The sequence below is a fragment of the Rattus rattus genome, chromosome 2, assembly GCF_011064425.1.
Source record: "Rattus rattus isolate New Zealand chromosome 2, Rrattus_CSIRO_v1, whole genome shotgun sequence".
Classification (NCBI taxonomy): Eukaryota; Metazoa; Chordata; class Mammalia; order Rodentia; family Muridae; genus Rattus; species Rattus rattus.
Genome location: NC_046155.1, coordinates 165,279,628 through 165,529,627, shown reverse-complemented (window position 1 = coordinate 165,529,627; position 250,000 = coordinate 165,279,628). Strand labels below are relative to the sequence as shown.

General features: G+C 50.5%; 21 protein-coding genes and 2 long non-coding RNA genes across 35 annotated transcripts in view; 10 read left to right on the top strand and 13 right to left on the bottom strand.

Annotated features, from left to right (window-relative positions):
• Nphs1 (NPHS1 adhesion molecule, nephrin) overlaps positions 1-14,147 on the top strand; it is a 26,847-nt gene extending 12,700 nt beyond the window's left edge. Inside the window, exons 21-30 of one of the 2 annotated variants that reach the window (XM_032896170.1) lie at positions 2,283-2,394; positions 2,477-2,658; positions 6,217-6,273; positions 9,385-9,504; positions 9,642-9,666; positions 9,741-9,813; positions 10,025-10,118; positions 10,506-10,612; positions 13,697-13,860; positions 13,950-14,147. In XM_032896170.1, the coding sequence (XP_032752061.1) occupies positions 2,283-2,394; positions 2,477-2,658; positions 6,217-6,273; positions 9,385-9,504; positions 9,642-9,666; positions 9,741-9,813; positions 10,025-10,118; positions 10,506-10,612; positions 13,697-13,828 (902 nt within the window). In that variant the 3' untranslated portion in view covers positions 13,829-13,860; positions 13,950-14,147. Of the gene's footprint in view, positions 1-2,282; positions 2,395-2,476; positions 2,659-6,216; positions 6,274-9,384; positions 9,505-9,641; positions 9,667-9,740; positions 9,814-10,024; positions 10,119-10,478; positions 10,613-13,696; positions 13,861-13,949 lie in introns of those variants that run through there. The other variant, XM_032896169.1, reaches the window with a different exon arrangement.
• A 5,772-nt stretch (positions 14,148-19,919) lies between these two features.
• On the top strand, positions 19,920-33,686 carry Prodh2 (proline dehydrogenase 2). The gene is made up of 10 exons (XM_032895171.1): positions 19,920-20,093; positions 20,168-20,364; positions 20,456-20,594; positions 20,682-20,768; positions 26,173-26,253; positions 26,330-26,485; positions 26,570-26,736; positions 30,014-30,124; positions 31,677-31,762; positions 33,456-33,686. The coding sequence occupies exons 1-10, from the start codon at positions 19,920-19,922 to the stop codon at positions 33,626-33,628; spliced, it is 1,371 nt and encodes a 456-aa protein (XP_032751062.1). The 3' UTR covers positions 33,629-33,686.
• A 5,091-nt stretch (positions 33,687-38,777) lies between these two features.
• Positions 38,778-40,591, top strand: LOC116893370 (inactive serine/threonine-protein kinase TEX14-like). The gene is made up of 8 exons (XM_032895170.1): positions 38,778-38,884; positions 39,142-39,307; positions 39,383-39,537; positions 39,619-39,679; positions 39,757-39,881; positions 39,978-40,078; positions 40,211-40,251; positions 40,454-40,591. Exons 1-8 carry the CDS (start codon positions 38,778-38,780, stop codon positions 40,514-40,516), a joined length of 819 nt encoding a protein of 272 aa, XP_032751061.1. The 3' UTR covers positions 40,517-40,591.
• Positions 40,592-42,503: 1,912 nt separating this feature from the next.
• Arhgap33 (Rho GTPase activating protein 33) lies at positions 42,504-55,899 on the bottom strand. The gene is made up of 22 exons (XM_032893938.1): positions 55,785-55,899; positions 54,958-55,040; positions 53,789-53,886; positions 53,622-53,706; positions 53,191-53,271; positions 52,947-53,084; positions 52,383-52,475; positions 51,494-51,616; positions 51,332-51,409; positions 51,182-51,248; positions 51,046-51,105; positions 50,803-50,955; positions 50,625-50,727; positions 48,780-48,924; positions 48,591-48,673; positions 48,402-48,509; positions 47,310-47,455; positions 46,511-46,664; positions 46,280-46,425; positions 46,120-46,194; positions 44,227-44,886; positions 42,504-44,126 (listed from the first exon to the last, which is right to left on the bottom strand). The coding sequence occupies exons 2-22, from the start codon at positions 55,033-55,035 to the stop codon at positions 42,871-42,873; spliced, it is 3,930 nt and encodes a 1,309-aa protein (XP_032749829.1). The 5' UTR covers positions 55,036-55,040; positions 55,785-55,899; the 3' UTR covers positions 42,504-42,870.
• LOC116892316 lies at positions 55,120-66,958 on the top strand. Its single transcript, XR_004386941.1, has 3 exons — positions 55,120-55,202; positions 56,473-56,547; positions 66,722-66,958. It is a non-coding gene; the product is annotated as an uncharacterized LOC116892316 (long non-coding RNA).
• Positions 60,068-72,416, bottom strand: Proser3 (proline and serine rich 3). Its single transcript, XM_032893939.1, has 10 exons — positions 72,158-72,416; positions 69,877-69,969; positions 69,395-69,559; positions 66,936-67,063; positions 66,755-66,858; positions 64,809-64,891; positions 64,575-64,726; positions 61,451-62,632; positions 61,281-61,362; positions 60,068-61,117 (listed from the first exon to the last, which is right to left on the bottom strand). Exons 2-10 carry the CDS (start codon positions 69,933-69,935, stop codon positions 60,976-60,978), a joined length of 2,097 nt encoding a protein of 698 aa, XP_032749830.1. The 5' UTR covers positions 69,936-69,969; positions 72,158-72,416; the 3' UTR covers positions 60,068-60,975.
• Positions 72,417-72,545: 129 nt separating this feature from the next.
• Hspb6 (heat shock protein family B (small) member 6) lies at positions 72,546-75,333 on the top strand. Of its 2 annotated transcripts, XM_032893936.1 has the most exons (4): positions 72,546-72,699; positions 73,106-73,496; positions 74,139-74,261; positions 74,347-75,333. In XM_032893936.1, exons 2-4 carry the CDS (start codon positions 73,299-73,301, stop codon positions 74,512-74,514), a joined length of 489 nt encoding a protein of 162 aa, XP_032749827.1. In that variant the 5' UTR covers positions 72,546-72,699; positions 73,106-73,298; the 3' UTR covers positions 74,515-75,333. The 2 variants fall into 2 exon arrangements, with proteins under 2 accessions (XP_032749827.1, XP_032749828.1); XM_032893937.1 differs by lacking the exon at positions 72,546-72,699 and having other exon boundaries at positions 72,743-73,496.
• On the bottom strand, positions 75,326-79,503 carry Lin37 (lin-37 DREAM MuvB core complex component). 2 transcript variants are annotated; one of them, XM_032893934.1, is made up of 9 exons: positions 79,097-79,503; positions 77,589-77,790; positions 77,332-77,382; positions 76,987-77,016; positions 76,822-76,907; positions 76,571-76,737; positions 75,734-75,874; positions 75,572-75,645; positions 75,326-75,494 (listed from the first exon to the last, which is right to left on the bottom strand). In XM_032893934.1, exons 2-9 carry the CDS (start codon positions 77,660-77,662, stop codon positions 75,413-75,415), a joined length of 705 nt encoding a protein of 234 aa, XP_032749825.1. In that variant the 5' UTR covers positions 77,663-77,790; positions 79,097-79,503; the 3' UTR covers positions 75,326-75,412. The 2 variants fall into 2 exon arrangements, with proteins under 2 accessions (XP_032749825.1, XP_032749824.1); XM_032893933.1 differs by having other exon boundaries at positions 77,589-77,664.
• Positions 79,504-81,075: 1,572 nt separating this feature from the next.
• On the bottom strand, positions 81,076-82,368 carry Psenen (presenilin enhancer, gamma-secretase subunit). Its single transcript, XM_032893932.1, has 4 exons — positions 82,242-82,368; positions 81,986-82,128; positions 81,520-81,624; positions 81,076-81,335 (listed from the first exon to the last, which is right to left on the bottom strand). Exons 2-4 carry the CDS (start codon positions 82,044-82,046, stop codon positions 81,196-81,198), a joined length of 306 nt encoding a protein of 101 aa, XP_032749823.1. The 5' UTR covers positions 82,047-82,128; positions 82,242-82,368; the 3' UTR covers positions 81,076-81,195.
• A 99-nt stretch (positions 82,369-82,467) lies between these two features.
• On the top strand, positions 82,468-84,545 carry U2af1l4 (U2 small nuclear RNA auxiliary factor 1 like 4). Of its 2 annotated transcripts, none has more exons than XM_032893930.1 (8): positions 82,468-82,557; positions 82,690-82,777; positions 83,080-83,146; positions 83,234-83,283; positions 83,360-83,458; positions 83,631-83,764; positions 83,860-83,955; positions 84,268-84,545. In XM_032893930.1, exons 1-8 carry the CDS (start codon positions 82,514-82,516, stop codon positions 84,350-84,352), a joined length of 663 nt encoding a protein of 220 aa, XP_032749821.1. In that variant the 5' UTR covers positions 82,468-82,513; the 3' UTR covers positions 84,353-84,545. The 2 variants fall into 2 exon arrangements, with proteins under 2 accessions (XP_032749821.1, XP_032749822.1); XM_032893931.1 differs by having other exon boundaries at positions 82,549-82,566; positions 82,715-82,777.
• Positions 84,546-85,045: 500 nt separating this feature from the next.
• On the top strand, positions 85,046-87,142 carry Igflr1 (IGF like family receptor 1). Of its 2 annotated transcripts, none has more exons than XM_032893929.1 (4): positions 85,046-85,550; positions 85,910-86,094; positions 86,330-86,684; positions 86,765-87,142. In XM_032893929.1, exons 1-4 carry the CDS (start codon positions 85,322-85,324, stop codon positions 87,088-87,090), a joined length of 1,095 nt encoding a protein of 364 aa, XP_032749820.1. In that variant the 5' UTR covers positions 85,046-85,321; the 3' UTR covers positions 87,091-87,142. The 2 variants fall into 2 exon arrangements, with proteins under 2 accessions (XP_032749820.1, XP_032749819.1); XM_032893928.1 differs by having other exon boundaries at positions 85,907-86,094.
• Positions 87,143-87,793: 651 nt separating this feature from the next.
• Positions 87,794-107,382, bottom strand: Kmt2b (lysine methyltransferase 2B). The gene is given in 39 exon segments (XM_032893926.1): positions 87,794-88,376; positions 88,453-88,582; positions 88,700-88,783; positions 88,885-88,992; positions 89,231-89,408; positions 89,494-89,568; positions 89,652-89,789; positions 92,415-92,524; positions 92,607-92,696; positions 92,786-94,079; positions 94,329-94,553; positions 95,065-95,225; positions 95,321-95,399; positions 95,478-95,598; positions 95,742-95,900; positions 97,174-97,311; positions 97,394-97,485; positions 97,574-97,689; positions 98,236-98,309; positions 98,444-98,548; positions 98,644-98,733; positions 98,808-98,992; positions 99,155-99,268; positions 99,751-99,868; positions 100,336-100,431; positions 100,523-100,669; positions 100,824-100,937; positions 101,075-101,173; positions 101,454-101,548; positions 101,841-102,119; positions 102,366-102,421; positions 102,600-102,879; positions 103,133-103,283; positions 103,377-103,490; positions 103,691-105,705; positions 105,930-106,002; positions 107,020-107,220; positions 107,222-107,325; positions 107,328-107,382. Coding segments are annotated over 39 exon segments (8,139 nt in total). The 3' UTR covers positions 87,794-88,100.
• A 942-nt stretch (positions 107,383-108,324) lies between these two features.
• On the bottom strand, positions 108,325-110,706 carry Zbtb32 (zinc finger and BTB domain containing 32). Of its 2 annotated transcripts, XM_032896168.1 has the most exons (6): positions 110,040-110,706; positions 109,738-109,985; positions 109,459-109,532; positions 109,298-109,366; positions 109,030-109,194; positions 108,555-108,879 (listed from the first exon to the last, which is right to left on the bottom strand). In XM_032896168.1, exons 1-6 carry the CDS (start codon positions 110,601-110,603, stop codon positions 108,602-108,604), a joined length of 1,398 nt encoding a protein of 465 aa, XP_032752059.1. In that variant the 5' UTR covers positions 110,604-110,706; the 3' UTR covers positions 108,555-108,601. The 2 variants fall into 2 exon arrangements, with proteins under 2 accessions (XP_032752058.1, XP_032752059.1); XM_032896167.1 differs by having other exon boundaries at positions 108,325-108,879; positions 109,738-110,706.
• A 15,179-nt stretch (positions 110,707-125,885) lies between these two features.
• On the bottom strand, positions 125,886-136,664 carry Upk1a (uroplakin 1A). Its single transcript, XM_032896166.1, has 7 exons — positions 136,367-136,664; positions 133,752-133,952; positions 131,366-131,440; positions 131,032-131,139; positions 127,809-127,988; positions 126,561-126,644; positions 125,886-126,427 (listed from the first exon to the last, which is right to left on the bottom strand). Exons 1-7 carry the CDS (start codon positions 136,445-136,447, stop codon positions 126,383-126,385), a joined length of 774 nt encoding a protein of 257 aa, XP_032752057.1. The 5' UTR covers positions 136,448-136,664; the 3' UTR covers positions 125,886-126,382.
• A 4,826-nt stretch (positions 136,665-141,490) lies between these two features.
• Positions 141,491-150,143, bottom strand: LOC116892307 (cytochrome c oxidase subunit 6B1). The gene is made up of 4 exons (XM_032893925.1): positions 150,012-150,143; positions 148,504-148,617; positions 147,515-147,615; positions 141,491-141,681 (listed from the first exon to the last, which is right to left on the bottom strand). The coding sequence occupies exons 2-4, from the start codon at positions 148,607-148,609 to the stop codon at positions 141,628-141,630; spliced, it is 261 nt and encodes an 86-aa protein (XP_032749816.1). The 5' UTR covers positions 148,610-148,617; positions 150,012-150,143; the 3' UTR covers positions 141,491-141,627.
• A 6,716-nt stretch (positions 150,144-156,859) lies between these two features.
• Etv2 (ETS variant transcription factor 2) lies at positions 156,860-159,053 on the bottom strand. Of its 2 annotated transcripts, none has more exons than XM_032896164.1 (6): positions 158,969-159,053; positions 158,783-158,872; positions 158,533-158,592; positions 157,854-158,330; positions 157,220-157,332; positions 156,860-157,060 (listed from the first exon to the last, which is right to left on the bottom strand). In XM_032896164.1, exons 1-6 carry the CDS (start codon positions 159,036-159,038, stop codon positions 156,860-156,862), a joined length of 1,011 nt encoding a protein of 336 aa, XP_032752055.1. In that variant the 5' UTR covers positions 159,039-159,053. The 2 variants fall into 2 exon arrangements, with proteins under 2 accessions (XP_032752055.1, XP_032752056.1); XM_032896165.1 differs by having other exon boundaries at positions 158,783-158,869; positions 158,969-159,038.
• A 5,682-nt stretch (positions 159,054-164,735) lies between these two features.
• Positions 164,736-174,413, bottom strand: Rbm42 (RNA binding motif protein 42). Of its 2 annotated transcripts, XM_032893923.1 has the most exons (10): positions 174,156-174,413; positions 173,802-173,937; positions 172,103-172,187; positions 171,932-172,006; positions 170,359-170,424; positions 170,107-170,282; positions 169,276-169,608; positions 168,930-169,047; positions 165,062-165,256; positions 164,736-164,980 (listed from the first exon to the last, which is right to left on the bottom strand). In XM_032893923.1, exons 1-10 carry the CDS (start codon positions 174,293-174,295, stop codon positions 164,868-164,870), a joined length of 1,437 nt encoding a protein of 478 aa, XP_032749814.1. In that variant the 5' UTR covers positions 174,296-174,413; the 3' UTR covers positions 164,736-164,867. The 2 variants fall into 2 exon arrangements, with proteins under 2 accessions (XP_032749814.1, XP_032749815.1); XM_032893924.1 differs by lacking the exon at positions 170,359-170,424 and having other exon boundaries at positions 170,107-170,261.
• Positions 174,414-178,074: 3,661 nt separating this feature from the next.
• Positions 178,075-188,455, bottom strand: Haus5 (HAUS augmin like complex subunit 5). Its single transcript, XM_032893922.1, has 20 exons — positions 188,394-188,455; positions 187,643-187,925; positions 187,091-187,153; positions 186,963-186,995; positions 186,779-186,803; positions 185,691-185,796; positions 185,442-185,601; positions 183,231-183,300; positions 183,059-183,141; positions 182,516-182,573; positions 182,226-182,365; positions 182,005-182,068; positions 181,791-181,921; positions 181,425-181,587; positions 180,729-180,809; positions 180,517-180,662; positions 180,109-180,220; positions 179,897-180,026; positions 178,538-178,670; positions 178,075-178,423 (listed from the first exon to the last, which is right to left on the bottom strand). The coding sequence occupies exons 2-20, from the start codon at positions 187,738-187,740 to the stop codon at positions 178,306-178,308; spliced, it is 1,914 nt and encodes a 637-aa protein (XP_032749813.1). The 5' UTR covers positions 187,741-187,925; positions 188,394-188,455; the 3' UTR covers positions 178,075-178,305.
• Positions 188,456-212,551: 24,096 nt separating this feature from the next.
• On the top strand, positions 212,552-214,134 carry LOC116894455. Its single transcript, XM_032896163.1, has 4 exons — positions 212,552-212,583; positions 213,129-213,180; positions 213,344-213,545; positions 213,847-214,134. The coding sequence occupies exons 3-4, from the start codon at positions 213,354-213,356 to the stop codon at positions 214,000-214,002; spliced, it is 348 nt and encodes a 115-aa protein (XP_032752054.1). The 5' UTR covers positions 212,552-212,583; positions 213,129-213,180; positions 213,344-213,353; the 3' UTR covers positions 214,003-214,134.
• An 11,767-nt stretch (positions 214,135-225,901) lies between these two features.
• On the top strand, positions 225,902-238,423 carry Atp4a (ATPase H+/K+ transporting subunit alpha). 2 transcript variants are annotated; one of them, XM_032893921.1, is made up of 22 exons: positions 225,902-225,913; positions 226,008-226,148; positions 226,246-226,305; positions 226,750-226,953; positions 228,377-228,490; positions 228,707-228,959; positions 229,244-229,512; positions 230,118-230,316; positions 230,635-230,744; positions 230,821-230,955; positions 231,272-231,464; positions 232,347-232,522; positions 233,384-233,520; positions 233,604-233,727; positions 233,848-234,016; positions 234,116-234,270; positions 235,803-235,926; positions 236,199-236,344; positions 237,464-237,597; positions 237,907-238,008; positions 238,102-238,193; positions 238,352-238,423. In XM_032893921.1, the coding sequence occupies exons 1-22, from the start codon at positions 225,902-225,904 to the stop codon at positions 238,378-238,380; spliced, it is 3,078 nt and encodes a 1,025-aa protein (XP_032749812.1). In that variant the 3' UTR covers positions 238,381-238,423. The 2 variants fall into 2 exon arrangements, with proteins under 2 accessions (XP_032749812.1, XP_032749811.1); XM_032893920.1 differs by having other exon boundaries at positions 233,604-233,754.
• A 2,456-nt stretch (positions 238,424-240,879) lies between these two features.
• Positions 240,880-242,781, bottom strand: Tmem147 (transmembrane protein 147). The gene is made up of 7 exons (XM_032893919.1): positions 242,520-242,781; positions 242,378-242,447; positions 241,831-241,890; positions 241,608-241,744; positions 241,381-241,465; positions 241,168-241,289; positions 240,880-241,082 (listed from the first exon to the last, which is right to left on the bottom strand). The coding sequence occupies exons 1-7, from the start codon at positions 242,594-242,596 to the stop codon at positions 240,959-240,961; spliced, it is 675 nt and encodes a 224-aa protein (XP_032749810.1). The 5' UTR covers positions 242,597-242,781; the 3' UTR covers positions 240,880-240,958.
• A 169-nt stretch (positions 242,782-242,950) lies between these two features.
• Positions 242,951-250,000, bottom strand: part of Gapdhs (glyceraldehyde-3-phosphate dehydrogenase, spermatogenic) — a 14,562-nt gene continuing 7,512 nt past the window's right edge. For 2 of the 3 annotated variants that reach the window (XM_032893918.1, XM_032893917.1), the window contains exons 3-11: positions 249,708-249,804; positions 249,408-249,514; positions 246,238-246,328; positions 246,036-246,154; positions 245,603-245,684; positions 245,168-245,319; positions 244,875-245,037; positions 243,240-243,337; positions 242,952-243,141 (exon numbers count right to left, since the gene is read on the bottom strand). In XM_032893918.1, the coding sequence (XP_032749809.1) occupies positions 243,069-243,141; positions 243,240-243,337; positions 244,875-245,037; positions 245,168-245,319; positions 245,603-245,684; positions 246,036-246,154; positions 246,238-246,328; positions 249,408-249,514; positions 249,708-249,804 (982 nt within the window). In that variant the 3' untranslated portion in view covers positions 242,952-243,068. Of the gene's footprint in view, positions 243,142-243,239; positions 243,338-244,874; positions 245,038-245,167; positions 245,320-245,602; positions 245,685-246,035; positions 246,155-246,237; positions 246,329-249,407; positions 249,515-249,707; positions 249,805-250,000 lie in introns of all 3 variants that reach the window. The other variant, XM_032893916.1, reaches the window with a different exon arrangement.
• LOC116892302 overlaps positions 247,606-250,000 on the top strand; it is a 22,005-nt gene continuing 19,610 nt past the window's right edge. Inside the window, exon 1 of one of the 2 annotated variants that reach the window (XR_004386940.1) lies at positions 247,606-247,691. This is a non-coding gene — a long non-coding RNA (uncharacterized LOC116892302). The remainder of the gene's footprint in view (positions 247,692-250,000) is intronic. The other variant, XR_004386938.1, reaches the window with a different exon arrangement.

Below are 250,000 nucleotides of genomic sequence, written 5' to 3'. Positions count from 1 at the left end.
TGAGAGAGTGGTTGGGAATGTTATTCTGGGTGTCATTACTAAGATTTTAAGGTTGGGGCAAAAGCGTGTGTGTGTGTGTGTGTGTGTGTGTGTGTGTGTGTGTGTGTGTGTGTACACTTTCTTGGTTTTGTCTTATTTTTTAACTAGAGTCACACGATGTAGCCTTGGCTGGCCTGGAACTCACTACATAGCCAAGGCTATTATACTCAGACTTACAGAGATCTGCCTGCCTTGGCCTCCCATTTGCTTAGATTAAAGGTGTGTGCCACCAAGCCATGTACCAGAGAGATGGAATGTGAGTCCATTAGTGGGCGTGTTCACATCGATGGTGAGCCCAGTGGCATTCTGCCTTGCTGTCCTAAGGTCATGCTGTAAATAAGTGTCCTTTCTGTGACTTACTTAGGACTGTAGAGTTTGTTTTGATTTTCATTTTGCTGGTATTTATAATTTAAAGTGGTCCCCAAACAGAAGGCTAAAATGCCCTGTCATGTTCCTAAGTTCAAGAAGTTTATGGGGGCTGGAGAGATGGCTGAACAATTAAGAACACTGGCTGCTAGGGGTTGGGGATTTAGCTCAGAGGTAGAGTGCTTGCCTAGCAAGTGCAGGGCCCTGGGTTCAGTCCCCAGCTCCGAAAAAAAAAAAAAAACAAAACGTTTAAAAGAACACTGGCTGCTCTTGCAGAGGATCAGGGATCAATTCCCAGCATGCACATGGTGGCTCACAACAGTTGTGATTCTCATTCCCAGAGATCTGATGCCCTCTTCAGGTTTCCAAAGGCACTGCACACATGTGGTGCACATACATCATACATACATGCAGGCAAAATATCCATAAACATAAAGCGAAAATAAGTAAATCTTTTTTAAAGAATTATTCATTTATTTCATGTATATGAGTACACTGGTAGCTGTCTTCAGACACACCACAATAGGGCATCAGATCCCATTACAGATGGTTGTGAGCCACCATGTGGTTGCTGGTGTGTATGTGTGTGTGTAAATCTTTAAAAGTAAATCTTTAAAAGAAAAAAAAGGGGAGAAGTTATTATACACCCCAGTGAAGAATTCGCGTTGAGTAAACTTTGCTGAAGCCAGAGTGACGGAGTCTCACAGTCTCAGGCTGACCTTGAGTTCCTGGTGCTCCTGCTTCTACCTCTGGGCACTCGGATGGCAGGTGTGCCTCTATGCTGGGCTCATGAGGGTCTGGGAGCAAACCCAGCCATTTGTGTATGCTAAATAAGCGCTCTACCCACTTGGCCATATCTTCAGCCTCCTGACAGCCATAGTGTCAATGTTAGTGAATCGGCGACATATATTAAAGAAGGTTTAAAAGCCAGAAACATGTATGAAGTAAAAATGTATGGGTGGAAGCGTATAGAGGCACATCGCCAATTATCTCAGCATCTGGGCGGATATCGTCAGGGGATCAAAAAGTTCCAGGCTAACCTGAGGAAACCTGTCTATAAATAGATAGATGATAGATAGATAGACAGATAGACAGACAGACAGACAGACAAATGAATGGATGGATAAATACATGATTGAAAGATAGATGGATAGACAGACATACAGACAGATAGATATATGAATGGATAAATGATTGACAGAGAGAGAGAGAGAGAGAGAGAGAGAGAGAGAGAGAGAGAGAGAGAGAGAGAGATTTTAAAAATCAGTTGAGCCAATGAGGTGGCTCCAGGCTTTGGACCTGAGTTCCATCCCTGGAACCTTCATGGTGGAAGAAGAGAATTGACTCCCACAAGCTATCCTCTGACCTCCACAATCCATGTGCATGCAAACAAATAAATATATAACATATTTAATCCCTGGGGAGGCAGAGGCAGGCAGATCTCTGTGAGTTCCAGGCTAGTCTGGCTGCACAGGGAACCCCTGTCTCAAACAAACAAACGATGTAGGAGAGAATGCCGTAGAGAGGCTCGGCCTCCCCAGTACCTCTCCAGAAGCAACGCTCGCGCTTCTCAGAGCCAGGGTTCCAGGTGAACTTAAAACCGCGTTCTATGTGTGTGAGTGTTGTGCGTACATATGTATCTATGAACCATGTGCCAGCTACCCGCAGAGCTACACACGGTTGTGAGCTGCATGTGGGTACTGGGAACTGAACCTTGGAACTCTGCAAGAGCAGCTCGTGCTGTTAACTGCTGAGACGAACTCACTGAGCACGGCCACTGTGAAGAAAGAGAACCAACCATCATCCTCAGGAGGCTCTGGCAGGCAAGTTCGAGACTCCCTTTTGTACACCTGACTATTCCATCCCTTCTCTCCAAGGCCGCCCTGACCCTCCACTGGGACTGAAGGTTGTCAGCATAAGCCCTCACTCGGTGGGGCTGGAGTGGAAGCCTGGCTTCGATGGGGGTCTGCCTCAGAGGTTCCAAATCAGGTGAGGCCTCCGCCAAGGCTGGCGAAGTGGGGGAGGCCACAGAGACGGACACCTGGCAGAGCTGACTGTTCTCACCATGCAGGTACGAGGCCCTTGAGACCCCAGGATTCCTCCACGTGGATGTCCTACCTACACAGGCCACTACCTTCACGCTGACTGGGCTGAAGCCTTCTACACGATACAGGATCTGGCTGTTGGCCAGCAATGCCCTGGGGGACAGTGGATTGACGGACAAGGGGATCCAGGTCTCCGTCACTACCCCAGGTGGGAAGAGGCAGTCCTGGGTAGGGCTGTTGCTTTGGGTTGTGGGTTTCGGTTGTGTTGTTGTTGTTACTGGTTTTGGTCTGGCTTGGTTTTTGACATCTTGTGGGATGGCAAAGCAAAGTAGATGCTGTTATTTCTCCTACTTACAGATGAGTGAACTAAAGCCCAGAGAGGTTAAGCAAACGAACTGACGTCACACAGCCAGGAGCAGCTGGAGATAAGCCTTGAATTCAGGCAGATGTGCTCTAGGGACCAATTTTAGTCACTGATCTGTAAGGACTGGGAAGAAAGGGGATCTGTTTTGTTTGTTGAGACAGGGTTGAGCTGTGCACCTCTGACCAATTCAGAACTCACTATGTAGACCAGGCTAGCCCAGAACTCACAGAGATCCACCACCTGCCATTGCCTCCTGAGTGCCGGGAATAAAGGTGTGTGCCCCCACACTCAGCAGGAAAGAGCTGCTTCGAGTGAAAATAAAAGCATCAAAAAATGATAATATAGCTGAGTCAGCATGTAGAAGGCAGTTCGAAGATTAAATATCTATATTAGATTAAAAAAATAAAACAGAAAGGGAGATGGCTCAGTGGGTAAAGATGCCTGCAGCAGACACTGATGGTTAGAGTTCAAGTCCCAGGACTCACATAATGGAAGGAGAGAAGTGACTCCTGCAAGTTGAACTTTCACCTCCATGTGTGCTCTCCCCCCACAGAAAATCAGTGAATAAATAAGTAAACATAAAAGACAAAGAATGCACCAACCTAGGCCTTGAAGGAAATTCTGTGTTTCCATCCTGCAAAACTAGCAGAAGAATGAGTCAAACCAAATCCAAGAGCAGGGGGAAGATAAAAGGTGAGGGTCAGAGTCCTAAGGAATGAACAGAGTACAACTAGGAAAATCAACGAAACTGAAAGTCAGTTCTTCTGCAGAGACTCGGAGACCTCAGAAAACCGACGAATGCGTTGTGGTGCACGCCTTTGATCCCAGCAGAGCGAGTGGAGCTCTGTGTGTTCTCAGCCATTCTACATAGTGGATTCCAGGCTCTCCACAGTACATAGTGAGACCCTGTCTCAAAAAACAAAAACTGCCCCCAAAAAATGATTGAAAGAAGAAAGATTAAGAGGGGGACTGGAGAGATAGTTAAGAAACACTGGCTGCTCATCCAGAGAACTGGGGTTCAATTCCCAGCTCCCACATGCTCACAACAGTTTGTAACTCAAGTTGCAAGGGGTCCAATGTCCTCTCTGGCCTGGGGAGGGGGAGCGTGGCACATTGGACATGTATGTGGTGATCAGACATACATACAGACAAAACACTCATATTCATAAAATAAAAACAAACCAGAGAGAGAGAGCACAACTTCCCAGTGCCAGAAATAAAGAGGTACTCACAGACACAAAGAGGACTCTAAGGAAACATTAGAGATAATCTAGGTCACGTCACATAGTAACTTTGAAAACACAGACAAATTATTGTAAATGATTCATGAGTTAGAGATATGACTCAGTGGTAGAAGAGAACATGTTAGTATGGATCAACAGAAGAGTGTCTGCCTAGGATCTCCAGTGAGGGGCTGGGGGCGTGGCTCAGTAGTAGAGCCCCTGCCTAGGATCTCCAATGAGGGGCTGGGGGCGGGGCTCAGTGGTAGGGCCCCTGCCTAGAATCCCCCAATGAGGAGCTGGGGGCGGGGCTCAGTGATAGAGCCCCTGCCTAGAATCCCCCAGTGAGGGGCTGGGGACGTGGCTACACTGTCAAGACTTTGACTCAAACGCAAAAGTCAATCCCCAGCACCACAAGAAACTAACCAGTGAGTACACTGAAAACTGACGGGCAGCGCATTGGTTAATCCGTCAGGACATGGTTTACAGAGGCCTGAAGCTTATCCACCACTTTTGTAGGCTCAAGGAAATATCTCAGTTTCTAAAAGCAGTTTTTACCTGTCTCTTTGTCGTTTGATTATTGAGACAGGATCTCAGTCTGCAACCCAGACTGGCCTGGAAATGTGTTGTGTGGTCCAGGCTAGCCTTCCACTTGTGAGTGCTGGGATTCCAAAGGTGCACTGCCACTCCAGCTAGATTAGGCTTTCCTCTCAGAGCCCTTCGCCTGGGTTCCTGAATGTGGATTCCTCTCAGCTGGGTTGTGAGGTTAAGGGAAGAGACTATCTGATATACTCTTTGGACAGTGCAATATTATGGCGTAAATGTAAAGGAAATATCCCCAGTGTGCTCCAGTTCGCTTAGCCCACGATACCTCCTGTCCTGTCTTCCCATGATGGATCCTTTCCCAATCTGCAGCCTCTGCACACGCCCCGCCCCACCACGCATGCTCCGTCTTAACCTTTGCATGCTAAAACAAACCATTACACTTGCCTCCCTTGCTCTAACTCTAATTTGTATTTCTACTACAGAACGCCAACAGAGAATAATTAAACCACTTTTTTCAAATGCATTTATTCTATTCAAAGACGTCCTTGGTTTTTAACTATTTAAATATTATTTATTTTTGTTTTCAAACATTTTTAGACGTGTGGATGTTTTGCCTGTTGGCATGTGTGTGTCCTCTGTGTGCCCCTGGTGCCAGCTGAGGCTATGTCCCCTGGAACGGGAGTTACAGAAAGCTGAGAGCCACAATAGGGGTACTGGAAGAGCAGCCAGCGCTCTTGCCTGCTGAGCTGTCTCTCCCGCTGTTCCTTTTCTTAATTAAAATGTAATTCTATCATTTCCCCCTTCTCTATCCTCCCTTCCAACCAAATTCATGGCCTCTTCCTCTTTAATTAATATTGCGACTTACATGCCTTATATATAATTGCATAAACGTATCTAAATTATTTTAATGCTTTTATATTGAAGTATTTACTGTACACCCACTCATGCACACATGCAAACACACCACAACATGGCTGGGGAGGTCAGAGGACAGCTTGCTGGAATCAGGGCTCTCCTTGCACCATGTGGGTCCCAAGGATTGAACTCAGGTCACCAGGCTTGGTGACAAGCGACCTCACCTATTGAGCGGTCTCCCCTTCCCACAGCATCTTTTTAATTCACTCAACAAATCGGCAGTTCACATTAAAGGGACATGGACACTGTAAAACACTAATTTGACTGGGTGGTTAAGAGCGTTCATTACTCTGGTTTTTTTTTGTTGTTGTTGTTTTTTGTTGTTGTTGTTGGTTTGTTTTTTTTTTTTTTTTGGAGCTGAGGACCGAACCCAGGGCCTTGTGCCTTGTGCTTGCTAGGCAAGCGCTCTACCACTGAGCTAAATCCCCAACCCCACGTTTGTTACACTTGCAGAGGGGTTTGGTTCCAGCACCCATATGGTGACCCACAACCACCTGGGCACCAGGCATGCGCACGGTGCGCACACATATATGTAGGCACAACACCGACACGCATAAAAAACTAATCTTAAAAATAAATAAATAAATAAATAAATAATGTCCCTAAAAAGCTGTGCACCACTTCCATGATCTTTAAAGTCGGCTGGAAAGCTTATGAAGTCCAGGGATCCTTTGGGCTTATCGGATTCCTGGTATTAATGTTAATCTCTCTCCTCCCGCAGGCCCGGACCAGGCTCCTGAAGACACAGACCACCAGCTGCCCACAGAGCTGCCTCCAGGCAAGTGCCCCTTCCCTGAGCCCCTCCCTGGTTCTTTTCACTCAGTCCCCACCCCTCACCCCCTCCACCCCCACCCCCACCCACCCACGCCCGCCGCCGCTCCCCTCCCAGATCACAGCTGCCTAAGATTTAGCTGAATCCCTGCAGACTCCCACGCACCCCCTTCAGCTCTTCTTGCTGAAGTAATATCGTTTCTCTTTTCCTAAGCTGGCTTAACTCTCTTTTGCAATTCTGGGGACCAAACCCTTGTCGGTGCCTGTGGATGCTGAGCAAGTAAGCACTCTGCCACTGAGGTACATCCTCGGGCCCGCTTTTTCCCTTTTGTTGAGACAGCGTCTTGTTATGAATTTGTAGTAAGGTCTTACCTCAGCCTGCCAATGGCTGGATTTACTAGTGTGAGCCATCATGCCTGGAGTGATTTAATTTAATGCTGGCGTGCATACGAGCATGTGCCTCTGTGTGTGTGTGTGTGTGTGTGTGTGTGTGAGAGAGAGAGAGAGAGAGAGAGAGAGAGAGAGAAACAGAGACAGAGACACACCGAGAGACAGAGAGAGAGAGCATGAGCGTGGGAGTATGCAAGTGTGCATGTATGAGTGTATGTGATAGTGTGCACGTGTGTGCGTATTTGAGTGACCACTTCTGTTTGAAATTTGGTTAGGCTGGCCAGAGAGATTTAGCTCAGTGGACTGAGTTTGGTTGCAAGCACCCACATCGTATGGCTCACAACTGCCTGTAACTCCAGTTCCAGGGGATCCAAGGCCTTCTTTTGGCCTTTTTGTGTACACCCACATACACGCACACACACCTACCTGCCATTTATACACACACATATGAATAACAATAATTATTAAATCTTAATAAAACAGCAATCTCTAGATTCACTGACAGACCCTGTCTCAGGGGACCAAATAGAGAGTGATAGAAGATTCCCCACGTCATCCTCCAGCCTCTGCAAGAGTACACACACATGCATACACCCATACACTCATTCATACACATGTCACACACAGCAGACTCATGCACATGCACACTCACATACTCACACACACCCACACACATGCATGTACACACTCTCACACATGCACACACAGCAGACTCACGTATCCACATGCACACTCACATACACATGCACACCCACACATGAGCACACGTATATGCCCACACATGTACACATGTGCACACATGGACATTTATGTGTACCCACAGCAGACTCACACATGCACACACACACACACACACACACACACACACACACACACACACACACACATAACCAGCTCTTGTGTGGGTGCTGGAGATCCAAACTCAGGTCTTCGTGCTTGTGCAGAAAGTGCCCTTCCTCCTGAGCCATCTTCCCAGTCTATCTTAATTCTAAAGGATTGCCAGCCACTGCATGCCCATACTCCCTACTCTCCAGAGGCTGAGACAGGAAGATCACAGGTTTGAAGTATGGGCTGCACAGTGACGTACTCCATCCCCTCAGAGCAAACAGCAACAACTAAAAAAGAGCTACCAATACCCATGCTCTCTCTTTGAGGTGGCTGTGTCAGTCAGCTTTAGCCGGGTAACAAACCACCTCAAGGGCGGAGGCATAGAGCGACATACATTATTTTCCGTGATTCTGTGAGTCTGCTGGGACAGTTCTGGCTTGGGCTGATTTAAACCATCTCTATGGTCATGTCAGACTGGGACTGAGCTCTGATGGCTTCCTCCTCATATGTGTGGCAGTCATCCTGCTCAGGGTTGGGACAATGTAAGTACCGCTCACATGGAGATGACCATGGGGTCCAAGAACAACAAGAAAGATGAGCTCTGATATACCAGTGCTTCTCGAGCTTCTAATTCTGTCCCGTCAGCTACTGTTCCCCACAGGCAAATGGCAAGTCTCAACATGGAGCCAGTGTGGAAGGGGATTTCTCAGACAGACAGGGCTCAGGTGGAGGGGGGACCCACTGCTAACAGATTGACTGCCTTTGGGTGGAAAGAAGGGGTCCCGGGACTGGGGAGGATATCTCAGTGGGTACAGCACTTGCCATACAGACACAAGGCAAGAGATCTGCAGGAGCTGCATAAAAGCCTGGTGTCATTGTACACAGCTGCAGCCTGGGGCTGGGGAAAGACACAGGCAGACCCCAAAGACTTGCTAGCTAACCAGACTAGCTGAAGCAGAAGCACCCGGCTCAGTGAGACAAGACAGAGGAGCCAGGGACATGGTAGAGGACCCCAGAGTTCAGTTCCAGGACCCACATCGGGTGGCTCTGGAGTATATGACACCCTCGTATGACCTTTTCGGGCACATACACGCATGTGCACAAACACACATACAGATTACTGAAATTAAGTAAGTCTTTTGGGTTAGAGAGATTGCTCAGCACGTCAGAGCGCTTCCTGGTTTTGTTTGTTCATTTTTACAGAGGACCCAGGTTCAGTTCTCAGCCCTCACACAGTGCCTTACCGCCATCCATACCTTCAGTTCCAGAGGATCTGACACCCTCTTCTGGGGGCACTGCACACACACATTGTTTATGTACATACACACAGGCAAAATACTCACCCACATAAAATAAAAATAAAAATAAAAAAAAATCTTCCTGAAAATTAAATTGGTAGCTGAAGAGTTGGCTCTGTGGCCGCTCTTCCGGGGGAGCTGGATTTGATTCCCAGCATCCTTTTCGTGGCTTACCACTATCCCGTAACTTCAGTTCTAGGGACCTTCTGACATTCACAGGCACAAGACACACACGTGGTGCACATACATACATACATACATACATACGAGCAAAACATTTATACACATAAAATAAATAAAAATGATCTAACGCGTATATATTAAAATAAGGCAGAAAGAGTAGAGGAAGACACTCGGCATCAATCCCCCAGCTTTCAATTCTCTCTGAGTTCCCAGCTCCTGGAAATGGCACCACCCACCCTCAGGGCTGTCCTTCATCTCACACACCCTGACGCGTGCTGCACACGTGTCCTAGGTAATTTGGGCACCATCAGGTTGTCACTGAAGACTAAACCATCAGTCAGGGACAGACTTTCTCAGAATCCCAATCCCAGCCTGTTCCCAGGAGTTGGGGATTCACCAAGGGCATCTTCCGCTCCCAGGACCCCCGAGGCTGCCCCTGCTGCCTGTGCTCTTTGCAGTTGGTGGTCTTCTGCTGCTCTCCAATGCCTCCTGTGTTGGGGGCCTCCTCTGGCGGAGAAGACTGAGGCGCCTTGCTGAGGGTGAGGAGAGAGCTTTCTCAGTGCCAAGCTGGAGATCCGAGTGGGTGGGGACACCGGGGCTGCGGCACGGTACAACTGCTCGGGTCCAGGTGGGCTCGAACAGAGTCTCTGAAGCTCTCCTCTCTCTTTCCTCTCAGAGATCTCAGAGAAGACAGAGGCAGGGTAAGCGGGAGAGGCTTGGGAGAGACGGGTGGCAGACTTGAAGCCAACTTTCATTGGCACTTTTGTCCTGGAAGGTCGGAGGACAGGATCAGGAATGAATACGAGGAGAGTCAGTGGACTGGGGACCGGGACACGAGAAGCTCCACGGTGAGAGGAGGGGCCTGGCAGCCTCCAGCCTCAGCTTCAGGCTAACCACTGTCATCTCCTGGGATCTGAGAGTCAAGGGAAATGACCTTATATATTGGTTCCCCCTCCCCTCCCCCTCCTCCCAGTGTGTGTGTGTGTGTGTGTGTGTGTGTGTGTGTGTGTGTGTGTGTGTGTGTGTGTTTATGTATGGGCATATGCATGTGTGTGACAGGTTAGCACAGCAGAAGTGGACCCAAATTACTACTCCATGAGGGACTTCAGCCCCCAGCTTCCCCCAACGTTGGAGGAGGTGCTGTACCACCAAGGTGAGTCATGGCCACCTTTCCTTCGAAGCTGTGTTACTTATTTCTTTATTACTGTGACTAAAATACTCCCGGAGAGCAACCTAAGGAGTCCAGATGTCCACCGCCTCACTTCAGAAGGTTCTGCCCATGCCGGCTTGGCCCTGTTCCATGTGTGGCCGAGGAGAGTTTCTCTCCTGTGGCAGATGGGAAACAGGAAGTGAGCCAGACAGGAAGGGGACCAGAGGCAAGAGACACACCCCAGTGACCTACTCTGTCCAGCTAAGCACACCCTCCACCGAAGTTCCAGAACCTCCCAGAATGGCACCCCTAGCCATGGAACCCCAACCTGTGAGCCTTTGGGGAGATACTTTCCCATTCCAGCCCTCATCCCAACCCGGGCCGTCACAGGTGCTGAAGGCGAGGACATGGCCTTCCCCGGACACCTGTATGATGAAGTGGAGAGAGCCTATGGCCCGCCTGGGGCCTGGGGACCCCTCTATGACGAAGTACGAATGGTAAGAGAATTCTTGTTACCAGGTCGTCTAGGTTGGAAACCCACCTCCCACGGTGTGTACCGGTTAGAAGAAGCCACTGAGACAAAGAGACCCCCTCAGGGCAGCGGCAGGAAAAATTAAAGTGTCACACCTTCATCCAGGTGTGGTGGCGCATGCCAGAGACGAGGAGGAAGGTGGAGGGAGTTCAAAGGCAGACTTGACCACATGGTGAGACTCTGTCTCCACCAAGCAGAAAATGAAGTCTCTCTTTCTCATAGAGCTGTCCAGGTGGGGTTCCTGCTGTGTCCCAGTGATTTAGAGCCCAGAGCTCTCCCCCTGGTTCCCTCTGACATCCTCTAGCATGCCCGTTGGTGGGGGCCGCACACACAGGTCGGTTTACTAAGGGGTGGAAGGACAATCATCTGGAGAAGGACAGAGGGAGAAGCCGTTAGAGAGACCCAGATGGCCATCTGCTCCCTTCTGATGGATGGGAACGTGGTCTAGCCTCTGGTCTAGCCACCGGGGCTAAACAATGCACATGAGAACGTCTGAGAACCGTTTCGTAGGGACTGTCGTCTTCTTCCACCTTTGTGTGCGTTCCGGGAATCAGACTCCTGTCACTAGACTTTTAGGACGTGTGCCTTTACCTGCTGTGCTGTCTTGCTGCTCTGAGAAAGAACATCTCGGTCACTCAGCTGAAAAGCTATATGTTAGAATTGTCATCAGACACAACGGGGCTCACTCCTCCTCAGGGCTTCCCAGTAGAGCCAGATTTCCATCCTGCTAGATCTGAAATCGTCAAAGAAACAGAATGTCTCTTTTCCAAGTAGTTCCCAATGCACAGGGCACCCACACAATGGTCCACCTTTGGTCCCACGCATGTTGAACCAATCACTGAGACAGGGGATAGAATATACCATTTGGTTTGGGGGGAGGGGGTCTTGATTTGAAACAGGGCTTCATATAACCCCAGTCTGGACTCAAACTTACCATGTAGCCTAGGATGCCTTTGAACTCATGACTGTCCTGTCCGCATCTCCCAACGGGGTACAACCTGTGTGAGCCACTGTAGGCTGCACATTGTACCATCTAGTCGGTGTTCATCTACGGGGTCAGAGATTACAGGCCAACACTATTCAGTACACTAGGCAGAGAGTGGGAGAGAGCGGAGAACTAATGATGTAATGATGGTAACTGGGCAGGTGACCATCGCGGATGGGCACTGTGACTTCCCACCCACCCACTGCATCATGGCAAGGGGGATGAGATACACACCTAACATTCAAACAGTATGGTGATAGCAGCTTATCTTCCCTGCACTCAGGAGGACTGGGAGTTAAAGGACAGCCTGGGCTACACAGCAAGACTATGTCTCAAAAAATAAAAAACCTAATAAGACAAAACCAAGAGCCCAACTCTCCCCTGGGCCCCACCCAATGCTCCAGCATCTGGGGTGACAATGTTAAGCCAAGACACCAGTCTCAGATGCTACCTTCCTGGCTCCCAAGACGGGGCAGCTGAAACGCTGTCCGTGGTGCTGGACCATAATTCCCCGGAAACGAGGGGAATCTGCCGGGTGTGTCTCTGCACAGGGTCTGGAGAACAAATATTTTGGGCTTCTGGGTACATATGGCTTTCCCCTAAGCTATTCATTGCTGTCATAGGTTAGAAGCAGTCACAGCGCGTGCGTACATGAACACACGAGGCTATGGCCCAAGAGAAATGCATAGTTGGGTGTTGAAAGTTGAATTTGTACATCACAAATACTATCATTCTCTGACTTCCTTTAACATTTTAAAGTTATCAACCCTTTTGTAGCTCTTGGGTAACACAAAAGCAGATGAGGGCAGCTGTGTTCACCCCCTGGGCCAATGCTGTTCCAGGGTTTGCTAAAACAAACATTTATTTTCTCTGTATGACCCTTCCCCTCCTATCCACCATTTAAAATTAATTACTTGTGTGTGTGCCTGCATGTGTGTGGAGGGAGGGGTCTTAGGGGTTGAACAGAAGTTAACAGGCTCAGTGACAAGTGTCATTACTTTCTGAATCATTCCACAGTACCATACTTGTTTTTTAAAAAATCCAAAGTCTCACTATGTAGCACAGGCTGGCCTTGGGCTGGCAGTCCCCATGCCTCAGCTTCAGAGTGTGCTGGGATCACAGTTGTGTGTTACTACACCAGACTGTCTTCCTTTTTGATGGGGAATTGTGTTGGGAGCTGTGAGAAAAAGAATCGAGGCTCACATCCTACAGATGCCATAGCTGACATTATGAGGTTGTTTTATTAATTATGAACTCACTCTGTAGCCCAGGTTGGCCTTGAACTAATGGCAATGCTCCTGCCTCAGACTCCAAAATACTGGGATAACAGGTTTCAGCCACCACAACTGGCTGTCAACTGTTGTCGGTGGTGGTGGTGTTATTTTATTATTTATTAGGTGTAAGTGTTTTGTGTTTTTTAATCTGTATATTTATCTTTTGTCTCACTATGCTGAGGTCAAGTAAGCTCTTAACTCAAAATCCTCCTGCCTCCAACTCCTGGGTTTAACATGAGAAGCATATGCTACCACACCCAGCTTTAACCCTTAATTACAGTCCTGATCCCCCGGCACGGAGACGAGAGTGATTATAACGGACCACCTTCACCGTCTCCTGTCTGCTTATTTCCTAACTTCAGCCCTCATTCACCTTGACTTCTCTCAAACTGCACTTTCAGACGAACAGACAGACAGATGGACAGACAGACAAACAGGCAGGCAAGCAGGCAAACAGAGAGTGTTTGTGAGGTGAGATAGGTTCTTGTTATGTAGCCCTGGCTTAGCTGTCGCTATGCAGCCCCGGCTTTCCTCCTCTCAAAGCTAGAACACTAGAATTACAAGGACCCAGGCACAGCACCTGGTTTATAGTGGCTTTTTGGTTCTACTTTGGCTTCGGTGGCCCTGGGGACTGCACACAAGGCCTTGCACATGGCAAGCTGGTGTGCAGAATCATCAGGACTAAAACATTTTCCTTCCCCGGAGAGGTTATCAGGGACATGTGTCCCCAGAGCAGAGAGATGTCCCACAGCGCATCTCTGCGGCACTGACCACACTCCTTGCCTGTTAGGACCCCTATGAGCTTCGCTGGCCTGAGGTCCAGTATGAGGATCCGAGGGGAATCTACGACCAGGTGGCAGCAGACATGGATGCTGTGGAAGCTAGTTCTCTGCCCTTTGAGCTGAGGGGACATCTGGTGTGAGACTCTTCACGACACACTACACTACAGCCCTGGTATGTCTTGCTCCTGTGGCCCCATGCATCCCCTGCCTGCTGAGCTCATTCTGTGAGCGCCTGTGACACTAACACGTGGGTTTTTTCAGGAGAAGATGTGAGGGGATGTGTTCAAGTGACAAGAGGACTCGGGCTGACATCTGGGATGACCAAGACTCCTTTAATTGGAATGGGGCTTCTCCGAAGAGACAAAGTCATTTGGAAACGACATTTGAACAATGGAAATCCACTTTAGGGGGTCATTATACTTTTCAAAAGTAAAATTTTTAGATGTAGGAAAGACTCATTAGAAATCCTGGTCCAAGCCCGGGATGAGCCCAGTGGGAGCCCTGCCATTACACACACACACACACACCACACACACACACACACACACACACACACACACACACACACACACAGAGCTGGACACACTGGCCCATCACTGTCATTCCAGCTCTGCAGGAAGCTGAGAGAGGAGAAACACAAGTTCAAAGCCACTGAATATTTAGAGGCTGGAAAGATGGCTCAGAGGTTGAAGCTCTAACAGCAGCCACTGCTCTTGCAGAGGACCTGAGTTTGGTTCCCAGCACCCAGATCAGGTAACCGACAACGACATCTGCATCTCCAGGGAATCTGATGCTTCTTTCTTCTGATCTCCATGGGCACCTGCACTTACGTGCACATACCCACACATAGAAACACACATAAACACACAATTCAAAATAAAATAAATCCAACCTGTATGGCAGCCCACATCTTTAATCCTAGCGCTTGAGAAGTAGAAGCAGGGGGATTTCTATAAGTTTGAGGCTTATAACTTAGTGAGTTCTGAGCTCCATAGTGAAACCCTGACTCAAAACAAATAATAATTTTTAAAACTTCAGAATTAAAAGGGGGCGTGGCTCAGTGGTAGAGCCCCTGCCTAGAATCCCCCAGTGAGGGGCTGGGGGCGTGGCTCAGTGGTAAAGCTCTTGCCTGGCATACACAAGGCTCTGAATTCTATCCCTAGTATCCAAAAGAACAAGACAAAGGCTCCAGTTTATTTTAAGTTGTTACATCTGAAATAGTTAATATTAATAAGCAAAATTATAGACCATGTCAGATCTTAGCTGTTTTTTGTTTTATCTTCCACAGTTTGTGAAACATATATGCACTGACATGCAAACAGGCACAGATTGTAGCAAAGGGATGAAGTTATGAGAGAATGAACACTTGCGGTTTTATTTATGGGCGTAGCTGAGGGACCATGCACTGGTGTATACTTAGAATTAAAGGGTATGGTAGCTTTAATTCATTTTCAAATTTTAAAAAATGCACATTTATAGAGACAGAAAAGGGTAAGCTCAGACTCAAATGTTGACACTGGAAGAGTTAAGGTAATGATTAAATGATGACGTCACAGAAGCAAGAACATGATTGGCAGCTAGGACGCAGGGGCTGTGGAATTCTAGATGTCACACTTTGGAAAATAATTTACAACACACTTATTTGCGCATGTGTGCGTGCGTGTGTGTGTACACATGCATGTGCAATGTGTGCATGCTTATGCGCCTGACAGTGTATGCCACACAAAATAAATAAAATGTAAACATTACAGAGTGGACAAGTTGGACTTCGTAAAATGAAAAACTAAGGTGGGCCTGGTGTTACCCGGCTACATTCCCACACTTGGGAGGCAGAGGCAAGAAATCAGGAGTTCCGGTCCCAGAATGCTTAGGGCGTCTTGCAACCACCTGTTCCTCCAGCTCTCGGGAATCGAGCGCCCTCTGCTGGCCTGCACAGCATCTGCATGTCCACGTGCCTACAAACTATGCACATACACTTTAAAAGCACAATGATGTAATTATATCACAGTAGCAAAAGATAAAAATACATACTATCATAAGATGAACAAAATAAAAATCCTGAAAAATAAAACAGCAAAGAAAGTCGAAACCAACAATAGCTGTCCAGAAGGTGGAGAAGGTGCAAATTATGACGCTGAGCTCTAGCAATGTTTCTTCAGGGGTTAGTCCCAAAAGAATCAAAACGAGAGACTTGAAGAGAGAGTGTTCCCTGTGCTCAAATCAGTGTTTCTCACAGTGTGAGCACAGCCCACCTGGTTTTCTTTTTTTGTGTATATGAGTGCTCTGTCTGCATGTACCCCTGCAGGCCAGAAGAGGGAATCAGATCACTTTATAGATGGCTATGAGCCATCACGTCGTTGCTGGGAATTGAGCTCAGGACCTCTAGAAAGGTAACCAAGGCTCTTTTACTGCTGAGCCATCTCTCCAGCCACCAGACCAAGTCTATTTTTTTTTTTTAGCAAGTAGGTGAGGAAAAGAGGGGTGGATGATGGACCGTGATCTTTGTGTGGGGGAGTGCATGGGCACATGGATACACATGGCTGTATTTATTTTAAATATTTATTTGCTTCTTTGATTTATTTTATGTGTATGGTGATGGTTGCCCCCCAGTCTTGCATGTACTTAACATTTTTAAGAAATGGTTAAGTGGGGTTGGGGATTTAGCTCAGTGGTAGAGTTCTTGCCTAGCAAGCACAAGGCCCTGGGTTCGGTCCTCAGCTCCGAAAAAAAAAGAAAAAAAGAAAAAAAAAAAGAAAAGAAATGGTTAAGGACTGACCTAGGCCGTCTGCACAGATGTTGCAGATGTGTAGTTTGGTCTTCTTGAGGGACTCCTAACAGCAGGAGCAGGGGGTGTTGCCTGCCTTTGGGACCCTTTTCCTCCTACTGAGTTGCCTGGTCCAGCCTTCGTACGAGGGTGATGTCCAGTCTTAATGTAGCTTGATATGCATGGAAAACTACAGGAGAAATGGAGGGAGGGAGAAGTAGGCAGAGGCACTGTGGTGGGGAGGGAGTGGGAAGAGAGGAGGGAGGGGAAACTGCAGTTGGGGTGTGTAAATAATAATTAAAAACCAAAAGGAAAAGAAATGGTTAAAGGTTAGACTAGTGGTTCAGCAGTTAAGAGTGAGCACTGCTCTTTGTAGAGGACCTGGGTTCGATTCCAGTACCCACTGTGGGAGGCTCACAGATACAACTCCGGATCAGGGGATCTGACTCCCTTTTCTGGTCTCCTGGGGCATCTGTACATATGAGCACATATCCACCCCCAGACACATAATTAAAAATATTATAATGAAAGAGTTGTTTTAAGTGGCTAAGTTAGAAGTTTTATTTATGTGTATTTTTACCACTGTGATTTTTTTCCCCTGCTAAGTGATGCCCAAGGTTTGTACGTGCTCGATAAAAGTTCCCCCGCTGAGCTAAATCCCTCCCCCAGCCCCCTCCCTGGCGCCATCTCTGTTCTTGAGACAGGGCCTCACTACCTGGCCAGGCTGAACTGAAACTCTCAATTCTCCTGTCGCAGTCCCTGGTACTGAATTACAGGCATGTGACTCCATGTCTGGGTATTACAATAACAAGTTGTTTTGCTTCGAGATAGACTATGTAGCCCTGGCTGTCCTGGAACTCACTATGTAGAGCTGCCTGGCCTCGAACTCAGAGATCCGCCTGTCTCTGCCTCCCAAGTGCTGGGATTGAAGTCGGGCGCCACCACTGCCCAGCTACAATAACATTTTAGGGGTAGGGTATCCAACTAGCTAAATATAATGAATGAGCGTCGCATGGATGAAATTATCTGAAGGGAGAGACCAGCCTTTCCATGAGCAAGCGCGGTCGTTGGTGCAGGTGCCTTAAATCTCCACAAGGGGGCGGTACTAGCGTGTTTGAAAAGACCTGATGTAGCTAGGGGTTTCTGCATTGACCAGATGCAGTTCTTGGGGGTTCGTGTTAGATCTGGGCTGGGACTAAACCTGGTCAGAAGGGCTGTCTTTTATAGTTAAACAATCCCTGGACTCCAATATTAAAAATTCATTGGTTCTGCCAGCACTGAGGCAGAGGATTTCAGGAGTACTTTGGCGGGAGGTACCTTCTTGAGACCAGTATGAAGAAGTTTAAGGCTGTAGGTGGCAGGAACCTAGACTGGCAATCTAACAGAAGAAACAAGAAGGCCATCTTCCGGGTTTTATGTGCCATCCAATTATGAAAGCCATTTTGTAACAACAACAGATGTCATTTATGAGTTATTTCCGGCATACCAAACTATATTCTGAGTCAGGGGTTGATTTGTTTGTGGGTGGGGCTGGGGACAGAGTCCTAGGCCTTGCACAAGCTTGGTATGAACTCTCTGAGGAGCCAGTCCCCAGCCTCTAAGGTCTTCTTATAGTCACTTAGCTCGCCAGTTATTTTGTCACTCAAAGCCTTCCCTGCTTTTGCAGATGATGACATGGTCTTGCTTTGGAAAATAGTGGATTAGACCATTGTATGGGAACAGTGAACAACCCGGGGTGACCAGTATCTCCTTCACCCCCAGTGATTGTCCTCATGTAATCCAGTCAGCAGCTGTGAGGGGGCTCTGGGTCCTCCCACAGAACAGCTTTTGTGCTATTAGTAAAAATCTTCCCTGGTCTGCTCACAAACCTTTGTTCAGGAATTTCTGATGAGACTCACATGGTGGTACATTCCCAGCCTTCGGGAGACTGAGGCAGAAGAATCGTGAGTTCCAGGCCAACCTGAACTACATCGTAAGTTCCAGGCCAGCTTAGCTATTCAGTAGGGAGTTCCACCCAGCAAAATTTGAAGAGTCTCTAGCCTGTCATCCTCTGAGGAGATGAGCATATATAAAAACATCTTAGACATGGTGTTGTGAGACAGGAGAATTGCTGTGAGCTCAAAGTCAGCCTGGGTGTGAGACTCTTGCCTGTTTGTTTTAATACGGTAGTGGGGGCTAGAAAGATGACTCCATAGTTTTGAGTCCTGGTTGTTTTTCCAGAGGACCCTCATTCCGTTCCTAGCAACCATGTTGGTTGACTCACAATTGCCTATAACTCCAGCTCCGGGTGGATCTGAGGTGTACCTCCATTTATGTACAGAGACAGACAGACAGACACACATACACACACACAGAGACACACACACGTAACTAAAATAATGAAAAATAAATCTTTTAAAAAATACTCTAAGGGGAGGCATGTCCTTGGAAACGGTTTTACAGTGCAAACCTTGCAGACTTGGCAAATAAAAAAATTAAAAAGAATCCAGGGCTGGAGCGATGGCTTGACAGTTAAAAGTACTGGCTGCTCTCGCAGAGCACTGAAATGAGGTTCCCAGCAACCATTTGGCCGCTCCCAATCCTCTGTAGCTCTAGTTCCAGAGAATCTAATGCCCTCTTCTGGCCATTGCGGGCACTGCATGCATGTGGTAGCCGTTTGTTCAGGCAAAACACACACATATAAAATAAAAAATAATCTCTAGGGCTGGAGAGATGGCTCAATAGTTAAGAGCACTGACTGCTCTTACAGAGGTCCTGAGTTCAATTCCCAGCAACCACATGGTGGCTAACAACCATCAAAAAAAAAATAATCTCTAAAAAATAGATAAAAGACTTGGTGGCGTATGATAGCTCATTTTTCCATTGCTGACGAGTACCCATTGCCTGCGTCCCTCTGCACACATTTCAATGTCATCACCCAGTGCCGTTTGGTGGACGTTTGTGTGGTTTTCATCTGGGGTTGGAGGTCACTAAGGACGGTTTGTTTTTTTTTTTCCGATGCCCATGTTCAAGTTCTGTAGAGTCCATGTTGAGAGTGGCCAGCAGGGGCGTGGGCTATGTGCAGTGTATGCAATGAGTCTGCACTGCTCCTCCCTGTTAATTAAAATCATCGCCACAAGACAGGTGAGTTGCTTAGCTGGAATTGCAAAGCCCAGCTGCCTTGAACCTGGAGTTCCGAGCTCTCGGGCCAAACTGCTTATTCAGCAATGCAGGCTGACGACTGAGGTCTGTTGGCTGTCAGGCTGAAGGTTATTGGGGGCTGTCACTGAGGGGGTACATGTCCTGTTATTCTGACCTCTGTCCCTAACCATTAATTATTAACCCTCCACCCCCACCCCAAGAGCCTGCTATCCTAAAGATTTGCCCAGTTAATCAGTCACTGCCCCCCCAGCTGGGCAAGGGGCACTTGGTACAGCTGCTGTCTGCCTGGCCCCTTCCCCTAGTGTGGTGGTAACCAGGCACTTACAATGGTCTGGACGCGTCTGCCGCTGTACGGCCACTCCAAGCCCTCTACAGGTGGCTGGCAGCCCCTGCGCTTTGATGGTGGGGCCTTCCATCTCAAGAGAACCGCAGAACTGGCACGGGCTTTGCTGGTGCTTCGCCTGTGCGCCTGGCCCCCTTTGGTCACTCATGGACTAGCGGTGAGCAGTAGGCACAAGGACTAGCCCGGGAGTCTCCCAGACCTGAGTCTGAGCATGCGCTCCCTGTCACCCAGTTTCAGGCCTGGTCTCAGCGACTCCTGGGATCTCGGCTCTCGGGCGCACTTCTCCGAGCATCCATCTATGGACAGTTTGTGGCCGGGGAGACAGCAGAGGAAGTGAGGGGCTGTGTCCGGCAGCTGCAGGCGATAGGACTCCAGCCCCTGTTGGCAGTGCCCACCGAGGAGGAACCAGACTCCGCTGCCAAGACCAGGTGAGTAGAGAGAGGAACGGTAGAAGGGAGGATGGGGTGGGCAGGAAGGGAGCTCCCAGGCTCTGGAAGCTGACCTCCACTGACCGGGCAGTGAAGCTTGGTATGAGGGGAACCTTAGCGCCATGCTGCACTGTGTGGACTTGTCACGAGCTGTCGCAGACGCCCATGGCCCAGCCAGGAACAGCCTCATGCAGCTGAAGGTGACCGCGCTAACCAGTCCTCGGCTTTGTGTAAGTGACAAGTGAGATGAGGGTGGGCATGTGGGGGTGGCTGCTCACCAGGCTACCCTCACCATGCCAGCCACCACCCCATTTCAGAAGGAGCTATCGGCTTGGATCCAAAGACCAAGAGGCTCCTCGGAACTGAGCCCTGAGAGGCTGGCAGAAGCCATGGAGTCAGGTCGGGTAAGGAATGCAGGTGCTTGTCACTGAGGACATGGTTGACCTGGAGAAAAACGGGTCTCTGGGAGTTCTACAGGAAGTGTTAGGGGTGAGGAACTCTCCAGAGGAGGGACCGGAACAACAGCACTTTCTCCACAGAGGACAGGACAGGAATAAGACCTATTGGTCAGTCGCTGAGCACAGCCATGCTTGCCTTTAATCCCAACACTTGGGAAGCTGAGGCAGGAGGATCAAGTCACTGAGGTCGGCCTGGGCTACATAATGAGACGTGCCTCAAAAGCACAGGCTGGAGAGATGGCTCAGCAGTTCAGAGCCGTCTTGCAGAGGTCTGGTTTCCAGTACCTCCATGCTGGCTCACGGCAATCTACAACTCCAGTTCCAGAAAATACAGCCCCCCTCCTGACCTCCATAGGTAGCACACATACATGTAGTGTCCATACAAGCATGCAGGATATGTATGTATGTATGTATGTATGTATATATGTTCTTAAAATGTATGTATGTATGTATGTATGTATGTATGTTCTTAAAACGTATGTATGTATGTATGTATGTATGTATGTATGTATGTATGTATGGTGGTGGCTTTGTTTTTAAGAGAGGGTCTTATGTATCCCAGGCTGGTCTTGAACTCTCTGTAGAGACAAGGATGACTTTGAACTCTCGATGTTCCTGCCTCCACCCCACAAGTTGCTAGAGATATAGGCCTGTACTATTCTTTCTGGTATAGCTGGTCTTTGCTCTTTTGTGGGTTCTTCTGGTTTCACGTCCTAACACTAGGGTTAGGGCATGAAGGATAGAGGTGGGAGAGAATCCTGAATCTAATTTCTTTCCTTCTGTTTCTTCTTTGAGCATGACCCCTAACAAACCACAACCCACCCCACCCCTCGAGCGACCAACAACCACCAGCCTCAACCCCAGGCCCTGGCATATTTATCCCCTCTGAGGAGTTCCCAGAATTCCAAACTTCACACAATCAGGAACTCTCTGCATCTGGCAAAACCATGTTTCTGCAAGAGCACGAGGCAGATCATAGTCAGTTGCTGCAAAGCAGCCCTGTATCCCACACCTGGGATTAAAATGAAAACATATTCTTTTAATATATCTATTTTTTCTTTCAGAGCTGGGGACCGAACCCAGGGCCTTGCGTTGCTAGGCAAGCGCTCTACCACTGAGCTAAATCCCCAACCCCAATATATCTATTTTTTTTCGAAGCAACCAAAACCCCAGATTTCTCACTACACTCTTTTTTTTTTTTAAATAGGTTTTCTTTAATCAGTCAGCAGCTACACCGGTGTGTGCTTGCTGCACATGAACTCTTATGTAGCCAATGGGATACTCCTTTTCTTTGTGTGTGCGTGTGTTTTGAAACAGGATCTTACCATATAGCCCAGACTACCTGGAATTTTTAATCCTCCTCCTTAGCTTCCCCAGTCTTAGGATTAGTAATGTTTGTCACCATGCCTGGCCATTCATTCATTTATCCATCCATCCATCCATCCATCCATCCATCCATCCATCCATTCATTCTTCCATTCATTAATTCATTCATTCCTTTGTATTATTCTAATATCCTCTCTCTCTCTCTCTCTCTCTCTCTCTCTGTGTGTGTGTGTGTGTGTATACACATATCTCTGTATGTGCATGCACACGTGTATGCATGTTTGTGCGTGTACTTGTGCACATGTGGAGGTCAGAGGTTGGCAACAGATGTATCCTCTATCCCCATCTTATGGTTTGTTTGTGTTTTGTTTGGAGACAATGTCCCTCTGCACAGTCATAGATGCCCTGGAGTTGAATGAGTAGACCTGGTTGTCTTCAAACTCACTGAGATCTCTCTGCCTCTGCCTCTGCCTCTGCCTCTGCCTCCTGAGTGCTGGCATCCAAGGTGTGTATCACCACACCTGGCTAATAAACTCCCTGGTTTTATGTTTTGGGTTTTGTTTTGTTTTTTGTTTTTTTTTTTTTTGAAACAAGATTTCTCTGTGTAGCCCTAGCTATTCTGGAACTCACTCTGTAGAGCAGGCTGGCCTGGAACTCACAGAGATCCACCTGCCTCTGCCTCCTGAGTGCTGGGATTAAAGGTGTGTACACCACCACATCTGGCTGTCCCATTTTATTTTTTAACAGGGGGTCTGCACTGAACCTGGAGCTCACTGCAATGGCTACGTTGGCTGGCAGGGAGCACCCAGAATCCACCTGTCACCATCCCTGAAACTCCGACAGGGTTAGACACACATGCTGTTTCACCTGCGTTTTTATGAGGCGCTGGGAATCAGAACTCAGATCCCCACAATGGTGTAGTAAGAACTTTTTTTTTCTTTTTTTCGGAGCTGGGGACTGAACCCAGAGCCTTGCGCTTGCTAGGCAAGTGCTCTACCACTGAGCTAAATCCCCAACCCCTGTGTAGTAAGAACTTTATCCACTGAACCATCTCCTTAGCTCCCACTCCAGGGTCACTATGTAGCCCAGGCTGGTCTGAAAAACACAATCTAATCTTCCTGCTTTAGCTTTTCAATGCTGGCATTACAGGCATTTGCCAGCATACCAGGCCTCTTTCTATTGTCTCATGTGTTTGAAATTTTTCATAACAAAATGTTAAGAAGCAAGGCATAGCTGTACACATCTAGAAACCCAGTACCTGGGTTGTTGAAGGAGGAAGATATCAAGTCTTAGGCTAGCCTGGGCTACATAATAACTAGCATCTTGTCTTTAAAATAGAAAGAGCAACAAATGTAGCTCAGTGGTAGAGCTCCTGCCTAGAATCCCCCAGTGAGGGGCTGGGGGCGTGGTTCAGTGGGAGAGCTCCTGCCTAGAATCCTCCAGTGAGGGGCTGGGGGCATGGTTCAGTGGTAAAGCCCCTGCCTAGAATCCCCCAGTGAGGGGCTGGGGGCATGGCTCAGTGGTAGAGCCCCTGCCTAGAATCCCCCAGTGAGGCTGGGGGCATGGCTCAGTGGTAGAGCCCCTGCCTAGAATCCCCCAGTGAGGGGCTGGGGGCATGGTTCAGTGGTAGAGCCCCTGCCTACTATTCACAAGGTCCTAGGTTTATACCCAGCTCTGAAGAGAAAACATATAAAAAAGTAGAAAGTTCATCATGCAGTGATCATTCACACATACCTGCCACCTTTAACATTTAGCCACACAGCCATCTCTGAGTGGCACAGGACCCAGAGTGAAGCAACTAAAACCTGTGGGTGCTCAGGTCTGCCATGCGTGACCTTTGCATATAACCTGTGCATGTTCATCCTCTCTGGGTGACTTACCACACCAAGGGAAGTATGAATCACATAAACAGTCGCTCTGCAGAACTGGTAAGGATGTGTCTCAGTGCCTTTTGCTGGTGCCGTGATAAAACGCTCTGACCAAAGCAACTTAAGGGAGAAAGGACTGATTTGAACTAAAGCAGCCGGTCACGTGGCACCTAAGCTCAAAAAGCAGAGAGCCACAGGCACTGGCCCCCAGCTCCTTTTCTCCACTTATACCATCCAAGAGCCCCACCAAGGAGCACGTCCCACCCGCTGTGGTGGGAAGACAACCTCCGCACGCATGCCAGGACCCTGGTCTTAGAAATGTTTCCAGATTGTGTCAACTTATCAGTACTAACCAACCTCGGGGAATAATGACAGCGCATGACCGTCTACGCTCAGTGCAGATGCAGAGGTTTTTGTTTTCATATATTATTTTACTTGTACATACACATGTGCACCACATGCATACAGTGCTCTCAGAGGTCACAAGAGCGGAAGATCCCCAGAAGTTAGAATTCTAAGTAGTAACCTGAACTCAGATCTTCTGTTAAAGCAACACCTCCAGGTCAGCAATAGTTTGGTGGGGTTTTTTTTTGTTTGTTTTGTTTTGTTTTGTTTTTTTGGTTTTTTTTTCTGAATATTTTTGATCTGTTAGAAGCAGAATTGTGGGGTTGGGGATTTAGCTCGGGGTAGAGTGCTTGCCTAGCAAGCACAAGGCCCTGGGTTTGGTCCCCAGCTCCGAAAAAGAAAAAAAAGAAAAAATAGAAGCAGAATTGTAGATAGAAACAACCAACAGCACCTACTTTAAATCTGATCGGTCCCTGCTCTGTCCACCCATGAATCCATCTTATTTTTTTTTAAGATTTATTTATTTATTATATATAAGTACACTGTTCCTGTCTTCAGACACACCAGAAGAGGGCATCGGATCCCATTACAGATGGTTGTTAGCCACCATGTGGTTGCTGGGATTTGAACTCAGGGTCTCTGGAAGAGCAGTCAGCGCTCTTAACCTCTGAGCCATCTCTCCAGCCCGAATCCATCTTATTGTGTGATGCATTTCGGTGGTAGACACCCGTTTCCTCCCCCACCAAGTGCTTCAGTGAGTCACAGGTTAAGGCGTCTTAATTATTTAAACTACCTTTGCCTCTGGAGTTAAAAATGCAAGTTTAATGAAAACTACCAATCGAACCAGGTTGGCTGTAAACACCTAGAAACCCAGCACTTGGGGAGCAGAGGCACAAGGAGCAGAAGGTGAAGGTCATCCTTGGCTGCACGGTACATTCCAGGTGACATGAGATCCTGTCCCAGAGACAGAGAGGGGCAAAGTTACCCCTTGATGAACTTGAGCACCCACACACAGTAGGACCACACAAATCCCCTTCCATTGCTGCAGAGGGTGACCTTTGGTTTAGTTTGGTCTTTCTCTTTCCTTTTCTTTTTAAGGTTGGGTTTCATATAGCCCAGGCTAGCCTCTCATTCACTTTGTAGCCCAGGATAGCTTTTGGCTCCCAATCTTCCAGCCTCCACCTGAACGATAGGATTACAGGTGGGCACAGCCATCCTGGCTCATGTGGTGACCTTATGTCTTTTCTGAGACCGACTATGTAGCCCTGGCTTGCTTTCTTTACTTTTTCCCCCCTTTCTTCCTCCTTTTCTCTGTGAGTTCAAGGCCAGCCTGGTTTATAAAGCAAGTTCAGGACAGCAAGGGCTACACAGAGAAACTCTGTCTCATAAAACCAACAACCAAACAAACAAACAAAAAAAACTACTACACTTATTTATTTTGGTTTTTGTTTTGTGCGTGTGGGTGTGTACCCTGGTGTACATGCCTGACACAGTGTGGAGTGGAGGTCAGACAACTGTCAGGTGTGACTTCCACCACATGGGCCCTGGGACTTGAACTCAGGTCTTCAGGCTTAGCAGCAGGTGTCTTCGGCTGCTGGTCCAACTAGCCCTCTTTCTCTCTAGACAGACTAGCCCAGGCTATCTCAGGCTCCCAAATTGTGAAATTGCAAGCATGTGACATCGTGTCCTGCAAGCCACTTTTCTGATTTCCCCTAAAGTCTTCATGCATGCCCCTTCCTGGTGGGAGGGAGGACTCGGCCCCAGGGGAGCCTATGGTCCTGAACAGTCTCCCATTCTCTGGTACCTCCTAGAACCTCCAACTCTCCTGCCTCAGCACGGAACAGAATCAACACCTGCAGGCCTCCCTCAGCCGCTTGCACCGAGTGGCACAGGTAAACACACGGGTGGCCTGGCTCCCCACACCCGATGGACCGGGCTGGCCCTGACATCTTTCTTTCCGCCCCTCAGCATGCCCGGGCACAGGATGTGAGGCTGCTGGTGGACGCTGAATACACGTTCATCAACCCTGCCCTGTCCCTGCTGGTGGCTGCCCTGGGTATGCGCTGGAACAGCTCTGAGGAAGAGGGCCCGTGGGTGTGGAACACTTACCAGGCCTATCTGAAGGTGGGTGGCAGGCTGTGCGGGCTGTGAGGGCTGTGAGGGGGGACTTGACAACTCGATGGCCAAGTCTGCCCGTGCGCCTTGCAGGACACTCATGAACGGCTGGAGTGGGATGCTAAGGCAGCACACGAGGCTGGCCTGGCATTTGGGGTGAAGTTGGTGAGAGGTGCCTATCTGGACAAGGAGAGATCCGTGACACAGCTCCACGGGAAGGAAGACTGTACCCAGCCTGACTATGAGGCCACTAATCGGAGGTAGGGAGAGGCTCTGGAGGCTGTAAGAGGAAAAAGGAAGTATAACATGTCAAGACAAGAAGACGATGTCGGCTCACTAGGGGTCAGTGCAGCCGAGACACTGACCTTGTTCAGAGACCCTGCCTTCAACTGTAAGGCACAGAGAGATAGAGGAAGACATTGATCTCTGCCTTCTACATGTGTGTGCACAGGGAACACACACAGACACACAGGTACACACACAAACACACTTACACACACAGATGCACACACACTTACACAAACACACACACAGATATACAGACACATACACAAACACGTATAAGCACACACACAAACACACATGTACACACAGACAAACATGCATACACACACACACACAAACACACACACACACAAACACACACACACACGCACATATCCCACATATGGTGGCTTTTCTTAGTGTAATCCCAGTGATTAAAAGACAGGCACAGGAGGACCTCTGGAGCTCACTGGCAGCACGCCTAATCTAATCAGCAAACCCAATTCCCAGTGAAAAATGACCCTGTCTCAAAAAACCAAGGTGGGGCCTGGAATGGTAGCCCAGCGGTTAAAGCACTGGCATATCATAGCAGCTGCCGGTCAGACCCCCAGAACCCATATCAAAAGCTGAGCAGGTGTGGTGGACACCTGTCATTGAGACTTGAGAGGCAGAGACAGGAGCCGGGGGGCCACGTGATAAAGTAGAGATCCATTGAGAACAACGCCAAAGGTTTACGTTGGGCCACAACCCACACATGTGCACATGTGCACATGAACACAAATGGGGACACACACACACACACACACACACACACACACACACACACACACACCCCAAATAAGAAAAATAGAACGGGGTTGGGGATTTAGCTCAGTGGTAGAGCGCTTGCCTAGGAAGCGCAAGGTCCTGGGTTCAGTCCCCAGCTCCGCCAAAAAAAAAAGAACAAAAAAAAAAAAAAAAAAAGAAAAGAAAAGAAAAAGAAAAATAGAACGTAACTCTTCTCTTAGGGGAAAGCAGATTACCTAAACTTGACAGGAATTCTACCAGGAAGCCAGCCCCTCACTGGGGGATTCTAGTCAGGTGCTCTACCACTGAGCCACGCCCCCAGCCCCTCACTGGGGGATTCTAGGCAGGGGCTCTACCACTGAGCCACGCCCCTACCCCCCTCACTGGGGGATTCTAGGCAGGTGCTGCACCACCAGCCACCCCCCCAGCCCCTCACACTGGGGATTCTGGCAGGGGCTCTACCACTGAGCCCCCCCAGCCCCTCACTGGGGGATTCTAGGCAGGGCTCCACTGAGCCACACCTCCAGCCCCTCACTGGGGGATTCTAGGCAGGGCCTCTACCACTGAGCCACGCCCCCAGCCCCTCACTGGAGGATTCTAGTCAGGGGCTCTACCACTGAGCCACGCCCCCAGCCCCTCAGAGATTCTAGGAGGGATTCTGCAACTAAACTATATCCCCAGCCCTCTTTCTACTTTTGTTTTAGAAACAGACCCTTGCTAAGTTCCCAGGGTGACCTTGAGCACACTGGAGCACAGTTTAGGTTTTGAAACTTGCACCACCAGCTGTAACAATGTAACCTTTCACTTGCTTATCAGTGGCCATGGGGTTCTGTGCCAAACGTCTGGTGTCTCTATGTCGCTTCCTCTCTCCAAGGTTTTAGGATGTTGTTGTTTCCCATCTAAACAGCAACCTCTTCCTTCCTCCTTCACTGTCCCCACTACCAGCAGGGATAGCTTGTCTATTTTTTCTTTAGTTGCTTTCTGAGGTTATCAACATCCCTGTGGATCCTTCTCCAATTGTGAGCATTTGGCTTGTTAGTCACATTCTCTAGATGTCACCATTACTCTTCTGACTCCTCTGACAAAAATCTCTCACAAAAGCAAGTGAAGGAAGGAAGAAAGGGTTTGTTTAACTCCTGGTTTGAGGGGACAGAGTTCATAGCACCAGGGAGGCATGATATATATATATATATGCCTGAGGTGACCGGTCACCCTGCATCATCATCATCATCAAAAACCAGAACCAGATGCTGGTGCTCTACTCATCCCTACCCCCATCTAGATTTTGTTTGTTTGTTTGTTTGTTTGTTTTATTTGTGTTTTTCGAGACATTGTTTCTCTATGTAGCCCTGGCTGTCCTGGGGCTAGTTCTGTAGATCAGACTGGTCTTGAACTCAAAGAGATCCCCCCACCTCTGCCTCCTGAGTTCTGAGACTAAATGTATGAGCTACCATGCCAGGGTTTCACTCCTCAATTGTCTTCAACCACAGCTCACAATCAGTGTGTGTGGCGGGGGCTGGGAGTCCTTTCTTCCTCAACTTCCCCACTAGAAGTCCTTAAACTTCTTCTGCCACAGTGTCATCAGAGACAGGCCAACATTTTTCTCAGATACATAACCCCCCATCGTGTCATATTGAAAAGGAAGACAAGCAGGGGCTGGAGAGACGGCTCAGCAGTTGAAATCACTGGCTGCTCCTCCAGAGGACCCAGGTTCAAGTCCCAGCACTCACACGGCAGCTCACAACCGTCTGTAACTCCAGTTCCAGATGACCTCACATACCCACATACACAAAAAGCAGGCAAAACTCTGACGCACTTAAAAACAATAAATCATGTTTTTAAGGGAAGAAAAACAGGAAAGGGAATAACATTTGAAATGTAAATTAAAAATATCCAATAAAAAAAAAAGGAAAGAAAAAGTTAAGACAGCAAACACAGGGCGGGAGAGATGGCTCAGCAGGTAGGTACATGCCGCCAACCAAGCCTGATTGTCTCAGATCCGTCCCTGGGACCGCCACTGTAGAAGGAGACAACCGATTCCTGCAAGTTGTCCACTGATGTACACACATGCACACACACGCGTGCACACACAGGAAAAGAGTGTAATTTAAGAAAAAAATAAAATAAAATCCATCCTTGCTGACTCAGTGACTAACCCTGGGCAAATGTCATCTTGACCATGGACTTGGTGGCCATCGGGTCAGAGACCGGTCACTGCTGGCCTTTAGAAGCACACGCTTGTCACCCTTGTCCACGGGAGGCTGAGGCAGGAGGGTCATAAATTCTAGGTCTGGGCTACAGAGTGAAACTGTGTGAGAAAACTGTTTCATCCCATCCCCCATCCTGACTACCCTGAGGGGAACTCAGGAGGTTACCAGAGAGGGAGACAGCTCTGAGGAGCCTGTGCCTAGAACAAAGGAGGGAGGGCAGGCACTCCAACCCTCTGTCCTCACTCCTAGATGAGCTGAGCACAGCTTCTGCCTTCAGTTACAGCCGCTGTCTGGAGCTGATGCTGCGCCGCGTGTCCAACCACGGTGCCCGGTGCCACCTCATGGTGGCTTCCCACAATGAAGAATCCATTCGCCAGGCAACGAGGCGGTATGAGGTTGAGGGGTGGGAAACCAGAGTCTCTAAGAAGCCCCATCCCTTTCCTGTGTCCACAAAACAGTGAGGGGTGGGTGGCAGGGACAAGAATGGGTCCAGTGAGAAGGTGGGTAGGGAGGACAGTGCAGATATTTTATCCCACCCTGCTATGATGATACACACCTCTGAACACACCTGTTATCATAGTCCTCAGAAGGCTGGGGCAGGAGGATCAAGAAAATGATGCCTACATGGGTTACATAATAACAATCTTTTTTAAAAAATTGACACCTTCTAGGCCTGCATGTGACCTATAGGCTCAGGTGTGACAGGGCATTGTCCCATATATACTGTAACCTAGGGAGTACTGAGGATTCCAGAAAGCAGCTGAGACTCAAGAGAGCTCCTGGGAGGGCTGGAGAGATGGCTCGGTGGTTAAGAGCACTGACTGCTCTTCCAGAGGACCTGAGTTCAAATCCCAGCAAGCACATGGTGGCTCACAACCATCTGTAGTGGGATCTGATGCCCTCTTCTGTTGTGTCTGAAGACACATACTCACACAAAATAAATAAAAAAAATTAAAGAGAGAGTTCATGGGGGTTGTGATTGCTTATTTGATTTGATTTTGTTGTTGTTGTTGTTGTTGTTGTTTTTTGTATTTTTTTGTTTTTTCGGAGCTAAGGACTGAACCCAGGGCCTTGCGCTTGCTAGGCAAGCGCTCTACCACTGAGCTAAATCCCCAACCCCTTGATTTTTATTATATGGGTGTATGTACGTGTGCACCCATGAATGCAAGAAGCAGAAAGGGCATCAGATCCTCTGGACCCGAAGTTGTAGGCAGTTGTAGGAACTGAACTGGGGTTCTCTGCAAAAGAAGAGCTCTTTATTAAATGTCATTTAATATTTATTTTGAAGATATCATGTTTGGATATTTTCCTGCATCAGTGTGTCCACCATGCACATGCCTGGTGCTTACAGAGGCCAGAAGGGGACATCAGATCCCCTGGAGCTGGACTTAGGGACAGCTGTGAGCTGCAGTGTGGGTGCTGGGAGTCAAACCCATGTCCTCTGGAAGAGCAGTCAGTGTTTTTAACCACTGAGCCATCTCTCCAGCCCTGCAACGGTTATTTATCATTGAGGTTGGGGATAGAGTCATTTCTCAGAATCTGTGGAAATTCTGTTCTAGGACCCATCTCCATGGAAACCAAAATCTTCAGATGCTCACATCCCTCGTATCAGATGATGTGATGTTTGAATATTTGCTTTTGAGCCATGGGCATCTTCCTGTATGCTTAAGGTCACCAGGCTTGTTAATAATGCCTAGAATAAGGAATACAAATGCCACCCAGACAGTTACCCTGTAAGGCCAATCTACCAGGGAACAACGCAGGCGTTCCAAGTCAGATAGGTGTTTCTCCTATCTGATCCCTGGTTGAAATCTGTGAGCATGGAACTGTGGCTCCATTGGGCCAGCTGATCTTCCACAGTTGAATTCTTGGTGGGTAATGGCTGACTTGTTCTCTAGATCTAGCCACTCTCTGGATTGACAATGTGACCCTTTCTGCAGCATGTGGGAGCTGGGCATTCCTCTGGATGGGCCTGTCTGCTTCGGGCAACTTCTGGGCATGTGTGACCACGTCTCCCTGGCATTAGGTATGTGAATGGTCCTCCTCCATTTCCATCCATCCCCACCATTCATCACCCCACCCCACCCCACCCCTTCTCAGCCAGGTCCCTCCTGCCTTTTCCCCTCTCTCATGGAACCTGCAGTGGCCTCCTCCAGTTCCTTACAAACCAGTCTTCTAGACTGTTCCAACATTTGATGCCCTTTCAGGCCTGTGCCCTGTGTCTCCTCTCCTGATTTGTGCTGGGGTTCTTTTGTATGGTGCCATTTTACCTGTGTTATTTAAGGTCCTGACTGTGTCCCTAGGGCCTTATGGCAGATTCCTCTCCTTCTGAGGGGTGTTGAGGATGGCCAAAGCTCTTTATTGTTGGGAGGATGGCTCAGTGGGTAAAGTGCCTACTGTGTAGCCCTGAAGACATCTCCTGAACCCATGCAAAAGCCAGACAGTGGTGCAAATGTCTGTCATCCTAGAACACCTATGGGAATGGGTGGCAGAGGCAAGAGTCTCTCGAAAAGTGTGTAGCCCAACTAGCCTACTTTCACACACAGCAAAGAGGTCCTTCTCACATAAGGTAAAAAGGAGAAGACCAACCGAACCCCACAGGTTTGATCTACACACACACACACACACACACACACACACACACTGCACAACACAGAGGTGTGTTTTCAAAGACCACTTTGCTCTCAATCTCAATCTACACATGTAGTGTTTTTTTGTTATTTGTTTGCTTTTTTAAAATCCTATGTATGTGAGTACACCATACGCTGTCTTCAGACACAGCAGAAGAGGGCTTCAGATCCCATTACAGATGGTTGTGAGTCACCATGTGGTTGCTGGGAATTGAACTCAGGACCTCTGGAAGAGCAGTCAGTGCTCTTAACCACCGAGCCATCTCTCCAGTCCCTTACTTTTTTTGTTTGTTTGTTTGGTTGGTTGGTTGGGTTTTTTTGTTTGTTTGTTTTTTGTTTTTGAGACAGGGATTTGTAATGTATCCCTGCCTGGCCTTAACATCCACTCTGTCAACTGGGCTGACCTCAAACTCACAGAAACACTTCTGTGTTTTCTCTGGGGCGGGGGCGGAGGGCTGGGATTAAAGGCACGCCCCCCTCCCCCACAACACAACCAAGCAGTGATGAATTTTTCTGGCTTCTTCTGACCTAACACATTCTCTAGGGGTGTTGAGGGGTGCGAGGGTGACTTCCTACTCACTCACTCAGAAGGTACTTTTTCTGAGTTCCAGCCTAATATAGGACAGGTCAGAGTCCTTAATCACTCCCAGCCCAGTCAAGTCACAGCCTCACCTAGTCTCAAAACATGCTAGGTTCTCCAACAGCAATAGAATTTCTTCTTCAGGGAAGGGTTGCTTCCTGTGTCTCTATTTTTTTTTTTTACACCTGGGTGTGGTGGTGCAAACCTGTAATTCTGGCACTCAAGTGGCTGAGGCGGAAGGATTTGGGTTGGAGTCTAGCCTGGACTACCTAATAAAAACCAATCTTATAACCACCAGTCAGAAAGGACGGAAGGAAAGGTGGGAGGGGATGGGTAGAGGGAGAAGAAGAAAGTTATTTCTTTTAAATGTTTGCCGTAGTGCTTTAGTAATGAATTGTGTCTAACACACTTAGTCTGCCCTGTTTTGAGCAAGGGAAGTAGTGATTGCTGCTGATACCCAGGAACGTCTCCTTCTGAGCCCCACACTCTGCCAACACTCTCCCGAACAGGGCAAGCTGGATACCTGGTATATAAGTCTATCCCCTATGGCTGCCTGGAGGAGGTGATACCCTACCTGATCCGAAGAGCCCAGGAGAACAGGAGTGTGCTGCAGGGCGCCCGGAGGGAGCAGGCACTACTCAGCCAAGAACTGTGGCGGAGGCTGCTGGGAAGGAAAGCCTAGGGTTTCTCCGTCAGCACCATCAGGGGCCGTGTGCTCAATAAAGGTCCTGAGCCCTGCCGCTGTCTGTTCTTCTCCGAAGCTGCCTCCTGGGGGAAGGGCTGATCCTGGCGTTGGCCACTAGAGCTTGGGCAGGTAGGGTGTGCCTGAACCTCAAGAGATCTTTAGTCCTGCATGGTGACACACTCCTGTCATCCCAGGACTTGGGAGGCTGGGGCAGGAGGGTCATGAGCTACTACAGAGTGAGAAGAAGGAAGAAGAGGAAAGAGAGAGAGAGAGAGAGAGAGAGAGAGAGAGAGAGAGAGAGAGAGAGAGAGAGCGCGCCCAGGATGGGAATGACTTGAGGTCATTAATCCTTCAGTGAACTTAGTCAGGGATCTAGTCAAGAATTCTTTCCATCTCAGAGGATTTGAAATAAACAGCACAGGTGAGCAGCAGACACTGATGACCTAAGGCAAATGGCTGCTCAGGACGGGTGGACCATTCCTTCAGTCCACCGATGAGCAAGCCGAGGAGACGTTTCTGTCAGCAAAATGTCTGGTGCACAAATGCAAGGACCTGACTTTAATCTCCAGCACCCACATAAAACTCCAAGCGTGGGGGTACGGGGTGAGACACAGATACCGGTCAGACAGCCTTGTTGATGAGCCCCAGGTCCCAGTGAGAGATGCTGCCTTAAACAGATGTGGCACTTGGAAGCACAGGCAAGAAAGAGTATTACAGTGAGACTATCACAACCACCACCACCACCACCACCACCACCAACAACAACAACAGCAAACCCAAGAGCTGAGGACATGGATCACTGGTAGAACACTTGCCTAGAGTCGTCCAGTGAAAAGCTGGAGTATGGCTCAATGGTGGGGTACGTGCTTAACATGCACAAGAATTCTATCTGCAGCACCGCAAATAATAATAAAAGTTACAAAGAGTCCCACAGCGGCGGCCCACGCCTTTAATCACAGCCCTTGGCGTACAAAGGCAGACGAATCTCTGAGTTCAAGACCAGCCTGGTCTACAGGGCAAGTTCCAGGACAGCCAGGGCTACACAGAGAAAACCTGTCTCAAAAAACCAAACCAGGGGCTAGAGACAGCTCAGCGGTTAAGAGCACTGACTGCTCTTCCAGAGGTCCTGAGTTCAATTCCCAGCAGCCACATGGTGGCTCATCTGTAATGGAAATCCGATGCCCTCTTCTATCCTGCTGATGTATATGCAGCAGAGGACTCATACAGTAAATACATTTAAAAAAATTAGAGAAAAACCCACAGAAAATGGTTCAGGTTGAGGAGTGAGGAGCTAAGGATAAAAGGAAGTACAGAGGGGTTGGGGATTTAGCTCAGCGGTAGAGCGCTTGCCTAGCAAGCGCAAGGCCCTGGGTTCGGTCCCCAGCTCCGAAAAAAAGAAAAGAAAAAAAAAAAAAGGAAGTACAGAGAAAGCCTGGTGGTGCAGCGTGAGGACTTGCTCTGTGCTCCAGAGGCAACAAGGAATCATGGGAGATACAGGCAGAGGGAACGTGGCAACAGGTTCCTCTACCATGTAGAGGGTGGGCCAGAGAAAGGCAAGGGTACCAGCAGAGGCAAGTTAGGCAAAACTCCTTGGTGCATATCGTAATTGGGCCAGACAGCCATCTAAAACTGAATGGAGCCAGCCTTGACAGTCCAGGTGATGCCTAAAGGGAGACGTCCTGAAAGGTTTCAGGGATGGGGCTCAGGGAAGAGCCTGGAAATAGTTACGGGTGCACATGGGAAGACAGTAAAGGACACGGAACCGAGGTTAAGAGGGTCCAGGATGGTGTGGCTGGGAGTTGGGAGAGATAGCTGAACGGTTAGGAGCACGGGCTACCTCCCACCCCGCTAGTGTCTTGATTCTTAGCACCCACATGGTAGTTCACACTCCACTTTAACTCCAGTTCCACTCTTTTGGCTATTGTGGGCACTAGGAACCGGTGTGCTGCCCTTTGCATACACACAAGCAAAATATCCATAAACATAAAATTAATATAAATAATGAATAAAAACTAAGAGACTCTGGCTGCCTGAAGTCCTGGAGCACGCAAGGAGGAAGGAGAGCCAACTGAACCTCCTGGGCCAATATCTCTGACCCTTCGCTACAAGATGGCAGATGGCAGACCGGAAGAAGCAGGGTTGGGGTGCGGGGACTGCTACTTAGGCTACTGCGCAAGTGCGAGGTAGCAGGAAGCGGCAGGCAAATCTGCACCTAGAATTCCAGTGCAGACAGCCGTGGCTATACCACAGTCACGTGACACTCACAACAACGCCCAACGGTAGGTACCCAGCCATCTGGGCCAGAGTCCAGGCCTAGAACTATTTGGAGATTTCGGGACCTTCAAATTTTTACCACATCCACATCATCTCTATACTCCACGTCCAGCCCCCAGCCCCCTCCTCTTTCACTCAGACCCCATGTCTGTTCTGGAACCCTAAGATGTCCCCAGCCCGCAGACCCCACCAGCACCCTCCCGCGCCCCCTAGCCCTTTGATACTTCAGAGCCTTGCCCAGGCTCAGTTCTGCCTGCAGCCCTTGAGTTTCCCTTGAAATGCCTGCCCCTGCCCTAAACTCCCCCTTATCACTTCTGATCCCTTGGGCTCCCAGTCTCCAGATGTACAGCTCCCTGGCCCAGCCTACCAGACATCTCTTTTCCCATCAGACTCTCTCAAGTCGCCTTCTCAGCTAGCCCTATTGTCCTTTAACCCCATCCCAGGAGCTGACACTGCAGATGCATTCCCAGGCCTCCCGCTTCCCGGTGGAGCTTGGCTCCGTGAGGGATCCAGATGCCCAGGTAGGGCGTCTGCATCGCCTAGCAATGGCTGGAGGCCCGTGCCGGGGCCTAACCAGGCTTCTGCGCAGAGGTGAGGTTCCACTGCTGGTATGGTGTGGGGAAACAACCAACCGTGGAGGGACAGCTTCAATTAAGACAGTCCAGGGTCCTATGTTGTTGCTTCCCAAGATCTGATGTCAGAGATTGGATATCAGGGTGAAGCTGGCCTCTGGATCCTTGGGAAACAATGTAGTTGGTGGGGAGGGGTTGCGCTGGATGTAATAGAGTCTCACAGTGCACGCCATTTTGCGGAAAGCTGGGGGAAGGGACTATGGGACGCTGGGATGGCCTGGGCCAAGGCCCTAAGGTCCAAGCAAACTGGGCATGTGTGTGATTAGCCAGATGTAGGGAGAGAAGGCTGAAGAGGTATTGGATCCAGACAATAAAGAGCCTGAGGAGATGAGGGAGTGCTGCTGGAGTTTGTTGTGTGTTGGATGGGAAACCACTTGGTACCAGACACGGGAAATCCCCATTGAGGCGAGCAGTCACAAGTTTCGCTGGTTTCTGTAAGTTGTGTATCTGGCCACTGTGTGAGCTTGCTTAGTGGCTCTGATTGTTTGCTGGGTTTTAGTATTTTTGTTAGTTGAAGAGGGAGAAAACATGGCGTGCGTGCCATTCTATTCTTCAGGAAGCGGCGGCTGGAGGAAAGAGAGTGTGGAGAAGCCTGTTCTGAGATAGCCTGTACTTACGAGATAGCCTGTGCTAATGAGACCCTGTCTCAAAAAAACTATTTTTTTTTCTTAAAGTATTAGACTAAACTCCCAAACCACTGTTGCCATCTGACACATTGTTTTTTTATATTTAAAGAATTAAGTCTCTTGGGTGGTGGTGGCTCGAGCTCTCGCCTTTAATCTCAGCACTTGGGAGGAAAAGGCAGGCCAATCTCTGTGAGTTCAAGGCCAACCTGGTCTAAGAGTGAGTTCCAGGAGAGCCAGGACTACAGATTACTGTCTTGGAAACAAACAAACGAAGAATCAAATCTGTTTTTGTACTGAGTATCATGCTTACTATTGGGATTTATAAATATAATCATAACTAGTAATTCCCATCTATGTTTTCCGAAGTTTTTTTCTCCCTAATTATACACAGGTATTACATTTCATCCACTTCTCTTTTTCTATATCTACAAAGTTAAAATGTGATTTTTTTTTTCTTGCCACTGGTGCTAGAGATAGAACCCAGTCCCTTATTCATGCCAGGCAAACACTTTGCCACCAAGCCACGCCCCCAGCCCCTCCCTGGGGGATTCTAGGCAGGGGCTCTACCACTGAGCCACACTCCCAGTCCCTCACTGGAGGATTCTAGGCAGGGGCTCTACCACTGAGCCACGCCCCCAGCTCCTCACTAGGGGCTCTACCACTGAGCTGTCCAAGACATATTAATGTTGTCCTTTAATCCATGAAAGCTTACTACATTGATAGGCTTTCTTAGGTTGAGTCATGACTGCTTCCTGGGGACATGTTGGGTTTACACCTCTGTGTTCATAAATGGAATTCATGTATAGTTTTACTCTCTGGTTCTGGAAACTGCCATCCAGGCTGGCCTCATAAAACAAGCTTTACCCTCTCCATGTATTTTCATTTTGGAACAACTTGGTCTAGTCCTAGTGACAGTTTGTGTTTTAGGAAGATGACTTTGGGGCACAGGTTGGGAGTGGAAAACCAGTTGTCACTGCAGAAGATGGTAGAGAGCTGTGAGTAAAAGTGAGGCCGAGAATGCGCTGCCCAGAGGTTCCAGAAGGGCAGCCCTTGGCCCCTGACCTGGACACCTCTGGTCTGGGGAGGATAAGTACTGTCATGGCAGACAGGCGTCTCCCCCTTGTTCTAGCTCTATGGAGCTTCCAGTGCACTGTGTTGAGGTGCTGGTTCCAGGGCACAGAAGTGGAACCTGAAATCAAGGCATTGGTGTGCTAGCTTCGAGGCCATGGGCCATGGCTAGGGCAGAAGCAGAGGTGACAGTGGGATGGGTGAAGAAAGGGGCAGATCAAGCACGGAGCTGAAGACAGACAGCGGAGGCTGGAATTGACTGGCGTGTTTGCCTAAGGCCTGGGGCTGTAAGAGAGTGGTGTTTACAATGCTCAGTGTCTTGGGTTGGCTCCTGCGCGCGCTCTGTACCAGTCATGGTAGCACACACCTGTAGATCCCAGCACTCAAGACAGGAGAAGCACAAGTTCGTGGCCATCCTTGGGTACATACTGAGTTCCAGGCTAGTCTGGAATACATGAGATGTGTGCTGCCTGGTGGCTGGAAAGACTTCTAGGAATCTGGAGAGTGTGCAGTCTTAAGCTTTCTGTCCCTCAGTGGTCCAGGTAGATGGAGAGAACTCTGCTGGGCAGACAGCGCTCTTCCTGTCCGCACTACTGGGCCATACTTCCGCTGTGCGCCTCCTACTGGCCTTTGGCGCCAACCCCAACCAGTGAGTGGATAGGTCCCTATACCCAACACTCCCAGGGTACAAATCCCCTTCTATCCCTGTAGTGCCCTCCCTGTCCTCGGTTACTCCCTGTTGCTCGCTACTGACTGTGTCTCTGGTGCCTCCCAGAACTCACAAAGGTCAGCTCATCCCTTGTGTTCTCACGTGACCCACCCACATGACTCCTCCCATCCACTCAGACCCCATCCAGCTCCCTGCCCCCCGTTTTCATCCATCCCGCCCTTCCCTCCTCTTCTGTCCTAGCCGCTGCCTCGATGGCAGCACACCCACGCACGCAGGTGCCTCCTCAGGCCGAGGCTTGGTGCTGTGGCACCTGCTGCAGGCAGGAGGTGACCTGCGTCTGCGTGACCAGCAGGGTCGCACACCACGAGACTGGGCTGAGCAGGGTGATAGCAAGCAGAGGTGGGAGGTGAGTTGTGTCCAGGGCAGAGTGGAGCCATCAAGGCCAGCACGTGCTCCGAGGCTGACCCTGTGCCCCACCCAGGTGCTGGAACTGATGCAGTGGTGCCGGACCCACATGTCAGCACTGGTGCAGAGTGGGGAGTTGGCGCCCAGTGGGTCCCTGAGTCAGTTGCAAGCTAGCTCTGGACACAGCCTGTGTGGCTCCCTGCCCTCACTAAGGCTGGTCCAGGCAGACAGGTAACAGTCCATACCCTTGAGCTTCTGGGGCCAGCACACCCCGTGACCTCACACTTACCCTCAGCCTGCCCTTTATTCCAGGGCACTGAGGCAAGGGCAGATCAGAAGCTCCCCCAAAACTCCAGCGTTGGGATTCGGCCAGGTAAGAGGGAGTGGATGTGAGAGCAGTGACCACCCCTGCATCCTCTTGGTGCTCAAAGCCCTGCTCTTTTCCCTCAGCTGAGCAGCCTGCAGCCACCAGCACTGATAACGGGCATCCCAGTAGTAGACCCCAAGGAGCTGGTACCAACCCAGGGTGAGCCTGACAGTACCTACGACAGCAGTTCTCATACCATCATGACCAAGTGAGAGCTTCCTCTACACCCTCAGAGAGCCTCTGCCTCCTGCTTCCCTCACAAGGAAATCCTACCCATGACACCTACCTGCTGCCCATTCTCCAGCCTCCTGTGGAAGGGCCACCCAGTTACCGTACGGCAGCTGAAGAGCCCTGAATCCAGCCCTGATGTGCTATTGGCTGACCTTCAGCTCTGCAGGTTACCCAGCTGACCTGATTCCAGCAGCCCATAACCACGGGGATGTGGTGCTAGCCACAGTTGTAGTTAGGCATTGGCTCGGTACCAAAGCCTAGTACTCAGCACAGTGCCCTCCAGCTGCAATGACACCACCTCCCCAGATCTATGTGGGACGTGTTGTAAGCCTAGAGAGGAGGAAGGGGTGGGAAAGGTCTTAAGTTGGTATGGGTGGGGGCTGGCTCGGCCACTGCGAGGCTGTGATGGGCATCTCAGTGTGCCCTATATGGTGGTGGCTGGTGAGACAGTCTTCCCCTGGCCCATGATAGATGTCCTGTGGCCTGACACAGTCTTCACCCTGTGCAGACTGGGACAGTTTGTGAAGGGCCTGCTCTGTTCCCTCCCAGCATCCTGCACCACCCTGGCCTGCTGCTGCTGATGGCACTGAGCCCCTCAGAGGACCTGTCTAGACTGAGTCTGCTCTTCGAGCCGGTGTGGCTGGGCTCCCTTTATATCCTGTTGCATTCTGCAAGACTGGATGAGGAATTTCCCCCATCCCTGCCAGGCCTGCTGCCCGGCCCTCTGCTGCTACAGGTGTTGGAGGCCCTGTTGTTCCTGCAGTCCCGCTGCTGGGCCCACGGTGGCCTGAGTTCCCATGCTGTGCAGCTAGTGCGGCCAGGCCTGGCTAAGGTGAGCCACCTAGAACACGGGCGTCCACTGCACCAGCCCAGGCTGCAGCCCAGGTGAGAGCCTGCCCCCATGTCTGCCCTACGTCCCTCCCAGCATCCATTAGCTCACTAGACCTTTTGGCCTCCCCAGGCTGCAACAAGACTGCCCCCAGAGAGACCCAAATCCAGGGCTGCCCCCACCCCCTGAACTGTACCCATGGCTACCACTTGAGCTGATACGTGGTGACATTCCAGCCCCTACCTCAGACCTCTACAGCTTCTGCGTCCTGGCCCAGGAGGTCTTCACTGGTGAGTGACCTACCCTGCACTTACACCCAACCCCAGAAACATCCCACTAGTGTGGGTCTCCTCATGGTGCCTCTCTACAGGAGAGCTGCCCTGGGCTGGAGGAGAGGGCCTTGAGGTGAAGGCTAAGCTGGAGGCAGGTCAGAGTCCAGGCCTGGACCCCTTGTTGCCAGCCCCATACCAGGCCTTGGTTCAAGCTGGACTGGGTCTAGAGCCTGCTGACCGCTGGGGCAGCTTGCAGAGCACTCGGTACCTGTTGCGAAAGGCCATGGCCAAGGTACAGGAAAGTCAGTGTGGCGTGGGTGTTTATAGAACCCCAGGCAGGGCCCATACATATCACTACATCTCATTTCCTTTCCACAGGACTCAGCACCCAACGTCAGCTCCCCACTACAATGGACAACACTGTCTCCTGTAACCCTGGGTTCCCTGCCAGGTTAGAGAGCAAGGACAATAATGGGGGACTGTGGCAGTGTGCACCAAATTCCAACCATCTGGTCTGTGTCCCCAGAGCATCTGTACTGTGAAGGGGCTCCCAGGGCCAGGGCCAGGGCCAGATCCAGGCTTGTGCTCCCTTTCCCAGACCCTTCTCAGGTAGGAAGCAAGGGAATGAATGGTCTGGAGAACCAAGGGCAGTTTGGGGATCCAGACAACCATGCCAGACATTGTTTTCTGCAGGCTCTGGAGACTCCTGAGACCACAGGTCACGGTAGGGGCCAACAGAATGCAGCCTGGGACTCCGGCAGTAGCTTGACTCTAGGCAGTAGCCGTAGCCCCAGCCCCAGCCCCAGCCCCAGCCCACACTGTTGCCCGGAGCCCATCTCAATAGTACGGATACCCCTACCCCACGCTAAACCAGCAGCCCCTGCCTCCAGAAGTCTCCCAGTTCCCTCCGCTCTGACCTGTGGTTCCTTGAGCAGCCTCCCCATGGGGAGGAAGTTCTGTCAGAGTCTAAGCTCTGCAGGGGCCGCTGTAGCACACATGGGGCTGCTATCCTGAACCCCAGCCCAGGGAGTCCACCCCTGTATGTGGCCAACAAAGAGGCTTCATCACCCTGAAAGCTGCTGCCAGGGTAGGCCATAGAGGCCCAAAGACCCCGGCTCTGACCTCCAGGGCAGCTGTGGGCAGCACCAACCTTTCCTCCTGCAGAAACCTGCTAGTGAGGATCGTGAGCTGACAGAAGGCAGTCTCTTCTCCAGCCTACAGGAGTGAGATAACACAGGCTGTGGTGGGCAGCCCGGGTCCCTCCCTCATCCCTGAACTGAGCCCAGGTCTGTGTCTCCCCTACTGCTGCCCAGGATGGATCTGTTGGAGGAGATCGTGGCAGAGATGCAGAATAAGTACAACCTCGAAGACAAGCCTGGGCTGAGTCCTACTCTCAGCCCAGACTCCTAGGGCGCCCTCTCAAGACTGACCCCAACCCTCAATGTTTGCCTCAAAGCAAAGAGCATGGAAAGTCCGCAGTTTGTCATCATTCACTGGCTCCAGCAACAAATTTCTGTCATTTTTATTCATTAATGTCATCAGGTGGCTTAATGGGTGGGGTGCATGGGGAGAGGTGGGCAAGAACTGTCTCCCCACCCCATGTACAGGGCTGGAGGCTCCTGGAGGGAGGGGGACAGTGATTCAGCCTTGCCCCCCATTGTGCAAGGGCCCCAAGAGGGAGGTGGGGGATGGTCATGTCCTGCAATCCACGATCGGGACACAATGATTTTGGAGTTAGGGACCCACATCAGAGCAAGTTACAAAGTTAGAAACCTGGGGTAGGGTGGTGAGCTCAAGAAAATACAAAACAAGGGATTGACTTGGGCCAAGATCCAATGCGGGGAGGGTCCTTTCCTGGTCCTATCTCAGCAGTAACTTCTGGTCTGTCCTTCTGAATTTAAGGACCAGCTGGGTGTGGGGTAAGGAGGAGGGGGGCCAGCCCCCTCCCCTCTGTGTCCTCCATTTCTGTACAAGGATCCTCGGACCTCCCCTCCCCTCCCGTAGGATGGTGGGGCTGCCCTATAAAGCAGGAAAGGTTCGGGCGAGCCCCAAGGTCCAGGCACCCGATGGGGGTTATGGGGACCCCATGGAGCCCGCTGTTTCTGAGGGAGGCGGGGAACAGGGGGCCCAGGATCTGACCGACTTCGGGGGTGAGCAGGAGGCGAGGAGGAGGAAGAGGAGGCAGGTGAAGGACCCCTGGGCCCTAGGGCTAGGTTGACGTAGAGGGGCTCAGGTCGGGTGGGACGCCGGGCAAGGTGCTGGGAAACTGAGTGAGTAAGGGGGTCAGGTGGGAAGCAGGAGGGGGGCGGGGGGTAGTTGAGCAGGAAATCAGGGGACCTGTGGAGTGGTGGTGACTGGCCAAGCATACCATATGAGGCATTGAGCCTGTCGGGAGGCATGGAATGAAACGGACTCCAGGACCGGCTGGGGCCTGAGTAGGTCCCCTCCCCTACCCCAATTTCATAGTACAGATTCTCTCCCCTGTCCAGTGCTGGGGGCGCACCCAGAGAGTTCCTCCAGACTGGGGCTGGAGAGTTAGGTGGGAAGGATGGGGGACCCAGAGAGTACAAGCCTTGTTTGGGGACGCCAAGGAAAGATGGCAGACACTCTCGGGGGGTTGAGAAGAAGCTGGGGTTAGAACCCTGTGAGGGGACAGAACATGGTGACTGGGCTGCCATCTCTGGAGCATCCCTGTAAGCCCCACTTGCCCTGAGATGGGCACTGACCTGGGAAGGCCCTCTGGGACCCCTCCTTGAGGTCCCCAAGGGCCGCTGGCTTCTTACCAGGCTGCCATCACTCTGTTGCCTTGGGAGGTAAGGGGTGGGACCTGGAGCCCAGGCACCTGGGTGGGCTAAGGACGGAGGGTGAAGCCCACTCCCTGAAGTCCCCACAGGCTCCCCACCCACCTCCAGGGACAGTGAACGTCGGAAGGGGGAGAGGGGAGCAGGTGGGGTGCCCCCCTGCCCTTGTTGGCTCTGTTGTTCTGCTACCTGCTGAGCCCGCTCAGCCAAGGCCAGGGCCATAAGACGGGCTGGGTTCTTGGGGGGTGGGGGCGGAGCCCCTCCAGGACGCAGCAGAGACAAGGGTGGGGGTAATAATGGTGAATCCATGCCGCCAGGACCTACAATACAGAAAGGAATGGGAAGGGGGTCAGCTGAGTCCTGGGCAGCTTGGGGACTGACTGGGCCCACAGTGAGTGGGGTCTACTGAACAAGACTCACTGTGCTGGCCTGGAGCTCCCCGGGTTGGCGCTAGCTTGCTGCTGGTCTCCTGCTGGCACGTGTCACTCAGCTGGGCCTCAGCTCCATGCAGCAACAGGGGGATGAGATGGGGCCGCAATCCCGGGTTCGGGCTCAGAGCCGGTGTTGGGGTGGCCGAGGCAGGTGCTCCTCCAGCCCCCAGCAGTTCCAGGACAGCAGGTGGTACTGATACAGCCAGGGGCTCGGAGATGTCCAGGGCGGTGGGTGAAGCAGGCTTGGGTCCATGGGGTGACAGGGCCTGTGGGGTTGCCCGAGGTGGGAAGGCAGAGGCTGAGGCTGGAGGTGCTGGGCTGGCAGGAGGTGCAGGGTCCCCTGGGGTGGGACTGCTGCAGCGAAAGGTAAGGGGATCAAAGTCAAGTCCCCGAAGTCCTTCCAGACAGCGGGGTGGACTGAAATCCAGTTCATCGCCATCATCTAGCCAGGCTGAGGTGCGGTGTGAGGGGGAGCCAGAGAGTGGCCCCAGGCCAGCTGCTGAGGACTCTGAGGAGGAGGAGGAGGAAGAAGAGGAGGAGGAAGAGGAAGAAGAGGACAAGCTCTCGCAGGAGCCAGCAGGTGCTGGACCCACGGGAAAAGCATCGCTGCTGGAGTGGGGTCGTCGCAGCCGGTGCAGCCTCTGGAGGCCTGTTGGAGAGGGTGTTACAGTTAGAGATCAGAACCTTACAGACCCATACATCAGCAAAGACGGGACGCGACTTGGCAGAAACAATGTGGAAGAAAGCCAGAAGCTCCCTGAGGATGCCCAGCTGACTTAGAGCTGTTGCAACCATGAGAAGCAGGACAAAACTATGAGCTGGTCCAGACCCAGAGCAAAGACGGGGTCTGGTGACAGCATAACCTGTGAAGCGTGAGAACAATAAGGTATCATGTACTGTGCAGGGCTTCTAGACGGATCGTTCCCCTGGAACCATTGGCTGTTCTGATCCTGTCAAGCTACATGCTGACCCTGCAGAACAGTGCACGTGTGCACACTCGCACACACACAGGAGGGGGGAGCAGTGGGAGGCAGTACGTTGTATTGGCCAGCGCAGCACAGATGGTCTTCTGACTGGGTGGTGACAAAGTCATGCTGCACGTGCAGGATGCCTTCCCCTTCCCATGCTGCTCACAAATGCTTCAAAGTAACTGAAACTGAGCAACAGGGTTCTCACATGTACACCCCATGTGAGGAAGCCTCCAGAAGGAGGGAGATGGCTGTCAAGAGGATGCCTGGTCAGTGGCAACAGCAGGGAAGGAAAGACTCTCAGGCATGGAGTGGGGCTCCTTTAATTACATCCAGGAAGTTTGGGGGGGTGTTGTAATATTATTTAAATCTTTTTAAAAGGAATGACTAAACAAAAGACCCTACACGAGCCAATGAATACCATGTGCACTATCAACAGCAATTTATATCTAATTTGTACCTAAAATTTATCTAGTTTACACCTAAGGCCTTGGTTTTAAAAGTTTAAATCCCACCAGGTGGTGATGGTACATTCATCTACTCTCAGCACTCAGGATGCAGGGGCAGGCAGAATCTGCAAGTTCAAGGCCAGCCTGGTCTAGGAGGAGTTCCAGGACAGCCAGGGCTACGCAGAGAAACCTTGTTCCAAAAAACAAGGCCCTTTTTGGATCTAGTGGCTCACACATGTACTCTCAGTTCTCAAGAGTTGTGGGGCCAGCCTGGGCTATATAGCAAGTTTTGGGCCAGCCAGAGCAACATTAGCAAGACCTAATCTCAAAGCAAGAACAAAACCAAAACAACAAAAAACCCAAGGCCCCCTCCACCAATCTGAAGTACAACATTTAAAGATGAGGCCAGGGCCTCAGCTCCTCCCAGCTCAGTGTAGGTCCATGTGGGCTCCACTGTGTGCTCACCAGCCCCGCTGGCCTGGGATGACAGAGACTCCTCACTTTTGGCAGATCTCAGAGTGACAGTGTCGGGTCTGCTGCCTGTGGGGAGGAGTAAGAGAAGTCACACACCTCTCCAACACTACAGCTACTCCCGCCACCCCACAGCTACATCTCTGTCTCTGACCTGAAGGCTGTGGTGGGGCTCGGCTGCCACCCAGCCAGGGCAGCGGCTTCTTCCGGGGTATGCTGGGGCCCCGCCCCAGAGCGAAGAATGTCTTCCAGCTGCTACCCCCAGGCTTCCTTTGTTTCTCCACTCTCTCTCTCTTCCTTCTGGAGTTGGGGTGAGAGAGTAGAGTGGGTAGTCTGAGGAACCAGGGCCTCCAGGTTAATCCCCCTCACAGCATCCCATGCATACCTTTCCACGGGTGAGGCTGGAGTCTTAGGAGTCGTGGGCTCCGTCGGTGTTCCAAGACGGCCCTGAGTTCGTGCCTGGGCTTCTTCCAGTGTCAGCAGGCGAGTGGAGGGACTGCTCCCAGCAAGGGACTTGGGTCTGGGAAGGAGGCAGCGACCTGGAGAGGTCGAAAAGGGGACAGCTATAAGCTTTGGGCCATTTGAGACTACAGGCAAAGCCAAGCGCCACAGCCCAAGCCCCGGCCCCGCAGCGTGCCCACCCGGGCTGGCAAGGCAGGGGGCCGGTGTAGATCAGGCGGGAATTGGGGGGAGGGGCAGCAGGCAGGTAAGGAAGAGGGGTGAGGCAGAACGAGCTGATGAGAAGGCAGCTCCCAGCAGCCAGCAAGGGCAGTGGCTCTGGTCAGTTACCTCGGGCCAGAGGGCCCTCCGACGAGCAGAATCCTGACTGGGCTGGGGTCCGGGGCAGGGCAGGGAGTCTGGGCAGGGCCAGGGTGGGGTCAAGTCTGGGGACCTCCCACCTCCTCCCAGGTGGACCCAAGGCCCCACGCGCCCCCAGGAGCTATAAGGGGTGAAGGAAGAACAAGAACGGTGTCCTGGCCAAGAAGTGGGGATCCTGGGCGTAGGAGCTGAAATGAGAAGGAGGGGGGCGCGGGGAGGGATGGGCCAGGGTGGGGTCCTCAAGGAGCTGCGGGGGAGGTCTAGTCAGTGGAGTAGGGATAGGGCCAGGAGCCCACCTGCCCTCCCACTGCAGCCCTGATACTGAGGGGCAGTAGCCATGACGTCAGGGGATGAGCTGGACATACCTGCAGGGTCCAGGCCAGCAGAGGTGAAGGTATCGCTGAACAGGACCTCCACGTGGGTGAGCAGGAACTCCACCACCACGGACTGCACCCGGACCTCACGGAAGGCAGCTGCCCCACCCAGCCCCACTGACTCCAGCTCCATAGACCTGGAGTTGGGGAAAGTAAGACCATACATGTACTCTGGGCCTGGTTGGCAGTATAGGGTGCTAATGGAAAAGATCCCTAGAGATAGCAAACCTGTTCAAGTGGCTCTGGCTGTACTTGAACGCTCTTTCCTTCAAAACCACATCCAATCTGTCAGCAACACTGAGTGCACTTGAACCTCCGAAAACCCACCCAGATTCTAACAACACCATCTCCTCCCCCAATGCTACTTGGTATAGTTTGGGAAAGGATCCCCACAAATACCCATATAATAAAACTTGGTTCCCAAGATGGGGATTTAGGAGATGGGAACTGGTGGGAGAGATCTTTAAGTCACTGGAGGCATGCTCTCAGACAGTCATGGGGTCCTGGCTCCCCCTAACTCTTCCCGTGTCTTGGCCATGAGCTGTGCATTAATTCTACCACATACTTCCACTGTGTTACCTTGTCACAAGGACAAAGCAATGGAGTCAGCCGATTGTGGACCGAAATCTGCAAAACTGTTCTAAACAAATCCTTCCTCTTCATAAGCTAACCACCATTGGTATCTTATAGTTACAGAAAGCTGACTGGCAGTCTAGCCCAGTCTCCAATCATTCCATGTGAAAGTCATAGTACCCCTTTCCTGCCCCCAGCAGTCTGTCCCTCAGAGAACTTGTGCAGCCCTGAGTCAGTGAGGCTTCCCAGTTTAGAGAACCACAGTGAAGCCCTTGCTGACTTCTATCTGTCTACAATCTGTGACTTTGTCTCTGCTCCCCACCCTTGCTCACTCATGACTAGAGCCAACAGATCTCTGCGGGGCCCCTCCAGTCACCAGGCCCGTCTGCCACAGGTTTGTCCTCTGCTCTTTCTGTCTGCTCTGATTCTCCCCAGATGCTCACATGGGCCCCCGTAGGTCTTTCCTCATGCTCTTTTCTGAATGGAGTCTACCCATGGAGGGAAGCTTACCGTAGCAGGTTGGGTGCCCAGACAATGGCCAGATTGCGGGCGTGCATGCTGGTGTTAGCACTGTGTCTTGCCATGCGGGCCAGGTGCCTCAGCAGGTACTCCAGGGTCCTGGGGACAGAAGCAGTGGCAGATAACTACTAACTTCCGTCCTCTGCATCCCGATATGCCCTTCTGACCCTGCCCATTTACCTGTAGTGTGGTGGAGGCAGCTGCTGGATGACGTCATGTACTCGCACCAGGCGTTCTTCCTCCCCAGGCACTGACATAGCCTCCTGAGATGATGGACAGGCATGATGGTGCTGGGCCACATGCGGCTCCCTACCCCCACACCCCAACCCCCTCGCCACCCCCCCTGCCCTAGCCAGTTCCCTTACTCACACTGAACTTCCCATAGAGCTGGTAGGTGAGCAAGGGGTTGGGCAGTTCCCGGAAGTAGAGCTTGCAGAGGGAGGACACACTGTGGATGTCTTGTAGGAAGGCGGGGCCAGACAGCTCAGGGATCCTCTCGCTATCAAACTCATGCCTGAGAATCGCCACGCCAAGAAGTTAATCTGGCTCATCAGGCCGTGTCCCCTACCCCTACCCACAAGTACCAAAGACAACAATCTTCCCTAGGCCCTGTGCAGGGATCCCGAGGGGAACCTTATTGCATCTCCAATGACCGTGCATGGCAAAGACCAGGGAGCCACTAGGGAAGGGGTATTGAGGCTCAGATGTAAGATGCCTCTGTCTGTAGCTACCCAAGGGGACTCCAAAGTCTAACTATGGCCCCACCATAAGCCCCATGCTGTGCCATTCTCTGGACTCTAAGGAACTACTGAGAAATGAAGCACTCACTACTCTGTTGGGTATCTGTTGCTCACACACAGAGCTTTTTCCCTCTGTGATTCCACTCAACTCACTGCCCCCTCCACTTTCCTGCTCTCACCTTGTAGTCTCTGTTGGGATCTTGCCCCCAATTCCTTCCCACTTTTTATGTTCAGAACCCTCTGGTGAGTCCCTTAAATAAAGTCCAAATCCTAGGGCATCAAAGTGGCCCTGTACAAGGAGCTCACTGACAGAGCAGCTGCCCAGAAACTCCAGTGAAGAGCTGGGTGCGTGCAGCCGCAGTGCTTTCTTACCATGCACATAGCCACCCTCAGCACTGAGGTGCAGGAAGCCCTGCCTGTGCTGCCTGTGTGAGTCTCAGTACTGCTTCATGTGCTCCCCTTGTGCGGTTACTACCTCCACCATGGATGCCTTCCGTACATAGTCCCTGCTCTCTCACCTCTTTCCCACGAGGTCTCCTCCCTCCCTCACTACTCAAGAATATAAATTCCCAGCTGGGCACCGTGGCGCACGCCTTTAATCCCAGCGCTTGGGAGACACCAGCAGGTGGATCTTTGAGTTTGAGGCCAGCCTTGTCTACAGAGGAAGTTCCAGGACAGCCAGGGCCACACAGAGAAACCCATCTCAAACAAAGCAAAGCAAAGCAAAGAAGGAAGGAAGTGGGGAGGGATGGAGAGAGAGAGAGAGAGAGAGAGAGAGAGAGAGAGAGAGAGAGAGAGAGAGAGAACAACAGGAGGTGTGGTGGCACACGCTCAGGAGGCCCAGGGAAGTGGGATCACTGTGAGTTTGAGGCCAGCCTGATCTACAAAGAGAGTCCAGGACAGCTAGAGCTATTACACATAAAAAATAAATAAATAAATAAATAAATAAATAAATAAATAAATAACCCAAATACTCCATCCTGGTTTTCTTTCTCAGTGTTGGTGGATTATTTTTGGTTTTGTGAGAAAGTCTCATGCATAGCTTAGTCTGGCCTTGAACTCCCTATGGTCGACCCTGAATCCCTCATCTCCAACGTGCTAGAGTTACTAGTATGGCATCTACTCCTTGCTCTCTCTTAGTTTATATCATCCTTATTAGCACAAACCCATTGCACCTGTGGTGGCTTCAGCCATCTTGTTTGTCCCTCAGGTCCTACAAAACAATACGTATGTCATTCACTGTGGTGCCCCGAGTTCTAGAGTTAGTCCTGGCATGTGGTGGGCTCCATCACGCTGACTCTCTGGGGATGCTACTCCTACTCTCGCCGCCCTCCAGCCTTAGCCTGGCTGTTACTTCCTCAAGGAAGAAGCCTCAGGTCACCAATGCCTCCCTAACTCCCAACAAATGTGACCCTGGCATGTAGCATAGGGCTGGGACAGAAGCTACTAATAAATGCAGACTGTGGGTGCTCACCGAAGCCTCTGAATGTTGGAGGACACCCCTGAGAGTCGGTAGATTCCATCCACCACACCATGGGCCTCAATAAACTCAGAGCAGCAGCGCAGCACTTGGGGCACTGGGAGAGAGAGGTAGGGTCAGGGCCAGAGCTGCATCTGAGGCAGGAAGATGGGTGAGAGATCCCAGGCCTCACCATCTTGGCCTGAGTTGCTGAGGTGCTCTCCAAGATCACAACCAAATACCCTCTGGCGCAGGATTCCCCGTTGGCGCAGCCGCTGGCGAGAGGGACGAGAGCGCATGAAGGTACGGAGGAGTCCTGCCAGCTTCCCACGTGGCCGGGGCACAGCTGTGAGGACAAGAGCAGACCATTCCCAGTCAGGAGCGCCATTGGCTTGCTGGGGCCAGAGGTAGAGCTCTGATCTCTCATTTCTATTACCTGAGGTCAGAGAAGAAATCCCCTGGGGAGCTGGGATGCCACACAGGGGACCCTCAGCATCTGTGGGTGAACAATGGGAGAAAGGACAAGTGGTAGGCCAAGGGTGAGGGGCCTGCCCACTCTCCATGGTACTTACCTGCCTTTAGGCCAGGCCCTGGCCTCTCTGTGAAGAGTTCCACACACTCACTGGGGAAGAACCCAACCTGAAGAAGAACCAAAGTGAGTAGCTGGGTCCCCTCGTGGGCAGAGAGCCCTAGTGCACGTGTCCACCTCAGTCCCAGCTCACCTGGAAGCCCCGTTTGCCCCGCCACCAACTCCGATCCTCCGTAGGTGGCATGTCGATCACTGAGACGATGTCTCCCACCTGGGAATGGGTGGGAGCAGAAAGGTTCAGAAGAAGCAGGAGAAGCAGGGAACACAGGTAGAGTTCATTCTGGCTGAGGCTCACCTCAAAGGACAGCTCATCTGGCGCCTGGGCAGTGTACCGCTTGACCACGTGGGCAGCAGCCACGGCAGGGATATTGAGGGAGGCTTCTTCACTGAGGAGCAGGCGCCGGCCGTGGTTGTCCAGCTGAGGTGGAGGGAAAATGTGGCAAGTAGAAGTCAAAAGGGGTTAGTAAATTCAGACCAGTTTCCTCCATGTCTGCTAAGGCCACCATCTGTCCCTAAGAGCGTCTGTCACTCAGAGCTATTGTCCAAAGCTGGAAAGGTGACTCAGTAGTTAAGAGCGCTTGCCAGAAGACCCAAGTTCAGGTTTCAACATCTCCATGGCAGCTCACAACTATCTGAAACTGTAGTTCCCGGGGATCTGGGGCTTTTCTCCCAACCTCTGCAGGCATGCATGTGGTGAACACACAAACAGGCAAAACACTCGTACACATGAAATAAGAAACTTTAAAGCCAACAAAATAACAGCCAGAGGAAAGAAGTTGCCTGTCCTTCCCTACCCCTGACTTGTCCCAAGATTCTCCTGTCCCCCAAACCCCCAAAGACTGTCATCCTTCATAGCAGACATTACACATTTTATCTAAAATTCATGTAGTTTAAGCCACTGTCAGCCAGGTGTACTATGAATTACAAGCAACACACTTCTAACTGGTATACCTTTAAATCTCTACAGTCACACAGCTACACACACACACACACACACACACACACACACACACACACACACACACACCGCTTGCAGGCATGCACCCACACAGACACTAAAATACCAATGCCTCCCCACTTCCCTGGCTTCCTACGTCTCTGTGCCCACACACTCCTAGGCTGCTTCTTGTGCCTCAGACACCTCTCACTGGATCCTAGCACCAGGTTCCCCATATCAGACCCACCTCCATCCAAGTGAGTACAGGCCCGCAGTTGAGGTTGCTGTCCACCAGCCCTGACAGGGTCTCCAGGTACTGCAGCAGCAGTGGTACCAGCATCTGGGAACAAATTGCCAAGAAAGGCTCTTGGGAATTGATGACGGCAGAACTCCCTCGCAGCCCCCACACCCTCCCACAAAGCTCAAGCTCATCTCTCAGCGGGGGCTGAGATTCAGCCTGGATACCTGGGCGTGGCTTAGCTCTGAAGCTCTGAAATGTCACATTCTGAGCTGAGCTCTGCAGAGAAACTGATGTAGCTGTGCTGACCTGTGAACCCCCTTGAACCTGCCCATGATCCCCAAACTAAAGGGACTCTCTAACAGCCTGTTACATTTCTACGGCTTCTCCATTCTGATTGGTTGGAACACAGATCATACGACGGCCACCTTCCAAGTGCTGAGATTACTGGCTCACATCAGCATGGCCAACTCAAGAGATCTCTATTATCTAATCCCCTTGCCTTTCTGGCCGTACACATGGCTGATGACATACCCATGATTGCTCAGGAAGGGATGGAGGCAAGTAGGTTACCTGGGCAGCCCTGGCACCCTCTGGAGGTGGAGGGAGCTCTGGGAGGCAAGAAAACCTCCGGTCAAATATGCACCGGTGGAGATGGGCATCCAGAGACCGGAAATCATCATAGCTCCGGAGAACTGGCCAGGAGCGGCCCTGTTGGGGCAGGCAGGACAGAGGGTACAGACTGCATTACACAGAGCTGAAGACTACAGTGGCTAGCTAGTTCTTCAGGCTGGATGAGAGGCAGGGGCAGCCTCACCTGACAGGTCACCTGTACCCCAAAGACCAGCTCATTTTCTCCAGAGAGGCTGGGGCCTTCACGCTCTGGAGACAGTAGGAGCTGCAGAGGGAAACACAAGCAAAATGAGGGCTTTAGTTTTGTTCCAGACCTAACCTTTCTTGGCTGAGACTATCTAGGGGTAAATCCATGTTCCCCTCTTGGATCTCCAAAAGGACAGGGGATGGCAATGTCTCTGTCTGGGTACAGAGTTCTGTCACAAAGCAAAGCCTATCAGAACCCTGGTGTGGAGGAATAAATAGAAAACGAGACAGCATCCTCCCTGTCAACTGGAGCCCCAGCCTTCTGCAAGTGTTGTCTCAAGCATGTAGGTGGCCAGGACTCAGGGATGAGCTTCAGGGCTATAGTGGCTGCTAGCAGTTCACCCCCTGCCTGAGCAGAAGTTCCCATACCTGAATGTGGCCAAAATCAACATTCTCATAGTGGAAATGGGCACAGTCAGCCAGCCGGGGAAAAGGGCCTCGAGGAGCTGAGAGCCTGGAAGACAGGCAAAATACCATCCAGGGCTCTCTCCTGGAGCTTCCCTCCTCCCTCAGCAAACCCTGTGGCATCTTCTCACCTCTTCCCAGGCTTCCCCTTGGTACCTGGCCCCCCAGTAGGGGGTACAGGCTGCACTGAGCTCTCCCCTGGGCCATCCAGGCTGTCAGTGCTGCGGGCCTGTAGAGCAGAGAGAAGAATCAGAGGCACCCTGAGATGGGGGCAGGGACAACAGGAGCATTGTCATGTGCAAGCTTCGGTCTTGAGCCTGGAGGCTCTACACACTGTCCTGCAGCATGGGGTAAGAGGGTAGGTCAAACAGGAGGTGAGTGCTGGGCTGGAGAGCAGCCCACTTCTTCCTGTGTGGTCTGGGATGAAAGCCTGGAGGTTCAGGGACCAAGGGTGAGCAGGCAACAGGAGCGAGAGCGTGCTGGTCCTGTCCTGCCTGTGCGTGTTAAAGACCCTTCTGTAGCCACAGTAGGCAAGCGCACGGTCACTTGCCACTGTCTGGACCTTCCCCGTCCACATCTCAGTCCTCTGTTCCCAATCTTTCCCCTCCTGTCAGGATACTGTTCACAAACTACAAATGTGACTGCTTTTCCTGCTTCAGTGGCTCTCACAAATTCTAGACGAGGTTGGGATCATCAGGTCTGAGAACCAAGCTTCCTTGAGCTGGGTTCCATTTGCCACTCCCTCCGGTCCCATCTCTCCCCTGCTGCTCACCAATTCTCAGAACTCTGAACTTTTTGGAACACAAATGCCACCTTCTCATTTCCCTTCTATGCCTTTGCAAAGGTGATTCCTTGACTTGGAACGTGGTTTCCTTCACTAGGTTCTCTCCTCCTTCTTTCTCATATTGTATTCTTCCAAAAAGCCCTCTCTGTCCATCTAGGCTACAGACATTTGTCTCCATGCTGTGCGTGCGCTTCCTCCATCCCAGACTGCACAACTATACCTGAGCTCATCCACCTTGCTCTGAGATGCTTCGGCAAGGAACTCATCTCTCCCATTGGAAGCAGGGCCCCGGGCTGAGCCCCCCAGCACGCCCAACAGAGATCAGCACAGTTAGTACGACATGTAAGATTCTTCTCTGGGTCCCTGACACACAGTGCCAATCCAGTCCCACAGCATAGACTGGGCAACTCTGATGAATAAAATAACCAGCTGCCAGACGGGGACTCAGGGATTTACTAGACTGGGCTTTCCCCTCCTCCGTGTCCCTGCAACCCCGAGTTCATCCCTGGGTCTCACCCTCAGAGTCTGTCCCCTGCCAGCCCATGAAGCTCCCCAAGGCAGGATGGGATCTGACTGTTTCTGTGCCTGGAGCATGGGGCCTGCACAGAGGAGGTCTCAGTGAATGTCTGTGGAGTGAGGGAATGAATGGATGAATGAGCGGGAGCACTATGGAGGAGGGGAGATGAAGACAAGGAGATGGAGAAGCCCCAAGGCTCAAGTGGAACGGAGGCGGGAGGCGCGATGTAGGTCTCGAGGGTAGAGTAAGGATCGGGAAGCGGCGGGAAAGACTTCGATAAAGGTTCAGATCGATGTCGGTGGGAGGATCGAGAGCGCGTGGCGTGGGGTAAAAATGAAGAAGAAAAGGGTCAGGCAGGGGATGGAGTGAGATGGGGGTGGAGCTCAGTAATGAGAAAGGGGCTGTTGGGAGCAGGAGGTGGTGGTCCGGAGGGTGACTGGGGATGAGGATGCTGAGCAGGGCGCTGGGATGGGGGCTGGTTTCCAGGGAGCCTCGGCAGACGCCTGCAGCGGGGAGGCCCTCATGGGGCGCGGGTCCTTCCCTGAACCAGCCCCCTTTTCTCAAGTCCGGGTCCTCCACCACTGTCACCCCTTTTTCAGGGCCCAGAAGGGGGAGGGGGGAAATTGCGCTGAGGGGGCGGGGTCGAGGCCCAGGCTGCGACCCAGGACCGCACCGAGGTGGAGACCGTAGGGGACCGCGAGGAAGGGTGAGGGGCGGCGCGCAGGCCGCGGGCTCGGGCGGGGCCGGGGGCGGGGCGCGCAGGGCGGGGCCGCGCGGACAGACTGGCACGCGGACAGACAGACTGATGGCCCCGAGGGCCCCTCACCACCATGGTCGCGGTAGCCTCCTCAGACCCCGACGGCTTTCGAGCCCTCCTTCGTAGTCCTCGCTGCCGCCGCCGCCGCCGCCATGGTGACACAAAGGGGAGGGCGTGAGGCGCGCGCGGGCGGCCGCAGGCTCCGCCCCTAACGGCTGCCGGGGGGCTCTGGCGCGCGCCCCACGAAGGGCGGGCCAGTGGGCACGCGGAGGCCCTTCTCATTGGCTCCAATTTTGGCCTGAGCGTTACGCTCCGCCCACAAGGCGGCTGCTTACTGGCTTTGAGTGCTGCTCTACTTCACGCCCCCGTCCCTCAAGTCCCACCCCCCGAAGTTTGACAGCGCCACGCCCATGGTCGCTTGGCATTGGCTGTCAGCGCCCTCCTGAGATACAACCCTGTATTCTTTATGCTCCGCTGCCGCCACTTCTCTCCCTAAGCAGTCTGCCCTTTCCTCACGCGGTCGCTCCTCGGACGTGCTTCACTGGGTTCGCCTACGACCATCCCTCAAGCAGCCTTTTCGAAATGCGGGTCCTCCAGTCTCTACGCTGGCAGTCCTGATCCTGACCCCGCCCACAAGCTTTTTGATCTAACATCCCCCCCCCATCCCCACTTGTGTCCCCACCCTAGGCTCTGTGCGACTTGGCTTCCTCCATCCACTGAACATTTTTCCTTGTTTCTCTATATTCGCTTATTATAGGCTCACCTTTGACCTCTTTTTCTGGGAGTGCTTCCGTATGGAAAGCTATGACATTCGTGCCTCTCAAAAAGCCAGGTACAGTCTTTTTTTTTTTTTTCTTTCTTTCTTTCTTTTTTTAAACGACAGCGAAATGCCTAGAAAGCATTGCAGCCACACCCTTTCCGGAAGGATGCTTTCACCGATCTGGACCTGAACAGGGCAGTCGTTTCGGGAGCACGCTCCTGGTCCAGGCATTTAAAGACTATGATCATTTAATTCGGGGATATACCAATAATCAAAAGAAAAAAAATACAGCCTTACCAATATGGAAGCTCAAAGCTAGTAAGAACTGGGTATGGTGATTTCGGTTTGTAATTTCAGCACTAAGAAGGGTGGGTGCAGGAGAATCATGAATTTGAGGCCAGTTTGAGCTGCATAGGGAAAATCTGTCTCAAACACAACAAATTAGGGGCTGGAGAGATGGCTCAGCAGTTAGAACTGACTGCTCTTCTAGAGTACTCGGATTTCTGCCCGCTATTCCCAGCACCCGCATGACTGTCCCCCAGCTCCAGTTCCGAAACGTCCAGAAGATGCTCTCTGTGGGCACCAGGAACACACTTGGAACTCTGACATATGTGCAGGCAAAAATACCTGTATGCATTAAATAAAAAATGTAAATCCTCCAAATCAAAAGGCTGATGGGAGAAGAAAATGAACAAAATAAATATATCCAGCGTCCCAGAGAAAAGCTATTTGGGATGGTGAAATGTGGAAAGAAAATGCTGGGATGGGGGGTGCACAGGAAATAAATTTACGTTTTTGTTGTCGTTTTGGTTTTTTTTAGTACTGGTGTTTTGCCTGCGTGTATGTCTGTGTGAGAGTGTCAGATCCCCTGGAACTAGAGTCACAATCAGTTGTGAGTTGTCATGTGGATGCTGGGAATTGAACCAGGGTCCTTTGGAAGAGCAGCCAGTGCTCTTAACCACTGAGCCATCTCTCCAGCTCTCAGCTCCTTTTTGTTTTGTTTATTGAGATGGTTTCTCTGTGTAGCCCTAGCTATTCTGGAACTAGCTCTGTACACCAGGGTGACCTCAAACTCAGACATCCTCCTGTCTCTGCCCTCCAAAGGCATGTGCCACCACTGCCCGGCTCAATTACTTACATTCATTTTTCCAGTGCTAGGGCATGGAACCCAGGAGCTCTCACGGGACAAGGCTGTGCTCACCACTGAGCCACCCCACAGCCTGTTACTTGCTTTGACCTACTAAACTTGCTAGCCCCACTATTACAGGGATTCCTCATCCGAGTCCCTCCCTCTGCCTTGTATATTCCCCGTTAGCCCCTGCGGCACATTCTGTGACACTCCACTCAAGCTTGTCTCCTGTCCAAACGTTTGCAGAATTGACAACTACAGCCAACAGGGAGAAATAAAAAGGGCACCATGTGATCTCCAAGGCTGGGGTAGATGGCAGCACAGGCTCCTTCCTGCTCCCTAGAGCTGAGAAGCCTCATCTGGAAAAAAGGGACTCTCCTTAGGCTTCGAAGTCTTTCGAACCACTGGGCTGACAGCATTCACCATAGCATCTGACACTGAGTTCAGTTTTTTGGTTTTCTCAGCGCTGATGCTGGATTGTAAGTGAAGAATTTCCAGAGGATTCTACACAGCTCTCAATCTTAGCATCTTCCCAGCCATCACAGAATAGAGGCAAGCTGTCTCCAGCTATGCTGACTCACAGAATCCACCAAGTGTGATGACTGTTCGATGCTACTAAACTTTGGGGATGGCTTGTTACCCAGCCACAATCATTAAGCTGGCCTCCCATCAAGTAGATAATCGCAGCTTAAGGGTAGCTTCTTTGGGCAGCCTTCTAGCCCTGCCTCTGAACTTGATGAAGATGTCATTAGGGACATCTTTTATTTCCTTGTGTCTAAACAGCTACTTCCTTCCTGATCCGGTCAAATGTGTGGTTTGTTCAAAAGACTGAAAACCCATACTTGTTTCTGACATAGAGAGTTGCCTGTCAGAAATCCATCCCATTTCTCTTCATAAATACATATATCAAAACACTGATCTCAGATAAAAAAAAAATCTGAGAAACGCTGTCTTGAAAAACCAAACCAAAAAAACCTCAACCTAACCTTGATCATAGAGTCGCCATCACTTTCTTTATGAAAAGTTGTAAGATAGGGAAAGTTGACACCCACACACCCATCGGCTAGCTCTTACCATTAAGACATTATTACACTCATTTTATCTCACATCTAGTAATTGCTTTATTCACCCATCCAACTAATCTTTGGGTTTATTCCCAAACCATCTAGGCTGGGTGGGGGTGTGGCGGCCCACACCTGTAATCCCAACACTTGGGGTTGTGAAGACAGGAGACACAGTCCAAAGCCAGGCTCAGGTTATTAGTGAGTTGGAACCTAGACTTTACAAGATCCTGTTTCAAAAGACAAACCATTGCACCCAGACTATCCTGGAATTTCCCTCATTTCCTTTTGTAAAAATCAGTATTTGTACCTAAATATTTCGATATGCATTTTAATTTTGTTTTTCTGAGACTGAGTATCACTATGTATCCTTGGCTGGCCTGGGTTTCTCTATGTAGATCAGGATTTTATTTTTGAACTCACAGAGATCACCTGCCTCTGCTGGGATTAAAGGTGTGTGTGACTATGCCTGGCTAACATGTATTTCCTTAGCTAGAGGGAAACCACTGCAGGGGTTTTGATGAGAATGGCCTCCACAGGCTGGGATGTTTGAATACTTGGGTCTCTGGTTGGCGTAACAGTTACGAATGAGTAGATGTGGCCTTGTTGAAGGTGGTGTGTCACTGGGGTTAGCTCTGAGGTTTCAAAAGACTCGCATTCCCAGTATCTCTGTTTCTGCCTCGTGGTTGAGTCTCAAGATGTGAGCTCTCAGTGCTGCTCCAGGGTCACACCGGCCTGCCTGCTGCCATGTGCCCGGCTCTGATGGACTCTCCCTGAAGCTCTAAAGCCCCAAATAAACACTTTCTTTTTACATTGCTTTGGTCACACTGTCTTATAACAGTAACAAAAAAGGAACTAAAAAAACCACATAGAATGAAATTTACAAATCTCACTGAGCTCGGCAGGTGCAGGCTTGTGTGCACCATCCCCAGCATAATGGCTCTTTTCTTTCTTTTTTAAAGATTTATTTATGTATTATATATAAGTACACTGTAGTTGTCTTCAGACACACCAGAAGAGGGCATCAGATCCCATTACAGATGGTCGTGAGCCACCAGTGGTTGCTGGGAATTGAACTCAGGACCTCTGGAAGAGCAGTCAGTGCTCTAACCACTGAGCCATCTCTCCAGCCTCATGACTCTTTTTTTCAACACAGGGACTCACTATGAGGGTGACCCCAGAGTGAGATCCTCTGGCCTCAGACTCCTGAGATTACAGGTGTGTGCCTCCGTGTCTCCGTGTCCAGCAATCAGGTTTCATAGCAGACTCTGAAAAGCATCTGAGTCACAGAAAGTAAGAAAAAGAACGGGAGGACAGAACCCATGTTTCTGACAGAGGCCTCAGGCTTTCAGGTGCATTTGTTGAAAAACTCAGTTTCAAAGAGAAGAGACAGGCTGTCCCCCTGGGTGGCAAGTGCATCAAAGAGGGAGCAGATGTGTTTATAGTAATGGCGAACCTTCAACTGTACAGGTAGGAGGTAGCCTAGACTGAGGCGAGGGCAGCGGAAAGGAGTTGGATTCTGGAGAACTATAAAGCAAACCGAGTCAGCGCCTGACTATGTGTGGGGAAGGGGAGGAGTCAGGCTAACTGTCAAGGACTTTGGTCCTGAGTAGGGAGAGCACAGTCTTGAAGAATGTGAAGGAGAACGAACTTGGGGAAACATCAGGAATCTGGGCACCTGTGGGAACCGAGGCAGCGTGAGCCCGTGGAGGGAGACGGCCATCAGAGAGGGAGGATGCCAGCTCAGATGAGAGATGTATTGTCCAACACTGATGTTTCTTAGTGCCACATAACAGGGCCTTTGTCTCCATCTGAGATGTCCAACTCCACTTCTGAGTTGCGTGAGTCAGGTGCCCACATTTACCTAGAGCCATGTGCTCCCAGGGAGAGAGAGGGGGAGGGATCAGAGAGAGGGGGTGGGAAGGAGGGCTAGAGAGAAGAAACTTTGTTTCAGTAGTTAGGGAAGAGCTACATTTCCTTATTAGCACAATCAGCCTTTCTACAACAACCCATTTCTTAGAGATTAACAGTAAACTGGAAAAATATTAATTGGGGACAACTTTAGTGTGTGTGCCTGTGTGTGCGCGCCTGTGTTATGTGCACCACACCCCACAGCTCTTGTGTGGAAGTCAGAGAATTTCAGAGATTGGTCTTTGATTTCCACCTTGATTGAGACCCCGTCTCCATGGACCAGCTGGCCTGTGAGTTACCTTTATGTGGGTTCTGGGGATCTAAACTCGGGTCTTCACACTTGCAAGTGCTTTACCCACTGAGCCATCTCCCCAGCCCAGGAAAAACAATGTTTATAATTCAAGGTCGTCTGGCCTCAAGGGAGGCTCCTTCCCTCCTCAACCGCATTCTTGGGGAACTGGAAGGTGACCTGGCTGGAGGAGATGAAAATCCTGGGTCTTCAGTGTGGTCCAAGAGGAGGGATAATTGGGCATCCACATTCCTGGAGAAAAGCCAGAGGTAGAGGTTGAAGCATGTGCCCATGATAAGAACCTGCGACTGTGGGTGGGTCAGAAAAGGGGCTTGGAGGAGGCAGGCACACAATAGGGGTGTCATAGGACTCAGGGGCCCAGTATTGTAGCTGTTGGTGTTGGGAGAGTTGTCACCTTTTCTGCTGCCTTAGTTCTGCCCTCTGAGCCCTTAGCACTCGCAACACAGGATCTTCCGGAAACTCGCTGCCGTCAGAGTCTGGGGAGTAAAAGGCTGAGCTCCAGAAGATGGACACAGGGTTTGAGATCACCATCAAGATACCCGAGGGCCCAGGGATCCCCCTCACCTTCCGCAGCCTGCAGAAGTCTAGCGGCCTGGGATAGCAAGTCCTCGGAAGGGGCGTGGCTTGAGGCAGGCGGGGCCGTAGTCAAGGCGTCACCAGCTCCCTTCTTGGGTGTAGACTTCTTGAATTTAAGTGATTGGACCTCTGACAGTGTGGATGCCTTTGGGGCTGTAGCCGGCTGTGGATCCTCAGCTTCAGCTGAGAGGGTGACTTTACTTTTGCGGGACTCTGTCTTGGACCCACGCCGGGACTCAGGTGGAGGGGGCGGAACTTTGGCTTGAGAGGAGGTGGCCTTGACTTTCCGGGAATCTGCCTCAGATGGAGGCATATCCTCCAGGCTGTCGGAGAACAGCCGAGCTGTCACTACCTGGCTCAGAGCCCCCCTAAGCTGAGAACAGGGACTCTCGAAAGCTGCAGTGTCTGCTCCAGTAGTCTCCTGACGAGACGAAGCGCTCGCACAGCGAGGCTTGGGGCTCAGCTTCTTGGGATGGACAGAGCTACTCAACTCAGGGGTGGTTGGTCCCTGGGGGTTGTCAGGTAGTGGGACGGTGGAAGCTGGGGCAGAAGTGCAGGGAGGTGGAGCAGAGGCTGGGGGCCCTGGGATGGAGACCTGGGGAGCAGAGATGGGGGCTGTGGCAGCTGAAGTGGAGGTAGGTGGTACTGGTAAGGAGGCCAAGGGAGCAAGGGTGGAGGTTAGCAGTGTGGTAGGAACCATCCCAAGAGGTATCCAGGGATTGGCCTGTGGGGCCCAGAGAACCCCGTGTGTGCCGGGGGCCCAGATGTGTGGAGAGGGCCCTGAAAGAGGTGGCCTCTCCACATAGAATGCCTGTGGGGGAGGAGGCTGGGCCACACTGCCCCATGGTGGAGCACAGTTAGGTTGGGTCCCCTTGGAACCAAGATTCACTGCAGAGACAGGAGGAGTCTGCAAGCAGAAAGGAAGAGGTGAATGGTTCTCCTTCATCTTCCAGCGTCCCTTATTACTGTCAGGCTCACTCTTCCAACTCACCTGAGTGGTGAGGGCTGGCGTCCGAGGCAACACCCAGGTTCCATCACCTGCACCTTGTAGAGACTGCTCAAGCTTCCTCCGTTGCCTCCATTGGTATAAAATGTCTTCCTCAGGCTTAAGGGTTGCCTGGGCAGAGGCTGGGCGGGGTGCAGGGATGGCCGGGGATGGCACTGGGGCTGCTGTGGAAGGAGTAGAGAGAAAATGGCTGAGGAGAGAGCACAAGGTGAAGCCTGCAGGCTACCTTTGCTGTGCCATTGTGTTGTGCCGGAGAAAGCCAGGTTGGGCTTCTTGCTCTCTTATAGTTTTAATTTGAGGTCTGGGTTCAAATCAGCAATCCTCCTGACTCAGCCTGGGTTTATAGGCAAGTTCACTACACCCAGTTTGAAGTTCTACTTGTATTTTTTCCTTATTTGTTTTTTCTTCCTCTGTGATTCTTTTGAATTTGGTCACTTGCCTCCCCTCTGCTAGCCCAGCTCAGGTCCAGGTGCTGAGAGCAGCCACAGGACCCTATTAACATTCAGAAAACAATGTACCCTCCATGCTCTGCTCGCAAGTCTCCCCGGCCTCCATGGCCAACCTCTCCCACCTGTACCACACTGCTCTATCTCTGGCTCTTGCCTTGTCTCACTATGTAACCCTGGCTGGCCTCGAACTCGCTGTGTACCCGCTCTCCTCCAACTCACAGATCTGCTGTCTCTGCCTTCCAAATGCTCAGATCAAAGAGGTGTGTTCTCACTTAATCCCAGCAGTTGGCAGGCAGAGGCAGGTGGATCTGAGTTTGAATCCAGCCTGGTCTTCAGAGCAAGTTCCAGGACAACCAGTTCTACGCAGAGAAACCTTGTCTCAATACCACCCCCAACTCTCTGCCAGAAAAGGCATGCTGCCTGAGACCTGCTTCCCTCTGGCTCGGAGATAGTCTCACACAGCCTGCCTGTGCTGGCCTCAAACTCAGGATGTAACTGAGACTGACCCTGAGCTACTGATCCTTCTGCTGGGGCTGCGGCGAGCCCTAGCTTCCTCTCTCAAGCTGTCGGCCCTCAGCAGTTCTCTCACTGTAGCTAAGCTGCATTGATATATGGACTATAGGCGTGTCTATATGGACTATAGGCATGTCTGTATGCACCATAGACATGTCTACATTCACTATAGATGTGTTTATATGTACTACAGGCATGTCTATATGTACTATAGGCGTGTTTGTATGCACTATAGGTGTGTCTATGCACTATAGGCATAGGCATGTCTATATGCACTATAGGCGTGTTTATATGTACTATAGGTGTGTCCATATGCATATAGACATGTTTGTATGCATTATAGATACAGGTTTGGGACAACACACAAGGCTGGAACACATTGAGACTTAGCTAAGTCATATGAAATTGCCAAATACTCAACTATTTGTGACCTATAAAAAAGTTCCATATGCAGGCTGGAGCGATGGCTCACAACCATCTGTAATGGGGTCTGATGCCTTCTTCTGGTGTCTGACGATAGCTACAGTCTACTCACATACATGAAATAAATAAATTATTTTTTTTTTTGAGCTGGGGGCCGAACCCAGGGCCTTGTGCTTGCTAGGCAAGCGCTCTACCACTGAGCTAAATCCCCAACCCCAATAAATTTTTTTTTAAAAAAGTTCCATATGGTTCACTGTGATATAAACAAGGCAACAAACAAAACAAACAAAGCCACTGTGTAGTGATGTGCTCCTGCAATCTCAGAGCTGGGAGGCTGAGGCAGGAGTGCTGAGAAATCCCGGCCAGCGTGAACTACACATGTGTTCCAAGCCAGCTTGGGAAGCACAGCAAGACCCTGCATCAACAAAACACAACTAAAACCATAAAGTATAAATATTTCCGCTAATCTGTACTAAGCCATCTGATTTCAGAACGTATGTGCACAATGGTGGGGGTATGGTCGCGGGGACACCCTGACAGCTTCTGTCGACAGACATGTGCCACACTCACGAGCTCTTTTCATGCTCACAGTACCTGTGTGTGAGGGGTGCAGTTATTATTCCTGGTTCCCAGTCAGAGAAACAAGGCCGGGAGAGGCCAGAGTCACTAGGCCATTAACTACATGAGATGAGATTTGAACCTGGTTACCATCAGTCCTTACCTCCCAGCACGGGTTCTTTGGGACTAGAACTCTTGTTGGAGTCTGGATTGAAGGTCACAGAGCAGGGAGAGAGGCCGTCAGAGCTGATGGGGAAGGAGGAGCTGCTGGCTTCGTTGGGACTGGGGGAGGAGGAGGAGGAGAGGGAGGCCTTGCTGTGGGGAGAAGGCAGCAGTGAGGAGAGCAGCGACCGACCGACCGTTTACAACCGGTAAGGGAGAATGGGGAGGGCATCACCTGCGTTCCAGCAGCTTGGCCGCTCGGCTTTGAAGGCTCAGGGTCTCCAGCTCCAGCATAGCCGAGTTCCAAGAGTTCAGATTCTGCACAGAGGGAGGGGCCAGAAGCTAGTGTCTACATGAAAGGCCGCTGAGAAAGAGGATCCCTGCAGAAGACCTGGGGGCCAACCTCCCACCTGCTGCTTGAAGCTTTCAATCTACTTCTCTACCTCAGGGGAGAGAGGCTCGCTAACCTGCTTTGGCTTCAGGATCTAACTCTGTAACCCAGGCTGGTCTTGAACTCTCTGTCCTACTACTGCAACCACCCCAGTATAGAACCTATGCGGAAGAGGAAGAAGAGAATCAGCTCCTGAAAGTTGACCTCTGACCTATACACACAAAGACAGACAGATGGACGGACAGACATATACACAGACATGCACTACATTTCAAATTTAAAAAGGAAAGATCAAACCTAGCCTCCCTGCCTAATCAAAACAGTCTGTCAAACAGTCCAGAGACTGACTTACGAGATGCGGGGGCTGGAGAGACGGCTCCGCCATTAAGGTAACTGGCTGCTCTCCCAAAGGATCTAGATTCAACTCCCAGCATCCACGTGGAAGCTCACAACTGTCTGTAACCCCAGTTCCAGGAGCGTGACACCCTCCTCTGGTCTCCATGACATTAGGCCCACAAGTGGTACACAGACACAAATGCGGGCAAAACACCCACACACATAAACATTTTAATTAAAAAAGAGGAAAGAGGGGCGACTGGAGGGGAGAAGGAAGGTGGTCAGTCAGTCCTTCCATCCTGCCTTCCACTGTTCTGAGTACCACAGGCATCTCGAGCCCCTGGGGGCCATCTTAGTTACTGTAAGGAGAAAGTCTACAAAGGCTTAGGACAGGAAAGGGATCCAGAACCAAGAGTTGAGTTCCCCCTAACACTGTCCAAGCATATGGATCTGGCTCATGTTTTGAATGCTTGGTCCACAGTTTATGGCACCATTTTGAAGGCTATGGACCCTTTAGGAAGCAGAGCCTGGCAGGCCACGAGGCACAAGCTTTTTTAGGTATACACACACATGGTCCCAACCTGCACTCTACTTCCTGGTCTGCTAAAACATGAACACCCCCACCTTACACTCCTGCACTGACAGCCCCTGAAACTGGGCTTAGAATAAACCTTTTTTTCCCCTTCTTTCTGCCAAGTGTCTTGGTCACAGCAACATGGATGTAATGATGCACATGCGTGTGTGCATCTACTTTTTTTTTTTTAAGAGTTCGAAGGTACGGGGCTGGTAAGATGGCTCAGTGGTTAACACTGGCAGCTCTTCCAGAGGTCCTGAGTTCAATTCCCAGCCCACATGGTGGCTCACAACCATCTGTAATGAAACCCAATGCCCTCTCTGGCACACAGGTGTACATGCAGATAGAGTAGTTATACATTAAATAAGTAAGTCTTTTTAAAAAAAAAGGTTTGGGGTTGGGGATTTAGCTCAGTGGTAGAGCGCTTGCCTAGGAAGTGCAAGGCCCTGGGTTCGGTCCCCAGCTCCGAAAAAAAAAAGAACCAAAAAAAATAAATAAATAAAAATAAAAATAAATAAAAAAAGTTCAAAGTTGTATTTAAACTAGCAAATCCTTTTGTTAAATTTTTATTCTATTATTAATTTTTTTTTTGAAATAGGATATCATACGGCCTGGGGCAGCCTCCAACTCCAGAGACCTTAAACGTCTGTTCCTCCTGTCTTTACCTCCTGGGTGCTGAGGTTACAGCTGGGTGCCACCATGCCTACTTTAGGTGGTACCCAGAGGTTAAATCAGGGCGTTCTACCTGCTAGGCAAGCACCTTCCCAAATGAGCCATATCTCCAGGCCTAAAAACGCTTGTCTGTTTATGATGCTTAAGTTGGCCACTGTCTCTGCTTCCCTCCTAGGCACACGAGAGGGGGAGAAGATAACATTGTCACCTGCTTTACTCTCTGAAGAGGCACAGAAGCCAGAGACGTACTGGACATCCCGGTGGGACATGGACCTGTCACGGCAGATCTTCCTGTAGGTTCACCAGCTCCTGCTGGGAAACGTCTGTTAAATGACTGGGACCAGGACAAGTGGCAGCTGGGCTCTGAGTGGCACACATTTCAGGTATACCTGCTTCAAGGTGACTGCTGAGGTCTGAAGACGAAGGCTGTAGCCACCAAAAGTCAGCTGGGGTTGGGCCCACGGGCTGGCGGTCCTCTCGGCTCGTGGGCTGAGCTTGGCGGAACCGGTTTATGTACCTGTGAGCATCGATGGATGAGACGGCAGAGGGAGTCGGGAGTCACATAGTAATGACAGTAACCATTACAGCAGAAGTGGGCACATGGGCCTCTCTTCTGTTTATCCATACCACGGAAAGTATGCTCAGCGGCCCAGATAAAGTTAACTTCTTTTGCCGGTGGGCAGTCGTGGCACAGCCTTTAATCCCAGCCCCTGTGGGGGACTGGGGTGGGTGGGGTGGGGAGGCAGGCAGATCTCTGGGTAGAAGCCAGCTGGTCTACGGTTAGTTCCAGAACAGCCAGGGGACACAGAGAAACCTATCTGAAAAAACTAAACAAGACAAAAATAAAAATAACTGCTTTCTTCACATATACCAGAAGCAAGCGACTGGCCTTAAAGTCCGCTTCTCTCTTATACAGTGTGTACTTTTAATTTTTATTCTGCATGTGTGTACACACATGCACACACACACACAGGCACAGGTGCACACCTGAGCAGGCACACTACAGCACACACGTGGAGGTGATTCCTCAGGATTGGATCCACCTCAGGTTGTCAGGTTTTGTTACCCCAATTTTAATTTTTGTTTTAGTATTTTAAAATTTGGTGGTGGGGGGGGGTTGCCTCATGTAGCCCAGGCTAACTCCAGCTATGCAGCCAAGGACTGCCCTGAAGTCCTCATCCTCCTACTTCCACTTTCTAAGAGCTATGGTATGCCACCATGCCAGTCTTGTATCTTTCTTATTTGTCATATGACTTGTGAATACATAATTAGATTTCTTTTTTTTTTTTTTTTTTCAGGACAGCTTTCTCTGTGTAGCCCCACCTGTACTGGAACCCACTCTGTAGATCAGGCTGATTTTGAACTCAGAGATCCGCCTGCCTCTTCATGAGCCACCACTGCAGGGCCACAATTAGATTTTTTAAAAATCTATCTATTAGGGTTGTATGTGTGTTTTTGCACACTTGCTGTGTACAGGGCTAGCACACGCATCACAGCGAGTGTGTGCAGACGGAAGGTAACTTCGGAGTCAGTTCTCCTTTTCCATGTTCATGTGGGGGTCTTGGGATCAAAAGGAGGTTGCCAGGCCTTTGTGGCAAATGCTTTGACCCGCGGAGCCATCTTGTTGGACCCTGCTTGCTTGCTTGTTTGTTTGTTTTACACAAGGCATCATTTAGCTTAGACTGGTCTTGGATTCACTATGTAGCTGACAATGCCCTTGAACTTCTGATCCTTCTGCCTCCACCTTCTCAGTGCTGAAACTACAGGCAGGCATCGCTGTGCTGCTCTTCTGTGGCTCTGGGGATCAAGCCAAGGGCATGCCAGACAGACAGACTCTAAGAGCTGAGCTCATTGCCAGCCAGATGATTCTTGACCAACAAAGAATAAGGAAGAATGACTCTGGAAGAGTAGTGCCACTGAGAACCATTTTTGGCCCACGAGGGAAAAGACAGAGAGACAGGGGCTGGAGGGATGGCTCAGTGGTTAAGAGCGCTGACTGCTCTTCCAGAGGTCCTGAGTTCAAATCCCAGCAACCACGTGGTGGCTCACAACCATCTGTAATGGGATCTGATGCCCTCTTCTGGTGTGTCTGAAGACAGCTACAGTGTACTTATATACACTGTAGCTTAATAATAAGTCTTATTATTATAAAGACTTAAATAAATAAGTCTTTTTTAAAAAAAGAGTTAAATTGCTTAAAAAAAAAAAAACCAATAAGAGAGACAGAACCTATGCTCTTAACATTTTACACTAGGGCTGCCATGGCAGCCCTGGCTGCTTCTGTAACAATGAGACAGAAATAAATGTTATTTTGGTTAGGTCATAATTATCTCAGGACCCTTTGTTACAGAAAGTTTCACTCCTCTCTCTTTCAGATCCAAGTATTTACTCTAGGATGAGTGGGTTTTATTTTTGTTTGTTTGTTTGACTGGTTGGTTGGCTTTTCGAGACAGGTTTTCTCTGTGTGGTCCTGGCTGTCTTGGAACTCACTCTGTAAATCAGGCTAGCCTTTAACTCAGACATCCTCCTGCCTCTGCCTCCTAAGTGCTGTGATTAAAGACATGCACTGCCACCACTTGGCAACAGACGCGCTTATAGATCACTGTATGGAGGAACTGAGAATTCAAAATGGCTTGTGTGTGATTAATATTCCCAATTGAAGGAAACTGAGACCAAAGCAATATAGGGAGTAAGTTAATAGGCAGGATTTGAACTCAGGCTCTACGGCCCTCATTAACATACATGAAGTGTCTGGTCCTAAAAAGGTACTACATAAACAGCTTTGTCTCTGATAGTTATTATGGGATGCCTTCTCCCTCTTTTTCTCCCCAGGAACTCTGGTACTCACTTGGCCACCACTGAGTCCTCGTTGTCAATTAAGGTGAGGGGTGGAGAGGTACTCTGTCCCTCAGTGGTACTGGGTGGGGAAGCGGTCCCTGAACTGGATGGCCAGGACTCCTCAGACAGCTCAGAATTGGCTGCTGTGGCCTTGGGAGCTTGTGGCTTTTGAGACCTGGATGGCCCCAGGATTTGAATTGGGAGAAAACACAAGAAGAAAAGATCAGGTCAGAAGGGTGACCCCATGGGGAATGAACACACATAGAGACAGTCAAAAAGAGGAAACATCCCACACTGTTACCATTGAGAGGTCTGGTTAACTACCTAAGTGGGGCTGTGGTTAGGGGTCCAGGTGCTAGAGAGCTGGAAATGGGTAGGCCACCAGCAGTGGGGTAAGAGGTTTCTCTTAATCTCTTACTGCATGCCTTCCTTGCCTCTAGTGGTCACTGACTGCTATTAGTCTGAGGCACAGAATCTAAAAAGTGTCCTTACCTTGTGGCTCCAGTTCTGGCTTCTTGATGGTCTAAAGGGTTGTCCACCTTGGGGAACATTTCCAAAGGGGTTGTCTTGAGAGGTGAAAACTGACTATGAAAGAAGCGGAGGACAGAAGCTGACAATTCCCATGGCATACTGGAAGAAATGGACTACAATCCCCATGAATCATCACAAGTCACATAATTCCCATGAGCTCTAAGTCCCATGATACAGATGTAGAAGAACCTGGTAGTTCTCAACTCTGGATCTAGCCCAGGAGAAGCTTTTATTACTCATTTATTTTTAAGACAGGGTCTCACTCTGTAGTTATGGTTAGCCTTGCACTTGAAGTGATTCTCCTGCCTCAACTTCTTGAGTGCTAGGCCTTTTAAAATTACAGACTCGGGCTGGAGAGATGGCTCAGCGGTTAAGAGCACCCGACTACTCTTCCAGAGGTCCTGATTCTCCTGGTGGCTCACAACCATCTGTAAAGAGATCTTGCCCCTCTTCTGGTGTATCTAGGCCTTTTATAAAATAAATGAATAAATAAAAAAATAAAATAAAATAAAATAAAATTACAGACTCATACCAGACGTGTAATGTTCTCCTGAACCCCAGCACTCAAGAGACTCTGGCAGGAGGACCCAAAGTTCCAAAGCAAAGGCTGGCTCAGGGAGTAAGGTGTGCCTGCTGCACAAACATGGGGCCCTGAGTTCAAATGCACAGAACCCATGGAAAGCCAGATGTGGTAACGCAAGTCTCAAATCTGAGTACTTCTATACTGGGGTGGGAGGTAGATACAGGAGTCCCCTAACACTTTTCAGGTTGGTAAACCTCAGAGGTGAACATCAAAAAGAAGACCCTGCTTCAACAAGGTGAGAGATGAGGACAGACCTGAACCTGTCTGACTTCCACACAGCACACCACATGCACACACAGAAACAAGTGCACTCACACAGAGGCTACATAGAGAGCTCTGAACAACATGTTACCTGCTGCCTGTCTGTGGATCCCGTTTCCTTAACTGGGCTGCTTTGCCTGGCCTCAGTGGGAGAGGACTGGCCTAGTCCTGCAGTGACTTGATGTGCCAGAGTGGGTTGGTATACCCAAGCACACCCGTAGGCTCTTCCCGGTTCCCACTCCAGGCTAACAGAATCAGAATGTCAGGAAACAGACTTCTCCACACTATTGAGTCTTCTTTGCACTATTCAAGCAATTAAAAAAAAATTTACTTATTTTGATTCTGTGTTCATGGGTAGTATTACACCTACGTGTGTCTGTGCACACTGTGTGTGTGTTCAATGCCCACGAAGGCCAGAGAGTCCCCTGGAGTGAATGTGGGTAGCCATGTGATGCTGAGAATCCAACCTGGGGCCTCTGGAAGACCAGCTACTGCCCCAACCACTGACCTCTTCTCCAGCCCTATTCAGGAAAAATATGGTCTGTTGTATTTGTTTTGTATGTTTTTAAACTGACACTAATTATACAAGTTTATGAGGCACAGAATGATATTTCAATGTGTGTATATAATGTGTTGCAATCAAATCACGGTAACTAGTTTCTACCTCTTTAAATAGTTTCCATGAAGCCCATTTCATGAAATTCTAATTAAGACCACGAGGGGAAAAAAAAAACAAAAACAAGTAATTTAGCCAAGAGTGGTGGACGCTTTTAATCCCAGAACTCAGGAGGCAGAGGCAGGAGTTCAAGGCCAGCCTGGTTTACAGAGGGAGTTCCAAGACAGGGCTAAATGCAGGGAGACCCTGACACCCTGTCTCGAAGAATAACAACAAAACAAGTAATTTAAACACGCGCGCGCACACACACACACACACACACACACAAATGAAAAAAGAGTGAAAACAACAAAAGAGAAATGGGCAAAAATAAAACATTAACAAAGAGCCACGACTAAACCGTACACAGTACGTTTCCGGTTAAACCTGTTATAAGGGGAGGGGGAGGTGGTGGCACGACTCCCCTATGAGGAAAGGGGTAGTAGACTACAATCCCCATGATTCACTGGGCTCCTCCTAAGTGAGAAAGTTCAAAGACAACAAAGATGTCTGGGACAATTTGGAAACTAACGAACTCAATTTTCTAATTTCTTTTAGACTCCGTTAGGCCCACCCAGAAAGAACAAAAGACGTCAGACAGTCAGAGATGCCGGAGCGACCAAACTGCTTAGTATCTTGGGAGTTGTAGTTCTCGTAAGGTTGGGCCAGAGACTCCAGGATCTTGTAAACCCGTGTTGCCTTCCCCAAGGCCTCCTGTGGTCACTGAAAGACGCCAACCTCACCTGCAGTCAGTCTGTCGGATTTATTTCAGCCTTAGCGCCAGCTGAGCTACTTCACCGAAGAGCCCCGCGCCTACCCTCCTCGCTTAGCAACGCTGTCAGTCCCGCCCCTTTCTGGGCGTGCAAGCAGAGCAGGAGCGCGGCCTCCAAGGCGACCAATTACCGATGGACTAGAAAATAAAAGTAACTGGAAAGCCGCCGAGGGGCGTTCTCTCTTGACGAACTGGGAGAGCGCGTGTTTGATTGGAGACAGGGAGCGTGCAGCAGTAATTGGCAAGACTTCGAACCAATAGTAAGGATCAAAGGCCGGGCTGACGCTTGGAAGAGAGCTAAGAGTCCTGGCTTTTACTCAGTCCTTATTTCTAACTGCCAGAATAGCTGCAGGAGCTAAGTAAGGCCTGACTCAAGCCTAACTACTATTGCAGGGCTAACCCGGGACGTCTGTCTTCACTTTGCCATTCCGTCCTGATGGTCACCTTAACCACTTTCCTCTTGCTACCGAGCAGCTGGTCGTACTCCTTGCCAGGCCCGGGCTCCTGGCCCAGGTAGTGGGATCAAAACGAGCTATTTCGGGCCCCGGCGCTCAGCCCCCGGGGGCCAACCTGGAGTGTTCTTGTTCATGCCCCCTGGCCGCTGAGCACCCGAGGCTGAGTCACAGGCACAGAATTAGGCCCGACCTACTCTGGGGTAGGGTCTGTTCTGTGTCCTCCTGACAGCCTGGCATGGGTGCAGCATTCTCCAGGAGTCTGTTACTAACCTGATGCGTCATCCTCAGGGCCGGGCGGAGATGGATTAAGAGGGCTGAGAACTCTTTGGTGGACTTCTCGGGACCCAGGGTCCCAACTGCTACAGTGATTAGCCACACCTATAAGGGTCTGCCTCCTAGACTTTAGCTTCCCCTTCTAGAAATGGAAAAAGGCTTAATGACATTTCCCTGGTGTCCTTTTCCAGGCATCCAGCAGGCGTTTAATAACCGGCCAAGTAATTATTGAAGTTTCTAAATAAGGAATACTAATGGCTGAGTCTGGCCTCAATCCCAGTGTCCCTGAGAGGCCCGCCGCAAGGGCGGCACAGGGCACAGTATAAATTGGAGACAGCTTGCGCTTGGGCACTGAGTAGCCCAGGGTAGCAGCGGAGAAGCAGGATGGAGATCCGGGTGCCTGTGCAGCCTTCTTGGCTGCGCCGTGCTTCAGCTCCTTTACCGGGTTTTTCCACTCCGGGACGCCTCTTTGACCAGCGTTTCGGCGAAGGGCTGCTTGAGGCAGAGCTGGCTTCACTGTGCCCTGCTGCGATCGCGCCCTACTATCTGCGCGCCCCCAGTGTGGCGTTACCCACAGCCCAGGTGCCAGGCCTAGGAAGAGGGTCGATCCAACTACTAATAAGACTAGGAGGGTGGTTCACCCTGGGGCGGGAGTGCGGGAATGTCTGTTGATTTTGAACTTAGGGGAGAATGTCGCCCCTCAGTGGGCCATTGGGAGTCCCTTGAGTGTGGTATTCTGAGGCCCAGTTACTGATCTTCTGAGAGGTGAGGGATGGGGCGTAAGGCAAGTGAGCTGGGAATCTGGGGGAAAGGACAATGGAATGTTCCTAGGGTTGGGTATGGTGGAGAGTCTCCTTGAGGGCTCTTGTGATCTGATGAAGGGGGGGGGGATAGGGCACAGGAGGTCCCACGACCTAAATAAGAACTCTGGCGATGGGCAAGTGGCACCTTGGTTGCTAGCATGGTGGGGTCTTGTAGCAGAGACATGATGGCAGTGGGGTCAAGGATATGGGGTGGGGGTTATAGGGCAGGTATCTAACGTGGTCACCACAAGAGGTGGACCCAGTGTCTAGAGGGTAGGGAGGAGGCCAGTTATTGTGAGGTTGAGGTTCTGGTGACGATCTATCCAAGTCCTCGGCAGCAGCACATGTTGTAGAGGGTGCTGGGTGCCAGAAGCCAAGCCACTACCGATCAACACCTCATGCCCACGCCCCATGTGTGCAGGTGCCCACGGACCCTGGGTATTTTTCTGTGCTGCTGGATGTGAAGCACTTCTCGCCAGAGGAAATCTCTGTCAAGGTGGTTGGCGACCATGTGGAGGTCCATGCTCGGCATGAGGAGCGCCCAGTAGGTCTGCTGGCCAGATTGGGGAGCAGGGGTAAGCAGGAGGGTAGGATTCTCAAGCCCATCTCTTCCCCCACCCCACTCCCAGGATGAACATGGATTCATTGCTCGAGAGTTCCACCGCCGATACCGCCTGCCTCCTGGCGTGGACCCTGCTGCAGTGACCTCGGCACTGTCTCCTGAGGGTGTTCTGTCCATCCAGGCCACACCAGCGTCGGCCCAGGCCTCACTTCCGTCACCACCTGCTGCCAAGTAGGGGTCCCAGCCTTACAGGACCGAACCGGGAAGCCTCTTTAGGCTCCCTTTTAAAATGCCGATCTGACTCCACTGCCCAGCCAGATGTCCCAATCGCTGTCAAGACAGCCTTGCCCAACCACAACTAGATGTCCTCCCCTGAGACCTTTCCAACCCAAACCCTACCTGAGCCTTAGTGACCTAGACACCCTTCCTAAGCCCTCTCCCAGCTTTCAGGCCCCACCCATGACATCTCTCTAGAGGCAACACAAACACTACTGTCAGCCTGAGCCAAGGCTCCCATCAGACTGACCCCACTTTGGGCTTCTCTCACACTCAGGCTGCACTTGTGAGCTGTAGAACACTGTGACAGCAGAATACAATGTAGTCAGCGCTCCCCTCCTTCCAGTCCTGTCACCCAATTCCCCACAGTGATGTAGACTGCATAGGCTTTCCACACCAGAACGCCCAAGCCTGGTCCACCAGACTCCCGTCTCTGTAACCTAACACTCCTCTGCCCCAGCCCACTGTCTGACTTAAAACTCCAGGCACCGAAATTCTTGAATACTATTCTGACCTCCAATTCTTGGGACTCCTATTCCTGACAAACCAGGAACCCCAAACTCAAATTGTATGGACACTCCACCTTCTCCAGATGTGCTAGACCAATGAACAAGAACCCGTGAGCTCTCTGTCCTGGCTCCCCATCTGCAGTCAGATGTCTTAGGGAGCCCGCTCCACATCTGCCATCCTCTAAGGTTGCACCTTCATTGTGAACATTTCCTGTCTCCCCAGGCCTTCCTGCCATCAGTTCCCAATAAATGCACTTGAGATTTGTCAACTGCCTTATGTCTGGGCCAGGAAAGATGGGCTGGCCAGTGTGGGTTGGGGCAGGTTTATTGGGGTGGGTCCTGGGGAGATCACTGCCGATCATACATCTCCCGGAGGATCTTCATACTTTCTGAGTAACGAAGCTGGTTCCGATGAGACGCCTCCTTCCACCTAGGGAGGCAGGGGGAGGATTAGCAGTTGCTGTGGAGGACACTGGGCGAGAAGCAAGTGAGGCGGAACACACTCACCTCTGGCGTATGCGTTTCCAGCGTTGCATGTTGCGATAGATAAGTGTGGAAGGAGAAGGTTCAGGCTCGGAGGGCTGCATGGACAGAGAGGCCCAGCTAGGTTAATGGTGCCCTAGCCCTCCCAACGTGCCCCGAAGCTCCAGACCAGCCGTGGATACCTACTTCATCATCAGCGGTACCCTGGGTCTCGGGCTGCAGTGGGGATGGAATTCGGGATCTACAGGCATCTCCAAGTGCTGCAGGGGCCGTGGGTGGAGGCAGCTTGTACACATCACGATTTTTGCTGTTGATGACCTCTGAACCCTGGGGAGACAAAGCCCCAGACAAGGCCCAAGAGTGAGAGCAGAGGGTGGAAAGTCCATGTCCTCCCCTACCTTTCCAGTGAGACAGACATGCGGGGTCTACCCGGACTCCTGGACTTGGAGAAGTCACAGTAGAGGGACACACCTTTACCAGCTAGAGGACAGTCTTGCTATTCTAGGAGCCCAGTCTTCTTGTCAACCTGAGAACCCTTGTCTACCCTTGCCAAGCCCAGGGAATCCATCTATACCTGTCAGCCCAAGGGCAGGGGTGGTCAAGATGCCTTTTCTAAGGAACTGTCCAGGGGGTGTCATGTCTACTCTGGATAGCTCCAACAGTCAAGATCGTATGTCTGTCGCAGGGACCCATGCCTACCCTTTCAGGCCAGGTGATTTCCAAATCCCTATTACTCTCCACCCAGCCCATAAGGTCCACATTTGCTCACCAACGCTCCATCTGGCAGCCACATGTGTTTGCACATAAGATCCCTGTCCAGCCCTTTATGTTTTTAGAACCCCGGGTCCCTAGGAAGCCATATCTATCTGGCCTAGGGACCTGTCTGTAATCTTACCTGAGAATGCATCCTACCTGATTCTCTATTCCTTGAGGAGCCCAGAGAATAAACCTATCTACCAAGAATGGGGTTGTTGTTGACCTAGCCACCCACTGCTCTCTCTGGCCTCCTGACACTCCTCCTACCTCTCCATCCTCTGGCAGAGGGGGCAGTGGTGAGCCGGGTGAGCGCTCGCGCTCTCGCACTGTAGGGCTGTTGCGCATCCAGGCGCGGCAGATGGGGTACAACGGTGTGTTCTCACTGAACTGGGCCAAGTCCACACTCCGGTCAAACAGCTTGATCACATACGTATCTGGGGCGGTGAGGCAGGTGACAGATGAGCACCCTAGTGTGGTCCCTGGCTCTATGCCCACCCTCTCAGTCCCCGCCTACTCACTGGATCTCTGAGGACCCCCCTCAGCAAGCCCATCGTCCATCTCCCTTCTCTTCTTCCTCCGCTGGTGAGGGAAGCGGGCCGATGGCCTGTATGGTTAAGGTGAGTGTCAGGCCCCGAGCTGGGGACTGGGAACCTTTTAGTGGTCTGGGGTCCCAGCCACCTTACCTTTTGCCAGTGGCAGCAATGGAACAATCCCTGCGAGGAGAGACATGGTGTCAGCAGGCCGAGCCTTTAAAACATCTGTTCAACACTGCCCCCCAAGGCAGAAGTGATATAGTTCAGGAACAGAATGTTTGCCCACGCCCTGGGGTTCTATCTCCAGCACTGGAAACTAACAAAAATGGGCACCCTGGGGATTACTGGTACCCCTTGGGCCTTGTATCCCACCAATACCCCACCCTCTCAAAGTGTCAGTCACTTATTCAACAGGTATGTCTACGTAAGATGGTTGGGACTTAGCAGAGGGAAAAACCTAAACTCTCAGGTCTAAATCCCATCAGAATCCCTTACTTGTTGTGTGTATCCGAGGGGGTTTTCCCAGCCTCTTCATCCAGGCGTTCCCTGGGAGCAAGAAAGCACTCCTGGCTTAGGGTATCAAGGACCCAGCCTGTGATGATACTGAGTCGTTTTCTCACGGGACACACCATGGAACAGTTTTCCCCCTAAGGCAGCCTCCAGGCTCCCATCCAGATCCCCCCACAACCCCCAACCAGTCAGTCCAAACAGTTCCCACCCTTGTGGTTCCCCAGACTGGACCAGATCCCAACCTGTCCATGTGACTCTTCTCCAGCAGACACTGAAGAACGGCATCCAGCTGGTTCCGGGCTTTGGCCATCTCCATCTCTGAGGGCAGAAGGTAGGAATCAGCTCTGTGTGCACCTCCCACATCCGCTGTGGGAGGCGATCCTATGTTCTGTCTGGTCCAGGTACTTGGAAAGCCACTTTAGTGCCACTCAGTGGAGAGACCAACTAAAGACAGAACCAGGGCGACAGAGCCTTAGGCAGGGGTCATGGGTGTGGCTGCTCACTGCTCCATTTTCTCTCCAACACCTACTCAAGAGTCTAGGATCTGGACACCTTCCACGGGACAGCCCTTAGGGTCTTTCCACCAAGGCCTCCCTCTCTAAACCCACTCTTCTTCCTGGATTCTCACCATGAGGAGTGACTCACCCGTCCACAGGCTCCTGGACTCACCATGGGTACTCCTCTCCCACCCCAGTCTCAGCTCTCTTGGCTTGCAGGAGTCTGTCAATATATTCCCTCCCCACCTTGCCTTTTGCTCCTAACCAGCGCCTAGCCTCAGTTGCCTTTTCTGATCCACCTCCTTTTATAAAGCAGACAACAGAACCTTCCTAAAAGAGGGCCAAGCCTAGCTTAGTGACATAGGTCTGCTATCCCAGCACGCTGGAGGCTGAGGTAGGAAGATCAAGAGTTCAAGGTCAGCCTCAGCAACCAAAGATCCTCTCTCAAACAATAAGCAGAACAAAGAAAAAATACAAAACAGACAGACAATGTGGCTTTGATCTTTGCCAGCACAGAACCCTCAAGGATTCTACAACCCTATTATACACACACACACACACACACACACACACACACACACACACACACACATATCCCCACTTCTTCACTATGTAGCCCTGGGTTGGCATGTTATTTGCTAAGTAGGTCAAACTGGCCTTGACTTCAGAGATCAGTCTGTCTGCTCTCCATGCCCTGGGATTAAAGGCATCTGCCAACACAAACAGCACTCTCTCCACTAGCAATTATTCCACTCAAGTTTAGTTGTTGGACTATAAGTTTGTTTTCTTTTTTGCATTTTGGGGTGCAACTTTACCAACCCACTCTTTGTTCAAAAACCTCTCTAGACTACCCATTTCCCTCAAAGAAAAAGTTGAAAGTCCCTTCCTGGACCCCACAGATCGATGTGTCTTCCCCTCCCACCTCTCTGCCTCCGTTTCCTCACTGCCCCAGCCGCCCTAACTTCCCTGCTGCCCGCTTTGTCCCCACACATAGCCACTCCTCCCACCTTGTATATTTTCCATTCATCACTCTACACGCTAAGGTTATTGGAATGCAATGACTATTGTGTACTTCAGGGACACACCACAATTGCTGATTCATGCCCTCTGTCAGAAATGGGGAAACTGAGGTAGAAAAAGAAAAGAACCCTTTTTAGAGAATCCTGTCAGATGGGCTGCAGAGAGATGTCGCACAGTCCACTTTTTCACGATTAACTCATATCTCTCGGGTGTCCTGGATCCCCAGTCCTCACCTGATTTCTCCACTTTCACCTTTACCGGGAACATGATTTGGGTCCAGGTCTAATGCGTTAGATCAGAAAAACTTGGAGGAGGCGGGGTTCAAAAGCGAGGCGGAAGGCGGGCAGGGAAAGGTCAAAGGTAAGTCTGGGTACCACTGGTCCTCGGGCCGGAGCAGTGTCCTGCCGCGACTGCCTTGGCCACCACTTCCCTTTTTTCCCTTCTGAAGGCGGGCCCCTTTGGCAACTGCTTTTTCCCACTAGTTGATGAAAACGTCAATTTCATTTGCTGGCCAATTGACAGCCTGTACTATTGGCTCCCAGCCTTAAGTTCCACCTTCCCAAGGCCCTGTATCCGGAAACAAACCAACGACAAGCCAGGCACCTGAGGGGCGGGGGAGAGAAGGAGGAGGACTGTGATTCAAACTTCCGAGGCTCACGAAGTAGGCAACGCGCCTGCGCCGCGCAGGGCACTATGGGAAACAAAAGGCTTCTTGGGATTTGTAGTGTTGTATTTTAAGTAGCGCCAGTAAACCTATTTACAGCTTTGAGCTATCATAGTCACTGAGATCCCTCACGGGAAGACCAATCTAGAGATGCACTGGCTCCTTTCTTACAGAGAGCTCGCTAGGTGTCTTTTTTTTTTTAATTTTTTGGAGCTGGGGACCGAACCCAGGGCCTTGCACTTGCTAGGCAAGTGCTCTACCACTGAGCTAAATCCCCAACCCCGCTAGGTGTCTTTTTAAGCAAAATCTCATTCATTTAAGTATTAAAAGTGCTGGGTACTCATTCAGATAGTGAGGACACTGTAACGAGAAAACTGGGCAAAAATTCTTGCCGATAATGTATCTTATTGTGTAGACAAGATAGTCATAAACAAGCCGAAAATTCGGTGAAATGTAGTAGGCACACAAAAATATGCAAAAATACTCATCAAGGTAGGGACTGAGACTTTATCTATCATTATTTATTTATTGCCTCACTCTGGCTCAGTCTATGCTGAAACTCATTATGTATGTGACCAAAGCTGTCTTTGAACTCCCAGAAGGCCTCCTGCCTCAGCCTGATTAACAACACCAATACCACAACCTGCTGGGTGTATGGTTTTTTTTTTAACTTACTGGGGGATAGGGACATATCTGTAGAGGTCACAGGACCACTTACAGTATTTGAGGATCAAATGCGAGTCAGGATCAGCAGCAAGTGTCCTTACCACTGAGTTATCTCACCAGACCTCTGCTGAAATTATACTGAGACAGGGTGTCACTACATAGCCCTGGCTGCCTGGCATTCACAGAAATCCACCATGCCTCTCTGCTTGCCAAGTGCTGTGGTTACGGACATGAGGCACCAAAATCATGACACTTTGAATAGGAAGATGAAGATGCCAGGAAGATGGCTCGCTCTCTGGTTCACTTGTTAAGCTCCGTAGTTACGGGGACTCACATGGTGTCCTATTTTGGTCTCCATGGGCACTACATAAAAGTACACACACACACAAGCAGAACTAAATCAAGGATTAAAAATAGGAAAGTCAAGGAAGCTTTCCTAAAGAAGCTCCTGGATATTTCTCTTGTTGAAGACGCCTCCTTCGAATTCTTCCTTGGCAGAGAATACTAAGGCCTAGAACAAGGAAGTGATTACCTTGCTTGGTTGGTCCTGCTGGGAATCGAACCTAGCATCCTCCTCATGTTAACAAAGTGCACAGGCAGTAAACTACAGCCCCAGCTAAGAAAGCTGTATTTTTAAATTCACAACTACCAGTACAGGCTAGCAGCCCTCCAAAGTGGGAGCACCATTTCCTTCTCTTTCATCCATAAGACGGTTCCGAAGCAGGAAAGTTCTTATCTCAGAAGGGTATGAGCAGTAGTTAATGAAATAGAAATTCATACGGTGCGTGAAAGCACAACACACAACGTGTAACACATTCAGTGCTTTTATGTGCTGGCAATCACTTTATGCGTCTGCCTCCGAAAGATCCCAAGAACTCAGTATTTAAAGTTAGGGTCCTTTATTGGAGCAGATGGGAAATGGGAAACAGATGTCTTCAGGGTCTAAGAGAAAACTTAGAGCAGAAAAGCCCATCCTGGGAGAAAGAACAGCTCGTGAAGTTGTCAGGGAGTGCCCAGGGGAATGGTGAAGGAGAGGTAGTCCCCAAGAGCACCCCAGCGGGGCCGGTAGATCTGGAAGATGGTGATCCAGGTGGTGAGAACAATCACCCAGAAGAGGAAGCCCACAGCTGAGCGCCAAACATCTAGGAAGAAGAACCAGGGTGGGAGAGTTGGTCTCCAGCTGCTCTGGAGAGCCGGACCCCCCAAGATGGCCCTCTCTGACACAGATCTCCTAGAGTTCTGGAGCCTCCTTTATCCCTTCCAACCACCCGCTGTCCTTTTTTTTTTTTTTTTTTTTTTTTTTTTGGCTGGTGCCCTAGAACTCACAGCCTTTGATCTGGCTCTGCTCTGTGTAGGCTGGAGCGAAGAAGGCCTCTTTGAAGAACCAGAAAATGTTGACCAACCAAAGAAAAGGCAGAAATGCAAATCCACCTAGGAAAAAGATACCCATATTTAGTTAAATCACAATAAGGATCTTTCCTAATCTCCATCTTAGAAGGCCCATTTGGTTGGAAGGTCCTCTCCCAAATTCAAATGGAGATCCCTGCTGTTAAGGACTGTGGGGTTCTGGCATCTACAAATTATGTCCTCCCAGGCCTCCATTCTTTCTTCACTGTTCATTGAGACTCTGACGGAGACCTCAGCTTCCTCCTTCCTGAACCCTCCCTTCTCCAGGACTAGAGTCTGCGTTCCCAGTCTCGTTACCACGAATCCAGGCCCATAGGTGTCTTGTTTTGGACGCTCTAGTCCGATCTCCTCTATTACCCCAGAAACCTTAGGGGACTGGCCTTACCAAGATAGTACTTCCGGCACAGGTTCAACTTCTCCTCATTGGACACCCGCTCTAAGTTCATAGTTGCGCTGGAGCCTGGTGGCACTAAGGGTCTGCAGAGCAAGACCCAAATGACAGGCACAAGATCACGAACAACCACGCCCCTATTACGACAAATTAGGGGAGCGTTGGCTACGGGAAGGGTACCTCCGAACAGGCTTGTGGGATGAGGAAGTTCCTTATCTAGCTAGGCTATACCAGACGACTCCCAACTCACCAGTGGGGTTTACCCCTTCTGCCTGGGATTCCTTTGCCGGAGGTGCCGCAGATTTCTCTAGAGTTTGTTGTCTTTTTTTTTTTCCCGGCCCCTCACCCGACTACGTTGTACGCATGCGCTCCCAGGAAACACTCGCTTGACTGTCGGCGAAGGCAAGTTGGCCTTCAACACGCGTGCGCAGTCGTGCCAGGCTGTGACGAACTACATTTCCCAACGCTCCTGAGCAACGGAAGTGACGTAAGGAGCAGGCGCGTTGGAGTGTTCGGGTAAAAATGGCTGAATATTTAGCTTCGATATTCGGGACTGAGAAGGACAAGTGAGAATGGTGAAGGGAGTGGCCTCTCAGGGAGCCGGGGCACTTGGGTCCCTACGGGCTGGACGGACAGTGTTCGTGGGATGCCCGGCCTTCCCGGCCCTCGGTTTACCTCTGTCTTTGCACCTCTTCCAGGGTTAACTGCTCTTTTTACTTTAAGATTGGGGCCTGCCGGCACGGGGACCGGTGCTCCCGACTTCACAACAAACCGACTTTCAGCCAGGTGAGACCCAGATTCACGCCTCCCCGCGCTTCATTTGCTGTCCATCATCTCAGGGTCCCGCCTCTTCCGGATTACTAAAGCCAATCCTACCCCTGTTTGCTTTCTGACCTGGCCCTGGGTAGACCCTTCTTCCCAGGGACTGGACCCCGCCTCCCATGAACACCGACCACGCCCCTTGGCTGTCTAGGTAGTTTTGGCGTCTCTGACTCCACTGGCTCACATCTCTCCCCAACTTCAGAGTTGGGTACACTCTGCATGCAGTCCCGCTTTCTGAGCTCAGGTCTCTTTTAAATTTTGTTCAGACCATAGTCCTGCTCAACTTGTACCGGAACCCACAGAACACAGCCCAAACTGCAGATGGATCACACTGTGAGTAAGAAACTAGATAGTTCAGAGGCTGGGCGGACAGCCCCCAGCAGTTTACGCCCTCATTTCACCCTCCGGTCCCTCCTCCAGGTCACGTGAGCGATGTGGAGGTGCAAGAACACTATGATAACTTCTTTGAGGTGAGGGTTGCCAGGGTAACCTAACCGGGTTTCCTGTGGGCCAGACCTTAGCTGAGCTTTTCCCCATCTTCTGCAGGAGGTATTCACAGAACTGCAGGAGAAGTATGGAGAAATTGAAGAGATGAATGTGTGTGACAACCTCGGGGACCATCTCGTGGGCAATGTCTATGTTAAGGTGCCTGTTGTCCCCTGCTTAGAGCACAGAAGTGGAAACATTTCAGTGCGTATGGCCACCACTGAACCCTCACAACCTGAGGACTATTGATAAGTCAAGCCCAGCCTCAGAGCTGACTAGTTCCCCGAAGATCTTGAATTCCACAGCCCATGGTCACTCACTTTCCCCTCAGTTCCGGCGGGAGGAGGATGCAGAGCGGGCTGTGGCGGAACTCAATAACCGCTGGTTCAACGGGCAGGCTGTGCATGCTGAGCTGTCTCCTGTCACTGACTTCCGAGAGTCATGCTGCCGACAGTATGAGATGGGGTAAGATAGTATAAACGTAGTCTGGGCATCAGAGTCCCAGATGCTTGAGTGTTTGGTAGGGCGTTTTCAGTCATGGTGGCCTCCTCTTTCTTTAGGGAATGTACCCGAGGTGGCTTCTGCAACTTTATGCACCTGCGACCCATATCCAGGAACTTGCGCCGGCAGCTCTATGGGCGAGGACCCAGGCATAGGTACTTCAGACCCAGGGTGCCATGTTCTCCTGTACCCTAGATGAATCTGCTTCTAACTTGTGGACCTACCATCCCAAGGCTCTTGTGCTCTGAATAGAGTTTTGAGCTCTGCCTGTGGAGAAGTACCTTAGTCTTAGTGCCCAAAACAGTGTGAACCCCACACCCAGTACCAGTCCAGGGCACCTGTCCCTGAGCACTAGTCCTGAAATGACACCAACAGCCATCTTCTCCCTAAGAGCCAGGCCTGGAAAAATCTTGACCACTCCTGACTATTCCTACCCATCTCTGACCACTCCTCTTTCCGATTCCTAGGTCACCTCCAAGGTCCCATACAGGTCACCGTCCCCGAGAAAGGAACCGACGCCGTTCCCCAGACCACCGGCATGGTCGCTTCTGAGACTGGTGCCCTTGCTCTTCACCCAGGGGCATAGATGTTCCTGTCTCGCATCCCTTCTCAAAGCGCTCTACACGTTCCAGTCCCATCACCCCCAGGCTTCAGAGCTTCCTAACACAATGTTCGATACAGGAACCTCCTCCTCCTCCTCCTTTTGTCCCTCCTCCAATAAAGCTTAAGAAGTTTGTCAACCAAATCTGTGGTTTCCTTCCACCCCCACACCTAAGAAAAGGTGTATGCCAACCACAGTCTCAGCAGAGGAACTTGGAACCAGCTTGGGGTCTGGGTCTGCACTGGTAAGTCAGGACTGCTTTCATATGCATAATCTCAGATTGTCCGTTCTAGGCGCCTTTTCGGGGTACGTGCCTGTCTGTGGCAAGCTGGAGAATTCCTACTAGAGATGGGGAGAGGAAGAGAGGTGGTCAGGTACTAGTGAGAGTTTACAGTAGCTTAGGCCTAGTAATTGAAGCCCACCATACCACCCTGAAATAAAGGCACTAATAATACCTACCACAAAACTTTGAATTAAATTTACTATCTGCTAGGTCCTGTGGTGTTTGGCTTGTTTTGTTTTTGAAGCAGGGTTTCACTAGCTCTGGGTGGCCTGGAACTTGCTATGTAGATCATGCTGGCCTCAAATTCACAAGAGTTCCTCCTGCCTTTACTTCCAGTGCTGCAATTAAAAGTGTGCACACTACACCTGACTATTGTGATTTTTTTATCTCCACCCCCCGCCAACACACACACTGCCTTCGCCCAGTGAGATTAAGTTCTGTCACCCCTTCTTAGAGATGAAAATGAGAAGGCAGGCAGGTATGTAAGATCACAGATAAGCTGGTGACCCTCATCAAGTTCTTTATACACCTTGTGTGTGGGCTTGGAGTTGGGTGTGAGGTACGCCAGCTCCCAGAGCGGTTCTGGAAGCCTGTGCCCCCCACACCCACCACTTTCTTCTGCCTTGGACTTCCTGGAATGTGCTGCAGAAACCGTGTGGGTGGAAGTGGTCACAGCCCTCAAGTCACAGGCCCTGCTGAGATGGGGCCCAGCTGGCTTCTCTGGACAGTGGTGGGAACAGTGCTGCTTCTGACTCGGGCTGCTCCACTGGAAGCCTCCCGCTTCTGTGGTCACCTTGAGTTCTGGAACTCTAACAAGAGGTGCTGCAGCAGCTGCCTGCAACGCTTTGGGCCTCCTGCATGTCCTGGTGAGCAGTGACTGGGTGTGCACTGGACGGTGTAGCGAGAAGGGGCGCTAGGCGGTGACAAGGCTGTTGCTGGCCTTGCAAGGGGCTTCCTTGGAGTGGGCGTGCTGGGTCTTAGGCAGGTAAGACTGTGGGGGTGGGCACAGGTAAGCTTGTGCAGAAGAGATCAGTTAGAATGGGGACACCAAGAGCAAACTTTACCTCTGAGTGGAGGACATGGGGAGAATGGATTTAGGTAGGTTTTATTTATAGTGTGGGCAAGGCTTGGTCAAGTGACGGGGAAAGGGGTCCTCATGAGGATTTGAAAAGGGATGATCTAGTGGGGTTAGAGGGAGAGCTTGTACGCCATTGTCTCCCAGCAGATTACGAGTTTGTGGAGAACTGCGGGCTCAATGACTTCGGCGATACTGTAGCACATCCTTTCAAAGAGTGTTCCCCTGGGTATTGCAACCCCAATGGCACAGAGCTGTGTAGCCAGTGTAACAGCGGAGCCACAGCACCCACTCACATGGAGAGCCCCAGAAGAACCCACAAGCATTGTAGAAAGGTGATAGACTCCTTGGTATGGGTCAGGGTTTGCCTGTGGGTTCCATGCGTAAAGCTCGGGACAGAGGGGGAGCCTTACTAAAGAGAATGGTGGGCACAGCAGAATCCCCAAGTGGAGTGCCTTAAGGGGGTGGATGAGGCAGGGAGCAGGAGCGCTATCTCCATTTAAGAACCTAAGGGATGGGAGGCTTGGGCTGATGGGCCCGCTTGTTTCACTCTCAAACCTCTGTTCCCAGAAGCCCATCCCTCCCAAGGAGGTCTGTCCTCTTAAACCTGAAGAAGCAGGCGTCTCTAGCTCACCGGGGAGGTGGAGCCTCAGGCAGACAACCCAGAATGAGGTCTCCAGCAGACGGGCTTTTGTCCCACCGTCAGTGCTGCCCCTGGCAGTGCTGCCATTGTTCCTGGTGCTGCTTCTGATACTGGCAGTGGTCTTGCTCTCTTTGTTCAAGAGGAAAGTCCATTCCCATCCTTGTTCCAGTTTGGCTTTTGGAGACCCCAGTACCTCTGTACACTGGCCCTGCCCAGGTTCTCTGGAGGGATTGGGAAGTGGAAACAGAGGGAAGACATCTCTGCTGCAGCTCTCAAGCTGGGGTTAGTATGAGACAGAGCTGCCCAGGAGGGAGGTTGGCCTCAAAGGTTGTCCTGCCTTTCACTCCTCCCTGGTCTTCCAGAGTTTCAGAGTCTGGCCTCTCAGCCCCTCTCTCGCCTGCTGGATGAGTTGGAAGTTCTGGAGGAGCTGATTATGCTACTGGACCCTGAGCCTGGGCCTAGCGGGAGCATGGCTTATGGTACCACACGACACTTAGCTGCAAGATATGGGCTGCCTGCCACCTGGTCTACCTTCGTCTACTCACTGCGGCCCAACCGTTCACCCCTCAGGGCGCTGATTGAGATGGTGGTGGCAAGGGAGCCATCTGCTACTCTGGGCCAACTTGGCATGTACCTGGCCCAGCTCGGTCGCACAGATGCACTGCAGGTGCTGTCCAAACTTGGCTGAGTCAGTATGCTGGAGCTTACTACACTATCAATAAAGTTTCTCTCAAAGCGAATACCTGCGTGTCCTCATTAAAGGAGTCTTTTTGATGTCCAATCTTGATTGGGTCCCAAGTTAACAGACATCCTTTCCTGTAAAGGGCCCACTCCAGGATAAAGAGGACCGCATTCCCCAGCCACTCCTGGAATCACTTGCCTGTCTGTGCTCAGCTGTGCCAGAAGGGAGAAACTAGCACACTTGCTCTAGTGCCTTCACAGACCCTCACCTTGAGGCTGGATCTCATCATGTAGCCCAGGCTGGCCTTGAACCCCATATGAAACTGAAAAAAATCTAGGACCTGGATCTTCCTGCCTTTACTTACCAAGTGCACATCACCTTGTTAGTTTGTGTGCTGTGATCTCATACATGATGTGCAAATATTATCACCATTCCTAGCCCCTCTGCACCCAATCTGATCTCATCGGTGCTCCCTTGATTACTATGGTTACAGCCAAGTGGGAGCTTCCACCTGCCTCCAGCACCATACAAATCAACAGCCAGAGTGGACAAGATGGCTCACTGGGTAAAATCACTTAACACACACTTTCGGACCTCAATTTCTGGAACTGACTCCTGAAATTGTCCCTGACCTTTATGAGCAGGAGATAGCACATGCACACTAGTAAGCATGCGCAAACACAGCCACAATAAAATCATGGAGACCACATTTCCAAACGTTGACAGACTTTATTGTGGGGGGATTCCCACCTGGGACCCCGCCCTCTTAAATAAAAAAGTGCATAGAAAAGAAGGGATTTAGAAACCTTTGTACAATATCTACATCCTGGGTCCCCAGGGAAGGAGGAAGGAGGCAATGGCTGGGTGGGCAGGAGGGGTGAAGGCAGGGCTCCTGCCCCATTACATGCCCACATCCACCATGAACAGGAAGGTAGGAGTGAGATACTGAGACTAGGGAGCCACAGGCCAGGGTGAGATGGCAGCGGGCACGTGAGGAATCCGGGGCAGCCATGGCCTCAGTTAAGGAAGCGACGGCAGCGCTTGGCGCCACAGTTGCAGGGCAGCTTGTTGCTGGCATCCTCGATGGGAAACTTGTAGTCATAGGTGAGCTCCTCACCTCGAAGGATGCGACGCAAGGCAAAGATGACAATGTGTTTCTGGCCTTCCACGTGGATGACACGAGAGAAGCAGTTGGGCTCACATGAGTGGTTGATAAAGCGGGCGGCATTGCCATGCATGGTGGCATCCACCACATCAAAGTCATCCATGCGGAACATGTAGCACCCAATACCCTGCAGCATGGAGTGGAGGAGTCAGCTTTCTGCCAGGTCAGTCCACATCCACTCACCTCACCCTTACCGCACTTACCTTCCCATCATAGAACTTCTCTCGCTTGTCAGTCAGCACTGAGCGAATGACAATGCCAGAGTACTCGATGACCATCTCACCAGCATCGATATTGCGTTTACAGAACAGACCTCGTCCATGGATAGCTGACCTGCAGAGCAGAACAGACCACTTGGGGAATTGAAGGGGAATGGGGTCAGACACCAGGCAGTTCCTCATCATGGCACCTATCTGTCCACCCAAGGGGCACACCCCAAACCCCACTAACCTGTAGACACCCACAGCCTCTTTGGATGTCTTTTTGAGATGACGAAAACGCATGGCCATAGGAAGCTCTAGGCTGGTGGCACGTCTGGTAGGGGACAAAATACCACATAAGTTGGTAGCCAGGAACAGTCAGTCGCCCCCTTTAGGACCCTCTCAGACCCCAGCACCCCGACTTATTCTGCACACCTGGTGGACCGAAGTTGCACCTCATCCTCTTCTTCATCACAGGTGGCTCCCTCAGGGAGCACCCGGTGCTGGGAGGCCAGGAAGTTGAACATGTCAAAGGTACACTTCCTGTAAGTGTGAAGAAAAGTAGGAGGGTCACGGGCATTCCTTCAGAGACGCTGCCTAGCTATTCTTTCATCTGAGCCAGCATCACCAAGGACTACAGGGCTGAAGGTAGCAAAACAGGAGATGGATGGGGGCTACACTTCTGGCGTGAAGTCTACGGATTTACTCTTGCGGTAGCCTAGTGTCTCTGTTTCAATCTTTCTAGACTTAATTTCCACCCCTGAGCTCCCCAACCACTGACCGGAGATAGACCTCAGCGCGAGCAGCCCCATGGGGATTCAGAGGTGGCTCCTCCTGGCCCTCTCCCTGCTGGTGGTAGCGGAACTTATAGTGCTGGCAGTGCTGGGCCCCAGGCAGCTGCTCTGCCAGGAAGATGACAGCATCATGGTGGATACCCAGGAGCCTCGCTCCACTCATTCCTGAGAACAGGAAGGGAGGGACATAGCAGTCACACGAAGGGCCTACCTTGCCCCTGCTCCCAGGATTCCTGGGGATACCTCTTACCACTAAAGGAGAGATGCCTGAGGCGGGCATGCCCTCGAGCTTCTTGCACTTTCTCAATTAGAGTTCTCCATGCCACTGGAATGAGGAGCCAGAAGTCAGGATGGGCTATGAACACTCTCCCACTCTGCTACTGTTCCTGCTACCCACCCCCAACTCACCCTCCAAGCTCTCAGCCTCCACGCTGAAGCCATCATCACTGCTGATCTCAAAGCGCAGGTGTGGACCAGCTCGTTTCGGAACCTGGTTTTCTTTGTCCTCTGGGGATGGAGGTTCTTCCTCAGAGCTTGAGGCCTCACCTGCTTCCATGGGGAGGTAAAAGTAGGAGAGGATCACTTTCCTGGACTCAAAAGTCATTGCTACCAGGCAAGCGGTACATGCATTTAATTGCAGCATTCCAGAGGCAAGGATAGGGAGAGCTCTGAATTTGAGGCCAGTCTGGTCTACTTAAGTGAGTTCCAGGACAGCCAGGGCTACATAGAGGCCTTGTCTCAAAACAAAAGAAAAAGGAAAGGAAAAAAAAAAAAAAAAAAGACCTAAGTGCCCCTGATTCCCAGCTGACATCAATTCCTCCCACCCATTGGCACAAACACATACAGGAGACAGATGGTCCTCTTCCTGCTTCAATTACCCAGTGAGTCCTATGGCGTTGATTTGAATGTTCTAAGGGGCCTGGAAAAACTTTTCCACCATAGAGCAGCTGCACGGAAGCATGAAGGCCTGGGCCCTGCCGGCTCAGTGAAAGCTAGCCCACCCCATATATACACCCTATAATTATTCTGTCCCTGAAACAGACTCTACAGATATTGGAGAATTACTTATACACAGTTAAATAAATAATTGGAGAGAGTACTAAAATTGAAGCCAGAGCCTTGAATGCACTAGGAAAACACTCTATCACCAATTTATATCCCAGCTGATAATACATTAAATTCTTTTTTTTTTTATAAAAGATTTATTTATTTTACGTATGAGTACACTATAGCTGTCTTCAGACACACCAGAAGAAGGCATCAGATCTCATTACACATGGTTGTGAGCCACCATGTGGTTGCTGGGATTTGAACTCAGGACCTCTGGAAGAGCAGCCAGTGCTCTTAGCCACTGAGCCATCTCTTGAGTCCACATTAAATTCTTATAAAAGTTAAATTTATAGGCTTGGACACATTCAAGTGCTTATATTTATTACAAACCAGTGGTTTTCAACCTGTGGGTTGTAATCCCTTTGAGGGTGGCATATTACATATTTACATGATTCAGAACATTAGCAATTTAGTTATGAAGAAGCAACAAAATAACTTTATGGCTGGAGATCACCACAACGTAAGAAACTGTATTAGAAGGTCACACAGCATTAGGAAGGTTATAAACTATTTTAGGGACTTCTTAAGACTGTCTGTATTTATTCAGTTTTGCTAAGACAGGTTCTCACTACATTGTCCAGGTTGGCCTTGAACTTCTGGACTCATGAGACCTCTGCAACTCAAGATTATCTGGGATCATACAGATGTAACCCCCTGAGCTGCAGAAAGGCTATGTCTGGGCCCCCACAATCAGGAATGTGCCTGTCATCATCACCATCACACCCCAATGCCAGCCAGACCACAGCCTCTAAGCTAAGCAGCCTTAGTCCATCTGGCTCTAATTTGGTGCTTAGAGCCTACCTCTATGTACTGAGTGAACCCAAACACCTGAGTAGAACTAGGTCACTACAAACCCAGTTTGCCTGCTAGATTACTCAGCTGCTTCACAGAGTAACCCCAGAGGCCAACGGAGAACCTCACTTCTAGTCTCACAGTCTAGCAGACAAAATCACTCCAGCGCCCACCTGAGGCTCAACCTCTAGGCACATCTACCAGAGCTTCCTCCCATTCCAGGAGTCACCTGTTCAGAGCCGATCACTCTTCTCCCATGCCCTTTTTCTCAACCACCACCCTTCCCCCTCTCCTCAGCTTTGAAGTTGCAGCCCTCATAGCCTCAAGCTCTCTGACCTGCTGCCCCACCTCCTCCTGATCCTGAGCTCAACTTCTTGGCTAGCTGCCTGGGTGCTGCTCTGGCTTTTCACCAACCACTATCTTCAACATCCTACCCGCTCCATGCCACCTGCTCATGCACTCTGCCAATCCAGTACTCACAGCCCTGGTCTGGTGGCTCACTGTGGCAGGTGAACTACTGACAGCTCCACTTCTGGCCTCTGGTGAACACCAGCCTTTTCTAATCTTCCTACTGTTCCTGCCCCTCACTTGGGTCCTAGGGTTCCACCCTCCCTGGGTGACCTGACCTTCTGGCTTTATTAGGCACCAATACTCTGATTCCTACCATTAGATGCACCCCTACCCCACCCCCTCCAGCTGCACAAAGCCCAGACATTTGAGCTTGTTCATGGGGCTGCTGTTTTTCCTCGGTGTTTTGTTCCCTTCAGTTATGAGGTAGGGTCTTCCTATTCAGCCCAGACTACCCCTGAATCTGAATCAAATCTGGCTCAGCCTACAGCTACAAACATCTCTATATCTGATTTTTTTTTTTTTCCCTTTTTTTGGTGTTTCTGAGACAGGGTTTCTCTATGTAGCCCTGGTTCTCCTGAAACTCTAGGCTGGCCTCAAACCTAGAGATGCACTTGCCTCTGCTCCCCAGGGCTGGACTTAAAAGGTGTGTGCTACCACCTCCCAGATGCTCACTTCTAACACCAATTCTGCTGTCACAAGGCCAGGAGCTCCCAAACGGTACATAACTCCAGCACCTTAGCCTGGGGCTTTTACCCACTGAGTATGTTGGGTTTTTTGTTTTTGTTTTCTGGTGTTAGAGAATGAAAACCCAACTAGCCCCTGCTGTGTACTGTGTTTTGAAAGTGAACCAATCCAGGTTCTGTCAGTCACCACTGGGTCAAGCACAAGGAGGCAGTGAGAGGAAAAGTTGGTTTCTACCTGAATAGTGGTGGTGCCACTGGGATTCAAACAGTAGGTCTGAGGGACCATCGAGAGTCCGGGAAGGAGCTTCTGGGAGTGGCAGCAAAGGACACCGGTCCTGGGGGCGCCTGTCAAGAAAGACCTGTCAGGAGGCAAAAGTTATTGGGAGGGGGTGTCCAGAGCCTCCAGGGAGGGGACCTGATCACTCACCCAGGGCTTTCCTCCTCAGGGTGTTCCCCAGGATTGTTCAGGTCCAGAACTCCACGTACTGTGGGCGTTTTCATCCGAACGCGACTGAACCTGAAAAGCAGCACAGAAAGCCCAGGAGTCTTCCTTCTCCTGTCTCCTCCCGGTCGGTCTGCCAAGCCCAACCTTAGACCCACACTTACCCACTGCCACTGACCCCTGGCACATGTTGAGTATCCTCCAAGGAGTCTCCATCTTCATCCAGCCGGGGAGCTTTGTTTGGGGGAGGAACTGGAGGGGATCGGCCAGAGAAGGTAGACACCCTCTTGACACGGATCGCCTGGCGTGGTGGGCTGGGGGGCCCACTGCTGAACACCAGTGTTAGTGGGGGTGGAGGTGGGGGTGGGGCAGGCCGGACCACTCCTACCCCTACCACTGGTAACACACTGAGCAGGGGTCCTGGAGGCAGAGTCCAGGAGGTTGGGGCTGTTGGGGGGATGATGGGGGGCAGAGATGGCTGCTTTACTGGGGGTACGACAGGCTCACCCTCTCCTGCCATCTTCACAAATACCTGCCCCAGCTTGTTGACAAGGATGATCTTGGATGTGGCAGGTTTAGGGGGTTCTGGAGCAGGACCCAGACTCAGTACCCGGACCCCTGGCGCTCCAGGGAGCCAGGCAAATGTCCGGGTGGGGTCAGCTGGGCTAGTGGACAGGCTTTGTGGGGGCTGGCTACCATTAGCCAAGGGAGGTGCTGAGGGGAGAGAGTCCTCTCTGGGGCCAGCAGCCCCCTCCCCAGGACCCCCTAGGTTCTTCAACACAAAATCCACAATTTCTGAAGGCAGGTCTTCAGGAGGTCGGGCTCTATCGCCTGCTGCTCCAAGGACCCCTCCTCGGCCCACTGCTGGTCCTGAAGGAGGGGTCCCCTGTCCCCGGGGTTGCTGGACAGCCTCGGCCTCACTGTCTGTGCCGTCATCCACTCCGTCCAGCTGCTCAATCCGGGGTGCTCCAGCAAGGGAACTGGAGGCCAGGGTAGGGCCAGACACCACTGTCACAGGGAAGTGGACATAGCGAGTGGTAGGGCTGGCCTCCTCCTCTGAGCTGTCCCCTGGGCCTCCCTGGCTGCTCCCCATGGCCCCTGCAGCCACAATCTCTTCCTGGAAGGGCTCAGTCCCCAGCAGGCTGGCTGCAAAGTCCAAGTCAGCAGCACTTAGTCCTGACACCACCTCCATGTCTTCAAAGTCTGGGCCCAGGTCTTCAGAGGGTGGTAGGGGAGATGGGGCCAGGTCAGGGGGAGCCAGCTCCCCTGAGGTAGGTGTAAGGACTGAGGTAGACAGGGGCACCCTGAGCTGAGGGGAAGTTCTGAGAGGAGAGGAGGTCCTCCGGGATGGTGGTGGCCTGGTGGCCAGGGGGCTAGGACGCCGAGATCGCCTCGGGGGAGCTGGAAAGTCCGAGTCTCCCACAGTAGGGATATGGTGGGTCAGAGAAGATGGACTTCCTGTGAGACGAAAAAAGTCCAGTATCAATTCAGCAACTCCAATTTTCCTAGCTAGCTCTACCCATTTATTTATATATGGGGGGGGGGGGGGTGGCGGTAGAGTTTCCCTGTAGCCCTGGTTGTTCTGGAACTGCCTCTGCAACCAGGCTGGCCTTGAACCGATAAGAGATTAGTCTGCCTCTGCCTCTCAAATGCTGGGATTAAAGAACACCACCACCACTGCCCATCTGCTCTACCCATTGTGCTTACCCGGGGAGGGCAGAGGACCAAATGAGACACCCCCTAAGGGCCTCCGAGATGGTGAGTAGTTGGGCACTTTGATTCGAGCCCCTGAGAAGGAGCGGGGGGTGGGAGGAGGGCCATTGCTTGAATCTGTCCGAAGTGGGGGATCCAGATTCTGAATGGGTGAGAGGTGTACAGGATCTCCAGGAACCAGGGAATCTGTATCTGGCAGGTCATCATGATTGGGGGGCTCTGAAAAGGCAAGAATAAGAGAGGCTGGGGGCTCTGTACCAAAACCCCCAACCCATGCCCCAGCAACTACATCAAGTGGCTCACAACCACTGCAGCTCTAGGGGATCTGACCCCCCTGGCCTCTGTAGGGGGCCACTATCCCTTGTAGGTAATGCAGCAGAATCTATGTATTCAGCCAGACCAACCAAACATTACAAGAGCACACAGATCTCAGGAAGCTGCTGTCAACATTCCTGTTCCCTATGGCTAGTAGCCTGGTGCTCTCTTCTCCTTCCAGTGAAATGCTAAGCACAGCCCCTGCCGTCTGCTTCAAAGCCTCTAAGTCAACTACTATTGCTTCTATCATGAGAGAGAGAGAGAGAGAGAGAGAGAGAGAGAGAGAGAGAGAGAGAGAGAGAAGACTAAGTGCATCCTCAAGTTTCTCGACACACAGAGGAAGGCTTGGAAGTGGGGGAAGAGCTTTGTGAGGACCCCAATTGGAGAAGGGGGTGAGGCAGTACCCAAGTGCTACCTGAGGAAGGGGCTGGGCTATGCACAATGGTCTGGTTCTCCTCAGCTGTTTCCAGGTGAACGGGCTCCTCCCTTGGCCCCCAAGGGCGATACTCTAGAATTCGGCACCGATACCAGCAGCGCCTCCGAGCATCCACTGTGCTCCAGTACAGGCGGGAGCACCTGGAGCAGACGTATGGGACAAGAGGGTTAGGGGTACCTAGAAACAACATCCAGCCCTGGAGTCCTCCTCCCCTCATCAGCCCTGGAGTGCTCACTGGTAGCCAATGGGGAAGAGCCGACCCTCACAGTCTGAGAGATCAGACAGGGTGCCCAGGGAGTTGATTCTGATGGAGCCTATGGCACAAAGGAGAGGTCAAGTAAGGTAGGGCCAGGTGAGGTCAGAAGCAGTACCTAAGAGAGTAAAAGGCTTACCAATGAGTACATTGATGACATCTGGTTCAAGTCCAGTCAAGAACTTTCGCTTGAAGTTGATGCCCTCAAAGTCCACATAGACTCGCCGAAGAACATCAAAACCATCAGGGGTCACGATCTCCTGGGAGGCAGGAAGCAAATGGGGGTTTCTGGATTGGCAGAGGGTTGGGAAGCATGACAGCATAGCTCTGTAGGACTCAGCAGTTGAGGAAAGCCTGAGATAACAGGGAGTTTGGGCTGTGGGTCCCCAGCATCCTGGCCCACCTTGCCATCTAGGAGGTCTGTGTGTTTCTGACAGAAAACCTTCTTGTCATCCTGGAAGATGCAGTAGCTGGCCCGGGCACACATGAAGTGGAAGTTGCTGAGACATGAGGACAGGCAGCAGCCAACTGTGGCTCCAGGCTTGAGGCAGAGCTCACAGCGCTGTGGGAGGAAGGGACTGCTGAGGTGAGAACTAGGTAGCTCTGCATCACTGGTAACACTGCCCAGGCCCTGGCTGGCCTAGCACCCTGCACAGCTAGGTAGGAAGGAATCCTTCCCTGCCTGTGCCCAGGGCCAGGAACACAGCCAAACTACCTCAGACACATAAAGCAAGATCTGGAGAAAGCGGTCAGCGTTTACTGATCAGTGCCTGCCACCTTCTTCACACTTAGTCACCACGACAGCTCCTGCCAAGAGGAGGCTCTTCTCCAGGACCCCACCAAAGAGCACACAGTGAAAAGGATTCTTTCTCTTCTGAGATAGGGTTTTTATACACCCAGCCCTGGCTGTCCTGGAACTCACTCTGTAGACCAGGCTGGCCTCAAACTCACAAGACACAAGAGATCATTCCGCCTCTGCCTCCCAGTGCACTGGGACTAAAGGTGTGTTATCACGCCTGGCTGAGGACGGATTCTGAAGCTAACTTAACTGGGTCAAGGAAACTGTCTAGAGAGAGAAAAATGACGCTGTATGGAAGGAGTCTACAAATGTACCGTACACAAGGTGTGTAAATTCTATCTCTTGGGACACAGGCCTACATCTAACTAGAGAAAGTGCCACCAGTCATCAGTGCTAGTCTCTTTTTTTTGGTTCTTTTTTTTTTTTCAGAGCTGGGGACCGAACCCAGGGCCTTGCGCTTCCTAGGCAAGCGCTCTACCACTGAGCTAAATCCCCAACCCCATCAGTGCTAGTCTTGAGACAACCAAATGGGCACCAAGGGAGCCAGACTTGGGGCACACATCTACAACCCCAGCACTTGGGAAGCAGAAGCAGTAAGACTACATTTTAAACTAGATTGGACTACATAGGAGTACCTGGCCAGCCAGGGCTCATGAGTCATTGTCTCAAAAAAAAAAAAAAAAAAAAAAAAAAAAAAAAAAGGGAGGGTTGGGGATTTAGCTCAGTGGTAGAGCGCTTGCCTAGCAAGTGCAAGGCCCTGGGTTCGGTCCCCAGCTCCGAAAAAAAGAAAAGAAAAAAGGGGAGAGGGGTGCTGCTGAGATTATAACATTGCTCAGTGGTGGAACATTTTGCCTAGCATATGTGAGGCCCTGACTTCAATTCCCAGCACCACAATAAGAGTAACAGGGACGAGCAGTGGAATGGAAGGACATGTCCAGAGATCACCATTTAATAAAGGATTAGGTTAGTTCCACTCTGAAGGAAGTGCTAACCTGTGACCCTGAGGGATGCCACCTTTCTGGGCCCATGCCCTTACCATCTGCCTTCCACGTGCAACAGCAGCATGGACGTTCTTGAGGGAGCCGTCATTCTCCTCAAACACTTCAGCTGACCAAATGGCACAGTTGACATGTGTCCACTCATTCTGCCCAATGTACAGGAGCCTCCCTGCCTCCTGCAGGCAGAAGAGGAGTGGCATGATGGGGAAGTCCCCAGGGCCAGGCCCCCAACCTAGAGCTCTGCGTAGGAGCCCTTACCTTAGAGTCAGCATCCCCGTATTTGAGACAGAGTGCGCACTGACGAGGGTCATCCAGGTGTGAGAAAGCAGCTGGGTCCTTACTCTGGAAAGCTGCAGAGGATATGGGAAAGTAAATCTAAGAGAGTCAGAACCTAGAGCATGGCACACCAATCAGGGTTCGGCCCTTGCTTCCCACAACCTGCTGAAGGATCCCCTGGAGGTTGCCCAGATTCTGGGGTCTCAGATTCCTGTTGTCTCCACTGAGCATAGACATGGTCCAAGGATGGAGGCAACACGGCATTGGGGAGAACCCCGCTGTGAAGACAGGGTCAGCATCTGATGAGCTCCACAAAGGCAATTCAACTAGAGCCTACCCATGATACAGGCAGTCTCTCCAACTCTCCCTCCCTCCCTCCCTCCCTCATTCCTCCTTCCCTCCCTCCCTTTCTCCCTCTCTCTCTCTGAGAAGCCAAGCTTCTCTGTGCCAGTTACATGTGCTGTTCTCCATGCTCCTGGAGTATTCCACATCAGTCCAGATGTCACCCCTTCCAGGACACTTTCTCCTTTTATATATCGAGACTCCTACAATCTTTGTCACCACTCTGACTACCTGGGCCATCAGTGCCTGCCTAACCACCCCAACATGAGCTCCCCAGATGCCTTCAAAAAGAAGAAACAAAGATAGAACTAACTTCGCTTGTGCATCTTTGCTAGTCTAGAAGCAGTAAGGAAGACTCACCCTGGCTCCGCCACCCTCTTCTTCAGCCTTGACATGAACCTTACCCCTTATGCCAGCCTCATCCCTGGAATCCCAAGTGCCCTCACTCCTTGGTCCCCCTCCAGCTACTCAGCCATGCTCACTTCGGCAGCCGGGTACTCCGTCGCCAGTACTTAGGGTCATGGGCATCGAACCAGCAGAACGCAGACTCTAGCAGCTGGGAAATGGGTTGACAGGATGAGAAGAGCTGCCTTCCCTCAAGAATAGATGGGGCAGGGTCTGAAGGACACATTCTTTAACCCCCTCTGCCCACACCCACCAACTCACCCCAAGCATCACCCCAGCACTCACCTTCAGTAGGAGTCCTTTCATCTGGTTTCCAGCCCGGCGCTCTGGGGTCTCTCCTTCTTCTGAATGCCTCATCAAGATGGCCACTACATCTTCCATGAAGCTGTGCTGTAGGTGAGTTTCTTAGTGTCTGAGCCCTTACCCCAAACTTCAACCTCAAACTGCTCATGGAAGCCACCTGCTCCTTCCCATGTCGCACTCACCACAGACTTATAGTGACCTTCCTCAAAGCGCCGTCCCACAGCTTGCAAATCGCAGGGTCCTGGGTGGAGCTGCTTCCCATCCTGCCCACACTGCAAATGGGGGAAGTCAGAAGGGCTAGGGCTGAGCCCAACTCCACCCACCCTGCCTCTGGGTCCCTCCAGACCTGGGTGCACAGCAGCAATGGGCCTGCCACCTTTGAGCTCAACAGTCCCTGGAGCACCTGACGCAGGCCTCCCTGTAGGGCCCCACTCAGGGCCTCTCGCCAGCGGGGCTGTGTTGCCCCAGCACATGGCCCACACGTGTACAACACGGAGTCTGGCAGTCCAGAAAGGATCTCATAGTCTTCATCTAGAACAGCCAATGACAAAGGAAACAATGGATTGGAAAGATGTAACGGTTCCCAGGAGCCCCCCAAGGTACAAGGACAGTTAGTGCACATGTCACCCTACAGGCCTGTGGCCGGGACAGGGTCCCCGCGATGCGTTGAACCTGTACTCTTAGGTAACTCACCTGAGAGTCCCTCGCACTTGGCATGCACCCAGTGGTCACACTGTGCACATTGCATCATCTTGCTCTCGTAGTCGTTGTCTTCATAGCAGCGTGTACAGATTGGGCAGTAGTTCCCTGGGGGAAGAAGTTAGAGGTCACAGTCAGAGCAGCCAGGGCTGGTCAGAGCCTGAGTTGTGGGCAGAGCCGCACACATCATCTGACCACTACAGACAGCTGTCTCCCTTGCACCCTTCAGACCAAAAAGCGGTTCGTGGACAAATCTGTATTCTCTGTAGCCCTTCCATCTTCCAAAAGACAAGACGCTGTACGGGTGAACAAACACAGACAGTACAGTCTTGACCCTGCCCAGTGGGAACTCGGGTTCTTCCAGGAGGGATCTAGGCCCTGTACCTGTACTACTCCCAAGTGGCTCTGCTCTGTGCTCATTATCTGTATACTGCAGGACTCTGGTTCAACAGCACTGAAGCAGCTCAAAGGCAGAAAGCTACTACCAGTCTCTTCTTTTTGGTGCTGGAGGCCATGAGTTGAGTCCCTTGTCCAGAGCCTGGCCCATTCCACCACAGTCCCCCACGCCCTGTTCTCTTGCCAGGTCCCACCTTTCTCATAGAGCTCGGTGCACCTGGGGCAGAGGCTGTAATCTCCAGACCACTCGACGTCCCAGTTCTTGCCTGGAGTTGCCCCACAGCTCTTACAGCGCACACAGGCTGAACAGATCTGGGGAAGCAGAGTTAGAACAAAGCCAGACATCAGGCTGAAGCAGGTTGACAGGTGAACGGGAGGATGAGTAGAAGGAAACAGATGTAGAGGGAAGGACAAGAAATGATGGTAAGGGGTTGGGGATTTAGCTCAGTGGTAGAGCGCTTGCCTAGGAAGCGCAAGGCCCCTGGGTTCAGTCCCCAGCTCGAAAAAAAAAAAAAAAAAAAAAAAAAAAAAAATGATGGTAAGGGGGAGGAGGAAGAAAGGGGCAGGAGTGTGCGGCTGGGAATACTGGGCCCACGAGCTCCGTAGAAACCACTTGTACATCTACAGTTTGCTTATGTACACTGTACAAAGGGAAAGCTGCCAGTCAGTCTCGGGGCAATGGGCAACCCTCACATCTTTATGAGGGCTTTGGTCAGGTTGAGTCTGAGGGTGAGGAACAAGTAGAATGCTTGAACAAGGGACGTGGGCTCATCTCTCACCCAGTGGCGCCGTCTACGTGTGGCCCGGGTTGGGTAGCTAGGTCCCAGGCAGGCTGGGTGGTAAGCATGGCGACAGCGCTCACATTCCAGAAGGTGCTGGCAGTGGAGAAGAAAGAAGTGTACAATACACTGCATCAGAACATCCCCCACCCCCAGGCCTCTACCTGCCCAGGGCTGCCGTGCCTACCTTGGACCCTCGGCCTTTGCGCCCACAGACATGGCAGAACTTGCAGCGCCTGCAGCACCAGGTGTCACGATGCTGGGGCAAGGGCCGTTCAGCCTCCTCCAGGCAGAAGGGGTGGAAAGGGTCACAGCAGACTTGGCAGAAGACAAGCTAGAAGGAGTAAGGAAATGAAACACACTATGAGGCTGGACAGCCAGGCGATGGTCCCTGGCTGAGAGGTCAAGGTCAGGAAAGGCAAACGGAGAAGACTTGGAGGCCAGGACTTTGTTTTTGCTTTAAAAAAGAAAAAAGGCAAAGCACCAACCTCATGGAGGCCTTTGCTAGCACACAGCAGACACACCATCGGTGGCCCCCCTGGCACGGAAGTAAGCACACTGAGACCACCCATAAGCCACACGTTCTCTAGGTCGCAATCCTCCTAGGGTAAGAGAGAACACAGGATTGGAAAGCAGCCAGGAACACAAGTCAGATCCATGTTGAAAGCTCTGGTTCCTCTCAACACAACCAAGAAGTTTCTTCCACTACAAGCTCTAAGAGTGACCCTCAACCCTGTACCTTAAAATCCACTCGGACCCGGTGCACACCATCAGGAGACTTCTGCTTTCCAGTCCAGCCATTGGGAAAAGAGGCAAAGGGGCCAGGGGCTAAAGCATCCTAAGGAGGACATGGGGTTGTCACAAGATGCCAACCCCACCCCTCTGCAGACGCCTCTCCTCACTGGCCTCCCCCAACCTGCCAGACCCTGCCTTTTGCCCAGATCCCACTTGGCTTTCCAGAAAGGCAAGGCCTGCCTCATCCCTCAGGACCTGTCCTCTGGTGAGGACACACCACGACACTCAGGTGTGCCCATCACCCTGACTTGCCAGGTAGCTCCTGGAGAGCAGGAGCCATGCCTCACACAGGGCTTGGGGTTCTCGGAGCGGGCCGTGCTGACCTTGTCCAGGCGCCTTCGGGCCTTGAGCTGCAACACAGGCTGCAGGGTGGGTTTGCGGGGCCGGCTCTGCTCCTCAGGTTCTAGCATTGGCAGCTCTAGGCAGGACACAGGACAGCTGACCCTTCCTATGCCAGGTCCTCTACCCATCTGCACCTACACGTTTGTTCCCAAGACTTCCTCCAACCAAGGCTCAGAAGGAAAACCTTCAATGAGTCCTGAACACACCGGCTGTGTGTCCCCCAAGAATGACCTCCTCTTCTGTTCCCAACTAACCCTCCTGGACAGACTGGGGAGTCCTGTCCCTTCTAAGCTTAAGACACAGCGGACCCTGGATTCCACCCCAAGAATGGCCAAAAGGAAGAATCATAAAAGGAACTAAGAACATACCATGTTCTCTGGGGGTGCGACGTCTTGGAGCAGGGGGACCCCCGGGCTCTGAGTCATCTGAGTCCTCGAAGACATCATAGGAGGGCCTCTGTTTGACGCAGCGTCGGGCTGACTTGCGCTGCAGTAGGAGGGAGTCCTGCTCCTCGGGCCCGGGAGTGGCCCCCACCTCCTCCCGGGGCCCCCCAGCTCCCGCCCCCCGGCGTGGGCCTGGAGGACCAGGGGAGGCCTCAGGAGATTCATCGGAATCCCAGGGCAACAGCGTCTTCACTATCGTCCGGCCTGTGGGAACAGGGGACTTGGTAGGATTTGAACTCAGCCAGGGACATGGGCACCAGGACAAAGGAAAACCAGAAAGTGCAGCACAAAAGAAAGAATGCAGGACAGGTTTAAGCGTTGATTTAAAAAAAAAAAAAAAAAAAAAAAAAAAGGACACGTGTCAAATGCAATGGCATGAGTAGAAAGCAAACATGGCCACCCCACTATCTACATAAGGTTTGCGAAGCAACAGTCTTCAAACCTTATTACCTTTTTTTGCCAGCCGCTCCATCTTCCGAGCCTCTATCTTGTCACACTTCCGGTATCTGGGGAGGGGAGCAGCACGTCACCAGGGTAGGGGACTGGTGGTCTGGGGGAAGAGAGGAAGCTCTCCACAAGGATGCCAATCCCACTGCTCTGGCTGGGCAGAAGAGGGGCTGGGACAAGAGGCTCAGGTGATTGACAACCCCAGGCGGGACCAGAGGCTACACTCCAGCTACTTACACACAGCACTGCTTCTTAGTGTTGGGACCCCCAAATTTAGGTTTATCCAAGCAGTTGACACAAGAGCCACAGTCCTGAACACGCAAGCAACCCCGACAGTGCCCACAACGAGCCATTCTCATCTTCTTGCCATGGTGGGATGGCAGTGATCGCCGTGGTGTGTGGGCCAAGGCCCCTGCAGACCCTGTAGGCTCCGAGTCTCCCCCAGGCCCTGCAGATTCCACCTTTTCCCGCTGGGATCGGGAAGGGACACTCTCAGTCTCTGATGCTGATGACGTATCTATTGCAGCAGATGGAGGGGAGATAGAGCCACAAAGCCACTAGGTATCCTACCTCACTTCCTTACTTTCCCTCTGCTTTTCCACACTGACTGACTCTAGTGTTCTGGACCTGACCAGGTCTGTCAAGACCCAGCAGCACTACAACCCATCTTCCCCTAAACCCCATCCAATCCCTCTGCTCAGCTCCCTGGTGCTCTTGCTCATGCACAAACCTTACTTGTCCTTAAGCCTCCCACTACATAAATCCCCTACCCTCGGTGGCGAGGTCCTGCCGATCCCGGAGAGGGAGGGCACTGAGGCGGGGTACGTCTTCAGGCACCATGGCCCGAGCCTGACCCAAGGCCACAGCAGCATGACGGCAGACATGTTTGATTCGGGGGCCTTGTACAGGTGACTCAGGGCCCTGGGAGAGGAAAAACCAGGAAGAGGTGTGGGAAATGGCTCCATATGGTCCTGTGGCCAGCCTTCTTCAGAAGACCCTCCTCTCACTGCATACCGAGGCTCCATCTCTCTTAGCGTCCGTGGACTCATCTTCAGACCTGACACAGCCTCTGTCTGGGGTCTGTTTGACAGTCCCCACAGCCTCCTCGGTTTGTACTGCAGGGCTTGGCTGATGAGGAAATTAACAGGGTCAGGGGCTACGAAGTGAGGACCATGGGAGCAGGGGAACAGGAGAGGGAAGGGATGGGATCAGGGCAGTAACAGAAGGAGGTAAAAGGGAGACTGGCCCTGCGTGTTCCTGCTAAACACTATCTAGGGAGGCAGCTGTACAGGCTGAGGACAGGGACCTGCTCAGAGCACCACACTCACCGGCATTGAAGCTGCCACTTTCTGCTGCTGCTGTTGATCGATCTTGAATAACTGCACCTTAGCTCTCTTAAGAAGGCTAAACATTTTTTCCTCCACCCCAGATAGTGGCAGGGGACCCAGACTTGCAACACGGGTCTTTTCCAGTGGTGGCGTGTGTTGTGGTGATGGAGGTGGCTGCATTTGTGGTTGCTGTGGTGGTAGTGCCTGGGGTAGGAGCTGGGTCTGCAAGGCCTGCGGGGGCTGCTGGAGCTGAAGCTGCTGCCCTTCGCTTAGAGCCGGAGCTCCATGGGGGGGCATCTCGACTTTAACAGGAGTGGTGACCACAGGGACAAACCGAGGCAAGCTGAGGTGGTTGGTCCGCCCCACTGCCCTAGGCTCAGGCTCAGCTGGAGAGTCATCAGCAGGAGGCAGCTCTGGCTCAGGGGCTTCAAGAGCCCCAAGAGGAGGAGGGGTAAGCACCGATTCATAGATCTTCAGGTGGGCTTCACTCGGGGTGAACTGAGGGGCCCGAAGGAGCAGGGGCCTCCGGGAGGGAGTGGCAGGGGCAGGTGGTGGAGACGGGGCAGGTGGAGGAGCAGGTGGAGGCGGCGGCAGCTCCCGAGTTAGTGAGGTCCAGCGAAACGTGGGTTCCCTTAGGATAGACCGTCTCTTCTCAGGGAGCGGGACTGGGGTAGATGGGGGAGTTGGGACACGAGGTGGAGAGGAGACTGGTACTGGTTCCTGGGGAGCAAGTGGGGAGGTTGCAACAGGAGGTCGAACAATAGAAGCCTCCACCTTCGGAGGTTTGGGAGGGTCTTCGTCCATAAATCGCCGGGGCGTCTTGATAACACGGGAGGAGCGAGCACTCACCACAGGCATAATAAACTGCCGTATATTCTTTAAGAAGGTGGTACTTTTGGGAACCACAGTAGGACTGTCTTCCACAGGGCTTCCTGTGGTGGAGCTGGGGTTTGCAGTGGGAGAAAGGGTGCCCTCTGGTCCTGATCGAGCAGCTTCCCGCTCTGCCCGCTGGCTAGGAGTCAGGGGAGGCCTGCCCCTCTTCCTAGAGCACGTAGCTGGGACAAGAGGAGGAGACTCTTCCTGCTTCTCTGGGGCTGGATATGGGGGAGGGGAAAGTGGGGGAGGAGGAGAAACTGGGGGTGGTAGAGGGGATGCTGGAGGTGGAGATGTTGAAGGGGGTGGTAGAGGAGGAGGTGGTGAAGGGACCGGAGGAGTCAAGGGTGGTGATGGAAGCTTTGCCTCTTCCTTCTCCTTGGCTAGCATCACTTCTTCCTCAGCCACAGCTCTCTCAGTCTCCTCCTCTTCCTGTTGCTTGCTGTTATCCTCACTGTCATCTTCTTTTTCTCCCTTCTCTTCTCCCTCCTCCTCCAGTTTTTGCTCCTGCTTCTTTCTGCATGGTCCCCTTTCCTGTTCATCTCCGTCTCTTCTTTGGGGGGCATCCTGCCAGCTTTCCCCACGCTGACCACGACCCTGACCTGATTCTAGTCCCTGGGACAACTGTCCCATCTTCACTTTCTTGGCCTTGGAAACAAACTTGATCATAAGGGGAAGTCCACCTCGGCCTCTGCCCCTGCCTCCACGGCCGCCTCTCCCAGGCTGCCCTCCACGTTTGGGGGTTCCAGGTCCTGGGCCAGGTCCCTCCTTGCACTTCCAACTGCCAGCTTTGTGTTGTACTGGAACCACAGGAGGTGGAGGCTCGGGTTTAGGGATTGTCACAGCCGCTTCTGCCACCACCACTGCTTGCTGCTTTTTCCGGCAGGGGCCGGCTGGCCGTCCTGGGGGCCTTCCCCGAGACCGACGGGGAGTAGAGGGTTCACGTGCCCGTGCCCGGCTCCGGGGGGGTTGGGGTGCTCGGGCCCGCCGGAGAAGTTCAGTCAGTGCCTGCACCATCCGTTCTGTGCCCTCCTCACCCTTTTTCCGAGTAGGGGCCTTTGGAGGGGCAGGAGCCACATCTGCTAGTCGAGGAGGAAGGGGGGTCGTCTTATGCTTGCGGCCCCGACCCCGTGGGGCTCGACCTAAAAGGAGAACAGTCGTGGGGAGATGGGTCAAGCTGGCCCTGTAGTCTTAAGGAAAGCACCCAGAAGGGCAGGATACTAAGTCTTCCTTGTCTGTTTTCCCCACAGCCCAGGCTGCCTTGGACTGAACACAGGACACATTCGATAACTGCTGGAGACCAGCGAACACAAAGGGCAAGAACCTTCCCATTACACTAGAGAGGTAGAGTTTCCCCATCACTCACCTCGCTGGGACCGAAGCGCAGAGCGCAGGGAACTGGGGGCCACATCTTCATCTGAATGAAAACCCTGAAACTCCTAATTTAGGGGACCAAGGGTGAAGGGGAGAAACAGCAGTCAGTGCCAGAGACCTGGTTCTACCTGGGTCTCAGGTGTTGCGGATATGATAGTTAGCTTCCACCTTAACATAATCCTCCTTATTTACCAAAGAACTTAAAAGACTGAGGCAAGGTCAGAAGGAACGAAGTACAAGGCATTCTTGAACCAGACCATACCAGCACAGCCATCAGTAATTCACTAGCCCAGAAGAAAACACTAGAGGGTCTCCTCAAGTTAAGCAATAGGCATTCAATGAGGGCTAAAACAAAGTAGGTCCTCCATTTACACCCTCGCAGGACATTCCTAAATGGGGAGTGTTTGGGGGAGATGAGAGGTGGAGCAGATGGTTTATCATATTAGAATCCACTCTGAGCCCTCAGAGGACAGCTAGCTCTCCTAAGCAATATAATCCACATCCTCCTGCCTTTTCTAAAAGGCTGAGGGGAAAAAAAACAAGATTGCACTCACTCCAGACTCAACACTCAGCATTCATTCTATCCCTCTTCAATCCGTGCCCAAGAAGCCTCCACCACTCTATCTTAGAACCAAAGAGCAACTGGGGCACTGGTGAAACCAGGGAGATGTCGCGGATTTTAAGGGCCAAGGAGGTAGCCTACAAGTAAGAGCCCAGGAGGCTCTAGCCTTGGTCAATTAAGGCCACGCTGCTGCTGTCAACCACCACTGGTTCGGCATGCAATCCCTATGGCCTCTTCACCCACTCCTGTCCTGCTCTGCCATTGCTACCGCGAAAGATCAGCTCAGGACACCAATAGGGCTTGCCTGGTGCCCAGGCGTCTAGCTGCAGTCAGGGTTTCTCTGACCACTTTCAAAGGCCCTAGCCACCCGAAAGCTCCACGCAGCCTGCTTCCTGCAATGCTTATTTCCAGGAGCCCTGAGAATCCCACTTGTCCACAACACCCTTCGGAGCTATCCGGAGCCCTGCAAGCCCCTGGCCTCCGCCCCACCCGGCGCTGGAGACACCTCCGACCGCCTCACCTCCTCCTCCGATTCCCCGTCACTGCTCTCTTCCTCCGGCATGCAGCCTCGGTTCGGGCCCCAGCCCCGGCCCCGGCCGCGGCCCCGGCCTCGCTGAACGCGCGCACCAGCCCACAGGCGGCGGAGCCGGCGCAGGCCCCGGCGGAGACCCAGCAAACGGAGCAGGGCCGTGTCCTCCCCGGGCTCGGCTCCTCCCGGCCCCTGCCGCGCCGCCGCCGCGCCGCAGGGCTACCCGCACTCTTTCGGCTCCGCTGCCTCGGCCGCCGCGGCCCCGCCCCCTGCCGGAACCCCGCGGCCGGCCCGGAAGCGGCCCCGTGCAGGAGCCAGGCCTGGGCAACTGCCGCCGCCCGCCGCCGCCGCCATCTTGGCACCGTGAGAGGGGCCGGGGAGGCGGGGGGAGGGGCGGCCCGTGCGCAGGGCCGGGGGGAGGGGAGAAGAGGAGGGGCAAAGCGGGGCGGCTGCGGCTCACGACAACAACCAGCGCCGCTGTGGGGCGGGCAGGAGCCGGGGGCTGGGCTGGCCACGCGCGGGGCACCACGGGAGCAGGAGTCCTGGGCCAGTCGGCCGTCACCCTCAAGGCGCACCTGAAGAGCGGACCCCGCGTCGCGGCCTGAGCGGGAGGCGCAAGGTCTTCTGGGAAATGTAGTCCAGTCGCCTTGCTCCTTCCGCCGACAGCTGAGGCGCGAGAACTGGGAATACCGGGTTGACGACAGAGACCAGGAGAGCCAGTTCCTGGTCTACAGGAGGTGTGGTTCCCGGCTCAGACTCCTCCCATTGTTCTAGTCGGAACTACCTGTATGGACTACCATTCCCAGAGTACCGTTGCCTTCGGACCCTGGGAACCCGACGGACACACAGCAAACGAAGTTAGCTACTGCGCTAGGCGTGGGCTGAGGGAAGGGCGGTGGCGCTGGGTTAGTCTCACTTCCAGGCGCAACCCGGTAGCCGCATTATCCGGCGCGGAGGGGAGATGCTGGAGAGGTTGGTCTCCAGTCCCTTCCTCGGAGGAGAGCAGACTCAGGTCGAAATCGGGACCTGAGTCTGCGCTCCTCTCCAGCCCTAGACTACGCGCGCGGTGGATTGCTGAGGAAGGAATCAGAGTCTTGGGGGCGCCTCAAAGCCACCTTTCCCCTCCCGCAGGGTCTGGAGCGCCTTTGCGGCGCGCTGCCCTCGGGAATTACAACCGTAGCCCCCGGAAATGAAAAGCATGACCCTCGATTTAATGAATAGTGAATGGCCAGCAGGGGCCGCTACAGGGCAAGGGTGGGAACCCCCTAAGCGCAGACGGAAAGTCTGGACTCATCCTGACTGGAGAGCACGAAAACTTTATTATAGTGATAACATTGACAGTCTCCAGTTAATCTTCACCAGGTTAATTGTCCTCAACTCGGACTCTCCAGCTGGCCGAGGCTTCTGCAACTCGTTCATCCGGAAAGGGTTCGTAGCTCCTGTCCCGCAGCTCTTCTGCGGTTAAATTTGCCAGGTCGCCCTGTGTCGCCCTAGCGACAGGGCCGGCTGAGCCCTCCTGCCTTTCATTATTTGGTTGGACTCTTGTCAAGCCAGAGAAGCTACCAACACCCGGTCAGGTGGCAGCAGAGGATGTAGGACTACCAGGAGAGATGGAGGCCCGTGTCGGCCTCGAGGAAGAGTAGAGGAAGGTGGAGCGTATGGTCCATCCGGGCGGCAGCCGGCTGGGCGAGTGGCCACGCATGTGCGCCTGCATAGAGGCCAGGCTAGGACAGCCAGCCCTGCACAGAGGGCAGCGATAGGGAGCAGCCCCATGTGTCCTCAGGTGCTTGGTCATGGCAGAGAAATCCCGGGAGCGCTGAGGACAGAGGCTACAGGAGAAGGGCTTCTCTCCTACAGGTGGAAGAGAAAGCCAGAGAAGGAAGAAATGGGCGAGGGTTGCCCAAGCTAGGGGTGCGTCGAGCAATATAGGGCAAGGGAGGAGCTGGCAGACCAGCGATGGAAACAAAAAAGACAAATTCACACTGGGCAGGATGCCCATACCTGTGTGGACTCGGTAATGTGTCTCCATCTGATGCTTGAGTGAAAACCTCTTTCCACAGACAGAGCAAGAATAGGGCCGAGAGCGAGCAGGAGAGGGTAAAGGAGGGTGCTGGTGAGATGGGCAGTTCAACGTGCGTTCTTGACTCACACAGGTTGCCAGAGTGCCTGTGTAGACAGAGGAATGGCACAACCCACAATCCGTGTGTCTGAATCAATACAAGGAATTAAGAGCTTTGGTGAGGGAGGCTGCAGTTCTCACTCTACTTACCTGTGTACCCTTGCCCAGACTCTTCTGCCTCCCAAGGGCTAAGTTTTTCAGTGCCCTGAGGAAAAGATCCTGGAAACAGAGAAGTTGGGGCCCTGCTAAGGCTGGACTCCTGGAGCCCAGTCGCTGGGCAGAAGCCCTGTGTAGGATAGTGAGGGGCTTACCTGGAGTGGGGCTAGAGGAAGCCAGCTGATTCTCACTCCAGAGACCTTTGCAGTGGTTCAAGGTCAGTGGGATCCTGAGTGGAGAAGAATTACAGCCTTGGCAAAGCCTAAGAACCTAACCAACTGTAGCCTCTCTTGTGACAAGAGAATATTCTGTTGTCTCCAACTCAGGAAATGTACAATGAACCTAAGAGCTGTGGTGCCCTTCCACCCATCACTGCTGCCTTCCGGAGCCACTCCCTCCCTGCCTAGATGTCCTCCTAGATGCCCTTCACTCACCTCTGATCTTGAGGCCAGACCTGCCAGGCCGCAGTGATGGGGGTACTATGGGAGAAAGGAGCGCCATATCTGGACGGCCACAACAAGATGCTCCATAGGGCAGGTTGGCCCTCCCCCAACCAAGGGGCTTCAGCCCACCAGGGCCTGGGAATGAGGCTAGTTAGGAGGGAACCTGGTGGGGAAAGGGGACTAGAGCACCCACGAAGACTCTCCTCAGAGCCCCTGTGACTCGCTCTACCTCGCATGACCTCTGCTTGCTTCGTTTCTGCTCCGCTGTAGCCCATGGAGGCTGGACTGAGTGCCTCCTCTGAGCCCCTCATCCTAGCTCGTCCTCCTGCCATCTCAGGGCTCTCTCCAGGTGCTCTGTGCTCCTCTGGTGTCTCCTGTTCTCTCTCACTACTAGACTCCTTCTCCGGCGTCTGTCTCTCTGCAGGAGCCCCCAGGCCTCTCTCAGAGCTCCTCATGAACTCTGACTGCTGGTGCCCCTTCCATCCTGGATCCAGCCCATCTTCGTGGTTCTTGCCCGCTTGAGCTCTCTTGCACGCCTCTTCCAAGGCCTGTACCCCCAAGGCTCGGGCTGCCTCTTCCAGGTTCCCCAGCTCCCCAGGCTGTAGCTCTACACTCTCGCCATACACAAAGGTCAGAAGCTGAGCAAAGGTGGAAGGGCTTATGCCTTCAACCAGAGCCCACCGGCCCCTGCAACCCAGCCTTGGGCTTGCACCCGCCAGCACTAGGCTGTGGGCCAGGAACTCCTGGCCCCCTACAGTGATCAAGGTATCGCACAGTGCTGGCCTGAGCCTAGCAGCCAACTGTACCAACCTATCAGAGCCATAGGGGCTGATTAGTCTTGTGGGGGTCTGGGGCATTGTTCCTGGCTAAACTACCAGTTTCACAGGCTCTGAGAGGAAAGCCACAATGAGAGATCCATGGCAGAAAGGGAAGGGAGAAACCGCATACTCTCAGGCCTGTGGAGGGGAAGGGAGAGACAGTGAGTGTCTGAGCTCAGATTGGTGCCGCCTGTCCTGAATGAATCCAATTAACTAAGCCAAAGGCCGGCTGTGGGGATGCCACACTAGCGAATGCACACTGGGCCAGGGGTCAGCTTTGGAGCCTGAAGAGCAGCAGCCAGGCAGTTAGCAGAGGAATCAAGTAGTGATTTAGGGCTGGTATAGTTAGCAAACTCCCAGCTTAAGGAAGGTTTTGGCTTCCTCAGGCTCTTTTACAGGGAGAGCCTCTGAGCAGCCTGGCCTTTTCCTCTCTGTGCATAAAACCTGGCATTTATGAATGGAGTAAGATGTGACCTCATGAGAGAGCTCAGAAAGCCTTTGGGTCCTCCCCCAACATGAGCCCAGAAAACCAGAGAAGGCATCAAGACAGGTCACATGGCACGAGAGCAGACTCTAGGGCGTCATGCAATTGTCTCTGCAAGACCGAAGCTTCTAGAACACATCCTCAGAGAAGGAAGGAATTAGACAAGAGCAGAGTTTGCCATCCAGTGAGTTAAGGAGGGGGCTTTAGAGAAGAGTTTTAGAGAAGGCTTTGAGGCCCGAGGAAGTGAAAGAAAGGAAAGGGAGACTGGACAAGGGGAAGCTGTTTCCTCTCAGCTATTTCCTCTCACAATGAGCATAAAGAAGGTTTGAGTTCTGGTTTTCATAAGCCAAAAAACAAAGACCCAGAACATGCCCAACAAATCAAGACTTTAATCACACATCAAAACCATCATGGCAGAGGCCACCCAGAATACTGGAGCCCGAGACAGAAAGAGATAGCCTGAGAATCTTAGCATCTAGCAGGCCTAGCCCTGTGCAGACCCTTCATGAGTAAGCATCATGGTGGGGGAAGGGGGAGAGAGGAACTACTTGGACACCGTGGGGTGAGGGATGCAGGTTAGCAGGGAGTGGACAGAAAGAAGGTTAGAATGGAGGAAAACCTCATATGGGGAGAGACAGTAACTCACCTCTGTAGCTGCCTCGGAGCACCACATGCTCTCTACTGCTCTTGGGGCTCCTGCCCACCTACCCCCAGCTAGCCCCACCCCTGTCCTCAGTCATCCCAAGTATCAGTTGCCACGGTCCCCCAGAGGGGTGTGGCTTTACTCTGTCTCTGCTCAAGACCTATGAGAGAGACTACAGATCTACTTTTAACAACCCAGGATGCCTTGCCTCCTCAGCCTAATTCACCTGTGAGTTCCTTAGAGTCAAAGATGTGGACCTGTGGTGACAGGGACTTTGGGATAGTCAGAGTCTAAGCCTCATCTCTGCCATTTCCTTGTTGAGTCACCTTGGGCAAATCGTCCATCTCTTAGTCACCTCATGCATCGAGTATCATGGTCTCCTTCAGAGGTGGGGGTGAAGATGAAGCACCATGCATGAGGAAGTGGTGTGTGAGCACAACACAGCATTTAGCTACTATTAGTTCTGCGTCTTAGAGGTGGCTATAGCCTGGAGTAGCTGGAGACCATTTCTGATACCTCAGAAGTATAAGGACAGAAACACAGAATTTGAAGCAGAAGGGAGATGAAAGGCCAGGCCTCTCCCCTTCCCCCTGGCTTAGTACATCAAGCCTCACTTACTCTATGAGACTGACCCTTGTCCTCTGGACCACAGCAAAGACTAGTTGTGGGTGACTCAGATCCTCCCAGCAGACTGTGAGGGGGCAACCCCAGGAAGCCTGTGGTGGTCTTCGAAGAGAAAAATCTCCTTTTCCTGGGCTGATGACAAATGACATTTCTCTGAAATCAAAACCAGGGTTTTCTTTCATTTTCTGCTCAAGGGGTCAAGGTCCCTGGAGATTTCCACCTCTTCTGACACCTTTAGCGTCTCTGTGTGTGTGTGTGTGTGTGTGTGTGTGTGTGTGTGTGTGTGTGTGTGTGTGTTTCTGTTTCTCTCTCTCTCTCATGCCTTCTTCCTTTGTAGCTCAAACTGGTCTTGACATCTCTATCATCCTGTCTCAGCCAGTGCCACCACACCCAACTTTGGTACTCTTTAATCTGAGGAAGGGATAAAAAGCCTTTCAGAGTCGTTTGTTTCTTCCTTTCCTTTTTTTTTTTTTTAAACCATTCTATCAGTCTGATCCATTTGTGGCAGATGTCTAATGTGTCATACAGACAGCGTAAATAATGAGAGGAGAAACAAGCCAGACCTTGGCTAGGCTGCTATGGGACCAGAATCAGCTCAGAGTTTTCTCCCTAGCTTCTGGCCTCTCCTAGAGCCAGTAACTGACAGTCAGATCTGCTTTTCTTTCTTGGCTCCAGGATTCCAAGGTGCTCAGCCCAGCCTTCTATTACTCTCTCCCTGCAGACTAGGATGCCTTCTCTCCTGTGCTAACTTGGGTGCAGGCAGGTGTCACCCTCCTAGATCAGATAGGGTGTGTCTGTGGGTGAGGCTGGTGAAGGGTTAGTAGGGTGGAGACAGGGGAAGAGGAGTCAGAGCGAAAGGGAAAATGCAAATGGCACCCTGGGTTCATCTGCCCCTCTGAACGTCAAATATTTTCCACTTCTGGGCTTTCTAGTTCCTAACATCACACACTCAGGATCATACTAGATACTGCTATGTAAAAGACACACTAAACACTACTATTCCATGTCTAATAGACATGCAAACAAATACAAACCTTCCTCCAGCACAAAAAACAAGAAGTGGGGCAAAGCCACAGTTGTAGAAGGGAAGGCACAGGGGGCTGACAGCAGCTGCATCACCCAATGGAGGAAGCCCCTCCCTTCTGCTGCCAGTGACTCAGCTGCCCCCTTAGTATGCTTTACCCACGGATGACCAAGAACTGGGGCCACTCAAAGGTAGTCTGTGAGGACTGACAGGAGGTTTTCAGGGCACTAAGTGAGAAAAGAGCCAGGGGGTTCCCCACTGAGTAAACAAAAGGCCCCAAAGACTAGGAAACCCCATTTTGCCGCCCACTTGGTGTCTTCCCATAGTAAGGCTATCCCTTAGAGAGAGGGCCCTTCGAGGTATTTTTCAGGGCTCTTTGCACCTGAGCCCTTATGCTGGCAAAGATTTCCCTAGCCTCTTCCTATAGCCGTGGAAGAGCAATCGCAGACACTTGGCATTAAGCAATGACAAGAGAAACAGATCCAACTTGCAAGAACAGGGACTCTACTTATTGTCAGATCCCAGGCCCTGTAGTTGCCTTTATCTCTCCGACATTTAGCCACATCCCTCTGCTGCTCTGCCACTGCCTCTCTGGGATGGAGTTAAGAAGCCCTGCTGTGCTATGGCCTTGCAGACCCTCTCCCTTTACAACCGCAAGATTAGGTCATGGTTCCATCTAGTACCTGGCTCCATGTGCTGCCAGGAGTCCTAGACCACGCTAGACTAAACCACATGGTATAGAACTTCCTGGTACCTTATTTAAAAACCTAGACAAGTGTGAAAATCCTCTAGGATCAGAAGCCTTTTCCTCAGGACCCCCATTATGTGGTACATGGAGCCTCTCTCCTAAAGAGGGACCTCTCTAGGATTTGAAGGAAGGCTTTCCCTTCATTAAACACCCTTCATTCTGCCGGTACTATGACGCTACATCTCCTGTGATGCTCTCCCACTGCAAGACCCAATCACACCCTCAGGGTAGCAAGTTCAGTATCCTAATAAACTCCTTATGAAGGGTGATTTCAAGTTCAATCCTTTCCCAAACAGACTAACCTGCTGCATCTGGCCTCGGTTTATACTGTGTCTCCCTCTCTGAGAAAAGTGGCACTAGCACTCAGGAGGCTAAGGCAGGAGGATTGTGAGTTTGAAGACAACCTGAACAACATAATGAGACCCTGTCTGAAACAACAAAAATGCCCCCCTTTCCTGCTTCCCAGGCTTGCAGACGGTATCATCTCCCAGCGTGGAGTCTAGAACTCAGGGACTAGGACACACCCTGTGTCCAGACAGAAGCTAAAGTGCATAGATTTGTACATAGGAGTGGGAGAGAAATGTGTGGGAAAGGGAGGGTGATCACCTTACTGTTTTGTTAGTTTGTCATTGTTCTTTGAGATAAGGTCTATAGCCCAGGCTGACCTCAAACTCATGCAACCCCTCCTGCCGAAGCATTCCAAATGCTGGGGGTTCTAGGAATGAGCCATCATCCCCAGCTTTCTCTGTTCTCTTTAATTCCTGTATTACCGAGTTAAACTTGAGGTCTGACATTTTATTCTTGCCAGTAGGATTGACCACTGAAACAATAAAGGGACGATGTGCTCGGTGCTCAGTGCACACAGCCCAGGTGTAAATCAAAGCTTAGACTGAAATGCAGAATACAGCTTAATGTAATGGGGACTGACTCTGTGTAAATATTAGTTAAGCTCACACTATCACAGCATACCAAGGGTGGCTGCTTTATGAAAAATGCTCTCTCATCTTCCCTCACCCTTTTTGGTTTTGAGGTAGGATCTCACTGTCTATCAGACTGCCCAGGCTGGTCTCCTGTCAGTCCTCCCATCCCAAGAGTTCTGACTGCACGTGTGAACCACTACCCCTCCCTTTTCCCAAGTGTTTTAAATACTGAGTCCACTCTCCAAGCCAAGCTGAACAAAATTCAATTTAGGAAAAAAAGTTAGAACAAAATAGCTTCCCAAGAGCACATTTTCCCCCAAATGAAGGCCCACTGGCCACAGTATTTACATGTGTTAAGACCAATTCTCCAAATCTGAGAGGAACTTCTGAGCTGTACACTGGAGTCAAGTACATCCCACGCATACCAGAGCAGACAGATGCATCTGGTGAATTCCTTTCTTCCCTTAACCCAGCGCATGGGAATAAATAATAAAAGAAAAAAAAATACCAGCACTCGGTTTAACCCAAGAACAACATATACTCAGTACCTGAGGGAGCTGAACCGGGAGAGCTCACTTTTTGTGGAGTAGCTGACAAAGGAACTGGGCTAGCTGTCAGAAAGCTTAGGTACCGACATCTTCACGCTCCCTTCTGAGGTCTTATTATGGGGCTGAACTCTCCCCAAATCCTTAGCCACTTTATGGGGGCTGCTTCAAGATGAGTATTAAATATCACTATTTACCTAAACCCCACCTTGGCCTCCTTGGACCTATGTTCCTCCTTGTGGGCTGAAGAGTCCCAGAGCATCAAGGAAGTACCCACTTGGGTGCTGAGAGAACCCCACTACATACACACACTCATTCACAAACATACATAGACACACACAGACTATATTCTGGGAATCCAGAGTCCAGAGTTTACTGGACCAAATGATGCTGAGCCCACACATTAAGTCCAGATAGACCTCAACTGTCCACCCATGAGAGTGGACTATCTGTAAACAGATACACACACTTGAGGTCCTGTATTCGCTGGGGATGGATGTGCAGGTCAGTGTATGAGACCTACAGCAAGCACGGGTTAAATGGATAATTTGTGGTCTCGCCCAGAATCCGTACATAGAATGGAATAAGGTCTGCTCTATTCCAATGGTTCTTAGCCTCTCAGGACCTCACCATCCAGACATAGGAGCCCTTTTACATTGAACATTTCAGACACCCATATCATTTCACCTATGAATAAATAAAATGAATCCCACAGAATGCTGTGAAGCCAGTGCCTATTCTAGTCATCTTTGCAATCCCTTTAGCCCTTTTCCCACTAAATACACACACACATCACACACTCACACACACACACACACACACACTCATACACTCACACACATTTCCTAGTGATTTTCAAGAGCAAACAGACCGTGGAAGCCCAATCATGGGACTGTCTTTCATATCTACATTCTGTATGTACCCTGAAGTATTCTGAAGACCTTAACACTACTAAACAGTCAAGTGAAATTAGGTATCCACACACTGCCCCACAAGTTAAAACAACAACAACAAAAGACCCAGTGACCCTGGAATGGAACGCAGGCTCTAATTTCATCACCAGAAGCTGAGGCAGGAAGATCACCAGACCAGGAACAGACTAGAAGTACTCAGCAAGTCCCTGTCGCAACCAAAATTAACAATTTAAAAGATCACAGTGAAGACGTTTCCCCAAAGCACAGAGGATCTCACACAGCTCTCTCCACAGGACAGCACAACTGGTGTGCCTGCTCTATACTTAGGAGCATGGGAAGGTTTGGGCACCCCCAAATTTTGAAAAGCCAATGATCCAATCAGGGAAGTATCAGTTCCTATTGGGCTATATAGGTTTGGCTGGGATTTCGAGGCTTTCTCCCAGAACTTCCAGAGAACCACTGGTCACATTGTCCACTCTGGATCCAGTGCTGTAGCACTTCAATGTCAAGTCGGGAAACCAACCATCTATGTGGCCAGGAAAAACGGACATTGATAGTGCGTTTTCAACCTCATGAACATTCACTCCAGTCCAAGCTGGGTCCAAAGACCCCAGAAAACTCGTCAACACGTGCACACCAGTGAACCACAAGCCTCTCCCTCCAGTTGCCTGAGCCAGACAGTGCTGGTAGCTTTTCCACCTCAGCATAAGCTGCCCTCCGAGACCATAACAAAATCAGAGAGCATACAGTCTCTCCTGTCCAACCTGGGCCCCAAAACGACCAAGAAACACACGACTTAAAGTCATTAACACTCTCTTCTGATCCTCGACGATGTCCCTCGAGGGCACCCCTTCCTCTGCCCTAGCATTCTCTGGTCTAGGCCCAATATCAAAGAAAAAAAGGAAGAAAAGCCGTAGCACTCACCAGTTTGGTCTCCTTCCACATCAACCTCAACCACTTTGAGGACAGCGCAAGCAAGAGTGGCCGTTAGAAAGTGGGGATCAACGCAAACCCAGGAGCTCGAGGCTAGCGCGTGCATAGCCTCTAATCCTGAGGCGGACACTGATTGGCTGCAGCGCTGGCCCTGCGCTTTTCTTATTGGTGCCTGTTTGGTGCTGACCAGCCAGGGAAGCAACTGGCTTCTCCTTGCAGCTGATTGGCTGTGGAACTCGCACCTTGAGTCTGATTGGCCTGAAGATGTGTAAGCCGCAAGGCGTGAAGGTGAGATGCCATGTTGCCATGTAGCCAGCCAACAGTGTTCATTGGCTATGAATTTTGCCCATTTCTGCCCTCTCTACTCACATTTCTATCATGGTTAAAGACTTCGAAGACTCCTTCAACACGAACTTAAGGAAACTACCGTCTTTCCTGTTTATGCCTTGCTATTTGAGCATCTCCAATCTGAAAATTCAAGCTTTCTTCTTAACCGCCTACAATATGCGGAAATTAACAATCTATTGAGAAGAAGTAACTGAACACAAGGAGTTTATGTCTTGATGAGTGCAAAGTCCAAATAAATATATCTGGAGATAAAGAACGGAAAAGGTTTTATTTTCTGCAGCAGACGAGGAGAATAATTCTAAGGGAATGTTCTCCATCAAAAGAAGGATAAGGAATTTATTAGGGAGGCTACTCATTTGGAAAGGGTAGGTTACTGCTCATGCCCAGTTTGTAGCATAAATTTTTGCCTGAAAATAAAGGGTCCAAAACAAGATAGAGGAGGGGGAGGGGGAGGGAGGAGGAGGAGGAAGAAGAAGAAGGAGGAGGAGGAGGAAGAGGAAGAAGAAGAAGGAGGAGAAGGAGAAGACGACGACGACGACGACGACGGTCGACGACGACGACACTCTGGAGGCAGAGTGCCAGACCATCAGACCATCAGACCATCCAGGGCTACGTGAGACACTCTCTCCCTCTCTGCCCTCCTCTCTCCCTCTCCCCCTCCCTCCCTCAACCCTTATCTCTCTCCCTCAGGGCAAGAAGGTGCCCTTAGAAGACAGGTGTTAGATCCACTGGAGCTGGAGTTGCAAGCAGTTATGAAATGTCTGACATGAGTGCTGGAACCAAATCGGGTCTGAAAAAAAGTGCACTGCGCTCTTAACCACCAAGCCACCTATATAACAAGCCTAGGAAATTTTGAAGGTGCGTTAGCACTCACCAGCACATTAGGCGCTTGAAGGTATCTGCTTTGTCTAGACACTTACAAAGTGGGAGGAGTAAGAAGAGAATGTAGGGGTCACCACACTATATCGGAGGGGCCGCAAAAGTCAGCGGCAGGTATTGGAAAGCCCCCGTTCCTGAGGCTCTTTTCCTAAACCATCACGGACTGCATGCTTGACTAGCCCGCCTCACCCACACCAGAAAGTATCCCAGCAGGGAGGACACCAGCCCCAGCCATGGGTGTGGGTAGCGGTGCCTTGACCCGTCATGATTGGCCTGTTTGGATAAACACTTCTATTCTATTGAATAAAGCACTTCTAATTCTCCAGGACTTGACAGCCTGCTGAGCCAGCAGCCACTGAGTAACACAGCAGCGCACAGGATCAAGTAGTTCCTGGATCTCGGCCAGGGAGACACCTTGCACAAACCAGTTCCGGTCCCAGCCAGCGGTGGCACCGCTCATTGGCTGGCCCTGAGCCACAGCCAATGAGACATGAGGGCGCTCTCAAAGAGGCAGGCCTTGATCTGCCGCTGCCGCTTCTGATTGGTCCCAAGGCTGCTCTTGCTGTTGATTGATCAGTGGGCCGGAGGCGGGGAGCCCGCAGTTTTTCTCGGCTAGGCATACTTCTAGCTCTAGGCCTACGGAGAAGCTGCAGAGAGGAGAGGGGGATGAGCAGGATGAGTATCCTACATACATATGTACGTGTGTGCGTACGTACATACATACATACATACATACATACATACATACATACATACATACATACATACATACAATACTAATGCTAATAATAAAGTAGCCCACAACCCTGGCTCAGTACCCACAAATGTAAAAAGCCCTCCAAGGGTTGAAAGGAAGCATTGCAACATTAGCTGCAGTTGATTCAGCCCTTTCCACGGATCGCATTGTGCACGTCGACCTGAGCAGAGGATCAACCCTATATCAGTTAACCTCTGAAGGTTAGAGAGGTGAAACCCACTGTCTCACAAGCTCAGTCGCTGTTCCGTGAGATCCCAGCCTTCGAGCTACATCCGGTTGAATGGAGGATGATAGGAGTTAGACTGTAATCCCAGAACTTGGACATCTTTTAGTTGCAGGCCAGTCTGTGCTGTGTATCCAGATGCTGTCCGAGAGAAAGAGAGACAAACTAACAAAACACTACATTATGTTTGAACACAGTCGATCTTGTAGATGTGGAATGAGGTCTCATTTCCCTCACCTACAAATGGGGGTTTGGGTTTTGTTTTTTCCTGCTCTAACATTTATTATGACTTGTCTCTTGCTTTTAAAAATCAACTTTAATTAAGACTTTCGTACAAGGACATTTTCATCATACCCTTAACTCCTTTTGGATCCATGCCCACCGTTTGATTTCAAAAGGGACTGATGTGCCTATTTACATATCAAAGCAGACCTGGCCTCCATGTTTTCCCAGCATCTCTACCTGGCATACCCCGCCCCAACCCTAAACTTTCCAGCCTGGGGGCTGGGCTACCCTTCCCCCAGAGGCTCTTCCCTATATAATCCAGACATTTTGGGCCTTGTCTTGCTTTCCTTCTCTCTGTGCCTGCAGCCTTTGCCTCCTCCCCCTCCTGTGTCCCTCTCCCCCATCCTTGGGGCTAATGAATGCACCCAAGAACAGTTTTCCAGTAAACCTGCATTTAATATAATCTGGCTCGAATTGGCTCATTTCACTGGTGGAAAAATAATTTATCACCTACCACCCTCTCCCTCCCACTGCTACCCAGCATCCTAGGAGAATATCAGGGGTCCTTGCTCTCCCAACCTCTTCCTTTAGACAAGGTGCTTCACAGCTCCTGGAGCTAGGCTCCCAGCTGGCCAGCCCCGGCAATCCTCCTGTCTCACCCTCCTATGCCCACCCCATAGTAGTTGGGTCGTAGGCAGAACCTATCACAACTGGCTTTTTTTATGAGGGCTCAGGGGATTTGAACTCAGGTCCTCCTGATTGTACAATACACACTCTTACCCTCTGAGGATCTCCCTAGTCCCAGGGGTTAGATTTGAGTGTTTGGATTTAGACTTTTATCTAGTCCTGAAGAATTGCATAATCAAATCCTATCTCAGAAAGAGAGAGAGATTTATTTCTCCCAGGAGGCTTAAGGATGAGCAGAGGACGGGTATAACCTTTGGTCCCCATCTGGTGGCACTATTGAGGTGTAAATGGGATCATAAAAGCACTCACTTTAATGAATTAATCCACTGATGAATTCATGGATGAATTAGCTATGAGGTAGTGAGTCCTGGTTATAGGAAGTGGATCACTAGGAGTCTGCCTCTGAAGGGCGTTACTTATCTTGTGGGTTCTCTCCCTCTAGCTGATCATATTCATGAAGTAGTCAGACTTCCATGGTGTCATGTTTTGAATAAGACATGTTCCCCGGGGTTGGGGATTTAGCTCAGTGGTAGAGCACTTGCCTAGCAAGCGCAAGGCCCTGGGTTCGGTCCCCAGCTCCAAAAAAAAAAAAAGGAAAAAAAAAAAAAAAAAGACATGTTCCCCATAGGCTCTGGCATTTGAATACCTATCCTCATTTGGTGGGGTTATTTGGAGAAGTTATGGGGGGAGGGTACAGCTTTGCTGAAGGAAAGACAATACAGGGGCAGGCTTTGAGAATTTAAAGTCTCCCTTCGAATTTCCAGCTGGAGGTGATGTCCCAGCTTCTGGATCTGGCCAACATGAATACCGTACCTCCCTCCGTGAGAGATTCTTATCCCTTGAAAGCAAAAGCCCAAATAAACATTTTCTTCTACACACTGCCTCGGCCATAGTGCTTGGCCACAGCAACAGGAAAGTCACTTACACAGACAGCAAGCTCCTCTACCCACTGAGCCATCTTACCGCTCCACATGTCTCCTGTTTTTGTATTGCTGAGGGGTACAGCCTAGGACTTTGTGCATGCTAGGCCACTGTGAACACACACACACACACACACACACACACACACACACACACACAAACACATGCACACTTTTGCCTTTTTGAGACCGGTTTCTCTTATGTAGCCCCAGCTGTCCTGAAACTCTCTCCGTAGACCAGGCTGGCCTGAGAACTCAGAGATCTGCCTGCTTCTGCCTCCTGAGTGCTAGGTTTAAAGGCGTGCACCACCAACAGCCCGGCATCTGTCCCCCACCCCCCTTTAACTGAGAGACAGGGTATTATTATGTACCGCCCAAGCTGGTTTCAAACTTGAGATCACCCATCTTAGCCTCCCAAGTGCTGGGATAACCAGAAAGTACAACCATACCTGGCTTGGAAAGTAAGTTTTATAAAGGGAGAAACAGGTCTGATTTGTGTTCTCTTGGGTCCTCAAAGCCTAGAACAGTGTTTGTCTGTTTGTCCCTCTGTGTAGCCCTGGCTGTCTGGGAATCAATCCACTGTGCAGACCAAATTGGTCTTACACTCACAGAGATCCACCTGTCTCTAAAGTCATATACTACATGTGGCCCTACTATCTCTTGTGTTTTTGAAATTGAATCTTCTTGTCTCTATGTAGCCCAAGGTGGCCCCAAACTCCCTATGTAGCACAGACTGGTGTTGACCTCCTGACACTCCCACCTGTCTCCTGGATCCTGCATTAAAGGCAGGTGGGGCCACACCTAGCCAGTCACTGCTTCTCAACTCCTCCTGAGTATGTATTTGTGAGCACTCCTGAGTGACTACTTAGGTTCCCAGCCATGGACATGGTTGGGTAAAGGGATGTGAGTTTTACATTGGAATCCAAGAAAACGACCACCACCACCACGACCACCACCTAACTTACTTTCACAGGTGACCTAGAAATGGTTTGTGCCCTGGGTGGCTGCTATGTGCCGTGACATTAATCTTTCTCTTCTATGAATTCACACGAGATGCTCAGTGGGGCAGGAAAGAGAGATAAGCATCAGGAAGTGGCAAGGGACTAAACCACATGGACCCTCTGTGTCAGGTGAGGAATTAGACCCTGTGCTGAGAGCACTGGGGAAGCCATAGCTGGTTAGACAATACGGTCTCGAGGAGGCTGGAGGATTGCAGGACACAGACACTGGGTGGCTACCTGTCCCTCCAAAGATCCCTGTCCTGACCTGGCCCTCACCTCTCTGCTCCCCTCTTACCCACAGGCACTGGCTCTGGGCAAGGGGCCAGGAAGGAGAAACCTGTCCTGCCAGCCCAGGCTGCCTCCATCCAACCGCATTGCTGTCCACCCAGCTGAGCCACTCAGCAGGTATGGGGACAGGAGGAACCAGAGAGGTTGGTGGCACACCCTGGACAGATACGGGGGTCTGCCTCCCCCCCCCCCGTCAGGGGCCAGAGCCACCCTAAAACTCCCACCTGCGGACAAGGTCTAGCCTGTCTGAACTGCTTAGGGCAAGCTCATAAATGCTTGGCAGAATAGTTCTTCCCTCCATGGACAATTTGCACAACCAGCAATGGCACATTTTAAAAAACTCTTTAGAACTTAAAGGTTTGGCACTGGAGAGATGGCTCAGTGGGTATAAGGCTTGTTGCTCAATCTTGAGGACCTGAGTTCAGATCCCCAGGCCCCACAAAAGCTTTAGAAAAAGAAAAGAAAGAAAGTGTTGGGCTGGAGAGGTGGCTCAGAGGTTAAGAGCACTGATTGTGGGGTTGGGGATTTAGCTCAGTGGTAGAGCGCTTGCCCAGCAAGCGCAAAAGCCCTGTTGGGTTCCCAGCTCCAAAAAAAAAAAAAAAAAAAAGCACTGACTGCTCTTCCAGAGGTTCTGAGTTCAAATCCCAGCAACCACATGGTGGCTCACAACCATCTGTAAGGGGATCCGATGCCCTCTTCTGGTGTGTCTGACGACAGTGACAGTGTACTCATGTATATAAAATAAATCTTTAAAAAAAATGGAAGTATCAAAATATCTAAGGAATAAAGTAAAGACCCCCATGTGATGTAAGCTCCGGCTTCTTTGGCTTTTCCCCACTGGGCGGGTCTCTTCCTGAGTGACAAAGCAGAAATGAAGACGATTGGCTGAACAGCACATGGTGAGTCTCAACTCTCCATCCTTCCCTGATCTCTCAAGTTGAGGAAAAACGAGTGTACTACAATGCCCATTTATCAGAAAGAAAAGTCTTGTAGTCTGACTTCTGTGCTTTTGTACTGTTTGAGATGACCCTCATGTAGCCCATGCTGGCCTCTGATTTACTCAAACCTTAATTCCTCGTGATTCAGCCTTCACCTTCCGGGTACCGGCATCATAGCTGTGTGCCGCCCACCACACGCAGCTTCTTTCTGCATTCCGCCTGGAAACGGTGGGTTGAGAGAAATCCACGATTCATAATAAAAAAGGTCTACAAGGGGCTGGAGCGATGGCTCAGTAGTTATAAGCACTGGATGCTCTTCCCGAGGACCTGGGTTTGGTTCTCAGAACCCACATGATGGTTCACAGCCATTTGTAACTCCAGTAACAGAGGACCTGACACCTTGTTCTGACCTCCAGGAGCACTGCAGGTATGTGCACAGACATACGTGCAAGCAAAGCAACCATACATATAATATAAATCATCTGAAAAACTCAAACAAACCACCTGGTGGTTGTGCCCCACACCTTTAATCCCGGCCTTCAAGGAAGCAGAGGCAGGCGGATTTCTGAGTCTACACAGCAAGTTCCAGGACAGCCAGAGCTATACAGAGAAACGCTGTCTCAAAAACAAAACAAACCAAACAATGAACCAACCAAGCAAAAATAAATAGGTCAAATAGGCAGGCAGGTCTCTGGGTTTGAGGCCAGCCTGGTCTACAGAGGAGTTCCAGGACAGCCAGGGCTACACAGAGAAACCCTGTCTTAAAAAAAAAAAGGGGGGGGGTTTGGGGATTTAGCTCAGTGGTAGAGCGTTGCCTGCAAGCGCAAGGCCCTGGGTTGGTTCCCAGCTCAAAAAAAAAAAAAAAAAAAAAAAAGGTAGATTCAAAAAAAAAGGAGGAGGAGAAGGAGGAAGAGAAGGAGAAGGAATGGGAGGGAGGAAGGAAGGAAGGAAGGAAAGAAAGAAAGAAAGAAAGAAAGAAAGAAAGAAAGAAAGAGAGAAAGAGAGAGAGAGAGAAAGAAAGTGATGTTAGTCAGGTATGTACAATGACTGTGGGTACAGACTGATCAAACTGTGGGACAAACAGCTGAGGTGCCTATTTAACATATCAGGGGACCTGGCAGCTAGGTCCCCTCGGTCCCTACCTACCCTGCTGCCTAACCTAAACTTCTCCAGGCCAGGGACTGGACGGTCCTTCCTTCAGCTGCCCTTTCCTATACAATTCAGCCATTTTGGTTACCTTCCCTCTTTTGTCCTCCTGGCTTCCCCTCCCCCTCTCACATGTCTCACGGTCAGGTCTGCTCTCGACTCCCAGACAGACATCTCTGACTCCGACTATCTTACTATGCTCTCGCTTTGCTCTATGGTAAACTTTCTCCTCCGCCATACCTGACAGCAATCATGGCCTTCCTTTTTATTTCTTTTTTCTTTTAAGAACCTGAGTTCAGATCTCTTATTAAAAAACAAAACAAACAAACAAACAAACAAACAAAAAACCGGTAACTCCAGTATTGGATGGAGAAGAGAAGGGAGGTTGGGTGGGTCGGGCTTAAAGGCAAGTCAATCTAGCCTGGGGGTAAAACGCTGGGCTCCAGGTTCAGTGAGACTCTATCTTAAGGGAAGAGGGGGAAGGGCAGGGAAAGACGCTCCTCTGGCCTGTGTGTGTGTGTGTGTGTGTGTGTGTGTGTGTGTGTGTGTAGCACACAGACAGCCTATAGTACATGCGTGCGCATACACACACACACACACACACACACACACACACACACACAAAGAAAAATTAGAAACCTTTCTGGAAACCAAGACTGCACTCCTGTATCAAGACATGCCTGAAGCTAGCCATTTTGAACCAATGGCATGTGCCAAAAAACCCCCACGTGATGCCTCATCCTTGTGGGCTGTATTTCAGCCACTCCCTTCCTCCCTTCTGAAGTCTTATTCACTCACCCTTGTCCCCAAAAGAAAACAAACTCTGGGCTGGGTGGAATGCCGAGTGCCCGGAATGCCGGCATTCCAAAGGTGAGGACAGGAAGGGGAGGAGATTGTGGGTCACACCTGTAACCTCTGGGGAGGCAGCTGCAGTGGGATCACCTTGGCTTCAAGGCTAGCCGTGAGAACTATATACCTATACACATACACATCCACGTCTGTACACACGAACATAAATACACATTCCAGAGTCAGTTTGTCAGACCTCGTCTCAAACAGAACAAACTCCTCTGCTCACCCAGCCAGTATTTATTGGAAATCCAGCGCTTGCTCAGACGCCTGTGAGGGAGCCGATGGGGACCCCCCACAGCAGAGTGTGTCACCCTCTTCTTACAACAGGCAGCATCTATAAGAGCTTACACAAACTACTGAGTAACAGTGGCTACGCCTGCCTGCAAGAAGTTCTGGAAGCCACAGAGAGGTGCATGCTGGGTTGTGAGGAGCAGCGAAGGGCTTCTGAGGACAGGCGATGCTGTCAGCCAAGTGACACAGGGTCGAGAGGGTCCAGGCACACAAATCCAGGGCCGCGGGCACAGCGAGGGTCCAGGGCAGCTCCTACATCTAGAAAGGGATGTTGGGATCGCAAGGAGGGAAAATGGAGGGAGGTGGATGGGGTGGGTTGTAGCGGAGATATACGGAGGTGGGCTGGGGAGGAGGTTGATGGTGTCCAAGGGCCGCAGAGAAGCAGGAGCTTCGGGCAGAGCTGCGTGCATCTGTGGTCCCCTTCCTCCTCAGAGAGTGGTGTAGAAATACATGGCTATCATCATCACAGGGAGCTGGGAGGGCAAATGAGAAGATTGGGCACTCTAGGCCAAAACCCCCGTCTTCCCCCAAATCCACACCCACACCCACACCCACAGGACACCCACAGCTCTCTCCCCCACAGCCCACAAGTGCCCCATCTCTCACAGTCCACATCAAGATTGCAAAGCCAAACCACGATATGCCCCACGTGTAGCTGTCAATGGCATGGCCGATGTGCTCGAAGCAACCCTGGAGAGGAGGACAGCAGGAGCTCGTGAGAATGCCACGCGAGGCTTGTAGGCGATGGAAGGTCACTGTGTGCCCTGGGAGACGTCCTTTTCTCCCTTTTGCCTTGGTTTTCCCATCTTTGCAATGGGAATTTTGGCCATGTCTGCCTTCCGGGACCTTTAGCTAGGAAAGTGCTGTTGAACCCCCAGCCCCGGAGGCAGCAGGTGCCGTTCTGAGCTTGGTTATATTCAACCAGGCTTTCTGTGCTACCCATAAACCCCAAGGATGCCAGCTTTAGGTTTCATCTACTTCTGATAGCTGCTGAGTAGAGACCAGGGTGAGCAAGACCAGAGCCCTATACCAAGGCCACCTTCCTGGATCCTGGTCCAGTCACAAAGCAGCAGAAACAAAGGTCCAGAGCACATGACCCGGTCAGATGCAAGCAAGCCTGGAGCTCCCGCTGCTCTTCGTAGAACACAGACGATTCTGGTTCTCTGAGCCCCAATTTTACAACCTGCTAAGTACGTTGCCTTGGGACACCTCCCCTCCGAGCCTGATCTAACAGCCTGACTTGTAGCCACAGGCACCAACCCACACAGCTGTTATTATTTTTATATTGCCCAGGCTGGCCTCAAACTGGCAGTGATCTTCTGCAAGTAAGATTATAGATGTGCACCACCTCCATGGGTCTGCAGCTGTCATTTTTTGATCTCCGTGGAACCTGGGATTGAAACCATGACCTCCCACGCGTTTAGGAAAGCCAATCTCGCTAAACCACGCCCTCCGCCCCCTCACCGCGGGATTCTAGGTAGATGCTCTACCACTGAACCCTAGTCTTGGCTCCTTTTTACTATTGAGGCAGGCAGGAACTCTCACGTTGTTCAGGCCATGAACCTATGACCAGACTGCCTTAGCTTACTACGTGGGCAGGATGACAGGCGCGCAAGCAAGGCCTAGCTCCAGCAACTGATAACATTCCTGTTGCTTCTCTCATTCCCAGCCAACCAGCTGCAGACATCCGGTCTGAATCAGCGCATCTGTGCGTTCTGTGGATCCAGACAAAGAGCTGGGAGGACCAGGGAGAAGGAAAGAAAGAAAAGGCCAGAGAGGAGAGGCCAGAAGACAGTGGGATAGACAGGCAGTATAAGGGAGAAAGGGAGAAAATAGAGGGCAAAAGAGACACACCTTGGTAAACAGGTAGTCCATGTGGCCTACTCGGCAGCCATCTTCATTGATGGGAATAAAGTTCCCAGTCCGGCGACAGCACAGTGGGGGCCACGGGAACACCACTTCCGGGGTGGCTGCCCTGAAGGCTGATGTGTAATTCACCCAGTCCATGGGGCCAGATGTGCCGCAGCACTCTTGCTGGAAAAAGGTTGCAAAGGGGGTGTGCGCATGCGCGCGCGTATGTATAAACCAGTTAGCTAATAGATTTAGCCAAAACCATTACTGATAACCGTACTGACAAAATAGATTTCGGGAGTGGAAGGGCAAGCAGTTAAGAGAACCTGCTGCTCTTCAAGAGGATCCAAATTCAGTTCCCAGGACCCATGTTGGTTGGCTCACATCTTGGTTGAACTTGTAACTTCAGTTCCAGAAACTGATTGTCCTCTTCTGACCTCCCTGGGCGCCCCCACACAAGTATGCATATACACACAGACACTAATACGCACATAACCAATTTTAAAATCAAATTTTATAAAAGGCAGGATTTATGGCATTTCTCAATCCAGTGAGTGGTTCGTTGTAGTTTTGGGGACAGGATCTCCCTACATAACCCAGGCTGGTTTCAAACTGGGGGCTGCCTGTCTCAGTCTCCCAAGTGCTAGGATTCCAGCGGCACACCACAATGCTCAGCTCAAGTGAGTATTCCATCGGAAGTCCTTAGCGTGCTGGAGAGATGGCTCAGTGGTTAAGAGCACCGACTGCTCTTCCAGAGGTCCTGAGTTCAAATCCCAGCAACCACGTGGTGGCTCACAACCATCTGTGGTAGGGATCGATCCGATGCCCTCTTCTGCTGTTTCTGAAGACAGCTACAATGTACTCATATACAAAATAAATAAATAAGTCTTTAAAAAAATTAGTCCTTAGCTTCAGCTCTTAACTTAGGGAAACAAATGTGGGTTCCTTTCAAACATAGTTCAGTTTCTGGGCCCCTGAAGAATTGGGCTGAACTGAGCTGGGATTCCTCCTCCTCCTCCCCCTTTTCTTCTTCTTTTGCAATATTATGTTGGATACAATTAAGACTGAAGCTTCCCGGGCTGGAGAGATGGCTCAGTGGTTAAGAGCATTGTCTGCTCTTCCAGAGGTCCTGAGTTCAAATCCCAGCAACCACATGGTGGCTCACAACCACCTGTAATGGGATCTGATGCTCTCTACTGGTGTGTCTGAGGACAGCGACAGTGTGCTTACATATAAATAAATAAATCTTAAAAAAAAGACTGAAGCTTCCCCTTTCATCCCAGTATTCAGGAGGCAGAGCTCTGCAGGCAGATCTCTAGGCCAGCCTGGTCTACAGAGTGAGCTCTAGGGAGCCAGTGCTACACACAGAGACCCTGTCTTGGAAAAGAGAAAAGAAAGGAAAACGGAAAAGAGAAAAGAATGCAGCTTCTGCGGTCACTAAGGGCGTGTCCTGTCTCAGAGACCTCAAATCCCAGAACTGGGAAGGCGGAAGCAGAAGACTAGGGATTCCAAAGCCATCCTTGGGTGACTAAGACCCACGGACTGGCCTGGACACTGGAAACTCTGCTTTAAAGTGCTCTGAGGGATGTGTGTGGCAGGATATGCCTGTGTCGAGTCACTCCTCGAGAGGTTGAAACAGGAGAATTAGAAGTTGAAGGCCAGCCCAGCTTTGGAATAAGTCTCAGTCTGGGCTGGCTATGCAGTGAAAGTGTGGCTTTGATTTTTGTTGTTGGGTTTTGTTGTTGTTTTTTGTTTTGTTTTGTTGGTCTGGTTTCTGGAGACAGGGTTTCTCTTTGTAGCCCTGGCTGTCCTGGAACTCACAGGAATCGGAGTGCCTCTGCCCCTTGGGTGCTGGCATTAAAGTTCTATCCCATCATGCCCAGCCTGTGCCATTTTGGTCGTTTGGTTGTTTGGCTGGTTCTGAAGAGAAGAGTCTCGCTATGCAGCCCTGGCTGGCCTTGAATTTACCAGATCTACCTGCTGGGGTTAAGGCATGAGCCACCAGGCTGGGCTTGAACAAATAAACAGGGCTAGAGAACTGGCTCAGAGGTTAAGAGCATAGGGTGCTCTTGCAGAGGACCTGGGCTCCACTTCCATCAGCCACATTAAGGGGCTCACAACCACCTGTGGTCCAGGTCCCGGGCATCCGATGCCTTCTTCTGACTTGAGGCACTGCATGCACAGGCATACTGCATGTAACACACTCATGCACATAGAATCAGGAAAAAAATCTTTTTTTTCTATTTTTAGTGTGTCTCTTTGTTCGGTTTGTGTGTTTTCTCATGTGTGGGGTGTTGCACATGGGTGCACATGCATGTGGAGGACTGAAGTTAAAGAAGAACCATCCTAGGATCACTTTTCATCTCCTTTACCGAGGCAGTGTGTCTCTATCCATACAGAGCCTTCTGATTTGGCTAGTCTGGTTAGCCAGCTTGCTCTGGAGGTGAAGGCCCGGGGCGGGGGGTCCTCAACCTCCACCATCTGAGGTGGAGATTCTATCCCCAGCCCTCGTTTATCTGGGTTTCTAGAGATATGAACAAATGCCTAACCACTGAGCTTTCTCCCCAACCCTCAATAAATGCATATTTTAAAAAGTAATAAAGGCGCTCCATATGGCCGACCAGGGCTGTAATCCTAGCTACTTAGGAGACTGAGACAGAGAGCCACAAGTTCAAGGACTGCCTGGGCTACATAGTGAATTGAAGGGTAGCCCAGATAACTTATGGTGACCCGATCTCAAAAGTTAAAAGAGAGAGACAGAGACGCAGAGAGACACAGACAACACACACACACACACACACACACACACACACACACACACACACTCACACACTCGGGGGAGTGGAAGAGATGGGAGGTAGAGTTATGAATAGCTAAGCAGTAGAGCCCTGTCCTAGAAGGTATGAGGTCCTGGATTCCATCCCTAGCAACACACAGCTTTGTTCCTTAGCAACACACAGCTTTGTTTTGGGAGACAGAATAGTAGGCTCAAGGCTAGCCTGGGCTACATAGTAAAGGCTGTTTTTGTGATTGTTGTTATAGTGGAAGGAAAGTTACCTTTAGTATTACAATGCAGACAGCCCCACCGCTCACCAACCTGAAAAGGGAACTTCTTTTCTGGGTCTGTTGTCTACCAAACTATAGTGACCCAAGGCACCCCTACCCCACCTCAGTCCCCTGAGTGGAAATATTCGTTCTGCCAGGGAGTACACAGAGCCCAAGACACCTCAATCATGATCCGGTCCCAGAGGCGGGTTAGCTCCTGGCCCTGGTCGGTGTCCGCACTGTAGAAGGTCAACATTTGCTTGGTTATCAGGGATGGGTTGGACACCATCTGAGGAGGAAGGACAGGGAAGAGCAGGAGCCAGCTGGTTAGGGATGGGGTCTACCTCCTATAGGCCCTGCAACTCTAGAGATGTCCTCACCACCACTGTACCCACTCCCGCATCATCCCAAGGCCCAGCCTGGCTCAGCACCATTCTGCCCCGCCCCTGCCCCCCCCACCCCGCCTGGCTCAGTACCATTCTGCCCCGCCCCGCCCCCTCCCCCGCCTGGCTCACGTAGTCGCGGTGGGTGTAGGATGTGATGCAGGAGGCACACTCGAAGATGTAGACTATAAGCATCAGCAGCAGGTACTGTAGAGAGAGCAAGGGCAGCCCTTAGTGCAGAGGTAGATGGCCATGCCTAGATGCTTTGGGCCAAAATCACACTTTTTTTTTTTTTTTTTTTGAGACCATGTGACCTCTCTGGTAGCCTGGAAATCACTACATGTGGACCAGGCTGGTTTCAATTTACAGAAATGTGCACCCCTCCCACACCACCAAGAGATAGGAGGGGTAAAGGTGTACCGTTACACCCAGCCCCAAACAGAACCTTTGCTCATCGGGAGAGTTCTCCCCAGCGTGTGTAAGATCCTCAGTTCCGTCCCCAGCAGTGCATGCACACGTGCTGAACAAACAGAGGGATGGATTTTGAAACTAGTGTGTGAAGTGGAAGATCGAAAACTTGACACTTTCACACCATTAATCTCAGCACTCGGGAGGCAGGGGCAGGAGATCTCGGAGTTAAGAGGCCAACCTGGTCTATAGTGCAAACTCCAGGATAGCTGAGGCTACAAAGAGAGACCCTATCTCAAAAGAAACAACAAACAAACAAACAAACGAATGGCGTTAGATTGACTTTCAGGCTTTGGTTACATTTCTCTGACAGAGTTAAGCATGTGATCGAGGGTCAAGAAAGGAGCTGGGTGTGATGGTGCACAGTTTGAATCTCAGCACTTGAGGTGGAAACAGGCGGATATCAGAGAGTAGCCTGATCTACACTGTGAGGTAAAAGGAGGCGGAAGGGCGTGGTGAGGAAGCAGTTAATAGCTCCATCTTATACATAATAAGCCCACGCTCCTAAACCTGCTCCCCTCTCAGTCCCCACCCTGCACTGCTTTCTGACTGTCAGACACTGCTGCCCTCTACTGGCCACAGGACCTTTGCCCGTGCTGCTCTGTCCACCAGAGACACTCTCTAGCGCACCCGGGGCTCTCTGCCTGCCACCTGCTTTTCCTGGTGTCCGCTGGCTGTGGGGTTTCATCCAGTTCCCCAGGCTCCCTTCGCTCCCCCAGATCAAGTGGTTTTTTAAGTTGCGCTTAGCGCTCCTCGTTCAGTAAACATTTGTTGACTAAGTAATAACCTTGGGAGCCAAAGGACCCACCACAGCAGATGAGCACAGAGACGTCCGCATGCGACCCCTCGCTCTCCCCGACACCTTGCAGAGGCAGTGGCCTCCTTTGAGCTTCGGGTTTATTTCTCTGCCTGGTACATGGGCTTAAAAGCCCAATTTCTTGTGGTTTCTGGGAAAACTGATGGGTCACTGAATGTGGCAGGGATCAAATGCGTGGGCTTCCCGAGCCTGGAGATGCAGTTCCAAGCAGTCCCGGTTTACACAATTAACCGAAGGCCAACAGAAGCATAGTGAGACCCTGCCTCAAAACAAAACATAAAACAGGATGGGCTTGTGCGTTGTGGTGTCACACACCTATAATCCCAACATGTGAGACCCGAGGCAGACGGGGCTTCACAGGGAGAAGACAAAGGGGGCGGGGCAGAAGAGATGGCTTAGTGAAAGCCCTGCGCTGCTTTTGCAGAGAGGACCAGTGTTCAGCGTCCCGTGCCCCCTCCCACCCCCAAATCCGGCTACTCCCAACCACCTGTAACTCCAGCTTCCAACGCCCTCCTCTGATTTCCTTGGACATCGGAGCAAGCATGATCACACACATGCACATTCACACACCAATAAAAAAAAGAAACATGATAAACCTTAAACACAAACTAGCGGACCTGCTCAAACGTAACTGGGCTGCGTGGTGCTGCCAGTTACCTCTCGTCGTCACCTCTCTAAATCTCAGTTTCAATTTTCTGTCAAATAGTGTGGAGGCCATGACGGTGGCGGGCGGCATTTCACGATAGGCCATGTAATGTAAACCGACTAATCTGTGTAAACTGTTGGGCTCCTGGCTTAGGTTGCATGCTTGGTGAACGGTAGCTGTGTTACTAAATTTTTCGTTGTTACTGCTGCCACGACTCTGGACCACAGACTTTGGAGACCAAATAATTGGGTTCGAATCCATATACATATACATATATATATATATATATATATATATATATATATATAGTGTGTCTATGTGTATATTTGTGTATATATGCATAGATATGTCTGTATTGCTTTTAGGAGCCTCTGAACAGCTGCGCTGAACATCCCTCTTCTCCTTGCCTCCCAGGTTCCTCTGTACAATGTGGCGACAGCTGAAGCTATATCATGGCACCAGAGCACGGTGAATGAAGGGGTGTTTGCGAGGTCTTCAAGTGAGGTGCCGTGAATGAGTCACGCTCATGGCCCCGCTGTCACCCATGACCGATGGCCAGGGCCGCCATCCCCATCCTAGAATCTCACCGTGAGGATCATGTACCGACGACGACAGAGCGCAGCTCCTACACCAAAGCTGGCCACCACGAAGAAGGAGAAGCCGCAGAAGATGGCGATCCAGGCGCCGGCGAAGACGTCGTCCTTGCCTGAGACGCCCATCAGTGGGTACACACGGTACTGGTCAGCCGTCACCCACACTGTCTCCGCAAACAGGGCCAGGCCTGACAGCTGGGCAGGGAAAGGTTAGTCCAGCAGTTGGGGTGTGCGGGTCTCCAGAACGCAGGCCTTTCCTGGTCCACAGCCTCCCATGCTCATGGGGTAAAGTGGGCTTGGAAGGGAGGCCGACTCACATCTTTAGGAGCATGGATGGAGTGGGTAGGGAAAAGCCAAGAAGGAAGGAAAGGTACAGCCAGAAACTCAGCCCCCACAGCCCAGGGGCCAGTTGCTTCAAAAATAGCAAGTGGTCACAGGGGAACCGTGGCGCTGGCCTGCCATGTTTGGCAATGCTGTTTTGGACATTTTCTGGGTGGGAAGAACTGCATAGCACTTGCACCAGCTCTTTGGTAGGTCAGTCCATCCTACAGGTGCACTGTCCCAGGCGAGGCCAGGGCCAGCTCACAGCACCATGATAAGGCTGGTGGAGACCACATGGCAGAACCCCTGTGTGACTGTCAGATAGACGCCTGGAGTCTGGCATTCTGCGGTCTTGCACGGAGCAGCCTAGAGGCCCTGTGAGCTACTGAAGGGCACACAGCAGGATGAGTTATACTGGAACAAAAATATGGGCTTATCTGTTCCTGTTTGCTTATGTTTGCTTAAGGAAACATCAGAAAGGCCGGGGCATGTCTCTCGGTTGATAGAGAGCTTCTCTAGCATGCAGAAAGCCCCGAGCTCAATGAGTTCGTTCATTCCTTATATGAACTGGGCCAGCTAGTGCACACATGTGAGCCCAGCACTTGGAATATAGAGGCAGAAGGATCCAAAATTCAAGGATATTCTTATCTATAGAGGGAGTCTGAGGCTAGGCTAGATTACACAAGAGACCTTCTCTCAAAAATAACAAAAACAAGCCGGGTATGGTGGAACACAGCTTTAGTTCCAGCATTCTAGAGGCAGAGGCAGATGGTCTCTGTGAGTTCAAGGTCAGTCTGATCTACAGAGCAAATCCAGGACAAGCCAGGGCAGGTTACACTGAGAAACCCTGTCTCCAAAAACAAACACAAAACCACCACCAACTAACAACAAAAATCTGGTCACTACAGGGTTGTTATGGGGACAAAGGAATTACAAACTCTGTTCTCTGTAATGCCAGGCATGACAGCACGCACCTTTAATCCCAGCACCTGGCAGGCAGAGCAGAGGTGGTAGATGTGTGCTTCAGCTACACAGAGAAACTCTGTTTTAAAAATCAAAGATGAAGGGCTGGAGAGGTGGCTCAGTGGTAAAAAGCACTGACTGCTCTTCCAGAGGTCCTGAGTTCAATTCCCACCAACCACATGGTGGCTCACAACCATCTGTAGTGAGATCTGATGCCCTCTTCTGGTGTGTCTGAAGACAGAGACGTGTAGTCACATACATTAAGTAAATAAATAAATGGAAAAAAATCAGAAATGAAGAAGGAGGAGGAGAAAAATAAGAAAGACAATTTCTCTGTGGACAGGCTTTGGTTGTTGTCTTGGGTTTTGGACACAAGGTCTCATGATGTAGCCTGAATTGGCCTGGACTTACTGTGTAGTCCGGGGTGGTCTCAAACTTGTGGCAATCCTCCTACCTCAGCCTCCTCAGTGCCACAATATCTGTGGATATTTTTGATGGCGATAAAAGCTAACATTTGTGATGGATCACTGTGCACTGGGCATGTGATAATCACTATTGTAACCAGCTGTAATATCCTTTTGCTCTGGACCAAACAGATAAAATAGTATGCTAGTTTGCCGGATTCTATTCTAAAAGCATTAGTCTAGGAGCTGTTTGTATCCTCAGAGCATCCCTGTTGTTCTCTCTCTTGCAGATGAGAAAGCCAGGGTCATGGAGGTGATACTGATGGCTTCCGGTCCCATAACTAGCAGAGCTGGGATATGAATCCAAGAGTGCCTGGCTCAGGGCCACACCCCAGCATCACATAGTTTTCCTATTAAAAGCCAACATCACAGTATCAGCTGAACAGTGGGGCACATGCTTTTAATCCTAGAACTCAGAGAGGCAGGAGGATCTCTGAGTTCGAGGCCAACCTGGTCTACAGAGTGAGTCCTCTCCCCTCTCCTCCCCTCCCTCCCTCTCCCCTCTCTCCCTTTCCTTCCTCTCCCTCCTCTTCACACACTGTAGTCTAGATTGGCCCCAGACTCACAGCAATTCTCTGGCCTCAGCCTTCCGAAAGCTGGGATTACGGAGGTGTACCACTCTTCTTGTCTGTAAGCACTTCCCCTGAGTTGTGGGTGAATCTACGTGGAGGATTCGGTTACAGACAAGAAGGATTCACAGGGAACAGGTTGCTCCCTCTGTAAGGACAAGTAGCTGGGATCCCCTTTAGGATCTGGGACTAGAGCCCGCAGCACATAGACCCAGGGGTCTCAGCCCCACCTCGGGTCTGGGACTGCCACCTCCCCACCACACTTCCGTGCTCCCATTACTCCAACTCTCACCAGAATAATGATGTTGCCCACGACCAGCAGCCCCACGACTACAGGAGACCCCTTCTCTCCCTCTGTCGCTGTAGAAGCCATCTTCCTGCTGGGGGCACAGAAGCAGGGTAGAAGTTAGGGGGGCAGGAGGCAGGGCCCAGCCAGACCATCTTGTCCACTCCAGACCTCCATCTGGCAGGAGATGCTCATGGGCTGCAGGGCCCAGGCTGTTACCCATATGCCCAGAGCCCCACAGCTTGGCAGTGAGCCTTCCACAGAAAAAGAAAGGCTTGGCAGCCTCCGACTGCAAGGCAGCTGTTGCCCTCCTCAGTGCCCCTGCCCTGTCAACTCCCAGAACCCCTCCTTGCCTTCTCTACCAAAGCCTCCCTGGCCAGCCACAGCCACAGCCACAGCCACAGCTGCTCCCTAATATATGCCCAAACCCCTCCTTGAGCCAGTATCCAAGGAGGAGGGGACAGGAGTTCAGCAGGCTGACCATGATAGATTTTATGAGTTCCTCGACACTCAAGTGATTTACAGACTTGAAATTCAGGATTGTGCACCTGACCGGCCACTGGGGCAAAGTGATATATGTACCCAGAGCCTCTAATTCCCAGGCTGCAGTGGTGACAGTGGGCGTGGGGGCAGGGGGACAAGTTAACACTTGATCTGTCCTTTCCTTAGGGGCAGGCACTGTGGGCTTTCCTGGGAGCAGGGGTCAGGGGTCAGATCCATGACAGATCCTCATGGGAATCCCACATTAGAAAACCCACCTTCTGTAGCTTTGGAGGCCTGGAGCCCAGAGGGAGGACCAGAGAGAGAATCTCTCCCCCCAACCCCCACAGCACAGGATCGTGGGGTGGGCTCAAGGCAGGACTGTGGGAGGGAATTGAGGGAAAGGTAAAAGGTGTGCTCAGAGGTGCTTGGTTACAGCTACAGTGGCAGAAAAGGGTGGTGCTGATGATAACATTGAGGGGGGCTTGAGATAGGTGTGTGTATATGAAGAAGGAGGAAGGAATGTGCTAGAAAAGGAAGGGGACATTTGGAATGGGTGTGGTGGGACAAAAGGAGCTCCTCCTCCCCCAGGACGCCCAGCAGGAACACACACACACACACACACACACACACACACACACACACACACACACACACACACACACACATTCTTCAGGCTGAAGAATGGAAGGGATCTAAATTCAAGCCAGATACAGAAGTTCATTCCTGTAATTGTAATCCCCGTAGTGGGGAGGTGTAGGCAAGGAGAATTATAGGTTTGAGACCATCCTGCGCTGTATCGGCAGAGAGGCGGCGGGGTGAGAAAGTGGGAAGGGGAAACAAAAGAAAGCAAGCACATCTAGGCTTAAACCCTGCTGTCTCCTCCGAGCAGCGCGACTAAGCGCACACCTGCATGGTGCATGACTAGGTCCAGGTCCCAGCTGGCAGTCACAGGAAGCTTCGGAGGTGTAGCCCGAGGGCTCTCGGATGGCGCCCCCTAGTGGGAGTTTAAAGCAAAAGCCCAGCCCCAGAAATTCTCCAGGGCTTTTGTTGAATTCTCTCTCCCAGCGGTCGCTTCCCTATCTATTGCAGAAAAAGGCAAAAAATTGGCATTTAAAATTCCCTTGTCATGACACTGGGTTAGCCGAGCGTGTGAGACTGGGGCAGGAGAATCTTGACTCAATTACCCTGCCTTGGTGCATGCCATTAATCCTGGCAGAGGCAGGAGGATGGATTTCCATAAATTCGAAGTCACCCTGGCGTCCATAGTGAATTCCAAGTCAGTCATAGCTACACAGTGAGACCCAGTCCCCAAAACAAAACACCAGGCATTCACGGTAAGAAAGCACATGAGGTGTTTTCCATTGTAATTGGAAATTAAGTTATCAGCCTACTTTAGATTTAAAATACCTGTTTTCTAATTTACATCTATTTAAGGGCTCCAAGAAAATCAAAACAAAAATTCACGGACATATGAGTTTTTGTTAAAATAATTTGCTAAACAATTGGGCCGTGTGTGTATGTGTGTGTGTGTGTGTGTGTGTGTGTGTGTGTGTGTGTAAATTAATTTCATTTTTGAGACAGTCTCTCTACACAGCCCAGGCTGTCCCAAAACTCACTCTGTAGACTAGGCTGGCCTAGAACTCACATGATGGGGGAGAACTGATTCCTGCAAATTGTCCTTTGATTTCTACCCTCAGGCTACAGCAGCTCACCCTTATATGCATGCAAGTACACACAAATACGGATACTAAAAAATGTAATAAAAAATACATGGAGAGATGGCTCAGCAGTTACGTGTACACACTGAGGCCCTGAGCTTAGTTCCCACCATGCACGTTAGGCAGCTCACAACTGCAAGTTAACCCCAGCTTCGGCCAATCTGCTACCCTCTTCCGGCCTCCACAAGCACACACAATCCCTCACACATCCAGTTAAGAGTCAAATAAAATCTCTTGAAAGACGAAAGAAAACGACCAGGGCTGGTGCTACAAAACATGTAATCCAGCACACAGAAAACGGAGACAGGATTCCACGTTCACCACACAGTGAGTCCAAGGTCAGCCTGGGCAACACAATATTCTGTCTCAAAAAGCAAAATAAAAAGAACTGGGGACGCAGTAGTTAAGAATATTCACCATCGGGGCTGGAGAGATGGCTCAGTGGTTAAGAGCACCGACTGCTCTTCCTGAGGTCCTGAGTTCAATTCCCAGCAACCACATGGTGGCTCACAACCCTCTGTAATGAGACCTGATGCCCTCTTCTGGTGTGTCTGAAGGCAGCTACAGTGTACTCATACAATAAAATAAAATCTTAAAAAAAAAAAAAAAAGAATATTCACCATCCTTGGAGATGGGTGTTCAGTCCCAGCGCAGTAACAGTCAGCTCACAGCCACATACCTGTAACTCTAGTTTCCGATCCAAAGCCCTCTTCTGGCCTTACAGGACATTTGCATGTGTGCACACATATACACGATTTTAAAAAAGAGAGTTTGTGATGTAGCTCAGTATTTCCCAGAATCCCCCCAGTGAGGGACTGGGGGTGTGACTCAGTGGTAGAGCCCCTGCCTGCCTAGAATCCCCCAGTGAGGGGCTGGGGGCGTGGCTCAGTGGTGGAGCCCCTGCCTAGAATCCCCAGTGAGGGGCTGGGGGCGTGGCTCAGTGGCAGAGCGCCTACCTATAAACTATCAGTGAGGGGCTGGAGGTGGGGCTGTCGCTAGCCTGTGGGTGGCTCTGAGTTCAACCCCAGGACCAAGAAGGCAGTTCTTGTGTAAGCTTGTTACAAACACAGAGGAGGCCTGTGAGCAGTAGTTAATGAGGCTCCTCTAGGCAGGTGTCTTAGGATCCCATCCAAGGACCATTATTCCTCAGGATGTAGAACATCTCCACTCATCTGAATTCTCGTCAGGAAAGTGTGAGTACAGTTATTTGTGGTTTTCCAGCTGGTTAGGCTCACTCCCTGACACACTGATGTGGCAATTCCTTTGGGGGATGTTGTGCCAGACTGGCCTTGTCTCAGCCATGACTTTCAGTCATCGTGGTGATCAAGGGGAGGGAGGCTTGAGCAGGACATGCCGTTTTTCTTGTGTTTTGCAGTGTTGGAAGTCCAGCTGGTTGGTGGTGTGTACTTGCAGGCCATCCTGGGGTTCCAGATTGGAGCTGAGGAAGGGTTCTAAGTTTGAAGCCAGCCTGAGCTACAACGAAACCTTCATGTAACTACACTGAAGCTACACCAAAGAGAGGGAGAGGGGAGGGGAGGGCAGGGGAAGGGAGGGGAGGGGAGGGGAGGGAGAGAGAAAAATCTACTTGGGGTAAAACACCATCTCCGGGATTTACTTAAATGCTAAGGAGAAGGGCTGGAGTGATGGCTCCGTGGTTAAGAATGCTTGCTGCTTGGGGTTGGGGATTTAGCTCAGTGGTAGAGCGCTTGCCTAGCAAGCGCAAGGCCCTGGGTTCGGCCCCCAGCTCAAAAAAAAAAAGAAAAAAGAAGAAAAAAAAAATGCTTGCTGCTCTTGCAGAGGACCTGGGCCACATCAGGCAGCTCACAGCCTCCTATCCTGTAACTCCAGTTCCAAGGGATCTGGGTCCTTCTTCTGGCCTCTGAGAGTACCACACTCATGTCCACATAGCTCCCTGCCACATACATACACATAAATAAAATAAAACCATCAGGCTAGAGAGATGGCCCAGTGGTTAAGAGCACTGACTGCTCTTCCAGAGGTCCTGAGTTCAATTCCCAGCAACCACATGATGGCTCACAACCACCTGTAATGGGATTTGGCACCCTCTTCTGGGGTGTCTGAAGACAGCTACAGTGTACTCATATACATAAATAAATCTTTAAGAAAAAAATCATCTTTAGCATTCTGTAATCCCAATGTCTGGAGCTCAAGGTTATCCTGGGCTACATGAGACCCTGTTGAGGAGAAGAAAAACAAAACAAAACACACACACACACACACACACACACACACACATACACACACAGGGGAAAGGGATGGGAAATTTGTCTGGAACTCTGACTATAGCTGGGGCTGCAGCTCAGCAATAAAGTGCTTGCCTGGCGTGCATGCAGCTCTGGGTTCAAGTCCCGGTACTGAGTGTGTGTGTGGGTACTATAAGGGGAAACACTGTTCATTTCCACACACCAGAGACTTGAAGCTATTTTGTGTGGCCATCCACTTCACTGACTGCCATACAGGTGATCAAAGTTCATAAAATAAAAACATAAAACAAAGCAGAAAAGAACAAAAGAGACTGGAAAGACTGTTCAATTGCCAGCAGCCATAGGGCAGGTCCCAACGGGGTGTAATTCCAGCCCCAAGTTATTTGACGCCCTCTCCCGGCCTCTGCAGGCACTGCATGTGCACCGTTGCATACACAAGTGCAGGGAAAACGGCAAGACACTGGCTGCTCTTGCAGAGGCCTGGAGTTTGGTCCCCGCACTCAAGCCCAGCTCTCTTCTGCTCCCTTCAGGTACACTCGCACATGGGCGCGCGTGCGTGAGCACACAGACACACACACAGACACACACACACACACTAATAAATAAATAAATCTCTTTAAACAAATCTACCCGTCATTTTACAAAGAAAAAGATAGCCACTATGAGGCCCCTTCTGGGCCAGACACTGTCCTACACACACAGTGTGAAACCTTTCCAGTGAGTTTTTATTAGTAGTTGCATCATGATTCAGGGTCCCAGGGTAGGGACCATCATATACTGAGGTCCCCCTTTTCTATCAGGGAGAAGGTCAAAGAGCAGAGGAGAGGTGGGCGGAGCCAGGTCAGATCTTCCCAGGAAATGTGCCTTCTGCTATGCGGTCATCCCAGGCTGAGACCTGTAAAAGACAACTGGTGTAAACACCACAGGGTGGATTTCTTGTTTCCCGGCTTTGCTCGCCAGTGCATGTGGCCAACAGATGACCCCCCAGGTGCCTGTGGCCAACACTGTCCCAGAGAAGCAAGCGACCCAAAAAGGCAAAATCACTGCCCTATATGACCTGGCAGTCCATGGAAGGAACCCCAGGGTAACCAGTAACTGCTCTCGCAGAGAACCTGGTTTGGCCCCCAGCACTCACATCAGGGGGCTCATGGCTGCACGTACTCCAGAGCCAAGGGATCAGAAACCTTCTGGTCTCCTTGGGTGTCTGCATTCACATAGACATACCCGCAGATACCCACACAGAACACAACAATGTGTGTGCTGGTTTTCCAAGACAGGGTTTCTCTCTTAGCCCTGCTTGTTCTAGAACTTGCTCTGTTGACTAAGCTGTCCTTGAACTCACAGAGATCCATCTGCCTCAGCCTCCTGAGTGCTGACCACCACTGCCTGGGCACTACGGTATATTTAAAGATTTTTGCTGGGCGATGGTAGTGTCTGCGTTTAATCCCAGCACTTAGGAGGCAGAGGCAGGTGGATCTCTGTAAGACCAGCCTGGTCTACAGGTCAAACAGACAAAGCCTGTTTTGAAAACCATAATTAACACTGTATGTTGCTTGTCAGAACAGATAAAACAAACAAAATAACCTAGGTGTGCTGGATAGTTTTATGTCAATTTGCTACAAGTTAAAGTCATCTGAGGGGGAGGAACCTTAATTAAGAAAATGCCTCCAGGGGTTGGGGATTTAGCTCAGTGGTAGAGCGCTTGCCTAGGAAGCGCAAGGTCCTGGGTTCGGTCCCCAGCTCCGAAAAAAAGAAAAAGAAAAAAAAAAAAATGCCTCCATAGCGGGTTTAGTGTTGTATGCCTTTGATCCCAGCACTCAGGAGACAAAGGCAAAAGGATCTCTGAGTTCTAGGCCAGTCTGGTCTGGACCAGCAGAACTACACAGAAAAACTTTGTCTCGAAAACTGAACAACAACAAAAAGAAAATGCCTGCAAAAGACCTGGCATAAGGCATTCTTCTAATTAGTGATTGATGGGGGTGGGCCCAGCTCACTGTATGCGAGGCTACGCTTGGCTGGGTCATCCTGGGTTCTATGAGAAAGCAGGTCAACAAGCCCGAGGAAAAAGCCATTGAGCAGCACCCATCCATGGCCTCTGCATCAGCCCCTGCCTCCAGAGTCCTGCCCTGCTTCGGTTCCTGTCCGCACAATTTGCTTTTGGTCATGGTGTTTCATCAGAGCAGTAGTAAGCCTCTAAGACACTAGGCATTTATAGGAAATGAAGCTGGTCTCTGATGTGGCACAAATGAATAACCAGCTTGAGCCAGCTTATGTAGTCGGTATCAGAAGATGCCACACTCGGGGATCTGTGTCCATCCCAGATGCCGATGGGAAGGCCCGCATCAAACTGTTAGCATTCCCATGAATTAATACCACTGGTGGACATACCTAGTTGTAAGTTATCTCTGTTTTCATTACGTGTGTGTGTGTGTGTGTGTGTGTGTGTGTGTGTGTGTGTGTGTGTAAGAGAGACAGGGGGACAGAGGTGGAGAGACAGGACAACTGCAGGAGCTGTTCTCTCCTTCTACCATGTGGGATCCCATTCGGGTCGTCAGGCTTGGCAGCAAGCACCGTTATGCACTGAGCCCTTTCGAGCTCTCACATTCCTCAGTGAGAGGCAGACTTGGCAGATAAAGGCATGGGCAATGGAGCCTGCGATCTTACCACAAGGGACCAGGCCAACGCACACACCGGGAACTCCCTGTCAGAAAACCTACCACCGACCACACGACAGCACTGAGCTCTGTCATGCCTGCAGCAAGCTACAGGACGTGCCTTCCCATGGCCAGCTTCATCTACATCCCACATACTGACCATAGTTCTCAGTCACTGGCTTTACCATTAAGGTTTTTTTTTGGGGGAGGATTGGCAGGGGAGGATGTCATTTTATTAAGAAAAGATTTCTCTACTTAGCCCTGGCTGTCCTGGATCACTGGGGAGATCAGGCTGGCCTCAAACAAAGAGATCCACTGTGTCCGCCTCCTAAGGTCTGTGTCACTACCCCCAGCATAAGTTCTTGTCTATTTTTATTTTTTAATTAAGGGCTGGAGAGAGGGCTCAGTATTAAAGAGCACTGGCTGCTGCTGCAGAGTCAGTTCCCATCGGACATCGCCGCTGATAAGTCTGTAACTCCATTTCTGCCTATCTCCTGCCCTCTTCCGGTCTCTGGGGCACTGCATGCACATGGTCTACAGACATACAAAGTGACCAAACACCAAACACATAAAAATAAATTAATCTTTTAAAAAATTAATTATTTGGGCTGGAGAGACGGCTCAGTGGTTAAGAGCACTGACTGCTCTTCCAGAGGTCCTGAGTTCAATTCCCAGCAACCACATGGTGGCTCACAACCATCTGTAATGGGATCCGATGCCCTCTTCTGGTGTGTCAGTGATAGTGTGTTCACATACATAAAATAAATAAATTAATCTTTAAAAAAAATTATTTAAACGAGCATGCAAGGCATACCAAGGGAGCTGGAAAGATGGCTCAGTGGTTAAGAACACTTGGGCCCTGGGTTTGGTCCCCAGCTCCGAAAAAAAAGAACCAAAAAAAATAACAAAAAAAAACCACTTGCTGTTTTTGCAGAGGACCCAGGTTTGATTCCAGCACCAAAATGGCGGCCCACAACCAGTGGTAACTCCATTCCCACAGGATCCAATGCATTCTTTTGACCTTTATGGGCACCAGGCATCCAGCTGGTACATGCGCAAAATGCAGGGAAAACATTCAAACCCAAAAATGAATTTTTAAGAATCTAAAGAAGTAAAGCTGGAGGGGTTGGGGATTTAGCTCAGTGGTAGAGCGCTTGACTAGGAAGCGCAAGGCCCTGGGTTGGTCCCCAGCTCCGGAAAAAAAAGAAGTAAAGCTGGAGAGATGGCTCAGCGACTAAGAGCACTGACTGCTCTTCCAGAGGTCCTGAGTTCAATTCCCAGCAACCACATGGTGGCTCACAACCATCTGTAATGGGATCTGATGCCCTCTTCTGGTGTGTCTGAAGACAGTAAGTGTACTCATATACATTAAATAAATAAAATTCTACCTAAACAAAAAGAATCCAAACAAACAAATACCAACAAAACCTAAAGTTTTTGTTTGTTTGTTTTTTAGGAAAACTAAATGTTTTCTATTAGGGAGAACAAAAGAGGGCTGGACAAACTGACTCAGATGCTGAGTATGGGTACTGACCTTTGCCCTGACAAGCTCACACACTAAGATCAGAAATATCTTAAACACTCACGCACACAAAGGTTTGGGGAGACGGCTCAGCACTTAAGAACACTTGGTGCTCTTGAGGACCTGCTTTCCCCTGGTGGCTCGTAACTCTAGCCTGGGAGACTCAGTGCCCTCTTCTGACCTCTGCAGGCACCGGACCAGTGATGCGGTGCACAGACATACATGCAGATAAAGTACCCCCGCACATAAAGATAAAATACAGTATAACTAAGGTGTCTGAGATATGGCCATCAAAAGAGGAACAAGATAAAAAAAGATTTATATATTATTAAAAATACAGTTTTAGTTCGGTCCCCAGCTCCGAAAAAAAGAAAAAAAAATACAGTTTTAAGATTTCTGTAACATAGTTGGGGGGAGGGGTGGAGAGGAAGCAAGACCCAGTGGCAGCTGGGGATGTGGCCCAGTAGGGAGACTGCTTGCCTAGCAGGCAGGGAGCATGGGGTCATCCCAGGGTTGCTTCAGACAGGGTGTGGTGGCCTGCGCCTGTAACCCCAGCTATCAAGAGGCTGAGGCGGAATCTCAGGAGTCCAAGGTCATTCTTCAGCACAGAGCAACTTGGAGGACACTTAGACTACATAAGACTCCGTCTGGCAACCCGCACAGGTCAAAGCAAATCACAGAGCAGAGTCTCTAGAATGAGGGGCTGGGGAGAAGACTCACCCATTAACACACCTGTTGCTCATGCTGAGGACCCATCTGTAACTCCAGTTACACACACACACACACACACACACACACACTTGAAAAAAATGATCTAAGGGATTCTGAGAGACATCCTCCACCCCCACCCGCAACCTCCATGGTGTTTTAAGAAAGGGTTTCTCTGTATAGCACATGATGTCCTGGAACTAGCTCTGTATACCTGGCTGGCCTTGAACTCATGTTGATGTTTCCATTTCTGAAATGAGTGAGAATGTTACAGTCACTCCCTCAACTCTTACAGAAATCAAGCATCTCTCGAGTCCAGCAGTCGGCAGGGCCCTCTGACTTCACGAAACAGTAATGTGGCAGTGTGAAATACTGAGTGTGGAGTCTCAGTGGGTCCTGGCTTTGTGGAGGTGTCTACTGAACTGAGGGGGGGGAGATGGCATGTCTGAGATCTGTTCTAGAGCACCTCAGGAAAGGGAAGAAGGAAGAGAAAAGAGACATATGGAGAAACGAGGCCTAACTACATGCATGACCACCATGCCAGTACCTGAGAGTCTGTGGCAGGAGGATCATGAGTTCGATGCCAGCCTGGACTATACAGCAAGGCCCTCTCTTTAAAAAAAAAAAAAAAAAAAAAAAAAAAGCAGATGAAGGCCCAGAAGGATAGGACAGTGCTTGTCACGTACGCCTGACAACCCGAGCCGGATCCCTGTGACTGTGGAAGGGAAACCTGACTCCAGACAGCCATCCTCTACTCTTTGCACATAGGCAGGGGCACAGCTCTACCCAGCCACACAGATCACACGCACAGTAACACATTAAACAAACTATCAAGAAAAGGTGCAAACCTCTGGGTTGCTATTCAGTCTGGATCACGGACTTATTTTGGATCATAGAGATTACTCGCTAACTTTTCTTTTTAACTACTAAGTATTTATGTATTTATTTATTGTATATGAGTACACTGTAGCTATTTTCAGACACCAGAAGAGGGCATCAGATCCCATTACAGATGGTTGTGAGCCACCATGTGGTTGCTGGGAACTGAACTCAGGACCTCTGGAAGAGCAGTCAGTGCTCTTAACTGCTGAGCTATCTCTCCAGACCTTACTCTCTAAACAAAACAAAAAAAGATTTTGGGCAGGCAGTGGTGGCACAGGTCTTTAATCCCAGCACTCAGGATGCAGAGGCAGGTGGATCTCTGAATTTGAGGCCAGCCTGGTCTACACAGCTAGTTCCAGGACAGTCAGCACTACACACAGAGAGAAAATCACGTATGCACGTGTATCTGAGTATGGGTATGTGCACATGAGTCCAGTGTCCTTGGATTTCACGAGAGGACATGGGATGTCCCAGAGTGGGTGCTGGGACCTGGTCTTGGGCCATTATGAATAGGAAATGCACTTAACCTCATTCTCTATTCTCCCAGGTTTTGTGCAATTTACATTTGCTTGTAGGCTCACAGTACAAGGAGCCAGGACAGAAAGTCTTTTTTTTTTTCCAAGATAGGGTTTCTTTCTGTAACCCTGGCTGTCCTAGAACCAGCTCTGTAGACCACGTTGGCTCTGAACTCAAAGAGATCTGTCGGCATCTGCCTCCCAAGGGTGCTGAGATTTAAAGGTGTGGGCCACGACCGCCCAGCCCAAGGCTGTGTTTCCTCAGTGCTTGGACAAGGCTGGTCTAGGAGGGTGGTCCTGGGCTGAGGGCCCTAACTGAGGAGCTATCAGTGACACTTCATGGCTGGCCCTACCTTGGCCCCTGGAGATGAACTCTCACTAGTCACCATATTCTTCTCTGCTAGGTCCCCACCTGAACACCCCAGGGTCCCACCGGGAGGCACATACCCATGAGACGGGGCAGAGGGACTTGTACACTCGCCGGTACCACTCACACACGGAGACGTCACCGCCCTTTGCCGTCATTGCCTTCTCACAGCGGTGGAAGTCTGTGGAGAAAAGAGGTTCAGAATCAACCCTAACAAGTACATTTTTCGAGGAAAATCTACAAATACTTTTTGCTTTATGATTAGTTATACATACAGAGGGAATGCAAACTAACAAGTATGCCATAAAGAGCTGTGCATACCTGACCTGGGCGGTTATACAGAACATTAGGGAACAGCTAAGAATGAGAGCAAAGTGTGAGGGAATTATGTAAGTCCAGACCCAGCTAGGAAAGGGGAAGGTGGTCTTGCTCTCATTTCAGGAAGACAGGGTGGGGTACCAGTGGGTTTCTGTTGTTGTTGCTGTTTTTATTGTTTTTTCTTTTTTCTTTTTTGAGGGAAGGTCTCATGGACTCAAGCGAGGCAGAGGCCCCAAAAGTAACCACCTTCAATTCATGGTGTCCTGTCTCCAGCAAGGAGAGAGGAGAGGGACTGTGTTTTAAGATTGGATACAAAGCAAGCCAAGAACAGGGTACTGGCAATATCCATTTTTCCCCCCGGAGCTGGGGACCAAACCCAGGGCCTTGCGCTTGCTAGGCAAGCGCTCTACCACTGAGCTAAATCCCCAACCCCATTTTTATTCATGGATTGTGACTGCAGGAGACATCTCTGAATCAATTATTTACATGTTGTATTTACTTGTGTTGTGTGTGTGTGCGAGACAAACACACAACACACACACGCACACTTTTCTTCATAATTCTTCAAAAAAATGTTGAGACCAAAGTTTATATAAGACCCTGACAGTTTGAGGGGTCTGGACCCTCCAGAGGATATGTCTGGAGTGAAGGAACCAGGCTGGAGTGCATAGGTCCCTGTTCCCCAACTTCCCTTATGAGGTAGGAGGTACACGGGAGGCTCAGGCAAGACCCGCCATGGCACTCTGCTCACCCAGGTAGTTCTGCCAGCAGTTCTTAGTCTGGTTCTGGTTTGGGAAGCGGCTGTCAAAGGGGGCGGTTTTGTAGTTCTTGATTTTAGTCTTGATGTCTTCGGCCATCCTGACTCCTGGATGCAAACAGAGTGGGAACGTTGGCAACCATTCTGGAGGTGCCTGGGCATGAGGATGTCAGAACAACGAGGCTCAGGGGAAGAAGTCCAGAGCGGAAGAACGAGTTGAAAATGAATGAGCTACCACCTCCTCCTTCTCAACACAGAAAGATGGAGGGCAGGGAAAATCCATACACTGAGTGCAGAAGCCACAAGGTCTCCTTGACAAAACCAATCTTCATCCTTACATTCTAGTTAACGCTCACTGCGTGCACAACGTGTACTACGTGTGCTCTATACAAACCTACCTCACGGCCACTCTAAAAGGTGTAACTGCCTCTGTTGTCTACACAAGGGGCAGCGTGTCTAAATGACTTTCCAAGGTCATGCAGCACCCAGTGATAGTACTTCATCCATCAAAAACATTATGAGGATTTTCGGGTGTCACCAGAAATCATTCTGGTGTCACACACTCATCAGGGGTCCCACGAACTCAAACTTTTCTTAGAATGTGCCTAAATGCATTGCAGAATTGCCTAAGATGACCCCCCCTCCCCCAAAAAAAGCTCAAAGGATTTATCAAGTACAACTGGAGGTACACGAGTGAAGATTTGTGACCCCTGCAACTAGCATGTGTCAGGCCTCTCTGATTTTGACTGCTGACAACTGCCCATGTTGCCAAATCTATTGGAGCTTCTGCCTCCATTCCTAATGGAAATAAAAGCTGCAATTCGATTAGAGGTTAATAAAATCACCATGCAACTCCCCCTTTATCATTCAAATACTTTAGCTCCTTGAATTTTATTGACTACCCATGGCTTTGATATGTCTGAAGAGATGACACAGCCAATATCACCGGGTGGGGGGTAGTGTTTGACGCCATAGAGGTGCCAAAAGTCAGTGTCAATTGAAGTCTCCCAAAGAAGTGGGGTACTTGGGCAGTAGAACAGGTCCATTGGGGAGGCAAGCTGGGCATCAGGGATTAGTAATTCTGGACAATATCTCGAGTTTTGAGAGCTGACCAAAGATGATGCTGGGGGAAAAGGAGCGAGTCAAGGCGACAGACTTCGGCCTTCGGGTGGCCACACCTGTGAGCCCGCGACCAAAAGCACCACAGTTCAATTTACTGGGTCCAAATCCTAATTGCCATACAGCCGCTGCTAAGACTCTTCACACTCCAGCCCCAGGTCCGTTAAAGGGGATAATGGCAGGTCCTAGCTCATAGGGCTGGAGAATGGAGTAATAAGAGACTGCTTACAAGCGACCTAACATCATGAAGGCGGATATAATGGTGAGCTCCAGGACCCGGCGCCCAGGGTAGCCGGAAGTTTCTTCCCGGCTTCAGGGAAGCCCCGGGGCGCTTCTCTACCACGGACAAGGTTCCCCCCAGGATCCTGACCCTTTACACTCACCTAAAGACTGTCCCGGAGCAGCGTTACTTCAATGTGACCCTTTGCAAAGACGCCAATGTCAGACGGGAAGCGGAATTCTGACTGGCCGGAAGCTGCAAGAGGAGGAGCCGAATTAAGTCCTCCGAGTTGCTAGAGTGGCCTCGGGAGGCGTGCCCAGAAGCCGCTCTGGCCACTCCCACTTCCAAAGAGGCCCGACCTCCTATTGAACTAAATTCCTGTTTATTATTGTTGCTGGTCCAATCGGGAGTTTGCTTTGCTCTTAAAAGGCTCCTGACGTTCAGCTATGGGCTATTGTCACCTGCCAGTCCTTCCCATGAAAAAGACAGCGTGAGGCTGTCTGCAGAGTGGGAATGGGAAAATGTCCCAGATAATCTGTTTTGAGACAGGACTTCGCTATACAGCACAGACTGGCCTCGAACTTTTTGATCACAGATTCCCGAGTGCTAGGATAACAAGCTTTTACCCCTATGCTTTGATTCAAAAGTTATTTATGTTTGTTTATTTGGATTTTCGAGATAAGGTATCTTAGTTTGTGTTTTATTGCTGTGAAGAGACAACATGACCACGGCAACTCTTATAAAGGAAAACGTTTAATTAAGGACTGGCTTACAGTTTAATATTTTGCCCATTATCATCATAGTGGGGAGCAATGTGGTGAATTGCCTTGTCTCTCCAGGGTGGGTGTTTTCAGCTGGTCTTCTGCATAAGCTGGAATCCTGAAGAAGTAGGTTCCAATGGATGTGCTGGCAAAGCGAGCACCTGTTCCTTCTTCCATTGTCCTTATATTAGGCCTCCAGCAGAAGTTATGGCCCAGATTAAAGATGTGCTTCAAGATCGAGATCAAAAACTTGAGTCATTCCACCTCGAGATCTGGCAAAAGCCTGTGTCTTCCAGCCTTAAGGTCCAGATTAAAAGCATGTTGTCTTCCTGTCTCAAATCTGGATCACAGATGTGCCCTATGTTTCAGGAGTGTTCATTCTAAATATAGTCAAGTTGATAATTAAGAGTAGCCATCCACACAGGGGTTCTCTGTATAGCCCTAGAAACTTTATCTATCTATCTATCTATCTATCTATCTATCTATCTATCTATCTATCTATCTATCTATCAACTATCTATGGCTGTTCTAGAAATCACTCTGTAGGCCAGGCTGGCCTCAAATTTAGATCTGCCTGCCTCTGTCTCCCAGATGCTGGGATTGAAGGCCTGAACCACCACTGCCCAACATTCATGTGTTGTGGAGTTATCCACCAGAGAAGACATGGGTTTAAATTAATAGAAAGTGGGGTTGGGGTTTTAGCTCAGTGGTAGAGCGCTTGCCTAGCAAGCACAAGGCCCTGGGTTCGGTCCCCAGCTCTGAAAAAAAAAAAAAAAAAAATTAATTGAAAGTCTTCATTAGCTCTCCATCGATTACATTAGGTGTTTGGGATCTTCGGTGTAGCACCAAGTTCTTTAGGGTAAAATTTTAAGCGCAAAACTTATATTCTGCAAAACTTTTATTCTGAATTGACATACTTCAGTTCACAAGAAGAGCTAGCTGAGCAGTGGTAGCACGCGCCTTTAATCCCTGCGCTTGGGAAGTAGAGGCAGGTGGATCTCTGAGTTCAAGGCCAGCCTGGTCTACAGAGTGAGTTCCGGGACAGCCAGGGCTACACAGAGAAACCCTGTCTCAAAAAAGGAAAAGGCACTGCTGAAGAAAACACAAAATCCTTGCCTTCTTAGGTCCTGAGAGCTTTGTTAGAAGGTGAGAAACAAACTGGTCTGTCCTACAGTCTCATCCATCACTGTATCAGACACCACTGCCCGCTCATTCTCAAACCCCAGAAATCACAATTCAGGCAGTTGAGAGTCCTGTATTGATTGGAGGAAACTTTAGGAATTAAACGTTGGGTCTGATGGAAAGATTAGCCACCACTGTATCATTCTTAACCTGGGGTTGTTTTTTTTTAAAAAAAGTTGTTCATAAGGGGGTTGGGGATTTAGCTCAGTGGTAGAGCGCTTGCCTAGCAAGTGCAAGGCCCTGGGTTCGGTCCCCAGCTCCGAAAAAAAAAAAAAAGTTGTTCATAGACTGCCAGACCTATTGAGCAATCCAGTTTGTTTCTGGCTTTAAAATGTTTCCAGAGCCCTCCTTTGCCACATGAACTTCAGGTTCTTCTGTCTGGATTATTAATTATAGTGGGTCCATTTCCTGCATCTCAGCCTCTCTGCTGCTTCACAGTGTGCACCCTCTGCCCTAAGGATGCCTTGACCACTTCGGTTATTACCGCTCAGTCAGAACTCATTCCCTGGCTTCTGACATAACTAGTCTAAAACTAAAATCCTTACGAATGACTCTCACCTCCCCTCTCCTCATTCCCTGAAGCTCAGGCACCCTAGTTAGCTCATCCTTAAGCATACAGGCTGGCTTCCCCTAGCTTTTATTTTTATTTTTATTTTTTTAAAGATTTATTTATTATGTATACAGCGTTTCACCTGCATGTACATGTGCAGGCCAGAAGAGGGCACCAGATCTCATTATAGATGGTTGTGAGCCACCATGTGGTTGCTGGGAATTGACCTCATGACTTCTGGATGAGCAGACAGTGCTCTTAACCTCTGAGCCATCTCTCCAGCCCCCAGCTTTTATTTTTTTTTAAAGATTTATTTATTATGTATATGAGTACACTGTTGCTGTTTTCAGACACACCAGAAGAGGGCATCGGATCCCATTACAGATGGTTGTGAGACACCATGTGGTTGCTGGGATTTGAACTCAGGACCTCTGGAAGAGCAGTCAGTGCTCTTAACTGCTGAGCCATCTCTCCAGCCCCTTCTTTTTCTAGCTTTTGCACTTGTTCCTCCCATGAGTTTGGATGTTTCGCCTCTAGATGGCTCCTCTTCTCACCTTATTTGAGGCTTTGGTTTAGAAACTCTTGTTGAATGGACAGAAACTTGTACACAAATGAGGAGCAGTTAGGGACTAGAAAAGGCTGTAACGCAGCCTCTGAAGTTTCCCTTATATTGCCTTCTTAACGAATTATGTGTGTGTATGTATGTATGCGTGCATGCATGCATGTTTGTATGTATGTGTGTATGTGTGCATGCATATGTGTGTATAGTATGTATGCATGTATGTACTGTGTGGGGAGTGAGATGCACATGCCACTACACATCTGTGCAAGACAGAGCACAACTTAAGGGTAGTTCTGTAGGGGTTCTGTTGCTAAGGTCCTGTTCCCCAATTGATTCTTGATCTGTCAGTAAAGAAGCCATGGGCCAATTGCTGGGCAGAAGGGATGGGTGGGACTTTCGGGTCCCTGGAGGCAAGCAGATGGCAGGTGCTGGATGGCAGCCATGTGAGATCCTGCCATGTGGCAGCCTGTGGCTGCTCTTACAGGCGGGTGCCATCAGGAGTGTTCAGCTGGGACAAGATGTAACTGAGCAGCTAAAGTTGAGGGCGGGTGGAGAGGTGCGGAGCTAAGAGTATTGATCAGGGCACACTTCTCCAGGTGGGAGATAAATAGCGCCCAGCAACTGTCAAAGGCAAGTTGAAATTGAACGTGTGTGTGTGTGTGTGTGTGTGTGTGTGTGTGTGTGTGTGTGTCTTTTATCCGACGATTGAAGGGAAGCTGGGTGGGGGTTGGTAGCACGGCCCATTCCTGGAGCTTAGGCAGGGTAGCAAAACTACATGCAACAGGTTCTCTCTTTCCACCATCTAGGTCCCTGGGTCCCTGCAGGGACAAATTTAGGTTGTCAGACTTGATGGTAAGTGCCTTTACACGCTCTGCCATCTTGTTGGCCTCCACAGACTTCTTTGATCCAGTGTCTAGACCTAGCTGGTACAGGGGCCTCCTTCATAGTCTCTCAGTCAGCATTGTAATTATTTGTGGAGTTATCCCTTTCAACAACATCTTCCTAAGATCTAGATCCCATCTCTGCTTATATATCACTGTGCCTTCCAAGTACCTTAGAAACCAAGACACCATTGCCTATGTATTCTTTGTAAAGTGACCCCTCTGCACCCAAATGCATATTTCTGAACAGCACTGTAATGTCTTGCATGTTGCCAGGCAGTGGTGGTACATGCCTTTAATCCCAGCCCTCGGAAGGCAGAGACAGGTGGATCTCTGAGTTCGAGGCCAGCCTGGTCTACAGACAGCAAAGGTTACACAGAGAAACCCTGTCTTGAAAATGAACAAACAAACCCCAAACCAAAACAAACAGAAGCAAAGACAGAGCATTTTCACTGTCGTCGCCTAGATCTGCCTTGCCCACACAGTGTAGAAACAAGGACTTTGGCTGGATAGTAGTGGCACTTGCCTTTAAATCCCAGCACTTGGGTGGCAGATGAAGGCAGATCTCTGTGAGTTTGAGGCCAGCCTGGTCTACAGAGTGAGTTCCAGGCCAGCCAGGGCTACACAGAGAAAGCCTGTCTGGAAAAACAAAACAAAACAAAACAAAACAAAACAAAAAACAAAACCCCTCACCACTACCACCACCATCACTGGGTCTTGTCTTCTGATGGAAACATCCTTTGCTTTCTTGACTTCTCTCCACCCGCATCCCAGACTTTCTTACATAGTTTCCTTCTGGGCTCATAGTTTCCTTCTTTTGGGTTCTCATGATCCCTTGGGCTGTCTTCATCCAGCCCTGAGGACTGTAAGCTCTTCCTTTCTGACGGCAGTGTACGTAGGCTGTGCCTGTTCTGGTTAGTGATGTACCATCAGCATCGGCACAGGAGAGTTACACAGTAGGCCCTCTTTGAGTGCTCCTAGGGTGGGTTAAGCTTCCTGTAGGTTTTTTGAAGGTCTGATTCTATGCCTTCCAACTTGGACTACCCATGGTTTTTTAAAGTGTGTATTAGGTCTAATTATTCAAATTTCTTCTACATCTAGAAGGTACTCAGCAAAGTCTTTTTTTTTTTTTGAAGCCTGGTCTGTCTGTCTCTCTCTGTCTCTCTCTCTCTCTCTCTCTCTCTCTCTCTCTCTCTCTGTATTGTTTTGTTTTGAGACAGGCTTTATCTGTGTAGCCCTGGCTGTCCTGGAACTCACTCTGTAGTGAGGCTGGCTTCCAGCTCATAAAAGACCTTTGTGTCTCTGCCTCCTGCTGAGCTATTGGATCAAAGGCATGCATCACCATGCCTGGCTGTGAGCCTTACTCTTTCCTTCAAGAAGGCAGAGCAGATAAAGGTCCGTGATGGGGTTTTACAGCTGTAACAACACTTTTACTATAATAAAATGTTCAAGCTGGGCTACTTTATGAGGAGCATAGATTTGTAGGCTCGTGGTATGGAGCAAGAAGATGCCAGCTATAGAACTGAGGCTCTAAGCAGGGTCCCATTGATAATGTCATTTCACCACCGATGGGTTGTTTTAAAAATATATTTTTATTTTATGTGCATTGGTGTTTTGTCTGCAAAACTATCCGTTCTCCCTGAAAGTGCAGTTACAGATAGTTGTAAGCTGCCTTGTGAGAATGGCATCCTCTGGAAGAACAGTCGGTGCTCTTAACCAAAAAGCCATTTCTCCAGCCCCGATGGAGGTTTTTTTGTTTGTTTGTTTGTTTGTTTGTTTTAATAAAAAACAATACCTTGCTATGTAGCTCAGGCAGGTCTGGAGCTCCTAAATTTACAATTCTTCTGCCTCAGTCTCCTGAATGCTATGAAATTAGTGGTCTTTGTCATGACTTACAGTGAAATGACTTTTTTTTAAAAGATTTTATTTTATGTATATGGGTGCACTGTAGCTGTCAGACACATCAGAAGAGGGCATTGGACCTATACCATTGAGCCATCTCTCCAGACCATGAAATGACCTTCTTGCTGGTCATCTTGAGACAGGACATCACGTAGTGTGAGACGGGGACACCCCTGTGTGTCTCTAGCTCTAGTTATAAAGCATCAGAATGCAAGCACGGGGACTTCATCCTAATGATCTGATTCCTTCCAGTCGGACCACCATCTCTACATGCCACAGATTCACTTTCTATGCTCTTCATAGATTTAGCATAAAACTCCGGAGATTAAACTCTTAGAGAAATTTCAGAGGATAAACTATTGTCAAGCATTAGCAAGTCCAACTTTGGTTCTGGAGAGATGGCTCAGTGGTTAAGAGCCCTGGCTGTTCTCTTGCAGAAGACCTGAGTTCAATTCCCAGCAACCACATGGTGGCTCACAACCATCTGTAATGGGATCTGATGCCCTCTTCTGGTGTGTCTGAAGACAGTGACAGTGTACTCACATACATAAAATAAATTAATCTTTTTTAAAAAAAGTCCAATTTCTTTTAAAGTTCCAATGGAGGACAGACACACAGTAGACCCTATGAACTTCTTACCCCAAACCAATCTCCAAGTTGAGAGGTGCAGAAGAGGGAGAGAGAACAAAGGCGGAGGGAAGAGGTAGGACCTAGATACCTAAGGTGAGGAAGGGATTGGGAAAACCAGGGAAGGAGCAAGGGATTTGTAGTTTACAAGTTCCCAATGGGAGGGGTCCAGTCTGGTCCTTTCTCCTGGGTCCTCTTAGGACTAAGGGCTAGTTTGTAGCTCAGGCAGGTCTGGAGGCCCTAATTTCACAATTCTCCTGCCTCAGTCTCCAGAATACTGTGAAATTAGTGGCCTGCATCATCACTCACAGTGAAACGTCCTTCTTGATGGTCATCTTGAGACTAAGGACCAAGGAACTAAGACACTGACAGTCTAGGGACCCAGGTTCAAAGACTCCGTTAAAGACCTCCGGATACCTGATTCTGGGCGGAGCCTGAAATGTCGGGGTGCACATTTAGGCTCCCTTGACAGGTCGAGTAGGTGTCAGTAGGAAAGAAACAGACAGACACGCAAGTTCGACAGGGTGGTTTTTTTTGTTTTTTCTTTTATTGGCCTTCTGCACCCGGCAGATGCCCCATATCATCCTGACAGGCAAGGACAGGCACGCGTCCCCCGAAGCGGTATGTGTACTTGCGCCCACCGCTCTTGAGCACGATGTCGCGGCGGTAATAGTAACGTAGACCTCGGCTCAGCTTCTCATAATTCATTCCCGGCTTCCTCTTGCGCTCGCCCCACAGCCGGGCTACCTAGGCCGCACACAGGCTTGAGGTCAGAGGGACCAGAGTCTTAGTTGCTATGGGCAGGGCAGGTCTTAGTCCTAATGGGCGTGGGGGGGTTGTAAGTGGGTGGAGGCGGGGCCGAGAACGAGGTAAGCGGGGCTTGCGGGACAAGGGGAGCTGTCTTACCTCTTTGGGGTCGCACAGCTGGAACTCGCGGTTATTGCCCGTCCAGCGGATGCAGCTGCTGCGCGCCCCGTCGTGGAGCAGCTCCAGGAGGAACTGCCACAGCTGAATGGGACCTGAGAGATAGAGGCATGTGAACGTCGGGCTTCCCAGATCCAGAACACTCCACTGGGACAAATCTAGGAGTCCGGGAGCCTTCACTTTGCAGGTTAAAAGGTTCAGGTTCTCCCAATTTAGGACCCAGGAGTCCAGCTCAGTTTCTCCTCGGGTGTCTGTGAGTTCGGATCCCTCCATGAGAGACCCAAGAATCAGTTTCAGGAAGCCCTGGCAGCCTGAGCCCCATCTAGGAGTTTCAGGAGTTTGGCCTCTCCACCTCGAAGACCCAGGAGTCCGAATATGCTCCTCTTTCCTCTCACATAACATAGGGGGCTACCTTTTTGTCCTCTCGGTTCCTAGAAATTAAGTGTCCGTCCTCTCACCCGATCTCTCTTCTGCTTTCTGATACAGAACCCCTGTCCTCTACCTGCCAGTTTCCCGGATCCCACCTCTTTTAGTTACCCAGACCCCACCCCCAAGGTGTCTAGGCTTAAGCCTTATCCCTTTGGCTTCACCTCTTCTGCAGTTTGCAGCCTCTTACCTCGGTGGTTAGTTTTGGAGTAGGGAGTCAACGTGGCTCGATCAGACTGCTGGCTCGATTTGGATGGCGTGGCGAATGCTGGAATCTGGTGCTCCTCGAATGGGATGCTGCAGTTTTGCAGCCCACTCTTCCACGTGGTGGTGTAGTCCGAACCCGCAGACCCGCCCCACGACATCTTATAGTCCGCCTGCGCTTCCCCGCCCAGGCCATTGTCCCAGTAGGTGGATCCATTGGGGCCCACAGAACAGTCCCAGCTGGCGGTGCTCCAGGTGGCGGGAGGGTGCGACCACGAGGGGACCCCTCCTGCCGAGGTGGCAGTATTCTGGCCGGTCGCCCCTTCAAAGCCGACGAAGGGGGAGGGGCTCGTGCCCGGAGGGGCGGGGCCTGGCGTCTGCGAAGCACAGCTCCACGGGTCCGAGGTGTTGCACCCCAGGTCTGTCCAGTCTCGCGACCACGGAAGGGGGTGAGCAACGGGCTCTGTGAGGAGAACAGACCTTAAACAAGGAGCGCCCAGGAGTCTTGATCCCCTGCACCCTGGGAGTTTTGGCGCCTTATATAGCCTTTAAGATGTAGGTGTTCCCAGTCTTAGTCCCGCTCCTCTGAAGACTAGGGGAGTCTAAACTCAGCTCTGGCGTGTCAGAATCCCGTTCTCCTCCCACCTCCATTTTCTACCACTCACCCGCCTCGAAAGGTACTTCTTCGTGAGGTAAAGCGGGGTTCCAGTCCAGCTCTGGGAACCCTATGTTGGACAAAAGAACTGAATTTAGGAAAGATGTGGCAATGACTTAGGGACCTCGGCCATCCACTCATGCCTCCTTCAACCTCAAAAATCCAGACGTGTTACTTCTTTGCCGCTCAGCACCCTCGTTCTTTCTAAAAGGCCCAGGATCTCCCATTTTCACACAGGGGGTCAAGCCCAGCAAACCTACCTTTCCAGCAGCTTTCTACGTTCATCGGTGTGATCGGTGTGTCCCCTTGCAGTGCCACTTCAGGGAAATAGAACCCAAATTCCGCTCCTTCTGCGGGCAACAAGGATGTTAAGGCCGGTTTAGGGGTCAAGGGGTCCGCATCCTTGGAACCTTGCAACCACTTTGTCCCAAGCCACAGCAGCTTACCCAGTCCTGTCAGCTTGTCTCCAGGAGGTACTTCCTGCAGTGACGCTTCATCCCAGTTCCACAGGTCCATGGAGGCTTGTTCTGACGGTTCTGGTTGAGAGAGGAAAAGTTCCAAGGGTAATGGACAAGTTGGTGAGATTTAGGGACCCAGGAGTCTGATTGCAACCCTTGTTTCCCTCAAACCCAGAGGAGACTTCTGCAACCTCCTTCCCCAGGAAAAGGAATATTGGTTTCCAGTCCCGTCTCCCTCTCTCAGACACTTAAATCCAGGTCCTTCCTAGTTCAGATACTCAGGCATCCAGTCCCTAGTTCGTGGCTTACCTCTGGCAGGTTCCTTCTCTCCTTGCCAGGGGGGTCTCAGCCCCATTTCATACCATGCACCCTTCCCGGGGGGCCTGATAGGGGAGGGGGAATTTTCCGAGACGTCAGAGCTGGGGGTCGCAGCCTGGGTCAAGTTGCAGGGATGGGGGCGTGGTCAAGTTGCACCCCTTGCTTTAGGGATGCGCATTGGTCCCTGGAACGGTCCTTTTGCAGGGACAAATTGGGCTTGGAAAAGGACTTGGGGAACAGGGCTAAGGCAGGGATGGGGGTACTGAGATCTAAGGGGTGCTTACGGGGTAGTGGGGATGGGGTGAGGGGTTTGGACAGGTTCCCCGTCTTGAGGATTTGGTGGTGAGACATGAAAAGCGGTGGGGGAGGAGGGTCGGGGTCAGCTGGGCAGCTCTGGGCTTATCTGCAACAGGAAGAGGGATTTCCGGCCAGATGCCCCCTTTCCCTAGCATCAGCCTACGTCACAATCGGCAGAGTGACAGACAGCCAGATGGAGTGGGGTGGGGGAATCCAACCCTGAATCCCTTACCAGGCAGAGGGGGGGGGTCCTGGAATTACTATCGAATAATGGCAATCATAATCAAAATAACATCATCATGGGCGATAATAATAGTAATAGAAACCACTAACGTTAAATGAGGGTCTGCCGGTCCGAGAAGCCATACACAAAAACGGACCTTCATTTAATCTTCTCAAGGGGGAAATGTTTTTATCCCAAGTTTATGAAGGGGGAAACTGAGGCATGCTTTTTCTGCCTGGGCTTTCTGGGCTATAGCAGTCGTAAATAACTGGGGCTTTTTGAGTATGAACCGAATGTGAATTATTGCGTGGAATAATTTTATGTGCGGCAGGGATAGGTTTGGAAAGATATCGTTTTTAAATATTTTATTTATTTAATGTATATGAGTACACTGAGGCTGTCTTCAGACACACCAGAAGAGGGCATCAGATCTCATTACAGATGGTTGTGAGCCACCATGTGGTTGCTGGACCTTTGGAAGAGCAGTCGGTGCTCTTAACCACTGAGCCATCTCTCCGGCCCTGGAAAGATCTCTTTATTAAAAGTGGAGACACTCAGGGATGAAGTGTTTTGTTTGAAGCTTGCTTCCACTGACTCAGAAAACATGCACAATGTGCAAAAGTGTACAAACAATATTTGGGACATAGCTATACCAAAAAGTGTTGCTTTTTAAACTGAAACTCAATAACTAGGCATCCTGTTTTTTTGTTTTTTGTTTTTGTCTGTTTTGTTTTAATTTGCTAAGCCTGGCTAACCTTAGCTTCGGTAACTTGGCTTCAGATAATGTATATGCGCTCATTTTTCTAAGTATTTGCTTAGTAAATATTAACATGAAAAATATTTGAGGCCATTTTAATACTTAATTTTAATATTAAAATTTTACTTACCGGCTGGACAGTGCTGGCGTCCTTTAATCCCAGCAATTGGGAGGCAGAGGCAAGTGGATCTCTGAGTTAGAGGTCAGCTCAGAGCGAGTTCCAGGTCAGCCAGGGCTACACAGAGGAACACTGTCTCAAGAAAACAAAACAAAACAACAATAAAAATAAACCCCACACCAACCAAACAAAAAAATACTTGAGTACATACTCAATATTAAAAGCATTTTTATTTCCAGATATACCTTTAACCCCAGCACTAGCATAGGAGGTGGATCTCTGGGATTTCAATGCCAGTCTGGTTTACATAGTGAGTTCCAGGCTAACCAGGGCTTACAAAGTGAGATATTATTTAAAAAATAATAAATACAAGTATTTTTTATTTGTTCTGGCAAATGCTCTACTATTCGCCTATAGTCCTACCCTTTACTTTATTATTGCTGTTATCGTGCATGTACCAGGACATGTATGTTGAAGTCAGAAAACAACTTTGTCCGTTTCTCTTTCTACCCTCACATGGCTCTGGGGATTGAACTCAGGTCTTCAGACTTGTGTGGCAGCACCTTCAGCCATGGCCAACTAATGACCCCCCACCACTTCTTTTTTCTTTTCTTTTCTTTTCTTTTCTTTTTTTTTTTCTTTCTGAGCTGGGGACTGAACCCAGGGCCTTGCGCTTGCTAGGCAAGTGCTCTACCACTGAGCTAAATCTCCAACCCCGATTTTTTCAGAACAGGGTCTCACTGTGTTGCCCCAGCTGCCTCAAACTCCGAGACATTTGCTTCAATCTGCCTCCTGAGTGCTAGGCTTAAAGGCATGTGCCACCTTGCCTGGTATTGGTGTGTAGTGTGTGTGTGTGTGTGTGTGTACATTGTTAGAGGTCAAAGGACCCCTCTAGGGGTTATTACCCCTAGGATCTAGGGATCAAACTTAGGTCAATAGGGTTGACCTACCCACGGAACCACCTCATTCACCTAAACCCTGGATTTTTAGAGAGAAGAATGATTACGCAGCCCAGGCTGGCCTCAAATGGAGTTTTTGTTTTGTTTTTTAAGATTTATTTATTTTATGTGAGTACACGGTAGCTTCAGACACAGGAGAAGAGGGCATCAGATCCCATTATAGATGGTTGTGAGCCACCATGTGGTTGCTGGGATTTGAACTCAGGACCTCTGGAAGAGCAGTCGGTGTTCTTAACTGTTGAGCCATCTCTCCAGCCCTCAAATGGAACTGTTGATCCTTTCTCATCTTCCTTGGTTCTGAGATTATAAGCATGCACCACGATCCTAGCCAAAATTTAAAAAAAATTTCTGTGTTGGAGGATTTTGTCTGTCTGTCAGTCTGTATGTCTGCACACATGGTGCATGCCTGGTGCCTGTGGAAACCAGGTGGCAATGGATCCTCTGGAAATGGAGTTAGGGATGGTTATGAGCCACCATGTAGGCACTGAGAACCAAACCCAGGTCCTCTGCAGGAGCAGTGAGTGCTCTGAACCGCTGAGCGTCTGTCGAGGCCCTGCCCCGAATCTCTTTAATAGCCTCCAGAACTGGCACAGCACCTTCATTCTTTAGTATTCGGGTGAGGGACGCAGCACAGCTCTTCCATTTTGCAGAGAAACAGAACCTCCAGAGAACAGGCTCTTGGGGGCTATGCTTGAATCCAGAGTTGAGTGAGCCATGAACCCCTGGGGAGATCACTGATCCCCTAACCCCCAATTCAATCATCCTCCAGCGGCCTGAAGGATCCTGTTGGCCTTCTTACCCCAGTTTCCTTTCCCCGAGGTTGGCCCCTCCTGTCTCCTGCTTCTCTGTGGTCCCTAGCCCTGGACCTGCTTCACCAGCCTGGGGCCTTGTCATTGTGTCTTTCCCGACAAGTCTCTCACTCCTGGGTATCTGTGTCCTCCATCTCTCTGTACCTTGCTTACTCCACCTAGCCTCCTCCATCCCTAAATCTCTGCTTGCTGTGTCCTCTGTCCTTTGCTTTAACAATTCCCTTTTCCTTTTACTAGTTGCAGGGAAAAAAAGGGGTTCAGGGTAGAAAAGACTGACCACTGGGAGAAGGGAGCTTAAGGATTTGGGGGCTGAGTAGTCCATTCCAGGTGGCAGGGGGCTAAAGGGCATTTCCTGCCAGGGAGGGAGGCCCTCACCCCTGTGGCCAGACTGGAAAATGTGACGTCAGGGAGGGAGTTGTAAAGGGTGTGGGGAGACAGGAACAGAAGAAATTTGACACCTCTCCGAGTGATCTTCCTGGAGTGCCTTGGCATCGGCTCCACCCTCAAGCCTCAGTCTTCCTTAACTTGTTCTGATGGCTGTGTCTCTGGGAGACCTCCATACCTTCTTCCTACACCTCGGCTCTGCCTTCTAGCTTGGGCCTGTCTGGTTTTTATAAAGTGGCAGGCTCTGGGCATTTCCTTCTGAATCTTTTTCTTTTTCTTTTTTTTTTCTTTGGAGCTGGGGATCGAACCCAGGGCCTTGCGCTTGCTAAGCAAGCGCTCTACCACTGAGCCAAATCCCCAACCCCTCTGAATCTTTTTCTTACTTTCTTTTTTCTTTTTCCCCTTCTCCCCTTTCTTCTTGAGACATGGTCTCACTTTGTAGCTCTGGCTGTTTTGTAGATAAGTAGACCAGGCTGGCCTCCAACTCACAGAGACCTTCTTGCCTCCCAGTGCTGGGTCTCATTCTGTGGAACCCTTCCCAGTTTCCCTTCCCCATCCATACGGGTATATGCCATCACCCTCAGCTCAGGAATTTTTATTTTGTAGACTTTTGAGACAGGGTCTTGCTATGAAGTGCAGACTGGCCTTGAACTCATGGTGATCCTCCTGCCTCAGCTTCCCAAGTGGCTTCTCCTCACGTATCAACTCAGGCTTCAAGTTTGAAGCTATGTATAGACCCCAGAGACACAGATAGCTTGTAGATTTGGAAAAGGAAGAGAAATGGAAACCCAGAAGCCTTCAAGAGACGCTGAATAGGGCTCAGCAGAGAGACTGCACACACCTGGGGCCCACAAGGTGATCAAGATCAGGTGAAGAGTCTCTGAACCAGAGATCGCTGTCCACACTGGGATCCTAACACTTGGGAGACTGAGGTGGAAATGTAAGCTTACCCCAAGTTGGGGATACCGAGCTAGCTTATACCAGACTCTGCCTCAAACCTCACAGGAGGGAATTTCTCCTTCAGGATGTCTGCATCCTAAGTTGGTTCCTTCCCAATCCATAGCCTAAACACTCCAGGCTGTCTGGCTTGCGGGCCATGGAGACAGCTTTTCATGAGCTCTAAGAGTAGCTGGTAATCATAGAATCCCCAGCATTGCCCAGATCCTGGGTCAGATGAAAGCCTGCTAATGTGGCTGTGCATTCTAGAAGGGAAGGGCCTAGATACACCCAACACCTCACCTCAGTGCCAAGAGCACAGGCCGGAGTCAGAAACACGGATCCAAGCTATGCTTGGCTTTGACCTTGCAACAGCCCCTCTTCCTCAGATGGAATGGGCTAACATTCACCATGCACTTGAGAATTTAGGAGGCTAGAGGCTGAGGGTAAGGCTCTGATGGTAGGGTGCCTACCTAGTATACACAAAGTCCTAAATTCCCAGCACCCCATACACTTGGTGTGGTCCCGCATACATGTAATCCTAGAGACTCGAGTCTCCCCTTTTAAAACAAGTTCTTGCTATGTAACCCAGGCAGGCCTCAAATGCTTGCTCCTGGAATATAGCTGTAAACCACATCCATGTTTGAGGCCAGCCAGGAACATACAAGATCCTATCAGAGGGAGCTGGTGAGATGATTCAGTGGACAAAGATGCTTGCTACCGGTCTGATGACCAGTTTGACCCCTAGAGCCCACATGGTGGAAGGAGAGTGCACAAATGCACACACACGTGTTTGCACGTATAACACACAGAGTGAAAACACCCACCACGAGAAGTAATGGCCATATATACTAGATGCTCAGCACTGTGAATCTGCGTGTTCACCCAGTAAACTTTCCAAGCTCAGGTGGGGTGAGCCAGGCCCTGTCGGCTAACAGTTTCTAAGTCCAGTCAGAGATGGAAATGAAGGTAATTTATTGAAACTGGTTTTGGGAGAGGTGAGTGGACAGCTGGGGGTTTCCCACAGACAACTGTTGGAAGAAGCTAGCGCACGGCCGGGTGGGAGCGGGTGCCTAGCCACAGACCCTATCTGAGGCCCAACTTTTTCTTTTCCTTCTGCTTCTTACGGACCACATCCAGATTCCGGTCCTTCCACATGCTTTTGCGAAGCTTGATGGGGCGTGAGCCCACGTACTTCCCTGTGGGAACGGAGGGTTCCAGGTCAGACTTGGAGGTGAGGCTTCCACCACACCCCCCTCCCCAGGCGAGGCCTCACTCACCATTCATCTCACGCATGGCACGCACATAGTCACTGGGGTCTTTGAAACTGACAAAGCCATAGCCCTTGGTTTTGCCTGTGCGCTTGTCACGGATCACCTTCGCCTTAAGGAAGGATGGGAAACGGCTGAAGGCGCGTGCCAAGATGTCATCATTCACCTCATTGCCCAGATCCCCGCAGAAGATTCGGAAGTCATCTGGGGTTAGGAGAGAAGAGGTCAGAGTCAGAGCATCCCCCCAAGTGCTCTCCCATCCCCAGCCCCTGCCCAGAGCCTTCAGTTAGAACTGGCAATGCAGTGGTGAACCCTGTGTCAGGCAGCCTCACGGGTAAGCCTGGGCCCTTTCTCACAGAGGCAGAGGGATCCAGTTACTGCCTGAACTCACATCAAGAAGAGAGCTGGGAGGAGTTCAGGCATTTGGTCTCACCCCGGTGTCTTACCCTATTTTCCCTTTGAAATAATAGGTTGTTATGTAGTGCTCAGGCTGGCCTCAAATCCCGTGTGCTGGGAGTCCAGGTGTGAACACACCCAGCCAGTCTATACCTTTAACCTCGAACAGCATAGCCTTCCCTCACCTACAGTGGTCACTTCTTTCTACAATGAAGCCTCAACTGCCTTAGCTTTAGTCTTTCCTTGGTCCTTTGAGCCTCTGGCACTCACCAGCCTCCTGGGCCACCTCTGAGAGTCTGCTTTAACCCCATATTGACATGGGAACACACTGCCTGCCCCTTCTCCAAGGAGACCTCCATCACCACTCTGGGGCTCAACCATGGGGCCTGCACCTCTAGTAGGCATGAAATCACTGTCTTCTTTCATAGAAATAGGGATGTGAGATGATCGAGTGAACTGCACCAGGCCACAGCCCTGTCCCAGGGAACCAGGCAGCAGCTGAGGGCTGGGGTGAAGGTAGTTTGCTTTGTCCGCAGCTACGGCTGAGGCTGCCTCATGGCTTCTGAGGTGAGTAAAGATACTATCTGAGAGTAAGTTAGGCTACCCCAGGAGGAAATAGTCTGACAACCTATTGTGAGATTTTTCTAGCAAGGCCATTGACCTAGCAACTTAAAATATAAGTCAGGCGTGCTGGCAAGACCATCTTCATAAGAAAACGGTTGCAGAGGTGCGTCCTGAAACCAAGTGTCTACAGGAGGGAAGGGTCTCACTCTGTAGCCCTGGCTGGCCTTCAACACCCAGAGTTCTATCCTCTGCCTCTCCAGTGCTGAGATCAAACCATGAACCACCTGGCCAGGCCGGCGAACTTACTCTTCTCACTTCTTAAAAGCAAGCTTCCCGCTGAGGCTGACAATCTGGACAAGGTCTGCAGGGGCCTTCGAGCAAGCAGAGGTGCTGCCAGGCTGTCCTCTGCCCACCTAGCTGCATGTTCTTGAACCTGGGCCAGCATGCGGGAGGATGCTGGCTGCAATCTAGACACTCTCTCCAGGTTTACATGAATGGTTACTCATTTATTCGGGTTTAGGACTTAGTAGCTTTTTTTTTTTTTTTTTGGATTTATTTATTTATTCTATATAAGTTCACTGTAGTTGTCTTCAGACACACCAGAAGAGAGTGCCAAATCTTATTACAAGTGGTTGTGAGCTACCATGTGGTTGCTGGGATTTAAACTCAGGACCTTTGGAAGAGTAGTCAATGCTCTTAACCACTGAGCCATCTTTCCAGACCCAGCTAGCTCCCCCCCCCCTTTTTTAAAAGATTTCTCTCTCTCTCTCTCTCTCTCTCTCTCTCTCTCTCTCTCTCACACACACACACACACACACACACACACACACACACACACACAGTTACTCTTTTTTCAGACAATTTTCAGACACACCAGAAGAGGGCATCAGATCTCATTACAGATGGTTATGAACCACCATGTGGTTGCTGGGATTTGAACTCAGGACCTCTGGAAAAGCAGTCAGTGCTCTTAACTGCTGAGCCATCTCTCCAGCTCCAGCTAGCTTCCTTTTTAAAAGAAAAAAAAATAGCTTTTTTTTTTGAGACAAAGTCTCAGGATGTAGCCCTGATTAACCGGGAAGTTGCTATGTAAACTAGGCTACCCTCAAACTCATAGACATCTGGCTATGTAGCTCTGGCAGACCTGGAACCTACTATGCAGATTAGGCTGGCCTTGAACTCCAAAGATCTGCCTGCCTCTGAAGTGTGTCATCATATGTGGCCTAAAGTCTTTCTTTCTTTCTTTTTTAAAGATTTATTTATTTACTGTATATGTACTCATATACTGTAACTGTCCTCAGACACACCAGAAGAGGGCATCTGATCCCATTATATTACAAATGGGGTGTGAGCCACTATGTGGTTGCTGGGAATTGAACTCAGGACCTCTGGAAGAGCAGTCAGTGCTCTTAACCACTGAGCCATCTCTCCAGCCCAAGTTTTTATTTCTTAAGTCCAAGAGTATGTGTCTGTGTGGGGAAAGGTGCCCACGTGAGCGCTGCTGCTCCTGGGGTCTAGAAGTCTCAGATCCCCCGGAGTTGGAGTTACAGGTAGTTGTGAGTGGCTTCGTGTAGGAACTGAACTGAGATCCTCTGCAAGAGTAGTAAGTACTCTCTCACCACTGAAGCATCTCTCTACCATCAACTGAACTTGGTCGATTTTTCTGTGCACTATTGGGACATGAACTCAGGGCTCACACACGCAGGCAAGTGCCCCACTACTGAGCTGCATGCCCAGGCTCTGTAGGCCAGGCCAATCAGAGCAAAGAAGAGTAGAAGCTGGCTTTATGTGAAGCACCTGTGTATGTAGTTTTAGCATCTGGGAGGCTGACGTAAGACATGATGAGAAGCTCAAGACTGGCCGGAGCCAGACAGCTTGACATACACAAGAGCAATTGTTTTCTTAGCTGTTCTAACAGTGTCACGACATACAGAATGTCTTCCTTAGGTGCAAAGTCTGAGGTATTTAACAAAATAGGTGGGTGGGAGAGCTGACCGCACCCTGGGTTCAATTTGGCCCTGCATAAACTGAAGAGTGGTGGTACATGCCAGCCTCACATGAAGAGGCAGAAATTCAACACCTTACTTGGTTACATAATGAGTCTGAGGTCAACTGGGCTATGTGAGACTCCACCTCACAAAACAAAAATAATAATTCAACTCTTATGTCAAACACTAATGAGGGCATGGCATGACTTTGAGAAGGCAGGTCCTATCGATGCTTGGCATGCGCATGGCCTTGAAACCCATCCCTAGCTCTGAGTGCTTTCGTGTGTGTGTGTGTGTGTGTGTGTGATACATGCTGGGGGATACAGGAAACCTAAACACACAGGAATAAAGCAAATACAGCAAAATGTTAGCTGTGGAATCTAGGTGCCAGGTAGGTTACTCACTGTATCACTATGTGCTTTAAAAGCTTTCTTCTTTTTTTTTTTTTTTTTTTCTTTTCTTTTTATCGGAGCTGGGACTGAACCCAGGGCCTTGTGCTTGCTAGCTCTACCACTGAGCTAAATCCCCAACCCCTTAAAAGTTTTCTTATAAAGTAGAAACAAAAATCCATGTGACCTTCAGCAGGCCTGGTTCCCCACGAGGAAGGGTCTGAAAGCCCTTGGTAACAAACTGGGCACAGCGGCTCACACCTGTGATTCCATCACTTAGAACACTGAGCCAAAAGGATTGAAAGTTAAGGCCAGCCTGGGCTACAGAGACACACCAAGCAGGCCAGCCTGGGCTACAGAGAGAGACACACCAAGCAAGCCCTAGAGCCCAATTATGCCCGCCACTTCCTACCATGAGGAGAGTCCCACCCTCCAGGCAGTACGGAGTCACTCTGCTTCCTTTTCCGTTGGTGGCCCTGAAAACTCAGTGCAGCCTGTTCTTGGATGGGCAATATACAAACTCTCATTCTGGCCACTCACCGGCATCCCACTCCAGCAGGCTGGGGTCCTCCCAGCTGCTCCCTGCTGCTGTACGAATGCAGCGTTTCAATTTCTCTGGCTTGCCCTTCTTCTTGTCTTCACCCAGTGGCTCTGGAACCTACAGGGGGAAGGGAAGGCTGTTGGAAGTCTTCTGCTCTGCAATGCCTCCAGCCATGGCACCTCAGATTCAAGTACTAGACCCGCTTCCAGATGTGGAGTGTAAGGGGCTGCCTCTCCCCTCCCCGACCACCCTCTGGTCAGAGGACTGTGTTCTGTGTGTGGAAGCTCATGGGCTCCTGCTTTCTCCTGGCCCTTTCTGTCCCCTCTCTGCACATTCCCTGCTTACCTCTAGGGCCATGAGGCCAGGAGGTGGCTCAGGCCGAGGGGGCCGAGGTCGTGGGCGCAGAGACAGGAGCTCAGGAATTCGAAGTGGAGGCAGGAGGCCACGGACCACCTCCAGCGGGAGGGGCAAGGGCTCGGGCTCAGGCAAGGGCATGGCTAGGGCCAGCGGGAGGCTGGGACCAATGACTGCAGGCCCGGCTGGGGCTCCTCCTGCCCCCACAGCCACTGCTGCACTAGCTTCCTCCAGCCCAGCCGCTGCAGCCACTACTGCTTCTTCCTTCTCCTTCAGGCCTAAACCAAGGCCTAGGCCCAGATCTCGAGGAGCTGCTGGCTCTTCCTGTGGGCAAGGGGAGGGCGTGAGGGATGGGTAGCTCACAGGCTTGCATTTTACTACCTTGTTGTGTACGAAGCAAGGGCCTGGGAGCCAGGGAACAGTGAGCAAAGAAGTAAAGTAGCTGGAGAGGGAGAAATGCAGGCAGCAAAGGAGATGGTGAATGCACATAGGTTAAAAAAGGGCAATCAAAGGAAAGCAGGAACACATGGAACTAATCCACAGTAGGCGTTTCTCCTCATCGTGAACGCTCCTGCATAGGAGAAAGCTGGGCATGGTCCACATGCCTCATCACTTGGGAGGCTATGAGAGGCAGGAGATTTACGAGGTCTAGGCCAGCCTGAGCTACATAGCAAGTTACTGTCTCCAAAGAGCAAAGAAAGCCAAGGTGTTTTTGTTCTTTGTCATACAAAGAAATAAAAGAACAGGGGTACAAAGATGCAGAAGCAAAGTTGGGGAAAGAAAGACTTAAACCTTTAACCACAGTAGTCAGTGTCCACTTACCAGGGGAGGTCTCAGGGCAGCCATAGAACCCAGGGGTGGTCCAGGTGCCCGAGCCATTGGTGGTAGCATCATGGGTGGTCCAGGAGGCCCAGGCAGAGGGGGTCCAACCAGGGCCTGGTGTGGAGGCCTCAGGGCCATAGGTCGGGGGCCGCCAGCTGCAGAAGAAAGAGCAGAATCTGTCAGGGTGTTAGTGGGGGTGTCCCATGGCTTGGGAGAAATTGCTTGGCAGGGATCATGACCCTGGCCCCTCACCTGCTCTCTGTAGCACGTGGGGGACGAAGGCAGGACGCAGGATAGGGGCCCTCTGAGGGGCCACAGCTGTGGGAGAGAGAGATGGGGGTGTCATGGGGGAAAGGGACACTTGGGACAAGGTGTTTGTGTAGGTATTCTGAACACCCCAGCATTCCTGGAGAAGAGGCTGAGGAGCATTCTAGAAGATGAAGTGGTTTTGCCGTTGATCTACTCAGCACACTGAGTGTGAGGATTTCCTGTGGGTCTGAGCCTGCTGGGAACTGCTGGGAACTGCTAGGAATCCAGCAGACCACACAGTCCTTTGGTGCTCTTGGTCCAGGATAGGAGGCAAACCATGCACTGCCAGAGAAGGGCAGCCCATGGAGCTGTCAGAGGCAACAGCATCCTGACCCAGCCAGTGGGCAGGGGGCTTGCAGGAGGGTGGGGGAGGACTAGAGGTCTTCTGGAGAAAAGGACCCATGAACTAGGACCTCAGGATAAGGAAAGTAACAAGCAAAGGGTGAGTAGAAATATCACTGCCATGGAGAGCATTCATAAGGAAAATCTTTCCCTTCTGGTATAGGAGGTATTCCAGAGGATATGGATGGGGTTGGGGATTGAGCCCCAGGAGAAAGACTGGGAGGCATCATAACAGCCTTCCTGGATGAGCCATGGTATCCTTCTGAGGGCGCAGCAGGATAGGGGGCTGGGCAAGGTGACCGAGTCAGACTTTCACTAACTTACTAAAGAATAGATGTTAACATTTGTCAGACACCATCGGACAAAAAGGAAGATGCAGAGAGAGGGTAAGTGTAGTGCCCAGGAGGCAGACCCAGGGGACTTAAGTTGGTGCCAGCCTGGGCTGCATAGCAAGGTCTTATTTCTAAAGCCAGAGGCTTGGAGCTAGCTTAGTATAGAGCACACTCTCGGCCCTAGGCTCATCCCCAGCGCAAAAAGAGCAGAACAGACTAATACATAAAACACAGTGAACAAAATTTTACATTCAACTGAGAACACATCTCATCACATATTCTCACAAGTAATGTCACAAAACCCAGCAGTATGTGACTGTTTGTAAGTGTGGGCAATGGCTGGCGGACAGGAAGGTTTGAGAGTCATAGCTGATTGACACGCAGCAGAAGAGAGAAGACCCCTTGACTTGCTGACATCTCAGCCAGGCTTGGAACTCCTGAATGAGCTGGGGCATATGCCTCTTCATGGAACCAGGTCACAAAGCATCCTGACCACCAATCTGTCTCCCCTCAGTGGCTGTATGTCATGTTTACTATGTGACAAAGCTTGCTTGTCAGAGGAAGGAAAAGATGACAAGCATAGTAAGCAAACTGAAGAGCTTGCTGGAAGGTGCCACGAGTTGGAGAGCCTTGTCAAGATCTGTAATGACAAGTGCAGTGCTAGACTAGATCCCAGAGGATCGGATTGAGTGCAGTGACTCGAGACAGTACAGAAGGACATGGTCAGGGATGTACTATACAAAGACAGTTTCAGGATGGAGAAAAGGATCTACAGCAGGGCAGAGCCAGAGTTCCTAAACCTAAACGAGTGGCCAAAAGTGCGGTCGTGGTCCCCAACCTACCTGCTCGCCTCAGGAACATGGCCTCTCGAGCCTCAGGACTGTCCAGGTGACTTCGATCAGCAGGGCCAAAGCCAACTGTGGGGAGGAAGAGATGAGGATGGTGGAAGGCAACCTCTGGGCACCCCTTTTTACCACTCTGCCTGAAACAGGGCCCCTCATTTTCTTACTTACCTGGGCCCACAAAAGGAGGGCCTCCCACCATGGGAGGAACTACTGTGGCTGCAGCAGCTGCCCGGGCCTCCAGGGTCTGTTGGACCTATTGGGGAGAAGGCGTCCTGGCTCAGAGATGCTGGCTCCCGTGGTGGGCTAATACTTTTACCCTTTGTTCTATGTGGCTGGGGAGCAGTCATGGTCAGCTACCAGATCTCCTCACTGGGGTGTCTGGAGCCACACTAAGTAAAGCTGTTTGTGTTGGTTTTGTTTGTCTTTCAAGACAGGCTTTCTCTGTGTAGCCCTGGCTGTCGTGTAACTCCATCTGTAGACCATGCTGGCCTCAGACTCACAAAGATCCACCTGACTCTGCCTTCCAAGTGCTGGGATTAAAGGCATGCTCCACCACCGCTTAACAGCTTAAGCTATTACGATTAATAGCTCCCAGGATCAAGGTCTCTGACTCAGTTTTCCTATAGTACTAATCTCCAGTCCAAGAACCTGGTCCCTGTCATTTCTGAGAGCAGGTATGTTCAGGGCGAGGCTGCAGACCCCACACTATCTCAACTGATGCTGACTTGTCCTCCCTGTTTTCCACCTCTGCCTTACCTAGATTATTAAACTCTTCCATCTCCTTGAACTCCCCCTTGCCCTCTCTAGTATATTATCCGGATAGCGAAAGCCACTTGCTTAACCTGTAAGGTGGACCATTACCACCCACCGACTTAGAATTCTCTAGCAGCTCCTCATTTTCAAAGTGAAAGCTAAGAGTCTTGAAGGGGCTCAGAAGACCCTGCTAGATCTAGCTTCTATTACTGTCTTAATCTTCTCCGTGTTCCCTTTTGTTCTCTCCTCTCTGCTGGTGAATGAACAAGACGACCACTTTGTCTCAGTCTTGGTACGGATGGCTTTTTGCCGGGGATAACATCACTCCAGACATCTGCATGGTTTCACCATCTCATTTATATCCTTGCTTTACTAATACCAAACCAAAAAGGCCTTCCCTGACTGCTAATAACTCTGCCCTCCTTACCACTTTGTAAGGCCAAAAAAACCAAGAACTTCTCTGTATTGTTTTCTCCTATACACCCTCTACTTAAAACAGTGCCTAGTGCAGAGAAGGCACTCAAGACCTGCTTTTGAACCCCCCCCTTCCCCCAATACAAGGGATTGAACCTATGGCTTTGGCATGCCAGGCATGAGATCTGCCACTGAGCTGCATCCCAGCTCACCTAATAACTGTGAACAGAATTAACAAGTTTCTTCTGCTGGTGTTCATTTAAATAGTTCCTCCCTCTTTCCTTCTTTCCACAGCTTCTTCCTGACAGCTGATTGTTAAGCACCCGGAATATTATCAACGAGGCTTGGGAATGACTTAACACAAATATACAATTTACTATTATTTTGGTTGTTGTGGTGGTGGTAGGGTTAGAAAAATAGGGCTCTGCAGAGGCTAAGTGCTCTACCACTGAATTACATCCCAAATTTGTGAGTAAAAACTTTATACAGACAATTCTACCACTGCAGAAAGTTCTATCAGACAGAATGCTGTAGAACACTAGTTTCCAATGGATTAAATGTACTGCCTTGTACTCTGAGTCCCTGGCCCTTAAGTTATTTGTCATGCCAGCCAAAACGTCAATCGCTCTCCACAGATAGACCCTTATTGGGATCAAACCATTGTGTTCTCCCAACTCATAAGCTGCAGCTCCCGCCTTACCTGTTGATATGTGTTGGTGGCGATAATTGGGCGGATCACAGGTGCTGGGGGAACCTGCATCGCCTCCACTGTGGGCACCGCAGGCACAGCAGTTGGGATTCCGGTCACCGGAGCTCCCAGTACTTCTTGCTCAAATCTGGGGGTGCGGGACAGATACCATATGTCAACTCTTACTAAGCCTGAGGCGCTGGGTACTTTCCACAGCGCCTTCATCCCAACCAACGCCTCCCTCCCGTCCCTCGGGTCCCACCGCCCCTTATGGAACCACATCTCAGGCTTCTGAAAACCTGGAGGCTGCAGGGTTGAGTGGGTTTGCCCGGAAATAGCTTTTATTTTTCCTACTCAGGGCCTTACAGGGCCATCTCCGCCTCCATTTCTTTCAAGCGTTCCTCGCCGCTCTTGCCCGGGATGCCGACACCAGGCCCCGGGACCACGGGCCCTCCTGCCACCGGGAGTCCCGGAGCTGGTCCCGCTCCGGCCATCGCTGATGCCATGGCCTTCGCCGCTCTTTTCAGCCGCAGCCGCGGGTTCTACGGTCGAGTCCCTGTCCCCTCAGGGTGGGAGCCGGCCGATGACGTGTGGATTACCGCGACGGATGCGCTGCGTGAGGACGTAGTTTAAGAACAGGGGCTAAAGAGACATGGCCACACCCCCATGACGAGCACAAGCCAATTAGAGTGTCGAAAAGACAGGTCCCCGGAAGGGCCTCGCGTCTGACAGTCGCAGCGTTAGGGCAGGCCACGCCCTCGTAGAGGAAGGTAGGCGAATGAGAGCGAAGCAACGTCACTTTGACCCACCCCACTGTGGAAGCCGGAACTTTGAGGAGGCACGGAAGTTCGGAGGCCCGGAAGTTCGGAGGCCCTTCCAAAGTTTGTAAACACCGCCAAGTTAGGGTAGCGGTCTCCTGCCCTCCGTTAACAGATACACTGCCAGGGGTCAGTTCATTATTCTTTTTTAAAACAAAATTTAATTTTATTGACTGCCTATATTTTCTTTTTCATTTTGGGGTTTGGTTTGGTTTGGTTTGGTTTGGAACCCAGGCAGGAAACTCCCTAGGTTGCTTTGAACTATTAGAAATCTTCCTGTGCTTTCAAGTGCTGGGATTACAGGTACAGAACAAAAATATTGGATTTTATACTAGAGATATCTAGAAAGGATTGAAGTTTTTTTAAGAAACAATTTTTTTATTATATTTGTTTTTGATTGTCTGGCCTGTCACTTGATATGTACACCAGGCTGGCCTTGAACTTAGAGATCTGCTGCCTCTTTTTCCTGACGGCTCCACTAAACCCGCTAACATTTTCATGAATTAAGACTCGTGTGTTACTCTAATTCCCTTTATGGTTACCTAATGCCCCTATTCTGTCTCATCATCTGACCAGGATGCCACATTCCTGTTCCATTTAGTTGCTGGATTTCCACCGGCTTCTCTAACCAGGCACATGTTTCAGGAGTGTTGATTAAGTATTTTAGCATGCTCTTCATTTGTAATTTGATGCGTTTTTTTACTCATCGTTAGACATTAGACTGTTCATGAGTCTTTTGGAGACCACAGGAGCCTGGGAAGACTGTCTAGGTAACTGACTATGGACTAGTCTCTGTCATTTTAGTTGATACATAAGCCAAGGAGATTATAATTTATCCTTCTCAGGTCCCTGATCACATTGACGGCTAGGCTAACTGTAGCTTGTCAGCTAGGGAACTAGCTCCTTATTCGGGTAATCAACCACTGTGTCAGTTCGTCCATCAGTTCATTCATTAATTAAAGCTACTAGATCCCATCTAGCTAAGTTTAAATCCTTATTCCCAGAAGACAAAACCAAACAGATCTCTGAGTGCAAGGCCAGCCTGGGACAAAGCAGGTTCTAGGTGAAGAAAAGCTTAAGTCCAGTTGTGGAGGTACATGTCTTTAATCCCAGAATTCAGGAGATGCAGATCTTTGGGTTCAAGGTCAATCTACAGAGCCAAGTTCCAGGACAGCCAAGCTTAGGCACTGAGGGAGTTGGAAAACAGAAAGCTGATAAGAGAATGGGGGTGGTGTGGGAGGCGTGTTCCAGCCTCAATAAGCAGCAGATCTCAGCTGCTTCGGCCATGTGGCTCTGGCTTTAGAGTGGAAAATAGAAGGAATGGCTGGGACAATTGATGCTGGTTAGCTGGAGCTGAGAAATTAGTGATTAAGAGACCAGCATCACTGAGGTGAAGTCTTCTGGGAAGTGTTTTCTGAGAACACAAAAGAAGCCATGTTCCCCAGATAGCCAAGGTTTTACCTCATGCTGCAGGTGTACTTGGTAATGTGTGAGTCACCCAGGTGGTACTGGTTTTGAAGGTGTGAAGGGGTCATGGAGAGCAGCTGAGGCTGGGCACTGTGAGAGGCCATGAAAGGTCATTGATAAAGGTGCAGCCTCAGTTGCAGTTGATGGCCTAGGACTGAAGGGGTCATGCAAAGATGTTGAGGCTTAGCACCATGAAGAGAGCCTATGAGTGAGGCCCAGTTGCAGCCAAAGACCCCAGTGGATTGGAAATGCCAGTACTGTGGGATGATCACCAAGAACAGCAGCAGCAGTGGAGTGGAATCAACCAGAGAGTCTAAAGTGATACAGAGGACAGCGTTGGAGATGTGACTCAAGACCTTAGGAGGAGCCCAGATCATGTGTGGGTCCCAGACACTGGAACAAGAAGCTGTAACACTAAAGTTGCCTTGGAGACCCCAAGATATTAAAGATGTCAGAGCCATGGGTTATCTGCTGAGGAAAGCTGCTAACAGGGAGAGGAACCAGCCCAGGAGAAAGAAGTTTGTTGCAGTCAACAAAGATGAAAAAGGAGTTGGGGATCTGAAGACCGCTTTGACATCAGACATGGAGGTGTAGAATTTGGAGCAGACTTGTTTTAAAAAGCCTATGGGGGGGGGGCTGGAGAGATGGCTCAGTGGTTGAGAGCACCGACTGCTCTTCCAGAGGTCCTGAGTTCAAACCCCAGCAACCACATGATGGCTCACAACCATCTGATACCTTCTTCTGACGTGTCAGAAGACAGCGACAGTGTACTCATATATAATAAATAAATCTTTAAAAAAAAAAAAGCCTATGGGGGCCAGGGAGTGGAATGTGGTGGATTGAATATGCTTGTCCAGAGAGTGGGACTATTAGGTGTGGCCTTGTTGGAGTAGGTATGGCTTTGGAGTAGGTGTGTCACTGTGGGTGTGGGCTTTAAGATCCTCATCCTAGCTGCCTGGAAGCCAGTCTTCTCCTAGCAGCCTTCAGATGAAGATGTAGAACTCTCAACTCCTCCTGCACTATGCCTGTCTGGACACTGCCATGCTCCCACTTTGATGATAATGGACTGAACCTCTGAACCTGTAAGCCAGCCCCAATTAAATACTGTCTTTACAAGAGTTGTGTTGGTCATGGTGTCTGTTCACAGCAGTAAAACCCTGAGACATACTCCTAGGATAAACTACAGATGGCTCCAGATAGAGTCCAGATGCTAGGATATGAACAATCAACACCTCAGCTCCCAGCACCACAGAGCTACAGTGCTTTCCCTGCCAGGACACACTATAGCCTCTAAATGTGAGCAAACGCAAGCCTCTTGTATGTTGCTTTCACCCATTATGTTGTTGCAGCATTTAGAAAAGGAATCAAGGCAACCTTGTAATACAAACACTGAGGTAGGGGTGGTGGAGGCAGGCATGAGTTGAAGGCCAGCCTGGGCTACAGTCACAGACTAAGAAAACGGAACCCTGGGGTTGGGGATTTAGCTCAGCGGTAGAGCACTTGCCAGCAAGCTTAAGGCCCTGGGTTCGGTCCCCAGCTCTAAAAAAAGAAAAAAAAAAAAAAAAAAAAAGAAAACGGAACCCTAAAAGACACTGTCATCTCTTGACCTGCTCTTACATAGCACTCTATTCTGGCAGGGCACTGTGCTACTGTGCTCCCTGATCACCTTGCCAGCAAAGCTCTGCCCTGAAGATATCCCTTCCACACTCTTACCCTGCTGAATGTACCCAAGGCAGCTAAGTTCCGCTGTACCACCGTCCTTCACCATGCCAGCTGGCTACCTCCCTCTCCACTGGTTCCCTGGGGGCAGGGGCTTTGATCCATTTGATCTGCTGAGGAGGACAGTGAAGCAGCCACTTTTAAGTGTGTGAGCCATACACCTTTCCTTTTTCTCTTGGCTTTAGTTGGGAGGGCAGTGCAAGACCTGGGAGGAACCCCAGAACGACAGCCAGAGAGGACCTGCAGATCTGTGCCAAGACAAAGTTGATAAAACTGGGCAGTGCTTTCTTTCAAATACTTTATTGAGGGAAGTGAAGTTTGGGAGTTAAATACTATCTATTTTTGAAATAGGGTCTCACTATGTAGCCTAGGCTGTTTTGGAACTTGCTGTGTAGCCCAGGCTGGTTTAGAAATCAACAGCAGTCCTCGTCCCTCAGTCTCCTGAGTTAGAGACAGTAGGTGCACAGCACGGAGCTAAATTGCAAGTCTTGACTCTGCTCCTAGCTGCTTCTTCATTTGTATGGCTGTTGCAGCGCTACCTGGGCCTGCGCCCAGCGCCGCTGCCACTGGGACAGGGACAGGCCCTGACGGAGCTCCTCAGAGAGGGCTGCTTGGCCAGGCTGCTCCCACCTGGGGAAAGGCATGATGTCTGAGGAAAGGCCCATCCTCCAGACCCTCCCCATCTTGGCAGCTTAAGCCATGAACCACAGTCAATTCCCCGATATTCAACTGCCCCCATCTTACCAGTCCTCAACGATCCCCTGTAGCTCAGGGATTTGCTCCAGTGCCTGCTTCAGCAGGTTCAACAGCTTCTTCAGGGTCTGCCCCATGTTTTCATTCTGTTCCTTTTCCTGGGACTCCTGGATCTGCAGCAGCTCTGGAGGTTACAAGTGGGGAGGCAGCTCCATGGTTCCCACCTCAAGAATGCCACCTTCAAGACTTCAACCTAGACTTTCCCATTGTCTACCCTGTGGCCTACCAGTCCCTAATATACATCAAACTTGGCCACTTCAGCTTCTCCCTTTCTTCTCTGTGGCCTCTTTCCCAGGTTCCAGGCCTTAGTCTTCCATTCTGGTCACCCTCCATGTTAGCCAGAAACTTCTCCCTCTCTTGCTCAGAAGCCTGCTCCTTGGGTTCCCCAGTGCACCCCAACTCCTCTGAGTCCAGATTCCTCAGACAGTTCGCATTCTGTGGTTTCTGCTCCCTTCTGGGGGAAACTCCAGAGCTTACGTGAGACACCATGCTTTTTGGTTTTTCTTTCTCTTTTGAGAAAAGGTCTCTATGTAGCCCTGGCTGTCCTAGAACTCCATATGTGGACCAGGCTGGCCTCACACTTACAGACACCTTTCTGCCTCTAACTCCTGAGTACTGGGATTAAAGGCGTATGGCCTTTATTTTTTTTTCTTTTGAGGCAAGGTCTAATCTAGTACAGTCTAGCCTCAAACTTGCTATAGAAGGATGATGCCAAGCCTTTACTTCCCAAGTACTGGATCTGCAAGTGTGTGCATGCATGTGTATGTGTATTTTAGGTTTATTAGGTTTTGTCTTCATGTATGTGTATGTAGCACATGTGTGCCTGGTGCCCAAGAAACCAGAAGACAGCAGCAGGTCCCCTGGAGCTGGAGTTACAGATGGTTGTGAGCTGCCACGTGGGTGCTGGGGACTGAACCAGGGCCTCTGCAAGAACAGGTGCTCTTGACCACTGAGCCATCTCTCTAGCCACCTTCCCTTGGAGACAGGTCTCACTCTGTAGGCCTTGCTGGCTTGGAACTTACTATGTAGACCTCACTGATCTTACAGTCACACTCATATATGCCTGTGCCTCCACGGACTGAAGTTTGAAGACAGTCTGGACTACACAGTGAGATACCCACCAAAAGACAAAAAAAAACAAAAAAACAAACCAACCAACTGTACCGTGAAGTCAGGCTACTAAGCCTTGTACACCTGAGTTCCCTGCTCTGCAGCTGCGGAGTGGGGGTTGCTGTGCAGCTGAAGCAAGCATGCTTCCAGCACACTGCAATACTGGGGGTCTTTAACACTTCCGTGCTGGTGCAGACCGGAAGGAATGCTGGATCTGAAAAGCAGGTAGAGCCAACGTACCCTGGGTGGATGGTCCCGGAGGCAGACTGGTCTTCACACTGAGATTTCCTCCTCGGAGACCCCACTGGTCTTGGAGAAACAGAAGATCTTGTCGGAGAGAGGCCGCCCTTGGAAGCAGTAGTTCGGGCGCCTGGGAGTAGGGAAGGACGGTCAACTTGGCCACAGGGTTGGGACTGGGATGGGCAAAAAGGTCACAGGTCATGGACACCTACTTTCCCTACAGGCAGTCCCAGGGTGTGACTCAGCAATAGGAGGCTGGAGCCCCTTGGGGTAGTGGGGTGCAGCTGATGGATAGATGGTAGAATCCTGGATAGCGGCTTCAACCTGTGGGAAGGGCAGCAACAGAACATCAGGTGGTTTGATTTACAGAAGCTCCTGGACTTGGAGGTAGGCTTAGGGACTTAGATGATATGGGGTAAGATTTGGCAAGTCTGGGGACCCTGGGCTACTTTTGTGTGCATGTGCAGGTGTGTATGAATGTGTGCAGAGACCCAAGGTAGACGGCAGATGTCTTCTTGGTCACCTTTATCTTCTGAGATTGGGGCTCTCCTCTCACTGGACCGCATCTTGGAGCTACTTGACTAGGTTTCAGAGGGAAGACAGGGCTGGCCCCGCCTCACCCTTTGACTTGGTATGGTGGGAGGGGGCCCAGGATAATGTGGGGCAGGTGTTTGGCTTCTTCCTTCAAGCATCGAAGCAGTTCTTGGCTCTGCGGTGCCACAGCCTCAGAGGTGGGAACAAGCTTCTGCCGAATCAGGGCTAGCACCTGTGGGATGGAGGTGGTAGGTGGGGTAGCCAGAGCCCACCATGCCTCGCCCAACCTTCACCTTACCTCCTCTGGACCCCGGCTCAGGCGAGTCTTGCTAGCTGAGTTTCCCTTGATGAGCAGGCGGATCTGTTCCTGCCTCTCCTCCTGGGGAGTCAGAAAGCCACCGACACTAGCTCCCTGCTCTTCCCACTGCCCAGGGCAGGCAATCCACCCCTTCTCACAGGGGACAGGTCCTGCTTCTTCCTGGGAACCCCGTCCCCGTCCTCCCTTCCTCAGAGGTCAGGTTAATTTGTCCCTTCATCCCTCCCCTCCATTTTTGAGGTTTATTTATTCTTAGTTTATGGTATGGCTGTGCTGCCTGTAAGGATATCTAGGCACTGCATGTATGCCGCATGCTCACAGAGGCCAAGGAGCCCATCAGATCCCGGGAACTGAACTGCCAGCTGTGAGCTGCTATGTAAATGCTAGGACCTGAACCAGGTTCTCTGGAAGGACAACTAGTCCTTTTGTCAAGACAGGGTTTCTCTGTGTGTCTATCTCTGTCCTAGAAGTAGCTCTATAGACCAGGCTGTCCTTGAACTCCTAGACATCATCGTGCCTCTGACTCCAGAGCACTGGGGTTAAAGGCATAGGCTACCATGAGCCAGTGTAGCCAGTCCTCTTAATGCTGAGCCATCTCTCAAAGCCCTGGGAGACCCAGAGCTTGGTCTCTAGACCCCACACCCCTACTCTAACCGTCTACCAGGCCCAGGATCTCACCACCAGCTGCCGCCACTGTAGGATCCTCTGCCTCTTGGCCTGCAGCTCCCGCAGCAGAAGCTGCCGGTGCCCAACTGCGCTCTCCAGTTCCTGGCTCTGGGCATGAAGAGCCTTGAGCTCTGCCCACAGGCTACTGCGCCTAAGCTCCAGCAGCAGGACTTTCCTGGGGGAGTGGGGTGGGGAGGAAGTGAGAGAGTGCAGAGAGCCTGGCAGCCACACTGGGGAGATGAGATCTTTGGGGAGGCATGAAGAACCACACACACAGGAGACAAGCACCAGGAAAGGGAGGAAATGAAGGGGCTCCCAGGGTAAACAACATCTGACAACATCTAGCATCCCCAGCCTCTGCTGAGGGAGCCTCTTTACCTCTCATTGGATCCCAGTGAGAGTCTCTCCATCTCCTCAACTAGGCCCTGGAGGCGGCCAGTCAGAACTTGTCTCTCACTCAGGAGTGCACTCCTCTGGGTAACTAGCGCACCTACAGCCTGCCAGCCCTCCTGGAGGTGCAAGGTCCTTGTGAGCATGGTCCATGGGGAGAGAGAGGGCTTCAGCAGGTCTCGGGAGAGTGTCTCAGGGTTACCTGGATGAGATGAACAGTGGACGGCAGGACCTGGCTGGAGCCTGAAGAGTCCGGTGCCTGGGGCCTGAGGCGGGGACAGAGCATTTGAGGGACCAGCCTCTTTGTAACGATGAATTCGGGCAGTTCAATATCAGTCCTCCCTTCCCCTGGTCGGCATTCAGTTCCACCCCATCTGCAGTTCCCTGTGCCTGCTCCTGGCTATGGGGACATTCCCTTCACACCTGGACAGCACCTCTTCTTTGAGCCCCTCTTCTTTGAGCCCCTCCCCATAACACAGGGACCGGATTTCTGACTCCCGCTCTGCAGCCAGGTACTCCAAGGCAGCCAGGATGTGGCCTGCAGGGTGGTTCGTCAGCAGTGACTGGAAAGGCAGGTGAAAAAGCAGGGTGGGATGATGGTGCAGGGATGTAAGCCAGGCCTCTGAGGCCCTGACTTAGATGGCTAAGAGTGACTGGAAGTTTTATCATGGAGCAGGAGGAGGTACCCTTTCCTGGGAGCCTTGCCCTCTTACCTCAACTGAGGTCAGCCACTGCTGATAGGATGTTCCGACATGGTCATCACAAGGGCTTCTGTGGGTTTGGGTAAGCAGACAGTGAATGTTATAAGACACATCAATTACCCTCTAAATTATCACCACTGCATCTAAGTAGGAGCTATCATTGTCCCCACTGTAAAGATAAGGACATCGAATCCATCTATGTCTACTAGACTTGAGTTCCCCAACTATCTGAACTTGCTGTCCTGGGGGCCACTACATGTCCTCTTAGTTCTTGATCATTTACCCTAGTTAAGTCTCCTGGCCAGAGCCTCCCAGCCCCACTTCCAGAGCTGAGTAAGGGCTCCTCTGTCCTAGAGCCTCCCAGCCCTGACTACCTAGGCTGTCAACAGCTACGGTGAGTCTGTCTTTTCCTAATCCTACCCTAGGAGCCCTCACATGGCAGGGATCAGAACTGAATTAACCCAGAAATACACTGTCTGAGGGATTAATAAACTAGCAATCTCCCATTCCTCAAGCCTGGGTCCTCACAGAATCTCAGAGGCAGAGAACACTCACAGGATGCTGCCTCCCCTGGCCTGGGGAGTCAGAAGGTTCTGCAGGAATTGAGTTCGGAGGGAGCAGGCTGCTCGGACATCACTCTAGGGAGAAGAGGGTGGGGTGTTAGTGGGTTCTAGGCCTCTGCTTGATCCTCGACTCCTCATAGCCCCACACAGCCCAGGATTCTTACCAACACCTCAGGCTCTAGGGCCAGGGCTGCTGACACCACAGGTCCAAAGGTCACATCCACTTTGGCTTTCCTGGAGGGACGAATGTAATTGGGATGGGGCCTTGGGAGAACAGACGTCTGTGCTCCCCACCTTGAACTGCCCAGGTCTCAAAGGCTTTCTCTCAGATTAGGTCACTGTCGTCTCCTATATTAGCTTTCTCATTGGTCTCCCTATTCCTGTCCCCTCTGGTCAGGACCCTATTAAAATCTGGGTTTTCAGTCAGGCACTGTGGTTCATGCCAGTGGTTCTCAGCCTTCCTAACACTGAGGCTTTAGTACAGTCCCTCATGTTGTGGTGACCCCCAACCATAAAATTATTGTCATTGCTACCTCATAACTGTAACATTGCTGCTATTATAAATCAACTTAAATATCTGCATTTTCTGATGAGATAGGTGATACCTACCTGTAAGAATGGGTCTTTCCACCCCAAAGGGGATGCAGCCCACAGGTTGAGAACTGCTAGATCCTAGCTCTCAGGAGGTTGAAACAGAAAGATTGCTAGAAGTCTGGGGCCAACATGAGCTACACAGTGAGTGCCCACGTGGTGGTGTGGATTGTACCACAGTCCTCTCAAAGAGTAACCAGTGTTCTTAACCTGGGACATCTATTGTTCCAGTTCCCCCTGGGCGACATAGTAAGTTTCAGGCCAGCTGGCCTGAACTACTCTGTCTCAAAACACTGACAAAGAAAAAACAAAACGAGATCTGGCTGGGCCTGGCACAGGCCTGTCATCCCAGTACTGGGGAAAGCTGGCGTAGTCGCTGTAGTTACAAAGCACATTTAAGGCCAGCCTGGGTAGCTTAGTGAGACTCGGACTCACATTTCATAGAAAGTAAACTGAAAAAGCAAGGGGTTGGGGATTTAGCTCAGTGGTAGAGCGCTTGCCTAGCAAGTGCAAGGCCCTGGGTTCGGTCCCCAGCTCCGGAAAAAAAAAAAAAAAAAAAGAAGAAGAAAAAGCAATTCAGGGCCAAGAGATGGAGAGATGGCTCGGTGCTTAAGAACACTTCTTGCTTCCCACAGGACCTGGCTCACAACTGCCTATACTTTGGCCCCAGAGGATCAGATGCCCTCTGGCCTCCAATGGACACATGCATGCATGTGGGGCGCATAAACCCACACGTAGAAACAATAAGTGTTCAAATGAACAAGCAAAAGGGCACAGGTCAGGTGTGGTAGTGCACACCTTTAATCCCAGCACTTGGGAGATAGGGGCAAGTGGTCACTGTCACGTTGGGGCCACTCTGGTCTACATAGACCATGTCTAAAGCAGAAGTCAGACAAACAAAGGGTAAAGGATGTAGCTCAGTAGGGCATCAGGCATATCCATAGTGCACAGGCAAGCATAATATATCCAACCATACATAATATAAACACCCACGTACAGAAAAGGAATACAAATAGAAACAGGTATTCAAACCAAGCCACCCTGGTGAGACCTAAGGATTGCCGTCACAGCCCAATTCTGGATCCTCTCCAACATGCCCCTTTCCTGGCGCATTAGAGCAGCTGGTGGGTATCTTCTGAGCACTATTCATGGTCTGACTCACCTAATTCTTACACTGAAGAGAAAGGCTGGGCATTAATGCCATTCCATAGAGTTTAGAGGCACAATGGATACGTTGCCTAAGGCCATGCAGTTCTAAATAGCCAAGCAGTGGCGTCTGCTGTTTCAGAGAGAAATGGCAGTGACTCCATGGCTCTGTCCACCTCTCCTGCTTTACTTCCTCACACTGTCCCTCTGGCCAGCAAGGCTTGGCTGCATTCTCCTGGAGGTCCATTTTTTAAGCTGACCTCCAAGCCTTTAAGGTTGCTATGGAGACTTCTCCCTCAACTTAAACGTGACCCTTCTCCCTTCATCCTATGACTCTTCGCAGGATTTCTAGCTACCTGAAACTATGAGATATTTCCTAGGCTCCCATCTGCCTTCTATGCAGGAGAACATCAGCTCCAGCCAGGTGGGGCCTTATTCTTTGTATCCACTTCTTTCTCCAAAGCCGGAGTTGTAGACATCCAGTTGGTACCATAAATCCAGGTGCCCAATATAATAAAACTGCCCATCCAGACAGCCCTCACACTATGGCTGGAAGCTCAGAATTCTGAAAGGAAAGGATCAGGCGGACCACAGGGGTTTCTGAGAACATCTAACCTCCCAGGAAGGCTGAACCCCACCTCTGCATATCCTGCAGACGCTTGAGTTGATTCTGCAGCCGCTGCATGGGGTCTTGCAACCGACGGTGCTGTCTTCGTACAGCCCCAGCCAGGGCCTGGAGGAGAAGAGTTTGGCGCTGGGTGTCTTTCAGGCTCTGCAGTGACTGCGTCATGGCGATATCTGTGTGTGTGTGGGGGGAAACAGAGGTGGCTGTCAACATCTCTGTCACCCGGGGTTTCACTGCCCATTGGGCTGGCCCCACGAGTCACCCTGAGCCTCAGTCTCTTGATCCATCAGCTCCAGGCTCTGGTCTAGCTCTTGGTTCTCTGCCCGAAGGCGGGCCACAGTGGCTTCCAGCTCCAACTTCCGAAGGATCTGGTGGAATCAGGTAAGGGTCAGAAGGTCAGATGCTTGGACTTCCTGGGGCTTAGCCAGGCTGCACTAACTTCTGGGTGGCACTCGGTTCCTCACCTCAGCTCCTGGGAGGTGGCTGACAGGCTTTTCTTTGTTTAAATGGTTCAGGTCTGACACAGAAGCACCAAGACTCTCCCTAGCTCTTTCCCTCCTGGTATTGCACTCCACCATCTTGGTTTGCTGTCTGTGTGGTGACTCCAACATCTTTGTCGGATGCTTATTAGTTCTCTCTTTTTATTGAGACAGGGTTTTGGTGTGTAACTAGCTCAGACTGCCCTTAAACTCACAGTCCTCTTGCTTCGGCATCCAAGTGCTGGGATAGCAGGCAAGTATCCATATACCCCAGCTTTTTTTTTTTTTTTCCAATGCATGTCTGTGTACCACATGCATGCAGGCACCAGGGGAGGCTAGAAGGCGTTAGACGCCCTAGAACTGAAGTCACAGTTGGCTGTTAGACGTCTGCTCTGGGTGCTGGGATGTGAACTGGGCAGCAAGTGCTCTTAGCTGTTGAGCCATCTCTCTAGGTTCCCCCTAGTCTTGACATCTTCCTTGTGTTCCTTAGCGGCTCTGTCAAACCCTTCCTTTCCCTATCTCCTCTTTTCAGTTTTGTTTATCCTATCTACTTTTGACCAGGTCCCTCTGTAGCCCAGGCTGGCCTCAGACTCACGGTGATCCTTCTGCTTCCTCCTGAGTGCTGAGACTATAGATCCTCAGCTTTCCTCAGGACCTTCCTTTCTCCAACACCAATGCCCCACGTCCATATACCACTGCTCCCCACCTTGTGCCTGGCTCCCCCTAGACCACAACCCTCGGGAGCACAAAAATCTGTGCTGTTTTGTAACATGGTGTCCCTGACAGTTCCATCACCTCCAGGGCCTAGAGCAAAAATATTTGCAAGCTGACTTTTGGTTGAAAGAGAATATTAACAGCACAGGCTTCTCACCTTTGGATTGTCCTGGTGGCCATACCTAGAGAAATGAGACCAGAGTTAGGAGGTGGCTGGGGCTTTCAGAGAAGAAGGCAGAAAAAAAAAAAAAAAAAAAAAAAAAAAAAAAAAAGGTGGTGGTTGTGGACAAAGTTAGACAAAGCTGGGGAAGATAGGAATCAATGAACTAAGAAGCAGTTACCAGAGGAGGTTTCCCTGGATCGTCTTGATACTCCTACATTGGAAAGATGGAGAGAAAGGAGTTGCTGCGGGCTGTGCCTATGCCTTTCCCACTGTCTAGCCCACTCCCCTGCACTAGGTTTGACTTACCTCTCACTACGCACATGCTGCATGATGTAGGCCCAGATGTCAGCGCCCTGACCCAGACATAGCCTGAAGGGATACAGCATAAAGTATGTTTGGAGCATTGCCCAGGAGGAGGAGGGCCCTCCATCGTCTCCACAGTTATGGTGGTGGAAAGTTACAAGATTTCTCACTTCTGTGGGTAAGCCTGGGGGTGTCACTAAGAGGTTATTCTTATTCCACGACGGGGTTCTCTTTCTTCTACGAGAGGTTTAGTTGTAGTCACTTCCAGAGATGGGTGTAAGAGGTCTCCATCCTAGGAAATGGTCTTTCATAACAGGGTCATGTTGTACTGTTTCTGCAGATTTGGTCCCCAATAGAGCAGCCATTGCTAACTGCCTAGTGTCATCTTTGCTTAGGGTGAGAGTGGCAGAGTTGAGGTGCTGTAGGGACCTCCTTATTCTGCAGATCCTATTTTTACGCTGTGGGTAGCGTGTCTTATTCTCGATGTGGGGCGGGGATCTTACTCCTCGAGGCTAATTCCAGGATGGGGAGTCCTTAATCCAGAAACAGTCTCACCTGCGCAGCGTCGACTCCCGGGGGCGGGCCGCTGGGGGCACTCCCATCTCTTCAGCAGCCCAGTGACTGAGTTCCCGCTCTTCCTGCGTTAGTTCCATGGCTGTCACAGAGCTCGGCTGCAAACGCAGCTTCCCGCACTCTCTTTAAGTATGGCGCCCATCTATGACGTCAGGAGTGCGACGCTGAGATGTCACCGGTTGCCAAGCAGACTGCCGGTCCCAGTTGCCGGGTTTCTGAATCAGGCGGCTACTCATAAAGGCTCTTGGCGCTCCAGTGTACGTAGCTTAGTGAATGAAAAGGAAAAGGAAAAGGAAAAGGACGAGGTGACGTTCAGACGCCCACTTATCCACCTTTGTTCTTTCACTCATTGTAAGAGGCAAAAGGTCCTAAAGATTTCACTCTATTTTCTTGAAAAAAAAAAAAAATGCGACTTGTAAGAAATTCCCTTTCCCAAAGTCTAGCATTTAGATAAAACCCAGCATTCCCTCAGGGACTTAGGAAAGTCATTTCTACTTGCTAAAAGTAGTCATCTTTGGCAGACTAGGACTCTTCCATTAACCTATGCCTGTGGTGGCGTTCATTAATATATCGAGGTCTATGCTAGCTTCTAGGTTCCCTCAGGCGTTTCTCACAAGTACCTCTCACAGAGTTATCCTGCCTGACACATCCCGCCCCTACCCTAAACCTCTCTAGCTCCTGTGCTTTGGCCAGTTTCAGATTCTTGTTTAACTCAGCCATTTTGGCCACTCACCTCTTGATTCCCAAGCACCCCTTGTGTCCTCTTGGCACTCTCTCTCCAGACTTTTCTTCCTCTCTTGCCCATCCCCCGCCCCCACTCCCTACCAGATCCACACGCTCCAACTGCCTCTCAGCCATTTCTTTCATACACTGTCCTCTTTAACCCGGGTAAATCAAAGTTCCAGACACTTGTAATTTAGCAATTAGATTTACATGTTAAATTCCCAGTCCACAATACATCCACGCGACAAATTCACTGCCAATTAGTAAAGATTTAAACCGCCCACCTAGACAAGAAAAAACTGACCCAGACCACCTGGATCTGGATCACCCTGCTCCGTTATCTCCATCTTGACTTTCTTCACTCCTCATCCTCTCTCCTTCCTAGACTTCCCCCCGCCTGCCCTTCCTTCTCTTCCAATGATAGGCTACTCCTTACGCCTCGATGCATAATGACATCATCCTACACTCGTGCACGAGTACATGCATGCTTGCGTGTGTGTTGTACACCTCTGGTGTGTGCTGGCGGAGCCCTGCCGTTATGTGTACAGGTAGTGCCAAGAGGAAGATGGCAGCCATCTCTCTCCCTCTCTCTTACTACCTTAAAACAGGGTCTCTCACTGAGTGTGGACTCCTGGCTGTGAGCTGCTGAGCTCCAGCCACCTTTCTTCTGTCTCTGCCCTCCATCTAGTCCTTCTCTTAGCACTGGACTAGCAGGTACTCCCAGCACAACCCAGCCACAGCCACACTTGGCTTTTCACCTAATTGCTGGGGCCATCAACTGCCAGTTTCTCTGTTTTTATTTGGTTTTTTGTTTTTTCTTTTTTGCTGTTGTTTTTAAATGCCCTGTGCTCACTAAGTAGCCCTGACTGGGCTAGAATTTGCCATGTAGACCAGGCTGGCTTTGAGCTTATAGAGATCTGCTTATTTCTGTCTCCAGAGGACTTGGATTAAAGGTCCGTTCCGTCAAGCCTAGCCTCATTTTGTTTTGTGGCAAGCTCTGTTTATAATGACCAAGCTGTTATCAAACTAAGATATCCTTCTACCTCACTGTCCTAAGAATGACCTAAAAGGTGGCTGATTGCAGAGTGTGACCCTATGTGAGACTGGAAAGTCCCTTTTAATGGATTGGCCATATATAGAGTATTTCAGGTATGATGTGGTTGTGTGTTAATACCCTTGATGGTCAAAGACTGTGGTCATGGTAGACTCTTTGTTCCTTAAAAATATTATTTATAGTTAGCTTTTATTTATAGTTAGCTTACACAAATGTTTATTTGGGCACTGCATGTGTGTCTGATGCCCAAGGAAGTCAGAAGGCTTTGGGATCCTGGATTTAGAATTACAAATGGTCGTGAGCTGCCGTGTTTGTGCTGGGAATCAAACTCTGTTCTCTGTAAGAGTAACAAGTGATCTTAACCACTGAGCTATCTCTCCAGAACCTAGATTCTTCACCCTTGAGTGGCTTAGCACTTTTTATTTGTTTTTTATTTCTGTATCTGTGTAAGTGTGTGGTGGGTGTGTGTATGTGTGATGTGATGTATGTGTGCAGTGTGTGTATGTGTGTGATGTATGTATGTGTGTGATATGATGTATGTGTGTGATATGATGTATGTGTGTGATGTATGTATGTAGTATGTGTGTATATGTGTATGCATGTAGTATATATGATGTATGTTGTAGTATGTGTATGTGTGTAGTGTGTGATGTATGTGTGTAGTATGTGTGTATATGTGTATGCATGTAGTATATATGATGTATGTTGTAGTATGTGTGTATGTGTGTAGTGTGTGTATGTGTGTGTGTAGTGTGTGTGATATATGTTGTAGTGTGTGTGTGTAGTGTGTGTGATGTGTGTGTGATATGATGTATGTGATATGATGTGTGTATGTGATGTATGTGTGTAGTGTGTGTGATGTATGTGTGCAATGTGTGTGTATGATGTAATGTGTGTCTGTCTGTGTATGATGTATGTGTGTAGTGTGTGTGATGTATATGTGTAGTGTGTGATGTATATGTGCAGTGTGTGTGTAGTGTGTGTGATGTATGTGTGCAGTGTGTGTGTGTATGATATGATATAATGTATGTGTGTACTATGATGTATATGTGTGTGTGTGTGTGTGTGTGTAGTGTGTATGCACGAGCCTGGGTGCCTGCTTGCCTATATGTGCAGCATGTACATGCAGTGTTAGTGGAGACCAGAAGAGGGTATCAAATGCCGTAGAACTGGAGTTATGGGTAGTTGTGAGCTACCATTGGTTGCTGGGAATCAAAGCTAGGTCGTCTGGAAATGCAGCCACTCCAGCCCAAACCAGACATCTATGTCTATGATGATTTCACCTCTGATCAAACCCACCCTACACCCTCAGGAGATAGGCTTTTTCTGCCTCCCATGGAGCTAGGGCCCCACCCCAGGCTGCTCTAATGGAGTTGTTTCTAATTCTTTTCCTCCGGGTCCCTACTCATACATACGAGTTACACATTTCAGAGCCCATGTTAGCATCCTAGTCCTTCTCACCTTCTCCCCTCCCCTAACTCCCTCCAGCTCGAGGGCTCCCCTCTCCCCAGACCCTCACTCTCCCTATGACTCATCATTCACCCTCCCAGCTGACCTCTCCGTTCCTCCCAGTCTCTTGGCACCCACTGACCTGCTCTTATGCACTTCCATCCTCTCCCACTATCGTCTCGTCTGTCTCCTGCTGTCTTGCTGTCTGTCTCCACTCTTCTCTCCTGCTTCCCAAGGCATGGCCAGTCCAGTCTGATGGCCATGCTCAGCCTACCTTTCTCTCTCCCTGCCCTGGACTTCTCCAGATGCCTTTGGTTTTCTTTCTCTTCAGATCTGCAGCAATTGTAGCCATACCGTGGGAAGGTCTTGTTGGCCGTTTTGTTATGGCACCTCCCCACATACACTGTGGGACAGTTGTCTTGAAGATGCTGCATAGCAGATGAGGAAGGGCAGGGATGTACAAGAGAAGGGGGAGCAGACGAGTCCTCAAATTGTCTGTCCTAGCTTAGTGCCTGGAGGGAGAGCCCAGGCGTTTGTGCAAGGAGGGAACACAACAGAGCCCCCAATCCCACCAGGCTGAGGACAAAGACTAGAGCTGCAAAGAAGCTAGAATTCACAAAACAGAGAACGAGATCGTAACTTTAACTTTTTCAAAGCCTTCTTTTAATGATGGTTCTTAAACGCTTTAAACCTCCCTTCTAGACCACCACCCACCAGAGGTAATGGGAAAGAAAGAATACAGGGGCAGGGCGTAAGGCGGGGGTGGGGAGTGGTTCTTCAGAGCAACTCCCTCCTGTGTTGTCAGGAAATCCGCACTTTAGTTCACAGCTCAGCAGCGGCAGCTCAATCCATTCGCAAACACTTCACAGTTACGGCAGCAGTCCAGTTCTGTAGAGTCGGAATAGCAAACACAATCAGCAGAGATGGCCCACCTAGCAGAGATACTCAGGCCTCCGCCTCAGGGCGAGTCAGCAGGAGGGACCAGGGGGGACTCCAGAAGTTCTCAGCTGCGCCTCTCTCAGTGAAGTGAAGATCAATGAAGACTCGAGACCCACAAGTGTTGCACGGCTATCTCTATAAGCAAGCCTAGCTCAGCCCCCATCCCTGTCCATCAAGTCCTATTTATACCCCTCCAAACATCATATGTCCTCCAGGGGTCTTGCCTCAGCACGTGTGTCTGTCTCAGTGGACATCACTCTGCTCAATCAGCTAGAGTCTGCAGAAGCAGCAAGAAAGTGCAGCCCACCACCAAGAAGTTTTGTTTTGTTTTGTTTTTGGTGGGTTTCTCCTTATGGAGTTTCAACAAATATGGTTCAACTACAAAATGTAAGGCGGACCAATACATGCGTGTTGTTAGCAGGACTCCTTCATCACGTGTCCTTTCACATGCCTGCTTCAGAACATCCTCTCCGGTGTCTGCTTCAGCCAAACGTGCCTTCACAGGTCTGCCTTAGCCTCTCTGTGTCTGTTCTAGCTAGCTCTTCCTTGACTATAATCATAAATTATGACAACCCGTTTATTTTAGTCTACATTCTGCCACGTGGCTGGTCACCGAGCTCAGCCACCATGAGTCCCTCTGGTTACATCTTCCCAGGAGAATCTCCTGTGTGCACTGGGTACTCTTGAGGGCAACAATATTCCTGTGCACACACAATCATGACGTTTGCCCTTCCCACCCCCAGTACCTCTGTCTGGTGATCTCATGTAGCTCAAGTTAACCTTCAACTTGCTGTGTAGCTGAGAATGGTCTTGAATTTCAGATCTTCCTGCTCCCTTTGTGCTGGGAGTCAAAGCCAGGGCTTGTCGAATGCTAGGCAGGCACTCTACCCACAGAGCCATGCCCCCAGCCTCTAGTTTTTATTTTTTATAAGGTAGGATCTCATAAAGCCCAGGGGGGCTTCAAACTCACTTGAAATCCTGGCTCTTGGGAAGTAGAGTACGGAAGAGTAGGAGTTCAAGTCCAAGGTCAACTAGTCCCCGTGAGAACTAGTTGTCATAGAGAACAAGGACAAAGGGGCTGAAGAGATAGATGGTTTAGTTGAGACAGAAGTCCCCCTTACCATCCTTTAAAGAAGAAAAGGGACTCAGAATCCACTATCATTTTAAGATTTGTTTTTTTTTTCTTTTTTTCTTTTTTGAGACGGTTTCTCTATGTAACTCCGGCTGTCCCGGAACTTGCTCTGTAGACCAGGCTGGCCTCAAGTTCACAGAGATCTGCCTGCCTGTGCCTTCCAGGTGCTGGGACTAAAGGTATATGCCACCACTGCCCCACTAAAGATTATTTATATTCTTTTTATACTTATGGGTATGTATCAGTATCTGTCCCCACAGTGCCGAAGATAACAGGCATGTCCCCCACCCACCCCATGCTCAGCTGTTTTGTCGTTATTGGGAATCTGGACTCAGGTGACATTTTATCATTGAACCATCTCCCTAAGTCTTCTTTGTTTGTTTGTTTGCTTGCTTGCTTGCTTGAGAAAGTCTTGGGTAAACTCAGGCTAGACTCCCACTTGGTTCGTAGCTGAGGCTAGCCTTGAATCCTCTGGCTGCACAAGTGTAAGTCTGGATCAGCAAACCCATGTGAAAAGCCAAGGTTTGTGGCCTCTCAAGACTAAGAGACAAATCCTGGGAACTCACTGGGGTAGTTTAGTCCAAATGGCAAGCTCCGGGTTCAGTGAGATTTGTCAAAACAAACAAACAAACAAAACAAAACAAACAAAAAACCCACAAACAAACAAACAAACAAAAAAAACAAAACCAAAAACTAAGGTGGCAGAAAATAGAGGCAGAAACCTAATGATGACCTCTTACCTCCACACACTCACAGGCTCACAGGCAGGCACACACTACACACACACACACACACACACACACACACACACACACACACACACACACACCACCCCTCTGCTAACACACAGATCAAATTGCTGTTGGCTGCCAACAGGTGGCAGTGTTGCTCACCTACTGGTCAAATCACATCTGTCTTGTTTTCTTGTCTGGGGTTCCTTAGTTGTCTCAAGTTGTGCAACCGACACTACGTCTTCCCACTTTTGCACACATCACTCTTCATAGTACGACAACTGGTGTCTCTGTGTAGCCCCGCCTGTCCTGGAACTCGCTCTGTAGACCAGGCTGGCCTTGAACTCAGAGATCCACCTGCCTCTCCAGGTGGGTTAAAAGCATTCCTTCCCTACCATGCTATGGACAAGATCTCTCTCTCTCTCTCTCTCTCTCTCTCTCTCTCTCTCTCTCTCTCTCTCTCTCTCTCTCTCTCAACACACACATACACACATTTATCTAGATGATATAAATATATAGATACAAAATTTATGTGTACGAATGTGTGTCTGTGTGTAGGCCAACTATATGTGGTGTCTGCTGGGACCAGAAGAGGCCATTGGCTCCGCTGTAATTGGAATTACAGGCCGTTATGAGCCACCTGACATGGGTTCTGGGAACTAAACTCTGGTCTTTTGCAAAAGCAGTGAGTGCTGTTAAGCATATTTATCTATCACTATTATTTATCATCTATAATTATTATTTATCGTCTATCAATCATGTATATTTGTGTGTGTATTTGTGTGTGTGTGTGTGTGTGTGTGTGTGTGTGTATTTGTGTGTGTGTTGAAACAAGGTCTCAGACCTACATAACCCAGGCTAGCCTCCAACTTGATTTGTAGTTAGGAATGACCTTGACTTGACCTTCCTTACTTCAATTTCTGAGTGAAAGATTACAAGTAGGCACCACCACAGCCAGTTTATGCAGTGCTGGGGACCAAACTCGAAACTCCATGCACGGTACACCAGCTACACTGCCCCATTCCCTAGCCCTATGAAATCCATCCCAATTCTTGGAACATCCCCCTTGTCTTACAAGTTTGTGTGTTGTTGGCTTAAATTATGGGAGAGGTTCCTGGTTTTTGTTGATTTTTTTTTGTATCTTCTGTTTGAGACCAGGTCTCCCTTATGTAGCCCAGGTTGGCATTGAGATCTCAATTCCTCTGCGTCCATATTCTGAATTTTCTCTGTGGTTGAGGTTTCTATTTTTGTCTTCTTTCTTCTTTCTTTTCTTTCTTTCCTTCTTTCCTTCTTTCCCTCTTTCCTCTTCCTCCTCCTCTTCCTCCTCTTCCCCCTCTTCTTCCTCCTCCTTTTGTCTTCCTCTTCCTCCTCCCCTCTTCCTCCTCTCCCTCTTCTTCCTCCTCCTCCTCCTCTTCCTCCTCCTCCTCCTCCTCCCCCTCTTCCTCCTCCTCCTCCCCCCCTCTTCCTCCTCCTTCTCCTCCTCCTCTTCCTCCTCCTCCTCTCTCCTTATTTTGTCATCTTTGAGATAGAGTTTCTCTATTACACGGCCCTGGCAGTCCTGGAACTCACTATCCTGGCTGGCCTAAAACTCATAGATCCATCCTGCCTCTGTCTCCTGAGTGCTGAGATTAAAGGCGTGTGACAGCATAGGTAGCCAAGGTTCCTGTTTTCCTTTCCTGCTCGGAGACACCAGAAGCCCAGCACCCAGGCTTGAAAAGGAAGTTATGTAGAGTAAATACACATTGAGATTCCTATGTATACTCCCATCATCTTAGTATGAATTATTATGTATACTTTACAAAGAAAACAGGTTCAGGAAATCAAAGACATGCAATTAAAAAAATGTGTGTGTGTGTGTGTGTGTGTGTGTGTGTGTGTGTGTGTGTGTGTAAGTGTCCCTACTTCCCAAATTCTGGGATTAGAGGTGTGTGCCACAGTGCCTGGCACCATTATTGCAGTCTGACTTTAACAGGGTCTAAGCAAACACAGCTCCAGTGAAACCATTATTGAGCCAGAGAAACATGTACACACAAACACAGGCAATGCTGGAATATTCCCTTCAATTTTATTGGGCTATGAAATGTGGTTTTTTTTTTCATGAAAGAGCAGCTCAGTGGCTCACACAAATTTAGAACTTGAGATATGGGCCTCCAAGATGGGTGGAGACAGCTGTGGAGGACAAATGAGAATGAACTGGTGGAGTGTAGGCAGGGGGCTGGTTCTTGGGATCGTGTTTTTTTTCCCCGGACGTTCAGTTTTTTGGTTGGTGGGTTTCTTGGCAAGGGCACCTCTGAAGCTCTGAATTTCTTTTTGGTGACTGGTCAAAATGTAAGTGGAGGAGGAGCCCGTAGATGCTGGGTCTAGCTTTCATAGGATTAGGAAAGCTACATAAACGACGGCTAAACAGGTTAGTATGGCCAACACATCAAACCAAAGAGCTCGAGATGAGTTCCGGTAGGCGTCTTCCCAGTCACTGCTCTGATTGGCTCCGTAGGCCTGTAAGGGTGGGAGCATGGGTATGGGTTTCTGAGGCCAGAAGTGCTTGGAAGGAGGGTTGGAGCCCTATAGCCACTGTGGGAAGACCCCGACCCGAGACTTAGGACACGAGCAGTTGCAGGTGGCAAGCAGAGGATAGGGTGAGCAGTGTCTTGGGGAATAGTTTTACCTGAATGCTGAAGTAGAGGCCTATCACTCCTAAGGGTAGGAAAACAATTATCGAGAAGAGCGACAGCAAGATGTGACTCCGAGCTTGAAATTTCTTTTCTTCTTCAGTCTGTGGACGTCCTAGTGGCTGCCTAGCCATGATCTTTTCACTCGAAGACAGATCCTGGTGTCTTGAAAATTAAGACCCAGACTCACTGCGCTTCCCAGGGCCCTACCCAGAATCCTAAGAGCTGTGCAGTCAAAGCTCATTCTTCACAATGGAGATAAGAACATCTCTAGTCCTGATTGGCTAGTCTCAAGAGGTGGGCGTGGTCACTGTTTTATGGCACTTCGGGCCTAGGAAGTGCTGCTCTTTGAGAACATTGTATTTGTTGTACCCTCACAGGGATTGATTGTGGCAAAGTCTGTCTCTTGTGTCTTTCTTCTGCAAAGGACTGAAGGATAAGAACAAGAAAGGCTTCAGAAGAGGAGGTAGATAAATCTGTAAGAAGGCTAGATTTAGCTGGGCATTGTGGCGGCCATCTTTAATCACAGCACTTGAAAGAATGAGGTAGATCTCCCAATCTCTGTAAATTCAGTACCAACCTGGTCTACACAGCAAGCTCTGGGACTACATAGTAATGCTCTGTCTCAAAATAATGTCTGTCAAGTCTTAGTAGTAAACTCTTGCTTCAAGAAAGAAAGATAATAGGTAGGTAGGTGGATGGATGGATGGATGGATGGATGGATGGATGGATGGATGGATAAGAACCAGGTGATCTGTGGTCACTTATAATCCTAGCATTTGAGAAAGGATTTCATATAGCCCCGTTTGGCCTGGAATTCACTTCTCACCCAAGATCTCCTGATCCTCTGTTTTCTGCCTTCTGAAGTATAAGGATTGCAGACATCTGTACATCTGTGAGATGTATATATGCATGTGTGTATGTATGTATGTATGCATGCATGTATGTATGTATGGAAAGTGGAATGCCACTTAAATGTAGATATAGCTCAATGCTTTTAGTTCCCCAGAACTAAATGCAAATGGCACAGGAAACATCAGGGTGTACTCCTCAGATTGCCCTCAGGTTCCTGCTGCCTCACAAATATACCTCTCCCTTGTCATCCAGTCAGTTACTGAAGCTGTGAAGGAATTCTGCAGCTGTCATTAAGACCTCCAGTCAGTTAACTTTGTGTTGTAGAGAATATGCTCATGAGTCTAAAATAATAAAGTGAGTTTTTATAAGAGCCTTGGTGTAATTGACCAAAGACTTTGTGGACTGGATGCAAGAGAAAGTTGCTGGTTTAGGTCTTGAAGCTATAAGGTGTTAGGATGCAAGCCTTTAGCCAGCAGGGTTCTGAGGTCAGCCATGACCGTATCCATTTGGAAGAGGGCCTGAGCATTGAGTGAGAACTGAGCAGAGGGGACACCTTATTTGAACCGTAGGAGATCATGACCGGAAAGCTGACACACAGACCTGCAAGTCAGTAAGCAAGCTTATGGGGTGTCTTGTGCTCTGCTGGAAAATGAATCGTATTTGCAAGCGACATGGCAATTAGCGATTATTAGGATAACCGTCAGTGGACATTCATACAATACCACTGGGATTCAACTAGGTAGGGCACATGTGCACACACATGCATGCAGACCTCATATTTATCAGGCAAGCACTCTAGCACCGAGCTCTATCTGTAGCCCTTTAAACAAGAGTCTTTACATTTTGAGACAGGTTCTCACTGTATAGCCCTGGGTGGCCTGAAACTTGCTATGTGGACTCAGTGGCCTGTATCCATCTCTTGAGTGCTAGGATTAAAGATTTGGGCCATCATGGCTAGCTTGAGAGAGAGAGAGAGAGAGAGAGAGAGAGAGAGAGAGAGAGAGAGAGAGAGAGTGAAAGTATCCACAAAGGCATTGGATTCCCTAGAGCTGGACTTCCAGGCAGTTGTGAGCCTTGGTATATGGATGCTGGGAACTGAACTTGAGTCCTTTGCAAGAATAACAAATGCTCTTGACTTCTGAGTCATCTCTCCAGTCCCCTCTCTTTATATTTTTAAAATCTGAGACATGGCCTCCATAAGTCGCCTAGGCAGGCCTTGAACTTTCCAATCCTCCTGCTTCAGCCTCCCAAATATCTGGGAGCACAGGCCTGCTTGCACATCAGGCCCAGTCACAACTGTATTGAATTACAGACAGGCACCTTAAAACCCTAGTAACAGCAGCAAGCCACAGCTCTGAAGTCAGCAAATTCTTCATGGAATGATTTGATTCAGAGTGGGAAGCAGGAGAGACGACCACTGGTGCTCCGCTCACTCTTCCTTTTCTCTTTTTATTGGCCCAAGACCTCAGCCATGGGCTGGTGTCCTCCATATTCAGAATGGCTCTTCTGCTCTCCGTAGAACCTTCAAGAACTGTATTCCCCGGGAGATTCCAACTTCAGTCAAGGGGCTGTGGAGGGGGCTCAGGAGAGAAAGACTTTGCTCCACAGACATGAGGACCTGAATTCAGGTCTCCAGCACCCAGGTAAACACTGACTGGGGTAAGGGCCTGCTTTTACTCCAAGGCATAGCTGGTAGACACGGGTTCTTCAGAGTAAGCTAGCTAGCCAGATAAGCCAAATCGGCAATCTCTGGGTTCTTGTGTGAGAGAGATCTTGCCTCAGTATATAAGGTGTAGAGAGACTGAAGAGAACATCTAATGTCATCCTCTGGCACACATCCACACACACACACACGCCCTTTGGCACACACATGTGCACCCAAATACATATGAACATACATGCATGCATATGGATTAACCATCAAAACTAGTATAAGAAATAAACCATTGCAGTCCATTTTCAGAATGAGGTACACTTGGAGTTCATCGGAGAGTCACAGTCAAGCAGGAGGTGCTAGGCCCCCTGTCCTCTCAATCAGGCAGCTGCTGTCTACTTGTCTAGTTCATTTTAGGGTTGGAAAGTTACAGGCAGGTTGCTGTGCAACCGAGTCCTTGCTTCAGGAAAGGTGGGACTCTCTAGCCTGCAGTATACATTAAGGAAAGCTTTGCATGCAGGCCCGATGCCATCTGGAGGGGGCAATACCAGACACTAGAAAGGTTGTGTTTCCTGGAGAGATCAGCCAGTGAGGACTTGAGGGGGCGGGGCAATGCAGTAAATTGGCTTGTCAGCTGACTCTGCCTTTTCTGTAGGATGATGTTCAGTGTTGTGAGGCAGAGGGTAAACTGTCCCACTCTTGGTACTCAGAGTCTCCGATACTCTTATTGGGAAGTGAGGACCACCGTTTCTCACACCGTGGGCTTTGGCTGAAGGACTGCCTGACTTAGAAGAAAGATGCCGAGTGTAGAACTTGTCTGGTTTCGAAGCACCCCAACGGGCATGAATAGCCTTCTGGCTATAGCTCCAGTTGTCCTTTCTGATTGGTCTGTTGGGAGGAGTGGAAGGAAAACTTTGTGGCTTCTTGGAGTGAGTGGAATGGACCAGTCCAGGTCTCCATGAAGATTTCAGAGCCAGGACACTATCTACCTGCTGGGTTCAATTTCGGGAGGAACTGGATGCAGGGGTGGGAAGGGGCTGGGCCCAGTGAGGTTAGGGACCAAGCACTGGAAATAGTACCTAGTCTTTTTTGTTGTTTTACTATGTAGCTGTGGATGACCTGGAATTCACTATGTAGACCAGGTTGTCCTCGAACTCACAGAAATCCTCCTGCCTCTGCCTTCCAAGTGCTGGGATTAAAGGTGTGCACCTAACTACATCAGGCTATTGATCATTTTCCTATTCTTACTCTAATTTTTTTTCTTCTTGCCTTTCTTTCCCTGCATAATTAACTTGGTTTGAGTGAAAGCGCCTCCTGCAGATATTTCTACACCTGGTCTGCAGGTGGCTGTGCTGTTTGGTTGTAGAACTTTTTTTTTTTTTTTAAGATTTATTTATTTTATTTATTATAAGTACACTGTAACTGTTTTCAGACATACCAGAAGAGGGCATCAGTTCTCATTACAGATGGTTGTGAACCACCATGTGGTTGCTGGGAATTGAACTCAGGTCCTCTGGAAGAACAGTCAGTGCTCTTAACCACTGAGCCATCTCCCCAGCCCATGGTTGTAGAACTTTTAAGAGGCGCAGCCTTGCTGGAGGAAGTACATGACGAGGGGCAGGCTTCGAGGGTGTATAGCATCACTCCACTCCTCCCTACTGCCTCTGCTTCCTGTGTGCAGATAACACGTGATCCATCAGCCAGCCTCCTGCTTCTGTCTCCATGTGACGCCTCCCCTTAGCATGAGGGATACTATTCCCCTAGAATAGTGTGTTGGTTTGAATATGCTTGGCTCATAGGAAGTGACACTGTTAGGAAGTATGGCCATATTGTAAGAGGTGTAGTCTTGTTAGAGGAAGTGTGTGTCACTGGAAGCAGGGCTTTGAGATCTCCAATATAAGCTCAAGTTTGGCCAGTGTGATCCAGACCCTCCTCTTGGCTACCTTCCACTCAAGATGTAGAACTCTCGGCTCCTGCAGCACCAAGTCTATCTTCATGATGTCACTCTTCCCACCATGATGATAATGGACTAATGTACCCCAGGCCAAATCACAGGGATTCTGCCATTCCTCTGTGTCCTAGCCTATGCAATTCCAAGGGTCCTGCCCCCTGCCCAGCCACTGGCCGTTGACATCTTTACTGATTGATCAAAAACCAATTGGGGACAAGGACCTTTAGTGTTTGGACACACGGATTCCCAATTGAATCAAAGCATCAGACTAACCTCCAACAGACTGAACCGTTGAAACTGCCAGCCAGTCCCAATTGATCATGGTGTCTTTTCATATCAGTAAAACTAAGACAAATGGTAAGTTTCTTGCATTGTTTTTTGTCATGACATTTTATTCCAGCAGTAGATCAGATACAATTAAAACAATAGTAGATTTCTTGGTGTAAGTAGCTGCTTGTATTAGTAAGGGTTTTCTAAAGTAACAGAACTTATAGAATGAATCTATATAGAAAAGGGATATTAGAATGACTCACAGGCTGTGGTCTAGCTAGTCTAATATGGCTGCCCATGAACAGGTCTAAGATGCAGTCGTTGTGCGGTCCGTGAGGCTGGATGTCTCAGCTGGTCTGCAGTATGCGCTGGAACCCTGGAGATGCAGGCTCTAAGGCCAGCGAGGGAATGGACTTGTTAGCAAGGTCAGAGCAAGCGGGCAGAGCAAAAGCTTCCTTGTTCCATGTCCTCATATAGGTTTCCAACAGAAAGCATGGCCCAGATTAGAAGTGGGTTTTCCCTGCTCAAAAGATCTGGATTAATGACACAACTTTAATCCAAGATCTAGATTAAAGGTATGTCTTCTACTTCAAAGATTCAGATTAAAAGTAGATCTTCCAACTCAAACTAAGTAAAAGAAATCCCTTACAGGTGCGTGTCTCCATTTTGGGGTTTTAGTTAACTACAGATGTCATCAAGTTGACAACCCAGAAATCACTCAGGATTTCAATTTCTGCACAGTAAAGACCAGGGAGAAAAGACAAAGCTGCCTTTTTCTGATCTCCAATTGGCTCTAATCCTACAGCTCCTCCCTTCCCATTCCACCTGATTGGTTCATCAGAAAGACACGTTAAGGATGTACCTAAACCTGGTCAGAGGATCTTCCTTCCCATGAACCTCTCTAGAGGAAACCTAGTAGACTATCGTGTCCCTGTCCCTGTCCCTGTCCCCATCCCCGTCCCCCATTCTTCTTGCCCAAATACTCCTCCCAACACGTTATTCACAGTGGGTCCAGGGCTCTGGGAAGTAGAAGCGGAAAGGAAGATGCTGAGGTCAGAGCTGAAAAGAGAGTAAGAGGCGGTGGCGCTTCATGCCTGTAAATCCCCATACTCGGGTAGAGACAGGAGGATCTGCAGATCAAGTCTCCAGTATTTTTTCATGACGTCTGGCTTTGGCACTAGGGTGACACTGGCTCCATGTACTATGTTAGAAACATTCTCTTCACTCTGCATCTTGAAGAGTTTGTAGGCACTGATTTTGTGTGTGTGTTTGTGTGCACACATGTGAGTGTGTACATATTGTGTGTGTGTGTGTGTGTGTGTGTGTGTGTGTGTACACATACATACTGTGTACACATGTATGTCCGGGTTTGCATGAAGGAAGAAAGAGGGGGCTGTCAGATGTCTTCCTCAGTCACTCTCCATCTTGTTTTGATTTTTTTTTTGAGATAGGGACTCACTATGTAGCCTTGGCTGGTCTGAGACTCATTATGTAGGTCAGGCTGGCCTCGAACTCACAGAGGCCTGCCTCACTGTTTTAGGGTTTTATTACTATGAAGAGACTTACTAAACACTAAGACTGGAACTGGCTGATTCAGGTAGTCTGGGTGGCCCAGGGACCTCCTGAATGCAGATCCCCAGCAGTGGGATTACAGGCATGTCCTCACTCCCAAACCCAGGTTTTTATGGGACTGTTTGGAATCCCAACGCAGACCCTCACGCTTGCCTGGCAAGCACTTTAGCAATGGGACCATCTTCCAGTGCCCTAATTTTGTTTAGGTATTATGTATTGCTTGTAATATTTTCCCTGACTTTTTTGTTTGTTTGTTTTTTGAGACAGGGTTTCACTGTGTAACAACCCTGGCTGTCCTGGAACTTACTCTGTAGACCAGGCTGGCCTGGAACTCATAGAGATTCACCTCCTTCTGCCTCCTGAGTGCTGGGATTAAAGGTGTGCACCACCACTGCCCAGCCCCTGACTATTTTTTTAAAAAAAAGATCTGTTTACTCATTATGTATTTGGATGTCTGCTTACATGTATGTCTGTGTACCATATACTGCAGTGCCTATAAAGACCAGAAGAGGGCATAAGAGCTTCTAGAATTGTAATTACAGATGTTGTGAGCCACCATATGGATGCCGGGAATTGAACCTGCGTCCTCTGCAGGAACAAGCTGTGGTCTTAACCACTGAACTGCTTCTTCTGCCCCTCCCTTAATTTGTGGGGAAAAAAGATGTAATTAGAATTTTATTTTCCGTGACTGGGTGTTTCACCTGTATGTATGTCTGTGTACCACTCATGTACTTGGTGCCTGAGGAAGCCAGAAAAAGCTGTCAGATCCCCTGGAACTGGAGTTATAGTCAGTTGTGAGTCACCATGTGGGTGCTTGGATTCAAACCGTGTCCCCTGGGAGAGCGGTCAGTGCTCTTCTTTGCTGAGCTCTCTCCAGCCTTTTAATAAAGTAAGTTGTCCTGTCTTTACCCCACACTAGTTCATTCATTCATTCATTTCTCCACCCCTTCCTTCCTTCCTTTCCTCCTTGCTTTTCCAGAGACACTGTGTCCGGCTGGTATTACTCCCCTTACCAAGGCCTCCTAGTGCTATCCATGGCCACCAGCCAGCATCCGCACCCTCTTCAATCCTCAAAATGTTTACCGTGTTGTTTAAGTGCTCCTGTGTCCTAGTATTAGTCTACAGCTTGGCTAGCTGTCTTCCCATGTAAACAACCTTGTTTACTCAGTCCACAGGCTTCTACATCATGGCAAGTCTCTCTTGGATTTATGTGTGACAGCTTCGTCACAATCTAGGCACTATGTGGTTTGTTGCCTGGGATAGATGGAACTGTTCTCCCCATCCTCCTCATCTGGAGCAGAGTCTGCCTTCCCTTGCTCTCTCTTGGTTACCTCTTTGGTTTCTGACAGTACACTCTTTCCTCTCTGTCTATCCCACAAACTACAGGTCCTAGTTCTTAGGTGTCCTGGTAGGGCCCAGATTGGACAGAAACAGCTGAGGATACAGCACCTAGAAGCCAATGGCATCCTGGAGTGTGGTAAGCCTCCCACCAATATTTCCCTCCAAAGAGCGAGCCAATCAAGAGTTGATTAAAGGAAGTGGGTAGGGGGATCAGTGAAGCGGAGGAGCTCAGGGCTTTGAGCCTTAGAACTTTGGGTCAATTAGAAGAAGAGTAGGAGGGGCTTCATGTCACCATGGCAACTGCCCAAGCTACAGAAAGTTCCCTTTGCCCAGGGAGGGAAAAATGTAGAGACTTGGAGGCTCCCTGTTTGGGGTCTGGGCATTTCTGCTTAGAAATGTGAAGTCTTTCTATGGGTGGTGGTATACAGTTGTGATCCCAGAACTTGGAAGGCTGAGGCAGGAGGACCATGGGTTCAAGGCTAGCCTAGGCTACAAAGTTAGATTCTGTTTCAAAACAAAACAAAAGCAAAAATAACTTCCCTAAACTTAGAACTTTGGAATCTGGGACAAACACTGAACTCTGTGTAGGACTCAATTAAGGACTCAAGGAACCATTTCAAGACCAGGGCATTGGCCAGGCATGGTGGCACACACCTTTAATCCCAGCACTCAGGAGGAAGCAGAGCTCTGTGAGCTTTGGGCCAGCCTGGTCTATGTATCGAGTTCCAGGCCAGTAAGAACTACATAATGAGACCAAGCCTTTTTAAATCTTTTCTACTTGTGACTCCCTTTAAAACCTGAGCAATTAAATACAATTTTAAAGATTTAGTTTTACTTTATGTGTAGGAATGTTTTTGCTTGAACATATACATATATATATATGTGTGTGTGTGTGTGTGTGTGTGTGTGTGTGTGTGTGTACTAGGTGCATGCATGAAGCTGGAAGAGGCCAGAAGAGGGCGTTGGATCCTTTGGAACTGGAATTATAGATGGTCATGAGCTGCCATGTTAAGTGTTGGGAATCTAACCCAGGTTCTTTGGAAGAGGAGCCAGTGCTCTTAGCCTATGTGCGATTTCTCCAGCCTTACATGAGAAAATTTTATATGTCCCTGGGTACACAGGCATATAAAATAGGTCTATAAATCTGACATGTACTTAGAAAAATAGTGAAGTCATTTAAAAACAATTCTTGCATGTACTTCATCTTGTTTAGCATCTCAGTCGCTGTAATAAAACACTGACCAAGCCAGTCTGGGGAGGAAAGAGTTTATCTGGCTTCAGACAACCCAGCTGTCTGCAAGCCAACTGTCAGACAAAGTTACATGTGACCCCCAACTGAACCCCTTGGAAAGTCCTGAACGGTCCACTGACAATGGAGTCAGTTTGAAGGTTGCTTTGCTCCACCAATAATATCCTGCCCAGTTACTGTTGTTTGAATTCTGCCCTTATTGTTTGAATTCTGCCCCTATCAAATGTATATAATTCCCTGTTAGCGTCTGCTCAGAGCGGTCTCCCTCTTGGAGTGGTGTGACCCCAATGTGCTGGAACAATAAAACTCCTCTTGTTTTTGCATTGATCACTGCCCCCATGAGTCTCATTCAAGGGGTCCTGGTAGAGGTCCAACAAGAGCCTCACAAAGGGATTTGGTTATCAGTTCTAAGGTAGCTGTGTCTTAGGTATCCTTGTTGTCTTAGTTAGGGTCTTATTGTGTGAACAGGCACCATGACCAATGTAAGTTTTATAAAGGACAACATTTAATTGGGGCTGGCTTACAGGCTCAATGGTTCAGTCCATTATCATCAAGGCGGGAGCATGGCAGCATTCAGGCAGGCATGGTGCAGGAGGAGCTGAGTTCTACATCTTCATCTGAAGGAAGCCAGGAACAGACTGAGCATCCTCAGGTGGCTAGGAGGAGGATCTCCAAACCCACCCCATAATGACACACTTCCTCCAACAAGGCCACACCTTCTAAGAGTGCCACTCCCTGGGCCAAGCATATGCAAACCATTACACTTGTGTTCTCTTTGCCAAAGTTGCTTGATTTAGCTTTCTCCTGACTCTGTCCCAATCTCTTCCTGAGAATACTATATATGACGCTGTACTTCTTAATAAACTTGCTTGGCATAAGTCATCAGTTTATGCAAGACCTCCCGGTTTCAGCATTTGCTTTTGTCTTCTTAATTCCCCATCCCTGGTTCCCTTCTTAAGCCCCTTGACACCTTGCTATTTGGGACTCTTATTCCTATGAGTTTGAGTCATTCTTGATCAACTAGTTCTGACTTTTTGGTTTCAAGTCTGGCCTTTAACAATTGAGCCATCTCTCCATCTTTAGTCCATAATTTCAATGGTCTCAAGGCACATTATTAACTTGGTTGCCAAGTAGGAGGAAACTTAGGTGTTGGGGGATGGCTTGTGCACTGTATTCAGACGCTGGTTTCTATGCCCAGACATCTGGCTGCAGTCTGGAAGTTGGCATGGTCAAGCATCTCCTTTCTCAATGTTATGTAAAAATTGCTTTCTATCACCTTTGATTGGTTAATAAAGAGCTGATCAGAGAATTAGCTGGGCAGAAGAGAATCCCAGTCAGGGGGTCCCAAAAAGAGACAAGAGGGTGACAGACAGACAGAGAGGTGTAGAGAGACCATGTGGATGGACCATGAAGATTTGTCATGAGGTCATAATGGGAGAGCAGCCATGAGGACACATGTGGACCAGAGCAAGCCAGGGCCAGACTCAGATGGCAAGTAACAGGGCATGTGGCTAGATACTAGCAGCCTAGTTGGATTAGAATATCTCAGAACCTACCCAGCTTAGTGCTTTGAAGCTTGTTAATAAAAAATACAAGGTCTCTGTGTCCAGGCTAGAATGGACATAGCAATACTTTGTCATTACTTGGGAACAAAAGGGGTGAAGAAAAGTCCCCCAAGAATTGCATTTGCACTTTCATCTCTGAAAATAAGAAATATTCTCAGGAAAGATTATTTCCACATAATCATGGCTGCCCTAGAACTAGCTTTGTAGACCAGGCTGGCCTCCAATTCACAGAAATCTAACTACCTCTGTCTCCCAGGTTCTGGGATTAAAGTCATGAGCTACCAGGCTGGGCAACTTTAGCTATCTCTTCAAGAGAACAGGCAAAGACATTTTGCATGCTTGCTGTGCACATGAATCTAATACACACGACACTTCGAAAGAGTCGAAGGGAGAAGACTCAAAAGACGTCATTGCTGGTTGTGGTCGTTTGAATAGAAATGGCTGCCACAGACTCATGCGTGTGAATGCTTGGCCGACAGGGAGTGAGTGGCACTAGTAGGAAGTGTGGCTTTGTTGGAGGACGTGTGTCACTGTGGAGGGGCGGGCTTTGGAGTCATATAAACTCAAGTCTGGTCAGTGTGTCATCAGTCTCCTCCTGCTGCTGCAGACCAAGATGTAGAACTTTCAGTTCTTTCTCATTGTCAAGTCTGCCTGCACGCTGCCCTGTTTTCTGCCATGATGATAATGGACTAAACCTCTGAACTGTAAGCCAGCCACAATTAAACGTTTTCCTTTATAAGAGTTGCTGTGGCCATGGTATCTTCACAGCAATAAAACCTTAAGACAGAAGTTGGTTATCAGGAATGGCATATTGCTGTGACAGACCTGACTGTGTTTTGGGGTGGTTTGTGGAAGGACTCTGAGACTTTGGGCTACAAGAACCATTTTGTGTGGAGAGCTCAGTGGAATGGTCTTTTGTCTTTTTGTTTTTTTGGTAAGCATTTTTATTTATTTTATGTAAGTAATCTGGTAGCTGTCTTCAGACGCACCAGAAGAGGGCGGGCATCAGATACCACTACAAATGGTTGTGAGCCATCATGTGGTTGTTGGGAATTGAACTCAGGACCTCTGGAAGAGCAGTCAGTGCTCTTAACTGCTAAGCCATCTCTCCAGTCCCCAGTGGGATGTTCTTTAGGAACTTGGAAGATAAGAATGTTGGAGCAGTGCAGAAGATGGAGGCCTAGCTTGTGAAGTTTCAGAGGGACGTTTAAAGACTCTATCAGGGGGGTTGGGGATTTAGCTCAGTGGTAGAGCGCTTGCCTAGCAAGCGCAAGGCCCTGGGTTCGGTCCCCAGCTCTGAAAAAAAGAAAAGGGGGAAAAATAAAGACTCTGTCAGGGCCATGTGCTATTTTGACTTCAGATTCTGTGGTTCTGGCTAGGTGGGGCCGAAGAGTCAGCTGTGATTAACAAGATACCAGAACCACTGAGGAGAAACCTGAGCATTACTGGGACAATTGGTGCTATTAGATAGAGCTAAGAAGTTAGCAGTGGTTAAGAAATGACCAGGAAATGCCTCCATGAGACCCAGCTCTTAGGCATTTTCTCAACTAGGGATCAATGAGGGAGGGCCCAGCTCACTGTGGGTGGCTCCACCCCTGGGCTGTTAGTCCAGAGTTCTCTAAGAAAACAGGCTGGGCAAGCCAGGGGGAGCCAGCCAGTGAGCAGCACCATGGTCTCTGCATCAGTTCCTGCCTCCAGGTTCCAGCCCTGCTTGAGCTCCTGTCCTGACTTCCTCCAACGGTGAGCCATGATCTGAAAGTGGAAGCCAAACAAACACCTTCCTCCCCACCTTCCTTCTTGATCACAGTGTTTCCTCGCAGCAACAGAACCCTAAGATACTGGGCTGCTTTCAGTCGCGTGCACGCGTGTGTGAGTGGATGTGTGTTATGGTATGGGCTGTTCGGTTGGTGTGTCTAAAATCAGTTGCACATGTTGCTACTGTTTTTGTTTTTCTTTCTATGGTTGCCATCTTACTCCCTACCTCAGGGCCTTTGCCCTTGTTGGTTCCCCCCTTTCCTGGAACCCCTTCAAGGCTGGTTCCTTTTGTACTTCCTGCCTCAGGTCACATGTTCCTTTCCCTTGAGCATGTTTTTGACTACCCATTCCTGCTACCCAAGCTGTCACATCCCTCTAGAGACCACTACTCCCTCTTTTTAATTATCCCCCTCATTGCAACCATTTAATTTCATTTAATTTTGCATCCATATGATCAACATTCTCACCAGAAACAACTTGTGGGAGGATTTATTTTGCTTCACGGCTTCAGGGAGTCCTTCAGGGTGGCACTTGTATGATAGACATTTCCTGGGGAGACACAACCAAAGTGGAAGCTTATGGTTCCTTTGGAAAGTCAGTTGTGTTGGATGGTGTTTTGCTGGGGCAAAACACGTGAAGGAGTGTTTTCCTGAAGCAGAAACAGGTGAAAGGATGTTTTACTAAAGCAAGCACGTGAAAGGGCCCGTGATGAAGGATTCTTCACTGATGACACATATGTATTGGTTTGCCTTACTTGTGTAGCTGAGCTCCGCTTGTTGTGACTCCATAGAGAGAAGTGCACCGAAATCCTTGGGGTTCTGGCGGCCTCTTGCTGCCTTGAAGGACTCAGGCCGATTGGCAGTCGGACGTTAGCACAGACTCACATGGAGTTTTGCTAAGACAGACTCACATGCTGAGGCAAGACCGGTGGTGAGGCAAGAGCTGTGGAGGACATATGATGTTTGGAGGGTGTATAAATAGGACTCAGTGGACGATGATGAGGGTGGGGAGAGGCTTGCATAGCTAGCTTTGGAAGCTTTTTGGTCTCCTGTCTTCGCTGATCTTCACTTTGTTCAGAGAGGCACGGACAAGAGCTTCTCCTGGCCTGCTCTTGCTGACTTGTGCTGATTTGGCGGAGGCCTAGCTGTTTCTGCTGCATCGTGCCACTGCCGCTGGTTTGCATTAGTGTCCCGACACTATTGAACTGGACTGCTGGTATATTTGTGAAATGTTTGCGAGTGGATCAAGCTGCCGCTGCTGTCCTGTGAACTCAACTGCTGATTTCCTGACAACACAGATGGGATTTGCGCCAAAGAACAATTTCTAAACAGATCCTCTTCCCCTGTATCCTAATAGCCTTTCTTTTCCCACTACTTCTGGTGGGTGGTGGGCTAGAAGGGAGGTTAAAGCATTTTAAAAAACACCATTAAAAATAGGGTTGAGAGAAGCCCAAACACACAATGTACATGCCTACTCATCCTGGAGAGAAAGCTCACAGCAGACCAAAATAATGACTGCATCAAAGTCCAATTTGGTGAACAGTGCACTTTTATTGCGGTTGCTAATGACGAGGATTAGAATTACATAGCATTTTACTTCCCATTTAACGTAGTTGGCACTAGCATATGTGATGGGCGTGGTGGCACACACCTTTGATCCCAGAACTTGGCAAGCAGAAGCCAGTGGATCTGTGTGAATTCGAAGCCAGTTTGGTCTACGTAGAGAGTTACGGCCACCCTGGGGCTACATAGTGAGCTTGTAATTTAAAAGAAAAGAAATAAGGACAGAAAGAAGGGAAGGAAAGAAGAAAGGAAGGAAGGAAGGAAGGAAGGAAGGAAGGAAGGAAGGAAGGAAGATGGAAAGACAGATAGACAGACCAGAGCAGGTGTTATGGGTCCTTGGTTAAGAACACTTGTTTTTTTGCGGAGATCCTGAGTTTCCAACACCCACATGGCAGATCACAGTTGGATCCCAATTCTAGAGGATCCTATACCCTCTTTGATATCCAGGCAGGCCACACATGTGGTACACAGACATACAAGCAGGCAACACACACACACACACACACACACACACACACACACACACACACACACGCTAGTAGTTTAGGCTCTGTTTGCTTTTCATTTACTGCAGCCAGAACCCTGCCCACTCTTCCCTGAGGTAAGAGACCCTTGCCATGTAAATGCTCTGAGCACTGGTTCAATTGCTGTAAGAAACACCAAGGGAGCTGCATAAGGAAAAACCCAGCTGAATACCAGGAGCTCTTGCACAGCTCACAGAGCTCAACGGTGAAATCTCTCTGCAGTGTTTTCAGCAGTGTCTCCTCCTCAGGGAATCATGGAGCTGGCCAGGTCTGGCTGCCTTGAGAGGCCCTCGTCACAGGTTTATCAGGTTAGAGTCTGTGGCTCCTGAGGCACTGTGTGCCTTTCAATTCCTGAGGAACCTAGGCACTCCCTCAGGCAGGGGAACACTGTACAACCCTGTGTATATCAGCACTCCCTAGAAGTCACTGAATCGTGTAGTCAGGTGGGCTGTTCACTAGAGAAGACTGCTCAGACATGCGTTTAAACCAATAGAAAGTCTTTCTTAGCTGGCCAGCGACTACACCGTGTGCTTGGGATCCCAGGGTAGCCCCACACCTTTCTCAAGGTGAGCTTTTAAACACAAAAACCATGTTCTGGGTTAACACACTACAGTTAACAAGAACAGTTAGCTAGAGTAGAATAGAACTACAGAAGCCAGAAAGCAAGGTTAGTCCATTTAGAGACCTTCCGGGAACCATGGACTTTGATGGGTTTAGGTCTTTGCTCTCATTTTTGACAGGTGGTGCCGCCTGTGGTCCTTCTACCATGGAGTCAGTTGTGCTAAGGTCTGGGGCCCTGTTACAAAATTTTGGCATAACAATTAATCTTGGATATGAATCTTGTGTACCCTGTATGACTTGCAAACATCATTGACCACTGCAGTTGTATTCCTCCTGGCAACTGGCATCATACTGTTTCTGATAAGGGTAAAAAAAATAGCCTGATTGCTGGCGTTAAACTTGTTCAGCTTCAGTTTTGGTGAGACCCCCTTCCGACTTGGCCTGGTTTTAATTCCACTGAGATTGTCAGGAGACCTGGTAGGTAAGGGCTGAGGCTTACCTCCCCCTGCAGTTGTTTACTCTTTAACTGCTGGGGAGGGGTCCTCAAGAGTCTTCCAAGGTTTGGTTCCCTTGGACATGTGTGGCTTCTGTTTACCTCCCAAAGCTCAGGAGCCCTGGCTCCTTCCAGGAGGGAATCCTTTAGTTGGGACAAAACCTACTGTTCAGAGGCGCAGAACTGGCAGAATTGACGCCAGCAGGACCAGCACCAGCTGCTGTTCACATGGCCCCAGACAGAAAGCAGAGGCTATAATTATAAACTAAAGGCCTACACCTTAGAGACTTACTTATGCTTACCAGGTCCCATGGCCTTCACAAAGCGCCCCAAACCCAGGGACCAAGTGAGCTGGGGGAGGGGAGCATTTTAAATTCAAACCATGACACATTTGGCTCACATTTTCTTTTTCTTTTTCTCTTCCATGAACTGTGAACTCTAGGAGAGCCTGGGTCTTGTTGGCCTGAGTCACTGTGTGGCCTTGAGGGTCCAACCTGGGCATAAATCTCAGGATGTTACCGTGATGTGATCAGTCATGTTCTAATAGCTCATGTTCGGCCTGGGAGTGAGAGCCATACACCAGACACTAAGTTAACGAGTTCAAACCGGGGATGGCGGATAACACAAAGGGCCATTAGCTGTAAGTCAGGCTCCTGACTCAAAGCATCAAACACAAGAGCATGAAGAAAAAGGTGTGGCTGGATAATGCCCCTGAAGACATTGAACCAATCAGATTTAAGCACTGGAGGCACACCCACTAGACAGTGGCCAATCATAATGAAGTGGTGGACACTAGAGAGACCACGCCCAGTGACTCAGATTGCCAAGGCCATCTCAGGGACTGAGGAGCAAAGAGAAGACCTACAGGCCTTGAGTTGGTGATTGGTTACGGACATTGAGGGAGGAAGTGTGTGTGTGTGTGTGTGTGTGTGTGTGTGTGTGTGTGTGTGTGTGTGTGTGTGTTGTGTTAATTGAGAAAGACAGGGAGGGGATTCCAGGGAGCTTGTGGAGGGGATATGGGGCCATCAAAACTATCCCCTAGGAACATGGAGGTGTGGTGGACTCTAGATGGTGCCCTACCCCTGGCTTGGGATGGCATCATCTGTGTTTTGTGCCTCATTTGACCTGGCGGGTCCTTTATTTTTATTTTTTTTTTTTTCTTTCTTGTTAGTAGGGTTGAGCCCAGATGCTTGCAAAGCTGTACCTCTGAGCCACACCTCCAGGTCCTCATTGGTGGGTTTTAGGCAAAGGTGCTAATGGTGCTGCACCATGCCTCCAGCCCCTTCCTGCTACTGCAAGAGCCACATTCTCAGCCACCCATGAACGCATGGACACTCAGAGCCATGTGCTTTACCACTGGGGGGAAATCTTCAGCCTCTTTATAATTTTTTTTCTGTTTTTTCTTTTTCTTTTTGGCAGGGTCTTCTTACGAAGTTGCTCAGGCTGCCCTTCAACACGTTTGGTAGTCCAGGTGGGTCTCGAACTTCCAGCCCTCTTCACTCCTTCCACTGAGCATATGGATGCCAGACCGCTGGGCCTGGCTCTGACCCTCTTTTTGGGGAGCTCAGATGCCCTCTTCTTGACCCCTTTACCCTCTACCTACAGCTTTTAATCACCCAGAACCTCCTCCTTAGGTCAGGGTCCATGGCTGCTGGGGCCAAAATCAAGGAGCTGGAAGCCCAGACCATGTCCGGGCAACAAGCCTATCAGAGATTACCCGGGCCAGTCATGCTGATTGCCTTGCCTCCCCCAGCGAAGGATTATCTCTGTCTGTCCGTCACGTCCTTCTGCTTCTGCATCCTGCTGGCAATCCCAGCCCTGCTGTTCTCCCTGAAGGTGGGTACCATCCAGCTGCTGGCCTTCTCCCCCGGGGACCCCCTCATGCCCTACCATACCACAGGGGTGCCTCCCTCCCTTTTTGCCATCTGGCCGTGTGCCCCTTCTGTTTCCCTAAGCTCCTGGGTCCTGCTTAACTCTCTCATCCGGTGTCCCTCCCAGGTATTTCTTCCTTTGGGGACCAAGCCCTGCCCTTTCGTCCTCACCCTGCCAGTCCTGATATAGGATTCTCCAGGGAGGGCCCTCCCTTCATCCCTTTGCTCCTGGGAACTACCTTTCCTGCTTGTCTTCACCTCCACAGACCCGGGAAGCCAACTCAGTTGGGGATTGGAGGCGAGCCCAGAGGAACTCCAGGCTAGCCTTGGGCTTCAGCATCTCCAGCATCATCGTGGGATGCCTTTTGATGGCCAGCTCTATCTCTTTAGTCTTTGAAACAGAGGATATGACGTCCTCCTGAACGCTCACCTCACCCAGGGACTTCCAACTGTTCTTGGAGCCTCTGACCTTGAACATCAGCAGCTGCCTTGCTGAAGGAGCTGTCAGTTGGGCAACAATGTTAAGAGCAGTAAAGCTTTTGGGGTTTCTATGCTTCCATTCACCTGCTGCATGTGTGGGCATCCAGGCACGTTCTCATGGCAGGGTAGGTCCACTTTCCCAGGTGCCCTGGGGCCCCTTCAGAGAGTGAATGCACATTTATGGACAACAGTGTCAAGTTCAGTCCTAAGGCAGATGGGTGGGGGACCCCTCTTTACTGGTTAATGTAAAGGGAAGACAGGCGTGGCGCTGGCTTAGCATCTTTTCTGCTACAATCAACTCAATGACCAGAAGTGGCTTAAGGAATAAAAAAGTTTGTTTTGCCTTTATGGTTCCATAGGGAGAGTCTAGCATGACAGGGAAAGCCTGGCATAGGAGGAGCGGGAAGCAAAGATCCTGTTTTTATCTACCTGCAAGGAGCAGGAGTGGGCGGGGGAGGGGGAGGGGAGGGAAAAGGACAAAGGAGATAATGAGAATAAGTCCTCCTCAGGGTCCTACTTCCTCCAGAGGGGCTCCGCCTCCTAAAGGTTCCAAACCTTCCCAAACAGTGCCACCGGTTGAGGACCAAGTGTTCAAATACACGAGACTGACAGGGTCATTTCTCATTCAAATTACCACAGTGGTGCATGTCTGTAATCCCAGTGTTTACAGCCAGCTTGGGTTACATCATTCGAGTCTGTCTCAGAAAACCAAACTAAGTAGAATGTAATGACAGCACTCGGGAGGCTGAGGCAGGAGGATCGTGAGTTTGAGAACGGCTTGAACTATAGACATTTCCTTAAAAACAAGCAAAACATGTAAAGTAGCACAACACCGACAAAACAGAACTGACAACAACCCCTTCCCATCGTGGGGATTTGGTTCCCAGGGTTGGGGGTTTGGTTAGGCACTTACTTAGCCCGTGCAAGGCCCTGAGACCAGTTCTCAGCTCTGTGAACAACAAGAATAAGAAGCCATAGCTAGCCATGGTTGTTGCAGAGAACTCACTGTGAACCCCAACACTGTAAACAAGTAGTCGTGGTGTGGTGCAGCCCTAGCGCACCCCTTTAACCCAAGAGCTAAATAAAGTCAACCCTAGGTCAAGAGTCAGAGCAAGCGACCAGCCAGCAGGCAGGGAGTGACCAGAAGTGAACAGAAAGGAGGGTCTTTGAGTTGAAGGGTATTTAAGACAGTGTGGAAGGTGGAGAAAGACCTTTTTCCTTCTAGGATGTCCGTGGAGTAGACGGTCAGCTGGGTGCTTTCTCTGCCTCTGAGCTAGCGGGCTTTCACCCCAGCATCTGGTTCTTTAGTCTTCAACAGTAAAATCAAATGGCTGGGATTTTTGTGTTTTTTTTTTTTTTTTTTTTTTGATTCTTTTTTTCCGGAGCTGGGGACCGAACCCAGGGCCTTGCGCTTCCTAGGCAAGCGCTCTGCCACTGAGCTAAATCCCCAACCCCGGGATTTTTGTTTTTTAAAAGGTGTGTGCCTTTCATCCCAGCACTCAGGAGGCTGAAGCATCTCTGATAGTCTGGGCCAGCCTGGTCTACGTGGCAGATTTCAGGTCAGCCAGCACGACCCGTGAGATCCTGTCTTGAAAACTAAAAACACAAAACAAAAAACAAAGCAGCCTTATGTGACATTGAGAAGACACCGAGAAAGAGTGAAATACAAAGTCACTGGTTTGTTCGACGTCACCTGGTGACAGAAGTTCTGCCTGGTGTGGAAACCACTAGCCAAATGCGCTGGACCTTGTGCAACGTAGGAGGTCAAGCTTTGGTTTTACTGAGTTAAAAGTCAATTCAGCTTGGCCTTTGCGGTTGGGAGCTGCCATACTGGGTGGTGGTTCTGGACAGTGGCAGTTATGAAAAAACAATGAAGCCTGGAGACTTGGAAGGGAGACCAGAGTGGCTCTGGGAAGCTCTGAGGGGCAGCTACAGACCTGTGGCCTGAAGAAGACAGAGCCATAAAAATATGTGGGGCCTGGGGGGTGTAGCTCCATGGCTACAGTGCAGGCCTAGTGGGCAGGAAACTCTGGATTCCATCAATGGCACCCAAAAACTGGATGTGGTGGCAACCCTGTAATCCCAGGACTGGACACGCAGGGTGGAGACCCAGAAATTCATCCTTGGATACCTAGAGCTTATGGCCAGTTCGAGACCTTGTCTAAAAAAAAGGAAAAGAGAATCTAGAAGATCCAGGGCAGTGGTGGTGCACGACTTTAATCCCAGCACTGGGGAGGCAGAGGCAGGCAGATCTCTGAGTTAGAAGCCAGCCTGGTCTACAGAGAGAGTTCCAGGACAGCCAGGGCTACACAGAGAAACCCTGTCTCGGATACCCCCTCCCAAGAAAAGAATACTCAGATACTTTATAATCCGAATGTCTCGGATACCCCACCAAGAAAAGAAGATGCAGAAGAAAGTCGAGCACGAGGTGCAAAGCTGTAAATCTGGAGGGAGCCTAGTTTATTCTGGGAGGACAAAGAAATGGAAACCTTGGCTGGAGAGATGGCTCCAGGCTGAAGAACACGGGTGTTCGTGTAGAGTTCTTCAGTCCCAGGAACCATGCCAAGTGGCTCACAATAGCCTGTAACTCCAGCTCCAGGAGATCTGATATTCTGTCCTGGACTCCATGGGCACCTGCTCTCATATGTACATATTCCCACTCAGAAGTTACAGTGGCTGTAAAAGAACGCTTAAGAATGTGTATGTGTGCATATATGAATTGTCTGTCCGTCCGTCCGTCTGTCTGTCTGTCTGTCTGTCTCTCTCTCTCTCTCTCTCTCTCTCTCTGTGCATCTAAATTTAACACAGGGTCACGTGTAGCCCAGGCTGCCCTCTACCGTTCTACATTGCTAAGGATGCTCTTGATCTGATCTTCCTACCTCTAATTCCCAAGTGCTTGGTCTGCATGTGTGTACCACCGTACCTGGGCTATGTGGTGCTGGGAATTGAACCCAGGGCTTCATGCATGTTATGCAAACACTCCAGCAATGAAGCTGCACCCTCAGTCCAGACGTAAATAAATAATAAAATATGCAGAAAGTTTTGTTTATATTCTATGAGGTGAGTATTTTGTCTGCAACTATGTATGTGCACGATGTATGTGCCTGGTACCCATGGAGGCCAGAAGAATGTGTTGGATCTCCTGACACTGGGAGGTTACAGATGGTTGTGGGTGCTGGGAACCGAACCTGGGTCCTCTGGAAGAGCAGCAAGTACTCTTACCCTCAGAACCATCGCCAAGAAGTTAATATTTTAAAATAAGTTTGTTGTATCCTGTGTGTTAGGTCCCAAACTCCAGAGGACAGTGACTCTAGGAGGACTGCTGGTGGCATTCCTCAGAAACCTGGGAAATGGGTTTCTGCCTACCAGAAAGGACCGCTTCCCTTGGCATGTAGCTGTATCAGAGTTCTCTGGTCTCTAGTAACCTGTGCTTGTTATGAGTATCAGAACCCCAACACTAGCCTTCTGGCCTTCTCCCCTCCTGCTCCCCTCCCAAGCTCCCAGGTCATCCAGATTCCCTTCCCATCCCTGTTCTTTCTTTTCCCTTGATCTCTCTTCACTCTTCACTCAGCTCCCAAGGCAGCCCTGGCCCTGGCCAATCTGCTGCCTTCTCCGCTCCCCATCAGAGGTAGCCATAGCATCTCTGGACTCCCCCAGATGCCTCAGGTTACTCTCTCCTGTATTTACAGGGATTTTAAATGCACCCATGGCGTGGCCCAGTTCATGGTCTTACTGTCATGTTAACTTGACAGACTGCTGACAGAGCAATTTATGGGAGGAAGGGTTGGAAAGGTGTATTTCTGAGTTCCAGAGAGATTCCAGGCACAGCTCTGCCCATGGCAGTGGACGTAGGGAGCAGCGGCTGGCCCATACCGCCCAGACTAGAAAACAGAGCGCATAGGCCTGGACCAGGTCCAACCTTCACAGTTCTGCCCCAATGTGATGGTTTGTATATGCTGGGCTCAGGGAATGGCACGATTAGAAGGTGTGGCCCTGTTGGAGTAGGTGTGGCTTTGTTGGAGGAAGTGTGTCACTGTGGGTCTGGGCTATCAGACCCTCATCCTAGCTGCCTGGAAGTCAGTCTTCCACTAGCAGCCTTCAGATGAATGAAGATGTGGAACTCTCAGCTCTGCCTGCATCATACCTGCCTAGACGCTACCCTACTCCTACCTTGATGATAATGGGCTGAACCTCTGATTCTGTAAGCCAGCCCCAATCAAACACTGTCCTGTATAAGACTTGTCTCAGTCACAGTGTCTGTTCACAGCAGTAAAACCCTAACAAAGATGCCCAAGTTTCCCGCTTCTCTTAGCCAAGCTCCACTTCCTAAATGCTCCAGTCTTCAAGACAATGCTACAAGCCAAGGGCCAAGCGTTTAACATGTGAATCTGCAGGGGGACACCCCAGATGCAAACCGTGGTATATAAATAATATATAAATAATATATAACTTAAATGAGTTAAACATGGGCTAACAAGTTGGCTCAGTGGGTCAAGGTGCTTGCGGTCAAGGCCGATAGCCTGAGTTTGATTCCTAGAACCCACAGTGTGGGAAGAGAGAATCAAGTTCCACAAATGATCGTCTGACCTCCTCCACATCTGTGCTGTGCCATGAAATACACATATAAGCAAGAATAAATAAATAACAGGAAAAACAAATGCAAAACTCAGTTTTTGATGGTTTTTGTTTTTTGTTTTGTTGTTGTTGTTGTTGTTGTTTGTTTGTTTTCTTTTTTTCGGAGCTGGGGACCGAACCCAGGGCCTTGCGCTTGCTAGGCAAGCGCTCTACCACTGAGCTAAATCCCCAACCCCGTTTTTTGTTTTTTGTTTTTTGGTTTGTTTGTTTGTTTGTTTGTTTGTTTTTGAGACCGTGTCTCTCTACATAGCCTTACTGGTCTGGAACTCACTATGTAGACCAGGCTGGCATTCAATTTAGAGATCTGCCTGCCACTGCCTCCCAAGTACTGGGACTGAGCCACTACACCGAACTTCAATTTTATTTTTGAGATTGTATTACTATGTAGCCCAGGTTAGCCTTGAATTTGAGATCCTCCTGCTTCAGCCTCCCATGTGTTGGGGTTAGAGGCATGTTCCCCTAGCAGAATCTGTATTTTGTAAAGATGTCAAAGAGCTGAGGGTACAAGGACCTTTAAGTAAACAGGGACAGGGGATGGAGGGCCTTTTCCTGTTTCCATGGCCACTGGGAAGCAGAGCTAGTGTTCTGTGTGGGAACAGCATCAGGAAGGCTGTAGAAACACAGAAATATAATGGGAATGCTTTCCTTTTGCTGCCAGGTGTGGAATACGGGCCTGCTTCAGATCGTCCACAGCAGCTGACTACGATTTGCCTTGTGGTCTAGCAGGGGCGTGATTTTGCCAGCAGCAGAGAGTTTCTGTCATTGTGGGACGTTTGGAATTCTGAGGACTTTACAGGGGGCATATGGACGCGAGGGCCCCAGAGAGTCGTGGGTTGCTGGTTGGTTTTGTTTCGTCACATAGCCGTGTGCAAAGAGACGACAAGAAGACTTTAGATATCCTGATGGCGAACAAGATACCCCGAAGAACTCAATGCCCCTAATCGGCAGGAAGTAGTTTAATGATAATGTCGCCTCCCTTCCAGTGTCCTTTTCTCTCTTATCTGGTGTTAGGGGGGTGAAAGGGTTATAAAGGGGGGTATAGAAGAGTGGGAGGAAAGAAGAGAACCCCCAGAGTAACAAAAGGCAGATCTACATGGAATGACCTTGGGACTCTACAGCAAGGGCAGCCCAGCGGTTACCTGAGGAAGTGGAGGGCTCGGCCCAGGACCTTTCTAATCTGGTTGAAGGGGACACAGGAACAGGATGCAGGAATCTTGACCGCCAGATTAGCAAGCTAGGGGGGGCAAACCTTGCCCTGGGTTCTTTCACCCACCACCTATGCCTGAGAGCCTTCTAGAGTAAGAAGTAAGGTCCCTGCCTGCCCGGTGTCTGCCTCAACTTCCGGTGCCTGCAGGGGTGGGGAGTGAAGGGCACTGCTGGGCCCACTATCTTATCAGTAGCCTCAAACACGTACTGAAAGTCAAGGTCACGATGAGGTGCACACACTCAGCAAACATTCCTTGGGGCCAGCCCAGCACTGCAGAACACACAGTGCATACTGGGATATCTGGAACCTGTCATTGTGGGAGCACGAAACCGGGATGAATCAACTCGGGGCTGTGGTGGAGAATGGCGAGGTCTGGAACGTAACTTTCGTGTAGCTGTGACCAGATACGTGACAGAAACAAGCTATTGAAAGATTTCTTTTGACTCATGGGTCAGAGGACCTAGTCCTTAGCCACTCCGTCCTGTGGACTGGGGCATAACGTCATGGAGGTGGGAGGTGAGGTGGGGGCGGGGGTGAGGAAGAGGCTGCTGACTTCGGGACAGAAGCAGAAAGCGCCTGTGAAGAAGAGACCTGGAGCTAGCTATAAGCTTCAGAGACATACCACAAGTCACTGATGTTTCTAGAGCTAGGCCTCCTGATGTTTCTAGAACCTCTTCAAACAGTGTCAGCAACTAGGGACCAAACATTCAGCACATGAGTATTCAACATATGGGGGATTTCAGATTCAAACTTAACACTGAGATGGGGAAGAAAAAAAGCAAAAAAGAGAGATAGAGAGGAAAAAGAAGGAATGAAATAGACAGACAGAATATGAATATGGGCTGTAGTGCAGAAGCTGAGGGAAGTCCTTAATCCACCCTGGGCCAAAAGTGGTCTTGGAATGATCGTTTTATTGATTAGAAAAAAAGATTTATGTTTTATTTATTGATCTGTTTGTATATGTGCACACATGAATACACACACACACACACATACATGCATACTCTACATGTGCATAAGTACTCACAGAGGCCAGAAGAGTGTTGGATCCTCTGGAGTTGGAGTTACAGGTGGCTGTGAGCTGCTCAATATACGTGCTGGGAATTGAACTCAGGACCTCTGCAAGAGCAGTATGTGCTCTTAATCACTGAGCCATCTCTTCAGCATGCTGCTGCTGGTGTGTGTGTGTGTGTGTGTGTGTGTGTGTGTGTGTGTGTGTGTGTGTTGTTACTGTATTATTAAGAATGGAATCCAGAGCATTGCACATACTAGACACTGAACCATATAATACATTCCAGCCCTCACTGGGGGATTCTAGGCAGGGGCTCTGCCACTGAGCCACGCCCCCAGCCCCTCACTGGGGGATTCTAGGCAGGGGCTCTACCACTGAGCCATGCCCCCAGCCCCTCACTGGGGGATTCTAGGCAGGGGCTCTGCCACTGAGCCACGCCCCCAGCCCCTCACTGGGGGATTCTAGGCAGGGGCTCTACCACTGAGTCACACCCCCAGCCCCTTACTGGGGGATTCTAGGCAGGGCTCTACCACTGAGCCACGCCCCAGCCCCTCACTGGGGGATTCTAGGCAGGGGCTCTGCCACTGAGCCACGCCCCCAGCCCCTCACTGGGGGATTCTAGGCAGGGGCTCTGCCACTGAGCCACGCCCCCAGCCCCTCACTGGGGGATTCTAGGCAGGGGCTCTACCACTGAGTCACGCCCCCAGCCCCTCACTGGGTGATTCTAGTCAGGGCTATACCAGTGAATGACATCCTCAGCCCTGAAATGAACACTTGAAAAGCAGAAGTCATTAATCCTGAAAAGGAAGTATAAGAAAGAAGGAGGCAGCAGGAGTCTGAGTCTTATCAGGCCTTAGAAACATTTAAGTACAGGAAAGTCTTTGTCAAATTTCCCCTATAATTTGCCTAATATATTTTTCTATTTAATTGTCTCTCCTCTGACCCTTTTTTTTTTCCAAAAAAGATTTTTATTTATTTATTTTATGTAGTAAGTACTCTGTGGCCGTCTTCAGACACACCAGAAGAAGGCATCAGATCTCATTACAGATGGCTGTGAGCTACCATGTGGTTGCTGGGATTTGAACTCAGGAAGAGCAGTCAGTGCTCTTAGCCACTGAGCCATCTCTCCAGCCCCTTGACCCTTCGTTCTTAGGGATAAAAAAAAAAAATACATTCAATTCTGACCACTGTTCTCAAACAAGCCTGCGACGCTCCGGTGTGCCTTAGGCTCAGTGGGCTGTGCAGTGCTGCTCACTGTGGGGGCTGCATCCCCCACTCCTGCTGTCGGAGAAGGCTTTGCCCTTGACCTGTGCTAGAAGTTTCCCATCAGCCTGAAGTGGCATTGTATAGCACCTTCCTCTCCCCTGTGGGCCACAGTCCATCCAAGCTACCAGACTCCTCTAGATTCTTCAGCTCAGTCCGCATCCAGTCTGTAGGTAGAGGCCTGTGTGCGCACCACCTAGAGACGGCGTTAGGGTTGTTTATACACAAGATAAAAGAACAATTTGACCAATCAAGACCCTCATCCCTACCATGCAGAATTTGTGTGCCGTCGGAAGGCCATATAATCTGAGAAGCTGGTAAAACTAATCACAGTGTGGCTGTTGTACACTTGAGATGAACAAGGCCATAACGTTGGTACAGATTCAAGCTGGCCCTGGCAGGCATTATCTTTTGGTGGTTGGGTGTGGGAGGTTGAGAATGCTGGAAGAAACTGTGTTGGTTTGGACAGTGGCTATCTAGCCATAGCATCAGGCAGTGACCGTGTGGGCTCAGGCTTAGGCATTTAGGAGCTGTGCAGGTTTAGATGACAGTGTGTAGATTCAGGCTCAGGCGATGACTGTGTAGTGGACTCAGGCTCAGGCGATGACTGTGTAGTGGACTCAGGCTCAGGTGATGACTGTGTAGTGGACTCAGGCTCAGGCGATGACCATGTAGTGGACTCAGGCTCAGGCGATGACCATGTAGTGACTCAGGCTCAGGCGATGACCATGTAGTGGACTCAGGCTCAGGCGATGACCATGTAGTGGACTTAGGCTCAGGTAATAGGTATGTGAACTCAGGCTCAGGAGATGACCATGTAGTGGACTTAGGCTCAGGTAATAGGTATGTGAACTCAGGCTCAGGCAATGACCATGTAGTGGACTCAGGCTCAGGTAATAGGTATGTGAACTCAGGCTTGGGCAGTGGCTGTGGATATAGGCTCAGGCAGTGGTTATATGTATTCGGGTTTTGGTAGTGACTATGGATTCAGGTCCAAGGGATCCCAAAATGGGTTCTTTCAGGAGCCCAGGGGACATGCCACTGCATGTAAAGTGACATCTATCTGGTCCAGATCCCAGACTGCAAGGACTTCAATGGGAAAACTGTGGAATTCAAATACGTTCTCATACTTAGATAAAAGTGACTTACTCTTGTTACTTTTTGAAATTGCTCATCTGATTATTTTTGTAAAAAATGACCTTATCCATAGGCAGCAGCTGCCTAAATATAGCTCAAAGCGTCTTGTTTCTCACCAGGCATGTCTGTAACCCCAGCTTTTGGGAGGTGAAGGCAGGAGGGTTAGGAGTTCAAAGTTATCATGGATTACAGGAGAGACCCACAAAACTCAAACAAACAAAAGTTCCTATCTGTAAATTTTCATAATAATTCAGTCAGAACAAAATAGAAATCTCTTGATTGGGGCTGGAGAGATGGCTCAGTGGTTAAGAGCCCCGACTGCTCATCCAGAGGTCCTGAGTTCAAATCCCAGCAACCACATGGTGGCTCACAACCATCTATAATGAGATCTGATGCCCTCCTCTGGTGTGTCTGAAGACAGCTACAGTGTACTTATATATAATACATAAATAAATATTTAAAAAAAAAGAAATCTCTTGATTGGTTGAACAATCCAACAATCTAATCATTTGGTTCTCTCCCTCTTTCCCTCTCCCTGTATGTATGTATGTATATGTATATATATACACATATATATATAGATATATATTGATATCTATCTACTTATCTTTCATATCTGTTTGTCTATCCTATCCTATCTATCATCTATCTATCTATCTATCTATCTATCTATCTATCTATCTATCTATATCTCTATTCACCCATTGATCTATTTATCTAGAACAAATGTGCCCAGTTGCTAAATCAGATGAAGGGTAAGTCGAAGCCTCATTTTATTGTTTCTGTAACATACAGGTCTCAAACATTTAAACATTAATCAATGTTAAAGTAGCTAATCATATTAAAATTTACAATAGCATAATAACACTACGTCTTAAGAGAGAAGAGAAAGCCACTGAGGTAGAGACCAAAGTGGGCCACTCTATGTAGGCAGAGGTCCCAAAGCATCTTAGCCATCTGCTGCCGCTGATAGTGTGGGTCTCCTAATCTGTGGCTTGGCTTGCAGACGCAACCCCTCACCTCCCACAGCTTCCCCAAGCCCTGAGCATGCCGGGGGCAGGGGCTGGATGGCTGGGGTCGGGGTTTGAAGATACCAAGTTGTATCCAAGATATTCCCAAAGGGTAAGGGTTCTAGAGAGCCTGCCTGGTGCCCCAGGCTTGTGAGTTGATGCTCACACCCATCATTGAGCCAAAACCGTTCACACTCAACGGTGGGTGTGTGGGTTACCAGAGGCAATCAAGTCCCGGCTTCCTTCCACATGGAGTCAGATGACCAGAATGAATAGAATACGATGCCAGATCGGAACAGGAAGTGTGGCTAGGGGACCGCTGTGGGGCTGCAGGGCTCCAGGGGGCACTCTCAGAGGAGGTGACATTTGCAGGAGACTTGAAGGAGATGAGAAAGTGCCACTCAGCTCTCTGGGAAAGGGAACCACATAAATGGTGTTGCAAGGGCCAAGGTGCCGAGGCCTGGCTGACATCGGTCTGCACAAAGCATAGAACTTACTGAGGGACCCTGCACCAGGACTGAGTCGGGACGCTCAGGTGGGGTAGTGAGGAGACAAAAGCTTGTGAGTTGAGGAACCACACAAACTTTGCATGCTCGGCTCAGATGAGGCTCATCCGTGTTCCTGGGATTTCACTGCAGTGGCTGTCACTACGCCTGTCTCTCCTTGGGGTTCCTGGAGTCAGCCAGCCAAGCGAGTATTGCGGAACTCAGGCTGCCTACCCTTTACTTCCCCAGGTGACCTGCTCCCAAGGAGGCATTACTAAGGTGATAGTCTTATCAACATGCCCTTGGAGACATGGCCACTATGGGAGGCCAGTGCAAAATCCTATCAAAGGTCCTACCTTTTCCCCACTGCTGCCCCAAGGATCCCTGCCTGGGATCATGGTCTCTCACACTTCCTGACACCTGACACCCAGCTCAGGCCAGGGGCCCCTTAGATACAGCCTTTCCTCAATGTGTGCCACCGTTTATTTGAGCAGAGTGGGGTGGGGATAGGGGAAAGATCGGGCGCTGTGGGCAAGCAGCCAGTGATTAAGCATGCCAGTGGGACCCTGTCAAATTCCCCACAAGCCTCTGTTTCCTGTCTCCGCATGGTGGCAACGGTAGACATGATACGATGTCATAGGTGACTGTGCCCAATACTTTAGGGCTTCCAAGAGGACACTATGCAGATGATCTGTCCTAGACTAGGGTGGAGAAAGTGATGAGCTCCAATTTCCCTACTGGTAATGGGTACTCCTCACCTCAGAGGGTTTCTGGAAGGTTCAGTGAGTGTATGTATGAGAGCCCCTCTTCACACTGTGGGCATGAAGTGAGAGCTCCATGTTTGCTACTCTTCTTGTTGCTATGTGGCTGTTGTAGCCCATCAGTTCCTGATCTGAGTGACAGGTGGCTATGGGGTTTGGACAGGCTGGAACAGCTCAGTAGAAAGTGTCCAAGCCTGAAGGTTACCCCAAGGAGTCTCATAATCAGCTGTAATCAGCTGGCTCTGCTCCACCCTCACCCAACTGGGTATATCAGGCCTGGCCCAGATCCTAGTAGGCTCTGTAGACCAAAGAGGGCAGAGCACCAGCCACCATGGGGAAGGCAGTGAGTGGCATCTGGGGGGTTTTGTGGCTGGAAGTGGTGGCGGGCAGAACTCCCGGTGGTATCTGACACCTCCTTTGTTCCATCCCAACCCCAGGAGAATTATGAATTATACTCAGTGGAACTGGGGACTGGCCCTGGTGGGGACATGGCTGCCAAGATGAGCAAGAAGAAGGCGGGAGGTGGGGGAGGCAAGAAGAAGGAGAAGCTGGAGAACATGAAGAAGGAGATGGAGATGGTGAGCATGGGGGAGGGTGGGGTCCGGAAGCCAGGACAGTGGGCAGGACGGGACGGTGAGAGCCAGACAGTGAGTGTCTTGTCCCATCATCCCCCAGAATGACCACCAGTTGTCAGTGTCTGAGCTGGAGCAGAAGTACCAGACCAGCGCCACCAAGGTGAGCTAGGAGTGGGTGGGCATAGTAAGGGGGCGATGGACAGGAAAGAGGAACAGCGAGAGAGAAAGGTGAGAGAATCACCACAGAGCAATGTGTGTGGGAGGAGTGGGAATAAATGGAGGAGAGAGAGAGAGAGGAAGAGAGACATGGCGAAGAGAAGAGACGTATGCAGAGAAACAGAGAAAGGGGGAGAGGGATGGGGAGAGCAAGGGAGAAGATAGAGATGGGGGAGAGAGAGAGAGAGAAAAGGAGAGGTAAAGAGAGAGCGGGAAAGGAAGAGAAAGATGGCAGGAGAGAGTGGAAAGAGAGGAAGGGGAAGAAGAGAAGAGGAGGGGGTGAGAGGGAAGGAGAGAAAAAAAGAAGAGAAAGGCCGAGGGAGACCAAAGCAGATGGGTGAGGGCAAGGCCCTGTAGCCTCTGCCACGACTACTCTGCCTGTTCCCAGGGCCTGAAGGCGAGTCTGGCAGCTGAGCTGCTGCTGAGGGATGGGCCCAATGCACTCCGGCCACCTCGAGGCACCCCCGAGTACGTGAAGTTCGCCCGGCAGCTGGCAGGTGGTCTGCAGTGCCTCATGTGGGTGGCTGCGGCCATCTGCCTCATTGCCTTTGCAATTCAGGCCAGCGAGGGAGACCTGACCACTGATGACAATGTGAGTGGAGGGTAGGGCGGGCACGGGGACACTTAAGTGCCCAGGACTTAAGGCAGACGGGATCTAGAATGAGGGAGCAGAAGCAGTTCTGGGACATGGATCCTGGGAGACAGATGACCTTGGGACAGACCTGAGGACGTAGGTCATAAGGGACACTGAGGGAGGGTAGGAAACAGATCCAAGAAGGGGAGGAAATGAGGACACAGGACAGACCAAGGACATGAGACACAACACCAGACACAGCACACAGAGACACAGACAGTAGATATAAAAGCGCTGACGGAGGGAACAGAGGTGTACAGAGGACTTGATGTGTGTCAGGGTCAGACAGAGGACACAGGTGATATGTGTGACCCTGGAAAGGGGCTTGAAAGCCCTAGGTCAAGTGACATGGCGCTGGTAGTGAGAGGTACACAGTCTTGGTTTTGGGGAACATGAGGTACCAATGAAGACATGTTAGGTCTGCAGCACAGACACAGACACAGCAGCACGAGATGACGCAGGGTCTAATGTGCGCAAGGGCACGGTGCAGTGAGAATTTTGCTTTCTTTAAAGAACACAGAAATAGTATGAGAATGTGTTTCCAGGTGTGGGACATGGGGCTGCTTCAGACTGTCCACAGCAGCTGACTAGGATTTGCTCTGCCCTCTAGCAGGGGCGTGATTTCGTCAACAGCAGATAGCTGTGTGATTATTTGGAATTCTGGGAACTTCTCAGAGGGTGTATAAATGCTGGGCCTGAGAGGCATGGTTGTGGGGGGTTGGTGGTTGTATTGGATGCCGTTGTTTGTGGTTTGTTAAATCCTATGCAAACAAGAAACAACAATAAGAAGAAATTAGATATGTCCTGACCACGAAGATCAAACTTCCCCCAAGGAACTCGATGCCCCTAGTCAGCAGGAAGTCATCGAATGATAAGGATGCTCCCTTTCCCCCTATCTTTTTTTCTCTTTCCCAGCTAGTGTTAGGGGATTGAAAGGGTAGTAGAAGAAAAAAGGAAGCCACAACAAAGCCAATAGTTTGGCTCTGTCATAGGGTGGCATATGGCTTAGAAAAAAAAAACCAATATGAAACATGGAGCACAGAAACAGGAAGAAGCATGGCAGACACACAACTTAGGGGAGCCGGGAGTTGATCAAGAAACACAGAACAAGGACCATATGGGGACATAGAGATCAGGAACCAGGGACCATGGGTCTAGGTGTGAAGACACAAGACACAGAAGACACAAGGCAAGTGAATGTGGCATTTGTAGAACATGGGGGCCAGGGCTTGGACTGCAGATACAGCACATGAGGCTTCCCAGTAGATTGAGGACATCCTGGAGGTGACCCCAAGAACCCCAGGAGACTCTGAAGCAGAACGGTGGCCTTGGGGAGGGGGCTCCTGACTCCTACGTTTAAAATCGGTGTGTCTCACTGCAGTTGTACCTGGCGTTGGCACTCATTGCTGTGGTTGTGGTCACTGGCTGTTTTGGCTACTACCAGGAGTTCAAGAGCACAAATATCATCGCCAGCTTCAAGAATCTTGTACCCCAGGTGGGTCCTTCAGGCCGCTAACCCTCTCTTCAGATTCAATCCCCAAAACACCTCGGGCCATCTCTTGCCATCTCCAGGGGGCCCATCCCATCAGCCCCGATCTATCCTTATTGATGGCTTCCATCTCCCCTGCCAGGGCTCCAGCTCCTCCCAGTTTTCACCTCCCTATATCTCCACGCTAAGTAACTTCTACTATCATCCTGCCCCGCCCCACAGCAAGCCACCGTGATCCGAGACGGGGATAAGTTCCAGATCAACGCGGATCAGCTTGTGGTGGGCGACCTGGTAGAGATGAAAGGCGGGGACCGCGTCCCAGCAGACATCCGAATTCTGTCAGCCCAGGGCTGCAAGGTGGACAACTCCTCGCTTACTGGAGAGTCTGAACCGCAGACCCGCTCACCTGAGTGTACACACGAGAGTCCCCTTGAGACCCGCAACATCGCCTTCTTCTCCACCATGTGTCTGGAGGGTCTGTGAAGCACCGTTAGCCTGTCCTGAAGCCACACAGACTCCACACTTTCCGCGATAGCTCCTTTTCTGTTTTGCGTGCTGCATGCCACGTGACTCCCCACCACAGAGCACCTTTCTTTCTTTCTTTCTTTTTTTTTCTTTTTTTTCGGAGCTGGGGACCGAACCCAGGGCCTTGTGCTTGCTAGGCAAGTGCTCTACCACTGAGCTAAATCCCCAAACCCCCAGAGCACCTTTCTGATGCTGCCCAACTCACCCTGAGCTCTCCTCTTGTTGCGCCTGCAGGCACGGCGCAGGGCTTGGTGGTGAGCACCGGTGATCGCACCATCATTGGACGCATCGCCTCTCTGGCTTCGGGTGTGGAAAACGAGAAGACTCCTATCGCGATCGAGATCGAACATTTTGTGGACATCATTGCTGGCCTGGCCATCCTCTTCGGTGCCACATTCTTTGTGGTGGCCATGTGTATCGGCTATACCTTCCTTCGGGCCATGGTCTTCTTCATGGCCATTGTGGTAGCCTATGTGCCTGAGGGGCTGCTGGCTACTGTCACGGTGAGTAGGGAGACAGAGGGAGGTGCAGGGAGCAGACAGCTGCTTGTTCAGTCATCCCACCAATGTCCCTCCTATCCATCCATCCGTTCACCTCCCCACCCCAAATCATCCATCCATTCAGTGAGCATGTACCAAGCTGCTCTGGGCTGGCCCTGTGTCACAAGCCAGAGCTCATAGGTGAGCAGACACCGTAGTGGACCAAGCAAGATAAGGTCACTGTGGGAAGTCAGCCCAGGCTCAGAATTCACCCAGAGAAGTGAGGCTCAGACATTCTTTCTTTCTTTCTTTTTTTTTTCCCGGAGCTGGGGACCGAACCCAGGGCCTTGTGCTTGCTAGGCAAGCGCTCTACCACTGAGCTAAATCCCCAACCCCGAGGCTCAGACATTCATTTTTCAATTTTCATTGTGTTGATGTGAGCTGGGACATCTCAGAGAGAGTATCTGGGGATACTGGGGAAGGCATGGGCTGCAAACAGCTTGGAGAGAACAAGTCTGTTTTGTTTTTCTGGTAAGAGGAATCCTGCATTCAAAGTTTGGCGGCTGTAGAACAGGAAGGAGACTGGTGGCAGGGCCTGGCCATACCTGTATCCCTCCATCTATCCGCAGGTCTGCCTGTCACTGACAGCAAAGAGGCTGGCCAGTAAAAACTGTGTGGTCAAAAATCTGGAAGCAGTGGAGACCCTAGGTTCCACGTCAGTCATCTGCTCAGACAAGACAGGAACTCTTACTCAGAACCGCATGACGGTGTCTCATCTATGGTTTGACAACCATATCCACACGGCAGACACCACAGAAGACCAGTCAGGTGTGGGGGTGGGAGGAGAAAGCGCAAGGACTGGATGCAGCTGGTGGTCTGATGGGGAGCCTGAGACATGCTTTGCATTAATGAGAGGTGGCAGGTCTTAGGTCCTGTGAGGGACAGGTCTGTGAAGGGAATCTGGTCTTCAGGGGGCTCTCTATATGATGTTTGGAGAAAGCTCTATCTTGGGATACGAAATGGAAATGGTGTACTATCCATGCCTGGGGAGGGGACCCGGTTCAGCCTGGATGCAGTAGGAAGGGCGCAGCTCTGGTTTGTGGGATCCATTCCCTCGAGGTCCCAGCCCAGACATCTGGTCTCCAGGGCAAACGTTCGACCAATCGTCGGAGACCTGGCGGGCGCTGTGCCGCGTGCTCACGCTGTGCAACCGCGCTGCCTTCAAGTCTGGCCAGGACGCCGTGCCAGTGCCCAAGGTGAGAGACCCAGGGATTCTAGAGGGTGATGTCTGGAGTCTCCGGTTTCAATCCTCACACTGGACCTTGCTCACAGCGCATAGTGATCGGAGACGCATCTGAGACTGCGCTGCTCAAGTTCTCGGAGTTGACGTTGGGCAACGCCATGGGTTATCGGGACCGCTTCCCCAAAGTTTGCGAGATCCCCTTCAACTCCACCAACAAGTTTCAGGTGCTTTGAGCTCTGAGCCTTATCCACAACAGACCACGCTCACTGTGGGCGGTCTATCTTTTGAGGAGCCTCAATTCCTAGTCCATCCAGCCCACAACCCCGCCCACATACTACTAGACCACGCCCACATGCGAGCTCCCTTCCAATCAAGCCCCACCCACAGTCCCTAGGCAGAGCAGAGGGGCATCTTTGCTTTATGCAGGACCCTACACCCTCAGGCCCCACCCCATCTAACCACGCCCCTCACACATGGCCAAGCTTAACGCCCCTCCAAGTTTGGTCCAGCTCGTAGCTCCGCCTCTCCCTCCGCCCATAGCTGTCCATTCACACCCTGGAGGATCCGCGCGACCCCCGGCACTTGCTGGTGATGAAGGGCGCCCCAGAGCGCGTGCTGGAGCGTTGCAGCTCCATCCTCATCAAGGGCCAGGAGCTGCCCCTGGACGAGCAATGGCGTGAGGCCTTCCAGACAGCCTACCTTAGCCTGGGAGGCCTAGGCGAACGCGTTCTTGGTGAGAGCTGCCATTGAATGGGGCAGTGTGTCAAGAAGGGTGGGCATGGACCCCTCTAAACTTCCCGGCCGGACCTGACCAAAAGGTCATGTGGTCCTGAGGATGGAGCCCACGGCCTTTTGCCCTTGCGCATGCTAGGCAAGACTGTGTGATTGCGAACCTCCAGGGGCTGGTCAGTCCCAGCTCTCACCCTCGATTTCCCTTTCTGTGTCAGTCTTGACCCGTGTCCCCTCTTTTTCTGACCCTTGCCTTTATTTTACTATCCAGTGCCCTTTTGACCCCTTGATCGTTCATATTCTTTGCCCTCCATGCTGGACATCCCCTAAACCCTTGTCCTGATTTCTGTTTTCTGAGCCAGTTTTACTATGCAGTCCGGCTGTCCAGAACTCACTCTGTAGACCAGGATGGCTCAGAGACCCACCTGTTTCTGACTCCTGAGTGTGGAATTAAAGGAGTGGGCCACCATGACCCTCTTTTATCCTTACTTTTGACCCTACCCAATTTTTGTCTTCACTCAAACTTCCCAAACCCCTGGAAACTATGGGAGGCAAAGACCCATTATTTAATTTTGCTTTTCTCTTAGCTTTGAAAGAAATGTTTCCTCTAGAGCTTGCTTGGCTGACTTCTTCCCTCCCTCCCAACAAGAGCATGTAGCTCAGGTTGGCCTGGAATTCCTGATCCTCTTACCTTTACCTCCCAAGAGCTCAGATTACAGGCCATTCCTGGCCCTAAATCTCAGACTCCTTGTCTGCCCAGTGGGGTGGCTAAGGATGGATTCAGGATCTGTCATCCAGGGGCCTGGTTATTTCCCAATTCCTGACCCCGCTGGCCCTGGTAGCACGCTCTCTGCCCAGCCTCTCATGTCCCCGTTTTTCTGGTCAGGTTTCTGCCAGCTCTACCTGAATGAGAAGGACTACCCGCCTGGCTACACCTTTGATGTGGAGGCCATGAACTTTCCGAGTAGTGGCCTCTGCTTTGCGGGACTTGTATCCATGATTGACCCTCCCCGGGCCACTGTTCCAGATGCTGTGCTCAAATGCCGTACGGCAGGCATCCGGGTATGCCAGCTAGGGATGAGGACAGCAGGTGACAGAAAACCACCTGTAACTGTCACAGATTCAACTTCATTGGTTCATGATACGGAAGTTCTGGGGAAGGATGCTTCACGTCTAAACTGTATGCAGGAGCGCAGTGTAGTTGGGGAGATGTTGTTTTCATGTCTTAGCTTCCTTTCTCTCTCTCCTGGCTTAGATCTCAAGCAGTGCTTCAGCATGAGTGTGCAAAAATGACAACGTGCTTCCACTCCCTGCAGCTTTAATTTGAAACTCCCACCTGCCCTGCTCCATTGGGTCCCATCTTCATCCCCAAACCAGCTGTGGTGGCTGGGGGACAGAATACCTTGATTGGCTACATCTGGGCTTACTTGCTCAATCGAGGCCAGGGAACTCCAACCAGCAACATGGGGGCAAGCCACTGAGCCCTCTATCTGGTTCTTACGCCTCTAGGGCGCTGTATCTTCAGCAACTCAGGCATATTCTTGCCGTAGGACCTTTGCCCTGATTCTCCCTTCTGCCAGAAATGCTCTTCCTACACACCTCCACATGGCCAACTTTCAGTTTTAGGTCTCAGCTCATATGCCACCTCTTCAGTGAGGTTTTCTTGTACACAATCAAGATACTACTTCTTTCCCTGAGTTTATTTCCCCCTCTTAATGTGCTACAGTTAGTTCACTTGCTTATCTTGTATACTTCTATCTTCCCGCACTAGAACTATGTAAAGACTGGGATAGTTGCCTCTTTTGTCTTAGGCACAGCAGATGGTCCTGCTTGCCAAATGATTGGGTCGACAGATAGCTACCAGGGAGAATGGGGACACTGCTCAGATCTGAAGGGGTGAAGGGTGTGCTGGCCTTTCCACAGGTGATCATGGTGACTGGTGACCATCCCATCACAGCCAAGGCCATCGCAGCCAGTGTGGGCATCATCTCGGAAGGCAGCGAGACAGTGGAAGACATCGCCGCCCGCCTCCGAATGCCCGTAGACCAGGTTAATAAGAAGTAAGCAACGGTCAGCCCTTCCCGTGGTTCTCCTCACAACCCACACTGACTGAGAGCCCTGTGAGACGCTCTTCCTCCTATAGGGATGCCAGGGCCTGTGTGATCAATGGCATGCAGTTGAAGGACATGGACCCGTCTGAGCTGGTGGAGGCGCTGCGCACCCACCCTGAGATGGTGTTTGCTCGAACCAGTCCTCAGCAGAAGCTGGTGATTGTGGAGAGCTGTCAGCGACTGGTGAGGCCCTGATGAGGAGGGTGGCAGATGGGCCAGGCTGGCCCTGGGTGGCTGTCTTTCTAACCACGGACTCCTCTGACCTACTGCCCCCAGGGTGCCATTGTGGCTGTAACAGGGGATGGTGTGAATGACTCCCCAGCCCTGAAGAAGGCTGACATTGGTGTAGCCATGGGCATTGCTGGCTCCGATGCTGCTAAAAATGCTGCTGACATGATCTTGCTGGATGACAACTTCGCTTCCATTGTGACGGGCGTGGAGCAGGGTCAGTGCCCTGCTAGGGATGGGGCAGGCCGTGGGGGCAGGGGCGCTCAGGGGGAAGCGGGTTGGGAGGAGGTTGAGGTACCTGCTCTGCCCCCCACAGGCCGACTGATCTTTGACAACCTGAAGAAATCCATCGCCTATACACTGACCAAGAACATTCCAGAACTGACACCCTACCTTATCTATATCACTGTCAGTGTGCCCCTACCCCTTGGGTGTATCACCATTCTCTTCATAGAACTCTGCACAGATATCGTGAGTCTCCAATCTGATGCCTGGGTGCCCCACCCCATTGTGCCCTCACGCATACACACTCATGGGTGGACACAATGGACAAGATCATTATAATTATTTTTAGATCAACAGGCATCCAGAAATAGACACAGAGGTTAGCAGGTAGGTAGACAGGGAGAGAACCATGGATTCAGAAGACTCACAGACACTCAGACAAACAGGTATCAATTAGGTGCATGCCTGTAATCTTAGCATGTGAGAGACAGGCAGGGACAGGAGGATCTCAAGTTTGAGGCCAGCCCTGGCTACATAGTGAGACCCTGCTCAGACAGACAGACAAACCAAGAATAAGTAGAGATGTTTGCGGACATAGGTATCTAGTCACATATGGTAACAGACAGACATCCAACAGCAGACACAGATGCACCCCGAAGGCAGCAGACATGGGCCCCTTCACAGGTGTGTTCAACTATTTACACAGTGCTGACTCAGCTGGGCCCACGATAATGCAGCTAATCTGCTTAATGTCCCCATCACTGCCCTCAGGCCGGGCTTCCTTGGGATTCTCCCCAATCTTGCTGATCATCTGACTGAGGCAGACAAGCTGAGTGGCTTGCTCCAGGTCCCTCAGCTAATTAGTGGTCCCAGCTGGGATCTGAGCTCAGGCAACCTGTTCCCCAGGGCTGGTGCACCTGATCAGTCCAGTCTGCTGCCACCCAGCAGTGACTGTCCCTTCACTCATCACAGACAGGAGTGGGGAGGGGACAGAGTGCATTTGAGAATGTGCACATGCGCCTGCACACACACACACACACACACACACACACACACACACACACTCACTCGGTGGGGGAAGAGAGTGACTAGCGTAAGGCCTGGTGTGTGACACATGCCTGTGACTCTAGCACTTGGGAAGCAGAGGAGGACCCCAGAGTTAGAGGTCTTCCTGGGCTACATAGTAAGTTCAGAGTCAAAGCCCTCGGAGAAAAAGGTAGGTGAGGGGCAAGGGAGAGAGAATGGAAAAGAAAGTCATAGCAACAGGAAACAGATGCCTCAGACTGGACTACCACAAGCACCAGAGGACAAAATACAGAGAAAGAGGAGGAAGAGTGCTAAAGGGGCAAGGGAGAAGAGGGAACCAGCCAAAGGGCCAAAGCTCGTGGGGTTAAAGCAGGCATTAGCCCAGCGTGGTGATGTGCACCAAAGGCAGGGAAATCAGGAGTTCAAGGCCAGCCTAAGCTACATGAGACCCTGTCTTAAACAAAACACACACCAAAGGCATACATCTGTAGGGAAGTGTCACCCAGACATGCGCCCTGCACACAGAGGTCAAGTGGCCCAGATTGTCAGGCCAGTGTGGCTGTGTGGCCACTGCAGGGCTTCCCCTGTCTTCCCTAGAGGTAGGGGGTGTGTGTGTGTGTGTGTGTGTGTGTGTGTGTGTGTGTGTGTGTCTGTGTGTGTCTGTGTGTGTCTGTGTGGGTTGGCTTCAGACTGAAAGGAGTCAGTGGCCCAGGCTGCCCTCAGCCCTGCTGCTTCCTTCTGCTTCCGGCTAGTTTCCATCTGTGTCCCTGGCATATGAAAAGGCCGAGAGTGACATCATGCACCTGCGCCCACGGAACCCTAGGCGGGACCGGTTGGTCAATGAACCCCTGGCTGCTTATTCCTATTTTCAGATTGGTAAGCCCTGTGGACCTGCTGTGGGCTTCCTGGCTAGGGTTCTGGGGCTTGGTTGCCGCATGTCCCTGCCTATCCATGGTGGCCTCTCTGGTCTGAGTGTGTAACTCTGACCCTGCTGTTTCAGGGTGTCTTGGTCTTTTGGGGTTCTGTCTGTTCCTGTCTGCATGTACATGTGTCTTGTGTTTTGGTCCTGTGTCCCTGCACTGTGTGTGTGCTTGGTTGTGTTACGTCTCCATCTCTGAGCCTACACTCCTGTGTCTCGCCTTCCCCAGGTGCCATTCAGTCATTTGCCGGCTTTGCTGACTACTTCACGGCCATGGCCCAGGAGGGCTGGTTCCCTCTGCTGTGTGTGGGGCTGCGACCACAATGGGAGGACCACCATCTACAAGATCTTCAAGACAGCTACGGCCAGGAATGGGTGAGCACCCACTTCCTCCTGCCCACCCCCAGGCACCATTGTTGACAGTTCAGCTAGAGTGTCTGCCACTCCCACCCTGCCTGTGTGGTTGCTGGGAGACTTTTTCTCACCACTCTTGGCTCCACCTTCTGCTTCTGAGGCTCCCAGAGAGAGGTGACCCTCTTGCTGTCCTAACCACTTCATCTCAGGTTCAAGTGGCCCTCTGCTGTCATTTTCCTAGTAATGTCGTTCACACAGAGTTCTGGTGGGTGCCACCTGTTTCACTGAAGGCTTGAAGGGCAGTGTGGCCAGCTGTGGCCAGCTGTGGCCAGCTGTGGCCAGCTGTGTTTAGTGTGTTTTGAAGAGTAACAGGCTACAGAGCAAGAAATTCCCCAAAGCCACACCGTCACAGTTAAGAATGCGGAGCCTGGAGCTAGCCTGGACTCAAGGTACCACATCAATCCCACAAGCTGTATGGCCTGTCACTGCCTCTCTTCTCAACCTGTTCTGAATTTACAGCATCTCAAAATTCATTGCAAATTCTCAGGCCTGTGGTCAGAAACTCTGGGAGTGGGGCCTTCTGGGCAGTCTGACACCTGCCACTCTGATGTTTTACTGGATGGATGAGAGATGTTACAATGGCTACTTAGGGCCCAGGTGACACCTACAGCTATTGAGATGAGTTGTGGATCTCTGAGTTCCAGGCCAGCCTGCTCTTTATATAGTTGAGTTTTAGGCCAGCCAGAACACAGTCACTCATGCATGCACGCACACATGCATGCACGAACACAATGCGTTGCTGAAGGAACAGCATATATAGCAGATGACCCCATGTGGGACACACATCCTCTATTGTCCATGTCCTCCTCTCTACTGCTCCTTGGTCCCCGTCACTTTTCTCTGAATATCCTCCAATTCCCTTTCCCAGGCTCCTTACTTGGTCTTCAGGAAAATCTTTCCTGAGAAAACCTCACGGTCTATCTGCCAGTTCAGACTCAGATAGCTAAGCCTTTCTCAATGCCGGGGTCCTGCAGCCCAGCCTGTGGATGTAGAGAGGGGAGTCAGGGACCTCGGTGTGCAATGGGTTGCAGAGGCTCTACACCTAGGCTCAGGCTGCCTCTGTCCCCTCCCGGCCTGCAGACATTTGGTCAGCGTCTGTACCAGCAGTACACCTGTTACACCGTGTTCTTCATCAGCATCGAGATGTGCCAGATCGCTGATGTCCTCATCCGCAAGACACGCCGCCTCTCCGCTTTCCAGCAGGGATTCTTCAGGTGTCCCCAGCAGGCCCAACTCTGCCCCCACCCAGTCCCCAGTTCCAGATTCTACCAGCTCCCCAACAGCAAATGCCAGCATCACACGTAGTGAGCTGGTTACAAACCATGGAAGTATGGCCTTAGCTGGTCATCCGGGCAGTTCCATATCTTAACCCAGGGGCTGAGGCCTAGAGGCCCAGCTCCTGCTCCTAAGGACGGCCATTCCAGAGTCGCTGGTCTGGGACCTCCCCAAGTCCCTCCTTCCTCTAGCTTCCAGTGGCTGGTTTGTCTCCGTGCCCAGCCTGTCTGAGACTCTCTCCCCAACAGGAACAGGATCCTGGTGATCGCCATCGTGTTTCAGGTCTGCATTGGCTGCTTCCTGTGCTACTGCCCAGGGATGCCCAACATCTTCAACTTCATGCCCATCCGGTGAGGAGCTGCGGGGCACTGGCAAAGGGTGGGGGATGCAGCACACTGACCAGGGGACAGCCTTGACCTGCCTTCCCTTCTCCCGCCCTTCAGGTTCCAGTGGTGGCTGGTCCCCATGCCCTTTGGCCTTCTCATCTTTGTCTATGATGAGATCCGGAAACTTGGAGTTCGCTGTTGCCCAGGGAGTGAGTGTGGAGGCTGGGGGTCTGGGGGTCGGGCCTGAATGGTTCTTAGAGCAGCTCTCTGACCTCTGACCTTTCACATATGACTTCAAGCCCAAAGGGCCCTCTAAATCAAAGCCCTTCTGCTTGTACATCCCAACATTGGGTTTTCTCTCCTCTAGGCTGGTGGGACCAGGAACTCTACTATTAGAGGGGTAATCACCTCTCCATCCACTATCAGCTGGGACAAAACATCGTGTAATCTGTCCCCAGCCCTATGGAACTGTGCCCACTTCTGCAGCCCATGACACCATTGGAGGGACTCTACCCTTTACCCCTTTCACTCCATAGTCCCACACCCAGGAAAGTACTGGGATGGGAGGGGCTAAACAGCGGTTGGCAGCTCCTGTGGAGGTGTGTCCATCTCAAGGACTCCATCTGGACAAGAGGGTTGTGTGGGGCTCTGTTACAAATCCCTCATGTTCTGCTGGACAGTAATAAAGCCATGTCATATCACCTGCATCGTCTTAAGTGTTTACCAATAGCCTTGACCTCCCACAAATCTACCACAGGGACTGAAGTTCGGGGCTGCAGTGTCTGCAGGGCCTTTTGAAAGTTGGTGCAGGGGCCCAGACTTCCACACCAAGCAGCGGGTTGCCATGGTCCACAGGGTCCTCGCTGATTCTGTGTGCTGGTGCCTGTGCCCTTGTGTTCTTACAAATTATGGAGGTTCCCCCACAAAGCCCTCGCTCCTGAAGAGCCAACTCCTGTAGCTGCTGGGAATGCCCTTCCCTCTGGCCACTCCCTTTCCTGGTAATCTGTCCTTCTCTCCTGTCTGGAGCTTCTCTCCCTGGCCGGGCCTGGGATTCTCTTCCTGTTGTCTATCCTCAGCCCTAACCCCTCAAGCCCTGAGGACTTCAGTTTCATGGCCATTATGCCCATCTGTCTCCAGGCTCCTGCTAGACTAACGTGACCCACACTGGCCTTTCCACACTCTCAACCTGTTCCCATTTGCTGTCCAGCCTCACTGACAGCAGGGTAGAACTCCCTAGGAAGGGTGAATGCTCTTGCCCCTGACTGACCTGACATCTCCCACTCGCCTCCTACTGACCAACAAAAACCAATCAGCTCACTGCTTGGCTTCGAGCTCTTTTCCTACCCCTGCTTAGGGGCTATTCCACTATTGCCTTCTAGTTCCTGTCCTTCCATACCACCACCATGGACAGCTTCCAAAACCCCAAACCAACTCTGGTAGAACCACCATTGCCCTGGTCAATGTATCGACTATCAGCTTTAGTTGCTGCTACTAGACTATGTCTCAAGCCCGGTTAAACTGGAACCAACAGTCTGATGCTTGCCAGGAGCCTGGCCCTTATACCTGCACTTCTTATACCCAGGCACTTCTTTTTCTCTTGCTTGTCCCACTAACTGGTCCGTCAGATCTCAGCTGAGCCTCCCCACCTACAAGCTGAGTAAGATAGTTTCTGTGTCTCAATAAACCCTATCTTCCACTGAGACCTCTAATCACAGCCTGGGCTTCTCCATCAGGGCACTGATTAGTTCCATGAAGGGACAGGCAGGCCACAAGATGGAGGTCCCAGTACTGCTCCACAGCGTGCATCCTGTTCACCTCCTGACCACACAAAGTCAAGGCTATTCCCTTACTCTCAGTACACAAGCTGTTGGGGATGCTTGGCACGGAGGACGGGTGGGGAAGGAGGTAGGTCCATCCGATAGGAATTGTGCCTTCTGTAAACAGATTATCATAGCGAGCCTAAAGGAGATCCCATTTCCTATGTCTAAGGTCAAACATCTTAAAGCCCAGTGCAAGAGGGATGTGACAACTGTCCTCCTCCTCAGTGCCCTCCCAGTAGGGTGGGAGGTATGACGACGCTGGGAGCAAGGTGAAGAAGCGCTCTAAGACAGTAGGATTTCTATCAAGGTCTCAGTTCTGACACATTCTTCTTAGGTAGCGGATAGGGCAAAAGCCTAGCCCACTGGAACCAGGAAGGGCACAAGCACAGTGGCGGAGAGTGAGCATCCAGGACAGTATCCACTTTGGTAGGCTCAACAGCTATTTGACTAGCTGACCTAGAATTCCCATGCCCCCAAACCCCCATACACGTACCGAGAGACTTAGGCCAGGGTTTAATCTGAAGGCTGCAGGACTAGTTGAAGCATGGAGAAGCTCAGAATTGAGGAACCCTTCAGAGTGGCCTTGTGGCTTGAAAGATGGTGGAAATCTGACTAGGGAAATCATCCCAAGGAGCAGCTCTGGAATTATCAAGGGCAAACGGCATGACCTACTGTCACCTTTACCAGGAAGCTCCACAGAGAGGTGCAAGGGGAGAATGACCGAGTTAGACAGGTTTTATATGAGGTCCCCTAGCTGTCACATGGAGAACGGACTAGGGTGAGGAAATAGGGGCTGCCAAGGTGGAGGTAACCAGCTTAGGGACGACTCTACATAGAAGAGGGCTCAGGCCAAGCTGTAAGAACAGGAAGAATTCCCCTCTACCCCAAATCCCCCTCTTGAACTCTAGTGTGTCCATTCTTTAGCCCGTTCAATGATTACCGAGCCCCCCAGGCTCCCATGGGGAAACCAGGAAGACTGGCCAACATCCCACCTTGTTTACCTGGTTCTGAAGCCAGGCTCTGTGGGACCTAAGTCCGAGGATTGGGTTTCTGAGAGAGAAATGGACGTACCAAAAACTTTTCCAAACACTGTTTACTTCACTAAAATCTGGAGAGAGGCGATGAAAAGGTACGCCAACCCCTGGGATGCCAAACTAGGAGTGTACATTGACAACAGCAACATACAGGGCCAAGGTGCTGAGGGCCAGCAATCCTGTCACCACTGCCCGGGCCAGCAGTGCTGTCCAACTACCCAAGGAGCAGAGGTGGACAAAGGTCCTGTGGGGAAATGTCACAATGAGGATAGGAAAGAGAAAACACACCCCCATCTGAACCCAGCCAGCTCACACCCCACCCGGCTTACTCCATGACAAAGGCCTTGTAGACACTAAGGAACATTAGGAGAAGAACAGCAGGCCGGAAGGTGTGGTACAGGTCATAGCGTGTTATCATCCAGACCTGAGCCGATGCAACAATGTAGTGGACCTGCAGGGAGGGAATGGGAAGTTGGGGCCAAGCGTTTGCGAGAAGTATGGCAGCTAACGGCATAAAGGGAGAATAGGGCTAGACTGCATACCAGACTGATGTTGGAGTCAATGCTCATCTGGATATATTTCCAGTCAAATTCAATGCCTCGGGCTCCCACCCAGAGAGGGATGCAGCTGAGGAAAGCAAAGGGAGGCAGTCTCTAGTACCCAGACTCCCCCAACCCCAGCACCCAGCCTCTGATCAACTCCCTTCAGCACCCCTGTGGGACCCAGCTGTCCTCTCCCAGAAGTCTGGCCTCCAAGTTTCTCCACACACCGGGACATAATGAGTTCAGCAGTGGCCCAGCCCAGGGCAGCAACCATGATCTTGTACTCCCCCTTGCCTGCATTCCGGGACATGACAAGGTTTAGGCCTATCAGGTCTGCCACATCCACACTGGCCTTCATGAATTCCTGTGGGTCAGGTAGAGGCTCGAGTAAACACAGGGCCCAGGAAAACCCACTCCTGCACTCCCTCTCCCCTCCCTTGTTTGACTTACCCCAATGAAGTCATAGATGCCCCCTTCCCAGGTGGGGAAGAAAGTGGCCAAGAACAACATCTGAGATCAGAAAGTAGAAAGGTCACCGGAAGGTGAGGGAGATTAAAAACAAAATTACATGGATATTGTGGAAAGTGAGTGTGCAAGTAGAGGACACGGTGCTGAGTTCTGAGGGTCATTCTAGGTGTAAGTGGCAAGATCGCAAGATCTGGGGAGATAGAGGGCAGGTGCCTGGTTTCTAGAAGTCTAAGAGTTCACGGGGGAATCTGATGTCTAGAAATGCCAAAGTGAATGCATGCGTAGCATAGGCAGCACCAAGTGACACCTTGTGGGTGAAATATCGCTCTAAGAGGTTTTCTCATTTTACAACAGTGCTAAGAAAAAGTTGCATCAGGGCTTGCATCCCTTCTAAGGTATTCGTGCATACTCCCTAAGTGTTGTCTCGAGAGTGGTCCTATGGAAGGTGACAGAGGCAGAGTCAGGTCCCTGAGATCTGGAATGCCTGGAGACCAGACACGTGGAGTCACGGAGTCCCGGAGTCCCTCACCTTACATAGCTGCACAAAGAGGTAGGTGACCCCGGCCTGGACGCATTTCCAGAAGGCGTTGTACTCAGACCTGGAGAAGCCGGCGGTGAGGGGTCGGCCCGGGTCCCGCACCCTCTCCGCCCCACGCCCGCCCTGCACTCACAGGCCGCTGCATTTGTACGTGATGAAATAGGGAAAGTAGGCGAGGGCGAAGCAGTTCCCGAAGTGGAACAGGGTCATGATGACGCCGGCCACCCGGTCCCGCCAGTGCGGGACTCACCAGGCGGAGCGTCTCCTCTGGTCGGCCTCGCCAGCACCGGGACCTGGCGCCCACCTGCTTGCCTCGGCCCGGGCGCGGCCTTATGGGAACTGTAGTCCGGCCTGGTACGTCGCGCGCCGTGACGTCAGAGCGCCCTGCGCCAGCCCTGAGGCTGGGGCTTCTAGAGACCAACGCGTTTGAAGACCGTTGTTCCGACAATGCTTACCCTCTCCCGCAGCGTTGTGCTTGCTTTCCCCCACCGGTCTCCGAGCCAAGCGCCGCCTTGAAGCGGGCCCTGAACGCAAGGTGATCGGCGCAGAGACAAGGGGGCAAAGCTGTGCGCACTCTGGTTTTTATTTCATTGTTGACCCGGCGGCAGCGCGAAGTGCGCCCTCTTTTGAGGGGGAGCTGAAGGCAGGTACGCGAGGTGCGCAGGGGAGCAAGGAGGGGCCTTTATTTCTCTCGGCTAAACATGTAGCGGAGGAGGTCGACTACCCGGTGACTGTAGCCATATTCGTTGTCGTACCTGGGGAGGCGAGGAAGAAGGCGTGAGAGAGAGAGAGAGAGAGACAGAGGGACAGAGAGAGAAACCAACCTACCCCCACTATCTTCTTTCCCCTTTACCAGGAAACAAGCTTCACGAAGTAGTCATTGAGGGCAATTCCAGCCTTAGCATCAAAGATGGAAGAATGGGAATCGCCATTAAAGTCCGTGGAGACCACCTGCGTGACAATTTCAAAGATAAATGTAGTCGAGCAAGGATCTCCAGGAACCCAGACTTCCGACTCTCAGACCACATTGTCATTCACTTGTCTGGCACACTGGACAGAGACATCTTTTGTGTTGATGACAGGATGTGATCAAGGTAGGTGGGACCTTTGTCTCAGGGACACAGGGGCGTGCTCAGTGATTAAAAGTGCTTGTTACATAAGCATGAGCATCTGCGTTTGGATCCCCAGAACCCATGTAGAGGCTGGGCGGGTGATAGACACCTACAGGCCCAGCAGACCAGATCCAGACTGAGGATCCTTGGGACAAGATGGCTAACTGTATTAGCTGTCAAGCTGCAGTTACATCTTGCCGCAGTAACTCAGCAGAGTGCAGTGGAGGAAGACATCAGTCTCATGCCCCCACATGTGCATCACCTGTACCTGATGTACCTTCAAGTTCCCTGTGCATCTGCACACGTACATGAGGGGCCAGGTCACAATACCCTAATGCTGTTCCAGGAAACATTACATGGGGCAGTGGATGACATGAGAGCCTTAGGATGGCATGGTCTTAGGAGCAGAGGGAAGGAGCTACAGACACAGACCTTGAAGGCTGTAGCCCTTAAGGACATGGGGGACAGAGGAGGTTGGCATTGGGCTGATTTGATCTGACCTATTCAAATGACATCATAGCCTTTGAGAGTGGACCTGCAGGGGACAATGCAGGGGAGCTTCACCAAGGTGGAGGCGCAGAGGTGACTTTTCTTTTTTTTTTTTTTCTTTTTTCTTTTTTTTCGGAGCTGGAGACCGAACCCAGGGCCTTGCGCTTGCTGGGCAAGCACTCTACCACTGAGCTAAATCCCCAACCCCAGAGGTGACTTTTCTTTTCTTTTCTTTCTTTCTTTTTTTTTTTTTTTTTTTTTACAGGGTTGCTCTATAGCCCTGAACTCCCTGTGTAGAGGGCTGCCCTCAAATTCACAGAGATCTACTGACTCTATATCACCTGAGTACTGGCATTAAAGGCCTGTTCCCCACACCTAGCAGATGACACTTTCTAAATATTCTGTGTTCAGGAAAGGTGTCTGACCTGGCCTAGCCCCTGAGCATGAATTAAAAAAATAAGAACTGGAGTCTTCCGTTCAGGAGGAGTGTGTTAAGAACCTTCTGAATGCCAGGCTTGGGGTAGGTGGTGAAAGCTGCATGAGTTAGCTCTTAAATCTGTTGTCTTGGACAGTATGAGCTACGGGTTACATGAGTGACTTCCCAGTCACCGTGGTACAGAAGAGCAGCATTGTTAGATCAAAGAGGCATATGGTCAATCACTGAGGCAGGAGACACTTTCCCAGGCCTGCAGGTTTTGTGTTTCTGTATTTTGAGGCAGGGTCTGGTTATATGGTCCTGGCTGGCCTAGAACTCAAAGACCCAACTCTTTGGGTGTGAAACACCATGGACAGATGGTCTGCAGGTCTTATATTGGCCCATGATATTGGTGAAAGGGACTCCCCAAGTCCCTCCCCAGAGCTTCCCCCAGGGTTTCCTCAGTCCTTACCTCGTCCTCTGTATAAGCAAGGATGCCAGCCATAGGTCCCTTGGCTGCTGCTTTCACAGCCTCCTTGATAGCAGTATAGGAAGCAGGCTGAGCCAGGCGGCAGGTCAGGTCCACAACTGATACGTTTGGGACTGGCACCCGGAATGCCATTCCTGTTAACTTCCTGGAGAATTTCAGAGTAAGGGTGGGAGTCAGAGCCCAGGGTCTTCTGCTCCCATTCTACCATGCCTTGGGGCCAGTGAGGTTTCCCTAGGGTGTGTCCCCACCCTGGTTCCTGGTTTGTATCTCCATACCCATTGAGCTCTGGGATGACTTTGCCTACAGCCTTGGCAGCCCCAGTGGAAGATGGGATGATGTTCTGGTGGGCACCTCGGCCACCTCGCCAGTCCTTCTTTGATGGCCCGTCCACTGTCTTCTGAGTGGCCGTGTAGGCATGGACGGTGGTCTTGGGGAACAAGAAGACAAATATGAAGTCTTCTTGCTCCTAACCTTCACTCCTCTTCTAGCAGTTGGGATGGTGGCCTAGGTGTATGGAGGCTACCAAGACAATCACCACAGACCACGGGAAGGGTACCTGGAGGCCAGTGCCCGTCCTTCTCAAAGTAATCCAAAAGGTGTCTCTACTATGGGCTTCCTTCCCAAGCTGCCCTCCCTGCTTGTTCCATGCCTAACACAAGGCCTGGGAAGAAGGGGTTGCTTTCCCTGCCGTCCTTCCTACCCAAGCTCACCATTAGCCCTTCCACGATCCCGAAGCGTTCGTGAATAACCTTAGCGAGGGGGGCCAGGCAGTTGGTGGTACAGGATGCATTGCTGAAAGGGCGACAGCATGCCAGGTGAGTGGCAGAGCCACACTCCTTCTCTGTTACTCTCACTTTACCAGGTCTGGTTCTGTGAGGTGTGAGAATGGGGGTGGGAGGGCTCCCTGGGGTTGTCCTTGGAGGTGCCACTGCGGAATACTGCCTAGGCATGTCCTCAGATACTGAGCACTCCTAGTCGTTGCAGGGTGAAGTTGACATGACTCGAGACTTAGGGGCTGGTTAGCAGGAGCAAGGTGATATGAAAGACATCACAGATGTAGTGGGGTTGGGGCTGGGCCAGTGCTAAGTCCTGCCATGTCTGCTGCCACCCAGTCTGCTGGAAGATGGCTGTCATCCCTGGTACCTGACAACGGTCATGAAGCCAGGGTTATAGTCCTTCTCATTCACACCCATGACCAACATGGGTGCATCGGGGGAAGGTGCAGTGACGATGACACGCTTGGCACCAGATGAAATGTGCCCCTAGTGATAGAATACAAGGTCAGGGTCTCCAAGCGCCACTGCCCCCTCTTCCCAGACAGCCCTGGGCACTCCTCCTCACTTACCGAAGCTGCCTCTATGGACAGGTATACACCTGTGGCTTCCACCACGTAGGGACTCCCTACAGAGCTCCAGGGGATTTCCTTAGGTTCTTTGCTGCAGAGTGGTGGGAAGGCTATGTCAGTTTTCCTTGTTTGGGTCTCAGGCCAGCCAGAGGTCTTGGTACCTGATGTGCTAACACCTGCTCCCAGACTCCATATACCTACCTGTTCCAAGTTGATGCCGTCTTGCAAGCCCATATCAATGACTCTCCCTTTCTTATGTGCTATACCCTGCTGTGTCTAGACAAGACTTTCACATCTTACCTCCCGCAGGAACCATCCCCACAAATGTCAGACTAGAACCACAGCCGTTTCAATCACATGCTCAGAGCATAGACTCCCAAGATGGTGAGGCTGCCGATGCTGCCCTTTGACTTCCAGCTCTGACCGTCTCATGTGAGCCCTTTTTAGCCTCTCATCACACAGACACATCAGGTGACAGCTCAGGAGGATTACAGCTGAAGCATCTGTGCACAGCAGGGACCAGTCAGCGACAGTAGAAAAGCCAGAGAAAGGCTTTCTGTTCCTCTTTATCAGCCTAAGTTTTCGCTGGGTTTTGTTGGTTGGTTGGTGGTCTGTGTCTTCCACGATCTTCCTGCCTCAGGTTCCTGAGCTCAGGGATTACACAAGCACCATCATGACCAGCTTCGCCTTGATGTTCTGACAAATGTTTGTATCTGGAACTCATCAAACACCCATCCTTGCTGTTTTCCACCTGCGTCCAGCAAGCAGTCTCTGTGACTGCCATCTGTGGGCTTGTCCCTCGTGGAACTTACCATGTCACAGGGACATTCATTCTTAGGACTGCTTCTGGCTCTCCTCTGGATAGTTCCATACTGTAGGTACTCCACCTATGCATGCTCGGAATTGGACTTGGGGGGTGCTCTGAGAGCAATCTGTGATCTTAACTGCTGAGCTGTCTCTCCAACCCCAGTGAATGCATATCCATTTAATTTTTGTAGTGCCTAGGACTGATGCCAGAGCTTTATATGTGGAAGGTATTCTACTACTGAGCTTCATTCCTGGTCTCAGTTTCTTTGTTTTAGTCATTCTACATACGTGCCCTGAGCTGCCTTCCGTCTGAGTTTTTTGTCTGTAGAAAACTGTTAACCACCCCAACACCAGCATACTACTGTGCTCATGTTTCAAAGAAGCCACTGTCAGGCAGTGAAGGTAGCAGGCCACCGAGGCCTGGGTTCTGTCCTCGGTTAGGAATAGTGTGGAAATAAAAGAATTCATAGGCTCTCCCCCCCTTCTAGCCACAGGGCTCTGCTCCCTCTGCCTCGTCAGCCCACATCGGTGGTCATCTGGCCCAAGTCACTTTTATCTGATACACCCGCTTTTGTCTTTCAGGTTGAGAGTTCTTCGGTGGTTCCTGTAATAGGACTTGAGTTTGGCATGGCCCCTCCTGCCTGCAGGTCTGTTCCAAAGATTCATTCATTCATTGGTCGGGAAGGCAACTGTGTTGTGTATTATATTGCCAAGTTGTCTTGTGCTGGCTGGGATTGCTGAGAAGCTGGCTCTGGAAGTCAGGCTGGCCTCCCTTCAAACCCAGGCAGAGGAGGGAATGTTAACTATCCCGGGGGTAAAAATACAGTTCCTAAGGGTGGAGGTTACCACTGTTTATCCTATGGTACGCAGTGTTGCTAGTGAGAGAGGTTGTAGGTTCAGCCATGAGGGAAGCTTAATCAGGAGCACCAACCGAAACCTCAGCTTAAGTCAGTATCTGCTGGATGTTGGGAGCCCCTGACTGCAGCGATGTCTCATCACCGTCTGTTGCTATTTTTATTTTTACTTAGAAGCCTCACCAGCCCTGCCTGAGAACTAACTCTTACTGGAGTATCCACAGTCGATTTCCACCAGATGTTTTGTGCACCTGGTTTGACGTTTTGCTTGCCATCCATCCATCCATCCATCCATCCATCCATCCATCCATCCATCTTTCTTTTTCTTTTTTTCCTTCCTTCCTTCCATCATCTATCTATCCATCCATCTATCTACCCATCCATCACCTGTCTCTTCAACCAGATCTACCCATCCCCACCCCCACACCTACCTGTCTGTCTACTACCTGTCATCTATCAGCTCTCTACCTACCTCTCTACCCCTTGCTGTTTACTGTTTACTTTGGCCAGCCAAGCATTCAGAACTGAAAAGTATGGCTGTCACAGGTCATTCTTTAGCAATATGGGAGTTGGGGCGCTGTGTGGAGGCAAGGGAGGAAGGCAGGACTGATGTCATGCACGCAGGTGCAGGATTGAGGTGACTGAAAGCTTCTGGAATTGCTTTTGGGGCAATGATTTGAAACTCAGGGCAAACAGCCTCTATTCTCCCCAGTTCTACCTTCAACCTTCCTCCAAACACTGCCACACCTCCTTTTCAGCAAGTTAAAGGGAACCGGTGTCCTGCTTAAGGAGAAGACCTTGCCTGGGGCTACAGAGGGTTGCTTGTGTCTCTGTTAGTAAAGTATCTTAAGGTATTACCGGTTTATACTGGTTCTTTTGTATTCTTTTGTTTTCCTTGAGACAGAATTTTACTGTATAGCTCCAGGCCGACCTAGAACTTGAGGTAATCCTCCTGTCTCAGCCTCCCAAATGCAAGAGTTACAAGTGTACACCCCACACCTGGCATGTTACTGCCTGATATACAGGGTCTGAATCTGTTAACAAATGTTGTTACCATCAACACAAGCCATGTAAGATGGGCACTAGGAAGTCAGCCTCGCTGGGGTGAGAGAGGTGCAGCCCAGCGTCCCCAGAGGTGATAAGCAGGTGTGGCAGATGAGACAGAGACGCACACTGGGACTCCTGGGACCCCGAGAGCTGGGGCAGGAGCATTGGGGAGGGGAGTGGAGAGGGTGGAGTAGTGCCTTGGCTCAGAGGTACTGGGTAGGAGCCGGCTCAGTTACCACAGAGAGGTGGCTGGTGACTCAGAGGAAGCAGGGGACGAGGCACAGTGAACTCATGCCACAGAGAACACATGCAGATGTGCGTTAAATATAAAACATTTAAGAACCATGGGCCGTCTTGAAGATGAGTGTTCTGAAGAGTTTTAGAGGCCAGAGACCTTTCGAGACCCTCTTTCTAAACAGTATACACATATGGTGGAGCCATGGTGTCACATTCTGTCCTTACCACTGGAACACGTTGATCTCAAGGTTGTCCACAACTAGTCGTCCATTCCTATGTTCCACGGTTCCTTTGTATCTACCATGTGTGGAGTCATATTTGAACATGTACACCTGCAGTAGACAGAGCGAGGGCCTGGTCGTAGGTTGCGGAGTGAGCAGCCCTAGACGAATCCCCACTGTGGGCAAGATTTTTATGAGGTTCTGCGTTGCAGCCAGGAGCCTTCTAGATAGCTCTTGGGATCCTCTCCCCAACTTAAGTGCCCCCCCTCCCTCCCTCCCTCCCTCCCTCCTTCCCTCCACTCACCATGTATTCTGGATCAATGAATGGGTCATTCACTGCTACTACCCGAACACCCTTCTCCATGCAGACTCGTAGCACCAGACGACCAATGCGTCCAAATCTGTCCAATCAGGAACACAAAAGGAAATGGCTATGAGAACCAGAGTGACAGGGATGCCATGGTGTCAGTGTCCTACCAAGTGTTAACGTTGGGGGTATTAAGAGGTGGACATTAGGGGATAGGGAGACAGCTCAGTAGGTAAAGGCTGCGTCCTCACTTCACTCTTACTCTAGCCTCACTTATTGCTAGAGTTACA

Bases quoted from the DNA above. Each gene is read 5' to 3' on its own strand.
- Rbm42 (XM_032893923.1), bottom strand. From the start codon at position 174,295: ATGGCATCAGCGATGGCCGGAGCGGGACCAGCTCCGGGACTCCCGGTG. The intron at 173,938-174,155 runs GTAAGGCCCTGA...CCGCACCCCCAG, and splicing joins ATGGAGGCGGAGATGGCCCT to ATTTGAGCAAGAAGTACTGG. The intron at 172,188-173,801 runs GTAAGGCGGGAG...TCTCCCCAATAG, and splicing joins CCACCAACACATATCAACAG to GTCCAACAGACCCTGGAGGC.
- Arhgap33 (XM_032893938.1), bottom strand. From the start codon at position 55,035: ATGCTCCAGGCACAGAAACAGTCAGATCCCATCCTGCCTTGGGGAGCT. The intron at 51,249-51,331 runs GTGAGCTGGGAC...GTTCTTCTTCAG, and splicing joins GGGGCAAACGGGGCTTCCAG to GTTGGGTTCTTCCCCAGTGA. The intron at 44,887-46,119 runs GTGAGCACACAG...CCTCTCCAACAG, and splicing joins ATCCCAGGCCAGCGGGGCTG to GCCTCCAGAGGCTGCACCGG.
- Etv2 (XM_032896164.1), bottom strand. From the start codon at position 159,038: ATGGACCTGTGGAACTGGGATGAAGCGTCACTGCAGGAAGTACCTCCT. The intron at 158,331-158,532 runs GTGAGTGGTAGA...TTCTCCTCACAG, and splicing joins AGAAGTACCTTTCGAGGCGG to AGCCCGTTGCTCACCCCCTT. The intron at 157,061-157,219 runs GTAAGACAGCTC...TGTGCGGCCTAG, and splicing joins AGCTGTGCGACCCCAAAGAG to GTAGCCCGGCTGTGGGGCGA.
- U2af1l4 (XM_032893930.1), top strand. From the start codon at position 82,514: ATGGCTGAATATTTAGCTTCGATATTCGGGACTGAGAAGGACAA. The intron at 83,765-83,859 runs GTAAGATAGTAT...CTCTTTCTTTAG, and splicing joins TGCCGACAGTATGAGATGGG to GGAATGTACCCGAGGTGGCT. The intron at 83,956-84,267 runs GTACTTCAGACC...TCCGATTCCTAG, and splicing joins GGGCGAGGACCCAGGCATAG to GTCACCTCCAAGGTCCCATA.
- Upk1a (XM_032896166.1), bottom strand. From the start codon at position 136,447: ATGGCTTCTACAGCGACAGAGGGAGAGAAGGGGTCTCCTGTAGTCGTG. The intron at 131,441-133,751 runs GTGAGATTCTAG...CTCTCTCTACAG, and splicing joins GTCGGTACATGATCCTCACG to TACCTGCTGCTGATGCTTAT. The intron at 127,989-131,031 runs GTGTCTTGGGCT...ACCTTTTTCCAG, and splicing joins GGGACCGGATCATGATTGAG to CAAGAGTGCTGCGGCACATC.
- Psenen (XM_032893932.1), bottom strand. From the start codon at position 82,046: ATGAACTTAGAGCGGGTGTCCAATGAGGAGAAGTTGAACCTGTGCCGG. The intron at 81,625-81,985 runs GTAAGGCCAGTC...TCTTTTTCCTAG, and splicing joins GTGCCGGAAGTACTATCTTG to GTGGATTTGCATTTCTGCCT. The intron at 81,336-81,519 runs GTGAGTTCTAGG...TCTTCTTCCTAG, and splicing joins GCAGAGCCAGATCAAAGGCT to ATGTTTGGCGCTCAGCTGTG.
- Zbtb32 (XM_032896167.1), bottom strand. From the start codon at position 110,603: ATGCCCCAGACCCCCACAAGACTAATCAGCCCCTATGGCTCTGATAGG. The intron at 109,533-109,737 runs GTGAGTGAAGGG...TTCTCCACTCAG, and splicing joins GTCTGGCCTCAAGATCAGAG to GATCCCACTGACCTTGAACC. The intron at 108,880-109,029 runs GTATGGGCATCC...TTCCACCTGTAG, and splicing joins ACATTACCGAGTCCACACAG to GAGAGAAGCCCTTCTCCTGT.
- Lin37 (XM_032893933.1), bottom strand. From the start codon at position 79,130: ATGTTCCCGGTAAAGGTGAAAGTGGAGAAATCAG. The intron at 77,383-77,588 runs GTTGGGATCTGG...TCTTGCTCCCAG, and splicing joins GAGAAGAGTCACATGGACAG to GGAACGCCTGGATGAAGAGG. The intron at 75,646-75,733 runs GTAGGTATCCAC...CTGTCCATGCAG, and splicing joins AGGGTACCGCTGATGATGAA to CCCTCCGAGCCTGAACCTTC.
- LOC116893370 (XM_032895170.1), top strand. From the start codon at position 38,778: ATGGAGAGAACTCTGCTGGGCAGACAGCGCTCTTCCTGTCCGCACTAC. The intron at 39,308-39,382 runs GTGAGTTGTGTC...TGCCCCACCCAG, and splicing joins ATAGCAAGCAGAGGTGGGAG to GTGCTGGAACTGATGCAGTG. The intron at 39,882-39,977 runs GTGAGAGCTTCC...CCCATTCTCCAG, and splicing joins TCTCATACCATCATGACCAA to CCTCCTGTGGAAGGGCCACC.
- Proser3 (XM_032893939.1), bottom strand. From the start codon at position 69,935: ATGTTCCCCAAGGTGGACAACCCTTTAGACCATCAAGAAGCCAGAACT. The intron at 64,892-66,754 runs GTGACAATGTTA...CCCTCTGTGCAG, and splicing joins CTCTTCAGAGAGTAAAGCAG to AATCTGAACTCTTGGAACTC. The intron at 61,363-61,450 runs GTGAGGGGGATC...TTTACTCCCCAG, and splicing joins ACTTCTGCAGGCTGCGGAAG to ACTCTGACGGCAGCGAGTTT.
- LOC116892307 (XM_032893925.1), bottom strand. From the start codon at position 148,609: ATGGCCGAAGACATCAAGACTAAAATCAAGAACTACAAAACCGCCCCC. The intron at 147,616-148,503 runs GTGAGCAGAGTG...TTTTCTCCACAG, and splicing joins CTGCTGGCAGAACTACCTGG to ACTTCCACCGCTGTGAGAAG. The intron at 141,682-147,514 runs GTATGTGCCTCC...TGTCTTTTACAG, and splicing joins CCCTCTGCCCCGTCTCATGG to GTCTCAGCCTGGGATGACCG.
- Prodh2 (XM_032895171.1), top strand. From the start codon at position 19,920: ATGGTCTGGACGCGTCTGCCGCTGTACGGCCACTCCAAGCCCTCTACA. The intron at 20,595-20,681 runs GTAAGTGACAAG...ACCCCATTTCAG, and splicing joins TAACCAGTCCTCGGCTTTGT to AAGGAGCTATCGGCTTGGAT. The intron at 30,125-31,676 runs GTATGAGGTTGA...CCCTTTCTGCAG, and splicing joins ATTCGCCAGGCAACGAGGCG to CATGTGGGAGCTGGGCATTC.
- Igflr1 (XM_032893928.1), top strand. From the start codon at position 85,322: ATGTGCTGCAGAAACCGTGTGGGTGGAAGTGGTCACAGCCCTCAAGTC. The intron at 86,095-86,329 runs GTGATAGACTCC...CTCTGTTCCCAG, and splicing joins CCCACAAGCATTGTAGAAAG to AAGCCCATCCCTCCCAAGGA. The intron at 86,685-86,764 runs GTTAGTATGAGA...CTGGTCTTCCAG, and splicing joins GCTGCAGCTCTCAAGCTGGG to AGTTTCAGAGTCTGGCCTCT.
- Tmem147 (XM_032893919.1), bottom strand. From the start codon at position 242,596: ATGACCCTGTTCCACTTCGGGAACTGCTTCGCCCTCGCCTACTTTCCC. The intron at 241,466-241,607 runs GTGTGTGGAGAA...TGCTTTCCTCAG, and splicing joins GCTGAACTCATTATGTCCCG to CTGCATCCCTCTCTGGGTGG. The intron at 241,083-241,167 runs GTAAGCCGGGTG...ATTTCCCCACAG, and splicing joins TACAAGGCCTTTGTCATGGA to GACCTTTGTCCACCTCTGCT.
- Hspb6 (XM_032893936.1), top strand. From the start codon at position 73,299: ATGGAGATCCGGGTGCCTGTGCAGCCTTCTTGGCTGCGCCGTGCTTCA. The intron at 73,497-74,138 runs GTGCCAGGCCTA...CCATGTGTGCAG, and splicing joins TGGCGTTACCCACAGCCCAG to GTGCCCACGGACCCTGGGTA. The intron at 74,262-74,346 runs GTAGGTCTGCTG...CCCCACTCCCAG, and splicing joins CTCGGCATGAGGAGCGCCCA to GATGAACATGGATTCATTGC.
- LOC116894455 (XM_032896163.1), top strand. From the start codon at position 213,354: ATGGCTGCTGGGGCCAAAATCAAGGAGCTGGAAGCCCAGACCATGTCC. The intron at 213,546-213,846 runs GTGGGTACCATC...TCACCTCCACAG, and splicing joins CCCTGCTGTTCTCCCTGAAG to ACCCGGGAAGCCAACTCAGT.
- Haus5 (XM_032893922.1), bottom strand. From the start codon at position 187,740: ATGGAACTAACGCAGGAAGAGCGGGAACTCAGTCACTGGGCTGCTGAA. The intron at 186,996-187,090 runs GTAAGTCAAACC...TTTCCAATGTAG, and splicing joins CAGCATGTGCGTAGTGAGAG to GAGTATCAAGACGATCCAGG. The intron at 178,671-179,896 runs GTACGTTGGCTC...TGTAACCTCCAG, and splicing joins TCCGGGACCATCCACCCAGG to AGCTGCTGCAGATCCAGGAG.
- Atp4a (XM_032893920.1), top strand. The intron at 230,317-230,634 runs GTGTGGGGGTGG...TCTGGTCTCCAG, and splicing joins CACCACAGAAGACCAGTCAG to GGCAAACGTTCGACCAATCG. The intron at 238,009-238,101 runs GTGAGGAGCTGC...CCCGCCCTTCAG, and splicing joins TTCAACTTCATGCCCATCCG to GTTCCAGTGGTGGCTGGTCC.